Raw genomic sequence first — 288,358 nt, 5'->3', positions numbered from 1 at the left:
ACGAAGGGCAGCTGCAATTTGTATTTTTTAGCCATTTCTGTCTTGAGAGGTAAGCGCCTTTGATACAGCCCTGTTCAGAGGCCGCCGGCCTTGTAACTCACGACGGTGGGATTCCATTCCGACCCCGAGAGGGCGCTCTATAGCTTTAGGCGTGAACCTCGGAGCCGGGGAAGCGAGGGTCACAGAGTTGGAGTGAGTCCTAGAACGGGAGCCCCTTGCTTCCTGCGGATCGCTTCCGCCCTCGAGCCGTGGGCCTGAGTTCCGGTTCCGCGTGAGTTGTGCGCGCGCGTGCGCTTTCGGCTGCAGGAGGGTCTGGTGGAAGGTTTGCCTTGCGCGGGCGGCGGGGCTCTCGAGGCAGCGCGGGGGGGGGCGGGGTGTGCGGCCACCCCTTTTCTCTCCACGCGCTTCTCCATAGGACGTGGACGGGGCTGCTAGCAAGAGCTTAGCCTTGCTAAATAGTCAGGGTGTGCCGGACCAGGACCTGGGTTCGAATTCCGCACTCGGCCATTATGCTCACCTGGGGTGGCCCTAGCGGGGCCGGACGCTACCTCTCTCAGCCCAGCCTAAACTACCTCGCAGGGTTGTCGTGGGGATTGGGTGAGAAGGGGGAGAGCCATGCATGCCACTTAGAATTCCTTGTTGGAGAAAAGGGGTATAAATGCAGTAAATTAATATTATCGCCTCCCCCCCCCGCCGCCAAAATAGTCTTTTCTTCATTGCATTACTCCTACAGTTAACAGTACACGGAAGTTTACTTCGCAGGGGTGACCATTTGGACTTTCAGCAAGACTGCCTTGCCTCTGGTAGATTGATTAGTGGCAGCATGTAGATCTTCTGCTCTTGTGGGTAAGAATGTAAAAAGATTGGGCCCAATGGGCCATCTCCCATCTGGTCCAACATCCTGTTCTCGCAGTGGCCAGCAAGATGCCTGTGGGAAACCTGCAAACAAGACCTGAGCACAGGAGCGCTCCTATGGTTTCCAGCAGCTGGGACTCAGAAGCATTACTGCCTGGGATGGTGAAGGTGAAATCTTTATTGGAACATGTATTTATGTATGGGTCTGTCTGCTTTACTTGATTTTGGGTGCAGTGATGACTTACCTGAAAGAGCGCCATTGAGGGAGCTAAAAAGGAAAAACAACATGGAGTCAGTGATAAATAAAGGTTTTAAGAAGGGGAATAAAGGTTTTAAGAAGGGGACTTGAGAAAATGCAACAGAGTAGGTGGGAAGTCACATGGCTCCAGATAACAGGGAGATTGTAGAAATTGAGTACTTGGAAAGTAAAGGGAGTTGGGTGGAGTGGCTGGGAATTGGGTTGTACCACTTGCTCCACCTTTCTGTCTTTGGTCTTCTGGCAGAAGCCAGATTTTAGGGGAAGGAAGAGGTTTTGAACTTGCTAGAAGATGCTTAGAGGATAAAAATCCAGTTGAGAAAGCAAGACAATGGGAATTAAGTATGCAAGTAATTCTTAAATCGTAATATTCAATATTTGACATTCATTGGAGAAATGATAGCCTATTATGGGAAGGACCAAGCTACTTTTAATGGATCCAGATTACATAAAGTACTTCCCTTTCAGATGAATCCTGTCACTCAGGTGGACCCAAATATACTTTAGAACAGGCTCCCTCAACCTTGGCCCTTCAGATATTTTAAGACTACAATTCCCATCATCTCTGACCACTGGTCCTGCTAGCTGGGGTCATGGGAGTTGTAGGCCAAAAACATCTGGAGGGCCAAGATTGAGGAAGCCTGTTTTAGAATATTGAGTGAGTCGGCCCTTCACTCTTGGTGATGGAAAGGAAACAATCTGTATACTGTACTTTTTATTACTGGTGCTTTAATTCCTAAAAGGTAATTTTTTTTTACCAATGTTCATGCTTTGCTCATACTGCAACTTTCTTTATATGTAGTAGTGGAACCATCTCCAAGATAAAAGCTATTTGCATTTGGACAAGTTGACTACCATTTTGGAAGTGCTGCATTTTTCCCCCATTGAGGTAAGACATTTGTTGTGATAAGAAGGAGGTTTGTTTAAAAACACACACCAAAATGAGTATTTGCAGCTTGGTATAAAGCCCATGGGCTGGGAAATGGTTGCTGCGTAGCTGGGCCTGCTGTGGTCCTGCCTTGTACCAGCTAGCCTGACCTTGCCCTAGATGAAAACCTGGCAGCCTCCTTTTTGGGGTCTGCCCTGTGCAGTAACAGGTGTGAGCATTCTAGCAGCAGCTTGATGGTCATGTATGATACTGCATACAGATCTGTTGCGACATGCAGAGAAAACCCAGACTGCATTCTGTTCTGTCAAGTGTCTAATTAAGGGTGGAGGCAAAACTGAGTAACTGCTGGATTTTATATTCCCAAAAATTGAGGGAGGGAGGAGACAGGCAGCCATTATGTGTTCATTCATCTCAGCAGCCTTTGGTTCAACCTGAAACTTTCATAGTGCCTGACATAACATCATTTAAATGTCTGCTACCTCCTTCCATATTCCATCTAAAGATTGTAATGTAGATTCCATGGCTTCATGATCAGCAAAGTTTTTCTTACTTTCTCTTTCCCCCCTACCCACTTTATCATGTAGCCCAGGGATAGACAACATGGTGTTCTCCAGATGCTGTTCTGATCTTCAGCTCAAATCATTACTGGCCTTTGGCCATGCTGGTTGGCACTGATGGGAGTTGGGAGTCCAACAACATCTGCAGGGCATCAGCTTGGTTATCTATGATCTGTAGACCAGGGTTCGGCAACCTAAAGCCCATGGGCCGGAAGCAGCCCATGGTGGCCTTTTAACCGGCCCACGAACCACCCCCGAACTGAGCCGCCTGCTCGGCAAGTCCCCACGCACTGTGCTAAACCAGTGTGGCGCAGGGACTCTCTTCCGCGGCGCCAGAAATTGCTTCTGCGCATGCCCAGAGGCCGAAAATCGCTTCTGCGCAGGTGCGATTTCTGGCATCGAGGCATGTGCAGGCGCGATTTCCAGCACTGCGGACGTGCGCAGGTGCGATTTCCTGCGCCGCGCTGCACTGGTCCATCCCACGGAGGATCTTCGCTGGAGTGATTCTGCCCCTGCCTGGTAAGCCTTGCTGACCCCTGCTCTAGACTGATGAAGAATTCTGGCAAACTTGAAAGTTGGCATGCTGTTTGTGACATTCTGATGGCCGAATAAATATATGAAACCTGATTCAGATTTTTGAATTTGTCTTAATAGAGTTATTTGTGTACCGTAATTGACTTTTCAAGCCCTGCTGCCCAGGACTAGTTTGAGAGGAAGGTTGAGAAAGAATGCAATTAATAAATTAAATTAAAGGACATAGACATACTGCTTGTGGTATCTAACTTAGTCTCTAACTTCCACATTCTACTTGGTTCTGGGTGTGTGGCATTGATTTGTCACGCTGTTTAAATTGTTATAGCGCCACCATTGCTAGATATGGTGTGTCTGAAAGATGCAAGCAACCATCCTGTGATATGAAGTCTGTTTGTTTCCTGACAATTCTTGATACCAGGGTGGGCTCTTTTAAAATTCCAAGGATCATCATGCTAAATAGTGAAGCAGAGTTCTAATATGCCTGTAGCTGATCTATTAACCATTTCATTTAAAAGTTTAGAAACATCTTGTACAATGAACTTTAATCATATTAAAAATGACACCATGACAGTGACTATCAAATATATCTTGTAGGTACTAATGGACCAAAAGCAGTACAGAACAAGGATTCTCATAGGTAAGTATGACTTATTTGAGATCTACCTAAGAGGCATGCATGGGGACCTGTTGCGTATTAGGCCATATGCAAGAGATACAAATTGTATATTTCTATTGTACAGTAGGCCTTGGAGAGGGAAAACGATTGACTAGGGACACCAGATCTCATTTGTGCATTGTCACATGCCTTATTGGTCCCTCTGTGTGTTCTTGTTTTTATTAATTAGCAAGCCATTGTGCCTCTCATCAGTGGAAGCTCAGTGCTTGAAATATGCCTGCTTTAATAATTTGTCCTAATATTCCATACTTAGCAGAAGTCACTGTCCCTGTCATTTTGAAACATGACTTGGAATGTCTTCTTACTAACATTTCAAAATAAACTTGGTGTAACTTAAAGAGTAAATCAGCCAGCAGCAAATACATTTTGAGTATACAGAATAGGTGTTGGGATTATCGCCTCATTTAAGGTTGCTGATTAAATCTCACAATGGGGAATTGCTGCAACTGCTTGGTGGGCAGCAGTTCACCAGGTAAGGCGTCTGGAGGCCTGAAAACAGAGATAGGGAAAGCTTCAATGCCTAACTATCTGGGGTGCTTATTGGACTGGGACCAACTGATTGAAGAATAAAAATCTATCAATACAAGTATTCCAAGCCTGAACATGAGAACTGCAACTATCGGCATGCTTTTCAAGTTGCTTTCTGCCCTCAAGGGGAGAAGATTGTGTTATTTTGTGTTGCTGAACTTGGCCTCCATCTCTTGGAGGCATGGAGCATCTTGAGCTCGGCACTCTGTTATTCCACAGGTAGCGTATTAGTTTTGGTTACCTTTGTTCATGGAGTGCTAAACTATCAGGCCACCTTGGCACAGGGAGCCCTTGTGTGCAGTTTTGGAACTCCTCTGTAAAGGTGGCCGACATCATTCCCTCAAAGTTGCAACACTTAGGATCTGTCCCAAGAGTGTATTTGAACTTTAAAAGCTGTACTCAGGCATCTCATTCTCTGTACTTAAGTCTCATACCAGGCTGGGGAGAATTAGGTTCAGGGTGGTATTCAACTATATTTTACTCAGAGTAGACTAACCTGGTCGTGTTCATTTCAACGAGTAAAACTTAGCTGAACACAACTCTTAAATCACCACCAAACCATGAAGCTCTCTGAATGATCTTGGGCTGTTTGCCATCTCCCCTTAATTCACTACATACATGTGATGAATCAGTGTTTTGGGCTTGTAAATTTCCAGCCATTAGGCAAGCATGGATCTGGGACATACCGTATTTTTTGCTCTATAAGAGCCTCCCTCCTAAAAAGTAAGGGGAAATGTGTGTGCATCTTATGGAGTGAATGCAGGCTGCGCAGCTATCCCAGAAGCCAGAACAGCAAGAGGGATTGCTGCTTTCACTGCGCAGCAATCCCTCTTGCTGTTCTGGCTTCTGAGATTCAGAATATTTTTTTCTTGTTCTCCTCCTCCAAAAACTAGGTGCGTCTTGGGGTCTGGTGCGTCTTATAGAGCAAAAAATACGGTATTCAGAAATGCAGGGGATTGTGAGTAACTCCTACTGTTACTTACAAATAAAACACCTTGCAAATAAAGAGAATCTCTGGTTTTAATTCGGAAATCAGTGGATCTCTTCTATTGGAGATTATGGGGAAACACTAGCTTCTGATATTATGTGTGAAGCTTCTGGCTTGACTTTTCCTTGCCATAATGACCATTATAACTTTTACATTCCAGGTAAGTGCTGTTGGAAGAGCAGTGCTCATGTTCTGCAGAGAAAAGAGTTGTCAAAATTCCGTTTTGTTCTCGTGTGTCATTCTGGTTTGTGTAAAGTCACTTCATTAAAATCAGATGTTCTATCCTAGCTGTGGCTTGAGTGTTAATGTCCTGCAGAAGGCACACTTCTCAAAATATTTATTTTTGTCTACATGTTGCTAAAGAGAAATGCTCCTATCTTCATTATCCCTGCCTATATCCACTTTGTGATGTGGCATCTATCTGCATTCTCAAATTATTCTGGCTGTTGCATCCCTTTCTACCACTAGAGGGCGAAGAATTATACAAAATGAAGGCTTATGTCTCCCTGGTGTCTTTTCTGGTGCAAACAAAAGGTTGCAATTACATTCCAGGAATTGTTGTCATAGTAGATTACACAAGGGTGCTAGATGTTCTATGGTGGCTGGTTGTTGTTTTTATTATTATTACAGTCCTGAGCTTTTAGCAACCTACTTTAGAAAGCCTGGAATAGCATCTCTTTAGAAGCTTCCAACAATGCACTCTGCACAAATTCTCTGCATTGTGCATATTGAGTACATACATTGCTGTTTAATTCAAACTTCAGCTTGAGATCTGAAGTTATGAGAGCGGGAATGGGGGAGAAGGAGACAGAGGGGCAAGATGTGCATAAGGGTAATAAAATGCTGTTTTGTTATACCAACTTGTATCCCCACACCCCTATAGTTCTTGTGGTGCTGTATTATTTTAACCCTTTCTCCACAATTGAGAGATCTAGAAGCGCACCTTATAAAGGCTTAGTTCCTGAGGATTGCAGAAAGCCCCAAACTTCAGACATTGACTTTACAGTCTTCTTTTACAGAGCCATCATTCTCTGTGGCATATATGTGATGTTCATGAGTATGTGGCAATGGTTTCAGAATATGAAACATTATTATTTATTCAATTTATATACCCCCCTTTATCAAAAGATCCCCAGGTAGTGTACATTAAAAACAAGAGTCTTGTGTGCATGCATAGCCTAAAGATGCACATTCTGCCAATAGTTTTCTTTTTTATTATTATTAAATATTTTGTTGATTTACAAAAGTGTGCAATGTCTCTCGTGTTTTTTCCCCCATGTAACATTTTTACAAATCAGTTTCATTTGTTGAGACATTAGGAAGAAAGGGGGTCAGGTGGCGATGTTTCTATTTTACTTACTGTATGTAGGGTTTGGTGTCAGTGTTGCTTGTGCAGGTTCTTTGCTGTTCGCTTGTGTTCCTTTGCTGGTGAGAGAGGTTGGGGTTGGCCTAGGGTGTGGTTATTCATTTGTGGTTGGCTGTGGTGGTCTTTGTTTTCATGTGTGAGTGGGGTGGGTGGGTGGGTGTTTTGGATCAGGTTAGCCATATTGATTTGTATGCTGTTGGTGGTTTTTTGTCGTTGGGCTGTGTATGTGATAAAGGGGAGCCATACTGGGGTGAAGGTGTCTTCTTCTATTTGTCCACATGTCAGTTTCAGTTTATTGGTTAATTTTTCTAGTAGGGCTGTTTCCCATACTATTTGGTACCGTTGGTCCATGCTTACTCCTTTTTTTTTTTAAATGAATTTTTATTAATTTACATCAAAAAACAAAAAACATATTAGTTTCACATCAAATTTTTCACAACTTATTCCTTTTCAGGACTTCCTTCAGCTTTTCCGTAAATCATCCATAGTTATTATTTAAATTATGCATTTCTTAGTTTTATATTGACATTATTTATATCTTTCTTTCTATTCCCTTTAGACAATATTTCTTAATTTTTCACAGTGCTTCTTTAAATCCCATTAGCGTTATCTGTCCCTCACTTATATATTCCAGATATTCCACAAATTTCCCCCAGTCCTCGATGAACTTTTGGTCTCTTAAGCATCTGATCTTTCCTGTCAATTTATCCAGCTCCGCATAGTCTAACAGCTTCATTCTCCATTCTTCCACAGTCGGTATTTCCTGTTGTTTCCATTTCTGGGCCAGTAACACTCTTGCTGCTGTTACTGCATATTAAAAAAAATTACAGTCCTTTCTTTTTATCTCGTTTCCTAATATTCCTAACAGAAAGACTTCTGGTTTCTTTATAAATGTATATTTTAAAATCTTCTTCAATTCATTATATATCTTTTCCCAGAAGTCTTTCACTTTCTTACATTCCCACCACATATGATAAAAAGTACCTTCTTTATCTTTACACTTCCAACACTTATTACATGTCTTATACATTTTTGCTAATTTTACGGGTGTCATATACCATCTATAAAACATTTTCATAACATTTTCTTTTAACATCATACATGCAGTAAATTTTAAGCCCTCCTTCCATAGTTTTTCCCAGTCCTCAAATTGTATGTTATGACCCACATCTCTGGCCCAGTGAATCATTACCGACTTAACTTCTTCATCGTTTAAATTCCATTCTAACAACAACTTATACATTTTGGATAAAGTTTTTCCGTCATTATCTATAATTTCCATCTGAAATTTAGAATCCTTGTCCGCATAGCCATGTTCCTTACTAAACATTTCGTTAATTTGGAAATAATGCAACCAGTCATATACATATTCTTTAACCTGCTCATATGGTTTCATTTTCCATTTTCCTCCTTCTTTAAATAGCAGTTGACTATATGTTATCCACTTACTTCTCATATTAATTTTCTTTACACTCATGACTTTTAAATGAGATAACCAGTGTGGGATTCTAGGTTCTAATAGGTTTTTATACCTATCCCATATTTCAATTAAAGGACCTCGGAAGGTCCATGCTTACTCCTGATAGGTCTCTCCAGTGTCTGGCTATGATGCTTCTGGCTGCTAAAAGTAGGTGGGTTATGAGTTATTTGTGGTATAAGTGGGCGTTATTGTATTCTGCCAATAGTTTTATTTGCTGGGAAGAGAATGGCTCAAGTGCATCTTCTCACTTAATATACTTGCACTTTGCATTATAGATATTCTATTAATAGCTCGTCAGCTGTGGTCCCCACCCTAAAATTTGTAGCCACACTTAAACAAGCACAAAACTGCAAAAGTGGGGGTAATGCTACTAGAGCGCTACAAAAGCAAATTCCTTTGAATGACCTTTGGCAGGGGAAGGGATTGTGGAGAAGCAAGGCAATTAAAGGAGCGGGGCCAGGTCATGGGAAGCTGCAGAAAAAGTTATTTGGGCTTTGGCACAATTACATATTTTCATGTTTTCTACAATGGAGAGGTCTATAAACATAAATAGTTCTGAATAAATTCTTGTGTTCTAAGCTCAGTTAATATGTCCCTGCATTTGGCAATCCTGTTCACAGACTTCTGCAATGGGTCATCAGCTTGAGCTGTCAACATAGCCTAGTACGTTGCACTTCATACTTGTGTAACCTTTATCCTGATCTGTAAGTGCCATGTTGTGTCGGCAGGAGAAAATATCTGGTGTCTCTAGAAAGAAGAGTATTGGCTAATGGTAAGCGAGTCCTTAATCTTTCTTAATTAAGCTAAACAGCTGGAATTGGGAAGGGCTCCTGTTACATAATCTCTCCATATGTTGTAATGGTCATTCTGGCATAAACTGTTGGGAGTGGGTGTAGCTCGCCTGAGCTAATCACATTTTTTTTCATGTTGATAAAACAAATGTTGGGTGTGTTGAACACATTTGTGCCAAGGATCCTGTTCCTTAGGGCCATGCACAAACTTTGTTTTGAGGTCTTACCGTATTTTTCGCCCTATAGGACGCACTTTTTCCCCTCCAAAAATGAAGGGGAAATGTGTGTGCGTCCTATGGGGCGAATGCAGGCTTTCGCTGAAGCCTGGAGAGCGAGAGGGGTCGGTGCGCACCGACCCCTCTCGCTCTCCAGGCTTTGCGGACCTCTCCGCAAGCAGCGGGAGCGCTCCCGCTGCTTGCGGAGAGTTGCCTGCATGCTGAAGCCTGCGCACGCTGAGCTCAGCGCGTCCAGGCTTCGCGGACCTCTCCGCAAGCAGCGGGAGCGCTCCTGCTGCATGCGGAGAGTTGCCTGCATGCTGAAGCCTGCCCTCGCTGAGCTCGGCGCGTCCAGGCTTCGCGGACCTAATTTTTTCCCCTTTATTTCCCCCCCAAAAAACTAGGTGCGCCTTATGGGACGGTGCGTCCTATAGGGCGAAAAATACGGTAAGTGAGCCTTGCCTGCCTGCCTGCATTAACTTCTAATCCAGCCAGGAAGTAGGAATACTTGTGATTCACATTTGAAGTTGGGAGTATAACTGGAGCAGTTATATGGCTTCTGCCTAACCAAAGACTACATGGACGTGGGGAAGAACCTTATTATCCTTGCCTAAGTGATTCCTGTGTGCACATCTAACTGAGTAGTGAGGAGAAGCAGCAGGTGCCATACAAAAGAACGGTGGCTCCCATAACACTGCAAGAAAGTGGATCTTTGGTTGGCAAAAGGCAGGTCCCATTATCCCAGACTATTGGTCATGCTAGCAGGGGCTGATAGGAGCTTCCATCCAACAGTGTCTAGATGGCACCTTGTTGGCTGCAGTTGACCTACTTACAGTGTTCTCCGTAGGTTTTTGTAACTCTGCTATGTTGGTACACCAAGTGGTGACTGCTGAGTAAGAGAAGGGAAATTAGGGTCTTTTCACTCATTCAGAGAAGGGGAAATGAGACAATGGACCTTATATTTATTTTGATTTCCCCCACAGCTGCCTTTCCAGGGCAGAAAAGCCTTCTCAAGGTGGTTTACAGAAATAGGACAAAACAACTTTTAAATGTGTGGTTTTAAAAACTAAAATGGCAGCATGAAATGGTTCAAAGCCAAACCAGCCAACCACAAGAAAGAAAAATGAAATACAGTGGTACCTCGGGTTACATACTCTTCAGGTTACAGAAATAGTACAGAAATCGCGCAGCGGCAGCATGGCAGCAGCAGGAGGCCCCATTAGCTAAAGTGGTACTTCAGGTTAAGAACAGTTTCAGGTTAAGAACGGACCTCTGGAACGAATTAAGTACATAACCAGAGGTACCAGTGTAGTATCAGCAGCAGCTGAAAAATCCAAGCTGATGTCAATTCATTAAAAGCACATTGAATAGACATACAAAACAGATGCCGTGTGTGAGTGAGTTCAACAACAGGGCCACCACTGAACCAGCCTTGCAATCTGATTGACCTTATCAATGGATCTGTGAGCAGGGCCCCAGTAGTTGCTCTTGGGACCCAGCCAGGCTCATCTGAGTACACGAGATGTCAAAGGATGGTTGTTGATCTGCTTTAAGAAAAGCAAGCTGTCTTTGTTGTGTAAGATTTTGTTCCAGTGCAACAGACTGCCGGGGGGGCGCATCTGACAATACCTGTTATTTAACCGTTTTTATGACCTGTTGCTGTAAAGTTAAATAGCAGCTTTAAGCAAAGAATGCATCCATTATATAGCCTTTAGCTGAAAACGTCTGGGCTCAGTTCATGTGAACAGGTAATTTCAATGCTCAACCTTTTTTTTTTTTTAAAGTAGATTGACTGCATCACTCTGCCAAAATGTGTTGCAAAAGAAAAGGGTGAGGTGAGTTAAAGGTTATATGTGGCTTGGAGAATGTAACTTTCCTTTTTGATGGAACGACAATGCTTAAAGGCCAGCCATTTTGCTTTACAAGTGTAAGAGCAACCTGACTGTTGGGCTCCTTTTACTTTAGCATTCTTTCTCTCTCAAAATGGCTAGTTTGTCATACATAGGCATTACTACCAAGAACCCTAAGAGGGCTCAGTTTCTCATCTAGCCTTCCCCAAACTGCTATCCTTCAGATGTTGCTAGACTACAACTCCCATCATTGCCGACCATTGGCCGTGCTGGCTCAGACTGATGGGAGCTGGAGAACAACAACATCAGGATGGTGCCATGTTGAAGAAGATTAGTTCAGTTGATTCATTCTGCACCTCTAGTGCTCAACCTTGTAATTCATAAGACCAGTCTCGTCTATGACACTGTTGCGGCAAATGTCTCTCCGAGCCCCATCTCCTTCTTTGGTCTGGTAAGGATGTGAGGTGATGCAGGGGAATGCAATATGTGCAGTGATAATGTCATCTACCTATGTGGAGGTATTAATCTGAATAGGGATACAGTGGTATTCATAGGAAAATCTGGGCCTCTATTGCAGCCACAACATAGCAGCAGCCTGTTTCTTCTGCTTCCCTGCCCCAAACATGTGCATCAATGGGTAGGGAGCCTTTTTTGGACATCAAGGTCACCTTTTAGAGAGTCTCAGGTCATTGACATGTGGAGCAACAGGTTGCACAGTACAATAATCTTCCCTGTTATCTCGTAGGTGTTCTATAGCAGGTTACATTCCATCCGTGGAAAAGCCAAAGGTTTCTATTTGCAGGTGCAAATCTACATTTCTCCAGACATGCAGGAGGCATTATCACCCTTCAATGACACACTCCAGGCTGCCACAAAACAGGGTTGGCAAGGTCAAAGCCTAGGGAGAGTCTCAAGGGCCAGACAGAAGCCTAGAGGGACACATTTGGTTCCCAGGACTGAGTGAACCCCCAATGTACAATGCTCATGCTCTTTTGCACTTAGGTTTTTGTGTGGATGAAGGGTAGGGGTGGGCTTACAAACAACTTAAAATTTCCATTGTCAGTGTAGTACAGAATTATTCCCATATAATGGCTGAGCCTGAGTAACTTGACAAACCTGTAATCCATTGAACCAAGTCCACTGTTTACGTGTCCATACTGCAGATTGGTTTGGGCACTACCAACAGTCCTGTGTTTGCATTTGGAATGGAAGCTGGTTTGCAGGAAAAGCATCAAACTACAGGATACAGATAGACTCTGGCAAACATGACGTGCGCTCAGCATCAAACACCAGTAGCGTGGTACATGCCCATAGTGTGTTAAATTGTATTTCTGTAATTTTATTATTGTGAGTCCTCCTAAGCTCCCTGTGGGGAGGAAATTTGAAATGATCATTTAGCATATATTCTGGAAAGCTAGGTGGAAGGCGTTTGGACACTTCATAAGGTATTGTTAACAATTTTTGCATGATAGTCCCAGGTTTCCATCTATGCTTGGATACAATTTGATGCTGTTTTGAAACAAGATGGTGGGCTCAAGCTTTCAAAACAGCACTGATTTTAACCACTGATTTCAAAAGTGTACTGATTTATTTTATTTTATTTTTTTTTAATAATCTTTTTATTGATATTTTGGAAACGACATCAAACAATACAAAAAAGAAAAAAGACTGAAAAGAAAAAAAAGCAAGCAAACAAACAAACAACAACAACAAACAACGCCTATAAACATAAAACAGACAAACCAACATAACATCACTCAATTGGCTTCCTTCCAACTCGGTTTAGGCAAAATAAACTCATCGCTTATCTGCAGATTGTATTATATCAGCTCTTTACATCGCAGGTTTTAGATTCCGCCCACTGTGATTTTGGTAATACCTAGATTGATTTCAATGTGACTTAGAAATTTATTCCAGTCGTTCGTAAACTTAACGATTTTTTGATGCCTAATTTTTTGTGACATTCTAGCTAATTCTATATACTCATATAATTTCATTTGCCATTCTCTAATGGTGGGGATATTGGAAGTTTTCCAGTTTTGCGCTAACAAAATCCTGGCGGCCACCATTGCATATTGAAAGAATGTTTGGTCTTCATTTTTGATCTCCTCTCCGATCATACCTAAAAGGAACGCTTCAGGTTTTTTGGGGAAGGTGTATTTCAGTATTCTTTTTAATTCATCGTAAATTTGTCCCCAAAATCTTTTCACTTCGTCACAGGTCCACCACATGTGAAAGAAATTACCCTCTTTAGTTTTACATTTCCAGCATGTGCTGTCTCCGGTCTTATACATCTTCCCCAGTTTTGCCGGGGTGATGTACCAACGATACATCATTTTCTCCATGTTTTCTCGGAGAGCAGCACATGCTGTGAACTTCATACCTTTCTTCCAAAGTTTTACCCATCTGTCAAACTCCAGATTATATCCAAGGTCTCTGGCCCATTTGACCATGACTCCTTTCACCTCTTCATCTTTAGTATCCCAGTCTAACAGTTGGTTATACATTTTGGATAAAAGTTTAGTATTACTTTCTAAGATTTCCACCTGGTACCTGGACTTTTTTTCACTCATTCCTATTTTTTTATGATCGTACCATAACGCATTAATTTGGTGAAATTGTATCCATCCAGTTAATTTATCCTTTAGCTCTTCGTACGGTCTAATTTTCCACCCTCTTTCTGATTTAACTAGGAGATCTTCGTATGTCCATCTTTCACATTCCAGATTTAACTTTTTTATTGTTAAGATATCAATTGGTGAAAGCCACCAAGGGGTGTCTCTTTCAATCAGCTTTTTGTTCCTGTTCCAAACTTCTAATAACGAGCCTCTAATGATATGATTAGAGAAGCCTCTATGGATCTTTCCTTTATCATGCCACAAATAAGCATGCCAGCCGAATCTAATGTCAAATCCCTCTAGATCCAACAAATCCGTGTTTTTTAAAATGGCCCATTCTTTTATCCAACAAAGACAAGCGGCCTCATAATAAAGTTTTAAGTTCGGAACTGCAAAACCCCCTCTTTCTCTTAGATCCGTGAGGAGTTTGAATTTAATTCTTGCCCTTTTCCCTTGCCATATAAATTTAGCTAAAGTTCTTTGCCAATTCTTAAAACATGCCGTACCTCTAATTACCGGGATATTCTGGAATAAAAACAGTAGTCTCGGAAGAATGCTCATCTTAATCGCGGCCATCCTTCCTGTCCAGGACAATTTTAACCTATTCCAAGTATCTAAGTCTTTCTTAATTTCTCTCCAGACCTTAGTGTAGTTATCCTCCACTAAATTTATATTTTTCGGGGAAATCCATATTCCCAGGTATTTTACCTTTTTCACCACTTTAATACCTGTTTTTAGTTCTAGCTGGTTTTTTACATCTTCGGCCAAATTTTTTGTTAAGATCTTAGTTTTTATTTTATTTAACTTAAACCCAGACAATTTACCGAATTCCTCTAATAACTCCAGGGCATTACTGGCACTTTCTATTGGGTCCTCTAAAGACAATACCAAATCATCGGCGTAAGCCTTTAATTTATATTCTTTTTCTCCAATTCTTATACCTCTTATTTTTGGTGTTTTCCTTATTTTATTTGCGATTATTTCCAAAACCATAATAAATAGAAGGGGAGACAACGGGCACCCCTGTCTCGTGCCCTTCGCAATTGTAAAAGAATTAGTGAGATTATTGTTAATTATCAGTTTGGCCCTTTGGCTTGAGTATATTGCTTTAATACCTTCCAAAAATGGTCCTTCTATTCCTACTGTTTTCATACATTGTATTAAAAACCTCCAAGAAACATTATCGAAAGCCTTTTCGGCATCGATAAAAATCATCGCCGCAGGAATGTCAGTCCTAAGATCCAAATACTCAATAATGTCCAGTATATGCCGAACATTATCTTTTAATTGCCTGTTAGGGAGGAATCCCGCTTGATCTTTATGAATAGATTTTGTTAAGTATTTCCTGAGTCTGTTCGCCAAAATATCTGCGAAGATTTTGTAATCGCAGTTAAGTAACGATATCGGCCTGTAGTTACTTACGTCCATCTTTTCAGCATCCGCTTTTGGTATTAATGTGATGTGTGCCTCCCTCCATGAATCTGGAATCTTCCCTCCTTGTAGAACATCATTAATCACTTCACTAAGCACCGGAGCAAGATATTCCCTTAAAACCTTATAATACTTTGCTGACAGTCCATCCGGTCCGGGTGCTTTTCCGGGTTTCATCTTCTTAATAGCCTCGTTAATCTCTTCCATTGTAATCTTCTTGTTTAATTGAGCTCTTTCTTCATCAGTTAAATATTCCCCTCTATACTCTTCCAAGTATTTTCCTATTTCTACATTATCTTCCTCTCCTTTTTCATACAACTTTTCATAGAATTGGAGAAACTTTTTTTTTATTTCATCTGGATCTTCTATTATCATATCTCCCGATTTTATTCTATTAATCACATTTTGCTTTTTCCTTTTTCTTAATTGCCACGCCAGTAATCTCCCCGTTTTATTTGCTTTATTTTATTTGCTTTATTTTTGCTTCATGGATTTAATTCTCCATTCTACTTCTTGGTTTAGTAATGCTGAATATTGTGATTGTAGCACTTTAACTATTTGTTTAGTCCTTTCATCTCCCGAGTTTATTGTTAATTTTTTCTCACAGTCTCTCAGTTGGGTAATAATTTCTTCTTTCTTTTGTTCTCTAAGTTTCCTTCTGTAATTGTTTTGTTGTATTAAAAAACCCCTTAACACTGCCTTACTCGCATCCCAAACTATATTAATTGGGGTTTCTTTATTCAGATTTAAGTCAAAATAATTTTTCAGAGTACTTTTAGCCTTTTCGTTCACCTCGTCAATTTCGAATAGATATTCATTCATTCTCCACCTGTACACTCCCGATATTTCACGTTTTATTTCCAAGACTATTGGACAATGATCAGAAAGGGTTCTAGGCTGGATCTCACATTTTGTTATTCTTGTCGATAATGCACGTGACACCCAAATCTGATCAATTCTACCCCAACTCTGGTGGGGTTCTGAAAAATGTGTGAACTGCTTCGTTATTGGGTTTTTATGCCTCCATATATCTATTAAATCTAAATTTTCCTCAAGGTTACTAAATGATCTTGGGAGCTTCCCTTGATTCGATTTCCCCTTTTTTCCACTTCTGTCAAGTTCTAGTATTGGTACACCGTTCATGTCTCCAAGTAAAATTAATTTGTAATTTTCCAAATCTAGTAATATTTGTTCCAATTTTTCAAAAAACTCTGCTTTGTTTGTATTTGGGGCATAAACTGTTACCACATTGATTTTTTCCCCTTGATGATTAAGTTGTATTCCCAGTATTCTTCCCTCATCGTCTTTACAAGTTAATACGGGGTCCCATTTTTCCTTAACGTAAACAACTACTCCTCTTTTTTTATTTACGTCTGAGTTAATAAATTCCACCCCCAACCTTTTATTTATCAAAATATGTTTATGTTTTTTGGCTACATGTGTCTCTTGAAAACAGATCACATCATAGTTCTTGTTTTTCAAAGCCTTCTCAATTTTATTCCTTTTAAGTTTTTCATTTAGCCCATTCACATTCCAGGACAGAAATTTCAGCGATGCTGTTATGTTTAACTTTTATTTACTCTAACCGGGTTACCAATCTTATCGTCTGGAACCCCTGTTCCCTAAGAGTTCCTCCTCTTCTGCCGCATCTTTTCCCACCGCGGCTTCTTCCTCATCAACTTCTTCTTCCTCTTCTTTCTCATCTTTCTCACTTCCCCTCTCCTTCTTTCTTCTTCTCTCATCTTTACTTTCCCCCCTGTCTCCTAACCTGATTTCGGCCTTGCCAAGCTCCTTCTCATACCTTCTTAGAAATTTCTCCACCTCTTGAGTGTCCGTCAACTTAAATTTTTTATCTTTATAGAAGAAGGTGACCCCTTCAGGGAACTCCCATCTATATTGTATGTCATTTCTTTTTAGGACACCTACCACTTGTCTGTACCCTTCTCTTTTACGTAACAACCTAACTGGTATGTACTGATTTTTCATTGTTTGTTTGCTTCTTAGAATTCCTGAGGTGTGAGGCTGCTGGCAATAAACAAAATAACAAGGGAGCATGCCCCACCAAGCAAAATTTTGAGATAAAAAACAATTACATAGGATAGACAACAGGAAACTTAGAAGGCTAACAAATTTATTTTTGCATAAGCTTCTGTGAGCTACATACTGTGGGTGTTCTCTCAGCTTCATTCTGTATTCAGAAAGCAGGGCTTTTAGAATTGCTCCCAAACAGAAGCTGTAAACCAGCACAAATAGGCTATGTAAAGTAACTACTAAATCATGACTACAACCTGTGTTTTATTTTATTTTATTTTCCTTTCTCTTGGTAAAATTATTATTATAAATTGCAAAACAGCTGTCAAAACTTGAGACCACCATATGAAATTAATACATATAAATGTTACTTAAAAAAAACAACCCACACCTTTTAAAACCTCCTGTAAAAACAGCCAGGAATCATAGTGTATACAGTATACACAAACAATCCAATATCTTCGTTATTAAACAAAAGGAATCTCTTGTACAAAGGTTAATTCTTTACTGGATGAAATTCTGTGGAAACTGTGTGCAAACAATTCTGTGGAGCATGTGATGTGACTTCTGATTAGACTGTTTCTGGCATTACTAACGTAGTTCGGAGAACTAGGCACAGCTTCACTGTGGTAGTTACTGCCACCATAATATTTACCCAAAGTGCTGTGGATACATATATCTTGATTGTCTCCTCTTTTTTCCATCAACCAATCAGTGGTGCTCAGTAAACTTGCCACCCGCTTTAACAGTAAACAGCCCCACTCTTAGTGATGTCTTTAAAAATAATAATAATACAGCTCTGAACAGTGTTGATACTTTGCTAAGGCAAAGCACATTTGTTCAAGTTTCCAGTATAATGGTGGGCTGTTGTTTCTCCTGAACGGGTAAGAATGTTTTTTAATGGTCACTTACTCTACATGGGCCTCTAGAGGAATGATCTTATCTGCTTGGAGTAATGCCATGTGTCGACTGAACGTCAAAGAGGAAATGTCCATTCTGTTTGAGGAACACACTAATTATTTTCCGTTTTTAAAAACATAACAACAACCTCTCGTTAGCGGTTCCTGCTTCTACTTGCACTTTGGTTCTAGCATTGTGGGCTGTAACTACGCTTACCTGAAATACGTTCACTTAAAATTAAGTAGACTAAACAAACATATCTACGATTGGGTTATAAGAGCCATTGCACTTCAATAACCATGTTGGAATGTAGTGTGAGGGCAGAGCTGAAATTTAGTGCATCTCTTTTTTTCCTAAGCCCTTATTCACAACATGGAATGGGGAAGCCACAGGCCTGAGGGCCAAATGTGACCTCCAGTCCTCTCAGTGCGGCCCTCAGGACTTTCCCCACACTACACTTTCCCTCACTTTGCACTGTTGTGGAATCACTTGGAAATGATTGTATTTCAGCTGTATATTAACATGGTTGGCAGAATTGCACTGCCTTAAATTTACAGCTCACCCTGCGCGTCACTAGAGGTTGCCCCCTGGCTGGAAAAAGTTGACAAACCCTAAAGTGTGCAGTCTGGCACATAAGGGCTACACTTAGCACTTCCCCCTTCATGTTGTTTCAGCTGAAAATTCTTCTCTTGCTCCCAGTTCTGTTACCCGATCACGATAAAGCATGCCTTTTCCTTTTGAGTCCCAATCCATGTAGCCACCCAGAGGAAGAGCACAAGGTGAGCAAAGGCTGATGCTGCTGTCACAGTTCACTTGTTTAGCAGGGGCGGCCTTAACCATTGAATGACATTCTGCACCAGCCTGAAAACTCCTCTCTTCCTCCAGCATGTATGAAGAAGCCTGCTGGGTCAGGGCAGTAGCCCATTTAGTCCAGCATCCATTTCTCACAGTGGCCAACCGGATGCCCATGGGAAACTCTCAAGAGAGCACAAGAGCTCTTGTGAGTCCCAGTCACTGTTATTCAGAGGCTTACTGCCTCCAGCAGTGAAGGAGCAACATAGCCATCATAACTGGTAGCCTTTGATAGCCTTATCCTCCAGGAATTTGCCAAAAACTCTTTTTAAAGCCATCCAGGTTGGTGGCCATCGCTACAACTTGTGGAAATGAATCCCACAGTTTTAAGTGTGTGCTGTGCTCAGAAGTACTTTTCCCCACCCTGGACCTTCCAGCATTCAGCTTCACTGAACATCCATGTGTTCTAGTGCTGCTGTATCCACGTTCTCCACACCATGCCTACTTTTATTTGCCTCTATTTATACACCTTCCAAATCATTCCCTAGTGAGCAACAACAGCAAAACACCAAAAGAACAAACAAAAACCCAACAACCCTGCAGCTTGCAGTCGGGGAAACGGCAGGAACACTTAAGAATTTCCTCTGAGATCAATTCTTGGTCCTTTTCCACTTGGTAAACACACAAGGCTTTTAATTCCAGGGTTTGCTGACTGTTTTGGATTTAGTGGTCCCCCAGGAGACTTCTCATCCATAAACCATCTTGTAGTTAATTGCCTGACATCAGGTGCTTCAGTGCACTCTATGTTTAGCAAGAGCAGCGGTTTGTCCATTCTACAAACTGCCAGGAAGGTCAGCATGCTGTTTTGGGAGTGTTCAAGAATGATCCCAAGTCACACAGTCAGGTACACTTTATAGATATTAAGAGAGAGAGAATTTTTCTTGAGTGCAGGAGCATCATGGCACTGAGGTTCCCATATAGTTATCGTCAGGGCTTTTGTTTGTTTTTAGCAGGAACTCAGTACCAGCACCACTCAAGTGGTGCCATTACTGTTATAACAGAACAATAGAGGCGTTCATGGTGAGGGCACCTCTTTTTCTAGAAAAATAGCACTGGTTATCATCTAGGTTACTTGTGCAAACTCACATAGGAGTTTTTGCATAGGAGGGAGCTAAAAAAAAAGTTAAAGGTAAAGGACCCCTGACGGTTAAGTCCAGCTGCAGCTGACTCTGGGCTTGCACCGCTCATCTCGCTTTACAGGCCGAGGGAGCCACAGACAGTTTTTCTAAAGTGTTGGTGGATTTTCATGGGGACTTTATCTCCTAAAAATTGCAAACTGATCTGGAAATGTGAAGAACTGGATTTAAGACTGGAAAAACAATAAATGGGGGGGGGGAACCCTCAAATTTGCTCATCCCTCCTGCAGTTCAGTGGTGGTATGGCATCTGCTCTGCATGCAGAAGGTCCCAAGTTCATGCTCATCTCCACTAGGACTGACAATGCCTGAAACCCTGGTCATTGTAAACCAGGGGTGGGAAACCTTTTTCAGCTTGAAGACCACATTGCCGTGTAGACAACCTTCTGGGGATGCATGCCATTGGTGGGCACGGCCAGAGGCAAAAGTGGGTGGAGCAATAGATGTGACTCATTTGTACAGTAGGCTATATTTCAGCCCATGCAAAAGTCACAGGTTTCTACACATGCACCTCTAAATATAGGCAAGCTATGGGCACTATCATACTTCAGTGGCATCTTCCAGCCAAGCAGAAGCAGTTAAAGGAAGACATAGCACTAGGTGGTCAGCAATATTGCATGGGGAGGAGAAAGATAGGATTTCTGCCCCAGGACTTGAAGTTCTGCGCCCCTGTCATAGACCATACTATTTAGGTGGACAGATAGCGTGACTTAGTAAGGCAGCTTTCTGCTCTCCTGATGTTCCAAACTGCAGTGGTAACAATGCACCAATTACCTTAACACTGAAGAATATGTCTAAACATGCAATCTTGCCTTCCCGTGTTCTTTAAAAACAGAGCAATGCTCTGCTTTGTATGTGCTCAAATAAATTAGCCCATTGTGATGCATGGGATAGAGTCCCACCCTGGCTCCAGGCTCCTGCAAGTAGTGTGTGAAGCACAAAAACAGCACAAACAAAAGTCTTAAGTCAAGAAGTGATAAAGGAAAAACTTTGCCTCTCCTTGCCCTGGAAATAGATCAGCTGGTCTAAATGCAGCTTTAGCCTGTTAATATAGTTCCTCCATGAAGTTTCTAATCATGGTTGTACCAAGGGGGGGGACAGCTGCCCCCCTAAATCAATAAAAATACTTAACTGACTGAGGTTCTGCCCCCCTTAACATAAATCCTGGCTATGCCCCTGTTTCTGATCTGTTGTGGGTACCACAGCCTTGCCTAAGAAATATAGAAGCTAGTTCTATTGCTTTTATTATTTTACTCTTAATGTTGTAAATTCATCTTAATAACTTGGCAAAGCAGTATAGCAACTTTATGTTTAAAACAGACAACACAAGAGGTGGTGGTGGAATTCTTTGTACGTGACATCTCTCGTTTACTGTCACAGCCAGGTTAACATAACAAGGTACTATGATGAGAAACCAGGAATTATTTTTTGTATCCCAACGTTAGAAAACATAGAACCATAGAATTGTAGACGAAAGGGGAAACGCTAGTCCTGGAAATATTTGAATGAGCGCACTGCCTGTTTTTAAAAAAATGTTTTTGTTTTAACAGTGACATAATTGGACGGCCATTTCTTAAATATTTAAAGAGCTGCTGGGAATAAACTGAACACAGCTGTGCAGTGACCTAAATTCCACTTGCTGTAGATTTCGTTAGAAAGTGGATTTGTTTGCTTGCCAAAAATCTGACCAAGGCCATTTGCTGCTTCAAAGAGTGCCGTTGTCAGCAGAATTTAAAAAGTGTGAAGTTAGCAATGCTTCTTCCAGCGTCATCCCTCTCCTCCTCCCTGCACCCCAATGCATTTTTTTAAATGAGCAAATGTTGCTAGCCAATTCAAAATAAAGACTAAATGCAGAAGCACCATACAGGTCCCTTACCCTGAGTACTGTTCATGGGGGGTGAAGCTGCTTTGCTTCGTATAATAAGCACTGGCCCTAGTCATTGCCATCTATGGCAAACACTTTCCACTTCTTACTCAGCTAGGCTCTGCAATAGGAACATGTGGCATAACTGGAATGTACCCCTGGAGATAAAACAGCAACAGGCGAGACCTGATTCAAGGGCATTGGCTACTTCCCAATAATTCCTAACATTTCCGTTTGCTCTCTGATTGTCGGAGTCCTCCTCATACACAGTTTCTCAACTACAAGATTTAACACAGAGAATCAATGCACTGCATTGAACCCTTGAACCTGGTGACATTGAATAGTGATGTGTAAAATTGTTTATACCTCTTCAAGATTTATCTGAGAATGCATATATATGTATATTCTTTAAGCTTACATTATTCATGTTGCACTGAGCTGTTTAGTTTACAGTGGTACCTCAGGTTACATACGCTTCAGGTTACAGACTCCACTAACCCAGAAATAGTGCTTCAGGTTAAGAACTTTGCTTCAGGATAAGAACAGAAATCGTGCTCTGGCGGCGCAGCAGCAGCTGGAGGCCCCATTAGCTAAAGTGGTGCTTCAGGTTAAGAACAGTTTCAGGTTAAGTACGGACCTCCGGAACGAATTAAGTACTTAACCTGAGGTACCACTGTACAATATTCTCTTATTTTGTATTCAGGGTTGTGCTTGATGAGGTTCTACTCTCTGTATTCCTTCGTTGTTTGATATTGCTCTCCAGATCAGCATCCTGAGTTAATATTTGTGCTAAGATCACCTTCGGTGATTCTAGGATCTCTTTCATGAATTGGAAATTCTAATTTTAGAACTCAGGTCTGCATGTACATAGTAGTTGCAATTATCTACCATATTTCTCCAGCATGCATTCTTTCCAGGAAACAATCATTCTTAATTTTCTTTTTTCTTACCAAGCATCTCTGAACTTCCAGCAACTGCACTTTTGACACCAGTGATGTTTTTGCATCTGTGGCTGCATCCATATTACCACTTACTCCGGCTTCTTCGCCTTCTCGCCGCTTGTGTTTGAAGCTGAGTATACATGACATTAGCCGCAATCCATTTGTATCCTATAGTTTCTTGAGAATTACCCATTTGATGCGTTTCCTCTTAAAGCACTCTCCATCTGATTTGAAAAAGTCAGCTGCCACTGAGCTGAGGTGTGTACATTTCCATATATCCTTTGCTGTATGCGCAGATGACAGCTTTGTTGGAGTTTGGGTGTCTGAGTGGGCAGAGAAACAAATTGGGTAACGTGCATCGGGTAAAGACATCCCCACCCCCTCTCTGGTCTGGACAGCAAGGTAAAAATATCCCTTGAAATGCAACAGAGGGGAAATTACCTCATGGTGTTTTAAGCCACTAATGTGTATGTTGCTTTTAGCTGGTAACTTTCCATCTGGGCTTGTAAACCAGAGAAATCTTCAGGACTGAGGTAAGAAGCAAAATATACAGCAGCCACCTTTCCATTAACTTCCTGCCAATTGTTGGCTTCTTTTTTTGAGCAGTTTCTGAAAGGGAATGTGATTATTTTGCTTCCTGGCACAAAAGAAGTCTCAGGAGCAGCAAATTTTACTGGTGAACATGCTTCTTTTAAGCCACCTTGAATTTGCCTGCCCTCGGATAGCTGGATACAAAGAAAATGAACATGCTGGAAGGCAAAGATTTTGTTTAAAAAGAAACATAAAAGCTTTAATATCCTTCCGCACACCCTGATGGCTGCTTTTGCTTTGAGCCTGCTAGAAATGTACAGTAATAGATGTGTATTCCACAGAAGCACAGACAACCTATAGATTGTGGTATTGGGTGTGATATCAATAGTTTCTTGACCATCTCAGCTGTCTTTCTCTCAGTCATCATAGTATGAGAAGTGTGAGGCATTCCTGAGGAGCTTTCAAAAGTCAGTTTGTGGTCTGTTGTGCTTGGGGAAGTATACTTTCCAGCGCTCAGGTGAAGTGCCTTTGTTCTCCCCACAATTAAAAGACGCAAACTAAACAATGCAAAAACGAGCATAACATGCACATTTGTTTCATGTACATAATTTATAAATGTTATATCCTTCAGCTTTTCTCTGTGTGACTCTTTCCTCTTTTTATGGCTGAGCTGCTAATGGTTTATTAGAAGGAGTTGGGCAGGAAGTATTTAAGTGGAAATTTTACGGCTCCCCCGACCATATCCCGTTCTGTTTCAGACTCAATGAGTTAGGATTTAGTTCAGGTGGTTCTTTCTCTCTTTTGGTCACACATGAAGTGGAGGGGCTTCCCACCCCCGACTTCCTCTCCCAGTTTCTGAGAAGCCTGAGGCTAGGAAAACCTTGCGTGAGTTGCTCACGAGATCATTGTATTCCACTGGAACAACCACAAAAGGTGACTCACAAAAAAGTCAGGTATTTTCCTACAGCCTCTGATGATTTACTTTAAGCTAAGTGATGTTGATGTACCTTCTGGGGGCAACACACTACTGGGCCTCATCCACAGCTGCAAGTATTCAGTCAAATTTTTGTTAGGGAGTGGCACAGGGTCTCACATCCTTCCGATAATTCATTCAACCTCTGTCTCTTCTCAGAAGGCCCCTTTCTCAGCAGGCGCCTCCAATTGTAGTTTGCAGAACACATTTTTTTATATCCCATCAGTTTTCATTATCAGCCGGTAAAAGGTGTGTGTGTGTGTGTGTGTGTGTGTGTGTGTGAGAGAGAGAGAGAGAGAGAGAGAGAGAGAGAGAGCGAGCACGCTCTATTGTGCATTTCATAGAAACTTACTGAACCCAGACCACTGAACTGAGTAAAGAAACGTGGAATGTTTGTATTGTTAATCCCTGAAAGAATTCAAGACAGGAAAGGATTCCCCCCCTCCTGTATATAACTTCAGAGAAATGTTGAGATCTTGATCTTATTCTGTGTCCCCCTCCTTTGTTCTCCTAGCTCTTGTCATCTGCCAACATATGACAATTAGAGAGATGTTTGCTGTTGGTGATGAAAGAACCAAATGGTGGATGCTTCCATGCAAGCTGTTTTGTCTAGAGCTGTCATTCTAAATTCATTCATTTTTACGCAGCAATGTTATTTCAAACCATTCATTCTGCTACGCACCACAGTCTTTCCATTCCACCCAGGTAATTTTTTGGGGGTGGTGAAAACTTCTGCAACTTGAGATATAACACTTAAAATTAGTAATGCTTAGTACCACTTTTCAATTACAGTCCAATAATAGTCTCATGATAACAATACCAATTTATAATATAGTTATTAATATAAATTGTTCAAATACCAAATTATATAATTTAGATAAAGTGGGCCCCCGTGTGCTAGATTTGATGGTCTGATGATTTTCCTTATTTCTGCGTTGCAAAAACTTACTAATTTCAGTTACATTCTGCTCATAATAATAATCACTTATACAACAACTGCAATATTAATAACTTCTATTCATGTTGACACATTAAATGATTTATAAAATTACAAGTGAGGAACTCAGACTATATCCTTGTTCTTCCTGGGTGTGGCAGTTATTCTGTCTGTGGTGTTTATTCCTGTCCTTGTAAGATGTTATGTCTTTCCCCTGGTTGTTGCTGTTATTCATCATGTATAGTTGTTATTTTGACCAAATCTCAAATTTGGGCAAAATTCCAATTTGGCTTACATTTATAGAACTGACATTTCATTTAAATTATATCAAAACTTCCTCCATTTGTGTGTCTGTGCCATTTCCTTTGATGTCAGCAAGATGCTTTGCGGCTTCATTAATCTTAAGACCTGGTGAATGATGGCACTTAATTCTGTATCTGTTTGGAAACCGTGGCATGAATTGCTTGTTAGCTTTGCAGGATGGAAATAGGGGTTTGGCTTGCCAAGGTTGTTGTGGCCACATGCTCACCCTGTTTCATAATCTCCATGAGTCAGGCTTGGGGCTTAGATGCATGCCACTTCTGGTTTTGCATAAACTTGGGGCAATAGTACATTGACTTTGGAAGATGGGAAGGCAGAATGCTGGCATCTGAACTTATTTGATCTGTCCATGATAATTTTAATGGGAACGGATGAATGAAGACCAAGCAGAAATAGTACAAGAAGCTGAGGGGAAAGAAAAGGCAAGTTAAGTTTTATAAACAGACTGAAAACATAAACGGCGGGCATCGTAGTGCCATTTTATCCATGGCATAACCACATATGGAATCCTGTGCACAGTTCTGGTTGCCACATGTAAAAGAAAGAAAGATATAACAGCATTGAATGAATAGAAAAAGAGAATTTCAAAGGTTAGAGCACCTTTCCTACTGAAACGTCTAAAGAGGCTAGTGAGGGGAGACAATAAGTGAATCAAATCTGGCACAGATGAAGCCCCTGCCTGCCCCAGAACTGTTTTTAGCCTGAGAAGTCCATATTGCTTTCTGGACCACCGCTATGTCAGTGGACTTTTTCCCAAGAGACAAGTGTGAGGAGCAACAAATGTCATTTTTATTTTTGAGCAGCAGGCTAGCTTCTAAACGCACACACACACACACACACACACACACACACACACACAGACACTTACATCTGTGCAGGAAAGAATCATTATCACAAGGACATATCCAGCCAAGCAAAAACACATGAGGATTTGATCAGTGGCAGTGGAGCACCTGGTGAAAGTTCCAACCAAAACTTGACCAGCCTAAAGGGATGCATTTGGCCCCTCGGACTGACATTCCCCATCCCTACCCTAAGGCAAACTGTTTCTCCTCTCACTTCCAGGTATTTGCAGCAAAGAGGAAGCTAGAGCCAATTTTTAACTGGAGGGAGGGAGGGAATCGGTCCAAGCAACCATCCAATGAGAAGCCACAGGTACCTTGTGTTGGCTGGATAGGTTTATATGCAACAGCAAGATGATGTAATGTGCTGAGGTTATCTGATGCCAATCCAGAAATTGCTGATTTGGAAAAGTGCCCATTTTCAGAAGCTTGTGTCCTACTTTCAGGAAATGACTACATAATGAGAATCTGTGTTGCTAATTCTGTGTTGCAAGCAAAGAAGAGTTGCTTAATATGGGTTTATTTTCACAAAACGCTCTGCACTCTTGAGGGAGCCGGGAAAGGGTTTATTGCAACATATTAAATTTAAATCAAAATGTTTTTCTTTAGAATCAGGGGAGGGATATTTACGATAGTGATGAATGGTAAACTACTTTCCGTACACTTCACACACACACAAATGTTAACGCTATGTTAAAATGCTATCTATAGAGTTGTCTTCTCTTTTAAAATCTCTCGCTCCATTTACAAGCTGATCTTTTAAATATGCTACATATGGCCCAGGAATAATTTAATCAGGGCAGACAAAGAACTATAAACCCCTGACCTGAATAAAGAAAACCAAAATGCCATGTATTTTTATGCCAAAAAAATCATTATACATTACAGTATAATGCTGAGAACCTTTTGTATTATCCTTCATACAGAAATTAGTTCATTTCATTACAACATCTTAGATAAGGAAAGATAAAGTAATTTGAGAAACTAGTTAAAGTGATTTCATAAAAAGGATACAATCAGTAGGGGAGTTTGGGACTGCATATATATACTGTGGCTTATTAAACATCAGTTCTAGATTAAAGTATTTATTGAACAATCAGAGACAGAGTAACTTACTCTTGGAAAATTTCCACCATTCCACATTGCTCTCTGATAATGTTGCCAACTTTTTAAACAGGCCCCTGCTCATTTGCCTTCAACAGCTTGATCTGCAGACGTTAGCAGATAATGATGCTTATGCCAATATCACGAAAGGTTTCATCTGCTGGTTTTTGCAGGTAACCTGGCTGGCTTTAAAAGGAGCTCGGATAAATTCAGAGGGCAAGGCCACTGTTGCACGCCACCCCAGTCTCCGAGTGGTGCGAGGTTCCAGGTGGTCACCCAGGGTATTTCCTTTTGGAATGAGGCACAGCAGAGACTGTGGTGTCTTTATGATATACGGTTTATTTACATATATATACAACCTGAACCTACAATGGAGGGGTTCACAGCATTTACACCCCAAAATGGTATTTTTTTCCCACAGGAAGCCTTGGATTCAAAAAGAAATAAAACATTGCTCTCACAACTTCTGGCTTGCATCACACACTTTCTACTCTGGTCTTTTGCATTTCAAACCATGCGCTGAGGGATGGGGCCCCATCCATTTTCCATCTCTCACAGAGCCCCTTTCCTTTATTTCCCTTAATGGCCAATCTCCTAGGCTGTCTCTTCGACACAAGAAGGTAGCCTGGCTTCTAATCCAGGGGTTAGAAGGATCTCGCCTACAGCCTGCTCTTCCACCCCAAACTCATAACAGCCACTATGAAGAATGTACCTTACTTCCAATAGCAGTGGCTGTGTGCTGGGGAGAACAAGTAGACTGTTGTGTTCATGCCCACCTTGTGGGCATCCCATAGGCTGGCCACTGTGGGAAGAGACTGCTGGACTGGTCTGCTCCAGCTGGGTGGTTCTTATGGTTTTAAGCTGCTATTAAAGGCACAGGAATTGGGTTTTTGTTTTGGTTTTTTTGATAAATTAATAGACTACAATGTAGTAAATCACTTTTCTTAAGAATAATCCTGGAGCATATGTATATATTAAAACAAGTCAAATATTCATTACCCTGGAGGAAGAATTTGTTAACAGTAGCTTGAGAACCTCTGATGGGGGAAAGGAAAAATAACTAAGGAAATTCCTGCACAGAACAACAAACCAAATCCCCAATTCTGGCAGTGTGAGAAGGAACCATGTGAGAGTCACAACCTAAATAACTCATGCCAGATTCTGTCTCAACAGCCATTAATAAACAGTGAAAGTTTGTGTCTGGAAAAATATTATTATGGCTTGATTTCAAAGTCTGCACTGTTTACACTCACCCTTTTCTGGTTACAGACAAACACATTGGCTAATATTTAATTAAAACTCGCTTCTTCTTTGAGGCTAACAAAAAATGACCCAATAATAATATAAATACTGATTTCGCCTCTCTGCCCATAAAAGCATGAGAACTGTTTACAGTTGTTTTCTTGAGTAACCGCACAGAGACCGATTCTTAAAATACGGAATTGAGCTTTCAAGCTGCATTCCTAGGAACTCTGGACTTGAGCAGAAGCTTAACAGAAGTTGCTTAATTAGAAGCTCAGTAACATGGTGGGCAACTTGAAAAGAGAGCTTGTTCACCAGGTTCAAGCTTCGCTTCCAAAACGCAGAACCAGTTGGTGCATTGGGAGTGTTCTAGGGTTCACTCTCATGAGTTGACAGCTAAGTTCACCAGACTTAGACTGCAAACACCAGAACATGTCCCAGAATCCCCATTCAAGTGCACAGAAGTAAAATATCCAAATATAAGAATGCTTCCTGCAGAACGTGCCTCTGAGACATTCCTTCCCACGTATCTGACCCAGTGAATACAGTAGTTGGGTAGCATTACATCGACATGCCCATGCAAATTGGCCTGCTATAGGGTGTTAAGACAAGCAAAACTCTTCCTGCCCTGTTACACTAGAAAGAAACCAGCTTCCTGAAGAGCTGTGTTTTGGGCAGGATTAACTCCCACAAGTCTTTCTGAAAACAGCAGACTCTCTGCTGTTCCAAGGATGATGCAATGAGATTCTGAAACTTGCAGTTTTATAAGAATAGTGTTTGCTCGCACTAAAAACCTGGCAGGCTCAGATGTTTTGGCTGTGGGATGAAGGGCACTGGACTGGAGCAGACTGAAGCAAAAACACTGCAGGTACAGGTGCTGAAGTTTACATGGAAATTCACTTCCATCAGCTCAGATTTTCAATGGTAAGGCAAAGATGATCTGTTCTCAGAGGTGCTTTTAATTTATTTAAAACTAACATACTCTAGGGCTGAATCCTGTCATTAAAAACAAACAAAATCCAGCTTGCGCTAATTTATTATGGAATTATAATATTGTTTACCACAATTCCCCAAGTGGCGAGGAGTTTCATGGGTTTAGCACCTAGATTTTATTTCCTTTGGAATAAGGTCAAAGGAGGCTTACTGGTCTTTTGTAATATTGGTGTTTATTTGAAAATATGCAGGTTGAGTGTAGGCACCCAAAATTCACTGCATCCACTCAGTTTTCCAGGTCTATTACTTACACACACACGTGCGGCAGGGGTGAGGCAGATCATTGAAATCTTTGCTGGCCACTGATACAGAGAGTAATTAAGAGCAACCCGTCTTCAGTTTCTGTAACAAATAACACCTGCCAAGAGAAACTTGTCCAACTTGTTTAACGCTAACAGAACCCCCAAACTGAAAGGCACCCAAAGAGATCATTCAGCTCAGTCCCCCACCCATAACACTATGCACGGCATATTATTGTACAGTACTGTGCCACATTAAAATGAATTAAAAGTAACAGATTGGTATGTTGTATATGCAGTACAAATGAACACAAGAGTTTTTTTGTGTGTGATGTTGTGTCACACATAATTACGATGTTTTATGTTCTTTAAGTGCTGCCCCCTGCCCCCATCAGTTGGGAGGGGTTTTTTGACATTGGCGGCAGCTACTTCAGCCTGCCTTATGAGTGAGCCGGCTCCAGAAAGTGTAGTGGCGTTCTCTCTGGATCTAATGGTCAGCGGTACCTTTACCTGTACCTTTGCTTTGAGTTTTACTGATTTTCAGTTATGAATGAATCGGATATACAGAAGGAGTGGGGGAAAATAACAATACCAACAGATCGGAGTACAGAGCCAGCACAAAAAAGCGGGGGGGATATTATAACCGAAACAATCCCAGTTGTGGTTCGGAGGATGCACGGTATTCAGATAAAAGTGCGATTTTTGCACCATGTTCCGTGTGTTCTGCCGGTGGACGAAAGCCATGCTCGATCGATTGCGCCCATTCAGCGGCGTTCTCTATAGCAATCAGCTGCCACAGCAACACGGCAGAAACGACCCCACTTGCTGCGGAAAAACAGCTGCGCGCCTTCGCTCTGAGCGTTCCACACAGCCTGCGCGAGCGGCCGCCTCTTGGGAGCATGCGCAGACGGAGGTGCAGGGGCGGGGTGGAGCGTCCCCTCGCCTCCTCACAGTGCGCAGGCGCACGGGTTGGAAGGCAGCCGGGCCCCTCCTCTGCTCCGTCACTGGCTAACAACGAGCCGGGCCGTCTCCGCTCTCTGTTCCCCCCTCCCTCCTCCTCCTCTTCCCCCCTCCGGAACCGGCGGGGGCAGCAACACCCGAAGGAGGGAGCCGAGCAGGGAGCCGACATGAGACAAGAGACCAGCCGGCCTTGGCGATAGAAGAAGAAGAAGGTGGGTCCCCGGTCGCTCGGCTTCTCCCTCCCTCCGGTCCTCTTCATCCGCTCGGCTGCTTCCCTCGCCGCTGCCCCACACAGCGGCGCCTTCCTCGGGCTGCTCTCCCCACCCCGCCCCTCCCTCCCTCCCTGAGGAGGCCCCCTTCACCCCCACTAGCCGCCCCCCCGATCCCCTTTCAAGCACCTTCTCCCCCCCCCGGTTCCCTTTGACTCCCCCCTCAGTGCTCCTCTCCCCCGGCTGCCCCCCCCCCCGTCCACGAATACGCTCTCCCCCTGCGCCTCCTTTTCTCTCTTCTTCTTCACCTCTGGCCATGTCCCATCCTCTTCCTCCTCCGCCGACTTCTCCTCTCGGTCATTCTTCCCTCGCCTACTCTCAGCTGCTTTCCTCGGCCTAGCGCCCCCCCCAGTCGCCCCACACCTGGCTCGCCTTATATCTCGGGGTCGCCCCTCTTCCTCAGCTCCTTTCCCCCCCCCTTCTCCTCGGTCACCCCGACTTCCCGCTCTTCCTCTGGCTTATGCCTCTTTTGAGGATTATTCCCCCCCCCCCATCTCTCTGCCCCAAAGTAGCTGGTGCAACCCAGCCAGATGGGCGGGATATTATTATTATTAATTTCCCTGTTCCCGGCTTCCCACTTCTACCTGACTCTCAGCATTCTCAGTGCATCGTACCTTTTACCTCCGCAATCCTTTCCTCTATTTGCCTGCCTCTTCCACCCACCACTTTCTGGTACCCAGACTCTACCTCTTCCCCATATTCACATTCACATTCCCTCTTCCAGCTTTCCCGCATGTGCCATTGCTGTCTTTCTCTGGCTTCTTTCCCATTGATCTCTCCCCACGCTTGTCCTTAAAAGCCTTGGCTCTCCCCTTTGTCCCTTGGCAGCTCTCAGCTGCTCCCTCCTCTCTTTTAATTTTCTTCTCAGTTTATTAACCCCGGAGTCAGGCTTTGTTTACTTGAGTGCCCTTTGCTTTGCCCCAGAATACTTCTTTCTTTCTCATCCAGCCTCCACCATACTCCCCCACTGTGGCTTTCTGTTCCCTATGCTATTCTTCTGCTTGCCTATTCTGAAGTTAGGCAGTTGTTCCCTAACTGGCTCCTAAAACTGCCCTACCTCCAAATAGGTCAGATATATAATGGCCAAATCTTTGGGAAGTTTCCTCCCTCCTCACCGATTCTCTTCTGTGGTTCTTAAACCCGTTTCCCTCTTTTTTAAATTTAGGGAAAGTTATTTGTCTCATTAAAACCTGCCTTTTCAACTTCAGTTGCTGGAAAGGGGCTACAGTGCACAGGAGATTATTAAATTTACTAAAGTCACTTAATTTTATGAGTCTGTGGTAGATGAATTCAGAATAAATAGACCCCAAACTTAGTCACACTTGGTGACTTTTTCTGTTTCTGCTTTTGACTGCTTTGCAGACTGCAAGTGTGGTGAGAAAGAGGAAAGAAAACTGTTTCAAGCCTGTACTTTATCATTATTTGGATTGGGTTTTTCTGCTTAGATGTGTCAAAAATCCTGTGACCAAACTTTTCTTTTCACATAGTTCTTGTCTTTCTAGCTTCCTAAGAATAATGGTTTGGTGGCTTGCTGACAAGCCGATCACTGTGTTGCAGAAAGTTGATCTTCCTCCAACATTCTTCCCTTTAGCTGCTTACAGAATTATTGTTGGAATCTTGGAAGAGACTGTTAACTTCCATTGGCATTCTGAAGCTAATTTGGAGAAGCAGCCATTTGTAGACTTTTTTCTGTAGCTGTAGAAACTGGTCCTAGCCACCCAGACTGGCTGGAACAACCCAGTCAGATGGGTGCGGGACATATAATAAATGATAAATAGAATGGCCTCCTAACACCCATTTATGTTGGCTGTGTACACAATATTTGTGTACATTCTTGTGTGTGTGTGCATAAGAAGTCTTGATTGTTAAGCAATACACACCAGCCAGTAGTATTCAGTCCCATTAATTCCTTAAGGGCGTTCCTACTAAGTGCCCTAGTGGCAATTAATTACAGTATCTGTAGAGCATTGCATTTTTCATCAGCTTCTGTGTGCTTGTGCAGAAGTAAATTAACTAAAGATATACAAAATGTATGCCTGGAAGGTATTTATTTTACTACTTACAATCTTTATTGTGTTTATAAGAATGAAATATTCATTATTTGTTCTTTTTGTTACTTTAAAATATTTCCTGTGTATTAAAATGATTGGGACCAGCCCTGAGTCTTGGGGAAAGACTGAGCTAAATTTTAATAATTAGCCCATGTTGCATTCAGATTTCAAAATAGTCAGTTTTTTATTTACAGTTTGGCAACGTGTCACTCTTAGATATTAATTCAAAAATCTTATTCTAGGTATACTGAATAATTTCCATACTTTCTATGACCTCTTTTTGCTAAAAACAGATGTTGTTCAGAGCCACTTTAATGGGAAAAATCAATAGAGAAAGTAAGAATAAAATCTTATACCTAGTTTTTCCCATTATATTCAATATACCTTGTCCCATTTTTAAAAAGAAGTTGCCTGCTACATTTTCCAGTTAAAGTAGTTGAGTCTGAGGATATATTGTTTACATTATAGAGATCTGCTAGTTTTAGTATGGGAACATACTGGATTTTTGGAAGGTACCCCCCCTAATTTCCTTTTCAGAGAAACTTACTTGAATATATGCTTAAGTAGCACATAGCATAGAAACCTGTTATAAGGTTTTATTTGCCACTTGTCAAGTAACATAACCTACACCATTGAGATGAGATGAACAAATCCTTTTCTGACTTTCAGCTTCTTGGAGTTAAGTAAAGATACAGAATTGGTACCTCCCAAGGTCCAGGTGCCATTATGTGAAGGAACTGGCACGTGCAAGTATAATACAGGGAGTCTTGCAGACGTGACTGGAAATATGTGGGTGTAGGATTGCATTCCTAGTTGCCTTTTGACTACTGATTATTTCAAATGCATTTATTAGTGTATTCAAGCTTATGTAAAACCATGAGGACCACAACCTTGAAATGCCATGGCTGAAAACACATGTGTAGTACAAATATTGCTTTGTACTTCCTGTGGTTGATGATGTAATGCCTGTTCCTGGTCTGTATCAGTAACTGTGCAGGGTGTTCTGCTGATGTTCTGCCATCCTCTGAATGTGAAATTATTAATTGAGCCAGAACTGTGTTTCTTAAAATAGTAGATTAAGTACCCCAAACACACATATTTTAGCCCATGTAAATGATACTAATTTATGACTTAGTATAGTTATTCAGATTCCATGATGGTAATGACCTTGGCTATTGCCTTTTTAAACACGTGGTCAACCGTGAATGTATTCTGATAGTAGCACCACCAGTAGAAATTATTGACCTTGAGTCCTCAGTCCTCAAAATCTTCTTGCATATGTCATCAGGATGTGGAATTTTGGTGATGAAAAGGAACATGCAAAAAGTCTCCATGGTTACTGTTTAAATTAGTGTCAACAAATGCATTTATTTCCTACTATTTTTGTTCTCTTTTCCCAGATCTGTATAGTACTAACTCTGTGCAACCATGGTGCAGAAATACCAATCTCCCGTGAGGGTGTATAAGAAGCCCTTTGAGTTAATTATGGCTGTAAGTATCAGTTTATAATATGTTAATGAATTACTTAACTGCTTGGGTGGGTAACATTGGTTAATAAAAACTGAGTGCCATGGGGTATCTTTGCTCTGAAGTGGGTGCTATGTAAGGCAATTTCCAGTTACAAATAATTTATGCAGGCCTTTCACATTTGCTCCAGGATATGATGGTTGAAAAGTTTCAGCGGGTGATCTGGAACAAATACCTGAGGGAAATTAGAACAGTATGTTCTGTGTTTCTTGCTGTCTGTTCATCTAGATTAGGCAGTTCATGGGATCATTTCCATCACCACACCAAACCATGATTACTGAAACTTAGCTGTCGTTTTAGCATGATATGTGAATTGATAAACAACAGTTATGGTTGTTGCTCTGTCTCCAGAGCCTGTTGCATCTAGAAATTAGATGAAAAACAAAAGCAGTCAGGCAGCTCTAAAGCCATGGTATTTTAAAAATATATCAGACTATGGTTTGCACTCAGACTTTGGTTAGGTATACCATGGTTTGCTGTGATATCTGAATTGAAGCCACTGAAGCATATGGTTTAGGGGTTGTGATGCTGCACATATCTTTTCTTAGTGTAGTCTTGAGATAAGCAATGTCTTTAGGGAGGAGTGAAATACGTATTTGTAACTTTTAAAAAACCTCTTGCTCTGAAGCCTAGCAGGAACTCCGACAGACTTGTTGTAGGAGGCACAGCAAGCCTGAAGGTGTTGGCAGTGGCCTTTTAAGCAGATCACCAGGACATGCTGTGCAAAACAGCTTCCTTTGACTATAGGGCCAAGATATATTTGAAACACTGGTAAAGAGGATCAGTTCAAGTTGGCACTGTTTATACCTATGACTCGGAGAGACGTCAGCACAAGTATAGGAGCAGGAAGAAGAATGCCTACATTAAGACAGTATTAAGTGATGATATTAATGCATGTATTTAATCTGATTTTCCTCCTTAAAGTCTCTTCAGCTGTAATGGCATTCCTGTGACTTGTCTATGCACACCTTGCCTGAAGCAATGTTGAGATCTGGGGGGGGGGGGGGAGAGATCTTACCACCATTATATTTTATTTTCTAAACATCCTAACGGAGCATAGCATGATAACTCATGGGGATATGGGTGAAAAAGAAGTTAGGTTTTGGTTAAGTGAGAAAGAGAGCTGAAGCCATCATTTTTTGTGTTCGTAGGAAGTTGCTTGCATAGGAGAAGCCAGCAAGATTCATAAAAGCAGAACAAAACCCAACCATGCTAATAGAACTTCAGTTTTGTTGGCAATATGTCTCAACCCTGAGCATGCATCTTAAGGTCAGAAATTGTGCTGATGAGCACATGAGAGAGACGTGTTCAGTCAAGTTCTGCTGATGCTTTTAGCAAGTTTGCAGATAAAAGTACATGGTTGTGGACATGCTGAAGGAGCTATTATTTCTCATTTTATACAAGGGCTTAAACAAGGTTCGGTTCAGGAAACCGTATCCTAGATATAGGAAATTCTACTAAGTATCCTCTTCCTTGTTCAGAAGTCCTTGAGAAATCTTAGCCTGGTTATGGTATCTCCTTAACACAATGGCCAACCTTCCTTCTTCCGCCTCCCAAATTCCTCATGGGAATGGACTGGCAGCAAACAATGTGAACCCTTCTAGGGTGAGACTTGTTATTGGTGAGTAAAGAAGTCTTTACTCACCACCTTCAAAAAAATAAAGTGATGTTAGAAATCACTAGGCACCAAAGCAAAATAATGTGTATTTTTGGTACTTCTGCTTCCTGTTTTAAGGCAGAGGTTTGTCTGTGAAGAATGGAGACATGAGAGTTCTCAGCAGTTTCAAATATAAGCTTTGGGCTTCACTTTGAAGCCTTTGTTTGTTCATGGCCCACTAGCCATATATTGCAAACATCTTTGCAATAAGTATGCAATAATAAGTATGTAGAGTTCTGCTCTAGCTGTGTAAAACACAATTTGTGTATCATACCTAGAAGCCCCCATATATGCAGTGAAAATGTTCAGCCTGTTGAAAAGGAAGACGAAACCAAGTTTACAAATATCTTCAAAACCTAGCAAGAACAAGCTTTTTAATGCTGGCTTAAATGGGTTTCATGCATGAGCAGTGCAAACAGTTTAATGGATTTGTTCAAGCTTGGAATATATAACCTACTGAGCTCTGAACAGCAGATACATTTCAAAAAGATACACTTAAAACTTGAGAATTTGGCTGAAGGGGTGCTTTATTAAATGCCCCTGTAATGCAACTAAGTGATTTACTTTAAAAACTAGACTCCCTGAGCTCAGTCCTGCAAATATGTGTATAGCAACACAGTTCTAGATTAAGTGAACACACTAAACAACGTCATCTTTGTCCTGATGAGTTGCAGCCAAAGTTGGTCAGGGCTTGATAACAATGAGGGTAGAGTAGGAATGTTTTTTGAGAAGGAAACTGAAAGAGAAGGTGGTGGTAATTCCTTTGCGCTGTTCTCTTCCTTCAAGCAAAAGCCTTTTCAGTGGAATTAGATTTCAGAAAGGGAAAGTGTTGCATGTAATTAGGAAACCTTTAAAAAGTTTCTTTACTTCATGGTTCACAATGCTAACTATATTGATTCTTATCTCTGGTAGGGGAGAAGTGTGGCCTAGCCAGAAACCAGTAGAGCAGGATTGGTCTGCATAGATTTTAATCAGTTTTATTGATGCTGAAGATGGATGCAAGCTTTTATTGTCAAGAGTTGCTAAAAAATCAGCAAATGTCTTTGACTGGCAGACACCATAAATATTGGCTTGGAGTTCAGTTCTGTTGGTCTGTTGCCTCTGTAATGCTGGCTAATAGTAGTTTTGGCTTTTATAAGATTGTCATAATGAAAAATAATGAGACTTTTCTTGAGTTTAGTATGCTTAGGCTTGTGGCTGCACTTGATCTTGGCAGGATTGTTGAGGGTTTGGAGAAGAGGAGACTAGCTGTGAGACAGAAGTTCTTTGCAAAGCAGAGACCTTATTTACATCTCTTTTAAAGCTGCATATGTGCTTTCCTGAGTGCAGCCTTTATTTGCAGCAGAATCCTATACAGGCTGCTCAGAAGTAAGTCCCACTGAGTTCATTGTGGCTTACTCCTATGTAAGTGGGTGTGGAATTGCAGCTTTAGTGTAATGTTAGGCTGACATGCAGAGAACCACATCGCTAGTTACCTGAAGATTACAGTTGGCTGTTAAAATGAGAAAAATGACTTCTCAAATTACAAATATTGTGTGTAGTTTTGTTTTGTTTTTAAGACTATTAAGCATGCTAAGTTTTATGCACGTATGGCTCCTGGCACAGCAAAGTAAAATGGAAGCAGTATAGAAATCAGCCAACTTTTTAAAAGCCTTGTCTCTAGAAATTAGCCTTGGAATCCTGTGACTTGAAGAATTAGAGTGTGTTTGGATTTTGTATCTGTTACACTCCTCCTTATTCTTATTTCAGGGCATTCTTCCTCATTTGACTTATTTAAATGGCAGATTTAAAGCATTATTTTACAGTAAAAAGAACTCTTAAGAAAGCTTAAGTAAAACGCAGGAGTTTGTGTTCCTCTATTAACAGCCAAAGAAATTGTGGGGAACTTAACTCTGTTTTTGTACTATACTCCTATGAATTAAGGGAGAGGCTGGTTATTGCGTTGTGGATTGGGTTTTATTGGCTTCTAGCCTTTTTGCCGAAGTGTGTCCCTCTGGAAAGTATTTGCTGAAACGTATGGTTGGGGGTTAGCATCAACCTGTCTTGATGCTTAGGTTTTGAAGATTCACTACCCCTATTTCAGTCTATATATATATATATATAAAATAACCAAGAAATGTAGTACAAAATGAAACTGTGGCTGTTTCTGGCACCTGAATAGGAAATCAGGGGTTTCAAAAGCACAGATGGATTCCTGAGAATCTGCGGGCCAGTGGAGACTGTTCCATTAGGGTGAATGGGGCACTGCCCCACCAATCACATTCCGCCCCCAGTCATCCCTCCTGCCTGCCATCTAACTTACAATCAGCTCAAGAGGTGGCCGTGGCTGTCAGCTTCCTCCTCAGTCTCAATTTTGACCTTCTGGAAAGCAGCAGAAGGATGCGGGACAGAACTCGAATTACAGTGGTACCTCGGGTTAAGAACTTAATTCGTTCTGGAGGTACGTTCTTAACCTGAAACTGTTCTTAACCTGAGGTACCACTTTTGCTAATGGGGCCTCCCGCTGCTGCCACGCCTCTGCTGCATGATTTCTGTTCTTATCCTGAAGCAAAGTTCTTAACCCAGGTACTATTTCTGGGTTAGTGGAGTCTGTAACCTGAAGCGCCTGTAACCTGAAGTGTCTGTAACTCGGGGTACCACTGTACTTGTCCCACCTATCATTGCTCTCAAGGTACCCTAACGTAGTGGCCTTTCTGAACATGTGTTGTGGTTTAATACAGCAGCAGGCATTGATGTTATGCTTTTGCTTCGATAATACTGTGATACATACATCCTGTGTGATCAAAAAGGGCACATTTATTGTATTTGTAGCCTCTTGTCTCCCACAACACTGTGGGAACAAATGTCATGGAATTTAGATATGCTCGGGCCACAATAGGAGAGCAAGCAGTGAGTTTCCTGACAGAATTGCTTACTTTTCCAAAACTTATTGTGTTTCTCCACTTGCTGGAAAATGTGAGTGACATCAGCCTTGGGTTTAGTTCCAAGAACCTAAGTTGTTCTGCCAGTAGGTCTTCCTCCCTCTTGAGGGTGTTTTCTAAATATGTGTACTGAAAAATACCCTTTGTTTTTGTGTGTACACTTTCTGTTCTGCAACTTGTCAGAATTTAGTTGTCAACTTCGCAGTTCTTCCTGTGTGCTTTTGTGGTGGTAGTTCATGGTCTGTAAACTGCAGATGCTGCTGTTGTCACAATTTGTCTTTAATATGAGTGGCTGATTGTAAACTTGTTTGTCAGTACTTCCTGGGGTGGTTTGGTTGGACTCCCAAAGCTGGGGAAGGAGGAAGAGGCAATGTCAAAGGAGGGTTTATAAAGGATGTTGGGGCATAGCAGGAAAGCATTTTCCAAAAGAGACTCTCCACTGTTCTTCTTTGATGTTGAGACTTCGAGAGTGGAATTAAATGTAGTGCAATGCTCAGCAGATCTCTGTATCAGGACAAGCATTTCTGCTTGTCTGATGGAGCAATCAGTCCTCTCATTCTCCTGCACACTGTTCCAGGGATTCTCCCACCTGCCATATGGAGAGAAGCCTTGTTGCACTAGTGGAAGTCCTTATGCAAGCTTTGGCTGGCAGGGCTTGTTAGTTGAATCTCAACCATAATTTACATTTTTGTAAGGAGACTGACTCCTGGCACTGCATTTTTGCATTTTACTTGTGAGTTTAGGTAGCCTACCCCTACAAAGCCTAGTGTTCACAACTATTTTCCAATGATAGTTGGAGTGTATATATCACATTTTGACTCCTGTACTGCCTTGGCTACTGCTGTGGTTAATGGTATGACTTCTGTACTGAATCACAAATTATGGGCAAAAACACCATAGAAGTGTTCGAAATTAGCCAGGCACATTTTGCACCAGGCTTTCAACCAGTTTCGATCAAGTGAAGATGCCTGGGTGCCAGGATGGCACTTGACATCTCCACCATCTGGGGATCATTGGATCTGGACTGTTTTCACACACTAATTCCCCATACTGTAGAATTCTACCAGTTTATTTTTTTTCTGCACAGCCAGAATGAATTTTGGGAACCAAATTGCTTTTTTTGTGCAGCCTGAGGAAGAGCAGTCGCCATTAAGAAAAAGTGGACTATCCCTGGATCAAGTGACTTTTCTTGTTTAAATTCTCAAAGCTCTTAACCTAACTCAAGGTTGTCATCTGAACTAGTCAGATGTTTATCTGATTATCAATCACAGTAAGTTCTTCATTTGAAAAATATGACCATCAGGCCCAAAAACGGCAACTAGGCATTCTGTTTTGGCGACTGTAACCTCGGTTTAAGGAGTGATTTGGCGCCTAGCATACATATCTGAGTTTCTAACACTGATCCATATGTCCACCTGTATTCCAGTGTTTATATTCTGCTGTTAGTACCTCTGGAGGAAGTCTTCATTATTTGATTATCACTGGTGGTGGTTTTATGTGTATGCTGCCAAGCAAGTGAATGCAGCTGGTGTTATATCCTTATATGTGGGTTTTGGCTATATTTATATGGAGCCCCTTGCCTTGTGACTTCCTTGCAGACATCTGTTTGCCTTATAGGGGAAATGCCTGACTTTCCTGTCTTGTAGCATTTGTGAAAGGCATAGCATCAGCATAAGGGAACCTGTTAACATAGCAAGCCACCCCTCCATTCCCCTTATAAGCCTGCCTAATGTGCCATCATTTTCAGTAAGAGGACATCGCAAACTCCCCTGCCATTTGCACTTTATCACAGTCTTTGCTATTGACAGATAGTTCAGGGTTTTGTTGCTGAGCGAAGGAGAAGCTTGCTATTCCAGTTTTGTGAGTAGCCTGTAGCAGTGGAAGAAATAAACATAATTGCAGAACAATTGCATAACTGGAGAACAAAAGATCACAGCTGCCATGCTGGTGGTCTGTACCTTGTTGCGCAGGATTCTCCTGAAATTCCATTACTGCAGTGAGCTAATCGAGATTTAACTGGTGTAGACCACACTGTAGCAGCTGTGTCTGGAATCGTGGCAGTATTCTCTGAGTTAGGTCCTGCTAACTGAACCTGGGAGACCAGAAGATGTTTTTGGTCTTAAATATTTATTTGGGGAATGGACATGGTGTGTAGAATGAGGTGGTGGTATCTGTATGCATAGATCTATGCTCTTGGAACAAATTCAGGTTCATTGTGAGTGCAGTTTCTTCAAACTGCCATTTCATTGAACTCCAGGTTGGCTGCCAAAGTCAGCTCTGCTGTGTGACCTACTCAGCGTGTGGAAAATTGTATCTAAGGGGTGGGGGTGGTTTGCACAAAATTGCAAAGCTTCAGTATCTGACACCCTTAACCAATGTTCCAGCCACTGAGCCATGCATTCTGAGTTAGAAAGTTTTGCTCACCCCACAAAGGCTCAGGCTTCAATGATTACTTGACGTCTTAAGAACAAGGAAACGAGTTAATTAAAACATTCCAGCCGCTTAGAATTTTGTGATGGATTTAACATAACCCAGTAAGGCGACAGGCAACCTTTTAATGCTGGGCTTCACTGATACATTGTTACTAGAAAGCCTTCTAAAATTCACCCAAATGAGACCTGAAGCTGTGCAAGTTCAGATCAGCATATAAATAGCTAAGCTACCCTTTCAACCAAAATTTATTTCAAATCTTATAGTTGCTAAGCAACCCTCTGCATTGTCATGGGTTGAGCTGAGATTTTAAGCTAGGGGAGTGTGATGTCGGAAGCTCTTCTCCACTGTCTCAGTTGGTGATGGGCTCTGTCATTTCCCAGAATACCAGTCGCTCTGGGAAAATGAAATGGTGCAGCCGTTGACTGTGCACAGATCATATGAGGGAAGTCTAGCTGCTGAATGTCTTGAAAGAAATAGAGAATGTCTGTTGTAATCAGATTGTCACTGAAGAGTTCTAAGCATAGCTGCATTTAGAACGCCACCATCAACCAAAATAATGCACTAGCCACACTTAAAATTGCGTAGCCATAGAGCAAAGTAGAAACTAGTAATACTGATTAGGCCAATGTTTCCAGATCTAGATGTCATCCTTGGTGTTGAACAAAATGTCTACTACTAACACGGAGCAATTACCGGCTAATAAAATATTAATAGTTACCTGAAACTACGAAGTTTGTGTTGAGGCATCAGGTTGTTGCAAGACAGCTACAATGCACACCACATATTTCAATATATATTTTTGAATTGTGAAAGCTAAAAATATGTTACCATTTTCATATCCAAGCTTAGGCTCACTTTCTCCGGTCTTCTGAACTAGAATGAATTCTTTGCACAATTATAATTACAGTCATTCGTACACATTGTGCTTACTCTTCATGCACAATTCTTTTAAGCTGAGAGTAAGAGAAAGCATTTGGTCTCCTAAGTTCCTCATGCTCTACAATATATTTAGTTTACCTGCCCAGTCTTGTTGTAGTGATCTAGTTTTGTTCTTTTCATAATCCATCTGCTTCCTTTTGAGTCACATAATAAGTATGATGGGGTATTCATGTGCTTTGCACCTTCAGAGGTTCAAAGCCAGCTTTGAAAAAAAGATGCCATTTCCTCTTTAAATACAAACTATAATAGCCTTTGATTCTGCTTTTCAGCTACATTTGGGGCACTGAACAAAATGTGATTAGCACTATAATCCTAGAACCTAGGGTTTTAAGAGTGAATGGTAAGGGCACAGAAAAAGCAACATTTAAATGAATTTAATAAGCTTCCTTCAGATACTGATTCACAGGAATGTTGAGTGCAAGCAAGAGCAGCAGTTAGGCTCTATGTGGAAATAATGCAAAATACATTATGTAAGTAGATTCTGCCGGGGAGCTTATTTCTCTTGTAATCCTGTTCAGAAGCAGAATTTGTTTTCAAATCATGGTGCTTGATTGTCTGAGCTTACCTATTTTGGGCGATATTTGGAAACTCATTGCTCCTGCCAAAATTAAGGTGACTTAAATGGGTGCACAAACAACCTCCTTGGTGTCTTGAATGCAAGAAAAATACTATTAAAATGCTATTTTTTATGGTATGTGTGGCGGGGCCAGCATGACATTTGGTATATCACAATGTGAATGCAGGATTTTGTTAAGGCACTGGGGTGGATTCATCAAGCATTTGGAGAGTGTTATATAAGTTGAGACAGTTACAGTGGTACCTCAGGTTACATACGCTTCAGGTTACAGACTCTGCTAACCCAGAAATATTACCTCGGGTTAAGAACTTTGCTTCAGGATGAGAACAGAAATTGCGCAGCAGCGGCAGCAGTAGGCCCCATTAGCTAAAGTGGTGCTTCAGGTTAAGAACAGTTTCAGGTTAAGTACGGACCTTTGGAACGAATTAAGTACTTAACCCGAGGTACCACTGTATTTAGATGGCTGAAGACAACATAGTCATACTAAGTACTGCAGAATCTTGAGACAGATCATTGCCGTGGAAGTGGGTTTGATATGGAAGCAGCATTAGCCTTTCAGCAACTCATCTGTATTTTGGGAAACAGTGATTTGTCAAAAGCCTCATAAGTGAATTTATGACAGAGTAAGGATTTGAACTCAAATCTCATAGTTAAACTCACAATCTCCATTGAACCAGATGACTCCGTATGTTGGCAGTCTTGATGAACTGCCAGATTAAATCAGTTCAGACCAAGTTCACACCTCCAGTTTTGCACTATTCTGCCATGGAACATGCAGATAGAAATAGGGGCTATCCAGTTGGCAGAATGCTTTTTTTTTTTTGACTGCATTGCGTCAAGGCTGCAATTTTATGACGGCTTTGGGTGTACTTCATATTTGAATGTTCTCCACCAAATGAACTTTCTGCACATGCTGTTTTTCTATGGCATGTGCTTCACTCCCTCCCTCCCCCAGCATGTGTGTTTGTGTATGAGATGTGTGCACTGCAGAGCATTCCAACATTCAGCTGCCCTCCTTCACTGGTACAGCTCAAGGAAAGCATTCCCACCTGTTTCTGCTGACTATATAAGTTGGCCCAGAGTTATGCTTGGTCTTGGAATACCATTATTCTCTCCCCCCTCCCCAATTTCTCTGTTAAATTTGGGAGTAGAAAAGCTGAGCATTTTCAGTAAGTGACAGCTTGGACTGAGTTAGCAGGGGTTTTTTTACATAATAAGTAACTTCATAGTGTTACTTAATTCTACGATGTTATTTAATTCCATGAAGCTACATAACTTGGGCAAGTTATAGAAAATAACCGTTTCTCAGTCCTGGTGGGCAGAGTGTTGATTTTATGCTCATGGCTAATATCAGGTAAAAATGAAATGCCTGTGTTCAGTAGATAAGAGTGTAAATATTGATATTTGATGAATGATCAGACCAGTTCCTCATTTGCACGGAAAAACTTTCCTTAATGCTGAGTGCTTTGTGGTGACATTGAATCGGTTTAGCCCAGCTTTCACCAACTAGGTGTCCTCCAGGTGTTTTGGACTACGGTTTCCATCAGCACCAGCCAGCCAGCACTTGCACTATAGCTGCACAGCCTAGCATGAAGAAGCAACTGCGCAGGTTCCAGGAGAGGAGATGGCAACCACTTTGCTGCTGTGCTAAATCTTGGTTTGGTTTAACATTTTGTCTAAGCCCAAGACAAACCACAAGCTATGGACCATAGTTGATTGTTGTGTCTTCAAAAGCCCCCTTCAAAGTGTTACTTCACACAGCACTTTGAAAAGCACTTCATAGGCCCCTTTGAGCCAAGTCAGGTTTTTACCTGCTCTGTTTTTGACATCATACAACATGAAGTATAGAGCAGCTGGGTGTGTCCTGTCAGAAATGGCCTCTTGGGCCAAAAGGGGAGGCCTGGTGGGCCTAATAATGCCTGCAGGTTGGAGGTTCCCCACCCCTGTAAATAAACCCACCCAGTTTTGACGAAAAATGAAGAAATTGGCATGTGCTTGAGAGAGATCAAGAGACTGATGTGGTTCAGTGCAGCAGAGATTCTTTACTTGCATAAGTGGACAAGAGCAAGGATTTCTCTTCTGCTTTTAAGAATTCATTTGAGTGTGACCTTCAGTTTGTTGCTGTTGTGGTAAACCTGTGTCTGGGCTGTGCCACTTCAGATGGCTGGTAGGCTTCTCACGATTGAATACTCCTCCCAGCTGAATACTAGTGTCTTAGCTGGGTGGGCTTTGTGTGCTAGGCTTTCAACCTTTCTCACTGACTTATAGCTTTGCATATGAAGAGAGAGGTGCAGGAGTTTTGTGTGTGTGTTTGTACAGAGGAGCATCCACTTGCAGTCTGAAGCAGTACCAACTGGACACTGTTTAACCAACTAAGTCAGAACTAGGCATAAATCAATCTGTGCCCTGGACCTCATGCCTGCATGCTGCTGCTGTTGCAGCTGGGTCCCTAGTCTGGCCATTCTAGCCAGTCTGCCATTTTAAGACTCTACGTCCCTTATAGGCAACGGTAGTAATGCTTCTACTTCCTTATTCCTCTCTCAGATCTATTCCTTTAGGGTGAATGCATGTTTCTCTTGAGTAAATTTGTTGCCATGAGAGATGGAAAGGGTATCAGTTTAACAATTCAGCCACCTTCCCTGTTGTTTTCAGCTGCATGTTTGTTCTTCCAGCCCATAGAATCCCCATCTCTTCTCATGACATCTCCATGAAACAGTCCACTGTGAAATAAAGTAAAATGGAACCGAAAAAAGCCCTGATTCTGTAATTGGGCATTATGGGAGAATAATATTGGATACATGTACACAACACAACTGTTCTCTCTGCTTCAAGTGAGGCCCTGAGAATATGGAATGCAAAACAGTTTGTCAGTCTGTGTTCAGGGATTCGAAGGGATTCCAACCCGTGGAGTTTGTCTTTTGGAGTTTTCTGGGTTTTTCTTGAAATGCAGTACCATTTTGGGGGCGATTCAAAGGTTTATGGATGCTGTGACCATGTTCTTTGTTTAGCTGAACTGAGGACATTGCTGTGTGAGTAACTTAATAAAAGGCATTAAGTTCTTAGGCACAAGTATAGTCTGGTAATGGCACATTGCAGTCATTACATGAATGTAGCTATTGTGCTTGGGGAGAGCTATTATTGCAAGGAACAGACCTTGAAAGTCTTTACTAGCCTCTGGGGAAGTACTTTCGAGAGTCGCCTGGAGAGCTTTCACAAGGAGTGAAAATTAGACTCCGAGCCTGCTAGTGCCACATACTGTTGTTGGTAGATACTTGAAATGCCCAAATCATCATCCTTTAATTATTTTAACAACTTGAAGAAAATGCAACGGGTCGTGATCAGCCTTGTAACGGAGCTTTGACATTTGTTCTTCCTTTCTTTCACAGGCTTACGAAAAAAGGTTTCCTACATGCCCCCTCATTCCCATGTTTGTAGGCAGTGATACTGTGAACGAATTCAAGAGCGAGGACAAGGCCATCCACATAATTGAAAGGCGCTGTAAACTGGACGTAGATGCACCACGGCTCCTGAAAAAGGTAGCTGAATAACAATGGTTGGCCTGAATAGATGGGCCTGTATAGCTGTCTGCAAGGCTGCTGCTACTCCAGTTTAACTTTGCCTCTTCCCTTCTCTCAGATTGCAGGGGTTGATTATGTTTACTTCATCCAGAAGAACTCACTGAACAGAAGAGACCGCACTTTGCACATAGAGGCCCACAATGAGACCTTCTCAAATAGGGTCGTCATTAATGAACACTGCTGTTACACGGTGAGTCAAGGCAGGTTGGTGTGGTTTTAGCCTTTGGGGGCCTTCAGTGGAGGTTTGCACTTTGGCTTTTCCTTCAATAAGAAGTTTAATGCTGCACATATTTTGCTGGCATTTTTGAGCTGGGTAACTTGGACAGAATCCCACAACACTGAAATATCAGATCTAGTCATATTTAACATTCTGTGCTCAGGCAGTACAAACATATTGAATAAGTTAGGACTGGCATGTGTTCAGAACACTTCATTTTCATTCTGATTTAAGTCTGCACGGGTGCTAGCAGGTGTTCAGACTCCTACTTGGTAGTATGTAGTGCCAGGGCATAGGATATGATGCAGGTGAGCCGACAAGTTCTTGTCCCAGTGTTTTTTAAACTTGCAGACAGCCATGATTTATTTTTTTAGGAAAAGCAGACAATCAATGCAAGGTAAAGAACTCTGTTGCATGCATAAGTTTCCACATTCTTGCCAACAGGAAAATCTAAATACATGGGGAAATAGGCATATAAATCAAGCCTATGTTCGCTGTCTGCTTTTTTTTCTTTTTCTTTTTCTTTTAAAGAGCTGAAAAAGCTAGAGCTAGCAATTCAGTTTCTTCAGTTTTAGGCTGCTGCTTCTCTTCAGAGAGGTGACAACATCGCAGCAGCCATAAAAACTCTTAGCTGCTAAGAAGAAATAGGAGTAGTGTGTGGCATTTTGAATACTAAAACCCAATTTTAATTCTGGCTGCTAATCCCAAACATTTAATATTCCTCTAGAATTACTTTGAAGGCATCCACCATAATCAGTCATAATTTTCCAAGTAGAATTAATTTAGCAAAGTACAGGAGTTGCCTGCCCAAGTTAAATGTGCCAGATCTCTGCTTTCAGCCTTGCCATATGCAGAGTTATATTAGCCAAATTAATAAACTCCAGTGAATGTAGGAATGCCTAAGTCTGCACAGGAACAGGCTGTTAAATTCCTTATGCCATGAGTTAGACAATGCACAGCAATTCCTTTCTCTGTGGCAGTTTTCAGGATGACTTGTGTGATTTGTGACAGGAATTGAGAAAAGTTGACTTCTGTGATGGTGGAAGCCATGTTGAGAAACTAGCGAAGAGTTGCACCAATAACTTGAATGTGAATACTTGAAATAGTTATGCTGAAATGCAGGGATTACACATGTGTCTTGCCTTTTTGGATCTTGAAATGGGACTAATAACCAAGAGAACTGAAAACTCATAAATGTGAGCTTTATAGAGCCCGCTTAGGTCGATTACTATTTTAAAACCTAAGTCCTTTACCAAAGTACATTGGCAGTCTTAAGCCACTGTGGTTTACATTGCATAATGGTGCAGCTTTAAACTAAAGCTTAGTTGTGTTGTGCATTGGTGAGCACGCCAGTTGGCTGCACTAAAAAAGAACATGGTATGCTGTACTTCAGAATTTCTTGTGATACTTGATCAGATTTCTCACGCTATGTGCCAACCTTTTGTTTTTCAACACCACAGGTGCATCCAGACAATGAAGACTGGACATGTTTTGAGCAGTCTGCAAGCCTTGATATTAAATCTTTCTTTGGATTTGAAAGCACAGTAGAAAAGATTGCCATGAAACAATACACCAGCAATATTAAAAAGGTGAACTTTCAAGTTTGCAACTCCTTGGCCTGCTGGCTCTCGATATTGCAGCTGGAGTGATTTTGAGCCCATTTGGGGTTTGTCCGGCCAGGTTTGGCTTTTTTGGTGGCTGCTCTTGTCCTCTATGAATGGTGCATTCTTATTTAGACAATATTGATTAATCTGCTCTTGTTGCAAATAGAGGAGCCTGCGTGTGCACTGACTTTGTGATTTGACAATTGATTATGCGGTTTCTGGAATGCGTCATAGGAGCTTAAACTCTTTGTTATAACAAAGTAAATAAAGATACTGTTTTGTTTTGTTTTTTATCTCCCTAGAGGCAGTTGCCCAACTGCAAGCATGGCTTGGATTGTCAGTACTTTAAATCATACTGTGCCAAATAGCATGCGGCTTTAGAAGAAGTTTCCCCACAAGAATAGAACAACTTGTCAAAAATAGGAGGTTGCCTAGCTTATTGTGCCCAGGCTTTAACCCGTATGTAGAAGAGATGCTCAGTTGCCTTTGTCAAAAGTGGGAGCTCCATGCTTCCCAGACCAGCTGTATCCATGCTTGGCCAAAAAGCAGTCGGTGGGCAAACACATTGCCCTAGGTCTCCTTGTGACTTTTGAGTTGGTGTAGTTCCTGCCCACCTAGCAGTTCGAAAGCACGTCAAAGTGCAAGTAGATAAATAGGTACTGCTCTGGCAGGAAGGTAAACGGTGTTTCCGTGTGCTGCTCTGGTTTGCCAGAAGCGGCTTAGTCATGCTGGCCACATGACCCGGAAGCTGTACACCAGCTCCCTCAGCCAATAAAGTGAGATGAGCACCGCAACCCCAGAGTCGGCCACAACTGGACCTAATGGTCAGGGGTACCTTTACCTTTAAGTACCATGGAAATGGGTTCATTCTTTTCTAAACTAGTTCATGCTCTAGGGGTGGGTGATGCTGAAATGTAGAAGCATGTAGTGGGGCTCTCACTTTCTTGGATTACATCTTGTTTTACATAAGGAAGAACTAATAGTGCAATTTTCTCTGAAAACATATGCCCAAAGAGAAGTGCATTGACTAAAGAATTGCCTTGTTTTCAAAGGGCAAAGAAATAATCGAGTACTACTTGAATCAGCTAGAAGAGGAGGGAATTAATTATATTCCTCGTTGGAGTCCCCCGGCTAAATTTACGTTTGAACGTGGTGCATCTCATGTAAGGCGACCACTGTCCCCTCCAATCAACATACCTGAAACTACCACCAAGGAGGGACTTAGCCCTAAGGAAATCAACAATTGCAACAATGCATCAGAGCCCACAGCTGGAACACCCGATGGTGCGTTGTTTGCCTGCCCTGTCTGCCTTTTGGGGTTATTTTGTGCGTCTCCATTAATATAACAGCTATAGTTTAAGCAAGGAGTTGGTGAATCTCTATTTCTGTGCTGAACGTCTTCAATTTCTATAGCCAAAATGATTTTAGCCGCACAGCATAAATAGCACAAACAACTGTACACTGATATGTTTTCAGATATAAAATCTGTAGGTTGCATTTTATTAACAGAAACTTTGAGTGGGGGAAAGGCACCCAGTATTGACTAGGGTGATGCCTAGCTGGAGCTGGTGGAAGAAAAACAGCTCAGCTAGTAGCATTTCATTCTTTTCAAACTATGTATTAAAAATGGCAGCTTGCTCTGCAAAAGGACAAGCCAGAGCTTCAACTTGAAGAATGCATACTGAAAGCCATTTGTTAATTGATCCAGCAATCATTGATTCTAATAGCATTTGTGTAAATAATGGTTTCAGACAAGCTGGATGCAGACTACATCAAGAGGTATTTGGGAGATTTGACACCACTTCAGGAAAGCTGCCTCATCAGGCTTCGGCAGTGGCTCCAGGAAACGCACAAAGGCAAAGTAAGTATCTGTCTGCCTGCTTGACTTCCTGTTCATCGGAAAAGTGCACAGCATGCAAGATGGTCTGGCAGCATGTCAATAATCCATCCAAGGGAATGGACATTTTTACATAAGATGGCCTTGGACTAGTTTGAACCTGATACCTTTTAGTTTTTCTGTGTGCTGTAAAGTCTAATCTTTAAATCTACTTCCCAGAGTGCAGAGACCAGATGCTTTTATACTTAAAGAAAACAAAGCTTTGGCTTGGTAGCCTAGATATCCTTTCATATATGCTAAAGGTTATGTATTGTAGAAGCATAAAATTGAAATGTCAACAAATCAACCAGTTTTACTGTGTCCTGCTTGGAGATTGATTTAGTTGCTTGCAAGGAGGCTCCTGTTAACGACATTCCTCCGTTAACCACTGCCATGCCTTTCTCACAGCATAGTTTGAAAGCATGCAAGACTGCACACTTGGGCAGGTGGTCCGTAATTCATGGAACGTTGCACTGAGATTATATGACTAGCATAAAACTAAAGGCCAGTTGGACATGCAAATACATCTTTCCTGCAATACCGCAACAGCCAAATTCCAATTTCCTGTTTTGTTCTCCCCGCCTTCCACAGCAAGTACTTCAAGAGTAAGCTATTTAAAATAAAAGTTAGCTTCAGTTCTAAGTCTGAAGTTTAGGGAGAAAACTTCGCATAGGAGAGAGATGGGCACAACGTGATCCAGGGAATTGTGAATAGCTGTGGCTGCTCAAGGAATGTACCCCACTAGTGGTAAATACGTATTTGTTGCTGTATAGCACACGAAGCCACCCTAAGTTTGAAGGCTGCTTTCCACATAGTAAGTACCTAGCTAAACTCAATTTGAATCCAAAGCTTCCAGCTCCACATTAGAAGCCACATTGTGCCCTGATCTCTTGGGGTGGATGTGCTACTTCAAATGGATTGTGGTTCATTCTAACTTTCCATCATTTGTTTGCAAAATCAATGTAGCACCCCCCCCCCACCTCACCAGCTTGCAAAGTTTCTGTGCCTCTCTGCTCACCAATGTGGTGGTTTGTTCACACCGGCCTGTGCTTTTTGTGTTTCCTTAAGTTTCTTTCTTGCACTTTCCTTCTATCATAAGTCAGCTTGTTCACTCCTACAGCTTCCAGTTTCCATCCAGTATTTAGACATGGTCATTTTCTCTAGCCTAATATTATCTTTAGAGCTATAGGGCAGAAGCTCAGTTTAAATCACTTTTAAATCATGATTATGTCATGTTAGCATCTAGAATGTCTGATTTAATTTGGCTCCATTAGCAGTAAAAGAAAAGGATGCTTCAAGCATTACCTCTCACCACTCTTAAGTAATTTTCTGATGTAGAGGCCAAAAGTTGATTATATTTTCAAAATCTGGGCTATATTTTGTTCCAGATTTGTAACTACTAGCGCTCTTTCTTTCAAACCTGCTTATTTTTATGCTATCTGCCATATAAGAAAAATCTCCTTAATTACTTTCCCAATATTTACTTAGTTGCTTGATCTTCAATGCAGATGTATCCCGGCTTAACTCTGTTATCCAGTTCACTGCAAAACCCTTGAGTGTCTGCCATTTCACTTCTCGTCTCTTAAATGTCTTGCCTGATTGTACCCATTTTTCTGTGGATTAAACTAAAGAACTGATGACATTTCCATCTGATTTTTTTGAACAAAAATCTCATCACAGCTTTGATTTGCTATTTTCTCATACCCCGCTCTAGCTGTTCATCTCTTTAACACACATTTTCATTCTGGTCTGCTTGGAGGTGGCATAAAGTAATGCTTTTCAGGATGGCGTTGTAAGTCAGTTGTAGTTTAACACAGATAGAGCAAAGGAATAACAAACAACTTTCTTACAAAGTGTGCAAAAACTTCCCAGCTTGCTTTTTTCCCTCTTGGGGCACATGAACAGCAATGCTGTGAATGGCAAAGTGTGCTGTGCTGTGGTCATTGTCCACAAAAGGGGGTAAACTGACAAGTGCTATTGGGAATCTCATTCAGATTTTTAATCCTATTTTTGTGATTGTATGCATGTGTGTGTGTGTGTGTGTGTGTGAGGAGTCTCCTTCTTTTACTGATTGCCTCCTGTTAATTGCTAAAAGTCTAACAGCTATACTATAGCAGAAAACATACAACCACCCCGTTTTACTATTTCCTGCTTACTCCATCTTTTCTCATCCAAATTTCATGGAATTTGTAGAGAGGGCTTCAGTAGTTTTCTTTGCTGTTCTCTTGATGCTTGTATCCCTGCCTGCAACCATGATGTAAAGACCTAAATGGAGATACTGTAATCCAAACTGTGTGTCGTGACCCATTAGTGTGTCGGCTGCAGTGTGTAGGTGTGTCGCATGAACACTCCTCATGCTCCTCCCAGGGAAAGGGATTACATTAACCTCTGGTTTGCTAGTAAAACTGAATTGCTGTGTCATGAAATGATGCATGTCTAAAAAGTGTGTTACCAACATGAAAAGTTTGGAAAGCTCTGCTACAACCTGTATTCGTGAGCAATAGCTATTTTTCTTCTTTAGTTCTCTACTGCTGGTGTCTTCCTGGTTCTCCATGAGTGAAAGGGATGGGGACAGCCTCATCTAAGAGAAACTTCCTTTGACTCATGTGCACCATCTAAAGAGCATGCAATACCTAACACTATTGTTTTATCAAAGATACCGTAAGCCACCTTGGGTTGGCAATTTGCCTCAAAAGCTGGGTGTAAACAGTAATGTAAATACTAGAACAAGTTATTTATGCAGAGTAGATTTAAATCTAATCAATTAAGGCAGCTGCCCCAGTTTTCTGCTCTGAGGGTGTAAAATGGATATTGCTCAGTAGCAAATGAAATTCACCTCCACCGTTTAGATAACTTTGGAATCAGCTGGTTTGTAACTTTCAGCCCCCTTTCACTGATGTTTGCAGATCCCAAAAGATGAGCATATCTTACGATTCCTGCGTGCGAGAGATTTCAACATTGACAAAGCCAGAGAGATCATGTGCCAGTCCCTAACGTGGCGTAAGCAGCACCAGGTGGACTACATTCTGGAGACTTGGAACCCTCCTCAAGTACTTCAGGATTACTATGCTGGAGGCTGGCACCACCACGACAAAGGTAGAGTAGCCCTGCTGCCCTATGTAAGCATAGGTTGTTAGCCCATTATTCACTTTGGCTGGTATGTGTAGCAAAAGGGGCCATAGGAAAGGTTCTCTGTAGATTTTTTAAATGTCCCTTGAACATTCCTGCAGAGGTAGGAACAAAATGCTTCTGAATCACTACGCTGTTTTCAAGCATCATTCGGGCAGGATTGAAGTCATGAAAGCATAGTTTTCAGAAACGTGGTCCAAAAGACACACACAGTGTGCATTTGTTGGAACAAGCGAGGAGATGTGTTTGTTATCTCTGCTTCTAAAGATAGTGTTTTAAACAAAATATTGCCACTGTTAAAATTACTCGGCCCCTGAAAGCTGTGCTTCAAAGAATAAAAGGTGGCAATAATGTATTCTGAGAAATTCAGCTTGATTTTTTTAAATAAAAAAACAAGCCTTCATGGTGGGGGAAAAATAATAACGCTTTACTGCATCAAGTTGTGCTTTAAGTGAAATACCTAAACTTTTAAAGGGGCTCACAGCAACTTTTGTCTTTTTGTGTGTGTGCCAAGTATTCTGCTTTCAAGTACTAAAGTTTCTACAGTTTTCTCACAAACTTATAAAAGATTTTATTCAATCCTCAAAGCCACACACTTTGGGTTAAAGAATAGTTTTAGGTTTTCATCTAGCTGCATTCCATTAATAGCTCAGACTGTAGGAATGTTAAGCTTTCCCAAGGCTGTTCTGCCTGAAGCTGCAATTATTCAGATAAAACTGAAAGCTGCAATTATTCAGATAATATTGACCAATACATTAAATTGGTCCTGCAGCCTAATTTTTTTATAGTTTTGTGCCAAGTTGCCAGCATCGTCCTGTTTCCTACAACGTTAATGAGAACATACAAAGTGTGTTTCTTCCTCTCCTTCACCCCAGGATTCTTGCTAATACGAGTTCCTAATGAGGTGATGGAGTTAAGCTATGCCAAAGTTCAGATTTCCTTTGCAGCCAAGGAGCGACAGTTGCTTTCATAGAAACCAAAGTTGCCAAGCAAACACTGATCATTCTAGTTGCCCTTGCAAAACCACAGTTGCCGCTGTTCTTTTTTGTTCAGATGGGCGTCCACTGTATGTGCTGAGACTTGGCCAGATGGACACCAAAGGCTTGGTGCGAGCTCTCGGGGAAGAAGCCTTGCTTCGCTATGTAAGTGCCTTTGATGCCATGTGTTTTGGTAGTGAACACAATGTTCCTGTTTTATAGCTCTGCTTCGCATTAGAAAGATGAGCACACTGTGGCTGTCTTCGTCAATCTGTGTTCCTTTTTCACACTGTTCTGCCAGAATATCAGAAGTTTTGTTTTGTTCTTTGTGAGTTGGGTGGAGTTGTCTTACTTTGTGGTTTACATATGCAGGAAGGTGAGGTGGTGGAATCCTGAGGTCAGAGAGTGGCTTGCATTACCTCCGGTTGTAGGTGGTGGTGTTTTGTTTTTTTTTAACGTTCCCATTTTAAAAATAAAAATGTCAGCATTGCAAAGGGGGAAAAGAAGCACATTAGGGGAGAGTTTCTAAGCCAGCTTGTTTCCCATTTGCCAGGTTTCTAGTGTGTGCATGGGGATTTGCAAAAAGGCGATTTCCTCACTGTGAAGTAGAACAGTCCACTATATTACCTCATCCCATAACATTCTGTGGTATAGCCAGACAAAAAAGTTATGGAGTTTGGTCTGTAGTTTTTCCCTGGGCCAGCGCTTGCAACTTTTTATCATGCAGCAGTTTGTCTGATTAAAGGGAGGGGAGAACTACGTATGTCACTTTGAGCTCCTTGGAGAAAATGTGGAATATTAATGCAATCAATCCAGCTTTATTAAATACCTGTTCTTTGTCAAGAACGTAATCTATTCAAGAATGGACTAATGAAGGGGGCAGAGGGGTTACATTATTGGAAAACTAGCACATTTTGTTAGACTGAAAATAACAAAGAACTCCAGTTTCCGTGCATATAGAATTCTGGCTGCTCCCACCTAGCCCAGGCCTTCCATTATCCAGAGGAATTTCATATTCTAAAGTCTTTCAATGGTATACTTACTCCAGTCTCTCTCCCCCACAACCCTACCTCACATTCCTACCACATTTGCCGGGGGGGGGGGGGGGCTCAGTTCAGTTTCTGAGACTTCCAAACATGAGGATGGGTAGCTTTTTCTATTATTGCTGACAAACATAAAGCAGAAACATAACACAGAAATTAAGTTAGGGGAACATCAGAAAAGTCTGTAGAATCAGTGAATTGGGAAAGCAGGAACGGGATGATTATCTCCTTTCAAAGGTAAAACAGAGATGATAGAAGCAGTTCTCTTTGTCCCGATTTTCACCATGGCTATTCTGCCACAGCATCTCTGCAATATGCTTGTTTCTCATTTTTGTTTGTGTGTGTTTAGGTTCTCTCTATTAACGAAGAAGGACTGAGGAGGTGTGAAGAAAATACAAAAGTGTTTGGAAGACCTATAAGGTAAAAGAGAATAACTGTTAAATGAAATATAATGATTAGTTGAATGCGAAGTGTTGAGAGACTCCATGCTAATCACTCTAATATTGATTCATATGTTAGCTAAGGGGATATACTTGTGAAATTCCTGTGTATGAGGGCTCCAACCTATCCCCGTGCCCACAGATGCAATGGCACGCCATGTTTGGCCACTGCAGTGCATCATGCCCAAAGCCATGATTTCAAAGTGAGGTGCATGGCCCACAAATGAATTAGGAGGACACATCTCACATGAGTTTCAGCCAAACGTTTAGGAAAACATGGAAAACGGCTTTCCAGGCCTTGTGTGGCACTTGGAAGTAGATTTTCGCCTGTTCCACATTCAGGGCGAAGACAGGTTGTCATCCCTCACACCCAGAGTATAGATGAAAGGGAGTTTTGTGACACTGGGGACTCCCTTGAACAGGCATGGCCAAACTTGGCCCTCCAGCTGTTTGGGGACCACAACTCCCATCATCCCTAGCTAACAGGACCAATGGTCAGGGATGATGGGAACTGTAGTCCCATCAACAGCTGGAAGGGCAAGTTTGGCCATGCCTGCCCTAGAAGCTTTGAATGTTGTCAGTTTAGTGATGCACCCAACAGCGTAAGGCAAGGAGAGCTAGAGTAAAACAGCTTTCTAGTGATTGATACAAACCTCTTCAGCAAATCTGATTTTGGGGGAGCTGTGGGGAGGTTTTTGTTTTGTTTTAAAAAGACACATTTAGTGAGTTCATTGCCTTTGCTTTGGGGCAAACAGTTGTTGGACCTGTTTGGTGGATCTGGAGGGCCTGAACATGCGGCACTTATGGAGGCCTGGCGTCAAGGCTTTGCTAAGGATCATCGAGGTAGTCGAAGCCAATTATCCGGAAACCTTGGGGCGCCTCCTCATTCTGCGAGCTCCCAGGGTGTTTCCAGTCCTCTGGACACTGGTACGTTCATTTGCTTTTGTTTCCCTTGGGACCTGTACTTTGGAAAATGGGACCCAGCCCTGTACTATAAAATAGCCATGGTCAACACTTGCAACGTTGTTTTTTTATAGGGAGCATCATTTCTGTAACCAAAAACAATCCAGTTACATACAGTAGTAATGTGGCCTGGTGGAATAGTTCACCTCTTGAGCATGCCACTTTTATGAGTATCACCAATAGTAAAAGTATCCTCTTGAAGCCATTTGAGGATCCGGGGACTGGACTCACTTGGTGTCAACAGCCTTCTTGGCAAGTGAGTCAGCTCACAAAGTTGCAGCCAGGCAGAGCCACAGGGAGAAGCAATTGGAGGCTGTAATCTACCCCCTCTAGAAAGAGGAGTGGCTGCACCCTGCTCATTTAGGTATCCCAGAACTTCCCACTGTGTCTCTGAAGCTGCCTCTTTCACCTCAAAGCCAATGAGCTACCTTTTTAACTTAGTATTTTACTTGCAGGTCAGTCCATTCATTGATGACAACACAAGAAAGAAATTCCTGATCTATGCTGGCAATGACTATCAAGGACCCGGTGGGCTGTTGGATTACATTGACAAAGAAATCATTCCAGATTTTCTTGGTGGAGAATGCATGGTTAGTAAACAGTAGTTGTAGCAGAACTGCTTTCATTGATTATTTTCTTTATTCCATAAAATTTCTACACTGCTTGTTTGTAAAAACTACCACCACCCAGAAGTGGGGCACAGCAGATAAAAATAAAAAATGTACAACCCTATGTTAAAATATGCAAACATTTAAATACTAATACAGATTAAAATTACTTTAGCTTTCTAAACATCTGGGTAAAGGTAAAGGGACCCCTGACCGTTAGGTCCAGTTGCCGACTACTCTGGGGTTGCAGTGCTCATCTCACTTTACTGGCTGAGGGAGCCGGCATACAGCTTCCGGGTCATGTGGCCAGTATGACTAAGAGCAGCATACGGGAACGCCATTTACCTTCCAGCCAGAGCGGTACCTATTTATCTACTTGCACTTGACGTGCTTTCGAACTGCTAGGTTGGCAGGAGCAGGGGCTGAGCAATGGCAGCTCACCCTGTCGCGGGGATTCGAACCGCCAACCTTCTGATCGGCAAGCCCTAGGCTCTGTGGTTTAGACCACAGCGCCACTCACGTCTGGGTAGGCTTGTCTAAACAGTAATGTTTTTAGCAGGTGCCGGAAATAGTACAGTGGAAGGCACCTGCTTAATCTCAATAAGCAGGGAGTTCCAAGTGGAATTGAGTTCTTACAAATGCAGAACAGATATTATGTGGCAACCTGTAAGTAGTGGCAGTTACACTGATCCAAGCGGTCGAGTGGCCATGTGTAGGGTAAGGCGATCTTGTAGGCAAACTGGTCCCAGGTTGTTACGGGCTTTATATACGAATAGGAACACCTTGAACTTGGCCCGGTAGCAAATGGGCAACCAGTGCAGATCTGGTATAACACAGAGCAGAGCTGTGCTATATGCTGACATCGGGCCTGCACTCTTGCTATGGCATTCTGCACTAACTGCACCTTCGGGATCAAGCACGAGGGAAGCCCCACTGTCAAGTGTGTAAACCCCCCCCCCCACTATTCCCTACATTCAGATAACTCAATCAGTGGAGCACACTGCAATTCTAATTAACAAATGCATCTAGAATCACTGGTTCCCTGAAAGGTTGTTTATACTCCTGCAGTTCTCAGGGTTACCCAACTCTGCTAATGATCACCTTGTGTGGCTGTTGCCATTTTGGCTGTAAAAACAACAGCACCAGGTGAATCGCATAAGAATATGGGGTGGAGGGTCTAACCCACTATATAAATTTTCCAAACAGACAAACTTGCAGTTTGGTCTTGTTGAACCAATATGAAATTGTAAGGGGTGGGACACACACACAGTTTTTAAAAACCAATTCACATGTGTTCTTCGGTGTCTTTGTTCAATGATAACTCACATCCATTAAGAGCTTTACTTCTGAGCAGATTCTTTCTGAGGTGTGATCTGTTTGAGTAGAGATCTAATTCTGATTTTTCTCTCCCTTCCACCTTAATTAACTCTCTGAAGTGTGAAGTTCCAGAAGGTGGGCTGGTTCCCAAATCTCTATACCGTACAGCAGAAGAACTGGAAAATGAAGACATAAAGTTGTGGACAGAAACAATTTATCAGTCTGCAAGCGTCTTCAAAGGAGCTCCCCATGAGGTGACTTTCCTTGTTTTCTTTCTTGCATCCAATTGTCTATCCATGACAGACAAGCTCAGGTCTTCATTGGTTTGACATGGGCTTCATGCCAACTTTGTGCAATTAGAGGTGCTTCAGATGATATTTCAGCTGGTCCACTCTCAAAATAATTGTTCAGCTCAGTAGAGGAATCATCTTCTTCTCTTCCACAGTTAGAAAAATGCTACCTTAAGCATTTTCTATTCACAACGGAGGAGCTCAAATCTTATTCAGCTTTGTTCAGCTGTTTTGTTAGTAATGCAAGCCGGCCTCACATGAACAGTTATTGGTAAGAGTGGACTTTCTGAAACATCTTCTTAGTTCTTTCTAAGTCCTTTCTTATGAGCTTGTGTTGGTGAACAATGCTGAAATAAGGGGAAGAAGTAGAGAGGCACACAACTCCACCCCCATTTTTAGTCTAACATTGCTTCCCTGCAGTCTGCTAAAAGTAGTAGCAAGGGGGCTGCCTCAAAAAGATAAGGGGGTCAAGCCCTTCTGGCCCACCTGTAATTTGAGCACTGCTCAAATGACTGTTCCTAATCCTGCTGTGAAGGCAACCCTTGACTCCCCCTCCCTTACTAAACTTTTTTTTTGCAGAAAACAAGATGCGGTGCACTTTGAATATACTCAGTTGGTGCCTGTAGCATACTTTTAATCTACATTTTTATTATGTGGTAACTGGAAGAATATTGATGCAGTTGAGCCACCTATTTTCCCCCAGCAGCATTTATTGAAGGGCCAGTCTTTTAATCTGCATTTCCTTAAAGCAGCAGGACAGAGATATGCTAGATGTAGAAACTGTCTTTCGATCACTGGAAAGCCTATATTATTGCCTTATTACTTGGCCTTCACCTTAAGGTCCCAGGGCAGGTTACAACAATTAAAAACACATCATCATTAAGAAACCTCAACATTGCAAAAAACCACAATCACAAAAATTATCATCTAATAAGAATAACAATAACATCTAATGAAAAGTAACAAAAGTTCAGACAATTGCCTATATTATATTTATACTTCCCTGAATTAGAAGTATTCTGCATTAGAAGTATTCAAGGCTGTTTTTTAAAAAGAGATTACTTTTCCCATGCCATCGGATGCATCCAGTTAGATGCTCTCTCATGCTGCTTTAACATCCAACTATTGACAAACAGCGAGCTTTCAAAATGGCAGAAAGGGCTGCCATATCTCCTTGCTGTCATAAAGCCAAGGGTGAATTCGTTCTTCCCCAACCCCCTTTTCTATGGCTTCTGAAATAACATGGTTTTTTATTTATTTAATTGTAGGGCCTAAATGAAAATTGACTGTGTAATTTGACTTTGTACTGCTTTTTAAAATGTTTGTTTGTAAATGTTACGCAGTTGGATGCAGAAGCAATTAAACTCTTGCATCTGGTTACAGAATCCCTCATAGCAGGTTTTGTAGCAAATATAAACACAGAGGGTTTCTACGCCAGAGCATTCAAAGTGTGTGGAATTTGACAGCAGCGCCAAATTGGCTCTTCTCGTTGAAAGGCTTTTTGCTTTGACCGAGCTTTTAATATAATTATCCTCCAACTCTCTAGATCTTCATTCAGATTGTGGAAGCTTCGTCTGTGATCACCTGGGATTTTGATGTTTGCAAAGGTGACATTGTATTTAACATCTATCACTCCAAGAGAGCACCACAGCCTCCAAAAAAGGACTCCCTGGGGGCCCACAGCATTACTTCTCCCGGTGGCAATAATGTGCAACTGATAGACAAAGCCTGGCAGCTGGGGCGGGACTACAGCATGGTGGAGTCTCCGCTTAGCTGTAAAGAAGGGGAGAGCGTGCAGGTGAGAACCAGCCTCTTGGCAAAATCCATGTTGTTAGGTTACTTTCAACTGGCTTCTACCCCAAACAGAAGTCACTGGAATTGCTAACAAGAGACTACAGCAGGGGTTGGGAAACCCATGAGACTCTTGATATCAGAGTTGTGGGTTTGAGCTCCACATTAGGCAAAAATCTCCTGCATTGCAGGAGGTTGGACTAGATGTCCCTCTTGATCCCTTCCAATTCTATGCCCTTGGAGATGTTTTGACTCCCAATGCAACATCAACCCCAGCTAGCGTAACTTAAGTGATGATGGGAGCTGTAGTCAGTAATGCCTCAAGGGCTACAGGGTTTCCATCGCTGGACTACAGCACTCTTGGGGTGAGCTATCTGATCACAACCAACAGTAACTGGGCAGATCTAAGAGAATTCTTAAGTTCCAATGAATAGTTGCCTTGCGTCATGAGTGGCCTTACTGAATGTATGTAGCCTTACTGTTTGCTGTGGAATGGTAAGGGATTTTAGGATGGTGCTGGTCAGTTTTTAAAAGGAAAGCCCTGGGATTGCCAGCCACTTCCTATCCCCAGATATATCAATCAAGTATTTGAGAAGATGATCCAGCCAATGGGGGTTGGGGGAGCTGAGTATCACCACAACTGTAAGGCTGAAACACTTTGCAGCCCATCAGTTTCCCACAACACTAAAATGGCCACATACAACATTTTGAGAGGTGATTATCTAGCTGTGAGTCCTGGAAGACCTGGTTCCTATGGTCCATCTGGGGAAGGTGGGGCCTTGACTGACTCCAGCTATAAAGGCTAAACCTTCTGTTCAAGTTGCCTACAGACCACCTGCATGGGGTTTGTTTCAGGATTGTTGTTGGAGTAAACAGTTTTAGAGAAGATTTATACTGTTGCTTCTTCACTATGAGTCACAAACCAGAGTTGTGAATGAAGCTCATTGGGATTCCCTCCCCCCCCCCCCGCTTTGCTTTCAGGGGTCCCATGTGACAAGGTGGCCTGGTTTCTACATTCTCCAGTGGAAGTTTCACAGTATGCCTGCTTGTGCTACAACCAGCTTGCCTCGTGTGGACGATGTCTTGGCATCTCTACAGGTCTCATCTCATAAGTGCAAAGTGATGTACTACACAGAAGTAATTGGGTCAGAAGATTTCAGGTATGCTTAGCTGTGCCTTTGCAGGCACCATGCCAGGGAAATCCCAATGGAAAGACCCCTGAAAGGAAAATCAAAAATAGTTCTTATGATTTGCTTGGTTGAAAGGCAATACTGTGAAGGCCTTTTAAACATGGAAGAAGGGTCCTTGCAGTTCTGCCACTTTGCCAGAATTGCTTAGAACAGCAATGTTGTGAAAGTACTTACTGCACATCAAATACGAGTATTAAGTAAAGTTGGCAGGAACTAGGGAAGTGAAAGGGGGAGGGAGGTGAAGCTATTGTGAATGGAGTTACCTGACCACCAAGATCAGGGATGCAGCAGTAAAACTGCTAGCATGTTTGCAAAGCTAAGCAAGGTCCAGTATGGTTTCGAATTGGAGGGAGGACCATGTGCATTTTAAAGGGTTGGACTAGATGACTGTTGGGATCCATTTTAGCTCTACAGGGCTCTAAAGCTGAAAGGATCCTAAAACTGCAAGTGTATTTTGTGAAGGAACAGATTCTCATGAAGCTGAACTCGTATGTGAAATGCCTACTTGAATACCTCTAACGGTGGTGGTGTGCAGAATGGGTCTAGAATAGACAACCTGAAAAGTTGGTTGCCCCTAGTCTCAGATGCAGTTGGGCCCAAGGATCACAAAACTGCCTCACTCTAGCTGCATAATATTGTGCAAATCCATTGGTATATTTAAAACCTCTTGCTTTGGATACAACCTGCATTTAAGGAGAGCTTTTAAACAAAATACCTGGTTCTCATTCAACATGGTCAGAAGTGAAAGAAATCTCTTTCCCTATATCTGAACATTATCTTGAATTCAAATTCTTCCAAGGGCATTAAGGACTGAGAATTCTTAAATATTTTCCTACTGAATGAAGGGTTAAATTGGAATTTAGATTGAAGAAAAGAACCCCCCATTCACTCTGGTTTCTTGGGATTACTTTACCATGTAAATCAGAGATGAGCAACTTTTATTATTTCTGTTGAGGACAACATTCCTTTTATGGGAGCTCATATGCTGGTGGTGGGCAGAGCGTATATAGAGGGTTTTTTGTAAAAAAATAAATAAATAGTGCAACAAACCAATACAGCTACTGTTCTGGAAAGCACAGGATAATGCCAAGGTTGCAGGTTCAATCCCTGTATGGGACAGCTGAAGAATGCATTGCAGGGGGATGGACTAGATGGTCCACAGGGTCCCTTCCAACTTCTGTGATTCTATGTATGAGAGACGGAGCTTCCACATAACCAGGATAATTAACAAAAGCAAAACAAAAACTCCAAAACACAAGTTTGTATACTACCTTACTATCTGTCTCTTTTGCAGAGGGTCCATGAGCAGCCTTGAATCAAGTCACAGTGGATTTTCTCAGCTCAGTGCTGCTACAACCTCTTCCGGCCAGTCTCACTCCAGCTCCATGATTTCCAGGTAGTGCCACTGCCAGCCAAAAGCCAGTTGATGAGATGGCCGGAGCCTCGTCTATGGCAGTCAACTGCAATACAGCTTAATCATCGGTGACAATTGCAAAAACAAAAAAAAACATGTGGAAGGCCTTTTTATAGATAGTAAAGTAGCTGTCTGTGCATTTAAATATACTGGTTTTGTTTTGAATTAGAGCTGAAAGCGTATCCAGTCTTAATGCGGTAACCATAGTATTTCCCCCCTTCCCCAAACATAAACATGCTTGCACAAATCCTAACCTGGACATGCAAAGGCTGTTTTGCAACGAAAGGCGTAATCAGTGTGGTTGAGAATTTATTTTTTAAAATACCATCCTTTCAAGACATTTTATAGTGCATTAGAAATCTAACCTAAAGCTCCTGCCAGTGAGGTTCTCACAAAGCTCAAAAACACTTCCTCTTCTCGTGGCGCTGTGAGAGTCTTCCTCTGCTTCTGCCCAGCATTTAAGTATAGAGAAAGGCAGTAGCTAGAATACTTGACATTTCATGAAGTGCCAGCGGGTGCCTGGCTGAACTGCTTACCTTTTTCTCTAGCTCTGTCATAGGTGAGTGCTGCCTTCGGCGGAGGAAGCAGGATTTCTGGCCTTCTCAGGCAGCCCTTTTGACATTCATATATTTCACTAAATCTCACTGCTAAGGGCTTAATAACTCCAGCTTTGGGCATTGAAAGGTTTTTCAGGTCTATAAAGAGTTACACCTCTTAGCACTGAAGAGGACAGAGCAGACTCTTCTCAACATCCTAAACTTCCGGAGCCCCATTTCACCATGCCCCAACTTGCAACTTTTCACCCTGAGCAACCCCCCCTGAATGCTGGCATCTCTTCTGCCAAGAGCTGAAGAGTGGAAGGGGGTGGCTGCTCTTTTCTCACGTTCTTATCTGTCCTACAACTGCAATGGAAATCTCACATGTCACTAAGATGCCACCGCATCCTGTCCAGAACACAAGTGTAATCTGCTGTGGCTACAATTATTGCAGCTCCAATTTTCCTATAACCAGGGCTTTAATTACTATGCTAAGTGCTCTTTTAATCACCCTTCCCCTGCTACTTCCTTCATATTTGAGAGACTTCAGCTTGAAACCTTGCATGTATTTTTTGGAAAGCTCAAAACATTCAGCCAGTCTTAAGTTTGCTGTGTTGCATCAGACCTTAGTAGCCAGCTAGTTAAAACATTTCAGAGGCTGCAAATTACTTGGAAAAGCGGGTAACGGCTGAAGTTGTATCCTCTTCAACCCACCCCAGATCTGAAATATATTTAAAATAAAAGCCCCTTGTTTATAAATAGAACTAGGCCAGAGAAGGAGCTTGTAGAATATGATGGTGCTGTGCTCTGTGGAAATTGGTTTAGGATCAGGGTGCCAAATGCCTATGTTCGTTTAAAGGCTGTAAAATGCTGACTAAAACAGTTTTCCGAAGAATTAGACAACACTTGTGGTGTTTGAAGTATTAGGTCAAGGTGACCCTTCAAGTATTGGTCAAATTGTAGGAAGGGTGGCAGAATATACATTAGGTCACAAACTCACACATGCTCTCTGTGATAGCTGCTTAACTAATAAGACACCCCCCCATGATTTCAGAAGTGGTTTTAATGCTTGATATGCAGTCATGAACATAGCTCCTGCCTCAAAGCAGCATAGTGCCATGTGCAGCCAGTTAGTGTTCCTGGTGCAAAAGGGCATGTCCTCTTTTTTCCCCACTTGTAAGGGATGGTCCCCTCTTTCTCTCTCTCTCTTTTTCTCTCAGATGGCGATTTTGCTGACAGCTGTAAAGAAACCACTTCACTCAACAGTCCACATCAGCTCAGAGATGTCTGGCTTTGTAGTTACAGCCACTTCTCCTGTCTGAAGATCTAATAAGTTTGCTCAGAAGTGTCCCATATGGGGATACTTTTTTTCCTAGAAGTCAAATGCATCTTTCAGAGCTCAAAGCACAAACACTTGAGGGGGTCCATACATCACAAAAAGCAGCATTTTTAAAAAATGGAGTGCCATGGCAACTATCACCTACCCAACTTATCCTCTTCTTCATAGTGTGTGGTCCTACCTACGCGATCCTTCCTTCCTGTCAGAACTGATAATTCTGCTGGTCCTACCTTTACTGAACTTAACAACTTTTCCCCTCTCTCCTCATCTGTATTCATGAACTTCATATCAATTTCTGTAAATGTTTTGTAAACATATTACCTCAATCTTGGTAATAAGATAACGGTCTTTAAAAGATTTTTTTTATTTGTATCAATAATAAATGTGAACTGTTTGGGAAAACAAGTCTGAATTATTTCTTCCCAGCTGAAGAAGAGGTGGTATAACAGGGCTGAGCTGAGGAAAGTCAAACTACTGAATTCTCAGTGCCGTATATGACTGCCCCCTTTTTTCTTTTACCTCTCTGGGGCTTAAGGCAGGCGGTACTTCCAGACCTCAAAGGGCTCTTCTCTAAGGCCGCTTTCAAATGGAGGATTTCGGAGGATTCCGCTGCACTGATCCAATGCATTCTTCATGACTTTGGGCCAATATCAATCTCTGATGGGTGTGTGTTTGTGTATACACGAACACGCAAACACAAATCAATATTTTTTAAAAACACCTCACTATGGAAATGCAGCTGGCAGGCCTACTACTGTATTCCATACTCAAGCTCTCTTTATTCATGTATTACAAGCCCACCCCCTTAAATAGTTTGTGTGATTACAGCAAGAGAGGCTAGCTATCCTCTACCATTAAGCAGAATGAGGCAAACACTTCAGGCAGAATATGCTAGGAGGCAATAGGGACAGACCCTGGCAATTCTCTTTGGTTGGGAGGTGCCATACACCCAGTCCTGCAGCCCTTGAACTAGCTTGCTTTCCTCAGGTGCACTGAAGGAGATTCCCATGCCAGCCCACTTGGCTACTACATATGGAGTGTCCATAGGAATTGCCACCATGCCCTTTGCCCCAGGCAGCAAATTATTTTGGGCTGGTCGTGTGTGCGTGTGTTGGGAGCAGGGGTGGGGAACTTAGCAGTACTCTAAATATTGTTGGGCTGTTAGACAACTAACACCATTGCTAGCCATGCTGGCTGGGGCTGATGGGAGTTGTAGTTCTGCCGCCCTCGCTGTAGAACAGGCATGTCCAACTCACAAGAGACTGCGATCTGCTCCCATTATAATTATTTTTTTATAAAGGGGGGGGGGAGAGAAATCGCTAACCTAAAAGAACGACACAGCGGTAACCGCTTCTTTCATTTCCTAACTCGTCGGCTGATTGCAATTAAAGAACACCCATCAAGACATCAAGAGGGGTCCCACAATCGATGCAGGTGACCGGCTGGACATCACTGCTGTAGAGAGTGCAGTTTAATCAGCCACGGGATAGATTCAAAAATTGAGAGGGTTCAAGAGTGCAGCAGCCATGAGTTGCATTCAATTCATGGCTATGCCTTTCCATTTGCCCCTTCTGCTTTCACTAGCTTAGGTTTTGTCTGAAGACAGAAGCTACATAAAAGTAGCAGACCTTGGGATAGGTATAGCTGCTTAACGTGGGTAGCCTGGTTACAGGGAAGAATGTGGCCCAGAACCAAACTTTCTGTGTATTATGCTGTATCTGTCAACCTATGCTAAGGACAAGGGTCACCTAGGCACCCTTGGGTGCTGGTGCTTCCTAGGCGATTGCAAAGGGTCTCTTAAGTATCTTTACAAAATTCTACAATGCACAAGAGGCCGTTTCCTCTTCCTGGTTTGCACTGGCTCAGCCCCTGCTAAACTGAACATGCCCTCCTTAGGCACACCCACTTTTTCATTTTTTGGAATACTGCATGCCTTTTGCTCTCATGAAACTTGCACACTTGTACAGCTGAATATATTCAATTCTACGTGAGGGTGATCAGCTGGTGCAATGAGGATGTCAGGCTGGGGGAAAGATTTCTTGAGTATTCATGGGAGCAGATTCCCAGGAGATCCATAGCTTGTGTACAAATATGCTTGGTATATTCTGCTGAAACAGCAACACTTGGTGCCTTGTCCTCTCTTTGTTTTCACCTCTGTCAAATTATCAATACATACTTGCAGGCGCCAATGGTAATACCTTTCAGTTCACCTCTACTGCCACCTGCTGGTACCTTAAAGGTAACGGTAAAGGGACCCCTCAATGACAAACCGAGACAGCATCTTAAAAAGTAGAGACATCACCTTGCCAACAAAGGTCCGTATAGTAAAAGCTATGGTTTTCCCAGTAGTGATGTATGGAAGTGAGAGCTGGACCATAAAGAAGGCTGATCGCCGACAAATTGATGCTTTTGAATTATGGTGCTGGAGGAGACTCTTGAGAGTCCCATGGACTGCAAGAAGATCAAACCTCTCCATTCTGAAGGAAATCAGCCCTGAGTGCTCACTGGAAGGACAGATCCTGAAGCTGAGGCTCCAATACTTTGGCCACCTCATGAGAAGAGAAGACTCCCTGGAAAAGACCCTGATGTTGGGAAAGATGGAGGGCACAAGGAGAAGGGGATGACAGAGGACGAGATGGTTGGATGGTGTTCTTGAAGCTACCAGCATGAGTTTAACCGAACTGCGGGAGGCAGTGGAAGACAGGAGTGCCAGGCGTGCTCTGGTCCATGGGGTCACGAAGAGTCGGACATGACTAAACGACTAAACAACAATAACAACAAAGGGACCCCTGACCATTAGGTCCAGTCGTGGCCGACTCTGGGGTTGCGGCACTCATCTCGCTTTATTGGCCGAGGGAGCCAGCGTAGAGCTTCCGGGTCATGTGGCCAGCATGACTAAGTTGTTTCTGGCAAAACCAGAGCAGCACACGGAAACGCTGTTTACCTTCCCGCCGTAGCGGTACCTATTTATCTACTTGCATCAAGTGCTTTTGAAGTGCTAGGTTGGCAGGAGGAGGGACTGAGCAATGGGAGCTCACCCCGTCACAGGGATTTGAACCGCCAACCTTCTAATCGGCAAGCCCTAGGCTCTGTGGTTTAACACAGTGCCACCCACATCCCTGGTACCTTAGCCTCCCACAAATGCTGTATAATTTTTTCCTACCTTCCTTCCCAGTTCTGAGATCAACATATATTCCTTTCCTCTCTTTCTCAGCAGGCTGTGGGAGAGTGAGTGGTCTGAGGTCACCCAGTTAGCTTTGCGGATAAGTGAGCATTTGACTCCAGCTCTCCTCTAGTCTGTAAAAGATCATGTAGACTGATGTTACTTCCAGATATTTATTACATTTATGTGCTACCTTTCCCCCCAAGCTGCTCAAGGTGGTGCATATGGATCTCACTCATCCCATTTTATCCTCATGACAACAACCTTGTGAGGTAGGTTAGGCTGAGAGATGGTGACTGATCCAAGGTCACCCAGTGAGTTTCCTGGATAAATGGGGAACTGAATTCTGGTCTTCCAGGTTCTTAGTCTGGCACTTTTAACCATTACTGGCCAAACTGTCTTTTCTGTAGGAAAATTGGCCAAAGAGACAAGCGCCTTGTGAGGTTATGGATTCCCAATGAATCTGCATTGGGTAGAAGAGGTATTTTCTGCATCTGTCATCTGATGCAAACAAGAAAGGCATATTCCTGTAGGAAATCCTCTTAATGACTATATCAACAACAACCAGGTTTCACAAACCTTGGCCTCAGCCTTTTCCAGAAGCAATGCAAAACACAATAGGCCTCAGATTAATTTTTTAACGCTGGCATTGAGAAAGCAGGAGAGAAACTGAGATTAGAGAAGCTAACAGGTTTTAAACACCATCTAATGCAAGTCTCAAATATAGAGCACAGGATCATTTCAAATTATCACTGGATTTAAAAACAAAAAACCTCACTGTTCTTATTTCATTGTCCCTAGGAAATTGCATTCAATCCTACTTGACAAATGTTGTGTGCTGGTTCACTTTGTGGATTGCCATGGATAGCTCCTTTCCAGTCCTACCCAACAGACAGCACCTCACAACAATAAATATAATAAATAATACAAAATAGGTAAACATTTGCTTGCTTTGCATAATTTGTATAGCATGCTGAATTTTGAAATGTTCCTGGTGTATACACAGCCCTACCTATGTTCTTCCCAGTCTGAAGGGTATAAACATCCTTCTCCCTAGATAGGCACATTAAGTCAACACTGTTGAAGCAACACGAGGTTATGAAACAAACCTATACCCAAACAACTCAAGGAAGCATTGTCATAAAAGTGTCTCTCACTAAATGTAAAGGAACTGGAACTGGAAGACTATTTGCAGAAACATTGTAAAATTAATGAATGTTAAAATGATGTTGGATTGAATTTAAGCGGCCTTAGCAACAAGGTCAATAAGAATATGTAAAAATGGATTGATAACGGATGAAAATATATAGTTATAATATGCTGAGATATAGAGTTAAGATAAATGAAAGAGGGTAAGGATTTGCTGAACTAACCATGTAAATGGGAATACAAAAAAGGGAGGTGTGAGGAGGTCAGGGAAATAAGCAAATGAAATTTAAGATATGACAAAAATTGATTTGTTTTTAATTTTTTCTATTCACTTTTTCTGTATTTTGTATCTTTTTTTTTCTATGTATTTTTGTATTTTTTTCCTCTTGTTTTCTTTTTATTCTGTAATTTTCTTCTTTTTGTAAAACTTCAATAAATATCTTTAAAAAAAAGAACTGTGAAAAACACTCTCTGAATCTGAAGTGGAGATTATTTAAAAAAGAGAAAGCATTGTTATTCACTGCATGTCAAGTTCGAGCATGCAATGTTACTTACATGTCCTTAATTTAAAACATCTTGATCCAGTCAGGAAGCAATATTGAGTACCATTACATGTGTGAGCCTTGGACTTGTGTGTGTCACCCCATGGAAGAGGTTGAGAGCTTTTACTTCCGTTTTTAATCAATTATGATGTCTAAGCATACAGCTGTGGTTAATCTGAATTGTGGTTTAGGGAAATGAGCCAATATAATAAATTGTGGTTTAAAGTTAGCTTATTCTCCTAAATCATGGACTGGCCACACTTTGTCCAGGTTCTGACCAAACCAGTAACTGCGGTTAGTTGAAAGCAGAGCGAAAGCATCTAATTCTTTCCTTGTGTTAGTGCTAAAGGAAGAAAAGGGAGTGTCCAAGGCTCAGTCACAAAATGCTGAAGTAAGAAGTAGAGGGTATCCCCAAGACTTTGAAAATGGAAACTCGCTTCCAAAGAAGTGAATGAGCCTACCTCATTCAGGGTATAAATTTACATGTTAAAGGTGGAGAGTCAGAAATGTCCACTAGGTGGTGCTAGCAATCTTTACAAAATCAGGATCACTTTCCCAGCATAATGTCTGCAGACCTGCATTTAATCAAAGCTGAGGTCCTGCCAGTTTGTGGTACTTGATTTAGATGAATCAAGACGAAGTGGACCCCACACAAAGTCCAAGTGTAGTTAAACACAATAGCAAGATTTGCCAGTCCACACAACTATGCTTCTGACCCACGAGCTGTGTTGCCTATCTTGAGGATCTGCTATGAGTGAAATATGCAATTGAAGAAAAGTTACTCTGGAAATTATTAGGTACCTTCCAAATAACTGAAATCTGAATGTTTCTGTGGCAGGGAGTTGCACTAGCTGCTCATAGCTCCCTTTTAGGAACTATGATCTAATTTTAATCCAAATTGGGTATAATGTATTCATTTGCACCAATTTAAATATTAAAATGCCCTAATCCAAATTCAGTTAGCTGAATTTAAAATGAATGTGCACACCATTTCATTTATCATGATTTACAGTACTCATTTCAATGTTTAAAAATGTATTTTTTTATTTGTGCATGACACAAAAATAGCAACAGTGAATGCACTACTAATGGGGCTGAAAGGGGTAAAAGCTGCCTTTCTGAAGCTACAGAAAGGGAAGAGCCCCTGGCACTTGCTGCCATTGTGCCAATAATTTCAGTGTGTGCTCAAATTACCACCTTAGAGCAAGTTGGCTAGAGACAAATTAGGAATGGCTTAAGGACTTCGATCAGTGTGAAGATGGTTTGAGAAACACATCAAACCATAGTTTCATATAATAAAGTGCAGGATACATATGCATTTGGGATAACCTGTCAGGTGAACACAGATTAAAATCCCAGCATTGAGAATGATGTGAGTGTGTGCAGTAAACAGGTGTAGGAACATAGCCCAAGTGCTGCTGCAATTCAGACTACGAGCTTGGACTGCAGTTGCCCCACGTGCTTTGATTTGGAAAACTGGAGTGCTGCAAGAACGATTTTGATTCTGAAATAGCATCCTTTGTAGGAAGTGAACTTGTTGGCCTAGACAATCCAATGAAGCATCAATGTTCTTTTTCTTTTTATTGCACCTAGACACCTGGCTAATAGCTGTGATAAAAACGGGCAGGATTGTAGTTTACCTGCTGGGACAGAAGTAGATCATTAGCAATGTTCTTGATGTTTTAACAAAGTGGATGGTGCCTTGCCTGTCAATTCAATTCAACGGCTCCTTCCCCAAGGTATTAGAGCAAGGAAGTCTTAGCTTTGATCTCTTATGCCTTAGGCTCCCTCCTGGCAAACACGAAATGTATTTAAAAAGGCGGGGCAAAGCCATGAAGCTTCATTACGCTGTATTGTTCCACTTTCTCCAGCCACCCATCTGGTCTGCTTGGACCATTAGCTAAATGCTGAAATCAAACCTGCTCCCAGTCTACCTGCACATTGCTAGATTGAAGTGGACTACAGCCATCCTATCTTGGGAGGAGGGTTTGTTCCATGGCTAAAAGTCAAAGGGGGAGAGGGGGAAAGTTTCATTGCTAGCCTATCTGGAAGATCATTAAAGGCGAGAAGGCAGTGATGGTTGAAGAAATTCATCCCTTGCAGAATGCCATGGTGGGTATATGTTCTGCTTCTGGTTGCTGGGAACTGCAAGTGGGCAGAGTGCTCTGGTGCTCAGGTCCTGCCTGCAGGCTTCCCCCAGGCATCTGGTTGGCCACTGCGAGAACAGGATGCTGGACTAGAAGGATCCACCGAAATGATGCAGCAGGCTGTTCTTATGGGCAGACTCCAGGGATGCGGCATCATCTACTCCAGGCATAGGCAAACTTGGCCCTCCAGATGTTTTGGGACTACAACTCCCATGATCCCTAGCTAACAGGACCAGTGGTCAGGGACAATGCAAACTGTAGTCCCAAAACATCTGGAGGGCCGAGTTTGCCTATGCCTGATCCACTCTAAAGCCAGCCATAGTAACAGGACAGCCTTTTGTCCTAGGGAGATTGAAGTTGAGAGGGAGGTCAGAAGTAGGCTAAGCCCAATTTCATAGCAGGTGAGAGAAGACCAACCTTTCTAAGAGCTAAAGGTGTCCACAAGGTGTTATTGTTCTCCTTGCCATCAGGGCAAACATGATTTCAAAAGAGGTAAGGTCTTCTGCGTGACCAGCGAGAGACCTGCCTGTCTGCAGAAGAAGCCTTCTATCTGAACTGGAGGTCAATCCCTGTGGGGTAAGCACATACTCTGACATGGCAAAAGTGGGATAAACTTTATGTCATTGTACGGACATGAGGCTAAATATGTACGGTAAGCATCCTCCATACCAGCAAGCAAGAGGCACTATCTGAATTCAAGGGCACATTCCTGCCCGGCAAATGTATTCAAGGGGGATACAAAGGTTGGAGAAAAGTCCAGAGATCCAGATCAAGAAGCCTAGAGAGCTGCAACTGGCCCCCAGGCCTGAGCTTCCTCACCCTGCTGTAAAGGGATGCTTTTTGTCGACTGAGAGTAAGCTGCTCAGAAGGAAAGAAAACTATCAGGAAAAGGGTAGGAACTAAAGAAGTAGAGACATTATGGAACAGTTCCCAGACACAGATATTTTGACAGCCGCTGTAAGAGGTCCAACAACCACCATCTGTACAATGAAGTGTTCCCAAACATGGCACAGTTGTTTACAGGACCAGCACTAAGGCTGAAATCAGCCCTTTTTGCACCTGGTTGCATGAAAACAGCTCTCCCCGTGGCTAAATTATGGCCCATCCAAAGCCAGCTTGGACAAACACTCAGCAGGTAGCAGTAAGGAATTGCATTATCAATTTACAGAAACAGGACTACATTCATTTTGCAGCAAAGATGTGAAACAGAAATTGGAATTTGCTGGGTGCAAAATGCAACCAAAGGGAAAGCAGTTCTGCTTCAAACTCATTAATAGAGCATGCCAGCCTAGCAGAGGGCCAGTCTGTGTCCGCAGCGGCATCTCTGGCAGAGAGGGAGGCAATGAGGTAGAGACAGAGATGGACGCCCCTGCCAGGGACGCTTAGCTCACCCCACTCATTCAAGTACATTATGCAGGATTAAGAGCCAAGACTGCTCAAGCGTGCGGTAATATGCCATCACGTGAGGCGCTGTTTCAGGGTCTTTGTGGTTTCCAGGAAAAGCAAGAGAAGGACAATATTTATACAAGATAGCAGTCACAAAAGGAAAGGATTAGGGAAACTAGTTTCCTTTCTCTGCTTCCTCTGGTTCACATGATAAAATAAAGGTACCATGTGCCAGGCAGCACTTCTGAACTGTTTGGCCCTGAGAGGCAATTTGTAATTTGAGCATCAGTGATCAACTTTCTGTGTGTGTTTGTGTGTCTAGTTCTTACACTATTCCCTCTTGCCCTCCTCTCATTCCTCTTTTCCTGTCCTGTAGTACAGAGAAGTCAAAAGCAGCCTTTTTAGTAATACCTTCTACAACATCATTGTCAACACACTAGTGCCATGAAAGGATGAACAGACATTAGCAAACCTCCCCAGAGACCACAGCACATAAAGGTTCTGTGAAAAGTGAAAATATGAAGATTATTTTTGTTAATAAATCCATAGGGCCTAGCAATCTAACTATAAAAGGCTTCCACAATTGAACAGTTTGATTTAATTATTTCAGAAGACTTCTCTGGAGAGTGCAATGCTGCAGAGAGACGCCGCTTGAACGAAAGCGGTGAGCAACAAACACACATCTGCATGCCAAAACATAGCCCCCTAGTATTGCTTCGGACACAGAGCAGGAATAAAAACTGACCAGTGAAGTGATTGACCTGACACAAAATATCATGGAAGAAATTCCCTCTCTTTTTCCCAAAGGCCAAAGATCCTTCAACAGGGCTGGCCCAACCATTAGGCAGAGGGAGCCAACTGGCTCAGGTAACAAATGCTCAGGGACTGTTCCTCTTGAGCCCCCAGGTATTCTGCACCTCAAAGTGCAGGATGCTATCCCTTCATCAGTATAGAAGTAAGATTTAACTGGAGTCCAGCCAGTTTCTGTTTGTGGAACTGGGAGGGGAATTGCCTCAGGCAGCAAAATATCTTGCCCCCAATGGTCTTCACAATGGCACAACAAACCTTGTTTTGTTATCACCAGAAACCAGTGAAGTAAAGCATAAGCTCTGGAAGCTTGCCTGGTTCCAATCAGTCTTTTTGAATGAGGTCTCCCTTCCTGCCTAGGCCAGCTAGAGATCCCTGCTCTGAAAGGTAGATAGTGTAGCTGCACAATGAAACCCCCCCACAGTTGTTGTCCTTGGTTTCTAATAATTTCTTTTCACAGCAAACTCTGAAGATGCTCAATGTTGTTAGCTTTCAGGAATCTAGTTAAATACTTTTTTATTTTGAAAAGCTTTTTATTCTATTTGGAGATACAGCTGGGGAACTTATATGAGGTGGTCAAAGGCATCTCCGCTGGGTAACAGGAAAAGAACTAATTTCTATTCACAATCTCTTCAGCCATCATGGTAAATGATCACAGCTGCCCCTGGTTTAGGAATATTTCGGGCTAATAGCTGTGAACTGGGGGTGAGATGGGTGATTTTGTGTCAACGCAGACATTCCTCCCCCATGCAAACAGTAGTAGAGGGGACAGATTTTGTCAGGACCACAGTAAGGCCACTCCCTGACAGGCCTGATTCTGTTATTTGGATGACAAACAACATGCACATTGATGGCACTTCTGGAGTGACCTCTTAGACTTAAACCCTAATTTTGAGAGCAAACCTATCCTTCACTCTCTTTCATCATTCCCTAAGTGGGGGAGGAAGGGGAGAAAACATGCTCATTGGACCTTTCAAACACATTACCACCACAGAACAGTCACACAAACTAGTCTTTACAAAGCATGTAAAAGCTAGTTAATATTTCAAATGTTGTAAGCACAGTGTGAATTCCCACCAAGCCCCAGAGACAGAGAGCTGTCCATGGGGACATGCCTGGATAATTATGGTCTGCTAAGAACTCTTTCTGAGGTAACACGTCAAAAAAGCTGATGCTGCTCAAAAACACTACTAATTAATTTTAAAAAACGTGTTAATGTTAATGGGGCAGTTTCTCTCTTCTAAACTTATTCTCAGGCTGCATACACACCATACACTGACACCAACCAACCAAGAATCCTGGGAACTTCAGTTCAACCCTAACAGAGCTGCAATTCCCAGCACCCTTCACAAACTACAATTCCCAGGATTCAGGGTAGTGGTGGTGTGGTTTAACTGTACGATGGTGTATGCAGTCCTACACAGCAAAATCCAATCTATGCTGCTGTCAGTCATGAAATGGTCACAGAAAAATGGGCTGGGGTTTCCCCAAAATGAGCATGGAAGGAGGGCCTGATCCTTCCATGATTACGGTTTCAGTGCATACTCTGAGGACTCCATTTTCAACGAATTCAACAAATGATGGCAACACATGCATATTTTTGTCAACAAATCTCAAGAGTTTCAGGAGTTTAAAAAGCGAAGTGCAAAATTGGTTCTGAGCTCTTTCACCACACCAGGCCATTTGCAAACCTTTCCTAAATAATTATTCCATGATCTGCTTCTCTTGCAGCTAAACCAGGAACCTGCGACTCCATCACTCTCCCAACATCTCCCTTTTTTTCTAAGAGGAAAGTGGGAAGGATAAACCTTTCACACTGAAGTACCTTGAACTCAGAGAGGTGATGTGGTCTCAACATACAAAAAAAGCCTTGCTCCTCAAGCAATGGTCAGAGGACCTTCTTTAGAGGCGTGGAGTTTGCACAAAGCAACAGGCAGAGTGGATGGGGCGAAGTGGCTGTGCACTCACCCCTAAGTTTGTTTGTTTGAACAGATGCTCTGCCCTTCAGGTTAGGATAGGCAGCATGGAAAGCATGTGTTCTTTAAATGATGAGATTAAAGGCTGCTTCGAAAAGCAGGAGAACGCTGCATAAGGAACATGGATTTATACGCGATAGAGACTAGCTGGAATGATCAAAGGGATCACAGAAAGTAGCCATCTATTCTCCCCAGTGTCATGCATCCTTATATAAGAGCCAGCATCAGCTCCCCTCCTATACCCTGAGTCGCACTGTGACATAAATGTCAATAAACATCATACACCACATTTCTCAAACTGTGGGATGCAGCACAGATACTGGAGAAAGAACAGAAAAGTATACTGTCACACAGTCCTTAGATTCTCATCTCAGCATACGCTAATGCTCAAATACTTTCTGCTTCTTGCAATAGTTATCGAAGTGCAAATGTGATGCCAGGGGTGTTGGACATATTTCCCAGGCCTGAAACCATCAGTGAAGGATACTGGACACAAGCCACAAAAAAATCCATGTGTAGCCCAAACCACTGCATAATTATATTGCTTCCTTTCCCCCCAGCTACTTGCTCAATCCCTTTCCCGTGTTCCATGTTCTATACCAAACCTATCACACCAGGAGCCGTTTTGCAGATGTGCATTTGAACTGATGATTTACAGTGAGAGCTTGGAGCCTTTACATATGCTGAAATGAAAAAACAGAAAGCTGCAAGTACATAGGCTGGGAAAGATGCATGCCTCCCCAACCACAAAAATCAGAGCAGACAAGATTGCTCAGGATTTGCAATTTATAAAAATGAATACAGGGCAATAATGAATGGATGTTTTGGTCCATGATTTGCTTTATCCATAACCCTACCCCTTGAAAGTACATATGTAAACAAACAAAAAAGGGCTCTAGCAATTTAGGGGCTGATCCAGAGTCAATAGACACCTTTTCTTTGTAGTAGTGTTTATTTTAAAACACATTTTTAAAACATTTAATAACAAAATCAATCTTTGTAGAGCACTTTCCGAGTGTTCAAAGTGTTTCACACTCAGTAATCTTTACAATAGCCCTGCAAGGCAGGTCAGCATAGTAAAGGTAAAGGACCCCTGGACGGTTAAGTCCAGTCAAAGGCGACTCTGGGGTTGTGGCGCTCATCTCGCTTTCAGGCCGAGGGAGCTGGCATTTGTCCACAGACATTTTTCCAGGTCATGTGGCCAGCATGACTAAACTGCTTCTGGCACAACTGGACACCATGACGTAAACCAGAGCGCATGGAAATGCCGTTTACCTTCTCGCCACAGTGATACCTATTTATCTACTTGCACTGGCGTGCTTTCAAACTGCTAGGTTGGCAGGAGCTGGGGCTGAGCAGCGGGAGCTCAACCCATTGCGGGGATATGAAACACCGACCTTCTAATTGGCAAGCCCAAGAGGCTCAGTGGTTTAGACCACAGTGCCGCCCGCATCCTTTACAACAGCCCCATAAGGGAGGGGGGCTGAATCTTGCCTACTGGCTACTGAGGCCACATAACAACTGAGATTTGAGTAGTACGGACTTCCTAATTCTTACTCAGTCTTATGAAACTCAGTGCAACTTAGAATTGAGTTATACTAGTTCAATGGAATTCCCAGTGGACACAGTAAGCACATAGAATTGCAATGTGGGGCTGCTTTAAAGGACTGAAATCTTCGGCTGCAATCCTGTATACATTACTTGGGAGCAAGCTCCATTGAACATGCAAAGGATTGCGCCGTTCGTTGCTAGTGTGTTCACATCACTGCCACAGAGCAGTGAAGGTGTTTCCCTATGCCTGCCTTTTACAGTCATCAACCTCACCTCCCTGCAGTAACAGCCCCTTGCTTTGCAGACAGCAGACATAAGGACATTTCTTGGTTAGCCTGACAGTCTTTGGTTGTCATGGTGCTATATAATACTCACCTCAGAGTCACCAAGGACAAGGTTCACCTTGGCACTGCAGGGCCAGTTCTTTGACAAATAGCAAACAAAGTTGTTGCAGGTGTAGGTTCACATGAAAACTACCCTGCTGAAGAGAAGACAGCTCCCTGACATGCTTATTCTCTCCCTGCAGGGATTGATTGATTGATTTTATATGGTGGCAAGCACAACTATGCACCCACAGTCTGAACTCCAGACACAGATTTATCATTACTTGTGCACTGTTTGTGAGAAGCAGTCCACAATGCACCAGGCAAATCTCAACTCCGCAAGAGAGACCATCTTGGTAGGGCGAAAGAGGTCAGCAGACCTTAAAGGAATAACAGCACTAGAAGTGGTCACACCAGGGAACACAATGCCCCCCCCTCAAATCCCCATTTCTATGCAAGTGCTTGGCTCCATTCTCCTGTTGCTATGGTGATGCATTAAGAGCCTGTATTTAGCCAATAACTCCAATATCAAAGATGAAGGCTCATGGTGGAGAGCTCTCATTACTGCCTTGGAAGCAGGGAGCCAGCATTTGTATCATCTGATAATAAGCTATAAAAACTTGAATTAGACAAAAGCAGCCCTGGATGTTAATTGCTCTGCCGTAGCAACGCAGCTATTTATCAATAGCTGCTTATGAGCACAGCTTTCAGTTTAACTCAGACTGCAGCTAATTGCCCCCTGTCTAATTGATATTACAAAACAAGAACAGCTTGGGATGGGAGGGCAAAACAGAAACCAACACGATGGTTTGCATATGTAATCAGAGGCTGCAAGCAGAACAAGAGGCGCCTTTCGCAACTCAAGGCACTGCAGGCATCAAAGGCTGGAGGTGGATGCAAAACACGAGAGAGACCCCCCTTGGGCATTCGTGCCCTTTAAAGACTGTGCATGAGTGGAAGTGACTTTTGGAAAAATGCAGCTTCTCATCATGACATAGTGTCTTAAGGACCGAGAAAAGCTGCATGTGTGAAAATGCCCTCTTCTGCATGACATGTTGAAGGTGAAGGAGACCTGGTCGCCCTACAAAGGATTCTCTGCTCCCTCAAGGCTGTGTATGACAGTGCTTGAATTATAGTGGGGCTGAAGAGGCCTGCTCCGTCTTAGCTACTGGTTTCAGATGGTTGAGGAGGCTATCACGATTTGACCAAAATGAAAGGAGGTGTAGGCATTTTGGGTTTCACTAAGACCTCCTTCTGACCTTTCTGCCCCCCTGAATTAAACACTGGCTTACCCTGATGGAAATCAACCATTGTGGCAGCTGAGTAAAAGGCAGAGGGTCCACATCAGCTTAATGTGGTCCTTGGCTAGACCTGGCACTTTCCAGGTGTTTTGGACTGCAACCTCCCATCTGCCCCAGCCAGCACAGGATGATGAAGGCTGCTCAGAGAGATCCCTAGCATGCCTGGGGTGCTGGGAGGTTCACTTGGATCACTTATCCAAGCAGGATGAGTAACTGCAGCTGATCATTTTTAATCAAATTCTGTACCCATCTCACAGCCCAGACTCCTCTTCTTAGCTTCTCTGTGTCCTCAGGTCTCCAGTGCAGAAGAAGAAGAAGAAGAAGAAGAAGAAGAAGAAGAAGAAGAAGAAGAAGAAGAAGAAGAAGAAGAAGAAGAGTTTGGATTTGATATCCCGCCTTTCACTCCCCTTCAGGAGTCTCAAAGCGGCAAACAATCTCCTTTCCCTTCCTCCCCCACAACAAACACTCTGTGAGGTGAGTGGGGCTGAGAGACTTCAAAGAAGTGTGACTGGTCCAAGGTCACCCAGCAGCTGCATGTGGAGGAGCGGAGACGCGAACCCGGTTCCCCAGATTACGAGACTACTGCTCTTAACCACTACACCGCACTGGAGTTACTTGTCTTACCACCACCCCATCCGTCTCCCCCCCTTTCTCATCTGTCCCCACAATCTACTTCTATGCCTCACTGGGCATGTCACACGTCCCTGGTTTCACATTTGAGAAACCAAGATAGCGCTGGTGTCAGCCAGAACAACAATTAATAATAATAAATAATAACCGCAATAATTAACCAGGCCCCGCATGCACACATTCTGGGTTTGCACTGAAAATCTTAATTCATGCTGTAATTAATAGCTCGTGCCCATCCAGCAGCTAAGCCAAGCCTGCTTGGATAAGAGCATGGCACGGTAATTAATATCGTACAGTGTACACTCCTAATTGCAGGCCTACAGGCAGAGAGTACAATTTGTACACTGTATGATACACATTCACCAGCCATAAAACTCTTATGAAGCTGGATTATTTGACTGTCTGTTCTCAGCTCTCAAGAATGTAAGAGACAGCCAGGAGGCGGAGAGGGGTGTTGTGGTGGATGAAGCACAGCATTGTATTGGTGAAAACATGCAATCAACCATGTTTGCACAATACACATGGAAAATAAACATACACAAATTGAATATGGTGGGGTGTTGCAGGCAGGAAACACAAATATTGTGCAAACAGGGCTTGTTGGTGTTTTATGTAAGAACAGCAGTAACAACAACAATTGTTTATTAATTTAGGGAATTTATACCTCAGTCTTCATATGATGATAGTCCAGTGGCCAATATAATAGTTAAATGCTAAACACCATTTCTGGGAATTATTTTCTAATAAAGTGATCAAGTGAGGGGCTAAGCAGACCCAATGTACGAAAGATACAGAGAACCCACTTGGTGCAGAGATTTGGGGACATCATGATTCATCCGTATGGGAAATTCCTCTGAATTCAGTCATAATGGAGCAAGAGAAATTTTACAATGGGATGGTTCAATACTGCCCCAGCTCCTCACTTCCATGAAAACATTTTTGCTGCATCTCTCCACACACAAAAGCTTTTATGTGCTTGCCAATAGATAAAAATTAGCGAGGCAGCTGCTCAGTACATGAAGCCTTGCATCATTAGAGAGTCTTTTAAATCTTTTCATTTAATGCGAGGGTAAACACAATACATGGTGGATTTATTATTATTATTTTACCTCTTGTTTCCGTGGAGAGCTCCCAAGTTCAATGAATCACTATATGGATCAGTTCCAAGGCCCAGGAAAAGAGAGCGAGCTCAGGGCCCCTTGGCAAGTGCATAGCAATGACCCTATCACCGCCACTTGCTCTCACATGATCTCTCTTTCCTTTGCTGTTTCACCCCAGAGCCTATTAAACTGACCCTGGTTGGCTTCTGATGAGGTGGTGCGAGAAAGAGATGGGGTGGAGGGGGGGGGAGGCAAGGGTCTGGGAAGAGAGAGTTTTGGTTTTATCAAAAACACTTAGCTGCTGTCTCCTTTTAGCAGCACAGGGTGTCACAGGCTGCAAACTGGCTTGTGAAACATGTATCTGAGTCTAATTAAGATGCCAGGTAAACTAACCGGATAGTTTGAAAACAGCCCATTGTTTTCTAAGTTCTGGAAGATTAAGGGGGACGTGGGAAAGAGTTTAGAGATTCAGGAAAATGAAGTAAAGTCCCTGCCAAAGAAGACGGCAGACTAATAAGGTCATTCATTTCATGTGAGGCAGCGAGCAGCAGGGGCAAGAAAGGTGCAGGTTTGACAAAGGGACTTGCGAAAGCTCTTGAGATCACATAGTAGTCAAAGGCAGCCACTGACAGGCATCTTGTCAATCAACACTTAGCTGCTGCTGCTACTTACTTGCTGCTCCTGTCCTGGGCACTTATATAATAATCCCAGTCTTATCCCTGGCGGTAGTGAACAGTACATTAATAGCCTCTTCGGTTTCTAAAATCAGGTAGTAAGGAGGAACCATTTCACCAAATCTTTACAGGCAGAAGAGAAATTCTCCACCCGCTTCCCAAGGTGGCCTCACTATCAGTAGCAGCACGGCGTCTTTTTTCCTTTTACCCCTAAGGGCTTTTCTTTTTGTTGCCATTACTCGCATTTTGAATAGTGGCAGAGGCAGCAACAGCAACTGGACTGGCAGCCTGAGCGCCATTTGCATTCGCTGTGATGGAACACTGAAGGAGAAATTGTGCCCACTCACCCACCCCAAAAACTGACGGAAAATTTTCAGGGAGGGGTGGGGGAGGAGTATGGTCAGCCTTTTCCCCTTTTTTATAACCTATTTTTAAAATTGGTTTTACAGTTATAGTAGTAACAACATTCATCCTAAAATGCAACAACATGGAAATAAGTGGCAAAGAAATTTAGCCGTTACAGCACCTTTGGCTTGGGGGGCAGGGGGTTGAGAAAAAGGAAAAGAATCAAATTCTCACAGAAAAAAAGCCCTCTAACAAAGTTTGGCTCAGCTACATAGTCCATGGACACTACACATGTCCATTTCGTTCTGTGTAGAGCTGTAGACATTCTCTGCCTTCACAGTGTAAAGGTGGGAAAACCCTCACTCCTATTATTCACAGGTTGCTGAAACAGAATTGACATGTTGGAAGAGGATTTGGGTATGGTATGTGTGGCACAGGAATGCAGTACCCTGCTTTACTATGTCAGAACACAGTAAGTCAGAACGTTGGTCGGTCTAGCTCAGCATGGTCTATACTGACCGGTCCTTGGTGTTATCAAGCAAGTGTCTTTCCTATGCCTATATGGTGATGCTGAGAATCGGGACCTTTCACATGCAAATCAGTTGTTCTTTCACTGATCTTTATTACCAATGTCCCCATCAGTATATTGATCTGATAAGAACTTGACAGCCGTGAGTGGCTGGGGAAACCCAGCCAGATGGGTAGGGTATAAAAAATAAATTATTATTATTCCTAGAACAGGTCAAGGTCCACCTGAGGTAGCTAGCATTCTGTTTCCAACAGCAACCAGACGGGTGTTTCTGAGAAGCTTACAAGCAGTGCAACGAAAGTGATGGTGGCCGACCTTCCTTATTCATCCCCAACATCTGGACTTCAAAGTTCTACTACCTTTGGTCATGGAGACCTCATTTACGCCCAATGCAAACTGCATAGAGATTTCGACAATTAAACTGTACATGCACCATAAAAATAAAATAAATAAAATCCAGCTATTGTGACCAATCATCGCCTTTGAGAGACATACCCTCCCTGGACTGAAGGGTTGAGTTTATTTATATGTCATTGCCTTTACACAGTGAGCTGTGGCAAAATTGGCATACAACAAATCTCCACTTATGATCAAAATACAGAACACTGGGTTGGGCGTGGTGGGAGAAAAACCAATTTACGGAATGCATCAGTAAATTCACACAGGATAAAAACCAACGATTTAGCAAACAAAAATAAATTCACTATCACAAAAGCGAAAAAAGAGTCTGGATTGAATACATAAATGCAGAGCAAAAAAGGAAGCTGCTGGTCTTTTTGCACTCAACAGCCAGGCTGAAATATTGCCCAGAACTGAAGAGGCCTTCTCTAGCCAGTGGCCATAACCAAAGCATCCTCTATGACAGTCCCTCCTGGCCAGTCCCTTCTCCCAACATCAGTGAGCTTATTAAGTCAAATAAACAAGTTAAAATTCTTTGTTTGGAACCCCACACAGCTTTCTCGTCTTTTTCTTCCAGTTAAGTCAAACAATTGTTTAAAAATTCCTTATGTGTGCGGCAATTAAGACAAACATCACCTTAGGCCCTATAAAAATGCGGAGGTACTTTATGGCATGGTTGTTAGCAGACACAAATTAGTTCTAAATTATGTCTACTTGCAAGCCTGCTGCCTTTTTTTTGTTTTAACACTTATTGCAATTAAGATTACAAACGAGGGCTGCTGATTCACAGAGCAAGAGCCACACTGGATGAACAGAAGAAACCGTGTATTCTGGCTGCAGGTCGGGGAAGACGACATGTCTGAATGCTTCTCCACATAAGCTCCTTGTCCTGCGGCTTTACCATTTGGAAAAGGAGTAGACAGGGATGAAAGTGAGATCAGGCACAGGTCAGGTAAGGTAAGGTGATGACAGTGACATCAGGATGGTTCCTGAAAGAAACGGGAGGTCTTGAAAGAGGCAGTCTACTGAACACAATGAAGGAAATTGACATAGGCTTAGGAAGCAGGAGAGCAAAAAGGCACCTAGACGGAAGCAGGAGAATGGGGCAGACAATCTGCCATGAGGTAGGGAGAGCAAAGGAAGGAGCACCTGTGGTCAAGGGTAGTCAGAAATTTGAAACTGGAGAAACAGAACCCTGAAGCTGGTGTGATGTGAGATAATGGCGAGGACTTTAAGAGAAAGTTGATTATTCAAGCAGTGGGAGAGATGAAGGATTTTACAGGAGAATACAAAAATGAACAAGTCTACGGCCCTGCAGATTTTCTCTCTTCTAATGCCTGTCAACTGTATCAAAATGTACCCACTTCTCTCTTGGTTTTGCTAGAAATGACAGAAGAATCACAGAACAGCAAAACACACACACACACACACACACACACACACACACACACACCACCCTTGTTTTTGGAGGGGGCGGGATATATCCCATAGGCTGCCATGGGCAAATATTATAATTCCCAAAATATTATTTCTCTGTGCATGTCAAAAGAATGAAGCAGCTTTCCCGATCTCCCCCCACCCACCTCTGCCCCGCGCATCTTTGCAAATATGCCCACATCAATATGAGGCCACAAACTCCTGGCAGCTCTGCCCAATTCTTTCCTCCCACAACATTGCTAAATGAGTCACAGCTGGGAGAAATGACTGACATTTCACTTTGAAGGATTTGTTCCTTCGTTGGCAAAGGAGGTCAGACTCACAGCAAAATGGGGGGGGGGGGAGAAGAGAGACTTGGTACCCTTGTTGCCAGGGAAACTGAAATACTAATGAAGCTGCTAGCCTTCCCCCTAAGCAGGAAAGGATGGGGGAGTGCCCAAAATACACAATTCATATTACTTCATATTGGTTTCCCTGCTCTTTCTTCCTTTCTTATGGAGCTAAACTTGAAGGACTAGCTATCTTCTTTATGGGAGGGGGATTAGACCTGCCATTTTCTCCCAATCAGCACAATTAGAATTCTAGCTAATGAACCATCCGTTTAATATTTTGGATTGGGGAGGGGGAGTACATTTGGGAAAGGGAAATTCACTTCTCTTCCTTAGCCTTCCATGAAACAGCCGCTTCAGTCATCCCTTTTCACAGCAGTTCCTTTACCCCTCCCCTTCTTTTTCAGATTTTAAAAATATATTGAATGAATGCCTCCCTTGTTCTTTTATAATGGCAATGGCGCCCACCGGAGAGGTGCCGGAACTGAGTTCTGGCGGGGTGGGGGGACCCTGCCCATGAACATGTTGAATGGGGTATTTGGGGAGCAAATGTGTGTATGCAACCCTCTGCAGGTCTGTGCCAGTGAGAGCTGGTCACTCACTGTTTGCCACTGGTGGTGGGAGGCAAGTGCAGCATTTAATTGATATCCACACATGAGATTAAACATCAAGTGTGTACTTATATGGGGGTGGGGATGCATCACTGAGTGCCGAGAATGCCCATAAATGTTGCAGTGATGCTGAAGGTATAGGAAAGGCCTGCTTCTGGCAGCTGGTCAGATTATAACCTATTAGATTCCTTTCACTGATATAGTTCTTGTCTACATGTTGACTGTATGGGGAACAGAAGCGCCTCCCCTATTGTAAGACAGAGTGAAATAGCTTCCTTGGTTGCAGATGATGGGAATTTAAAAATATCTGCAAATGTTTTACTTATTTCTTTACTTGGTTTATTACTGGGGTGGTGGGGGAGGGGGGGAGACCAAAGACACAGTGCCTATGCGTCTTCGGCAAACCCTTCTTTGAAACTGGAAAGGGCTTCAATAAATCAGATGGAGTGAGATCTCTAGATATTCTTTTCCGCCTCCTATTGTGTTGGGGAAGTGAGGCGGGAGTAACTTTCTGATTCTATTCTATGGCAGATTGTCATAGACTTGATCTGGTCTTGCCTGTAAAGGGCCCTGACTGCCATGGAAGATGCAGCAGTAGAAGAATCCAACTCTGATTCTATAAATGCTGGTGTCCTTGGTCTCACTAAGAATTAAAAACCGTATGCTTAAAATCCAAGAAATTGGGTGGCATTTATCTCCCTTTCCCAAGATGCCTCCCCAAGGGCCAGTGCTGTTGACTGGGTTACAGTGGCTTCTTGATGGCCTTATCCTACCCCATCTCAGCATTTTTCCTCTCCGGCTGTCTCTCCTCATAGCTCTACAGAGACAGTCTGTGGCAAATCTCCCCGCTCCCCCTCTAACTTTGAAGGGCAAAGAGATGCACAATTCCATTTCTGCCTGCAGCGTGCTTCAGGCGACCACAAGGTCGTGTCAGCGTGTCCTTTTTCATTTTCCAAATGGGAAAGGAATATATAGCCAGCTCCTTAAATGGATTAGATTGGAGACTCTGATGGACTGCCCAATCCAGCAGCTTCTTCCTCTCTCCCAGTCCAATATAAACAGCTAGTCAAAGCAAACAAATGCCACTGAGAAATGGGATCAAGTAGTTGGCGCTTTGGGATCTTGCCTACAGCTAAGTCGGGATTTAGGTTTGGAGCAGGGCGGGGGCTGCTCCAACATTGTCTCTACACCAGAGTGATGTAGGCTGGGGCTTCACAAGACACCTGAGCAGCATATATGAATGAAAATTTTCCCTTCTTCTCATCTGCATATGGCTTGTGGCCATAGTGGAAGAATCTCTGTCAACACTGTAGTTTCTGACTGGCAAAAGCGTGCTCAGCACAGGTGCAGCAGCCCACTGACACAGTCGACTTCACTGAGTGCATGTGGCCAGTCAGAAGCTACACACCTGCACAGTACTGACCCAGGTGCCCTTCTGTCCCAGGACACCTGGAAGGAAGGGCACAGTGCCCACTTCTCCTAGCCTGGGACCGGGATGCTTTAAATGTGTGGTGTGTATGAAGTCAAGTCTCTTGGCCTTGACCCAATTGTCTTTTGCTCCTCACATTTCTAAAATAATTTATATGCCATATTATGGCCTTCAAAAGGAAGCCCCTCATGGTTCATGTCAAAACAAGAAAAATGTTATATCTATCTATCTGCACATGCGATAAAACCGAGATCTTGCTCAGGGAAGTCTCTAATATCTTGCACTGAGTTTGGGATGTCTGAAATCACTTAGTGGTTTGTAACCAAACTGAAACACAGTAGAATGATGCCAAATGCTTTCTTTTTTTATTATAAGGATACCATGCAATAAAAAACCCAAATAGCTAGGAGAAATATGTTGAAGAAGGGAAGTCCAATAAAAGCTCTGCTTCAGTTTTACATGTTTCATGGGAATAGCCCAAAGTACTAAAATACTTTGGAAGAAAACACACACACACACACATATAATCAAGCTAATCATGTGGTTGATCTCTATGGAAAACTGGATGCTGGATGTGGTCTGATGCAGTAGGATTCTTTCATTTTTTAAAAAAGGTATAAATTATTCTTTTAAATATCTATCTCAACATTTTATAGTACTCTGCAATACCATAATGCTTCTTCTTTTGTTTACAAAATGTTAAGTTTCCCTTCATTTCTCTGTTTCTGAGCATCTTCGGTGATAGACTGATCTATTAATTGGCTGATATATCATGGGGGGGGGGGGGAGATTGAAGCCAGAAACGATATCAAAAAACCCCCGACTTCCAAGTTAGCAATGGGATTCTATAAAACGGCTACAAATCTAGCTAGAAATGCAGCTCCTCTTGTTCAAAAGTCTACTGCCTCTCTAAAATTTTATAGGGGGTTCTATGTATGACTGTAAATAAGCTAGAAAATAATGAGCTGTTGTCAAGGTCTATTGTTTCATTTTGCAATTTTCCTAGACAATAAATAATGTGTGGGCCTGCTAAAGCATATCCAGCACTTTGCTGGTAGGCTAAAAAACAAACAGAGATCCATCTCTGTGTTTGTGTTTGCGACTGAGAGAAATGCTAGCGGTCTGGATGCATAATAAGGGCAAGTTAGCCCTGGAGCGCCTGGGAGCCAGGTGGTCCGGGGACCCAGAAGACATGATCCAGTCAGAGTCTGCGTGAAGAAGACAGAAGCCTTCCAGTTACAGGAGGCTTGTCCATCGTCAAAACCACAGGCTACGCAGCACCATGGGTTGCTCCCCTCTTCAGACTGCCCCGTCTTCCCAAAATTGCTACAGAAGACAGCTCTATTCAGAAATAAGGGAATAAAAGCTTTACTCCAGTTGTACCCCCTAAAAAATTGCAATATTTTTCATGACTGAGCACACTTGTGGGGAGGTTGTGTGCATTTTGAGAGTGGAATAGGGTCATCCTTGGGATGGGCTGCTCAGGTGTGCCATCAGGGCAGGACTTGGTGCAGAGGTCCAGGGCCCACTCAGCAGAATTTGCAGAAAAGTCCCAAATGCAGCAAGATTGACTCGAGGTTCTGAGCTTAAGTGAGGCAACACTTTTTACTATCTAAAGAGTCCCCCACTCACCGAAAGAACACAAAGCCCAGAATCTAAAAGCTGCACCTTCCTAACAAGTTTGCATGAGGGTCCTTGGTAATACTGCAGTGACGAGTCTGAAGGGGCAGAGAGGGGCCCTGAAGACGCGCAGGAGCGCATGACAGGACTGCACTGCTCACTTTACCCTCATGCTGCCTCTTCTTGACTCTACACTGTCAGGAGCCAGCTCTTAGCAGGCCTAGTTATCCGAAAAATTGTTATGTCTCTTCTGCACAGAATAACACACATTTTAAAATGCAATTCCAACCAATTTAAAATACAATCCATCAGCCATTTCAGCTACAACAGCCTCCAGCTAAAACGATCAGGCCCCACGAAACAGACCAGCAACCAGGCTCCCCAAAGGGTAGGTAGTCAGAGAACAGAACCGTTTCACAGCCTACGGCAGAGAAGAGAGAAACAACCTCTGACCTCAACAGATAAGTTGTTCTGTAATGGGGATGGGGAACCACAGGCTTGGGTGCCAAATTCCGCCCTGAAGGAGGGGGAAATGCAGGGTGTGCCTGGTGAGAGGGTGCAGTTTGGTAAGAGTCTGGCTACCCTCTCACCAGGCACGCCCTGTATTTTCCTCTCCTTCAGGGGTTTTGCCTGGCTAGATCATGTCTCTGAACACTGGTTCCTGCTTGTCTGGGTGAAGGACAGTGTGAGTGAAAGTGCTCTACCCACTTTTGCTTCTGCCACCACCCACCATTGGCATGTGGAGATGTTGCCTAGAAGGCAAGGCAGCCCTCAGGCTGTTCTATAACCTCGGGGCTGCTGCAGCTAAGGCTCTGCCCTTGGCAGCCAACCTTCACGAAGTGCAGACACAGAGGTCTCCAGAATTCACAGGGCTGAAGTAGGGAGAGGCAGCTCCTGAAGGCCATGAAGGATGTCAAGGTATGCACAAAATGCCTAGAATTGGACCTAAAAGCATCATTAGGATGCAAGCAGACAGTTTGCATCCCCTGAAGCTTCTGAGTCACTTCCAAGGGCAGCCCCATGCAGAGAGCATTACAGTACTCAATCTTACATAGGTATGGATGCAAGAAGCAACAGAGCCTATGGAACAAATATAGCTGGTAAAATGCCAATCCTGGCCACACTGGTCTCCAAATGTGGTACTTCTATGTGAGAGATTTTGCTATGTTTATTATATTCACTACCTATGTTTTCCATGCAGAAAACACATGACAGAGCCTTATGGGTTTCAGCTGTATTTATTACACATTCTCTTTGCTGCAGGCTGAAGCTGTACCAAACACCTGCCAATCCACTTCTCTGAAGCTTGACACCCATTGATTACAATGGACTCATTTGCTTACAGGCTCGGTGCTCTCAAGTGTATTCACTATTTGCCTCATGGCGATTCTGAACAACACCCACCCGCCCTGGTCTCCTGTTGGGAACAGAAGCACACCTAGCACCTAGCCCCCTGGGGGAAAGGAGCACTTCCTTCTGCGTCACAAAGCTGCCTCACGAGAAGTGGGCCAGAGAATTCGAAGCACATCTGGCCATTTGAGGCCCCCAAGCCCTGCTGTCTGCCATGCAGATCCAGAGCAAACTCTTTGGCACGCCTGTCCCCAGCCGGCCATCCCTCGGTTGCCTTCGATTGGCAGAGCGGCCTGTTAGTGGCATGCTAGCCAGCTGCAGGCTTGCTGTGTTTTCATGCTAAATTCTCCTTAGAGATGTCAGCTGCCACAATGTGTCATTTCTGCTTCATGGAGCTGGCTGGCTTATACAGCCAGGAACAAGTTTCTGCAAAAAGAGAGAGAGTGAGAGCGTGTGCGTAGCATGACATGATGCCACTTCCTTAACAAAAATGAAAACAGTTGCTAGCAAAATGATAGGTCAACCATGCTGAGATTTCACAGAAGGCTGCCTGGTTGGGAGAAATAATGGAAATTTTTGCCTACCGGTAATGCAACCGAGCTCCTGGTTAGGATGCGGATGTGACACAAAACACACACAGCAGGACGTCAGAATCATGGAAACATCAGGAACACAACTTGCGTGTAGAACCAAAATGGGTTGATAATAGTTGTTAAGGTTCTTCCCATACCACAACCAACCCTTTAAAGTCCCCAGGTCCACGAATAATCTGTCATCTCTTTGTCTCACGACTTCTGTTCAAGCCAACTCCTTGCACAACCCCCTCACGCACAAAACCCAGGTTCAAAGGTTGCAGAACCTTCAACTGAATGTATTTCCGGCTGAATGGCAGGAGCTGGCATGGGTTCCTCCCTTCTCCCAAGGATGCCAAACTGAATACAAAATTATTTTTCATCCATACAGACCAAGGAAAAATGAAGCCTACTAGGGAATCCACTTGACCGGGCATATAGCAGAATGCCAGTTCTGGTGTTTGAACTGTATTCTTCTACATGCATGATACCTCCACAGTAGGCTTAGTGACAACAATGCAAACATTTCTTAGCCAACCAAATAATAGGAGGGCACTCAAGATGTTACCAACATTCTTAAAAGTTCATGTTAAGTTTTCACGTTATCTAGAACTCCTTCTACATCAGGCAGTATGTTACCAAAGCAGAGGGGCTGATGGGAAAGGCATTCTGGGGCACTTAATTGTCATGACTAGCTGTAGTAATTGTCACTGGAAGAGCATCTATGTTGCATGTGGAATAATAATAAAAATAATAATAGTATTATTTATACCCTGCCCATCCGTCTGGGTTTCCCCAGCCACTCTGGGCAGCTCCCAACAGATTTAAAACAGAATAAAACATCAAACATTAAAAACTTCCCTAAACAGGGCTGCCCTCAGATGTCTTCTAAAAGTCAGATAGTTATTTATTTCCTTGACATCTGATGGGAGGGCGTGGTGCCACCACGGAGAAGGCCCTCTTGCCTGGTTCCCTGTAACATCACATCTCACAGTGAGGGAACTGCCAGAAGGCCCTCAGAGCTGGACTTCCGTGTCCAGGCAGAACGATGCGGGTGGAGATGGTATAGTGGGCTGAGGACGTTTAGGGGTTTAAAGGTCAGCACCAACACTTTGAATTGTGCTCGGAAACATACTGGGAGCCAATGTAGGTCTTTCAGGACCGCTGTTATGTGGTCCTGGCGGCCGCTCCCAGTCACCAGTCTAGCTGCTGAATTCCGGATTAGTTGTAGTTTCTGGGTCACCTTCAAAGGTAGCCCTACGTAGAGCACGTTGCAGTAGTTCAAGCGGGAGATAATTAGAGCATGCACCACTCTGGCAAGGCAGGTAGGGTCTCAGCTTGTGTACCAGATGGAGCTGGTAAACAGCTGCCCTGGACACAGAATTGACATGCGCCTCCATGGACAGCTGTGAGTCCAAAATGACTCCCAGGCTGCACACCTGGTCCTTCAGGGGCACAGTTACCCCATTCAGGAGCAGGGAGTCCCCCACACCCACCTGCCCCCCCAAAACAGTATTTCTGTCTTGTCAGGATTCAATCTGTTAGCCCCCATCCAGCCTCCAGGCACTCCAGGAATGTCCCTGGTTCAATCTCCAGCATTTCCAGATAGGGTTGTGAGTGTTCCCCGTCTGAAACTCTGTAGATGGATCAATGACTCAGTGTAAGACAGCTTCCTATACACCTTAAAAATAACCATAAAAATAAACAATAAACCAGTGAGCATGAAATTATACTTGCTAATCATCTGATACAACACAGTATTTAATGGCTCTAATCTTCTTTGATTTTCTCCAATAAAGGATGGAAATAAACCCTAAATCTTAAGCACATCAAAGCTTCCTTCAGGTTTCACAAGATATTTCTCATCAACACACCCTTGAAGCAGCTTCATGTCACAATCAGTCTGCTTATCCCCAGCAGAGGGACTCCATCTTTATTATAATTTTTCCTGACACTCATTCTCTTACTTGTTTTATCTAACACGCTTCTAGGCCAGGGAAGTTGAGGACAAATTGGTCCATGTTTTAACATGCTGTCTACCCTCACAGTTTACAGAGACTTATAAAGTGCTTCTTTGAAGTTCTAAAAGATATTAATAGTTATCCAACCTTGCCTAGAGGTTTGCATTGCCAGTGTGTGTTTTCTCTTTGACAGCCTCAGGTTGCATCCCGTCTCCCTTGCTGGCTTCTAGTCATGAAAGAAGGAAAAGAGTTACTACAATTCAGGCATCTAAATATGTAACTTTCTTTAGTCAGAAATTAGAACCACCACTGAACACAGGGCTTGTGCTTGAGGGCAGCATGAGATGTAAATTCACAGGACAAATTAAATGGGTAAAATTAGTCAACTGTGTAAAGGCTACTGTGGGCTTTATGCATCATACAGTTCTGACACTTTTCCTTCGTAGGTTCAAGTCTTGAGCATACTTGCCAGGAAGCAAATGCACTCAGTCGATTGGGATCAGTTAGTTAGTTAGTAAAGCATCAGTGTGATCCAGTGGATATCCAAACAGACTTAATGCTTGCAGCAGAGCTGGCCCTATCATTAGGCAGAATGAGAGGGGCAACTCAGGCTGCAGTTGCTGAGGGTGTGGAGTGGACAGAGCTGTGTGTGCCATGTAATCTACCCTGCATCCTCTAAGCTACTCTGCTGTGCAGTGAAACCAGTGTTGAAGTCAAGTTGCAAGGGCCATTCCAGTTAGCTTCTGTATGTGGAACGGGCAGGGGTGCCACCTTGTTCTCAGGCAGCAAAATGTATTTGGCTGGCACTGGCTGGGAGGACTGTGTCCCATAAGAATCTAAGGCTTGCCTAACTGGATCAGACTAAAGTCCATTAGCACAGTGAGTCCATTTCCCACAGTGGCTAGCCAGATGCTTTTGGGAAAACCACACACAGATAATGGTGGCAGCCCCCAGCTCTTATTATTCCTCCCCCTCCCAGCACCTGACATTCAGAGGGATACCCATATATGCTGGACTTCAATTTGGCAGAAGGTTGGGATAAAAACGTCGCCAGCCATGGGTGGAAGAGAGAAGGCTTACTGTGTAGAATTCCTGGGCAGAGTTTTCAAAAAGGCTCAATTAATTTCAGAGCAAGGACCAGGGTTGTGCGATGAGAACCTACCAGTGGCCAAATTCTGCCTCACCAGGCACTCAAAATGACAGCAGGCATTTGTAATATTGCACTGAGCATCATTAGTTCACAATGCCTTTCTTAACTCAGATACAGTTGTGTGGCCTGTGCAGGATCCTACAAATGACAAGTCCAGTCTGTTTCAAGAAGATATTCAGGAAAGTGTAAGGCAATGAAAGGCGTATCATCCAGCAGTGGCTGCAACTGAAGGAGGATGCATACAGACATGTAAGCAAAATCAGTGGTGACAGACAACAAGGCTCACAGCTGCTCTTTGCAGTTCTTCTCTTCTCTCATAAGGAAATAGCCAAATCAACCGGACAGCAACTGCCATTGCCCTTCGTCTGGCGCTTTGCAGTGGCATATAGATGCTTTTCCAGAGAATTTTAACCCTCTTCACAAAGGCTGTTCTTTATCCCCCTTTTCAAAGGATTACCCACTGCTGATGGTGCTTTACAAACTAGAACCACAGGCCAGGATCCAAAGTGCCTCCTAGGTGTGTGCAGGTGAGCCTGCACATATTCTAAGGTTTGCTGTACTGAAAGCACACCTCAAACACCCAAAAGGGTTGGAATTGCCCAGCACAGAAGGCTGTGCTCAGAAAAACAGGGACCTCAGATCTAGCCATACACTGTGGACAGGCTCCTCGTTAGCCCTTTGAATCCAAGCTATAGAATAGGAAAATCGCCTAGTGTAGCCTCTTCTCCCAGGACTTCGTTCTACTTTTAACATCATCACATTCTCTCTTGTTTATATACGTGATGCAAAACCATCATTAGAACCAGTGGTTGTTGGTTTTTCCAGGGGGTACTCAGGTACCAGCACCTCTTTTTGTTAAAAAGTGTGGTACTTACTGTAACAACCTCATGGCAGGTACCGGCACCTATTTTTCGGAGGGGGGGGGGAAGCACTAACTAGAACACATTAGAAAAGTTGGTTTGTAGCTATGATATACACATGTGTTGCTCAGGTGAGAAACTGAGGCTATAAATTACAGTATTATGTGCTATTTGTTAGGAAATGGGTGGTTAGCCAGTTCCATTGGCTGGTGTGCTGTTGTGAACAAATGGCAAACCAAGGTGCAGCTCCTTCACCAAAGCATGGCATTCCACATAACTCTCTGAGAATAAAAACCTGGAGGTAAACAGGAGGCTTATGGTTTATGGATTGAGACCTAAAGAACCAAGACAATCAAGAGTCGGGTGGAAGATAAGTAGAGCCCTGATGGATCGGGTCAATGACACATCTGGTCCAGCATCCTGTTCTCACAGCGGCCAACCAGAAGCCTGTGAGAAACTCGCAAGCAGGACCCAGCACAAAAGCACTCTCCCCACCCTGTAGTTTCCAGCAACTGGCATTCAGAAACATTATTGCCTCTGAAAGTCAGCAAGAAAACAATAAATACAGAGCTGGAAGCCTACATTCTAATACAGCTGCCCTGTCATAAGGATGACAATAGCCCTGTGGGCTGATAGAAGTATGCTGCCGATTACCAAGGCATTACTGTGTCCTAGAAAGGAGGCGTCCTGACAGGTCTGCTAGCCCCCTCCAGTTGCTCAGCACCCAGTGGCCGAGCCTACAAAGCTGACATGGCAGCTACGGCAGGGGGCTGTCAATGGCGCTTAGTGTTATGGTGCAGCTGGGCAAGGTTGCTTTTAACTTTGAGAATTAGCCCTCAATTTGGCTGCATTAATAGGCAATGAAAACCAAGGATGAAGAGGGGAAGTTTCTGCAGCTGCTGCCCTCTCCGCTTGCTCTCTAGGACAAATGCTACAGTTACAGTAGGAGTACGAGGACTATGGGGAAGTAGGACTACGAGGAGAGACTGGCCATATGTCTCTGGAAGATGGGCTGATAAGGGAGGCCAGATCTCTCTTATTTGAATGAACAACACAGCCCCAAGGGATGAAGGATGACCCTTTAGAGTACTGTACTACCACCAACCTAGACCTCTGTAGGTCTGGAGAATCCCTAATTTGTGAACAGGCAGGCATATGCTCTGTTATCAGTCTCGCTGCAAACTGCTGCCTGGTGATGGGAAGTGCCGCTTGGAGGCTGGCTAAGCATATTTTATTGATCAATATTACATTATATGTTGTTATCTTTGTTTTGTTGACTTTTTTTCACTCCTAGAATGAGGTATCTTCAGCCAAAGCTATCTGCTTGTTTACTTTGGGAGTCCCTAATTTACAGCCAGGCAGGTTCATAGTCTGTTACCAGTGTACTGTCTAAGTATAGGAAGTGCTGCTTACAGGCAGGTCTGTAGAGTAGTGTTTTAAGTGCACAGCAAACAGAAAATGGACTTATTCCAACTCAGAATGGTAGATGTTGATAAATAGTGGAGCCTCAGGGCTATCATTGTGAAATGGAAATTGCTGGCATTGTCCACCATTTTGTTGGAAAGGGAAGTGGTCATGCAAGCGTTTTCATTATTTCTGTTCAGAGAACAAATCACAATGTCGTTGCTTTATGAAGACAGAATGGGGCTGATACCTTAAGGCTTACAGAAAAGTCACAAGGTTGCTTCATCATGTGGGTAGGTCAACTTAGGCTGAATTTATCTCATCAAAATGCAACTAACTGATAATGTCAAATTGTTTCTAGATCAGACTGCTACTATCACTTTTATTCCTCCACAGCAAGCTTGAATTTTGCTAACACTACCTACAGGTCAGTGGCAGGGTGAAATTATTTAATGTACCTTAAGAGACCGCACCAGGTAACAGTGTCCCAGCCTTTAGGCACTCTAAAGGTTGATCAACTCTAATGTGGAGCCATATGTTGCTGCTTAAGGAGTTTCTGCTTGAACTAAAACAGCAGGGCAGCTAAGACGAACTATTCCCTCTAAAGAAAACCTAGGGGGAAACCATAGGCTAAAATAGGACTCACAAGCAACTTAATATTTGAAATAGAACTATAAATTTGTTCAGTTCTCGCTTTTAGTGGACAAAACTAATTCCAGCTTCAACCATGGAGTGAAGTCCAATTCTGAAGATGATTATGAAGTCATTCTCTTTTATTGTTTATTGACAAATTATTCTTGCATATTCTCAGTCTAGTCTTAGTAGCTGAGCTATTTCTTCATTTTAAAACAGATTTTTATTTTTAGCCTCCCTGTTTGGCATAACAATACTAAAACAATCAACATACTATAACACACAAATAAACACCATTAAGATGCTTAAACAACTTGTATGAATTATCCAATAATTGCATAGCTCAAGCTATTAAAAGCCAGTCCAAATACTGATCGTCTGGAAAATGTTTCTAAAAATTAGGTGTGTAGTGGATTTTCCAACATGTTTGCATAGCTGCTACTCATAAGTCTTTTCCCCTGGTCAGGAAAAAAGGGGAGGGGGCATCAAACCACATACAAAAACTACAACACTTTCAGTCTGGCACCATTTTGGGGTGGGATTCAGTCACAAACAGAAAACTCATGTTGCACAATGATAGCTGATTGGGAGGTGCTGCGCTACAAATCTGCTTCCTCAAAAGTAACAAGAAAAAATGCACTGGGAAGTGTGGGATAAGACTTGTTTTGATGCAATGTCATCTAACATCCCTGCAAACAGCTTGGAATGCTCGATAAATAGCTGATGTTGTCCATTCTCATTGCAAACAAATCTGTTTATTGAGCCTTCATCCTGGAAACACACACACACACCAAACAGAAATAAAACAAAATAAACCACCTCCACCCATAGAATCATAGAACTGTAGAGTTGGGAGGGACCACAAGGGTCATCTGGTCCAAAGCCCTGCAATGCAACCCATCCACCAACTGTTTTTTTGCTGCCTCATGTTTCCATGGTGCCATGCTAGGCTGGTGTTCTTGCTTGAGTCATCAGGATTACATTGACTGAATTACTTCCTTAGCCCGAATAACAGAGTAATTTCCAAAGCACACATGCAAATTATATATGCAGCTTTCTCTGTATTAGGAACAGCACATAATTTTCTTGAAACAAAGCAAAGCACCTCATGCAGCCTTCCATTTACTTCAGCATGTGTTCACATACAAAAATGGAACCAAGAGCCACATTCAGTGGGACTAAACCAAAACAGTGCAGTATTAGTTAGTTAATTCAGCATTCTGGTTGATTTTCATCAACCGTACCTAGAAATGCTAATGCTTATGTGTATATAAATGCCTTAAATAAATAAGGAGGAAACCCAACTGTTCCATTACTGGTACTCTAAGGCTATATTCGGTATATAATACAGCTCCTATTTTGCCATAACCACTTGGGGTGGAGGTAGACAAGAAATGTCCTATGCAAATGTTTAGGGTTTTGATAAACAGAAAAGAAAGTAAATAGACACACACCCAGTTATAAATGTGAGCCAACTGTTTGGTCTGAAGAATTTTAGCAACGTATTAGGAGAAAAGGAAAAACAAGCATGATGGCTAATCCACTAGGAAATGATGCTCAGATATTAGAGATGGCCGAATAAGTTGATGTTCATTGACTGTCACCAGTTCCTGCAATACGCTGAAACCTTTTCCTTTATCTCTTAACCACATGACATGTATAGCCTTTTATCGTAACATCATGGGCTATGAATCCGCTTTTCCTGAAGTTTCAACTATCCTTCTATCTGTACAAAGATTATACCAAATACTCCATAAATGTGTATGGCTCAACTAATCTAGGCCAGATACAACCTGATCTAAAAAACAACAGTAAACAAAACTACAGCCGTACAAATGGGAAGGGGGATGCAGAAACTGAGAATGCAACATCACCTATGCAAAGGATCCCAAAGGAAAACAGGCCCATCTTAACCAAACCCCGCTCACCTGAAGCTCCCCGTTTTTCAGAATCTGTTGTTTGCTGCTTCTCTGTCCCTCTTACGCTGCCTACATCTCTACATCTCCTTAAACTTCTGATTCTCAAAGAAGTTTGAATGACTCCTTGTTCGTTTGGGGATTGCATAGAAACCACTGGCAGCTGAATGACTGGTATCACAACGTGACAACCATTTGGGGGGTCCTGCTTCTGAGTCCTTCACCATTTTGAAATGACCAGGAGTGGGAGGAAACTGCAGTGTGTGTGTGTGTGTGGTATTCAATCCCTCCCCACCCCTCTCACTTTCTAACCCTGTTTCTACTCAGGGGAGTTTTTCTACTACCGGTATTAGGGTTCGCCAGGCATCAGCATGATCTGTGAGCTGCTCTGCTTTTACCTCAACCACTACCGTGCACACAATTTCATAGGCACCCCATGCGCAACTTCAAAAGGAACAGCCAAGCGACACAAATCCAACTGAAAACAAAATGGCCCCCTTCTTCTTCCCCTCTTCTCTTACCACTCTTCATCTGTCGAGGCGCAACGAGCTCCTCCAGGGAGGAAGGGAGCTCCCTCCACTAAGGGACTTCGCCAAGCCACGCAGAGTCAGCGGGGAAGGAAGCAGCCTTCTCCAAGAAGCCTCCAAGTAGGAGGCAGGAAGTGAGTTCCCTTCTGGCCCACAGCAAACATGGCCGCTTCCTGTCTGCCCGGTGCCCCTTTGAAACTGCTCCGCCCTCTCCGCCTTGCTCTGCCTGCTTGCCGAGTCTGGGCTGCCTGCTGGTTCTCCTTATGAGAAAGAGCGTTTCAGGAGCTGCGGACCCAAGTTGTACAAACCCGAGTTGTACAAACAGCTACCAGAGAAGGTGAGAGAAGCAAACACAACCTCTAAAAATACACAGCATACACTATACAGTAGAGTTGCCAGATTTAAGGCTTATATGGGTGTTTTTTGTTTTGGAGCTGTTGGCACTCCTGCTTCCCCTGTTTATCATGGAAGACTCCCAACTTTTCAGTAGTTGCCCTGGTAAAACGGTGCTCCCCGTTTTTGCTTTCGGGAGGGAGATGTCGGGGATATGTTTTCTAAATGTTGTTATTGTAGGCACCCGTGTTGAAGTTTCAGGCCCAGCTCTCTGTTGCTTCTTAAGAGCACCTGCGCTTTTGCATTGCAGCTGTTCTATTTAAAAAAATAAAATGCAGTCAGGTCCATCCACATGTTGAAGATAGTTGATATAATTTTTAAAGGGTAATTTAATAGACAGCAGGTGGAGAAGACCAATGTGTATGTGTGATGATGTGGTTGCCCATCTGTTTTTAAGAGAGTTGATTGTTGTGGAATGTGGAACAGATCTTCAGAACAAGTGGGATTTGGCAGCACTGCCTCCAGCTGTGGAACTTCTTGCTTGTATGTACACAGCCAGAGGTCTAAGAGGGGCTTCTTATGTTCTTTCCCAAAGAAGCAGGAATGTTGGAAGCATCATAAACACAATGTGAGATCTGGGCAGCTCTCTCACCAAGACAATTTGATGACTTCCTGGGTTGGTTTCTTTAGGCTTAGCCCGTGGACATTTTTTGCACAGTGACTGTGTGAATTATAATTCTGACAGCACCTTTTCATGCTTTGTTTGAAATGGTTATCACTTCCAGTAATGAGAGTCGAGATATGCTAAATATATGACTTTTCCTCTCTCTCTCCACCCACTTGGTGCCAGTTCACACATGACATATTATCTACAAGAGTGTGGCATGTGTGTAATACACTGATGTGGGAAGGTAATGCAAGTTATTTGTTGGAAAAGTGCTACCACTAGTAACCACATGTATACCCCTGGCAAAACAAACACTTGTGTGATCATCACATGTACTGGTACACGTGGATCCTCCACTCTTTATATCATTGTACATATTTGTAGGGGAAAGATTAAAGCAGCCCTCAGGTAGTGGTGTAAATGGAACTGAAAAGCAGGACGTATGCACTGAAAGCTTGGAGGGTGCTGCAACACAGACAGTCCCTGGTATCTCCAGATAGGACTGGAAAGACCCCTGTCTGAGCATGCTTCCAGTTCCACATAAGGGATTAATACTACAAATTGGATATTTGGACATCACTAATAAATTGTTGGCAGCAGCTTTTTTTAAAAAAAATGGGTTTTATACAGAAAGGGTAAATCCGAAATAAATTTGGGGGGGTGGAATAGGAGCTGACATTTTGATGCTGATCACATCATGTGGATTGCGTACATGAGCAGCACCGATCTCACAATAAACAGCTGCCTGGCAGCACACTAAAACCCTGGAGAGCCACTGCCAGACCAAACTAGATGGACCAAATTTTTGACGGTGCAAGGCAGCTTCCTGTGTTGCTAAAAGCTGAAGTGGAAATTTACTGGTTTAACAGTGGCTGCCTTTGGATCCCTTATTCAGCTTCCTAGAGTCCCTCCAGGAAGGACAGTCAGTGAAAATGAAGGATGCTTTGGGTTATTCATGGTGCATTTACTGACTCCAGGAAATTTGTTTGGGTCAGGGCCTGTCTACCCCCTGAAAACCAGAGCCCTTCACTGTTGTTGGCCTGTAGTGGTGCCGTTTTGAGATGTGTGTGATGCTAAATTAATGAGGAACATGAAAGAATTCCATGGGGTCAGATGTGGGAAGGCTGGGAGGGGGCAGTCAGGTTGCTCACCATAATTTAGGAAGATAGGACAGAAGACCTCCCAATACTATTGGTTATACTGTACAATTACGTGATTCTGGCGACAAATTAAGCGTATCTTGCATACAAAAAACAGAGCCTGCTGTAACATTCGAGCTATGAATTTGTTACAAATACTAGACAGGATTTGGTTTGGTTTTTTAAAAACGTAAAAGTCTGTACTTTGAAATGAAAGTTTACCTTTATCAACACCCCCTCTCTGCAGATTTGATTCTTACCTTAGTTCTTCCCACCTCATTGTAAGTCTTGGGTACCCAAATAACTCTGGTGGCTTGGTTTGAAAAACCAATACATTTTGGTTGTTACTTTAAACTCTACCTCCCTGCCCTACAGTACAATCTGCCAGCAGAGGGAAGTAAAAGGAGCCGGGGACCTTTTGGGAATTACAGAGAGCAAGATGCTTTTGCCTTCTAATGTGAGCCAGTCTTCAAGAAGGACAGGTGGTTATGCTTTGCATTATGCAAAGCAGCTGAGAGGCAGCCAAGCTCTCTCTAGTAACCAGCCGCGGAGTGAGCTGTGTTCGATGTGTGCTAGTGCAGTTTCTCTCTCTCCAGGTGCTGGGGATGGATTTCAAGGACAGCGCTCAGCTGATTGGCCCAGAGCATCCTTCATTTCCTGCACTCCTCCCTCCACACATATTCCCCACAGCAGAGATTGGAGGAGACAGTCGAGACTGTGTGTGTGTGCAGTGTGGCAGGAGGGAGTGTAAATAAATGGAAAGATGAGCTGGGATGCTGTGCACACAGCAGCAATTCAGCCGGGAGAAGTTGATGAGCAAAGAGCGTGGAGGCGAACTTGCAGAGCTACTGGGGAAGGAGACGCTGCTCTCTGAAGCCGGGTCACATAAAGACCAGGCACACATTGCTTCATCACACGTTGAGGACTTAAAAGCAACTTGTCTCCCCTTCCGCCCAAGCCAACACATCCACACTGACAGGCACAGAACCATGTCTTTGGCAGTGAAGGAGAAGAGCCAAGTGCGCCTAGTGTTTCTGGGTGCAGCCGGGGTCGGCAAGACGGCCCTGATCCAGCGCTTCTTGCAGGACACTTTTGAGCCAAAGCATCGGCGAACAGTAGAGGAGATGCACACCAAGGAGTTTGAGGTGAGTGGAGCCACCATCAAGGTTGAGATTCTGGATACCAGTGGTAGCTACTCCTTCCCAGCGATGCGCAAACTCTCCATCCAGAACAGCGATGCCTTCGCTTTGATCTATGCTGTGGATGATGCAGAGTCCTTTGAGTGTGTGAAGACTTTGCACGAGGAGATCCTTGAGCTGAAAGAGGACAAGTTCCCTCCCATCGTAGTGGTGGGCAATAAGGCAGAAGCCGGTGGGCTTAGACAGGTATTGCCCGAGGACGCCCTCTCCTTGGTGGAGCTTGACTGGAACAGCCGTTTCCTGGAGGCATCTGCTAAGGAGAACGAGAACGTGGTGGAGGTCTTCCGGGAGCTGCTTCATCAAGCCAACCTGCCCAGCCGGCTGAGCCCTGCCCTCCGCAGGAGACGTGAGACCTTCCCTAAGGAGCCCCCACTGCGGCCCCCCATGAACAAAGCCAATAGTTGTACTGTCTGTTGAACTATGTGAGAATGATAGCTGCATGGGTTTTTTAGAACTTTGGTGACCTGTGTTTAGAGATCAGGTTGCACCTGCCACAACAGCACTGTGGCACTCTGTCATTTTGGGGCTCAGGAGCTGTTTGTGAACCTTGATGGCTTGTCGTCGTGACATAGTAATTTCAGCTTTAGTGCCCCAAAGTCACCAATGTTTGTGCCCATTCCGTGCATTTGATTTTGAGGTGCAGCCCAAGAATTGGGAAGCCTGTGATGCTGTGCACAGTGTAATGTCTCTAGTTCTGGTCTGTTCTGCGGATCCAAGCTGTTATTGTATAAATTGGAAGATATGTCCCTTAAGTCATGGAAGTGGATGCCCCAGGAGTGAAAGATGAATGGCCGAACAGACCAGTTTTTGAGGCAACATGGCTGATGTTGACAAGGTCCATAGCATGAACTTAGAAGGCAAGAACTTAGGAAACATTTAATTCCTGGGACACCTACTTATCTTTCCCTTTTGCATTGATTTCTTTGTGTTTTGAGTGACTGAACAGACACGGTATGCTTGAAGATGGGAAAGAAAAGACATTTTTGGTGCCTATTGAACATCCAGTGTGTGTGTTGCCTCCCCCCCAAACAGTGGGTTTTGTTTTTTGTTTTGCTTCAAATGTGTGCATTGACCATTTGCATGCATGTGCTTTTGTGCAGACTTTGTTTAAACTGAGCTCACCATTGTCTGAAGCACCTCTGCATTGTGGAAAGAAGTACATGTCACCCAGTGGGTCAGTCTGTGCCTGAGTAGGTATGATTTTAATTTCCAACTTTTCAAGGGTTGTAACTAATAAAAGAAAACTCAAGCACCACCCAAAAGAGTGTTGATGTTTATTTTATTTTGCTGCGAGGCTTGTGATTGGAAAACAAGCCACACTTCAAGTTCTTGTCACCCGGTCGTTACACAGCCTCTCTTGCTCCCATGTTCTGCTTTATGCCTTTGCCTTCATATCTTTGTAGGACAGCCACCCTGCTGAGTTTCTGTAGGTTTTTATGCTCTCATGGTTTTTATGACAGACACTGTAGTCTGGGGGCAATATTGTCAGATTTGTTCCTAGGAGACCATGGCTCAAACTCCTCCTGAGGCATAAACTCATAAGCTTAGCCAGGTCAGTCCCTCTCAGCTGGGCTTTCACAAAATGGGAATATTCATGATCTCTCTTACAGAGCTGCTTTGAGAGAAACATTGCACATTATCACTCCAGTCCTAGATTCATTTACTGGGAACTTTGTACCATTGATTTCAGTGGACTGTACTTGTGACTGATGTGCATAGGGCTGCAAGTTGAAGGTGGTGCATAAATTAATAGCATCCACGCAGCCACTCAAGTGCTTCCAAGGTGGGAAGCAAACAAATGTCATTTGTTGTGTTACAGAAGAAATGGATGATGCACTGTGGAATGACAGTACGTGTAGTGAAATAAAACTACAGATATGTTGAAAATTAATGCAAGTAAAGGTGGAGGGAAGGAGACGGCTGGGGATTTTGTCATATACTACATGCAATTTAGCCCAAAGGCTGAGAAGAAGCTGCCACTAATTTGCCCGACTGCAATGCTACACATGTAGTTCTCCTAAGTTAAGATGCAATATGGGGCTATCTGTTGGCATCTGATAATGTTTTGAAGCCAAACTTTTCTGTAGCTGGCTAAAAACAGACACTGAGCTTAGGAGTAATAAGGATATCAAGAACTCTGAAATACAATGCTCTTCCTCATTTAAAGTTTCCCCTTGAGCATTCAGGTGCAAGGCAGTCAATGGCAAGGGTGGGATTATTCTTTTGGAGCTGCAATGAGGAACCTGTGGCCCTCTAGACATTGTTGGATGCCAACTCCCCGTCAGCCCCAGATAGCAAAGTCAGTGTTCTGCGATGAAGGGGGTTGTCGTCCATCTGGAGGGCCACTGGTTCCCCATCCCTGTGTTAGAGCTCTGTGCTATCATTATTTCTTGAAGGCATCTGGGAGTAACCACAATCAAAGGATCCTGGTGGAAGGAAGACTCTTGGTCTGATCCGGTAACACCGCTTCCCTTGCATTTTCTGTGCTGTTGGTGAGCATTTGAATCTGCATAAACATGACCCAGACAGTTATATCAACACAATTTCCTGAAACTTTATTAGCCAAACATCCTAGCTGCTGCTGCTATTTTTTAAAAACACTGCCTGCCTACCCTCCATCTAAATAGCTCTAGGTAAATGGTATTTTTTTATATTAAAAAAACCCCCAAGGTTCTTGAGTATCTATGTATTTTGGTAATCACCAAACACATTTATTTACTTTCCATATTTACAGACTGTTTTTCACCATAGATGGTCACAAAGTGGTTTACACAACCATCAACAAAGTGATCCATACCACAATGTTTAAATTGAAAAGGTCAAATGAAAATGTACGTTCAACAAATAGACATAGTACAACTTACTTAAAATTCCTGCTGAAATAGAAAGGTCTTCGTCAAGCACCTGACATTCAACATTGGGGGGGGGGTGCTGTCTGATCTGTCTGGAATGCATTCTGCAGCATAGTCAAATGTGTCCATATTGTACCACATGTGACAATGAGGGGATTTACTCTGAACCCAACACAGTGACAGGTGAGAGAAAAATCTCCCAGGTTTGAGGATGGTTTTGCTTTGTTTTCCCTAACCCGTGCGGAAGGGGGTTTGGTGTGGCTCCTTACTATAGAGGAAGAAGGCACATAGCACCTGCTTCCCACAACTGCAGCTTTGTGTCGGTGGTGCATTAAATCCATTTTCTTCAGGATTTTACTCCCTAGAGTACCTGAGAAATGTAGAAATACACCAATTAAACAAACAACCTGATTTCCCTCTTTTAATATATTGCGTACTGATTTCAGCCATGACTGAGCAATCCTTGGTTGCCTCTCCTTCCTAAATTAACAAGAGAAAAGGCGTGCCAGTCTCTCTCTCATACACACAAACATGCTTTATTAGGTCAGAAAGTGGAGACGACATAAAACTCAAGTCAACTACACCCTCTGCTGGCTTTATTTGAAATTGTTAGTTTCCCCAATGTCATTAGAAGACCAATTCAGATTTTTGTGATCGTTTTATAATAGATAGTAGCATCTCTTGTGCTAGCACAAATCTCTGACAGTTGTTGACGACCATCTGCTTCGAGAGACAATGGAGTGTGCCTCCTAGGGTAAACACAAACCACTGCATAAGCAGCACCAAAGTGACTTCCCCACAGTGCAAGCCTGGGCAGTGTATATGGGTTGTCCAGATGACAAGACCCTCCTCTTAGCCTCATTTATGTGTTCCATAGGAAAGCAGAGCAGTATGTTTGGCACCAGCTTGGCTGCAGGAGTTGCTGGAAGGAGGCATGTAAGGTGCCATCCAACCATCATAGGGACTCCAGCCCAGATTTGTGTAGGGTTTACTCCTTAGCCTTGTCTTCCCTCGAAGATATCTTGCAAGGCAGTGGAGGTTTAGGATCAGAGTTTCACTTCTTCTAGATGGGCACTTTCCCATGTTGTCAAGCCCCATCTGCCCCTCACTTCCCTCTGTAGCAGGTGTAGAAACCACCTTCTTGACCATTGGACCCACTACTGGTCTCGCCCACTCAATCTGCCGGAGCCTGTCTTTGCATGCAGGGGAAGCCCCTAACTCAACGAGGGTTTGAGACCCATTGGCTACCCTCACCTGGTTTAGCCGGCCATTCGAAGCCGTTTCTGGGGTGTGGCTGCTGTCGAATGCTGACAGCTACTAGGAGCCGCAGGTGAGAGCTGCATGTCAGGTGCAGCATCACCGTCACAAGAATAGGATGGGTCCTGGAAACAAACATCTCAGATGTCAAAGACCAAGCTGTGTAGTGAAGAAGCCATCTGCACCTCTGTGGGGAGGGAATTGCAGAACATAGGAGCTGCTGCAAAGAATGCCCTCTCTCGGAGCACCATCACCCCTAACACCTGGATGCATCTGTAGGGAAGGAGGTGGTCTTTTGGATATTTGGGGCATAAGCCATTTATGGCTTTAAACACTACCATGAACTCTTTCAATTGAGCCCAGAAATGAACTGATAGCAAATGCAGCTGTTACATGAATTATAAAAGGAACCGCACCCCTGTAACTTGGCCACTCTGTTTTGGACCAGTTCCCAGTCATCATCAGGGGTCAGTTTTGTACCAGCTGAAGTTTCCTAGTCACCATAAAGCACAATGCAATAGTTCACTTTGGAAGTTGCCTAAGCATGGAGTACCATAGCCAAGTCATCTCTGTCCAAAAGGAGCCAAAGCTGTTGAACCAGCCATAGCTGGAAACAGGCACTCCCCTCCAGACTTGCATTTTCACACCCCTGCTTTAATCAGTAGGCTTTGATGCATCAGAGGTTCCCCTCCTTCCCGCAGCCAGCTACTTTCTCTGCCTCTGGGTCCAGAGAGAAAGGCCATTCCTTTGAACAGGCCTTCTGCTCACTTGGCCTGCTCCTCTGGGCTGGAGGGATTGAGCTGGTGGGAATGGCAAGAAGAGCAGCAGCAGCAGAGACAGGCAGTTCTGGTGCTCAGTAGGGGACCCTCTGCGGAGTAGGCTTTGGCAGGTGCCCAACCATGGCAAACCCTGCCATGCTTCAGTAAGCACATGCAGGGCTTTTTTCAGCCAGAACTCACCAGACCTCAGTTCCAGCAGCTCTCAGGCAGGCACCATTGCCATTCTAAGAGAACGAGGGAGGTGTTCGTGGCGAGTTTGGCACTTCTTTTTCTAAAAAATTAGCACCGAGCACATCTATATGGATGTACATTTACATAATAAATCAGTTAAAAGACCACAAAAATGTGTAAATTAAAGGACAGAACTAGCTAAAAAAAACATGATTAAGTCTTCAGCCACGGTGTGCAGATATGATTACTTTTATACCTGCAATCTCTTTAAGTATGCGAAGTGCTTTGCAAGTTCAGCTCATTTGTTTGTTCCACCATCTCTGAGATAGTCTTTAATATTTCTCTTTCTACAAGAGGGGAACTAAGGCAGAAGTAATGCAGCTTGTCTCTTCCTACCCTGTTCTCATTCTGAGCACTTTTATATATCCAAATTTTATATATTGTAGTATATAATCTTGAGATTGGAAAGAAATTGCTTGTAGCATTCAGTCTGATAATAAAACACAAAAATAACATGATCTGAGAACATCACACTCTGTCTGTAGTAGTGAAGCCTATGGCACTGATTGGCTGAGCTGGTGTGATGATACAGAATGTTCAAGAGTATTCCAGTTCATCAGTAAACTTAGCTGTTAGACTGTTTGAATGTAGATTATCTTGAAGGAATTCAGGTGCTGTGCTAAGGCAACCAGCAATCGTTTCATCAGCACGTTTCAGCTTGTTCAAAAGGAACAACCCCCCCCCCCCCACTGTCCCAGGGATTCCCACCCACCCACCCAAACTAATTTTGTTCAGGGCTTCTGCTGATGAGACTCATTAGATGACTCCCACCCTCTGAAAGAAAGATGGCTTTGGCTAGAATTAAAACTTTGCATAGGACCTAGCTTTTGGAAGAAGTTTGAAAAATGAGAAATGGGTACAAGTCATAGAGATGCTAAGGACTATGTAGCAGAAAAGGCTATGGACAGAGAAAAAGTCAGCTGGGGGAAGTGTAGGTTTAGGAGGTTTGTGGAAAAGAACCATATTCTTTATTAATGTGAACTAAGCAGCCGGGTTCTTTTCGGTGCATGCTTTTGTTATGTTTTTAATATTGTATTTTTAAATTGCTGCAACCCATACTAAGACCTTATGGTGAAGTGTGGGTGAGAATAAAATAGACATACAGGCCTCATTTATGGGATAACTTAGGGTATATCATGATGTTGCAGGCTGAAATGTTTTACATATTTTCTCCTACCAAAAATACATTTTAAAAAATGGATCTGTTAAAAACGGATTTCAAAAAATGGGATATGAAGTGCAATGTCTTTTCAGATCACCCAGAACGTTGAAATTTGCTGCACACATAGCTAAAGACAGAGTCAGAGCTAGAAAGCCTGACAATGGGAAGTTTTTGCACCTAACAGCCAAAACCTGGAACATGAAGCTAGTTTATCTAAGAGAGTATGCTGAGCCACATGTGGGACAAGCTGCTATAGTGTGGGCTCTCTGTTGCCTCTTCAGGCTTTGCTCGGGTGGTCGGAAGAGGCCAATTTACTATTATGATTCTAATATAAAAGGCATTTGGGCCCCACTGTCTTGACTCAACAGAGGCATTGAAAATAATTTGTTACCTCCCTATGATTTAGCAGTATGAAACTTGTTTGATGGCTAGTCCAAAGAACACTGAATATGGGACATATCTCTTCCCCTTCGCCCCCAGAAGGCTGCAACTGGACCTGCTTCTACAGGTGGCTTGGTACCCAAGTAGTTCAAGATTTCCAGAGATTTAGATGTGTTATCCTTTAGCAGAAAAAACCAACAAAGAGACTTGTGGTGCCTTAAAAACTAACCAATTTATTATGGAACAAGCTTTCATGGACTAGTTTATTTAACAGTGGTAATTCACAAGTCCCTAATTATCACTGTCTGTACTTTTCCTCAGTTCATTTCCCCTTGACCACACTTTTTACAATCCTCCACCCAAACATATGTATATACATAACCTGCAACTCAGGATAACACTTCATTCATCCAAAGTTGACTGTAGTCCACAAGCCCTTATGCCTTGATAATTTGTTAAACCTTAGATGCCATAATTTGTTAAACCCTACTGGCGCTCTGATCCAAAAGGGGGCGTTTTGCACACCTCTCCTTCAAAGGGGGACAGGAAGTGTACTCCAGATACATTAAACACTTCCAAACTGCCCCTAAAGTTGACAACTTTTCATAGGAACACTAGAAGCCATCCTGGATGATGCTAATACAGCTCATCGTTCCTATTTGAGACAAATGCTGCCTTAATAGTATAGAGGGAAGTTCACAAGTGGGGTTTGATAGCAAGCAGTATCTATCTATCACCAGCTAAGAAGAAGCCCATTTCTAACTGCTGGCACTTTTAGACTGTCAGGCAATAGGCACCATCATATACTTCTCAAATACATTAGACACCAATTTATGCTAGTGATTCACACCATCCTGTGGCAGTGAATTGGCCACTATGTGTTGCAATAAGCATTCTACCTTAGTTTTCTTTTCATTTTTTGACCATTAATTTAATGGATGTTGAAATTCTGAAGGGGCATGTTGTTTTTCTTCTCCTCAGTAAACAACTTATCTTACTATTAGCCCACTTCATGAAACCTAGTAACCACACATTAGCTACTTAAAAAAATACTTTAGTGCTCTGTAGTTTCCACTCATGTGGTGAAACCCAAGACTGCACTGCTTCCTGTTTCTCCGTGCTGCACTAGACTCCACAGATAATCAGAGACCACAGACCTCTTCTCCATGTTGGGGGGGAAAGCTCACCAAACTCTAGCCCTTTAGCAGTCACTGGAAAGCACCTTCAGGTCCCACTTAAATGAGATGCTCAGAATGTGTGAAATACCTGTACAGCATTCTGTGCAGATCAGTCACATTTAAAGGGTTCTGAAGCTCCGATCTTAGCAGCATTTACATGCAAACACAGATTCCCATAAATTACATATACTTATTTAAATATGCATATACTTTTGGCAGGATTCATCCAACAAACCCCATCAGCAGAAGCCCTGAAACTCCATTTGAAACACTGGAGATCTGCATTTGTCTCTGGTCTATGAGGGTGAGTGGGAACATCTGCCTATAAATGTACTGATTTTCTGAAAACAATGCCATTTTTCTTCCATTGTCAGATATTATTTACATTTATTGATTCACTTATATCCTACCTTTCCTTCAAGGAGCTAAAGGGTGGCTGCAATAGAAGATTCATTTGTGCAAAACGCTATCGCTTACTTGCTCTGTGATGCATTGTTTGCTGACTTGCAGAGGCTGTAAGAAAAGTCTTGCTTAATAATTATTTGGGCCCCCAGTTATTAGAAAGCCCACTCTTGTCCAAATAGATCTATGCCTCTCAAAGTGTGAACTGCCTTAAAATGCAATCTTGTACATGTCTACTCAAAAGTAAGGTAAAGATAAAGGGACCCCTGACCATTAGGTCCAGTCGTGACCGACTCTGGGGTTGCGGTGCTCATCTCGCTTTATTAGCCGAGGGAGCCAGTGTACAACTTTTGGGTCATGTGGCCGGCATGACTAAGCTGCTTCTGGCTTAGCTGACTAAGCCGAGCAGCGCACGGAAACACTGTTTACCTTCCTGCTGGAGTGGTACCTATTTATCTACTTGCACTTTGACGTACTTTCGAACTGCTAGGTTGGCAGGAGCAGGGACCAAGCAACAGGAGCTCACCCCGTCGTGGGGATTCAAACAGCTGTCCTTCTGATCGGCAAGTCCTAGGCTCTGTGGTTTAACCCGCAGCACCACCCACGTCCCTTCTACTCAAAAGTAATCCCCACTAAATTCAGTGGAACTTATTCCCAGTTAACTATGTAAAGGATTGTGGTCTCAGTGCATCACAATCAAGGCTATTCCCTCTTTCAGAAAGTTCCTATTTGAAACCATTAGAGGCAGTCAAATTTGATTATGATTAAAATAGGGATTAGGGGAATAAGGCTCTTAAAAGAATTGTAATATTAAGAGAAGAAAAATAAAGGTGGTATTAGTTTACCATAAATGAATGCTCATAAACACTGTCTTGTGACTGTGATTATAATCTCTCTGCTCACTACTTTTCAATTCTACATGTGGATGTGGCGCTTGGGGGGGAATTGTCATCGCGCCACTCCTTGGTGTGTGGAGTGCCTCAGGGTGCGATTCTCTCCCCGGTGCTTTTTAACATCTTTATGCGCCCCCTCGCCCAGCTTGCTCGGAGTTTTGGGCTGGGTTGCCATCAGTATGCCAATGACACCCAACTCTATCTGTTGATGGATGGCCATCCTGACTCGGCCCCAGACACACTGACCAGATGCCTGGAGGCTGTGGCTGGATGGTTACGTGGGAGCCGGTTGAAGTTAAATCCTTCGAAGACAGAGGTCCTCTGGCTGGGACGGGACGATATGGGATTGAGGGGGCAACTCCCATCTCTTGCGGGGGTGCAATTAGTGCCAGCATCGTCCGTTAAGAGTTTGGGTGTAATCTTTGATACCTCCCTCTCTATGGAGGCGCAGATTACAGCTATAACAAAGGTGGCATTTTTTCATCTCCGCCAAGCTAAGCAGTTGGCTCCTTATCTCTCTCGCCCTGACCTAGCCACTGTGATCCACGCGACGGTCACCTCCAGACTGGATTATTGTAACTCGCTCTACATGGGGCTGCCCTTGAGACTGACCCAGAAACTCCAGCGGGTGCAGAATGCCGCGGCGAGACTCCTTATGGGGTCTTCGCTGCGAGACCACATTCATCCGGTGCTATATCAGCTGCACTGGCTCCCGGTGGAGTACAGGATCAGGTTTAAGGTGCTGGTTTTAACCTTTAAAGCCCTATACGGCCTAGGACCCTCGTACCTACGGAACCGCCTCTCCTGGTATGCCCCACAAAGAAACCTACGGTCTGCAAATAAAAACATCCTGAAGGTCCCAGGCCTCAGAGAGGTTAGGCTGGCCTCAACTAGAGCCAGGGCCTTCTCGGCTGCGGCTCCAATCTGGTGGAACGCTCTGTCACAAGAGACTAGGGCCCTGCGGGACCTGACATCTTTCCGCAGGGCCTGCAAGACAGAGTTGTTCCACCAGGCCTTTGGTCAGGGCGCAGCCTGACTCCCTCCTCTGGCAACCTGCACAGAGTTTTGCTTAATGGTTGCCATCAACTTGATTTTAATTAATTTTTATAATGAAATATTTTTAGAATGTTGGTTTATTTGATTGTTTGATTATTTGATTGTTGTTAGCCGCCCTGAGCCCGGCTTCGGCTAGGGAGGGCGGGATATAAATAAAATTTATTATTATTATTATTATTATTATTATTATTATTATTATTATTATTATGTCTTTGTTCTCAAGAGGTCCAATAAAACTGAGGCGAAGGGAAGGGTGGCTCAGAAGCACGACAAAATTGGATTTGTTTGCAGAGGGTATACAGTGGTACCTCGGTTTACAAACTTAATCCATTCCGGAAGTCCATTCTTAAACCGAAACCATTATTAAACCGAGGCGCACTTTCCCTAATGAGGCCTCCCGCCGCCAGTGCCCTTCCACTGTTCGGATTCCGTTCGTAAACTGAGGTAAAGTTCGCAAACTGGGACACTACCGGTTTTGCAGTGTTCGTAAACTGAATCGTTCGTAAACAGGACTGTTCTTAAACTGAGGTATCACTGTACTCTGAATTCTGCCTCTTATTTCATCACAACTGCAGCAGAGTTCTAGAATTTGTTCCACGGTATTGTAAAAGACAAAAACAGGCATGTAGCATTTTAACAAAAATACAATAACTGTTTCATATAAAATGCATTCCTATATTACGTCAGAAAGATTAAGAGGACAGCTATCAGATACAAATGGCAAGAGTAGGCAATTGCAAGCCACAAGTCCACAATCTGTAACTGGAATATAGCATGTAAATTAAAGTATACACATATGGAGGGTGAAATTTTAATCACTTCAGATATTTGCAGGTTGCACATGTATGAATGTGGAAAGCCTTAAAAATGCCCTCAACAACAACAAAAACCCCTGTGATCAAAGCTAGAATTAACAGTCATCTTTGTACACAAGAAAAATACACGGTCATCTTAACAGCCAAGAAAAACTGCAGTTTATTAAGTTTCAAAGAATCTTCGTACTCTTGAAAGCAACTTCTGGTGCATGTTTTTAACAATCACATTCTATGAGGAGAAATAACATTAAAAGCCACAAACTTTTTTTTTTATCTTTTCATCTCAGAGTTACAGACATCTTGAATTCAAAATGAAAGAAGGCAAAAAAAAAAAAAAAGTTCAACAGGATGTATTTGCTTTTTTTCTTATGTCCATCCCCAATTTTAAATGATCAGGAGTTCTTTTTCTACAACTCATTACTAAACTTCAGCATGGAAAATTGTATTGACTATTTCAATCCGCACATAGGCACATATGTATTATATATATATAAATATAATGTGTGTGTGTGTGTCTGTGTGTGTATTAAGGGAGAGAGATATATATACACAATACATATGTAGAGTGCGTGTAATGACAATGAGATGCAAGCACTCTGAGAAAAGGGTATTCAGCTAAATACACTACGAAAACTTGAGGAAACACAAGTCTGGAACCCAATCTGTGCATAGTTCATGATCCTCTAGAAAACCAGCTTTTGTTGATTTGCAATCTTGCAGGACCCTTTTTAATTGGACAAAACCATTAAAAAGCTAATCTTTAACAAAACAAAAAATGTAATGCACAAGTTTCCTGATCCAAGCAGGCAGGGAGCACAATGTTCATATAATTTTTAAAAACATACTCAAAGGGTATGTTATTCCATTGTCTTTCTTCCTTTCAAAACAATCAAAAACATTGATCATTTTTAAACATAAAGCAATTTTTAATATATAAAGCACTCTTCAAACATCTATTTCTTTTGAGTCCATTATTTGGTAAATATGTAACTGCTACACATTAGATTAGGTATTTTTCTTCTTCTCTTACTGTCTTTTTATTTTTATTTTTTTCATTTTGTTTTTTAATAATATCTTCAGTGCTAGGAGTTGGGTTTAAAAAATACATGAAATGGTGTGGAGTTGCTCCTCGGGAAACCCGGCTTTCCTGAGACATCTTCCACCATGTGCAAGATAGTGATCACAATATTTTTCGCCACTCTTGACGAAGAGGAGGAAAAAACAACAAAGGAGTACACAGCAATGGCCAAAGAAAAGGATAAACAACAACAACAACAATAACAACAACAAACACTGTTCAATCCCAGAGCTCTGAAGTAGCATATCTTCATTCTGAAAATAGGTTTCTTTATGATGGAAGTCTATTTTTTTTCTTTTTTTTCAATTCCTTTTTTTATTTTAAAGTTTGAAGGAGGAAAAAAAAAGGTCTGTAAACAGGTGGGAGCCGAAACCGTAGGCTCCTCCAAAAGCAGTCAAAACCTATGTCCAAGTGCTTGTTTCCGTTCCGGCTTGCAGGGAACCATCCACTCTTTACAAGTATTTATGGCCACAGTTCAACAAGAGTTTTTTTTTTTCCTTTTTTAAAACTTTATATTCCGAATGGGGGGAAAAATGGTGCAATACTCCGGTATTTATTTCCTTGCATTAGTCCACAATAAAAAGCTGCTAAAGGTAGATATACATATTATTCTCCAGAGATACACACTGTAAGTTTTTTAAAATGCAGTAAGAGTCCTTGAGTAAACATTTACACGTGAATTGTCGCCAGCCCCTCCTATCAGTTTTTTTTTTCAATTTTCTTTTTTAAAAACAAGTAGGATTAGCTACAAGAAGGGCTGTGGACACTCAGTGCAAAGTTAGAAGCTAATAACAATTAAACGTTTGACCAAATAGCAAATCAAAAGCATATACTGAGAAGTGGGGAAGGGGAAAGAAAGGAAAAAAGTCACACAATTTGTTCAGTTGTACAACTGGCGCGCACACACGTCCATACGCTCACACATCTATCCATCTTTTTCCCCAATGCATACGTATAAGAAAGAACTCAACAAAAATATTCCTAGAGCCTGTTCTTTTGATTTCTGGTGCCGACCTGGAAGTGTAATAATAGAAAGTGTTCACATTTTGTTATTGGCCTGCTGGATTCAAGTATAGTTGCATGTTTGATATGTTTTTTTAAAAAAACCTTCGTCTTCTTTTTTACTATTTTTTGGGGGGAGTTTTAAAAAAAAAACAATGACACAAAAAAGTAATGAAACAAGTGTAATGTGCATAGGCAAGACCCGTGGGAGTAGTGGACATGGATATTCCACCCCACCTCTCAATCCAAGTCGTACAGCTGAGGGGCATAGGATTTGTTCCCCCCTATGCTGCTGACTGCTTACGGGCTGGTCGGATGCCATCCCCTACTGATTACTGGATCCGCCTCTGGTAATGTGCATAATTATCACAGGCTCATTTTAAATAGGCTTTCTCACAACCCTCCCCCCCTTCATCCCTCCCCGACTCCCACAGTTGATAAAATAACCCTTTCCAGCCCAAATTCTGAAAAGTGCCCTTCATGATAGAACTAGTCTAAGCAGCTTTTATACGTCTTTAAAAACACCATACAAACATAAAAACAAAATTAAAAAGCCATTGGAAAAAAACCCACATAAAACCTATCATTAGCACGTGACACTGACCAAAGGGAGCCCATACTGTTGCACTAACAGTTCACAAGGACTTCGGCAGAGTTTCATAGTCGATATTGGACAGAGGTACTAAAAAAAAGGGCTGCCAGTCTGATCTATTAAAGCTGGATTCTTCGCGATGCCCTGGACTGGAAAGGGTTACCATTATTTTCCTTTAGTGCTGATGATTGTTACTTCCATTTTGTTTCTCTGGTGTCCTAGATGGACTCCCCGCTGAGAAGGTCACCTGGGAGCAGAGTATTCAAAGGCGTTGGGCTTCCGATAACCCTGCCGTCATCGGTACTGGGTGGACCCCAAAGGCTGCTTGAGTACTGAGGGACCCCGCCCCAGAGCAGATCACTGCTCCCTTTGCCACCTAGGCAGGGGGTATTCCAGTGGCCTGCATCGTTGCGCACCATGCCGTGTGAGCTGCTTGTGGAGCCCAAACGTGTCTGAGTGGTTCCAGTGTTGGACTGCCAACTGGAGGTGGGGGGCAGTGGCTGGCCTTGTGCTAAGAAACGGTTCACTTCCTCTTCTCCAGCGAACTCGGCCAAGATGGTAGTGTTCCCCAAAACGCACCTGAAAACAGAGAAAGACACAGAGATGCTCAGAGGTAAACCACACTCTTACCTGGGCTCAGAGAGGGGGATTTGTCTCAGGCTATTTTCATATTCTGTTATGAAACCTAATGCTATGAAAATCTAACAAATCAATCCTTATTATTTCTGTTTTAATGTATGATTATCTATATACCGCAATCATCATTCAGTGGAGGGAATGCTAGATGTACCTATGAAAAAGCAGGGCTTGAAGCTCACTGCACCAAGCAAATCTATGGATGCACGTAGCATACAAAGCGCACACACATTTATTTTGCATACTTTATTTTGTTTTGAATATATAGACTTCTGTAGAGTTCAGAATATATATATTTCAGATGATAGACCACCTTTCCACGACCCATTTTTTTGGACCAGAATTCCAGATGCTTTGGACGACAACTTTGTATAAGCCCTAGGCTGAGCAGCCATGCAGGCTGGGGCTGACAGGTACTGCGGTCCACAACATCTGGAAGGTGATGCTGGATAGCAGGGGGTATATTAAAAATAACAGTCAATTCTACTTGGCTGTCTCCTCAAAGACAGAAGTGGCTATTATTTTTCAATCCATGGCCTTTGGTTAAGGTTTGTGGTTGCTTGTTCAAATACCAAAGTCATGGGTTTATTCTAGATCCTCTTAATTATATTCCACATGTATGCAAGTGTGTGTCCATCCACTTTTCTCCTTCTGAGCCGCTTTGGTAGTGTGGTTGACAAGAGGTACCATGCAAAAGCTGAGAGGGAGGGAAAGGCATTAGGCTGGCTTTGGGAAACAAATATTTCACCTGGAAATATTCCACCTGGAAATATCTTCCCCTAGGAAATGTACTGGGCAAGAGCACTGCTTTCAATTACATGCCTCTGTGGCCTCAGAAATCATTTCTCCAATCCCTATCTTCACACCCTCCTGCATGTCTAGCAATGAACACACCACACAGTAAGCCAAGGGGTGGAGACTAACATTCTTCTTCTTAATTAACTCTAATCACTACTTCTGGCCTTACATAATGAAATGCTGCAAAAGTACTCCATATCCAAAGCTGAGACTGATCTACCATGTCTCTAGGTTTTCTCCTCACCAACCCACATTTAAGAATGCAGTGTGGGTTACTGCAAACATTAAAATGTTAAACTTATTTTTATTGGTTTAATTCAACGCAGGATAAAAGCTGCAGAAGCTAAGGGACTGCTGGTGAATGTAATTGGGAGTCCTAAGTAGGAGCAAATCTACCTCTTTTGGAATTTGCCAGTTTTTATAGGCATATCCTGTATCGTGACTTTTCACTTAATGCCCTGCTCATGTACATCTCACAGCTTAATTTTCATTATTCAGTTCTTCTGCTTCTGCTCTTACAGACACACAAAACTAAGACACAGAGGTCACATATGAACCACAGCAAATACTGAATAGATTGCATACATATGCAGAGATTTCTGGGCCTTCGCTGCTTCTTCCTTGGAACTGTATCGAACCACAGCATTCCCTTGAGTCAGGTTCAGATGGAATGTAATAAGAGGACCGTGCTGCAAGCATAGAGTACGCAGTGTAGAGCCATCAATCTAATTGGAAAAGGAGCACAAATGAGATTGATTTAGAGGCGTCACGAGCAACTGCATCACATTGGTTTTATCCAGCCTTTCGCCAAAACTTAACTGCACTCACATTCTCTCTGGAGATCCAGTACAACAAGAGAACTCACACCCACTTCTTTCTCTTTCTGCCTGCTCCCCGATATCAGCATAGCTACACTCAAGCTGTTTCTGTAAGCCTCTGTGCCAAGTATTTTGAGGTCATGTTCATTAAGCCAGAAAGCTTTAATTGGTAGGATTGCTTAATTACCCCATTAACCCAAAGAGAAATAAGACTTTAATCAGACTTGTCTTAACGTAAAGCATTTGATCTGGTTGCTAATGCTATGCATCTTCTGAGTAAGGGAACTTGTTTAAGATTATTTCCCAGAGTGAATTATTTCCTGGAGTGGTTGATGTGGTGCCGCCCTTCTGACACCAGCACTGCTGCCACTTAGCAGGAGTGGTGGTGGTGGGGCAGTGGCCAGGTCTGGGCTGCACAGGCACACCAGTGGGAGCATTGGAATGGCTCCACTGACGCACCTGCACAGTTCTGTCCTACTCTGCACTGTCCAGGTAAGGAGCAGTGATGCTGGTGTTGGGAGGGTGACACGGCCCCTCCACATCTAAAGATGGCTAAGATTTTTTTACCAGTTAGGGCAGACTCACTATACTAAGACTACAGTTTCTCCTGCAACTGAAGAAGAAAGTTGTGTATCTCCTGCATGGGCAGGTGGCTGAGCTGAACCCCATTTCTGGTGGCCATGCATTTCCATATGGGGCCGAGTGGTGACTTTCTTCAGCAATTACATGGAAAAGTGGATGTGTGAGTTTCTCATACAGAGACACAGAATTGTAGAGTTGGAAGGGATCCCAAAGATCATCCCTTGCAGTACAGGAATCTCAACACACAGTCCCCCATCCAATCTGAAACCATACCAGACCTTGTTTAACTTTGCAAATGTTTTATAGCTGCACCACTAGGAGGTCAGATAGCTGCTCTTACTGCTTCCATAGACCACCTAAAGCCATCAGGGGAAATAGTACACTTTCTGTAATGTATACCAATAGCCATGCTACTGAAAGACAACCTTGTATATTTCTGGGTATCTAATCATTTGATGTCCCACTATTTTTAAGACTGCATTTCTGTATTAGCTGATGGCCCCGTTTTACATTTGACAATGAAACCTGCAAAAGCAGGAGGAAGAACTTTGTATTTTCAAGGCAGCTTGTGTTCAATGCTCATGCCTACTTCATGTGATATACTTTGCAAGGATTCAACCAATAAATGAATAGGTTAGGATAGGGTAGGCAAAAGGAACTGAGTGATCTGCAGTAATCACTAAGGAATTCTGACTCCCTTTGGTTGAACTATAGCAACCACCTTTCCTTTCAGATTGGGCTGCTGAAATGAAGAAAATTTGGGAAGAAACTAGGATTGGATTTTGGTGAGAAAGCACTGTGTGCTACTACTGAAAACAAGTATCTGGGCTCAGATCCCACAAACTTGGAAGTTTGCTCACTTCTGGATAAGGAGATTCTATTTTAAATTTAGCAAACTCTGCAGCACTATATAAAAACACAGGGTGCTCTCAAGAATGAGGATTTGCATTTGGTTCTAGGTGTGTTTGCAAAGGGTTCAATGAGCCAATCCTAAAACGTCCAGCACCCGTAACGAGTGCTTAGGACAGGATGCACCAATGGCTGTGCTAATGCAGTGTCATAAACACTGACAATTATATAGCACAAGGATTTAGAAGCAGGATGCCAAATTTTATCTCCCTGATATCTCAGATAGCCCATAGCTATTTTCTGAATTAATCAGGGAACTTTGCTTACCTGGGGTGTGAGGTTACGGAGGACCAGCCAGCTACTTGTTCTTCCTGAGCTGTCAGTACTCCACGCTGAGCCTATACCACAAAGAAAGGAAAGATTATGGAGAGCCCAACCCAACCTACTGAATGAAGGCTATACAACATGCAGGACACAAACATGAGGAATACAACTGCTATAGGGATTCCTAATAAGGAGGTGACTTATCAAATGCCCACCAATCTTTTTTTTCTTGGTAGTGGCCCTGAGACAGTACTGTAAATACCTATACCACCATCATGCATCAGATAACGTGGACTCTAGTCCATAAAAGCTAATGTAATAATAGCCTTTGAGGTGCCACAAGAATCTTTGCTGTTTTTTTGCTGCAGGTTACCCCTCTGGAAACTGCAGAACAGATGTCTCTCTAAAGTCAGTGATGCTATGTTTCAGTAGCTATGAGGTGAGATTAATGGAATGATAAGCAACCTGTGGCCTTTTCTATTGTTATCCTTTGACACTGTTATCTGTCAAGTTTTGTTTTACAAAATGGCCAGATCATGATTTTAAAGATTGTGTTTAAAGACAATAGTTTCAAACACTCAGAAGGCAATTTCAAAAGGATTATGCTGCTTCCACACCTCCTGATTTTCAGATATGCCGAGTTAAGGCCCCAGGAGTCCAGCTTATCATATTTGAATAGGTGATGTGACAGGATAATTGCATAGAGCAGAATGCCATGTAAGGCACAGGATGAATGAAACAGATTAAGAACGTATCTTCCAGCTGTGATCCAGACATCTAGCACCCATTATATGTACACTAAAGCAAGTAATTCAACTCTAGATTTCCAGTTCATTATTTCCTCTATACTAAGGCTGTGTTAATTGCTGAACCTGCACTGCTTCGACATTTAAATGGCAGCATTTTAAAAAGGCACATGACTTCCAAAGTCAGGTGGGTTACTGCACTGAAGCTGAAATTTGAATCCTTGTTATTCAGCCACCAGGTGGAGCTCATAGAAAGCTAATAATGTGTGTTTTTTCAAAGGGTTGATGGGAGCATTTCATTTCCACACTTACTGGTAAAACAATAAATATTGTGACACGTGAAGAAATCCATCTGAAACAGTGTATGGTGTGTGAAACAGAAGTAGCCAAATAAATGGATCATAAAGTCAGGACAGGGAGAAACTTTTTTATGGATTTTGCATCTTATGGGAAGCTATGTATGTCTTAGTTATACATCTTCCCTTCATTCAGAATTAACTTGCACAGTTTTGCAATAATTGCCATTGCTTTCCAGAGGATTCTGCCTGGTGCTGCACTAAGGGCCCACACTTATTAGGAACATTTGGGTGTGATGGGATCAGCTGAAGAATTTTCATTAGCGGTTTTTTAAAAACGCAAATCTAGGAAAGCCATCATAAGAAAAGACTGCTTAATCAGGCCAAGGGCCCATCTAGTCCAGCATCCTGTTCTCACAGTACCCAAGCAGATTCCTGTGGAAATTGGCGAGCAGGACTTGAGGGTAAGATCCCTCTCCACTCAGCAAGTATCCAGGACTTCTGTCCCCTTTCCACTCAACTTTCTTCCTAGCCAATTGCTCATCCCAATCACGGCTTGCCTGAATCTTTGAAATCTCCGAATATAGCTGTTTTGTGCTATAGCAAGCTGTGCCACTTGTGCTGATCCTCCAATCAATTTTGCAGTAGCATCAGTTATCATGGAGATCAACATGGTTCCCATTAGGACTGTGCAGTAGGAAAACAGTGGCAAAATAGGTGCAATCATTCATCAAAATGTTGATCTCATTTCTGCTTTTCCATGACTTCCAGAAGCCTAAGATAGTTATGTCCCATTTGCAGCACAAACAACCTAAGTCCCTCTTGCCTTTAACTGCATAGCCCTTGCTTACATTACAGTCTGAGGTTTCAACAAGACTCTCTTGTAGCCTGTTTTTGCCTTATGGGGTAACATGCCTCGTTTTACAAAATTCTGCTTAGCATATGCAGTACAATTGTGCATTATTTTCTCCACAAAAATATGGGGGAGTGGAGAGAGAAAGCTGGATCAATACCACTTTCAGTAACTTGTAGTGATTTGGTAAATAGGTATGAACTTACATACCAAATGATATAATCATGGACACCAACAGCAAACTCATTATCTGAGTGTGGATCTTATCATTCATGTGGAAGAGAGAGGGGTTTGCAGGCTTGGGGGAAGCTCGGCTGAGCTTATTCCCCAGTAAGTCTTCAATGGCTTTTATCCTGAATTACTGAAAGCACAACTGCTAATAGCACATAGAAATGCACCTGCCACAGAGGAAATTACTGAGAAAAGTACTTTCTGGGGAGAACTGTCACGTCTGACTGGTTGCACAAATTTTCCATCTCAGGAATAATCCAGCAAATGAGTGCATTCCACTCACCCTTTGAGGCCTACAGATTTGCTACATTAAAAAACCTGAACACAGAGAGGGGATAAGACCAAAAAAGTTGTGGTGTTGCCCGCCCCCCCCCAAAAAAAACCAAGGAAAGGAAAGGAAAAAAGACAGGAGTCAGGAATACCAGAGGAGTAAGAGCTGGTCCAACCCAGTGGGCTGGCACCCCAAGTAGACGATGGCTTGGTGTTTGTTAAGCCTGGAGGTGGTCTTGTAGGAGCAGTAGTGTTTCTGGGCACCTTCCACAGTTCATGGGACAGAGAGGCTTGTGTGTGAGAAATTGGGCCAGAGGACCACGTTGATTTGATGTCTGACAGTTTACCTGCAACAGAGAAATGCAATTCATGTATTTGTTAGAATGTAGTATAGGGACACTGAGTGATCCCCAGGGTTCTGTTCTCATCTTTACACCAACATAATAAGCACTATAGCAAACATTGATCATCACTGGCAGAGCTTCTCTTGCTAATATATCTGCATAATTAATCCACACCCTTTAAAGATCCCAGATTTGTTCCTCCTGGTTTGGACAAAAGTCCCATTAGCAACTGCTTCCAGAGTCCAAACTGTAAGATCGGAAATTAATCTGACTTCTGAATAAAACAAGTTACTTACAGGTTTTAAATCACTAAGCACATAACATTAGTCTTTTTTTCTTCTTCTTGAACTGGAGGAACTGTCATGTTTGTTTCTGGGTATGCTAGAGGTTATGGTGGATCAAGTCCCCTGCTAGTTCCAAAAATGATCTGCTGACAAGCCCCATTGCCCCATCACCATATTTCATGCCTTCTCCTCTTCCTCCTCCTCCTTCTCTATCCACAGGAGGAAGAGAATTGCTGACATCTTAAGTTATTGCCCAGCAATTACCCTGGGTGCTCTCCAACTGTTTCTAGATAGCCTGAAAGCAGTAAGAAACCACATCAGGCTGTTTCTTGCTTAACAATATGTTAACTGTTTCCTCTCCTATTATCTGTGGGGAAAGGATGATGGGAGTGAAGGATGCAAGAGACAGGGAGATCTTGCTCCTTCTGCATCCTTTAGTCATAGTGTATTACTGAATCTACACTATCATTGGCATTCTTGTACCTTGGCAGCTGTTACTTTGGCTCTCAGAGGGGAGAGAGTTGACCTCTCAACTGCCATCCCAGAAATGAGAGAAGCACCTTTCTCTCCTTCTTTCTGAGGAGGGAGTGGAAGAGAGAAGGGAATTCCTCATCTTGTTATCTCCTCCTATATTAATCTGAAATGTTTCCACAAGGACCCCTCATGACACATTTATTCCTACAATCACATATCCCTTTCTGATTCCTTTTAATCATCACTACCAGAAATGAATGGGATGTGTTCAACGAAAGCAAAGAAATGCACATTATTAAGCATCAGTCATATAAATGATGTACTTAGAGGTCAGTAAGAAAAATGCAAGATAACTTCCCAGCCTTAAAATATTTTCACATGTATATAAAGAGAGGAAGCTGATTCACACATGCAGTACTAAACACATTTACCACGGAGTATGCCCTGTGTTGTGAGAGTGTAACTTAAACACACAGCCTTGTCCCAATGTGAACCTCAAACTTGTGTGGCCTTCCTTAAAAAAAAAGGGGGGGAGAGAACCAGGACCTAGTCCTTATGTTGTGTGCAAACTGTACAGCTGTGATGTGTGTGAATTCACCTGCAGTCAAGTTGGTTCTCCTTCTAGATACAATTTTTTCAACAAGATGAACTCAAAGGATAAAAATGTTAAATGCTGCAAAAATGGTCTTACAAACCATATGAGTCTGATTTAAAAGTAATATTCAATGTTGAATCTTCATTTTTTTAAAAAGAAAACAGTTTTACCATTATGTCACTGGTTCTCACATGGTCAGTGCACAATTCACCAGAGACGTACGTTGTTAAGCAGTATATAAATGGTTGAAGTAGATAAATGATAAGTAAAAATAGTAGAAGGAGAAAAGCTACATGAAGGAGCAGTGCATAAAAATTAAAATTAAGGGTAAGTAAACTTGTTTTATTTCCTTTTAAAGAATTGTTAACAGGTAATCTTTTAAAATACACACTTTACTGCTTAAACTAAAGAGCTGAAGATTTAAGATTGTATCCACTGAGGCTGTCCTTTTAATGCAGGACTTCTGCCTGTGCAATGGGATTTCCTCTCCCTCTCTTGTCCCCATGCCTGTCATCTGGTCAGGAGGGTTGGGGGAACTCCCAGAACAGATTTGGGGGGAGCGGCACATGGGAAGAAGATATTCCACTGCATAGACAAAAGCCCTTGAGCTGAAAGAAGAACTTGGTTGGATACAACCCTTAAAGGGTACATAAATATAAGAAACCAAAAGCATGGCTACCTGAGCACAGGTCTGCATGAATGTAAATGACATTGGTGAGCTGCAGAAAAAGTTTCCACAATCCACCAAGATCATTTACATTCATGCAGACCTGTGCTCAGGTAGCCGTTTTTGGTGTCTATTCTGCGTTGTTTGCCCCATATGGTTCCCAAAGCAAGCCCGTGGAGAGGGGAGATCTGAAATAGAGTATAAGATTCCAGCTGTACACAAGTTTCTCAGGACTTCAGGCAGTGTGGGCTTAGTAAAGAAAAACAGCTGAGCTTTCCCTATTACTTACAGATTTCAGCTTAAACTGTCCATTAAGAAATTCACAGTTACTGGAATTATCATTTGGACTATCTAGGCTTGCATCCTGCTTTGGTGGTAGGTTACATATTGTTTACATCAAGGGGGCCATAGTACTTTAAGAAGACCATGTAACTCAAAAGCAGGAAAAATAAATGTTCAAAATATTTTTGAGGTTTTGGGCTACAGTAAAAAAAACATCAGATCCATGGGCTGTCCAGTTGCTGGCTGAAAAGGAGTTCAGCATTCCTTTCCATTTTCAGCAGTGGGAAACCCAATACCCTCACAGTCTTCAGTCTGGAGACCAAAATAAAACAGTATCATGTCAACATATTAACATTTTGATCAAGGCTCTCAAAAATTGCCTATCTGCTAGATGTTAAGTGTCTTATTTTGGCCAATCAATTAAAATGCATAAATTTATAACTGCAACATTGCTGGCATTTTGATTCTAGTTAGGGTAGGCCTGGCAGTATCTGCAGGCTGAAGCCCCACGTCTCTGGGGGGAAATTAGGTGGCAGTGACAAGGGTAACTTGAGAAAGTTTGCATATACAAACTCCTCAGCACTGCTCAGGAAAAAAGCAAGCAGCAAGCACCTGTTCTCGCAGTAAAAGCATTGTGCCCCACCCCTTCTAGTGTGTGATATGCAATGTGGGGGTGCATGGCACAATTCCTTCCAGAGTGATTAAAAGCCGCACTGACTGCTTCCTTCCTGGTTCATGGGCAATGTGAGATAAGGCACAAGTTACCCTCCACTTTGCTGACCTAGCCCCTGTCTCCAGGTAGGAACAAAACATGTGCACAGAAACGACCCTATTCCTTTTGAAATGAAGAGAAAAGAGAGGAGAGGAGGAGGAGGAGAAGCTGGGCTTTCCCATGAACTCCTACAACATGAAGGGATCAAGCTCATCACCTTTTCCTATCTATGGCGCTGGGAAGAAAACCAGGCTAAGCATTGCCAAAAAACCTTTTATGGCCTGTTTTGTTCACCCCTTCCCCAGGTCAAAGAGGAAGTCACAGGACCAAGACAGTAGGGCTTTTTGCTTCAATTTGGCAAAAGTTTAGGCTGGCCCCGAATAAGGCAAGCTATTTATTGTTTGGAAAAAAATCTTACCTTTACAATACAAGCACAGGTGTTCATTTTGTAATAAGATGCATCATATTGAAAAGGGCACGATCAAGAAGGCCACTTGAGAATTTAGAGATGAGCAATAAGGACACAATTTGTTGCTGCCCCCCACCCTGACCCCCTTTTCCCAATTGAGTCCACTTGCACCTATTGGCCCCAGGGTGGCTGAACAAAGCAAGATTGCTGACAGAATCTTGAAAATTGCTGGGTATGTGTTAGAAATAATGCAATGGAATTTCAGCCACATATATGTTGACAGTGACCACACTGCCCACTTTCTGCTTCATCAAGACATTTGCTGAGATGGGTAGGCAAAGTTGGGAAGGGAAGGGAGAACAAGGAGAAGCGAAAGACTTTGGTTGTATTGATCAACTTATTTCCAGGAAATGAGAAACACAACATCAGACAAGCTATGCTCTTTATTCCACAACTTCTGTTGATGAAACAGTATAAGCTAGTTTGAATGACGGTCAAAAGCTTTCCTGGTTCCATGAACAGAATTTAGTCCAATATGCACCAAGGCGTTGGCACTCTATCTAATTTATGTTTCTCATTTTGAAGTATTTTCAGTGCCAAACATCCCCGTTACATATTCATCACTGCCAAACTCTCAGGACAGTTACTGGACTGAAGGAGCACAGTATGCAAAAGACATGCGGCACACCTATAGGACCATCATTACCACATTGAGCAGAAGCCTTTCAAGAACCTCCTCTCTTTGTGGATAAAGAGGGACTCTAAGTAGAAAGACCATTGGTCGTACCTGCAATGCTAGGTGCGGATGCAATGCTGCTGAAAGAGCTACTGTAGCCGGAGGCACTAAGTGGCCAGGCACTCGATGAAGGCAGCGTGGCATTCTGAGATGATGTTGGGGATGACCCTGCAGAACCAGCAAAGAAGCAACTAAGAAAGATGGGCAGAATGGTGTCTACTGTAGCATATGCAATTCTAACACCGTCATGTGCAAACAGAAACCATGCAAGGTAAGATGCTAACCCAGCCTTGCCTTTGAAGTCTAGGAATGAAATGTTATAGGAAGCATGATCCGATGCAGCAGAACTAAGTACAAAAAAGGGTGGCACAGTGACAAGGGTAGTTGTGCCCATGCAGAAGGATACATTCTAACTCTCCTTAAACTGTTATTTCCAAGAAGGTGACATTCATTGCCACCGTATCCAGGATACATGAATCGTAGATGAAAAATGTTTATGAAAATGCAGCTATATCAGTTGTGGTGACCCATGTGTCAGAAAGTTAAAAGCATCATTCTGTGCAAGGCAGGTCAGACAGATGTGCTCATCTCGGCCCCACTTGCCTTCGAGAATCCCTGCAACTGTCGCCAGCCAATCCCACCCCCTCCAGCTTTGTGGCATAGGATGTTCCCACAAGCCTCAGCAAAATAAGTCACATCACAGGCCAAGGCCAGAGCTGCAGGACCAAATGCCTCCACAGATCTGCCCTGGGAGCCGAGTGTCAGGTCTAGTGCTCTGCAGCCACTGTGCAACTGCCACATTCAGACTGTTGAAAACCAATAGGGTGGTCAAGTTGCTAGAAGCCACCTGGAATTATAAATTCTGTTGTAATGCTTCTTAGACAGAGGCACACAAATTACTTCAGAAGTTATTTATATAGTCAGAAAGGCTAAACATGACTTACACACATGGCATCTTGTTGGTATGGGTAACTTATATATGAAGGAAGAATCTCAAGGGGGAAAGCCCAAATAATCAAATCCAATCTAACATTAGCATTACTATACAAGTGGACAACAACTCTATTCTAATAAATTAAGGGACTATCCAAGTTTTCAGATGTGGTGGAGCAAACATCAGCCATTCATCTTAAAGGCTTAAGGATCCCACATTGAACTTGTCTATGGTAGATTGTGTTGTGTGAATATATCCTCTGCTTGAGGTACCTTGCTATATTGTTGTGAAGACTAGATGTATATGTGAATGGTTTTTTAAATAAGAGAATCACTCTTCAGTGACTGGTTTGCTGCAGTACGTCTTGCTCTTGCATCCAGCATTTTCAGTAATAACATAGGGCCGATCCATATGCTGTGCAGCTGCAGCACCCACATTCAGAGGACTCTAATAAGGCTCCCTGGTTTTTCTTTCTCTGCCTGCTCAAACACTGAAAAATATGCAGGCACTGTGATGGGACATCTGTGCATGCCTCACATATCCAGCCCCTTCTCTCCATGCCTTGCAAGTTACTTGTGGTCATAGCGTAAGTATCTTGTATTGGGCAGAGGACAGACTGGACTAGCATGTATGAGATGTACAGAGATGCTCCTTTCTGTCTAACATCCTATCACACCACCTGCATGCATGTCTGTGAGGCTTTGGGGGGGGGGTGCAGAGAGGAAGCAGATCTCTTCCGAGCCTAGTTGAGCTTTTTGCCTACATTTGCTACCCCTACAAGAAGATAATGTCCAATGTATATAAATTCAGAAAATGGAAAGTTGATGTTACTTTCTGAGTCTCGAAAAAGGTTGGCCGTTATTTTGTACAAGTATTTCATAACAAGATAACTATACATACTAAAACCAATTGTAACACAAAGTTGTGTGATAACTTCTGCTCCAGGATCAATGCTCCAGTGAAAAACCAACAGTATAAAACCCACAAAGAAACTGCATGATGCTACATAATATTTTGTACATCCCACACTCGTTTGGACTGCATCATCCCAGACTATGAGGAAGTCAGTTGAGCAGTCAGTGAGTGTTGCATGAAACCAGTGCTTTAGTTCCCATGAGCATATATATACTTGAATGGTTCCCATGCTTCCAGGAAATCAGCAAATCAACCTGATTATATGTTCTCCATATATGGTGGTGATCCTGTCTTAGCACATAAGGGGGGGGGAGTTGGATCTATGGAAAATTATGAAGGAAAATATTACTAAAATTACTTTAAAAGTCTTGGAAGCAGAATGCTTACACTGGGGCAATAAATGTAAGAAGATTATAAGTGGTATACACCTAAATTTTACTCAGAGTAGACCCATTTAACTTAGACCTAACTTAGTCATGTTCATTGATTTCAGTGGGTCTGCCATGAGTAAACTTAGCTGAACACAACTCTATGGCTCAGCTCACATGAATGAACCTCACACGCTTGTGCATTCATTCATTCATTCATTCCCTCATGTATTCTGATTTCTTCCCATACTTCCTAGTTCTCAGCAAAGCATAGTCTGCCATTTCAGCATGGTTTGCATCCAAACCAGAACTAGAAACCAAGATCAAATGATGGTTTCTAGTTCTGTGTTTGCTAAGAACCAGGAAGTGTGGGCAAGAACTGAAACATCTGAGGAAAGGAAATAATAAGTCAGCCTAAGGCTCTTTCATTTAATGAAAAAGCATGGTTTGGCATTACAGCTGAAGTAAGTCAAAGTTGCAGCAATGCAGATACTGTGGTAAAAATATACCAGTGAAAGAGTAAAAGCCTGAGAAGAGAGATCTTGCACTGAAGACACTGGGTAGGTTCAGAGTAACTAAAGCATAATTTAGCAATATGAGAACAAGCCCAATCTTTCTGTGGGCTTACATTCTATCCACTTCTCTTCCAACATGGTTGTGAGGAGGAATTACCATGTCCAAACCAGTGCATCTTAACTATGGTTAGTGACAATAAGCCAACTTTGAACCATAATTTATGAAGCTGGCCTATTTTCACTAACCATAGTTACGTCTAACCACAGTCTAGTTTTCAAATGATCTCCTTGTGCTTGCATCACAGGGGGAAGAGGGTGAGTCCAAGTCCAAGGGAAATTGAGGCACATTCCCATAACATTTTACTGTGGTTTAACATTATGTCCAAACACAGACAATCTATATTGGTGTGAAGATTGCAGGTATGATGCCCTCTATCCTCATATACAATGAGAGAAAATGAACTGGAAAAGGTGTGAATCTAAGAACAGTGACCTAGATTTGATGCAGGTAAAGTGGAACTGTCAATGATCATGACAAAAAGCCATGACAGAACATTCAATCTGCATTGAGGGCAAATAGCTGTAATACAGAAACAGCTGTGGATGAAGATTTGTCCGCAACCTCTAGCAGAAGGCAGTCATTAATGACTGTAAGAAGACATCTCTGGCAATGCATTCACAGCTGTGCTCATGCCAGCTGCTGAAAGAACAACACTCAATACTGAATGTACAGGGTATTTTTGTATTACTAATAGAGAACCTGAACATCCAGGCAGCATGTATAAGATAGATAAAATTATGGTAGTAAGTATGCATACAAAGATGTGCTGATAAATAGGCATCAGGGTGCCTCAGCTAGTTGCAAAGTCACAGGAATTATGTCAACCATACTAAAATTAAATTTGCATTCAAAAATTGCAGATAATTTTTCACTGTGCAATATAATAACCAAGAAGCAACACATAAACAAAACAAGTTTCCATGATTCTATATGTGCATTCTGATGCTGAGCCCTGAGAGTCTTAGGAATGCTTCAAATGTTAGAAAAATCTTGTCATCTACAAAAGGCTTCACTGTTCACAGTCTGTGCAGTACAAATATATCCTGTTCTTTTCATCACCTTGGTTTCCCCATCCAGAACAATCTACTGTCCTTCTATTACCCACACTTTTCCTTTCAAAAGATTGGTCGGAGACAATTCAGTTTGCAAATCCACTTTAAACTATGGGTCAAATGATGCTTGGAAGTTAGTACTAATTTGCCTAATTTTGATGGCAAACTGTGGTTAGAGGAAGCTCTAAAACAGAAAAGGGAATCATAACTCTTTTGGAGTGGGGTGGTGAAGGATTGGAATGTGATTTCTGAACCATGAACCTGGCCACTTCATTATTGAGGAGTCCACATGTATAAATGTTCACAGAATTATACAAAATAAATATTTCCCATAAGTTTTTCTGGTTTCCATAATATTTTACAACATCAATTTCTACTTTACAGTATGAAAACAGCTTTGCGTATGGGATGAATAGCTTCTGCATTAAGGTATGCATTAGAACAGGGCTGTACAACTTATAATCATAGTTTGGAGTTCAGTCAAACTGAAGGCTACTTTTATATTTTTACTAATGCAAGAGTACTACATCATATGGTTAATAACTGAAACTCATTTTTCTTGAAATTTTTAATGCTGCATTTTCTTTAACCCATTCTCTGTTAACCACTTTTCTTTCTATACTGGGGAACAGCATACTTTATTCTTTCTTCGAATCCTGTATTTTTCTGCTTCTGCACACTCCACAGTTGCCATTAAACTGTTAAAAAGGAGCTGGAGAGCTAATCATAGATCATGTCTAGCTGCACTCACAGAATGCAAAAGGGTCATTCAGTGCAGCTGGGTGGGTGAATAAGCTGGAAAAATCTGGCACCAGTTCCATCTTGGAATCTAGGGAGAAAAGGTCCAATGCAAATGTAGTGGTGCATGCATCCTTTCAACCCCACCCCCATCTTTGATGGGTTTTCAAGGCTCCCACAAATATGAGGCAAAGAACCACAAATAATGGCTATTTTGAATTCCCTTAAATTCCAAAGGGATGCCACCAGGCAGGAAAGGGAGATACACTAAGTTCACTGGCCTTATGATTTACAGCCTGGGTTGAGAAGAATGGTATTACAGTACATGTAGGAAACAAAAGGCAGAGAGCTTTATACATACATGCAAATGTCTACTACTGACTGTAATCTCTTATTCTTATGTGTCTAACTTCTATGTAAAATGTACATAGATGGAGTAACGGAGACAAACAATTATTTTTTCCAGCCAACAAATCCAAGAACATAGCTGAAAAATACACCCAAATGTACAGAACTTCTAAGGACAAAACTGATTCATAGTCATCCTTGAAGATAGGGAGTAAAGCCGCTCAATCTATAACTGGGAGGCCTGTTAAATGTAAATTACCAACACAACTATATTCGTTAGTATTGTTGCTACTGGACTTCTACCGGGCAGTACAAGTCACTTCAATATAAGCTAGGCATCTTCAGATGCAGCGCTTGTTTCTGCTACTTTCCAGTTAGTACAGTCAATAGCCTGGTGTTTGAGGAAGCTCAGATAAAGATGTGACAAAGAACATTCACTATATAGGGCATCTATTTTTATTTATATATATATATTGCCTGCTTCTGGGTTTAGTGATGGGTGAGCCCATTTTCTCATCACAAATGACACCCCATATGAGATTTATGATATTCACTTTCTTGTTAACAGGACAGCTGCTTGTAACTGGATTATGACTTCACAGCTGTAATGTACAGAAAAAAGGAAATCTTTACTGAAGCTCAAGAGTGACATAGCAACTTCTGATGAACATGTAAGACTTGTCCACTAAACTAAAACTTGTACAGGCTTAAAATTTCAAAGATGATGATGAAGTCTTCAAATGATACCTTTACAGGTCAAAGTCATAATAAATCAAAACTCAAGGCAGATGTTCAAGCAGAAACAGCTATTATGAAATACAGTAGATATTCAGGCACAGTTTTGAGTTGCATAAGTGTAAGGACCAAAACTAGACATGACATTTAGTGATGTGCATCTTTCTCTATTTGTCTTAAAAATAAGATAAAATTCAGCACTAGGAGGTTGAGAATTGAAAGCAGAGAGGAAGGGGCAGCTTAGTCATTCCCCTGTCTGGCTCAGCCTTTCCCACAAGTTGAAAGAACAGCTGGAAGGGAGTGATTTTTTGGGTGGGAAAGCAGCCAGCAGAAAAGGTTTACATAGGGCTGTTCCCTGCTATTCTGCTGGTTAAACTTGTAGCCATCCAAGGCTGTTTATAGCTTAAAAACTAAATGCTTAAGGAACAAATACAATTGCAAATTATGTCAATTCTGGTAATGAGTACAGATGGCTTTCAGACTTGGGTATACTATAAAAACACAGAAGTTGAAGAGAAAGGAAGGGAAACAATAAAGGCAACATGACACATGGATATTACTCTACCTCCACTCTTGAGTAGATAGCGATTAACATCTTGTATGGTGGTGTTAATAGTTGGCCCTGTTGGAACACTTCCAGGTGTGACGTCAGGATCATTCTCAGGGTCAATGTTCTGCAATCCTTTCCATGGTACCCCAGGATGAAATTCTGTTTGGGGGGAAATAAGATGACATCACATTTCTTACCAAGATCCACATGCGTGTGAAAAGGTACCGTTGCGCAGAAGATGAAACCAGGTACACAACTCTCTGGTGAGGGAGTGGGCATTTTGATAAAAAGTATAAGAAAAACATTTTATAAGGGAGGTTTGGATGGATGGATTTTGTTGCCCAAATTCAGTGCTAGTATCAGGCAGGTAGGAAGTTTTATTCCAGTTCACACCAGGATAAAACATTTTATGTGCCTGCATGCCTCGCCCAACAATAGCATGGCAAAATGTTGCTCATACTTTCATCTTACGGAAGACTGCAGCTGGAATGAGCTGAAACTAGTATGTTAACATTTGGATACTGAAAGCATTGCCTCAAGTAAAGGGGTTTGTATCACATTTCAGATACCTTCAAGCTCTAAAAGCTAGAATACACATTTTTTTTGTTACCTGGTGGCCAGTTGATACTGGAGCCATTGGAGATTTTATCACTATCAGATTTGGCACGTGACCAGCTGTGAGGAACAGCTACAGGAGGACTAGCTGGTGACTCGTTGTTTTGAATCAGATCATACCGGCCATAAGAGTCATCAATGGAGGACTTTCCTGGAGGACCAATACTCAGACCTCCAGGGATAGCACCTAGAACAAAGAAGGTGGGAAGACAGCACAAGATTATTAAGAGTATGGTTATCATTTGGCTCCTTCTCTTATTGGTAGTCACTATAATTTTTCTTTCTTTGTTTCAACAGAAATTAGCAAAGCAAAGTATCATTCATACAACACATCTGTAACACTGGCCAGTTAAATGAAAGATAGCAGGTTAAACTGGGGCTGAAAGGTAGCTAACACAGTTCAAAAGTTATCTATCAAAGATTCGTGAGATTAAAGCTGCTACTGGGTGTAAATCTCACTGAACACACAGTGGGACCTGTTTCAGAACAAACCTGCATGAGACTGATTTGCTACTGATAAAACTGTCAAGCAAAGTTAAAACAAAAGGACTCTAATGAAAAATGTAAGATACACAACATTGCATTTTGCTGAGTGTCAGCAAAAGCACTTTGCTATATGGATCAGTAGATTAAGATCCTTAAAAATTTTATCAATATACTCACAAAATGTAAATGTTTTTAAAGAGCACAGTATTAGCTGTGAGTTTAGAAAATGGGAGTTTGAAACAAGAGCAGGGAGCTAAAATAGGTTTCTCTCAGTATTGGGCTAAAATGTATAATGACACTAAGGGCAATACTGAATTTTCACTTCTGCTCTGCATACATTTGTTGTAGTCTGCATTCAATTTACATTAATGTGATGAATTCCAAACAAAGTTGGTAGGTATTTTGCACTCTCTTTGGGGGTATGTTTTTTTTGGAAACTGCTCACCTAAGTGAACCTCCGCCCCTGCCAACTTCTCTTAACATCTCATAAAGTTTAAGACTTAAGGATTCATGAGAAAAATATAACACATGTGTAATTTAATTTTCTAACTGTGCATTCTATGCTTACCTGCTTGGAGATTAAATATGATGGAGTTCAGTGGGGCATACTTCCCAGTAAATGGATATAAGACTAGCCTAAGCCACTCAAAGGTGAGATACTTGATGTTCTGGACTTTTCAAACTGATTTTGCCTTCTTGGTTTTTATTATGACCAGTAATATGAGCAATGAAATCAGTATGAGCAGTAATATGTGTGTGGGGGTGTGGTGGGAATTACAAGAATAAGATATTTGCACATACAAATGTTCCATTGAGAAATTTATATTCTGTTAAGTACTTTGCAATGCCCATTGCTAACCTGGGGTGGGGGGAGAGAATACAGTGGTATCTCGGGTTACATATGCTTAAGGTTACAGACTCCGCTAACGCAGAAATAGTACCTCGGGTTAAGAACTTTGCTTCAGGATGAGAAAAGAAATCGTGCTCCAGAGGTGCGGCGGCAGCAGGAGGCTCCATTAGCTAAAGTGGTGCTTCAGGTTAAGAACAGTTTCAGGTTAAGAATGGACCTCCGGAACGAAGTAAGTACTTAACCCGAGGTACCACTGTATCGGAAAAACGTGCAATCTTGCAATTGGACTTGATGTATTTAGAATGATGACACATACCGTGCTTGCTAGGATTCTGGTCAAGTGGAGAAGCAGCACTGGAGAGATTATCCATTGAGTTGGGATGTGTCCACTGAGGAAGGCGAGACTGGGACTGAGAAGTGTCCTTCACTGACAAACCACCAGGAATGTCCATGCTGTTTACATTCATGTTTGGGTTCAGTCCAGCTAAGAGGAAGTAGGCAGGCTATTAAGAAACCCTTAATCCCCGATTCTTGGCATTTAATCACACTTTACTTTAAGCTGAAGTCACAAGCTAATCTTTTTACGTCTACAAGTAATGCAAACATGGGTTAAAGCAGCAAGGGCCCAAGAAGTAAATTGGGAGGGACAGTATATTACAACCACCAAGTATCTTACAACCACCTAAACTGGTACCTACCACTACATTTTCTGTAAGTTAATTTAAGACTTAAGTTATTTTGTTCTGTCAGTCCTAAACTTTCTACCATTCAGACTCATTCAGGGATCCTGGATTCTAATATTATACAAGATAAAAAGAGTATAAGTGCTGCCTAAGTTTTGTTATACTGATTTTATTCTCTGCTTCTGAAGTTTTTAACACTGTGCCATTTTTTGATGTTGTTATGGTTCAGTTTTAATGGTATTATTATTATTAGCTGCCAGAGAACTTTGTTTTTGGGTAGCATATTAATAAAGATAATAAGTAATTTGGACACAGTTGCCAAATTAGTTAAGAAGCAGAGGTATGCAGGAGAAAACATTCCAGACTAAAGCAAGTTAAATCACTGTATGTATACATAATTAGGTAATTTACATCCTTCTGAACAGGTCCTTAAATAACTGCACATACCAAGGGGGTAAGGAGCAAAGGTGTTCGGTGAAGACTGTTGCTCTTTGGTCTGCAGGTCAGATAGGCCAGGAGCCTGGGGATGGGGTGAAAAGTTATCCATGGCTGATTTGCCTGCAGGGGGGTGCAAAGATAGATGTGGAGGGGGTGGCTGCTGCTTCATAAGCAGGGCCTGGGCCAGCTGGCGCTGGTGCTGCTGGATCTGCTGCTGCATGTTATTGATTGTACGTGCAACCTGGCAGCAAGGAAAAAATAAAACAAAGTAAGCAAATGCTAGATGGAACAAAGGTTTGTGGCACTGTATCTAGAACCACTCAGCAGACAATGAATTCAATAGATTTAAGAATTAGATGCATCCCAGACATGGTAAGAGAAACTGAAGTCTGTCAGCCCCCTTTGTGATTTATGTCTGCATAAAAGCGTGCAGCACAGTAGATTTCCTTCACAAATAAGCTTTTTCTTGTAACATGCTAGATTCTTTAGAGGCTTTACATTTGGAACTGGGTCAACAAGTTGCACCTACTTGCTGCTCCTGTTGTCTGATGGGTCCGGAAACATTACGCTGAGCCTGTAACATCTGCTGCTGGATTTGTAAACGTTGGTACGCCTGCAAGTTGAGGAAAAAAAGAAGTCTAAGGTCACAGTGTGAAGAAGCCCAATGGTCTCACTGCAACTGCATTAAATAACATATGAAACAAATGCATGCTCCCAAAGACCTACTTGCAGGAAGTAACAGACCCAGAGACAGAAGTCAGCTCAGACCAAGAGTGCAAACAATACATGGCCAATTAAAGCTATTTAAAACATGACGAGGAAAAGGCATCATCAACTGAATGATTGTTCAAGAAAATGTAAACACAGAGATGCAAATAGAGTGTTGGTAGCATGTGAGAGAACTAATCACAAACGCCCAGGGTAGACAAAACATTTAATCAGGGTTCGTGCTAATTCTGCTCTCTTAATCCTGGTTTAGGACTCAAGTTAACAGGAACACTGTGGTGCAGAGGTTGCCCACAAGGTGCTTGTTAAAGGTCTTAATAAATATCCCCTTTAGAAACCCCTCATACTTTTTGCCTTTCTTGTTCAATTCTGTCTGCACGACTCCACCTCTCCTACACTAAGCAGGCCCCCTTAAACATGCCCACATCTCACTGGGTGCCAAGTTGCTCTCTGTGACCAAGTGTAGCGGTGGCTGATGTATGTACTTTCCCCCCTTTGATGGGGTGGCTACTGGGAGAGGGGCATGCCACACCATTCTGTGTTGCTGTCTCTTTTTCCTTGGTAGCAAGGTATGTCATGCCCCCACTCCCACAGTTATTTGGTATTATGCTACATCTCCACAGCAGCCATTTTGTGATCGGGCCTGTCCTCCTGGCAGCCATTTTGTGACTGACATCCCTAGCACTTCCTCAAAATTCCAAGTGTGTCTACTTGCCCCAAAAAGATTAGAGAACCTTTAGCTTGTCAAACTAAGCCCTGGAGCACACATACATTGAGATGATACCAGTGGAATTCATATGTTGCCTACCTGAAACCCTCTATACAGTCATACCTCATATTATGTCTGCTTCATGTTACATTCTTTCAGGTTACGTCCCGCGGCAGCCCGGAAGTACCGGAAAGGGTTATTTCCAGGTTTCACCGTTCGTGCATGTGCAGAAGTGCAAAATGATGTCACGCGCATGCGCAGAAACGGCGAATTGCAACCTGCGCATGCACAGACGCGCCGCTGTGGGTTGCACGCTTTTCATGTTGCAATCGGGCCTCCGGAACGGATCCCGTTCGCAACCAGAGGTACCACTGTACTATGGTTCAAATCATACATTCACACCTGGTCTCTGGCTAGCGCTTAAGCTTATTTAAGGTATTTATACCACTGTTGTTATGTCTGTACATACTCCTGTATGCTCACAAAACTGAAATAAAAAGAAGTTCTATATTTATAACATGGGGCAATTTTCTCAAAACCTAAGATTAGTTGTTGCCATTGGGTACATTGAATTCTACACTGGTATCTGGAAGACTGGGTCCTAGAAAGATTTGGTTTGCAATAACTTTGAAAGGTTTGCAATAAAATACATGCATATTAAGGGCATGACTGATTGCACAAATGAATGGAAATAATGCTCCATTGCATCTACTGGTGAAGAAGTATTGCAGAACATCAATTTTATTAGATTAGCATACAATGCAAAAAGAACAACACAGGAATCTATCAGAAATATTGTAGAATTCTGAGTAATACTAGTGGTACCAGAGGTTGTTTTTGAGGTTACAGTCCTATACATGTGTTTCAAAAGTTAAATTTAGAACAATCCAATGGTAATGAGCAAAGAATTTAGTCTTTATCATACTGGAAGTATCAAGCAACTTTTAAGATTCAAGTAGGTATATAAATTCATTTTCAGAACCAAGTCTAATCATCATTTCTGAAGTGAACATGCCCATTCATGTGACTTTAAATGCAAGATTTTCTTTCTGGATTTATAGCTTTCTCACTGTGGCTTTTAACTCACCAGCTGCAGCTGATAGAGCTGGTTCAACATCGTCATATGCTGAGGATTAATTGGCGAGGTTAATAGTGCAGGATTGAGACCAATGTTTTTTGCTGCAAACTGCAAAAGCTGTGCTTGAACCTGGAGAAAAAGAATGTAAAAGGTGAATATTCATTACTACAGCTGTGTTACTTACAGGTCTGAACTCCTTGCAGAGTTGAAACAAGACAATTCCAAAGAAAGTGGTTTTTAGGTTACTTGCTGTGATTTTTGTTTAATAGAAAGCTATGTGTAGAAGTTGAAAGCAAACACAACATATCACAGCAAAATAAACCTTCATTTCAGAACTGCTCATCCTTTCTAAATCTGACACATAAAATATAAATACTTGAGAGTTGTATCCAACCAACTCATTGTATGTGTCTAACAACTTCTGCAAGTGCCACACAAATTCCTCTCCCTCTTCTCCCCCCAGAACTGCTCCAGAGGGTTGAGGGAACCCTCAAGGCAGATTTGGGGTGTGTGCAGGGGCAGGAAAGGGAGAAGAAGTTCCACCCTGTTCACAAAAGTCATTCCACACATGCAATGATTTAGTAGGGTACAACCTGAGTCACTAATAACTTTCCCACAACATGCTATTTTTTGTAATTCAAATAAACTGGCATGGCAACTTAAAAACTCTGTGGCATTTCTCTACACATGGTGCCTTTCATAGAAGTATGTTGTGTAAGTGTGGTTGTGTCAATATTTTATGTTTGCATTATTCCAATTGGCACTATCAGCCATCTGTAGGTGCAGATAACTTTAAGAATATATTATTATTTCTTCCATTTAAGTGTTCCACTCAATATGCATTAGTTATGGCACAGAAATGGCCATCACCAGGGATACAACCATTTTTGGAAAACTGAGGAGCCAGTGAGGAGGAGAAACCTGCCTCCTGACCTCACCGACAACCCAAGTGCTAACCGCTAGGCCCTTGTTTTCCAACTGCCAGTGGTTAATGACACCTGGGTTTGCATCCCTGGCTATCACTAATGCTACAGAGCTCAATCTAACCTGAGGGGAGAGAAACTGAGGCACTTGAGCACGAAGACTAGGCTGGGATGAGTTAAGAGGTTGCACTGGCGGTTGCTGCGGCTGTTGCATGGTCCTGGCTTGTGCTGCTCCGCTATTGCCAAACATACCCAGATTGCCACTCGGTATCTGTGGGATGACAAGGTTAGAAGATTTAGGTTTCACAATTTTATAGCTTGTGACAGTCACTGTAGACTAGCTCAAGACATTAGCAAACAAAGGAGCTCTCATGCAGATTAGCAGCAGGTGAAGGGTTTAAAGCAGTGATGGCCAAACCTGGCCCTCCAGCTGTTTTGGGACTACAATTCCCATCATCCCTGACCACTAGTCCTGCTAGCTAGGGGTGATGGGAACTGTAGTCCCAAAACAGCTGGAGGGCCAAGTATGGCCATCACTGGTTTAAAGTATAGCAAACTGAAACATCAGTAGGCATGTACCATCAGTAAGAGTTTGGTACAAATACATCAGTTGACCTAAATTACTCACACAGCCAACCATGTTCACTTTGTGGAAGCAGCTTCCTTTGGAAAGATGATGGTGTGTACAAAACTGCACCTAATTCAGTCAAACCATGGCAAATGCCCCTAGAAGAAGGCTGGCAATGATGCCACTGAAAGTGCTGCGACAGCATGGGGATCTGCTACAGAAATTGCTTATCAAATGCAATGCAAGCAACTGGATGCAGATACAAATAGCCACCCTTAAAGATAGTTGCATGTCTAAAGCAGGCTTAAATTTCGCTTTCAAAATGAGTCAATCATAATCTACATGTATGTGAATTACCTTTATCTAGGAAATGACTTTTTTTCCTTGGACATATAGTATAAAGCTTTCCCCTCTAGTTTCAGTAAAAAAAAACAACTAAAAATACGTTGCACATGTGGAATGTATGTCATAAAAATATAGATTTGGGTACTGGAATGCATTTGGGCATCCTGCTTGACCATTGTTTGCTCTTCCTAATGGTCATGCCTGAGCAGAAGGGAGGCAGCATCTTCATATTATGCTAAACTATAGTTAAGTGTGATGTCCAAATGTGGCCAAAGTAAAAATGAATTACTATTATTCTGATAAGTTTGGGTCAACATTCCAGCTTATCCTTTTATCACCTTCGCTTTAAAAACAGAAACAAAAACCACTTGTACCATGTAGTTTCCTGATTATCAACTATGACACATAGTTACAATGTTTGGGGCTTTTTAGCTCATGCAAAAGGCAACTGGAGCATGTGAAACAAATTACGTATGGTGTCAAGAAACTGGATAGTCTCACAGTATTAGAACCTGGGATAATCCATTGAAGCTGAATGGTAGGAGATTCAAGACAGACAAACTTCTTTACACAGTAAGCTGTCCACCCTGGATAGCTTAGAGGGTGAATAGACAAATTCATGGAGCATAAGACTATCAATAGCTATACTGTACATTATCTCCAATCTCCAATATGCCTCTGAATACCAGTTACAGAGGAGCACAAGTAGGAGAGTGCTAAGGAACTTCTGTTTTGCTTGTGGGCTTGGCCACTGTAGGAACAGGATGCTGGCATTTAACAATGCCTAGCCAGCTCAAATACAGTGGTACCTCTGGTTACAAACGCTTCTGGTTACGGATGCTTCGGGTTACGAACTCTGCTAACCCAGTAGTAGCTGCTCCTGGTTGCAAATTCTGCTCCAGGATGTGAAGGGAAATTGTGTGCCGGAGGTGCGCACACAGCGGGAGGTCCCATTAGTGAAAGCGCGCCTCAGGATAAGAATGGTTTCAGCTTAAGAACGGACCTCCGGAATGAATTAAGTTCGTAACCAGAGGTACCACTGTATAAATAATTTGGTCCATAGGTTTTAGAGCACAGTGTTGACATTACAGTGTAAGCAATGGCAAAAGGGCAAATATTTGGTTTCTCTAGTCAAGTGCTCTATCATCTAGACTTGGAAGCAGCACCAAATGTGTGGATTGGACAGTTAAAAATGAATACTGGTCCTGTACCACCTAACAAGCACATACTGCAACCAAGAAAGCTTGAGGGTGGGGGAGAAGAGTGATATAAAGGCCCCAGTGTAGGGAAACCTTTCAACGTGTATGAGCTGAGAAGGCGAAGAGGAAGTAAGCAAGAGCGGCAAGAGCTATGAGCGGCAAGAAGTATGGTCTGTGTGAGGATGGGAAGGAGTGCCAGTGTGCAGGGACGCTGCGGGATGCACCAGAGGAGAAAAGGACCCAACAACAAAGACGGGAGGAACTGCAGGGAAGTAAGGGCAAGTTCTATAGCTAAGGACCTGTGGGAACCTTGGCGTGCAGTAACAACTGTCATTTGAAATACGCTTCGATGACAAGCTGATTTTTGACTTTTCATTCACTACTTTACTTTTGAGAAAAAGGAGCCTTAAAATGAAAAGCAAAGCCAAACAAATATCTTGCTGACTAGCAAGCGCAAGCGTGCCGACATTCAAATAACTGTCACTCGAAAGATACCTTACCTGTCTAGAAGAATTCAAGTTTTGCATGCCCAGCCCTGAGGCAATCCCACCCAGGGTCTGATTAGGGAGTGCACTGTTTGAAAGGGGGAGCTTCAGGCTTGGTGAAGGCAAAAATGGTGAAGTAGTGGGCTCTTCCACTAGGCCGCCATCCTGATTGAAAAAAGAAAGGGTGAGCTGTGTGCAGTGTCCAGGTACAGACAGTGCACAGAACAGTTTCCCATGGAAATATAAGTGGAACATGGATGAATAAAAGTTCAAAATATTGTTTAAAAAGGCATGAGGAATATATAATGAAAAGTATGGGGTGGAAGGGAGAAGAAAAAGAGAAACAGAATTTAGATACTGTTTGTCTTTACTTTTCGCTTTGCATTTTGTAAATCTATAACTGAACAGTATTCTGTAGTATGAAAAATGGCAGGCACAAAAAGGGATGCTTGTTGTAACATTTTAAAAATAGGAATGTTACAGGGCAACCGATCCCTTGCCTCAAGAGGAATGGCAACAACACCCGCACAAGACAGACTTCTGTCTGATCATTCCTTCCATGCCCACTTCATTTCCTTTCTTTTCTCTCAATTACAAAATAAAACAAAAGGGGAGGGGTTGGAGGACAAAAGGACATTCAATTCTTCTGAAAATCCTGAAAACCCTGATTGCATTTTTGGAACACTGCCATAAGCCAAAGTGGAAACAGACTTATGAAAAAAGTTAAAAATTACAGGAGTTTCAGAAAGCTTTCTTCACTGATACTTTGGTAATATACACAATCAACAATTCCAATTTTAGGTAGTGTTCTAAATTGCAAATCAGCTGTTGAGAAAACTTGTTCCATTAATCTTCTGTGTCATCTACAGTTAGGTACATGACAGACATTAAACTATTTTTAAACATTAGCATAGTAATCAGTATGTAAACAAACATCTGCTATTGAATGCAGGTGTATAACAATTTATTTTTAAATCAGTTACCAATTTGAGGGATGAGGAAGATGACAAGGGGGCTGCTATGTTGACAGTGTCCTAGTCTGAATGCCATGTTTTAGAGCTACGCAGAATTTTCAAAGAATTATGTATTGTCAACTGCAGCCCCAAGCATATTCCAGTTTATATGCATATAGGTTTCACTGGCATGAGTAGGACTTGAATAAGTGGGCTGAATTTTGTGTCTAATTCTTCAGCTTTGTCATAGCATAAACAAAAACCAAATTGTAACCCACCCAACCCAACCAATTTCCAGTTAAAAAATTATTCAAAGAATTGGGAGCAAGAACATCCCATAAATTGGTGAGTTCATACGTAACACTTCTAATCCCTCAAGAAAAATAAGATTATCTCCTCCCTCCCTTGCATGCTCAAGAGTCAATTAAGTTTTGAACCAGGCAAGCCATCACCTCAGTGTTGTCAAGCTGGTTTGTGCATATTCTCCAAACTATTACTGGAAATCACAACTTAAAGTTGGTTCCTGGTTCTGGTTTGAAGGTCAGCCACAAAACATAGTTTGCCGATTTGGATGAAATGGCAAACAACAATTTGCCTAAAAGATGGGAAGGAGGAAATGCCATACTAAAGAGGAAGGGGCTTGCACAAAGCTTATTCCCAATCATCCAAACCATGGTTTGGAAGATTGGACACAGTATATGTGAAACAATCCAAAATATCAAGAAGAAAACCTTACAGCAGAAGCTCTAGGTGGAGGAGGTTTGGGAAGTAATCTCATCTGTCTAAGTCTGTCTAGGAGGCCATCTTCTCCTGACCTATTCTAGGGGTATTCTGCTCTTCCCCTCAAAAATGCTTTTTTCTGTGTATAGCTAGTGTCTTTGGGGTTTAATGCAGGATAAACACAGTGGGCCAGTGTGGACATAAACTAAACTGTGATATAGTGTTACAAATTCATGAGCCAGGATACTTCCGACATTCATCAAGTGCCAGTTCAGAAACATCTGCTAATCACAATCCCTTGTTATGTCATACTCGAGAAAACACTGTGCAAATGCTAGTTAGTGAGCAAGCTGGTATCATAAACTACAATTAGGCCCTGGGTTTGTCTGAACTAACCAGAGTTCTTAGAGTCTGAACATAACATAATGGTTAATTTAACATCAAAAGAGAAAGTTTTCAATCACCTCTTCTTGTATGCAAGAGGAGAAAAGGTAGAGTGCATAACTTGTGCATGTATTCCCCCCCCCCTTAAAATGTTAAGTGGTATATTAATTTTGTAAATAAACAAACATTGTACATGGTTCCTGGGGCTATTGGTCCCTCCCCTTCCTCATGGTTTCCCCCATCCTACTGACATCCTCACTGTATAATAATACAGACGTCTTCTGAAAACTTCTTTATTTCAACAAGCCTACCTAGATGTATAATTTAGTTGGGTATATTTGTTTTAATTTTATCTGTGTTTTATTGATAATTATCGTATTATGTTCACTGCTTAGAGGTTTTTCTACATATAAAAAACCCCTGAACTGCAGCAATCCATGAAGTTGGCAATCAGCCCCACACATGAGCTCAGAGGCCCAAGTACAGAGTGTAGCAGTTACAAGTTTCTTTAAATAAGAGGCTCTAGCCAGTGGGATATATGTTCCGAGACCCTCAGCTCACATGCGTGCCTGCCTGTCTCAATCTCATTCTTCTCAACACAGCTAGACAAGGAGAACGCTTAGGAAGGGAAGGAGCAGGTTATGTTGGGAGGCACTGAAGATCAATGAGAAAGGGATGAAAGTAAGTGATAAGAACAGGCATAGGCAGACTCGGCCCTCCAGATGTTTTGGAACTACAACTCCCATGATCCCTAGCTAACTGGACCAGTGGTCAGGGATGATGGGAGTTGTAGTCCCAAAACATCTGGAGGGCCGAGTTTGCCTATGCCTGGACAAGAAGGACAAAGTGAGTCCTTGGTGAAGGGAAAGAGGAAACAGTAAGAGGTGTGTGTGTGTGTGTGTATAGACTTACTTTTGAAACTGAACAGCAGGAGCCACAAGAAAAGAAGGTAGTGTGGGAAAAGGGGACTGCAAATTTAATCTGTGTGTGAGAGAACAGTGGAAGAGAAAGTGAATGTGTGAGTATGGTGTATGCTTCTGTATGTGTGTGAATAGATGGCTGGGGATTTCCATGTGTGAAAAGAGAATGAATGGATTTTTGTTGGGGTGAGGGGAAGGAAAACAGAGGTGTGGCTGCACACTTTGGGCTTTGGCCCTGCCCATTGCCCTCACATGGTCTTTAGCCACTTTTTCTCACAATAAATGCAGCTCTTCACTTATAAAGGGTTATCCACCTCAATGCTAAGCTATTGGCATTACATCTGAACTGGCCTACATTCATCAATGTGCTGTATCTGTGCTGTGGAGCAATTAATATAGAAGTAAGAACAGGGGCTTCTACTGCTACGCTGTGCCTGTCTGGAAGAACGATAGTAAACAAAAGCATGTCTTTCCCGCCCCCACTGGTTTAGTATCACAGACTGCAGCAGGGTGCTGAGCAAAGGTTCTGCCCCTTGTGGAGCCAGATTATTCTCTGATGCTTAAATATCCCCTTCCGCAGGCAAATATTCTACAAGTAAAAGCCTGAAGTCATGTGGAAAAAAATCTCAATTTTGCTGTGTACTTTGCAAATAATTATAGCTTCACGAGTGTATGCAAGCTCTTTTGTTAACTTGCTAAAAGCAGTAATTTTACAGCTAATTTGCATCATCTTCCCACCCACTCACTCAGAAGATTATTAAGTGTCAGGGAATAGCCCATGTTCCTAAAAAGGGTGAAATATTATTCCATGCCAATCAAACATGAAATATCCGTGGAGTCCTAAATAAACTCCTGCTAATACAAGTTTTTCTGCCAGCTCCTTGTAGAGGCCCATGAAAAGTTTCTTTATCATCAACCAATGTGATACTTAGTTTAGTGCTGGAAGCTCCTGAGGGAGGACACAGACGTTTTCTAATCATATCCCCAAGGTCTTTCAGCTCAACATGTTTCACATTCTGCAAGAATATCCGTCATGCTCCACAAACTGCAGCTTGCATGACAGTAACAGGTTCAAGGATTTCTTCTGTTCAGGTCATGAGCTGTTTGCTATCCTTTCTTGCCTCTTAAGCAGGAATACTTTTCAGTGTCCTATATATGCCTTCTACTCAGGATTGGTTTGCTCTAAAAACCAAGGTTCCTATTCACATACAAAATATTGTGGAATGCTTAAAAAGTCATTTGCTCTGAAGTTTGGCCTGAAGAAAGCTAGGACATAGCTGGAAGACGAAAGAAAAGCATTCCTCAGAAGGGGAAAGCGGCCTTAACACTCTAAAGGCCAAAGAAACAGAAATGAGAATGAAATGTTTTGTTGTGACCCATACTCCATAGTCTGATCCACAACAGAACTTTCAAGTACTGTATTTAGGTGCAATCCACCCCAACACCTTTATGTGCTAATGCCACATAATAATTATTTTTCCAAGTTATGCTCCTGATTAACAAGAAAAACTTCCTGAAAGTGTCCTATACTAATGGAAAAGGAATTCTGAGCATTTTCAGACTCAAAGGAGCCCTTCTGTTCACCAGCGGGGCAAGTCTGGATGGAACACATGGTATTCATTTGTTGTGTTTACAACCCTTAAAAACACAGAAGTGTGATACTGTACCTAGAACTGTAAACTGTAGAAAAGCTGGTCTTTTCATAAACAAATAAAGGTACTTGCTAAGCAATTAACAATTTTAGAAATAAAGTTGGGGATGCATATGATGATTACTTTATCTTGATGTCTCAATTACAGACTCCAAAAGAAGTGTTCTTCCTGGATTCTTATTCTCTGGAGCATTACAAATTGCCATGGCCTGAGATGGGATTTTGGATGTGGTAGATGTGTCAGTGCAATGTTAGTGCATGTGGTGCCCTCCAGATGTTTTTATTCTACAGCTCACATCATCCCTGAGCGTTGGCCATGCTGGCTGGGGCTGATGCGAGTTGGAGCCCAACAACATCTGGATGGCAGCCCATTGGTTGCTCCTGTACTACAGTGTCTAATGACAAACCTCTAAGAGAAGCTCCATGTAGTGGCTGAGCCTTTTTTAATTATTCAATGTATTTGGGGAAGTTTAAAAACTATTACTGGTGTCTCTCGATTACTTGGCAAAAGACAAGAGAAATAAATTATGTTTTTCATATTTCACATATCCACACTGCAAGAGGATGTCTCAGCTCAATATTTATTGTTGATATGGCACCACTGAGGTACAACACTGAGGTTCCTCCTCCACAGAGGAACATAAAAAAGATCTCCGCCTTATGGCAAGAATGGGAAACCTGTGGCTCTCCAGATGTTGTTGGACTCCAAATCCCATCAGCTACAGGCAGCAGGGCCAGTGGTCAGGAATCATGAGCTGTAGTCTCAACAAGGTCTGGAGGCCCATAGGTTAGCCAGCCCTGCTAGAAAAGAACAGCTGGAAACAGCAAGTGGCGATATTGTGCTAATGCCAAATGTCTACACCTGCAGATGAAATAGGACATCTCACTCTCCAGTAACTATGCTTTCTTTTACTAGTAAGCTAAGAAGTAAAGGGAGCAGACTCATGAGGCAAAACAGTACATTTACCTGCCCCACCCACATTTTCTAGGTTAATCTAACTTTTAGAGTTTCTTCCCACTCTGCTTCCAGAGTGCTGCACCTACCTTGTCAAGGAAGGTGGGGCGGTCCATGGAAGACTCTTTGGAGATCGGTGGTGGGCGGCAGCCAAGGGGTTTGGTGACCATTCCATTGTAGTCAGCCACACCCATTCCACGCTTGTCCATTTCCACCTTCTTTTCCAGCAGAGCACCTGCAAAAAGTAAACACAATATGAAGACACCAAAGAAAATGAGGGAAATGTCCCTAAATCAAGACAAAATGACTGTTGTACTGATACAACTATTGCTACACTCCCACCGATATTAATACACTTCATACTTGAAATTTAAAATGCATTTTGTCTTTTAAAACACTAAGATTGGCACTTGATAATTTACAACCAACTCGATCCTTTGACATAATGCTGCTGGGAAAAGTGATGCGAATTTCATTGTAACAGATCAACCCCCGCAGTTGTCTATTTCAGTTACAAAAATACTTACTCATGGCCTGATCTAGATTCATACTGTTACTCTTCAAGGCCTCTTCTGCTGGCTCTCTCTGCAAAAATGAGAAATTGCGTTTTTTCACAACTATGTAACACAATATAGATTTTACAATAACTGTAAAACAGGTACAAGGGGAGACATACCTAGAGGTTTCAAACCATTCAATTGGTTGAAACAGGAATTTTGCAATCAAGTCAGTAATATATATGTAAAATTTGGAGCGAGATGGATCTGCTAGGAGCCATGATTCGGAGCACCTTACAGCAACTACCTCCTCTCTTAAGACATCATAATCTGACATGCTGATTTTGGGTGGGACTTATGTGAGCTTGGGTGCACCAGCATCTGGGGGGCTACAGGTTCCTATCACTGCTTAACACCATGAAGCCAAAGCCAGAGGAAATACTAGCACATGAATATTCCTGGCCTAGAACCACATGATAGATGAGCTAGAAATTTAATAAATAAATAAATAAATAAATAAACCAAATGTTACTCACTGGGAAGCCCATGTCTGTGAGCTGTTTTATCAGACGGTTCATGATCCAGGCCTCATCTTGCTTACTAGATGTCTTCATGCCCTGAGAAAATTAATTGAGAGGAAAAATGGAAAACTTTTAAACAAGAAAACCCTACACCCAATTTAATTCAACAGGACTTACTTCTAGGTAACAGTATATAGGATTGCAGTCTAAATTTCTTTATTTGTCATATTTATTGCAGGGAAAGAGAATGAAAATCCACATGAAGTCTATCCATATAAATATTGCATGAATGTGAGATGGCTTGGGTGCAATATTAAACCATTGTATAGCGTTAGGTTAGGCAACATGGTGCCCTCCAGATGTTGTTGGACTACAAGTCCCATTAACCCCAGCCAGTATGGCCAATGGCCAGGGATGATGGAGGTTGTAATCCAACAACATCTGGGGGGCACCACATTTTCTACCTCAGATATAATACTACATGCATGAGCTGTGGCATGTTTTGGATTCACACCAGAGGCGGAACTATGTTTCTTCTTGTCAGAAAAGCAATATAAGGCCAGTTTGGATGTAAAGAAAATATATTATTCTATGGTTAAGCATGGCTGAGCATCACATCCACAAGTTGCAGCAAGCCTCCTCTTTTGTGCAAAAGTAGAAAAAGCAAGGAATGTCTGTTTTTGATTTTAAATTAACACTGGTTAGTTTAAACTCGTTAGCTCAAATAAGCCAGGATCAAACAAATGGTTTCTGATCCTGGCTTGTTCACTAACTATAATTTTTGCCACCTATAATACCTTAAGTGTGGATGCAAGGAGGAACTCAGGTTACTTTAAAGCTGGAAGCGGAGGCTTTCAGGTTTACACAAATCTCATACAATCAGCTGAGTAAGATTCCTACTTTCTACCTTATTTGTTGGACAGCAGAGAAATAGCTTATCACACTTGGTAGCAAGCAGACATGCAATATGACCTGTAAACCTCTTGCGTCCCTTATTTGTCAGAACTCATTCTGACTATGTGGTCTTTGCATACATGTTGAAATACTGCAAAAATCAGATCTGTTTGTGTCTGTAAAGAACACGTGATTCACATCTACACCAGGGTGCAAAGGAATCTGTTAGGCAGGGCCATAGCATATCAAGTGATTCTCTAGTCCATTCCAGCTTTCCAACACCATTTGAACAAGACAAGTGATGGTAACTACAGGATAACAATCTTATTGTAGTGCTTTTTGAAAATGATGACTTTCATACTTTTATAAAACAGTTTGATAAAGTATAAAAAATTAAGTGCACGAACCATCTCATCTTACTGATTTTTATAACCCAGCTGTGCTTAGTCCTACCTTTTGAAGTCCTTTCTTTGGAGCATTTCCCCAGGAGCTACAAGAGGAATTACTCTCTTGTGAAGCAGTATTATTCCACATATCTCCTTCTTCATCTTCCCACTGACTTGTACTGAGATTTACTTCATCTCCACCACCGCCCCAGCCTTCTTGCATAGAAGATTTAGAAGCTGTAGGAGGAATGGAACATTTCAGTTGACCTTCCTATACTTTAAAATCAATGGGCTTCGTTCGCATGTATCAGTCAAGACTTAGCACAAACATGTGGGCTCTCGCTGAGAAGGCAGCAACCACTTTGCTCCTCCCTCCAGCACTGCTGCACCACTGTGAGCCAAATCATGGCTTGGCTTAGTGGCTTATTCATCTGAACCTAGGCCTTTGATTTGTCTCATTCCAGGCAAATCATTAATGAAAAGCCATTGTTCGGAGTGAGAAAAACCACGAGCCTGGGTTCAGGAAACACACTAAGCCAAATCACAAGAAGCTGATAGCAGGAGTAATGTGGCCACTATTCCCTCTCGAGGACCCAAGACGCTCAGATCACACTAAGCATCATGTGCAAGTCAATATATTTGGAATTTTTTTCGAGCTTGTTCTGTATTTTACTGCTACATCTATTTGGAGAGCTTATGTCTGAATTAATAAAAAGAGCATAGGTTATACATGTTGGCCCGTTGTTGGTTGTAGAAGTGATCAAGCAGAGTACCTGTTTAAGCTTAAAAAAAGTAATCTGTATGAAAACAGAGCTATAATTCTTTTTGCCAACTCAGCCAAGACAAATCAACACACACACTTACCTGGTTTGCACAGTACTGGGGCAGCAGCTGGTGCACTTGCTCTTCCATATGACCCTGCTGACTCAGCAGAGTTATCTCCCCACCCTGTACCGCTGCTGGGAGGCTTTCCCCATGCTGAAGTGCCATTATCAACTGCAGCAGAAGGGGAGGAAGGCTCTCCCCATGAAGCTTCAGGCTTTGCATGGATAGCAGGCATCTCTCCCCAGCCTGCTGAAATCAGAAATGGGGGGACATGGTTAGAGGAAACAAAGAAACATAAAATCAACTTTTCAGACTACATCTCCGGAAAGCGTTACATACATACATACATACATACATACATACATACATACATACCTAGCTATGGACAACTTTTAAACATGAAGCAATTGGGGGAGAGAGGATTTAATTAAGACAGACCCATTTCATTTCCTCTTCAAGAAAGAATATACCTGTGCACAGTAAGAATAACTTGCTGAAATTGTGAAGGAAGTGGTGCCTGCATCATAATAAGAAACAGCACCTGTGGATTCTTTTGGATGACTGAGTCGTAAGCATTCCCTACCTCCTACAAAATGCCAATTGATTATGATAATAAGACACATCAGATCAGATAAATGAAGATGTAGACACCATAGTGCCCTCCAGATGTTATTGGATAAACTGCCAGGGGCTGATGGGAGATGGACTCAAACAATATCCGGTAGGTACTATCTTGGCTACACCTGGAGTAATGTGTGTCTTGATAACACATATGAAGCAGTTATTAAATCTGGGAACTAAAACCAAAGTGATTTTTAAAGAAATTAGATGATTGGACCACATGCTGAGTATGCCTTGATTTGATCCAGAGCAATAGGTTACTATCAGTGACAGAACCTTATGCGTTTTACAAGGATAACATGGTCACTGGAGGAAGGAGTAAACATGAGAAAAGTAATTTACAACTTGAGATCAGATAATAAACAGAGTTTGCATGCAGTGACTATCTAAATTATTATTGTATGATATAGGGAAGACTCCCCCAGCTTTCACTTATTGTTATGAGATTTCCAAAGAAATCTCTAAGAGCTGCAGCATGTTGAAGTAACGTGATTAATTTTATATTCTTATTTTGAATTTATTTGCATGGCAGACTTCAAAAAATCAGATTCTGATCTTATCTTATTCAGGCACAAAGAGAAAGAAAATCAAGGCAGAGCTATCTAGAAAATAACATTTGTTAACTGTGTGTGATCTGGGAGCTGTGGTATTGGAAGGTGTTTCCCCATGAGTTTGGTTCAAATCCTTGTTTCATGTTCAAATGGGCAAGTCTTTATTTCCAGGTCTGTGTGTAAAACAGGAGTTACCTCAGGGGTATCCTTACTGTAAGGATACCTAATGGGGGAGGGAAACCTCTGGCCCGTGGGCCAAATTTGGCCTGACATGGGTCCCAATTTGGTCCCCGAGGCCAACTTCCCCAAATCATGGCCACCTGCCCTATGTATGTGACACCAGGTGTGGGGCAGGTAGAGATGTGGCTAGACTGTTTGGGAACTGTCAAGGTGCTTTTGCCTGCTTTTGTGTGGGATGGGGGTGGTTCTGAGCATTACCAGGATGTTTTCTGTAACCTGGGTATTTTGTAGTGCTCACACCAGTTCTTAGATTCCCATATGTGCCCTTGGGCTCAGAAAAGGACAGTATATTGTGTAATACACTAAGACAAGGGTAGCCGGTGTGGTGGACTGCAACTGCCTTTATTCTTGACCACTGCACAGACTGATTAAGCTAATAGGAGCTACTCCTGCTCCAAGGTATTTTATGGGAGTGAAGCTAACTGCAAAGACTGTGGAGGAGCTACTGGGACTAGCGAGAGGAGGGGAGGACCTGTGAAGTAGCAAAAGGAGGCAAGCAGCCTAAGATAGGAACATAGAAAAAGAGAGAACTGAAGAGTTGATGCCAGATGGAGGTGTTTGTGTAGTGGAGACTGGAGGAAGAGTAGTCCATTCATAAGACATGGGGAACTTCAGAGATAAGGAAATATAAAGTTGAAAAACAGATTTGAAATAGCCAGCCCAATCTTTGGCTGGATGCCTCTCACATGGAGTTAAAAGGCTTTCCCTCATTTCTGCCTTCATCCTGTGGTCATATATTGACATACATGTTGGCATAGAAGAAATTAAGTCTCTTAATTATTAGAAAGGAAGCTAGAATGCACAATTTAAAGAGCTCTGAGTCTTTGCAACAGTACACTTAACCTCAAGCTGAATACTGCAATTTCCACTGCAACATGTATTCATTTATTAAGTACAAAGAAAGAGGGACCAGCTTCCCTGGGTTCTCTTTAAATTCAATAATAATGATTAATCACTACCAATCTGTAATGTATAAGCCATTTTGTTAAATACATTGTGTTTTGAGCCACACAATGTTATGTAAATTATTACGCACAACAAGGGAGTTCATGCCCTGGCAAATTACATGTAATTACATGAAAACAATAACATGTGTTAAGACACCCATAGTTTGTAAAGTCCTCAAGAGATCAAATCAAGTGCAAAAAATTGCAGTGTTGAATATGACGGCAGTTAGTTAGAAAAATCTTTAAACAGTAACTTGGGTATTGCTGACGTTTGAATCCCTGAAACAATTCAAACTCCACTGGGGGTTTCAGAACGGTTATGTATATTTGCATTTCTTAAGTAACACACTCTCTCACACATACTACCTTCAATCCAATGAAGCATATTACTAATGATATTTCATAGGTTCACAGGATCAGATAGCTGGGTCTCTTTAGAAGTACTGCATTGGAGGATGATAGTGGGAGATCTCCACTGGGGATGAATTTCGGCATGCTATTTCTTCTTATTTTTTAAATACCCCAGTCATTTGTGTGTCATCCCTCAAAATAAACTGACTCACTACTGGTAGAAGGCATTCCTTGATGACCCAGACAAAGAACTGTTCCATAACATTAACCTGCTTTCCCCAACATTAAGGCAGGCTTATTTTTTAAAGGGCTACAGCTGTCTGGTTGATGATAGGGTAACATACTTTATTTCAGCAGAGGCCTACCTGTTGCCTTCCAGGTGTTGCTGGACTACAACTCCCATCATCCCTGACACTGGCCATGGTGTTTGTGGCTGATGGGAATTCTGAGTCCAAAAACATATGGAAGGCCATATGTTAGCCACCACTGCTTTATTTCATTGTAGCTAGAAAGTCAACAAGTAACTGATTTATTGGAATTCAACAGCCCCAATTTTAAGAATCCTGGAATTGTAGAGTTGGAAGGAACTCCTGAGGGTCATCCAGTCTCAACTAAAGCATCCATGACAGATGGGCATCCAACCTCTGCTTAAAAACCTCCAAGGAAGGAGTGCCCACTAGCTATGAATTCCCCACATGACCTGGGACAAGCAACAATGTTTATGCATTAGATACCTATGACTAAAATAAAGGTATGTGGGTGCTTTTGGATCCACATGTATAACTAAAGGTGGATAATATACTTCATAATTTTGTTTACATCCCACAGATACACTGTAATTGAATTGTAAGAAGATATAATAGAAGGGGAAAGCTCATCCTGCAAGGGGCAGCGAGAAGTAATTTGGCACTCACCTCTCACTTTGTTATGTCTGCACTATTGCTGAAAATAAGCCAGAGAAATGGCTTTCTTATCTTACAGTACCTCACCAGGACAACATCCTTACTAGAGGAACACTTCAAAGCACAGAGGAAACAGAGGACAGACAAAGAGAATAAATCATCGGGTAGACAAAAACATCAGTAAATGAAGGGTTTTGTGCTGTCATCTTATTTGCTGGAACTGTTTATGTTGTTTGTCCAGCCCAGCTAGGATAGAAAGCCAAAGTGGCATTAATCCAGGTTTTTACTTTTCTATGCACATATAGGCTTCATTTGTTACCATGCAGGGTGCAAACTTCCATTTCAAATGTGGCTATATAATGTCTAAATAAAGATTTATTATTCTATACATGCTTTGGGGGACAAAATAATAACTTAGGTCTATATATTTTAAGTTAGTTTGCTGTGTTTTAATATTTTTTTACATTATCTAGAAAGAAGGCTGATACTACGGAATAGTAGCCCCACACAATGAACTATAAAAGACCACAGAAATATTTAATTCTGAGTCAATGAGAAATTAAAAAAAAATCTTACATAAACAGCCTTTTTCTAGTGCAACTCTTGTAGCTTACAATATAAATAGATTCTATAAGTCACTGGGGGCATTTAAATGATTCAAAGTAAGAGATTTTCATGTCTTATTAAGGTCACCACATTACATTACTAGAGTTTTAAGTTACATTCAAATTGTGTTGTGTTTTCATGCTAGTTTCCCCAAACGGGAAGTACTGCTGAACTCAGCTGTGCAATTCATTAGGAGCTGGCACTGAAATAATGTTGTGGAGGAGAGGTGTAATCTCTTGTCCTTCACCATGCAGATAATCTGCCATCTGAAGTGTGGCTTCTCTGTAAACTCCTGGTCACACAGAAGCCTCTCCCTCTGGGAGAAGAGGCATTTGTGTGGATGACCCAGCTCACATGGGTAGTTTTCTACATAGTGGAGGTGAGGGGCTTATATTGGGGCCAAATCAACAGCAAGAATCGGGACTACCCCAAACACATATTGCAGATGAGCCTGAAAATCTCAGCTTTTCTTTAAAGGAAACCAAAAAGGTTTCTAGGCTATGTGGCTGTAAAGAAAGGCCTGTAAATATAACTGCACTAGGTAGTTGTGAGGAAAGATGATGGGCATCTTTAGGCATCTTTTGGATTCAGTCAGAGAGAAGGGGAAAACTCATACCTTAGCCCTTCTTTGTAGCTACCATTTATCTCCCTGTTACATACTGCTTTCTAGCCACCCCAGCTGCCTGTCTCTTCTGCCTTGCCCATGAAAAGACCCTTTTTTCTAAGCAGGCGACTGCTTATGAGGGGAGCTCCAACATGCACCAGTAGAGCAAATCCACCCCTCCTGTCAATACATCCACACTGTATCAAGCTCCACACCAGCTCGCCCTGTCCCACAAGATAAGTGGCAGTGACACACCTGCTGGGAAGCTAGCACTGCAGCTTTGCCCCACTGGGTGAGTCGCTACTGCTGGTATATTACTATACAACTTGTAACAAATGCTGCTATTATTGATCCAGAAAAACATTGATTTAGAATATCTGGATAGCCTTGTCCAAGTCCCTCATGCTTATGTAAACTCAGCAGTCTGCACACAGTAAATGTACAGGAGAGTCGCTTTGTGGATGCAATTTAGGGTAGTGGGGAAGAGTCATAGCTACCATTTCATTCAGCCATATACCATCGCTTCATTTATGGTGGAAAACTGAAAATATCAAACAGTGTTTTCATGGATGAATTCAACTGCTGATCCCTAAATATATGGAGCAGAGATTGTAGCTGTACCAGTTGCTGGCACTTCTGTGACTCAGGCTACTCTCATCTCTGTATCAACTTTGCCTTCTATACTGGCTCGTGGGAGAGGGCTGGCCGTTATTTGGGGCTACAGGGTTGTGACATATCCCACATAGGAACAGCCTGTACACAAGGGGCTGGACTGCTCAGTCCCCAGGGGCATTGGCATGTGTGTGTGTTTGTGTGAATGCATTTATAATGGATTTATCAATTGGCCAGGCATGCCTTGGCCACAACACAATGACAAGGAGGGTCCAGTGCTCATATTACGGGGGAAAGGTAGGGGGATCTTAATGAAATCTACAAATCCCACCCCTCTGACTGTCCCCAAATTTATATCTATTATGACCCCCACACAAATGCATTTTACAGGGTGAGTCCTTTAAAAGAGGCCCTGTGGATACAGAGTACACATGTTTCACAGAGCCTCTTTTAAAAGACTCACGCTGTAGAACAGCAGCTGATGTGGTTAGCACAAAGGGCAAGGGGACAGGATACATCTGCCCCTGTAAGGCCCCACATCAGGGCAGACTGTCACAGCTGTTCCATCATGGTTCACAGCTGTTTGCCCACATGTGAAGCTTCCAGGGCACTTGGTAGGGGTTGAATCATGCCCACTTTGTAGAGATGTCCACATCCCACTAAAGGATTGAATATTCATTTTTAATGCTGAAGTAATAGGTGCTTTAAAATCTTCCTACCCAAGCTTGATATGTCACTACTTATGAACTTCAGTACAGGTAGCTCATCTACCTTCATGTGACTATAAATGTAGTAAAGTCAGGAAAACTCAGGATTCTAGAGACAGGACTGATTATACGAAACCCTACCAAATCTGGTCAAAGGGTTACAAGATTTCTAGGGGCATGAGATCCAAGTACATAAGACATTCAGACTGGATAAAATCTCCTCCAAAAATATTTTCTTAAACATTATCAAGTGAAATAGAGAAAATGGCACAAAGACATTAAAATTGGGGGGGGGGCAAGCATTAATGATTAGGAGCTGCATTCATCTGGTAGTGGTAAGTTAAAACTTGAGGACTGGCTAAAAGTACAAGGATTGTCAAAGGTTTTCTTCACTGCTGCAAAAAATTGGAAGTTTTTAAATACTAGGACAACACAAACTACAGCTAATTATTTTGTTCAGCAAAAAATAAAAAGTAAACACAGAGTTTTCTATTTCTTAAGACAAAAATCTCTTTGTATGAGATCATGAATAAAAACCACTGGTTCAACAACTAAGCAGCCTCTTGGGTAACAGCCACAATTGCAGAAATGTGTCTTTGGCAGGAGACAGCCAGAGTAACAGAAACAGATGGATAGTGTCGGAGAATGCACATCAAAGAGGGACAAACAGCAACAGAGCAAAGAAAGTAAATTCAAAAACATGATGAAATTATATCTTACCATATAATATTTTTGTAAGAAAAAAGTCATGCTGCAGTTTGTGTGGCTGCCAATAGGTGGCCATGAGAACTGCAGTGACAACAGCAGGCAGAGCAAGTGAGCAGAGCAGACAGGCTGGCAGCACAAGTGAGCGAGCTGGCAGAGCAAAACGGCAGGTGGGTTACCCAGGAAGGCCTTCCCATGTTCTGTCTGCAGCCACTACCACCTGGGACGCCTGGGGTTTGAATGAGCAGGCAGGCAGTCCAGCAGAGTGAGCATGCACCCTGGCAGACCTTCATGTGCTCCCTGTCTTTGTTGCTGCTGCCCAATGTTTGCCAAAAACTCCCCCCTCTCCTCATAACTTGCCTCAAACCACTGCAGTGTGAAGCAAAGGGGAGAAAGACTTTCTCCTCTTCATTCCCCTGCCGTGTCTGCAAGTGGCAGCAGGATCTTGGGATGAGGCAAGCTGTGAGGGTATGGGTATGTTTTGGGGGATGGGGATCTGCAACTGGGGTGGCAAAAGTTAGACAGATTAAATGAGGTGTGAGGGGATGGGGAGCTTTGAGTGAAAGAAGGGGATTGGCAAAGGGATTGGGGGAGTTGGCAAGCAATGTGAGCCACAGCAACGCTCCCTAATGAAGATGATATTGTCAGATATGTCCTATGAAGAGATAGTGATCTGACAAGCATGTGCAAATGAACTGACAACCATTATGTCCCATAGAATTGCCAGATTATGGCTTTAAACACACCAACTTGGCTATGTATATTCTAAAACAAGGTATTAGTATCACTAGCCAATTACCAAAATCATTTCATAATCTGATAATTCTTTATACCTTTTTGATTTTTTTCTCCATCCTTAGTAAAACAATTATTATCATAACCACAATTTCAAAAGAAAGATGATCCACAGACTGATCTAATGGCATATTGTCTGCCTCTTTTATCCTTTTGCATATCATTTTTCATATATGAAATTTTCATCTGGTCACCCTAACTTAGCCTCTTGTGTCTGCCCTGCCTGTGTGCTGTAATTCAGAATGGAAAATGAAATGATAAATTTTAATAGCAATGAGTATTTTGGACACCTTTTTATACCTTATTCGTATTAAATACAAACTTATCCTTAAGGAAGGACGTATAGCTTGAATATAAACAAATAATGCCTACATCACACTTATTAAAGTTTCTTTCCAAAAGGTAGCATACATATTTTGAGAAAACAAAAGCTGTATCATACCTGGACCAAGCAGCGGGGACCGGTTTGACTGGGCACTTGACTGGTGCGGTGGCTGAGGTTCAGCCATGTTTGCGTTGATAATGGTGGTGCTAGTGGTGGCGGTTGTGGTACTGCTCTGGATTACAGGATTGTTTCTATCCCACATGTTTACAGTCTTGTTGTTATTGTAATTTGGGTCACCCCAAGCTGAGGTACCATCATCAATCTCCATCTTGCGCCGAATGGATGGTGGAGAGGGCTCTTCCCACCCCGTTGCTTCACTACTATCTTTCTGTTTGGCTGGCACTGGTCCACCAACCCATCCTGATCCAGTCTGTTTAACAGAAGCAGCTCCTCCCCAATTACTCACGTTGTTGTCCTGGGATTTAGAAGCCCAATTCTGTTGAGGACCAGGTTTTAAAGATTCCCCCCAGCTCGTACCTGTATTAGCCTTGCTGTTTGTGCCATTTCCCCATCCAGTGGTCCCAGAACGCGTAGTATCATTCCAGCCAGACCCTGCTCTATTGTCAGCATCCCATCCAGAACCATTCTTTTTCCCATCTCCCAAGTGTCCAGGGACAGATGAGGAATCAACCCAATCTCCACCCCCTGAAGTCCAGCCTGGATTTGATTTCTGTCCATCTCCCCAGTTTTGAGATTTGGGTTTCTGAGGTTCACCCCAAGTAGGCGACTTGTCCTCCTGATTTGTGGTCCCACTCCAAGTGTGGCCACTTTTGGCAGCAGCAGCATTATTGACAGCAGTAGAACTTGCCGGCTCTCCCCATCCCCCTGGGCCATTTGGCGCTTTGTTATTGTTGTCGCCCCAACCTGTATTAGTTGGAACTGTTGCAGGTGGAGAGCTGACCCACCCAGATACTGAAGAGGTATTTGTACTGTTCATGATGGACCCATCATTCTTGCCCCCCGAGTTTGAAGGCTGAGTAGCTGCACAACCCCAGGCCTCAGTTCCATTGTCATTCTTTCGTTCAGACCTTGGGGATTCTTCAAATTCCCAGGCAGTGTTTTGTTTTACAGGAGTCTGTCCCCATCCAGTGTTGGACAGAACCCTTGGGTCAAGGTCATTCCTTGGCAACTGGACTTGTCCTTGGTCTAGCATTCCCTTGTCTCTTCTTCGAGCCTCTCCAGTTCCTTCCCTCCCAGTACTGCCTTCATTCTGACTCCCATTGCTATCATTACTGCCTTCACTACCTGTGTTGCCAGATGCTGCAGCTTTGGCCCAAGAGTTTATTTGTTCATTGCCCTGCTGCATGGCAGGATTCTGGCTGGTAACACTAGAGCTATCCCACCCTGTTGATCCTTTCCCATTGATGTCATTACTGGAATGCTGGTTTGGGGGCTTGCTCCATTCACCATTAACGCCATTACTGGTGCTGCGGCTTGGGTGGCCCCAAGCACCAGAATGCATATTACCAACGCCACTGTTGCCACTGCCCCTGCCCCATGCTAAGATCCCAGGACCAGCAGGAGGCCCCGAATCCCATGCACTTGTTCCATTCCCTTCCTTTTGTACAGCACTGCTGGATCCATTTTGTTTAGCACTTAATGCTGAGTTCACAGTGTCTCCATTCCCCTGACTGAACCCAGAATTGCTGTTTCCTGTGGCAGGATTACCTGGGGATATCCCCCACACTGAATTGCCCATTCCTTCACCACTTCCCCCACTGACTTGAGAAACTGATGTCCCATTAGCACCAGGAAGGCTTTGCAGGTGGGGCGGAATGATGGCCCCCATGCCAACAGCCATGCCCCAGTTCGGCAGTCCATTTGTCTGCATTGCATTGATAGGGTTTGGTGAAGAGTTCATGGGGTTAGCGTTATTTGGTCCATCAGTGTTAAGGTTCTGAGGTTGTACGCTGAAAGACACATTCTGAGAAGTGGACGTTTGTGGTTCTGTGCTCTCTTGCGGCAGCAAGTTTCCCCAAGCACCTAAGGTGCCCGTTGGGTTCCCATTCTGGTTGCCCATGTTCTGACCTATGGCACTGACTGGACTGCAAATACTGGAAGGGTTGCCTGCTCCCACAGTTCCTTCATGTCCGAGTACAGGCCAGGCAGCTGGATTGGCATTTGGATTAAGGTTAAGATTAATGCCAGCATTTGAGTTGGAAGCACCCCAGCAATTTTGACTTCTACCATCTCCAATCATGTTGTCCATCTTTCCATCCCCACCACTGGCAGAGCAATGAGCTAAGCCAGAGTTGGAACCTGTGGCAACACCCCACACTCTGGCTGAATTTCCATTACCATTTGCTCCACCAGCTCCAAGGGCACTCTGGTTAGAAGTGCTTTGGATGAGTGCTCCATTGGTGCCATTATTGCCATTGGGTTTCTTTGTATGTCCAGTGAAGTTGCCTTGGGCACTCCCTGTAGCCATGCTACTGTTCTCTGAGCCACAGTTGGAGGCAGAGTCAGTGTCTGTAGTACATTCTGAGGCAGATTCAGTCTCAGTTCCTGTAATGGAAGGCCACGCTTCCTTGTCAGTCCTGTCTATTATCACTTTATCCCAGCTGCAATTGGCTTCACTTCGGAAAGTGGGCTGCTGTCCCCAGTGAGTATTCTCATAATGGTCTCCCAATCCGCTGTGACCAAGGTCTGAAAAATTAAACATGATGTAAATTAGTCTGCTATCCAATGACCCAGATACATCAGTTGAACTCTGGCTTGATTGTTATGTTTACATTCTTTATAGTCCTTTATAGTCTAGCTTATGGGTAGGGGTTCCCAACTTTCACTAAGCCCTTGGAGAAGCACGGCTTGTGAATAGAAACAAATTCTTCAATAAGCATAATAATGCATTTTGAATTCTAGGTTCTGAAAAAACAAGTATGTTCAGTGCTAATACACAAAGGATTTACATGCAGACAATAGTACTATTTCTCTTTTATTAGGTTGCACTAATAGGGTCAGATATAATAAGCAATACTTTGGGGCATGCAATTTCCAATATTTTCCTATATGCCACATACATTTTAAGCTGAACTATTAAATGGGAACTAGAAATGAAAGAAAAAATCTACAAAACCAATCAAGCGTATTCTGTGGTCAACGAACAGTTATTCATGCCTTGTTAAATTTAGAAACAGAGATAAAAACTTCACTGTGAGGACTGATTTCCAATATTAAAATACTTCTCAAACATATGAGTTGTTATCACTTTCAGTTGTATGTTTTCACTGCATGAAATGAAATCAAAGAAATACTTTAGAAAGTATTATCACTGTAAACTAAGACTTTGATGACACGTCTGGTACTCGTTGGCATACATACTATCACTCTAGCACAGAAGGTGGAGCCACACATAGTGCTGGTGCACAGGACTGGGTCTCTTCAAACAGGAGCCAACATACTAGTCCACATCACAGCAAAGGACAGGCCTAGGCTCTTAGACCAAGGTCATAGATTAGAAATCACAAGGTATAATAGAGAACCGCTTGTAAATAGCTGCAGGATTGAGGCCTTTCATTCATTTCATATATATGAACAATCAAAAAGATGGGTGCTTTTAAAAAAAGGTAACTATGACGGTAGTTAATAATGAAGATCACTTACATTTTGTACTATAGCACTGATAGCTATTAAATATAAATTGCATGTTCTGTACTTGTCATATATGATTTGTGACTTTAAAATGATACTTGATTGACAGGCCAATCTCCCTCTACAAATAAGCTGGATCTTCTCAAACAGCTGTTACACTGTGCCTCGTCCAGATATAAGCCAGCCCCTAAACTGTTAATGCTGTAGGTTTCGACAATTTGAGTTTTTTAAGACTGATGTGACAAAATTCCACAATTCTAAATTGGGGCAACAATAACTTCCCTGCCGGAAATAAAAAGTAATTAGTACCATGACCTCAATGAACATTTTAATGTAACTCCAAGATCTGATATCATAATCAGTATTTTAAATGATCAAAACATATCAGAAAGCAATCTCGAAATCAGAGTGAAAATGTAACCTTATGAAGAAAAACATGGACGTTCACTATAAATGTGCATCCTGAAACAAAAAAACTCCATTCAAATTCAATGGGAAATGGTTAAGCTTGTATGTTTACCAACATGAACAGACATTGACTGATTTGATCAGCACTTAGATCTGAGGTCAGAACTAATCTCAAAACTAGTACAAATTTGAAAGCATCCAGAAAGTCAGCTTCTTTCTATTTGTTTCTTTCATTCTAGTAGCTGAAATACTTGTTTATGCAGTCAGGAATTCAAAAAGCACAAACATTTAAGTGGGAATCTGTCCTGCAAGTTTGCTTTCACAACAACACTGACTCCATAAATGCTGAAGCTGTCAAGACTTTCCCAGAAAGGCATATGCAAATGTGGAAGGGTTAAGAGATGAGAACGCTAAATAAAACAGCTTTATTTAGAGACAAAATCCAAAATTAGGCAACGCATGTGGAAAAGCCTATTACTCTTTTAATTTTCTTCACTACGGTATGCTACAAAGTATGTTCCGTCTGATGTGGGAACCTTTAATGCGTTCAGAAAAAGAGCTGAGCAGCGTAAAAAAGAGCATTCTTCATTATTAGATAGTGAGTACTCCATGAAACACTAACACTCCAAAACCAAACAGCAGTAGATAATGACAAATAACAACTTCATTTTTTTGCCCAGCGCAGCATATCTTTAGCAAGCAGCTCTTTCTCTGAGGACGCCATTTTATCAAACCTGAAAGGCAGCCAAAAGCTTAGGACGCTGTGCTGCTGCTGCTGTCTCTGAAACATTATGTAATAAACTGATTTAGCAGAAGCAGATGCCATTTGCCCCCTTCCCCCCCCTTGCTGCTCTATAGGGGCCAACGAGTAATGAAATACCTGAGAAAAGGTGCTGCCCAACCATCCTAGGAGACGCTACATTGTGTGCAGAGCTGTCTCCCCTCCTGCATCTAGGTTCGCCTGGGCTCTCGGCTTCAATATGTCGGCTGTGTACAGAGTGAGCCTCATCCTGTAGAGCTGCCAAGAAAATCGCTCAGTGCAAGTGTGCGCCCAGACAACCTGCAAGCTTGCTCAGGCCCTAGCTGTGCTGGCTTTGGAAATGCCCTTTCCTCACAGGGAGACTCCTACCCCCACCTCCAGCAGCACACAGCCCCCTTAACTCTGGGTAAGGTATCAACAGATGAGGATTTTAAAGCTTTGATTATCTAATTGCAGCTGACACTAAACCGATCTTCCTTCCTCTTTAAATTCTTTCAACTGTCACAAAACATTTTCACTTCGAGACCTAGCCACAATTAGCACGGTGGCTGCTTTTCTTCTGGTTTTTGAAAGTCAGCCAAAAGAACAGCCGCATATTGCCGATTGGCTGCATGCAAATACATTCCTGCCTCCTTCATGTTTCCATCCTCTTCTTTCCTTCTCTAAACAGCAGTGCTACACACACTTGGCATACCAGCACTAACTACAATACTGGGGACAAACCTTATATAGAACCTGGCAAGCCTCCAGGTGCTTAATTACTTCTCTGCCTTTATCGCGAAAGCTGAAAACATGCAAGTCTATTAAAAATCACAGCTTCTATTTGTGAGCGTACAGCATTGTCACTGCGTGCTCAAACAATACATTATAGGCTGTAAGTGCTTTTCCCTCTCGCAATTTCAAAGCATGGAATGGCAGAGGGAACTCTTTTACTGCTGCTTAAAGTTCATTGTCAGCCTTCCTAGATTTTGAGAGCAAATCAGGTGATTTATAGCATACAAGCTATGAATTACGGTGCCATCCATCTATCCAGCCTTTAAGACTATAAAATCGACCACCAATAGGGATTACTACTAATAATATAGTTGTCCTAGCATAGGATAAGTACTCCCAGAAGTAACTAAAATATGCATCAACTTGCCACAGCGGATCTCATAGGAGAAGAATCAGCTGCAATTATTCAGAAACAAAAAAGTTAAATTGCACACAAAACATTATCTAGCTCCTAAAAATATAAACATAAAACTGCACCAAGCATATGAAGGAACATAGCCAACATTCTGTGAATTTAAGATATATATACTGTAATTTTAAAAAGTAAGTTTCTAGCCCATAAGAGTTATATGCTAGGCTCAAAAATGAGCAGGCATTGCTAATGGAAGTAGCCAGAGGAGCTGTTGAGAAAGGAGAAAGATTTCCAGTGGCCAGAACTTCAAATGTCCTGCAGTCTTCAGCATGCAAGGGTTCATTTACCTGCACAGTGTACTGTCCTCTGTGTAACTGAAAAAAGCGTGTAAAATTAAAAATGCAAATGTGCTTAGTCTGCATGAATTTGCCTGCAAATTTCTACATCCTGAAGCCTATATGCATTTAGGTTACTTTGGCACCATTTTTAAGTGCAGGGTATACATGGCCAACAATCTCTTTTATTAAATGACACTGTATCACTGATGTCTCTTTGAACATTTAGTCATAAGCAGCTGCCACCAATTCCTCAGTCGTTGCAACTGCTTTACCTTCTCTTAAGAATTTATATTTTTGGGTTTCAGTATTTTCTTTAATTTTTTTGCTCTCATTTTGCAAATTCTTGGATTCTCTTTTCTGTAAATTTTATTTTTCTTTTAAAAGTAATTCTGTACCACCTTCTCATAATCTAACAACAATATTAAAAAATTATAAAACTTTAAAAAAAACCAGATCAAATACTGCATAGGCCCGTCAGTGTAAGAAAGTCTTCAAGAGACACCTGAAAGCCTAAAGCAAGGATGCCTGCAGATGCCCACAGGATGGGCTGGTGACACTGAATATCACCTTGAACCACTGGGTTGGTGGCTTGTTAGGTTTCCCCATCCCACGGCTGTCAATGTGTGTAAATGACTAATCGAAGGAGGGAGGTGTAAATATATCAGATATGTCAACATATCTGCTACAAAGTAGTGTTAGAAACAGGGATAGAATAGCTAGGAGCCAAATGGCTTCTGGGACCTGGGTTGTGGGCGCCAAAACAGAATATCTAGATGCCAGGGGGAGGGGGGTCAGCAACACTTCTTATTTATTATTTTGATAAGCATGAATTAATATGCAATTCACATAAGTGACACATTGTTAATATCACATTTTTAGCAGAAATTGTTAGTACATGTTTAATTTGGTGTTTAAAATAAAAGTATTGGTACCGTACTTCAGTTTTCAAAACACTCTACTCTTTATTGTTCAACTCCTTAACATATTGTCTATCCTTAACATATACTTTGAGGCTTCAAAGCACATATATTTCAGTAATCCTTGAGTGACAACCAGGCGCAAAAAAAATGGCACTCAGACTTTTTGAGGTGCTCGCAAATGGAAAATCTTTGGGTGCAAAATGCACCTGCTAATTTTGAGCCCTGCTACAAATGTATCAAATATGTATTTTTAATTTTTAAAAATCCACTGTGATGTGTTCAAAGTACTATTTACGAGTTAGTTTCTAACAATTGCTAAATACTGAAAAGCCAGACATTAGTTTATGAGGAAATAAAATTACTTCTGCCCTATTAACCAACATCTGTCTTCCTTTTCCATCCCAAAGGTGTCCTGAATTGAGCTATAGTTGTCAGGCATCCTATGGGGACGGGATGGGCATTTAGGAATATATTTCACTCCAGAATGTATATCTGGAAAGAGTTATACTCTGCACTTGTAGCTACTTGGTTGTCCTTTAAACATGGTAGACTTCAAAGGTATTTAAAATTGTTCCAAACTATTCCAATTACTCACAGACATACTAGATAGAGAGATCAGCTGTTGGCAGGATCTTGCCAATGTTGGAAGACTCCCAAGCACCTGGTAGCCAAGCACCTACAAGTTTAAGTTTGGCATTTAAAACCATGACAAAGGCAACCCCAAAATGTGATGCTGGCCCTAGGAATTAAAACCACTTTTCCAGTCTTGCACCCAACCACTTCTATGTCACTAAGTAATGGGTGCAGCAATTACTAATGCTGTTTTCCATTTTTTTCCCTTTGTTGCTTTTATATCCTGACTTTCTTCCATCATAGAACCAAAGGTGGTGTACGTGTAGTTTATTACAGATTATCAATTTAAAGCTATTCTTTTCTTTCAGCCCTGCAGAAAATATTTTTCTTTTTGCAAAAAGAGAGTTACAACTCTCCAGTTATATTACTTTCTCAGATGTCTGGAATTTTTTTAGGCAAGTCTCAAGCAGAAAATAAAAGCAGTGTTCTCTTTTTGGCGCAAGTTACAATTGCAATAATCTTCTAAGCACACAAAAATGGTAATTTTACTTTTTAATATAATTTTACACAGAAATTACACAGAGGTTTTTTTAAAAAATAAGACATTTATAAATGCATTTAAATAAATAAAATAATGTGGCCACCTCTAACAGAGTATCATAATGCTTAGGACAACATATATGTGTATATGTAACTTGAAACAAACATGTGCATACATTTTAGGAGATAAATTAAAATCAGCTTTCTGCTTAGAAATTAATCTATTTATCTGGAATTGTCATTTGAAATCCTAAACTTCTTTTACATGATAGGCACCTTCCTCTCCACCACAGCAAGTAACATCCCACAAACATCCCAAAGGAAGATTAGGACTTCAAGTGGGACATAAGCAGCAGGAAGAGCAGGTCAACTTCCAACCCAGTCAAAACCGATTAGCCATGCTAAAAATATACAAAAACTCCATTGTAAGGCAGCAAAGGTTACTGATTACATAGTACACTTTTCACAGCCTTCCAAATGCCAAGTTTAGCCAACTACCAAAGTGATGCTCTTCTTCCTTAACCTCGAGACAAACATTTTAAGGCTCAGCTATTATTAGATGCAAAGGCCATGTCTCACACACTCCTTCTGACCGTTCTGAACCCCCTTCTCCATGTAGCCAAACTTTAATGATATGATAGCCTTGAAGAATTCTCATTCAGTTTCCAATATACCCCACTGGGTAGTGGGTTAATTTGTTCACTCTCCTCCCTCTCCCCCATTGAGAAATAAAATTATATTAACACACATTTCAATGTTCGGCTCAGGGACAAAATCTTTTGAGCAAACTACTACTTAAATTTCATGTTTATATGATGATGAAAAGTGTACTAAGCACTTAATGTATTTTGGGAACATAATGTAGGAACATATTATAATACAAGAAACGTATTCTGGCAACCAGTGGACGATATCCAATATTAGTCATACTCAGAGTAGAACAACTGAAATCAATGGAATTATGTAACTTAAGCACCTTGATTTCAATGGGTCTACTCTAAATATGGCTTAATTAGCTATCACTCAGAAATTTCGAAATATCAGGGGTCTGAATTTCAATAAGTATCATATAACAGGTACAGCAAGTGACAAGGTTTTAAAAGGGGATATTAACAAATATATCAGAACCTACAGTTTCCTGCTTGGCAGGGGGTTGGACTCGATGGCCCTTGTGGTCTCTTCCAACTCTATGATTCTATGATTCTACAGAATTCTGGGGAAATTCTCCTTTCATTCTTTGTGAACTTTGGACTAAACTGCATTTATAGGAATATTTTTCATAGTTTTAGACCTCAAGATACTCAAGGCAATGCAATCGTTTGTAATTCAGTGAAGTCTGAATGTTTAAGCTAGCATCCAGTTTTAACAAGGTCTCATAAATTATGTGCAGAGGTGCATCTAAAATAGTGGTCACAGATATGTCACCCATCTTTAAGAAATTAAATAGCATGCACAAGTCTACTTCTCTTTAAATGCTAAGTTATTGTTTAGGCATTGCACAAAAGTGGTTGTCCTTATATTTTGGAATGTGTGTAGCTTTCCACTTCCATACCCACCTTTAATTTTCACTCTAGTTTGAGAGTTTTCCAAAACACATCTGCTTTTCAAAGTCGTCAGCTATACTACATGAAAATATGTTTTTAATTAGCAAAATATGGAACAATAATGCTCAAAAATGGCCTGAATGCATTCAACAGTTCTACTGCTGAAGAAATGAAAGTAAAGCTGCCTGGATCAGAAATCACCTGGCAACCATATGTAAAGTGCTCTGATAGAGTAGGGTATAAATAGTTTAGCAATAATAATGTTTTAACAAATATGGCATTTATTTGCATACATATTTTATGTATTAGGTAACTGATTACTGCCCATGGAAATTTATGTTGTATCTTAGCAATTTTATTATTCATTCAGTTTAAAGATATACTGGAAAGCATAAAACTCCTCCAGTTCCATTACTTCTCCTTCCTGTCATCTTTCCTTCAAGTGTACATTTGGTGCTAGCATTCTCGTTGGTTCTCCACTTACATATTTAGATTTCAACAGCATCAGCACTTAGAAAATCTATCCAAGGCCCTCTGCCAAAAGTGGAGTTCTTCTCCAGACATTCAAACATTTGATGTGCAACCAAGAAACTAAAATCATTTTGTTTTAAGATTGAGCAGAATGTGCTTCAAAACCATATGAAACCTGATGGCAGATTTATTTTCCTATCTTATTAAAGTATTTTACTGCTATTGTTTTCATATGTTCCCCACCCAGAAATATCAAGGCTAGGCAGAATTAAAAACCTAAATAAAGGACAAAGCAGAATCACACGGCTATAACTGAGAATGCATTCTAAACCCAGCCTATTTCAATCAAAACCCTAAGGTTTATGTATAACTCCACATGAACTAATCCACTAGGAAGAATAAAATAAACCAATTTGCATAGAGGCTGCAGGATAACTGTCTTTCAAGAATAAACATATTAAAATACATAGGGTTGCACCCAAATGCTGCTGAGTGTGCCTTCACCTTCCTGTCCTGTCCTCTATAGTCCCCCACACCCCCAAAAGAGGGCAGGCCTCCAGAGCATATTTGGGAGTTCACAAAAGGCTGCAGTCCCATTGCACAAGTGCAGCTTCACTCGCACAGCACTGGATACAACACATGTATTTTCAATTAAAGATCTCATATTAGCTGGTAACAATTTGATGAAATGTTACAACCACACTAAAACCAGCATTTAAGGTCTAGGACTTCAGACCTTTGAGAAAAACAAACAAAGGAATGTTAAGAATTTAAGGAATGTTTCAGCATTCAGCATACCTAGAAAAGATTATTTTGCCAGCCTTAAGACTGCATAGCCAGGAAGCACAAAAACAATACAAGAAGGCACAAGAGCTGGAGGAAAATGGGGTAAGACTTCAACTCCAATAAGAAGGATGTTGGCACTTTTTGCTTACAAGGATTCTTAAACTGCTACAAACAATAATCAAGTGCCAGCCAATTTTTCTATCACTGTTAAGCGTATTAAGGCATACAAATGAAAGAAAAATGGGAATCAGGGCTCAATTAAACTCAAACCTCACCACGATTTAGCCCCTGAAACTGTTTTTTGATTTTGACTTTACTGCTCAGGTTCCGTCCTGCTGTTCATGAATGCTTTCCTCCTCATGTCTGAAGAACCACAGTCTGATCATGAATGCTTTCCTCCTCATGTCTGAAGAACCACAGTCTGATCCCAATGAATGTGTTTCAGAGGACACAGAACTTTCAGTTAGACTTCAGCACTGCCCCCTCTGAGTCATAACCATTTAGATCGGGGAAAATGCAAAATAGTTTACTAATCACAATAATCAATAAAATGGATTTTTAAAAAATATACCTAAAGCATTTATCCATTTGTTTTTGGATAAGGGATTGGAAAGATTTGCACTCAGTGTATCTTGAACTCCTTCTTATGAAAGAATGCCTCCTTCCATTTACTTACTCCAAATAAGCCTTGCATTTCATTCATACTGCCTGGATCAGCTTTGGTAGACCCCTTTTAGCCTCATCTTTTCTCAGGCTATTATTGGGAAGGAATATATTCTGAGATCCACAAGTAATTCTTCTCAGCTATGATATAAGCTGGCCTAAAGCCCATTAACTCTCACAGGACTAGCTCATCCTGCTACAATATCATATCATGCATTTATAGCAGGAACAGTTGCCAACTCTCATGGTTTCTTAAAGTAACAGCTGCTGAATTTTTCAGCTGACTTAAACAAACAATAAGTTCCAACTCAGGTTTTGAGAAATAAATTGTGTCAACATTCTGTATAAATTATTTTATTCAAACCAATACAGAGATAGAGTGGCTCACTGAAACTTATGCTCCAACCCTAGCTCAGCCCATTTCATCAACCACACTTTCTCAGTATATAACGAAACAAAGTGGACTCCACAGCACTAGAAAGGGCCTTCAAGAGCAGTTGTGTCTCACCATTCCATAACAAAACTACGGCCTTGACAGGATCACCTGTTCTATCCACTGAAAAATCCCCACAGCAGTTAGGAATCTATCAGATTCCATCAGTCTCCAGCAGGTGGACCATCCTAACTGGTTCCCCACCCTTGCAGGGGAGAATTGTCGTTGCAAGTCCATATCTCACAAAGAAGTGGTCTGACCATGATAATGGAGTGATATTCACCATCCTTTATTTCCAGACCACTCCTCTCCTCACATGAAGTGAAGACTAAATCAAGATTATGCCCTGTTCTGTGCCTTGGACCAATAACTATCTGAAAAAGGCCTATGGTTGCCCTGAACTCCCGAGCTGAACATAAGGAATCCTCACCATGCATGCTGAAGTCACCCAAACCACCTCTCTGGGTTCCTCCAACAAGACAACCTCAGCCAGTTCGGTCAGGGAGGCTGTTGAAAAACAAGACTATCAATTTCTACCAGCCATGATGGCTGCATACTACCTCCACAATCAGAAACCATACGCCTTTGGATACCAGTTGCTGGATATCAAAGGTGGGGAAAGTATGCTCTATCTACCTCCCTACCTCCCTGCCTGCCTGCCTATCATCTGTCTGTCTGTCTGTCTGTCTGTCTGTCTGTCTGTCTGTCTGTCTATCTATCTATCTATCTATCTATCTATCTATCTATCTATCTATCTGACTTATATACCACCCTCCATCATAGTGGTTCACAAGGTAAAAATACAAGATAAAAGCACAGATAGTTAAAACAAAAACAACAAAACAATAAACCCCCTCCCACAAACACATTTTAAAGGCTGTAGAAGCATTTGGCAAAATTATAAAAGGAAGACTCAGAAGACCTAGTGGTGTCAGACAATGATTGCAATGCATAAACAGCAGCTTCTTAGAAAGGGAAGAGGGCTATGTTATTCCCATTCCTCTACCTCAATCTGGAGGTAGGTCCACGTAGGTCCTGCTTGCAAACTTCACAAATGGCTGACCACTGTTAGAATAGGAAGTATTTAGAGCAAAGGACTAAATGGCCTTTTGGTCAGATACAACAGGGCTCATCTTGCACAGAAAGCCCCAGTTCAATACCTGGCATGTTCAGGTATTGCTGAGAAAGAGACCAGTCTGAAACACTAGAAAGTCACTGCCAGTCGGAATAGACAAAGCAGAACCAGATGAAACAATGATTTGACTATGACTGCACACATATATACCTTTCAAGCAACTCTGAAGCACATTCTTTCCCTTCAGAGAATTCTGGGCATTGTCTTTTACCCCTCACATATTTATAATTCCCAGCAACACTTAACAAGCTATACTGCCCAGAATTCTTGGAGGGCAGAAATGTGTTTTAAAGGTATAGTGTGTATGTAGCTTTGATGTAAGACAGCTTCATGCATTCATGGACAAATTCTGCGGACAGCTTTCCTCAGATTGGGTTGTGCAGGGGAACAGCTGGTAGTATGAAATGTTTGAATCATATCTACATATGTCATAAACTAAGAGTGGGGGACCTGTGACCCTCCAGATGTTGCTGAACTCCAACTTTCCTCTGCCTCAGCCAGCCAGTCATGGATGATAGGAGTTGTAGTCCAACATCTGGACGGCCACAGGTTCCCCACCCCTTCCATAAACAGTCAAAATTTAAGATTTCTCAATAGGCAGTGAGCTATAACTGCGTTGGAATTGCTGGAAACAGGCAGGAGGGAGGCTGATATTTCTTGCTTGCCTGGATGTCCAGTTTACTCAAAGCAGAGATGAAATGCAGCAAGGAGAAACAGATGGGAGTGGATCCAAGCAAGTGGACAAGAAGCTGCTGCACAGGGGTTAGAGGAGCAAGACAGATATTTGTGACTGAGCAGGAGATACAGAGAGTTTAGAAGGGATGTGTGATTTCAAACGTTTCTGAAGATTGGTTAATGAGAAATATTATGAAGCATTACTTGAGTACATGTTATATACCTATTTTCCCCATGACAGCCTTCTATTATGAGAACTGAAGATCTGAAAGGAATACCTGAAGTCAACCAAGCATGAAGCAAGATTAAATGTTGTGTTATGTTTTCCTATGCGGGCTACAAATAACTATGAAGAAAATTAATGTTGTTATTGTAACAGTGAATATTTTAAGATTATCCGCATTATGGCTACATCAGAACAAACCTTAAAATTATACACATGTAACCTAGCATGAAGCCAAAATCCATTGAGAAGGCAACATTGCCTCATGGCTTTTAGGACACTTATAGCTTCTGAACATTGTAGCAAGGATGCAGCTCTGACAAAACATAGTAAATCAATCTACCAATTAACAAAATAAAGTGAACAGGCAAGACTCTTCAAAGGTGTGTTAACTGTAAGGCCTCCATATAGCATACACCTTAGCTTATAGGATCTGCCTATCTCAGTACAAGTATATTCAAGCACAATATGTTTCAATGTCTACTCAGAATGGGGTATCAAGGAAGCAAAAGCACCATAACAATTATTTAAGCCAAAATATACTTCAAGATGTACGGACTCAGAATGAGCTGATCAGCAATCACCACTTGGTCCATTCAAGATATACAAGCATCAGGCTGTGAAGGTTTTGGTTGAAGGAATGCACTCTTCCCATGGAGATCCACCTTCCATTTTGAGAGTTGTATTCCTTTTTTACACCATTTTTAGATACATATGATTTCACAAGGTTGCATCCAACTAAGTTCTAATAAGAGTAGACCCACTGAAATTGACAGACATGGGTTTAGTAATTTCAGTGGGTTTACCCTCAGTAGAACTTAGCTGAAAACAACCACTGCCTCAATTAATTAGTCCTAGCTGTTGCCTATAGGAAAGCTTTTACAATTACAAGCTGCTTCTTGCTAACTTGGTTTCAAGACTTTTAGTTAATTACATTTATATTCTAACCTCTCAGGGAAGCATGCATGGGCAATGTTCTCAACTAGAGTATGGTAAGCAGAGATCAGCAGTGTTGAAACAGGCAACATTTGGTACAGAAACAGCATGTGACTACTGCTTAATAAGCTACCAACATGACTTTATTTGAGTGTTTCTGAAGAATTAAGTCTCATTTCTACACTGCTCGCACATACTTTCTAGGTGAACGTACTCCTGCGACCAGAGAACAGAACAAAGTCTTCCCCTCTAAATGACCACTATGTTCTGAATGGGAGAAAGGCAATTCTGAGTTAAAGGTTAACTATTTAATTGAGAATCTGAACAGGTTCTCTTCATGCAATGCATTTTCCAGCATAAATCCTTACCTGTTGGGGTCTGAGTTTTACTGGGGTGGTGATGTCCACCTACTCCTGGCTGTGGAGGAGGACTTGCTCCTGCTTGTCCAGTACCTTGCGCTGGGCTCGTGCTGATCAGAGTTCCAGTAGGCAGAGGCTGGCCTCTTTTTAAGAGCTGCTTCTGTTCTTGTTGGCGGAAGCGTGGAGGCACCTCACGAGGCAGGTATCGGGATGCAGCTGGCTGCTGCCCATTGGCAGATGCACGCTTGCCATTGCTATTGTTAGTAATAGTGCTGGTGGAAGTACTGGTACTGGTACCGGCAGGTTGGGGCTGGCTTAAACTGGTCTTAATAGGTTCTGGCACTGTTGAAAATGAAATATTAAGAACACATTTATTGGGCGAAATAATTAAACAACATTCTTTTAAAAACACAGCTTAACTGAAAGTAGATTTCAGTCCACCTTTGTACATTTGTTTTAAATAGAAACTAAGTAGTTTCCCCCATAGTATCTGTTATGGAAAACCAACATATTGTACATTTAAATGCAATCATTTTTCTAAAAAAAATTTATTGGCAACATCGACCGATTATGAAGTACAGTGGTACCTCGCAAGACGAATGCCTCGTAAGACGAAAAACTCGCAACACGAAAGAGTTTTTCGTTTTTTGAGTTGCTTCGCAAGATGAATTTCCCTATGGGCTTGCTTCGCAAGGCGAAAACGTCTTGCGAGTTTGTTTCCTTTTTCTTAAAACCGTTAATACCCAGGGAATCCGTGCTTCGCAAGACGAAAAATTCGCAAGACGAAGAAACTCGCAGAACGAATTAATTTCGTCTTGCGAGGTACCACTGTATGAAGGGATTGTATGTGATGTGCATTTAAATAATTTTAGAAACAGGTCCCTAATCCATTATCATGTCGTTCCCTAATCATGGCTCCACAACTAAAAAGGCCCTGTCTCATATGCCCATCTGCTTTCTGCATATGAAGGAATGCAAGGCAAGGCTTCAAATGCTGATTTAAGTGGAAGGCCAGGGACATCTAGGATGAGGCAGATTATTGAGGGATTTAGAAGTCAAAACCAGTATTTTGCATCGGACCTGGAAACAAATCAATAACCATCACAAATGAAATAATATATGTCCCGTATTATATGCATTTTGAACCAACTGAGGTTTCTGAGCACTCACACAGAACACCTTATGTTATGATGGCTTGGAAAAACTTCATACAGCATAGTAACAGTTCATGCAGAAGTTGTTAGAATAATCTCAATATCTTCTTAACAAATCACAATGAAGACTCAATTTGTGCCTTCTCATAAATGTCAAACTTCACCTCTTATCTTGTAAATCAGCTGCTGTTACATAGGTACAAAAAGAGATGCCATTCCTTCATACCCTGCTTCTCTGAACAATTACAGAATAAAAATGAGCTTAAGTATTCTACAAAATTCACAGCAGCCCTTGTGTTTTACATTCTTTTCAACTTCATTTGTAAAGCTCAAAGTCAATGTGCTGCACTACATATACAGTACATTTAACACAGCCCAGGAATGTATACTCTGGGAATACAGATGAAATACAGACTTTGTTTAAACCTCTGCAGCTGCTCAAAACTAGAAACATTTCCTGGGTTTTTAATTGGAATGAAACCAGAGCTAGATCCCCATTGTAGTAACATTATCCAAGAACAATGAAGTATCAAACAGAGAAATGCTTGTACTGTATTAATCCCCACCCCACCACCCCACCCCCTGTAACCTGCTAAGGTTAATATCTAGAGATAGAGGAAATCACAAAGTAATTGATGGGAAAGTATAACATGACTTTTTTATCCACAACTGTACCATTAACCAGTTGATGCAGCAGTATTTGCTGTCAGAGTCAGGCTCCTGGAAAATTTTAAGCAATGTGATCCTATTAAAACAGAATGTGTGTGGGTGTTTACTAAAAGGACTTTGGGGAGGAAATTAGCTAGTTTTACTACATTAATTACACTGCCAAATACAAATGTTTTGTACCATTTAAATACAGACATCTTAATACATCTTCACAGAATTTTCTATTTCCTACCTAATCTGATCTATTGGAAATCAGTTTCTTTTTTAAAGTTACAGCTAAGAACGTTATCCAGAGATAGTAGTCCAAAACATTCGTGCAAATTTGATGTGCAACTTTGCTCTGTTGCCATCTTGCCTTTTCTACAACACTTCTTTTTCCCCCATTTCTAATTTCCAGTATGCTCATCCTGTACCACAGGGGTGGAGAACCTTTGACCCTCCAGATGTTGCTGGAATACAATTCCCACCATCCCTGACCACTAGGCATGCTGACTAGGGCTAACAGGAGTTGGAGTTCAGCTGGAATAGCTCAATTGGTAGAGCATGAGACTCTTGATCTCAGGGTCATGGGTTGAAGCCCCACAATGGGCAAAAAAGATTACTGCAGTACAGGAGGTTGGACTAGATGACCCTTGTGGTCCCTTCCAACTCTACAGTTCTATGACTCTATGATTCTACAAAATATGGAGGGCCACAGATTCCCCACTACTGTTGTACAGGAAACCATAATATGATGGAGATAAGTGTGTGATGTTGACAGCTAGGCTCTCAAGCTGCAAATTCTAATAGTTTTCATTTTGTGGTCCCAAAAGCCCACCTGGCTTAACTAGCTTAAGTCCTTTGTGGGTTGCACTGTCAGCATCTGTCAGTCAGGCACAGAAGGAGCTGCCCTTTCATGTGCATGCATGTGTGTGTACACACACACACACACACCAAACCAAAGTTTTTTCATATTAATATATGCTTGGTCAAAATCTCTCACATTCTGACAGGATAGTCTGCATTTGGGAATTTCAGATTTCCCAGTGTTTCCAGTGTACACCCTTCCTGGCTTTAATAAAATCAGAAAGGGTGACCAACATGATAAGATTGCATTGAATGTGAAATGCTGCCATGGTGGCTTAAACCACAATTCAAAAAATCTATCCATTCTTTAGGACTGCACCCCTATGCGCACCTCCCTGAGAGTAAGTCCCACTGAACTCAGTGAAGCTTACACAAGAGTAGACATGCCTACAACTGCACTATAGAATACTCTTTAAGCATTTGAATGAACTTCTCAGGTTTAAGAACTGCATGTGCAAGTCTGCACTATTTTCTCCTTCATTCAACCATTTGCCACATAATGAACACATCCAGTTGTTCTACAACTATTATGCATTAAACCATTACATTACCATTGTAAGCTCTCAAGCTTTTACTCCCCAATTACTCCAAACAAAAATAAACCTTTCCCTTGTAAAATTTCTCAGATTACAATCTTCTCTTTGGTGAAAGCCATTTGTTCACAGGAGACAGCACATCTTTAGGCTTTGAAACAGAAGACATTGCATGTATCCATTTCACACACAGTGAAAGGCTAGTGTTTATACAGGGAAGATATTAGAAATTGTAGATCTCTAAGCAGGGTTTTGAGACAGGAAACCAAAATTGTAGGAGGACTAATTCAGAGATGAATTCTGTATCATCATGCTAAATCTTTGTTGTCTGGCTTCTCTTATTCAGACCTATTCACTTATTTATATCAGCCACGTGCACACATCCCAGTTATGATGTGTGCCTCAGACCTGCCCTCCAGATTTCTATCAAACATGTCACACATGCTAATCTTGCCTGAAGTAATGAGGCCAAACTCACTTGGTCTGCGCCTGATTCTCTGGCGCAGAGCAATTGGGAGTCTAGCAGTGAGGGGGTGCTCGTGACACAATGCAACTGGCAGCCCACATGAGTTATCAGAATGGCTGAAAGAGCACAGAGTGCTAGTCAAATAAAAATATGGCTTTGGGAAATCCACCAATTCCAAGCGCTGATCTAAGGCAGACTTTGCAGAAGCTGCTGTTTGATTGTCCTGCAGGAGAAAATCTAGAAGCACTACTATGGTTAAGTAGAAAAGCACAATGACAACTGAGAAAAGCCAATGGGCTCCACAAAGAACCTAGATATGGTAAAGAATAAAAGCAACAACATGTTTTATTTGCACAGAGACAGCCTCAAAACAAATCAAAACAAAAAATTGCACAATGGAAAGGAAAATTAAATAGCAAATGGATTTGGAGGATAATATTAGAAGCTAAATGTTCCTTTTAAATTAAGACAAAACTGAAAAATAAACAATTCAGCTTCTCATCAACGCTGTGCACATAGCTCCCATTAGTTTTTAAAAAGCAGAAAATGAAAGAGGCAGTCTTAAAAACTATTCAAGACAACCACTCCTCTGTTAATTCTCATTCAAAGGGTCAGTTTGACATTATGCTAAACAATTATATGCTTGGAGATATGACCCCAGAGTCCAGCAGTGACCAGGACCCCAAATTAGATGTTACAGTGTCACTGGCTAAGGTTCCTGGATCTGAGCCTGGTGTTGATGGTCAGAGGACTACTGCACCCAAGGCCGGCAAGCAAAAACCTGCTGAACCAGTTCTCACAGTTTCAGGATCCCAAGAGCCAGGACTGTGGGGGTTACCTTTCCCCAGATCTGAGGAAATAAATGCTTCCCACACCACCTCACCAGTCCACAGCACAGACAGCACACAAGGAGGGAGGCCATGAGGTGCAAGGGCTTTAGGTCAGAAGATGGCCCCTTTCAGAGACGCCAGTTTCCCAAAAGCAGATTGAACCTATGAGAAGGGGCTTAGAGGCAGAAGTTCAAAAGGCTTCAGTTCACTTCTAAGCCTTCCTGAAGCAAGTTGTTCACTAGGAAGTTTCCTTGGTACCGTAACAACAGACTCACCCTGCCCTGTGGGCTTCATCATGGGATCAGGACAAGATGGGACATATTGCTAAAACTCATGCTCACTTACACCCCATCCTCCTGTCTGGGGCAGCTGTAAGGAGGAGAGCAGAAGTATTTGCTTCCAGTCTCAAATGAACCAAAGTTCCTTATTACTTGGGAACTTGAGGGAATTCTAGTTAGTGAAGAAGCCAGGATCATATACCAAGGGTTCATCCTGGCTTGTTTAAATTAATCATAGTTTTAACCAGGGCATTTTTTCAAACAGAACTCAGTTCCAGCACCTCTCAGGTGGGTGCCATTGCCATTATAAGAGAACAAGGAAGGCATTCATGATGAGTTCCAGCACCTCTTTTTCTAGAAAAATAGCAGTGGTTTAAACTAGCCATAGTTTCAATAACGGTAGAACAGGGGAGGTGGGAGTACACAAGTCTGAGGCTCATTTGCTTAATCAAAAGTTTAGTCTTATGTTCAAAAAGGCACTTTTAGACATGCTTCTCTATAAAGTAGATATATGCCACTTCAAATACAGCTTAACCCACATTCAACACTTGCTTGATGATGTGTGCTGATGGGCTTTTGCAGCAAAAGTCCTTCTGCTTTACAAAATATCTGATATGCCTTCAAAGTATTTTGTTTTGCTTAAATACATTTAGCAGCTTGGTGGTAGACTCTGCTACTGCAGGTGACCTTTAAGGAATACACTTACAATGTATAGTATGAATTAAATTGACTGCAGTCCCTCAGGAAATGAATTTCAAGCCAGTCTTGTAGAGGAGTATTGCTGCTTGGAAGGACAGGGCTTCTGCTCATGAGATTCTGCACAGCCTGTAGTGAATTGCATTATGCAGCAAGTGAGGGAGGGCTTCCAATTTCCATAAGCTATTCTGCTTTTTAGAGGTCTAAACTGGTTAGTACTTACCTGTACCCAAAATTTCAATCTAAACATTCTCTCTTCTGATGAGCTGCCTAGCTGTGCTTGTGGGGGGGGGGGGGGAGTTAAACCAGTAGTTGCTATAGTACTTTAGTTGCCTTTTTGCAGAGGGCTTAGGAAATAAACAACAAGAAACCTTTTGAGGTAGCTATTTCAATTCCACTTAGAAACATGGTTTGATACCCCATCAACTCAGCTCTCTGGAAATAACCTCTCCCACCAGACCACCCCAATGATTCTTGCAAGATGCTATTTAGTTTACCAAGGTCATCATTAGCTATGTGAATGTATGGGGGGGGGGGAGAGTGTACTCTCCAAAACATTGCCCAGATTTGGGAGGGGTGGGACTTGCTCTCCTGGATTATATGCATTTGGCAAAAGATTTTTTGTTTTTGTTTTTTGAGATAGTAACCTTTTCCTGGCATAGGTTCAAATGAGATAATATTACAAGTTTGCATTGTCTACTTAGAAATCAAACTCACATTAGCTCAGTTTTTTCTTGCTTGGTTGGTGGAAGTCTGCCAATGCTGAAGGTATTTATATTGTAAGATTCAACCAACAAAGAAGAAAGAGGTTGTGCCCATGAGTTTGAGTGAGTCTCCTCCCACAAGACAAACTCTTGCAAAGTAGCTCACTTGTTGAGCCCTAGGCCCAAATGAGCAGCAAAGGACAACCCCAAAACGGTCAAGTAAAAATTGTGACACACACCACCACCACCCATGTCACAGAAAGCACTCTAACACAGAGCTGCTCTTCTTCCAGTGTGATAACAGAAAGAGAACTGAGCAGGAAGATATGAACATGGACAGTAAGGATTTGGCATGTGCCAAAAATCTAGCCTAGCTTGAGAGATATTCCAAATGAGCTAAGCTATACACAGGTACAGAAACCCTATGTGTGATTGCACAGAGAGATCATGATAAAGAAAGATGAGAAACATGCTAGTTGCTCTTTACTAATTTTCTTAATATGGCCTCAGATAATTGCAAAGTGGTAAAATGAATCAGAGTAGAAACACAAGTGTTCCTTGTTTATTTCTGCAAGTGATCTATAAATTGTGTTTCACTAGCCCAACAATAGTGTCATTGACACTTCAATTAAGAGCCTTTATTATTAAGACTCTTGAAGGATTCAGTGCTATACAGGCAACACTAACACATCAGATCTCTACATGTGTATCCAACTCTATGGAAAGGAACATGTTTCTTTTTCAACCAAAGGCTAATAGACTGTCTTTAACAGTGTAATAATTATAACTTTCCCCCCTAGCCATATGAAACAGAAGCTAAAGAGTTGGCATGGAAATGAATTCAATGTCAATACATCTTTTAAACCTGGATCTTCTGAAACACTGATAGCAGTTGAACTTGTGTGTTTTTTCTGTGCTACTTTGCTTCTGGTGCGCTATTGCAAAGACGTATTAGATGGAGAAGCAAATACCAAAAAGGTTTCTAACCTATTAAACAATGAGATATGTAATAAACAAAAATCCTACATTTCAACCTTAAGACTAGATTGTGCCATTTCTTTAAGAGCCTTTTAACGGGCACGAGCAGTAGAGTTTTAAAATATGCAAATGTATTTAAATATAATCAATCAGTTAAAAGCTATAAAATGATTTAAAAAACTAATCAGTTGACAGCACTAGTTAGAAATAAGAAGGTAATCAGTCTACTAACTTAGAATTAATGTCCTCAAAAATATTTATGAGAGCTGATATTTTTCAATAAACTATAAAAGGATTCCGAATGTATCCTCACACAAAAACAGCCCGCTTTCAGGTTCATTAAAAGGCAGGGAACCACTTAATAATAATAAAGTCTTTCTGCCAAAAATAAGGTTCACTTGATTATAGAATTTCGAAGAGAGGCATTCAGCTACATCACGAAGATAAAGTAAAACCTTAGACATCATAAATGGCTTGCTTCCAAATGATCCTGCTGCTTTGGGTATCAAGCATTTCAATGATTTGCATAAGGTATTTTAAAGCAACAAAGCATCAAGTTGTAACACATACTAAAATAAAATCCTTTACATGCAATTTTATAACAGCCCTCACCACCAGCTAAGTAGCCGTGGAGATTTCCTACAGCATTGTGGGAAAGTGCCTGCTGCTTTGAGTGAATGCATTAGCTTTGCTAAAGCTTTCTTTACTGTGTAGCAGATCCAGTGACTGACTCATAAACTGTCAATTGTTAGAGAGCACCTTTCTTGATCTAAGCGGTACATTTTGGAAGGGAGGGCTTTCTTCTGAATGCACAAGCACTCTCACACATATATCTAGCAAACTTTATAGAATGATACAACACGGCATGGCAGCGGCTGTGGTCAGTGGAGGCTGACTAGAACACTAGAATGCTGTGCACCACACAGTTAATCAGCCCCAAGGGCCAATCTGCCAATCTACAAAAAGATCTTGCCAGTTACACAAGAGGCTGCCTGTCTACCCTTTCACCTGAAGGTAATATATTGCCGTTGCTGTTGTCATTTAAACAGATCCTTGAGATACAGAAAAGAAATCTAGTCTAGTGTCATCATGATGCCATTGAGAAGATCAGCCCACTTTTGAGCACTGCATTGTTCATTTCTAAATGACAGGATTTCATGCACTGTTTTGGTTTCTAAACAACATTCAAGAACTGCAGACTATTTCATTTTCAAAATAAACAGAGCAGGAGCTAACTCTGATACAAAGAGAGCTCAAACGTGGATTTTAAGAGACAAAACCAATACTACCTTGTGTTTTTATGATAGATATCTATTTGTAATACAGCACAAAAGCTTTCCACATTCTAAACAAATTGCTTGCTGCTAATAATCACACCATACTTAATGGTATCTAACTTCCTAATCCAATTTTAGAGAAACAAATCCAATAATTACTTACATATGCTTTTTAATGATTACAATCTCAGAGGAATCCCAACTCTACACAAAAGCATTAAGAAATTGTATATGGATTTTATTAATGCAATGAATGGGATCAGTCACCCAGATTTCAATTACTACAAAAGCTTTTAAGCACATTTCTACGACAGAAGGAAGGAATGCATACAGAAGTGACAAAAACTGCTTAATCCCCATAGTGTTGATTTCTCACTGTTTTAGACTTCCAGTATCATCAGATCAAATTCTGCACTATGCTCTCTTCCACTCCTAAAATAAAGGAACCCAACCCCCTCCAAGCACACACAAAAACCCCTTGCATTTCTTCATCGGCAGGAGGAAAGAGAGGTGCAACACAAGAGAGTATTCTGGAATAGGAACAGTTAAACCCAGCAATGCATTCTTGGCCACTGCTGTGACAGGATTTATTTACAGCTTCCATTAAACACAGCAGCTCCATTACAAAGTGCTGTATGTGAGAAGAATTTTTGATTATACAATGCAAGTGCCGTACTGCATAAAACATAGCATGCCAACGTATTTCCCCCCCACCCGTAATTGGTTTGGGTCATTGTTTGATGGGTTTATGAATTCATTACAGGAAACAGATGGATCCCATAAATCAGAGCTATTCATCCAGCCAATCAAATGGGCAATTCCCTCCATCTCCTCCTCCCTCCCCCCGTTCTTAATGAAGCCACTTCCTTCGTGTCCAAAACTGTATGGTGTATAGAGAAAGAAGTTGTTAAAGCAACCTCAAAACAGGAACAGGAAACAGGAAACACCCTTTAAATAAAACCAATAAGGTAATCACACCCACAAAGAGGTACCCCCATTGAAGCCAGATACAAAGAAAAGAACTTACCCAGTTCAGCTGAAACACAGGAACTAAAGCAGAAAGGGTAAAATGTTCTGCTTTTTAGTAAGTTATGTTTTTAAGGGCAAGAAAACAGTTTTATAATGGAAATGCTTATTTTGCCCCCCATTCCACTTTCAGATGGTGAATTTTTATTCAGAAAATTACTTCCTTTGTCTACTAAACTCTCAAGTTTGACAACAGTGACATCTGCTGGTAAAAGTGAAAGTATCACAAATGTTACATAAGTAATGTTTCATATGTAGGTAGTTCTCTGCTATGTCTGTCTACACACAGAAAATTCCAAATCATGTGTAAAATGAAGTTTTACTCGAAGTGGTGCTTTTTTAAAAAAAATGAACAAGGTTTGTAATTTTTCCTCAACCCTGCTGCTTAAAGGTTTTAGTTACAATCTTCACATCTCTTTCTCTAAAATAGCGCCACTAAAAGACAATAAGGCTGTTCTGATTTATAGATTCAAGATTAACACTCCAGTCCTAAGCATATAGGATGACGACAATTCCACTGGTTTCAAAAGGAACTTATTGCCACATAAGAGTGCATAGAGATTTAGAAGATGGTATCAACCAAACTCTTTTGTTTAAACACTCACTTAGATATAGACAGGACACTAAGAGCATTTTGCTATAACCATCTAGGTTTGCTTGCTGTTGCTTGTGTACCATATTCTATTAGGATGCAGGAGTGGTGGCAGAGGTGGGGGGAGACCAAACATCCTTGACTTTCCATTTAGATTGTGGCCTTTACAAGTTTTATATTACAAGAGTAACCTTACACATCACATAAGACATGTCTAGTACATTTTTCAGTCTCGAACTCTAAGGGACACATTCCATGGTGAAGCCAAACATGAAGATAGCAATAAAATCAAAGATCAGTCAAAACAGGTACTTTGCTATATTTCACTTCACATTTTCTTTCTGGTTGTTTCAACAGCAATTCTTTTCTTATTTCCAATACATACACACTTTCTGATCCTAAAATTACAGGATCGTCTTTCTAAATGTTTTTAATTCAAAAGAACAGTGAATTTCCATAATACCCGTACAAACTCATAATCTCATGGTTGTGGGTTCAAGCCCCACATTGGACAATAGATTCCTGCATTGCAGAGAGCTGGACTAGATGACCCTTGTGGTCCCTCTACAATTCTATGATTCTATGAAACTGCTCTAAAGCTAACAGACTAGGTTTGGAGAAAGAGGGGCGCTTTCTGTGAAGCAGTCAGGTTCCAAGATTGCTCCATGTTTACCATCTGCTGTGAGAATCATGTGATTGGAAAGGACCTCAAAGATCATCTAGCCCAGGGATGGGAAACTTTCAGCCCTCCAGAAGTTTTTGAACTCCCAACTTCAATTGGCCAGTCAACATGGCCAATGATCAACCACGATGGATTCCTCACCTCTGATTTACCCCCAACTCCATGCCAATGAGGAAATCTGCTACTGGAGCATCCCCAATAGGTAGCAGGGTCAGCCTAAGGCATTTTGGCACCTGAGATGGACCACAAAATGGTGCCCACCCCTCTGGCCAAGGAAGAAGGAAATAATGAAGATATCGGGAACAAGCAGAAGGGATCAAATCAACCTTACCCTATGGCTGAACTGGGAATCAAAGGTGGGTGCAGGTCCCAAGAGACCCTGCCATTTCCCCCATAGGGATGGGAGGAGACCAGCAGTGCCTCCTATTCACTGAGAGGCCGCTATGGAGGCATCGTTGGGGGTGGGGTTGCTCAGGAGAAGACAGATCTGGCCTCCAAGTAGTGTGCTGCAGTTGCTGCAAGAACTATTACCAAGAAGCAGAAGGTAAGGACATAGGTATGTATTACCTGCTATAATATGTTATACACGGCGGCAGCAGTGGGCGATGCATTTCTCAGAGGCTGAATCTGCACTACCTGTGGATCCTGCTACTTAAGGTGGTCACTGTAGCTTGCCTCATGGACAGGCCAGCCCCAAGAGGTAGCCATCCAGCCTCTGATTAGAAACCTCTGTTAGACAAGTCCACCACCTTCCAAGGCAAACAGTTCTACTGTCAAGAAGCTTGCAATGTCAGAACACTTTTTCCTAATATGTAGTCTAAATCCTCTTTCCTGTAATTTGAACCCATAGGATCAGGTCCTACCTTCTGGAACAACAGAAATGAATTACTCCATTATCTATGTGACAGCTCTCAAATATGACTATCATATGAAGATGACTAAAATTTTACCTCTTAATTCTCTTTTCTCCATGCTAAGCATACCCAATTAGCAAGGAGTTGTGCTGCCATAGATGTGATGGCTATGGGAAAAGGCAAGACTTTACGCAGAGCAATTAAGCAGTGCCTCCACTGCCAAACATGCTCCCATATTCAAACCTACCAATAAAACCAAAATACCTAGAGGTTTGCTTTACAGACCAAACAAAAGCTGAACTTCTCAGGATGCTGAGAATTCTGCACCTTATACAAAACTCTGCAATTGTATTGTTCATGGCAAAGAATACAACATGGTATACTATATTAAAAATGTCACACATCTTTGCACCAAGAAGCAGAAGGTAAGGACAAAGGTATGTATTACCTGCTATAATATGTTATAGAGTATGGACTATGTTTTAATGTCAGCCAAAGCAATTCAATTTTCAGAGGATTCTGAAGAAATCTGTAAAAAATAACTGATCTATCACAGGAGATGGAAGAGAAAACACATGAAGAGATTGTATAGGGTTCCAGTTCATGAGGACAATGTATGAGGTCTGAACATCGGATTCGGCTACGTTCTGAATTGAATCAGGCTGAATTGGTTAATTTCTGCCCTGCCGCCATCAGGTTGAAGCAGCTACAAATCAAAACAGATAAAGTTGTCCCAAATCAATCTGTAGCAATTTGTGCTGATCTGTAGCTCAGAAAGTCAAACATACCAGCTTCAAACTGCTGCAATTATTAATTACAACGCCCTATAAGGAATATGCCAAGGTGTGGAGAGGGGGAGAATGATCTCACACCACCCAACACTCTCCAATCACAGGACTTTGCCTAATAGGAGCTGCAGGGCTAGTCTAGAATGCTATCATTCTACCCAACACTCTCCAAGTTCTATCTTTCCAGAAGTGTATGGTGGAGTGAGATGGCGTTTGTTTTCTGTTCTTTCCCAATAAATCCCAGCTCCATCCTTAAAAACAAAAAAGTCTGTCTTAGTATCCCACCCCCTCCAAAATTTGGCTCTAGTTTTTAGGTAAGGTTTATTTACAGCTGTATTCAGTTTTCTGTGTCTATCTTTATTAGTACTTAGCCTTGTGTGTCTATTGTGAATACATAACACAGTCTAGTACTTTATTATTATAGCAGTCAGCTGTACCCTTGAGTTTTTCTGATTGTTGTTGTTGTTGTACTTTCCAACTGCTAAGCAATTTAACAGCCTAGTTGTGGGGTAGCTCTTTGCTAAGAAATTATTATTATTTGGCCACCCACACCTTGTGGGCATATTAACCAAGCTTTTGACTTCAGTATCATCGTCACTATTATTATTTCCCATTACCAATCACAGTGAATATTATTAAATATTTCTATTCTCCACCCCCTCATTCACTCCTGCTGCTGGAAATCTACCCCACTACATGAGATGGTCTCTTCTGTGACTCCAATGAACATTAGTTTTCCCTCATTGCTAAATATCTACCTCTCAAATGACTTCTGTACTTGTATCATTTCACTATCATTTATGCATATCTTTATCCTGATGCTGCTTGCCTGTGCCTAGTATTCAAGCTTTTTATATTATAATTAAAAAACCCTCAAACATTTTCAAAATTTTGATGGAAGTCCCAGGGCAGACCCTGTTTTTTTTTAATCTATTTTTGAAAAAAAAGCTAATTTTAAAGCTATCTAGTCCTAGAACTACCCATCTGAACTTTGGCAGCGATTATCCTATCTGTAGGAGCTACCATGTCTCCAACATTCAGAAACCTATGTGAATATATACATATATTTTTATATAGCCATTTGGTTTCATGACACTAGTCAATAAGATTTCCAGATCGCAATCTGGATTCCAAACGGGGCTGGAACGGGACCAAATCAGGCCAGACTGGATTTACACCTCAGGGCCACAAATTGGATTGGGGGATCCATGACCAGCCCTGCAACCTATGCATGGTCAGAAGACTTCTCTTTTACAGAGATGCCCCCAATGTGGAAAATGGGGGAGCAATAGAGGAGGTAGAGGTGAGACCAGTGCATTCAGCTCCATTCTCTATCCATGTTACATTAATACATGGATTATATAATTAAATTGTATTAATTTGGAATTAATTGGTATTTGTATAAACTGTATAGTTGGGTTAATATTGGGAAACTAATAAAAATTATTTGGAAAAAAAGGATTACAGTGGTACCTCGGGTTACGTACGCTTCAGGTTACAGACTCTGCTAACCCAGAAATAGTACCTCGGGTTAAGAACTTTGCTTCAGGATGAGAACAGAAATCGTGCTCCGGCGGCGCAGCAGCAGAGGGAGGCCCCATTAGCTAAAGTGGTGCTTCAGCTTAAGAACAGTTTCAGGTTAAGAACGGAGCTCCGGAACGAATTAAGTACTTAACCCAAGGTACCACTGTATAGACAAAAGAATACTCAAATACTGTTATATAGCCTGCGGCTCATCTACTAAATACCGTATTTTTCGCCCTATACGACGCACTTTTTCCCCTCCAAAAATGAAGGGGAAATGTGTGTGCGTCCTATGGGGCGAATGCAGGCTTTCGCTGAAGCCTGGAGAGCGAGAGGCATCGGTGCGCACCAAACCCTCTCGCTCTCCAGGCTTCAGGAAGCTATCCGCAAGCCTTGCGAGCCTGGGGGAGTTCCCGCAGGCTCGCAAGGCTTGCGGGTGGCAGCCTGCAGCCCAGAGCATGGGGCGCCCTCCGGAGGACGCCTCGTGCTTCAGGAAGGTGTCCGCAGGCCTCGTGCGCCCAGCAGGAGGTCCCGCCAGGCGTGCGAGGCTTGGGGCGGCAGCCTGCATCCCGAAGCACGGGGTGCCCTCCAGAGGACGCCCCGTGCTTCGGGAAGGTGTCCGCAAGCCTCCCGTGCCCTTCGGGAGGTCCCGCCGGGCGTGCGAGGCTTGGGGCGGCAGCCTGTTCTTCGGGCTTCCCCCTCCCCCAGCCCCGCAAGCTCCCAGAGCGATGCCAAAGCTGCACGCAGCTTCGGCATGGCTCTGGGTCCTGTTCTGGGGGAAGCTCGGGCTTGCGGAGAGCTTCCTGTTCTGGGAGCTGGGGTCGGGGGAAGCTCGGGCTTCCCCCGCCCCAGCCCCGCGCCTGGGGGGGGAAAATAATTTTTCCCCTTTATTCCCCCCCCCCCCCAAATCTAGGTGCATCCTATGGGCCGGTGCGTCCTATAGGGCGAAAAATACGGTAGATAACACGTATTGTTTCATGATGCTTCTGCCCTTTAAAAACTTTAAAATAATGTTTCTAAATAACTCAGTAGTGTTAAGTTATAACAAGAGCTAAGGAAAGGGAGAGAGAGAAATTTAGAAGATGGAGAAGAAGCGGATAGGCAGGGAATAGACAGCAAACCATGGAAGGAGGGGAAGGGAAGTATATGAAAGGACGTATTCTTATTATTTCTTTTTGAATATAATAGTTTACGTATTAATGCTGAATTGCAACAGAAAAGCAAATAAAAAATATTTTCAGAAAAAAATGTTTTTAGATAGGAACATCTTCACATGTGTGTTACCTTTTTTTCTTAACATCAAAGAAGAATCTGTTAGGTTTGTTAATGCCCTTAGTTCTTGCATGTTAGAACATGGTCCAGAACCATAAAATGTTTCCTTTGGCTGACTAATAAGGCCAGCATTCTCTGCTGGTTAGTACACTTTTCTTTTTTAAAAAACACACACAAGAAAACAGACATTCTAGTGCTCAGTACTGAAAACTTGGAATGATAAAGTATCAGGAGAGCTCTTCATTAATTCAGCTGAAGCCTAACAGAATTTTATGTCTGCAGGGCCATCATACATTAATGACATATATGGGAAGCAGCATTTAAATTATTCAGCAACACTAGGAATGCAGATCCAGCAGTTTTTAGATTTCTCAACTGCTATATAAAAAACCCCTACCCTCTCTCACTTGCTCATTCTCTCTCTCTCTGCCTCTCTCACACACAATTCTGCAATCAATGAGTTGATGAAAACCAGCAGCACTCCTTTCAATTTGTTGCACACATAACAATGAACCCTTCTGTTTTTCTTGCAGATGTAGCCGCTCTTTTACATGACCAGAGAAGCCTTCAAATTTATGTTCGCTAAATCTTCCAGGGCAATTCCAGCTATTATAAACATATAAACAAGTGGCTTCCTCTAAAAACACCAAAGAGACTAGAATCAGGCATAGAGCAAACAGAATCCATATGTCTGTGTTTACAGACTAACAACAACGGTGCCAGTGTGCAGAGCTGGCTTATTCTATTTGTTGTTTTAGTTGGCAGCTCTTGCTTGAGCACCCGTTGCCATGGCAACTCTGTGCACAACTCACAATGCACCCAAACGAACTCGGAGCTAAATTAACTTATTGCATGTCACCAATGAGAAATGACTGTTCAGAGGTAATTTTCTGTACTAATATGTAATAGAGTTAACTCTCTAAATTGAATTAAATTAATTAAATGCCACTCCCAGTAAATCAGATTCTATTACATCAATGTTAAAATAAATTAAATGTTTTATTAAAACCACTAATAATATTATGCTATTACTTCATTCATTCAAAATTCTGTACAGTTGATTTTAGACACATGCATGCTTTGCACTAACTTGAATGGTCTGCATTTGATACAGCTCTGCTTACAGCAAATTATGACAAGGAACAGGGCAAAGTTGGTTTCAATCAAATCACCCATGCTATAATACCACTGTTTTAAACATTTTTTTCAAGCTTAAGATGTGGACTCCATATTCTCTCTCTCTCTCTCTCTCTCTCTCTCTCTCACACACACACACACACACACACACATTTTAGAGGGGCAGCTCAGAAAAGATCAAGAACATGTGAAGTAACAACATATAAAGCAAACTTTAAAAAGAGTTACAGAAAAATGTAACACCCTTAGAGGAGGGGGAATTTAAAAAAGGAAATAAAATTAATAAATTCAGAATTCCAATTTGTACAAAATGTTGGCTATCAAGTTACATATCATCATTCCATAGAAATACTTTGGAGTCACTGTGGACAAGGTTCAAAAAGTCATTGGCACATGTTAGGAATCATTAGGAAACACCAATGAGTACTGTGCAGAGTTATCACACAAGAACTGGAAAAGATACAGAGAAGAGGGGAAAACCCCACACAGCATGGCATCCTATCAATGAAGAGGGAAACCCTGCATATCAGAACCACTCTTTATGAACAATCTAAAAGAGGAATCTTCTGCAAACAGCAGAGGGAGCACACACTATTCTTATGCCTGTGTTGATCCTGCAGATACTGGTGTTACTCAGAGAGGGCGGGGGAGATGCAATGCTCATTTCATTAAAGGTACAGAAGAGTTAACATTTCAGTAAAGGAGAAATGCTTAACATCTTTGGCCCTTATTTTCTGCATTTCTTCAAAAACTTTAGGAAAGGAGGTGTGTCAAATGCTTCCACGTGGAAGGCTTTTTAAGAAGTTATGCCCTCTTCCAGGATGCTCCATTTCCCCACCTTCCCCCCAATTGCTTGCAAGAGGCACTCAGCTGAATATGTTTAATATCCATCAAGCACTTTTTGAGTTCTTTAACCCCACTATTCAGGGAAATACTGTGTTTAGATTTATGCACATTCATGAGACATCTGTTTAAAAACCTTTTTTTTTTTAAAATTGTGCATCTGATATGTACTGGATTATAAGAGACACATCCAACCTATCAATTGTGGAGATCATACCCTTGTATGAACACACTTCCCTTTAAAATATGAGCCTTTTTTGGTCATTGCATCTGTATACTGTAAAATACAGCTATTTACAAACATATGTACCCTTCACAACTGACATGGTGAATGTATATTAGTCCTCTGATAACTGTTACCTACGTAGAGAACAATGGAGAGGAGGATGTCCTAATTATTAGAACGCACCTTTTAAAATATGTCTGTTATCATGGGGAATGTGACCACATATGAAACTGAACATACAGAAGGTCTCCAGATACAGAGACCTTGTATGCCTATGGTGCTCAGGATCATGGCCAATGTATTTTTGAAATATGAAATAAACACTCCTAAAAATGGCAACATGCTTAGAATAATCTTTCCTGTATATCACAATATAAAGCAGTCTTCTTCAAATATTGCAACTATGGGATGCAGCTATCAGAAGTTGCCCTTCGCATATAGACAATAATCCCTGAGTATATAGATCTCAGCCTATCCTACTCTGCCCCATGCCAAAACAAAAATGAATTTTCTAAAACCATTGTGATTTCTAAAATTTCAACTGTTTGGGCACATCACAGCTGGTGTGGCTTAATAAAGTGCACTAGGCAAAGCACATTAGAGCAGAAAAAGTCTTTTATTGCACAGTGAAGTATACACTGTGGGCGGATAAATAACCATAAAGCAGCAGGAAGCTTGATCACAACTACCTCAACTATTGTTGAGTAGTTGGGCTAAATTTATATTCTAGCCAGCACAGTGCTATTCTGTGAGATTGATTTTCCTGAATGACCTTTTGGCCCGACACAAAACTCGCAAGCTCTCTCAGCAAATCACTGACGTTTAATGCTTCTTTTCCTTAGAAAAGCAAAGAAAGGCAGGCATAGTATTTTGCTTAATTCAATTCATCAAACAAAACAGAGGAAAGGTGGGGAAAGGCAAGGATGTCGTCTATACCAGGATCACCGGAGGATTTGTGAGAGCTGAGTTATTGAATCTACTATTCCTATTCCACCATTAGCGAATCGGGACTAAAGCTTTTAAGCTTTAAATATAACCAGAGGGGGAGGGCAAAAAGTGATTCCCACGTTTTTCAGACTGTGGCTTTATCTGAATTTTAAACATTTTGCTAAACTATGATGAGCAATTTTGGAATGGTACCCAACTTGTCACCTCTCATTAGTGAAGATTTATAGCACATCCAGTGTACAGTGGTACCTCGGGTTAAGAACTTAATTCGTTCTGGAGGTCCATTCTTAACCTGAAACTGTTCTTAACCTGAGGTACCACTTTAGCTAATGGGGCCTCCCACTGCCGCTGTGCCGCCACTGCGCAATTTCTGTTCTCATCCTGAAGCAAAGTTCTTAACCCGAGGTACTATTTCTGGGTTAGCGGAGTCTGTAACCTGAAGTGTCTGTTACCTGAAGCATCTGTAACCTGAGGTACCACTGTATTCCTTCCTTAGTAACAAGAAAAAGAAAGATTCATCTAAGGATAAAAGGGAGCACTATAACAGAGTAGCTGTCTCTGTTTTTGTTTTTTGGGGGGGTTTTTTGTTCCTCATATTACTTTGTAAGTGGCCTGTACACTGATGGTGTTCTAAAAATGAATAACAAACTACAAAACTTGCAAAAGAGGAGCTCTTAAACATTCTCTGCAAAGACCATCAGGAAACCTAAGGGGCAGTGAACTCAACAGACTTTCCATGGATCCAACAAATCTAGAACTTTCTTTTATGAACTAATTAAAAGTTGCTTATCAATAACTAGTTGTTCTTCGTGTGCTGTGAAATGGGTTTTCAGATTCCACAGAGCAACTTAGAGAATGTTCTAGAGACAATGGTTAAGTATTCTTTCCTTCTATTTTGCACATGTCTAAAGAGGTGTAGTGAGTGCTGGCCTCTTTGCTTGCTTCATAACCACACTGAGAGTTTACAACCTAAAGCATGGATGAGGAACACGCTGCCTTCAAAATGTTGTTTGCATCCAACTTCCAGCAGACCCAGGCAACATGGCAGGGATAGTGGGAGTTTCAGTAAAATAGCATCTGGAGGGCCCCAAGTTCCTCACTCCTAATTTAAAGACACATCTGTAGTGTGGGTTGTATGACAACATTTGGATTATTGCTCTATGTAGTCATAAGAAACCTACTTTTGTTCTTCATAATAACTCTCCATGACACAAACTAGCATACCTGGAGAAAGTTGCTGATGTTGTCAGGCAAACAAGGCTATTGAGAATACTGGTATCAAAAGTAGTACTGGAGTGCACTCCCCTTTCTGGGATAATAACCCCTCTGGAAAAGTCAATGAATTTGGCCATGGCTTCTATGGAATGTCCTCTAACATCACATAGAAGAGATTGTCCCAACAACTCATGATAATGTGACAGTGAAAATGATCAAGCAGAAAAGTCATTTGTTGGATCTCCAGAGCAAAGAAAGAGGTTAACATATCTGTGGAAAGCAGCTACTCCTTTCAGTGACCAGAACAGATACCATAAACACCTCTGTGAATCCCTAACATATTCCATGTTTTGTGGTTTGGAATTTTAATACACTTTGGAAGCAAATCTTGGCTAAAAAGCAAGGCATAAATATGAATGAATGAATAAAATTAAAAAATGCATATGCTTTATATCTCATCAACTATATATCTGCATGACTAATCATGACAGAAAATGCAGACTGCAGTAATCAACACATGAATCCTAAGAATTGTAGCAGATAAAGATGACACATTTAGCTCCTTTAAACCTTTTCCATGTCTAGTTAGACACATGCAAGTTCCTTTCAAATGAACACTAAACATGTGTACGCTGCAGACAAACATCAAGGAATGGATCTCACCATCATGCTCTGTCTGCAAGCATCCCTGTGTCACTTGATTGGCCATTGCTGGAGACAGAGTGCTGAACTGAATATACTTTTAGTGTTATCCAGCAATGCTATGGTATTTGTGTAGAAAGTCTTTCTTGAAACAGCTCTCAGTTATGCACTGGAACAGTAACATCAAAAGCAGAAAATCTTTTCCAAAGAACCTTCTATTGCAAGACGGTACATATATTTATTTTGGATAGTTTGTACATTCTATGCCATGAATGAAAACGTTTAGCTATATGAGGCCCCTGTGTAATATTTAATTGGCAGCATGCCACATACACCCACATACAGGAAGAACGTTTTTCTGCTTAACCAGTCACTCCTTCCTGAGACTACAGGAGACAATGTGGCTAAGTAAGCAGTAGTTGGTGTTATTTTACACCAAACTATACCTAACAGGATATGCGATTCCACTTTCTTTCAAAACACAGTATGAAAGTTAACTGTTTTCTGTTGTTGTTTTTCATTAGAGAGAGAAAAATACAGCAGGGGTCCCTGTTGAAAAAGGTAAAAGTATTTTTGAGAAGAACCAAGAATCAATCAGAATTTTCTATCAGGTTGGGGGAAGAAAGGTATCCAAGCTAACTGGGATCTCTCAGTATGACTTCTGCTGCTGGCTCCATCATCTTCCTAAAAGTCCCATCAATTAAAGTAAACTGGGCAGGGCTGGGGAAAGATAAAGAGACAGAGCCACTATCATGGTTATCAAGATGTAATTCCCTGAATGTCGTGTTCCTGAAACTTTGCCATCAAGGGACAACAGGTTTGCTGAAGTGAATGAAACAAAGCAGGAGGACTGAATATTGGAACTACTATTTGTTCCTGCTAAACAAACAGCTTACTGTTCCAGATGGAGAAAGAGAAAGATTTTGATGTTGATTATCCATTGGTCAATGGAGTCTAAGAAGTCACCCTGGTACAGATTTATCGTAACGCCTCATGTGATCAGCCTAAAGTGAGCCAGTGTGGTGTAGTGGTTAAGAGCGGTAGTCTCCTAATCTGGGGAACCGGGTTCGCGTCTCCGCTCCTCCACATGCAGCTGCTGGGTGACCTTGGGCCAGTCACACTTCTCTGAAGTCTCTCAGCCCCACTCACCTCACAGAGTGTTTGTTGTGGGGGAGGAAGGGAAAGGAGATTGTTAGCCGCTTTGAGACTCCTGAAGGGGAGTGAAAGGCGGGATATCAAATCCAAACTCTTCTTCTTCTTCTTCTAAACATCTTCAGAAACTTTTTGATTCATTCCTGTTTAAGAATAGTATTTCTCCACCCACTTTCTTTGTAATGATGAAGCAAAAAGATGCATGACAGTGACAGTGAGGGGCACTTTCCCAAATTACTTGACATGGAGCAGCAGGAAAGAATCGTTCCATTGTCCTCCAAGTCTAAAAGGCTGTCAGCCTCCACCATATTTTTGAGGCAAAATCAGGAAGAATGGGACTTTCAGGTGGAACACTGATTGCTACTTCTGATCTGAAGTCTTGACCTCACTCTGAAATGCTAACCTGAAGCAGGGCTGTGTATATTTCTATGTATTCTATGCAAGTGAAGAAGAAACATAGGCTCTAGCACTGGGTACAGAATTATTCTTATCAGTGTTCATTTTTGTAGGGAGTATTTTTAGTCTCATGACTGCAAATGCATGCTTGAAAATGCCTGGTAAGATATGATGAAACCTCAAAACCCAAAGGTGTGGTTAAATAAGATTTCTAGTGGGCAAGACTTCAGTATTACATGTAGGCTCAGGGGTAGGGGACGTTTTTCAGCCATATTCCGTCATGGAATCTTCCAGGTGTCACATATGCCTTAAAAACAACTACCTACACACTCCCTGAACATTGGGGTTCCTTCCAATTCTATGAAATCGTGCAGCGGCGGTGCAGTAGCAGTGGGAGGCCCCATTAGCTAAAGTGGTACCTCAGGTTAAGAACGGTTTCAGGTTAAGAACGGACCTCCGGAACAAATTAAGTTCGTAACCAGAGGTACCACTGTATGCAAACTATAGTTAGCAGGAACCATGGTTTGCCCAATTCAGATATCATGGCAAACTATGGCTATCTCAAACCAGAGAAGGGAAGGAGGAGGAACTTGCTCATGATGCCTGAAGTAAGTGTATGTCTGCGAGCTTAAAACCAGTATCACAACAGTCTAAAGACTGCACACACAATGAAACAGTTCAATGCCTATATTCTGTATTGGAATGACAATTCTAAATAATTGCAAGCAATGAATATTTTATAAGGAATCAATTATTCAATTACCTTTGGTTTTTTGTTCAGCAGCCTGAAAAACAAAAAGAATAAAAGTTGTTAGTAGCAAGATTTTTACTGAAGACATCTGTGAAAATCATCTTGCAATCAACCACACCATAGATAAAATATAACCAAATATGGCTTGTTCGACAGTTTAGAATACACAATTTTTTTAAGAATAGAGGAGGACAGAGCTGTTGTTTTTCCATAGCCTTTTACTGGCAGCAGAACACCTGAAGTATATTACAGTGCTTACTTTTTTTCTTCTTGGTGGAACAAGAAGAATGAAGTCTTACAGATGCAAGCAGTAGGGTGTTTAGGACCGCAACCAAACAATAGTAAAACTAGGCTTCAGCACAAAAGGGCAATCACTTCATAGCTATCTCTTCACAAAAACACTACTTCCTTGAGAGATCTCAACATTTAGGAGCACATATATGAAGAATGTGAGCTGTGACCAACCCTCGCTCTCTGGCACATGCATGTATACATTTAGGCAATGGTTTATGGCATAAAAAACATTTATTTATATGCATATAAAAATGTGTATTCTACTTGGGAAGCCACTATATTTCTAAGTTAAAATTTCTTACATCTTTTCCTCTAGAAGTTTGTTCATTTTAACTCATGATTCTGCTTTAAAGTGAAAGCAAAGATGGGCCCTCAGCAGCAGAAGTCAACATACAGGTCTAGTTTGATAAAACAAATTGCTGCTTTACCACTTAAGAAATGAATGTACAGAACATATGCTACGAAGTTTATTTTGAATATATGTTATAATTTACAGATTACCTATGTATAGACACTACTGAGACAGGCAGTGTTAAGCTTTGAAATATGAACATCACCCATAATGATACATTATGAAATAAGGCACTTCAGTATATTTACAGAGAACTCTTGGCACTAATCACACAAGCAGTTAAATAATTACATGAACTGAGCAATGAAAATAGTTTAGAGTGTCAATGAAAGAATTAGACTAAGTAAGGAAATATTTTTATATCTTGAAGATATACAAGGTAAAACAGGAGCGGGTGGTGCTGTGGTCTAAACCACTGAACCTCTTGGCCTTGCTGATCAGAAGGTCGGCGGTTCGAATCCACAGTACAATCTACAAGTACCTTAAATGAGTATATTTGCAAATAACCATTATTCTGTTGAAAGAAATTGACTTGAAACTGCCTTAAATGCAATAAAATGACTGTAAGTTGCTTGCAAATCAGAATCACAGAAAGAATTTTATGAGCAGTTTAAATATATTAAGTTTTGGGTGGAAAAAGTAGATACTAGAGGTGTTAAAGGTTAACATTTTTAATGCCTAGTCTCAAAAGAGCTACTTAAAATACATTCAAATGCTTGGACATACTCAGTGGGGATTCTGGCTCCCCCTTCTCTTTGAGCAAATGACTGCAGGGCCAGAATTCCAGGGCCAGGTATTTCAAAGAGCCTCCTGAGAGAAGTGTGTCTGGCCCCTTGCTCCCTGAGTTTTAGTGGGCGGTGAATTCGCTTTTATTTAAGCAGGCCTTTGTAGGTGTCTGATTTTATCATACATTCCGCTACTGATTTACATTGATGTTTTTTGTTGTAATTCATTACGATTTTAGGCTGTGTTTTTGTTTATGTGTATCACACTGATATATTTGAAATCTACCTGAACCCTCTGGTAAAACAGTGGGGCAGAAACATGTTTATTATCATCTTCCCCATCACCCTCATCACTATAAGTTGCTCCCGAAAATTTCCTCCATTTGGTCTGTGGCATGGGGGCTGCTGCTTTTTGAGAAGCTCAAGCCCAAATCCCGAACCTTCCCCAGGCATGTGGAACTAGCTGCACAGTTCTTTATATCCTGGCAACATGTGTTACTAAAATATTGTTCATAATTAAACTACAACTTATAAACTGAATTTGTATGAAAGAAAAATCCTTAATTATACATAATGGTCTATAGACCAGATATTAACAAATGGGCTATTTTGATCTGGCTTCAAGCCCTGTTTCAGGATAGAAGCAGCCTTCGTCACTCTAATGGGGTTTGGATAGAAGGAGTGAAAGCCTATTGGTTTTCCTGGACCTCTCAGCAGCCTTTGATAGCATCAACCATGGGTTTCTTTTGGAACAGTTGTCTGGGTTAGGTTTAGGAGGCCTCTGGCCCCTCTTGGATAATAAATATGGGGATTTCTAATCCAATTATAGTAACAGCATTTTCTTAGATGCACAGATGCATAAATCACATGTTATATTTCTGCCTGTTAGAAGAAAAGTGACGAAAACCAAATATAGGCATAAAATTTGGTAGCTTTTACAAATACAGTGGCGCCCCGCAAGACGAATGCCTCGCAAGACAGAAAACTCGCTATACGAAAGGGTTTTCCGTTTTATGAGCTGCTTTGCAAGACGAATTTCCCTATGGGCTTGCATCGCAAGACGAAAACGTCTTGCAAGTTTGTTTCCTTTTTCTTAACACCGTTAATACAGTTGCGACTTGACTTCGAGGAGCAACTCATAGAACGCAGTGTACATAGTAGCCTTTTTTGAGGTTTTTAAAGACTTTGGTGATTTTTGAAGCTTTTCCAAAACTTCTTTTGCAGCAATTTGGTAAGTTAAGCTTTTAAAACTTTTTTTTGGGGGGGTTGGATTTTGGGTTGGGGTGTTTGGAATTAAAGGACTTGGTGTTGGGGAGGGGTTTGCAAGAATCTGGAAGCTTGTGTGTTTTTTTTCCTGCATTTTTATGATTTTCTGTGACCATTGGGGCACTCTGCTGTTTTTTAAAAAAATTTCTGGGTTTGAATTTTGAAATGCTCTTTACAGTATGTGTGACTTTAAAGAGCACTTAATAAACTCTTGTTGTACTAAATTTGGCTTTGTTTGGACTTTTTTTACCATAGGAACGCATTAATTGATTTTCAATGCATTCCTATGGGATTTCGTGCTTGGCAAGACGAAAAATTCGCTAGACAAAAAAATTCGCAGAACGAATTAATTTCATCTTGCGAGGCACCACTGTATTGGTCACAGACTATGGGACTATATATAAAAGCAAATCCAAATAATTAATCCAAGACACACTGGTTAAATCACCCTAAAATACTAAAATTACATCATTAAGGAGGCATTCAAACAAACCTTTTTCTGAGCACCTTCCTTCTTTTTCTTTTCTTCCTGCTTTTTCTTTTTCTTTTCTTCCATCAAATGTTCCTCTTCTTGTGTTTGTTCTTTCTCCCTGTTTAAAATGGGAGAATGGTAACTGTTTTAGGGAGGGTTGTTTTACACAAAAGCTGTAAATAAGACTGCTAAGCTGTAAATAAGCTGCTAATATTTAAATGCATTTTATACTACAATGTGCATTTAAAAAATAATAATCAGTAACCCACAACTCTTTACTACTGTAACAAACAACATTTAGAAAGAATTGGCATTAATTAATAACCCTATAAAAGCAATCAAAATTTCCAAGTCTTACAAGAGGCATTTCCTGTATGTTCCATACGTCTTCAATTGTTCTCCACATACCATAGATGAGACCAAATATAGTATGAGCAAATGTCTCAAGCAACATGGCTATTCTTTCCCCTCTCTCCATTCCACTACAGCACTCCACATGTCACCCAAATCTGCTCTGAATGACTGGGGGAGCCTCCAAAGCATACTTTAGGGGTGTGCGGGGAGTGGAATACAGTACCTACAACTTATTAAGTGAACACTTGAGAAACATTAAATATACACACCTGAAACTCTTTTTTAAAAGTTTCACTAGATTGGTAAGAAACCTGATGCAAAAACCCATAAAAACCTAACCCTAATAAATAATAGAAAAATAGTATTAGAGGGACTGTGTTGTTATTTAGTCGTTTAGTCGTGTCCAACTCTTCGTGACCCCATGGACCAGAGTACGCCAGGCACTCCTGTCTTCCACTGCCTCCCGCAGTTAGAGGGATTAATTAGAGGGATTAATAAATGACAAATTAGCAAAAATTGCAGCTAAAAACTAGTAACTACATCTTTAGTGGGGATGTAGGTACAAATTTCACTAAAAATGCAAAAGGGCTAACATTTCATTACAATTGGAATAAGTAGCTGATGGAACAAAGGTAGTGGAGGTGAGGAGATGGATTATAATTTTATTCTGAAGAATAAATCTATACTTTTTTACATTTTAAAAATCACTTAAGCTCCATTTGTTTTCTGTACTGTATTTCAACTTAAAATATTAGAGTTATGAGTAACTGAACATAAAAAGGCCAAGGTTCAGTCACACTGTACCTCCAGAGAGGGTTCAAAAATTACACATAGGCAACCCAATCCACTCTACAATTTAATTTCAGGCCAAGAATTTTGGTTTTACTGGGCTGCAGATCAAGCTAAATGTGTTAAGTATGCTAAAAACTCACACATCTTCCGCACCATCAAGCTGTTTTTCAATAGGTATGGTTACAGCTTATTTCCCAACGCTTTTCCAGCTGGTAACAATAGCAATCTCTCTCATGGGCACTGTGCTACAGTTTGTAAATTGGCAAATTTGAGAAAATAGATAGGAGGTCTGTCACTCTTCTGTCATTTTTACCCAGTGTCAGATATCCAGCATACAAAATCCTGACCCATTGTGATAGCAGATGAAGATTTTGACCCTACACCATAGTTCTGTACAAGCAAGATCAATGAACTATGAATTATGTTGTTACGCAGCCAGCAACTATGAACTCTGCTAAAAATAAGCCTCTCTCAAAGCAGAAATTTGTTCAAGAGTTAATTATCTGTCTTTTTTCAAGTATAACCTCAGTGTGAAGCTTTTTAAAGGGAGTATTTGGACAGTACAAAGGGAGTACTGAACAGTATATTCATACAGAAATTTGAAAATATTACACACACACACACACACACACACACACTGTATGTGGCCTAATTTGAAGCTAAACATTTTTTTTTTTAAGTATTTATTAGTAACTCACTGAGGAACATGGGGACACACTCCTGTTTAGGATACAAAGGGATGTGTCTTAGATCAGGTAAGGAGAACCTGTGGCGCTCAAAGATATTGATGGACTACAACTTTCACCACCCCTGACCATGCTGGCTGGCATTGATGGGAGAAGTCCAATAACATCTGGAGGACCACAGGTTTCCCATCCATCTTAGATGGCAAAATGTAGTCTTTTTTACTACCTTTAACACTGCAATCAAGAGGTTTGGGAACTGCAGCTCCCAGAGTACCTTTAACTTTGCCTTTTGTGTTTTGGGAATATTTTAACTCAAACTGCAACTGTGACAAAAGCTGTGGAGGAACAAAAGCAAATGTAGGGGGGCTGCAGTTTGCTATGCCAGGAAAAGAGCCAGTGTTTGTGTGTATGTTTGTGTTACAATCATGGCTAAAATCATAGAAAAAACGTTGTAAACTTGGATCACAGAGTAACTCTTGGATAGTTAAAATGTGAATGTACGGACAGATAAACCCTGCAAAGAAAACCATAGCTTGAAGTTTTTGTTTATTTATTGTGGGGGGGGGGGACTGCCCATCAGCTGTGAATTTCAGAAAGGGTTTGAAAATTAAAACTGTGTACAGTTCTAGTTACCTCACCTCAAAAAAGGATACTGCAGAACTGGAAAAAGGTTCAGAAAAAGGCAACCAAAATGATCAAGGGGTTAGAGGAACTCCCCTATCAGGGAAGATTACATTTGAGGCTTTTTAGTTTAGAAAAAGAAGCAAGTAAGGCAAAGAAGACAGAGGTGTAAAGGTATTCATGGTGTATAGGAAGGATACCTTTAAAGGGGGATTAGACAAATTCATAGGGGATATACATGTCAGTGGCTACTAGCCAAAATGGCTGTGTTCTATCTCCACTGTTGGAGATATATTCAGAGTCAGACTCACTTGCTGGGAGTCACTAGTGTGGAGAGTGCTACTGCACGCAGGTCCTGTTTGTGGGTTTCCCATAGGCCAGAGGTCAGCAACCTAAGGCCCATGGGCCGGAAGCAGACCATGAGGGTCACTTAATCGGCCCATGAGCCACCCCCGAACCGAGCCGCCCGCTTGGCGAATCCCCGCGTGCTGCGCTAAACCATGTGATAAAAACACTGTCTAAAGTCTGTAGCATACACATAACTTGTCAATATGGATGCTCACACAAAATAAGGAAAGGCAAATGTCACTGCTGGTGTGTGGCAAAGCTTTTAAGCCAGTGGTGGCCAAACTTGGCCCTCCAGCTGTTTTTGAACTACAACGCCCATCATCCCTAGCTAACAAGACCAGTGGTCAGGGAGGATAGGAATTGTAGTCCCAAAACAGCTGGAGGGCCCAGTTTGGCCACCACTGTTTTAAACATTGTGGGTTTACTGAAGTCGTCCTATTAGTGCAAGGATTTCTGTCTTGCACCCCTCCCCCCAAATCTGTTCTAGGGTTTTTTCCAATCCTCTAGAGAAGATGGGAGGAAGGACAGGAAAACTCTTTAGGTTTTTAAAAGACATGATTTCACTGTAACTTATCACCGCTCAAATATACACCTCTACTTTATACCTATCTACACAGCAATAGGCTATCAGAAAAAAATGACACCGATTTCTTCCTCTGCTATATTGGCTGGAGGCTCACATGTCTGCTAGTACCATACAGGAAGGGGTGCTTTTTCCCATCTCTCACAAATTAGAAGATTCACTTTTGCCACATACTAACTGCATCTCATGAAGGAGAGTTACACTAGAAATACTGCCCCACCCCCTAAATAGTTGATCTCAACCAACATACAACTGTTATCCTTTAGTCTAATGCTTACACTTTATTTTACTGAAAGGAATCTGTTGTATAATTCTGTTTCATGAGGAATGATCAATTGATGACCCATGGGCAAAAGCCGTGAAACTCCCTGCCCCCCAAAAGATGAACTTAACTAAGTGCTGAAAAAATAGTACAGTTTATTTATAAAACATGAATGCTTAATTTTGATCCCACAGAATACTGTGGATCTACCCAATAACTACCTGCTTCATATTCTGTTTAAAATTTAAAATTTGGGTACCTCTCTTCAACTAAATAATCCTTGAATGTATATACTGTATAGACAAAGACAGAAACTGTGTCCTTCTAGCACTGCAGTGTAAAATGTTACAGTGTAAAATGCACTTGGAACAAAGTTCCAGCTATAATGGTAGTTGAAGACAACCTAAAAAGAAAATCTAGTAACTGGCTCATGATAAATTGTTCCATAAGCAGGTGTCCAGGTTTCTCCAAGGGTGTTAAAGCAAGACTCCTTTCTGTTCCAAATCCAGAGAGATGCAAAAAGGCGGCATTTTAAAGCATCCATAAAGGGAAAAGAAGGGAAAGAGCCATTGATTTGTGCGTTGTAGTCCTATATCCTGCTTTTACTATAACTCTCGTGCAAAATGCTTCTGCCAGATAATAAAGAAAAGACTGGGATTCATAATTAAAATGTGAGGTTGCATGGCAGTTTTGATGTTGGGTGTTTCAAAAGATGAAGTGTATTACACCTATGCAGCCAGCGCAGCTGACAACTTTGAAAGTGTGAGAGAATTCCTAGCAAGACCTGATCAAAGGAAGGCCTACAAACACATTAGCCTTTTCTAAAAAAAAATTTTTAAAGAAATGATTCTTCACTACTACAAACACCAGCCAAAGATATTAAAACCTTTGCTAAAATTGTCGTTGGTATTTCTGCTCTCCAGATGAGTACTGAAACAGCGTTTAAAAGGCTGAAACTCATGTTCTCCATCAGTTGTTAAAAGTTACTGGTTCAAATATCACACAAGGAGAAAATCAAAGAACTGTATGTATTAAGTGTTTCTTCAAATTCTTCTTTCAACTGCAGCCCAATAATGTTGGTCTGGATGCCTCTCCAGATAGCACCCCCTCCAACTTTAGGAGACTTGATTACTTGAGTGGATTTTATCTTATTGTAATATTAGAGTTGTGTCTGTGATTGTATATCTGCTTGTGCAGTCCTCCATATCTGAAGTGAACATGCTGCTAGGGGACAATTTTAGAAATACTAGTAGGCCAACAACTTCACTGGTAAAATAGGTATGTTCTAGAAGGTAAATGATCCCCCAACCCCTAAACCAGTGGTTCCCAATAGGGAGTCTGCATAACGGGGCACAAGTCACATAACGAAAGCTACCACTGAGATAACATTTTCAAAAGTAGGGGGTCCATGGCTTGGCTTTTGAAAGACAGGGGGTCCGCAGTACTTAGCAAAATGGGAACCACTGCCCTAAATCTATTCAGGTCACAACCCACCCTCCAGTGCACATGAGTAGGAGAGATAGGGAATTTTCCAGCTGCTATAGCTAGAGAGGTACACCTGGCTCTTTTGTTGCCCACAATTAGATTTCAGGAGGTATTTGTAGTTTTGGCTCTTAGAGGTTTTTTTAATTGATTGTGTTGAAATCATTTCTGCAGTTTTAATGTATTTTATCTGACTGTGTTGTATTTTAGAAATAAACCACCAAGTTATCCATTCATGTCTAAGTTTGGCTCTAAATAAAAATCAATTTGAATGGTTGAGTGGCTTGAAGGGAATGCTCCAGTCCTTTCCATACCTTATTCCCCTACTTTCCCTGCCCCATTTACCACTTCTCATCCCCAGATGCTACCCCCTAGGCAAGATCACAGGGCAAGATGTGAAAAACCCTCCCCTGTCTTCTGTTCCTCCAAACAGCATCCAATCCCTGACAAGGAAAGAAACATTCACTGCTTGATTTCATGGCCTTTGGGGATGTGAAGGTCCCACAGGGATACATCTTGGCCCTCATGAAATTCAGCATGTACATGAAAGCCCTGCAAAAGGTTGTTCAGTCATTTGGAATGTGGTATCATCAATATGATGATACCCATCAATCTCTCCCCTCCTTTCCATTGCATTTCAAGGAGGCTGCAGAGTGCCTCAACTGCTAGCTGTGGAAGGAAGATCACTTATTTCCTCCAGGGTGCCCTGCAGTGGTAGATGACCCACCTCAACACTGTCCCAATATGTGAAGCAACTTTCATGTCCTCACAGAAACAAACAACAGAGAGACACTTACGCTGAAGAAAGCAGAAGCTCACAGTCAAGGACATCACTGCAACAGAGGCTAACCTTGATTATAATGACAGGTTTCTAGAAGTGGAAAGCAGGTTTTTCACCCTCACAGCTCTGTATTACACTGCAGCCCTTTAACCCACAGGAACTGAAGGAGAGCTCAATGAGAACAAAGCCTACTTGCACAACTTCTGCTGCAGGTTCAGTTTGTTTGTTAGGCTTAGAGATGGGAAGGCACAGGAAAAAATCACAGGAAGATTTGAAGTGAAACTTCTCCCACCATTTCTTCCAAATTTGTCCCCACTGGGGGACAATTGGGGGAGGGGGATTGGATTATGGAATATTTTCTTTTCAAATGATGAACAGTATGTTTAAGACAAGGTGTAACAGGAAGCCTTTTTGTCAGACTGTATTATAAGATCCAATATAGGATCATTACAATTCATATACACTGGAGACAAGCAAATCCTGAGTTGTACAATGAGAGTACAACTCTCAGTGTTTTGTAGTAAACTACAAAACAAGCTGCACACTTAGGGCTTGACGTTGGAAAGTGACTTTCAAATGTTGCAGAATACAGAGTTAGATCTGAATATGTGTACAGATGGATCCTGAATATCCACATAAGGATCAGATCATGCAGTTACACCCACTTCTTGCCCCTTTTAAAAAAATCATTCTGCATGAATACTCAAGTCTTACAGCCATTCTAAGACTTGCTAAAGTACTCCAGCCTGTTGTTGGAAGATTGTCACCCACTGACTTAAATTCATATTTTGCAGATACTGTAAAGATATCTAGATATAATTCATAGAATAATAGAATCACAGAATTGTAGAGTTGGAAGGTACCATGAGGGTCATCCAGTCCACCCCTGCAATGCAGGAATCTTTTGCCCAATGTTCCTCACACTGTTTTGTTATTCTGACCTGCGATTTCTTGCTTATTTTGTTAGATACAAAGCATTTAATCACAGCTTTGCTTTTCATCCTTAGGTTTATCATCTCTGAACATGCACTAGGTAATGGACCCAGCATGTCCTTTTTTCCATTACACATACTCCTAAAACCTTACTTAAATATAGCTACTGTATTCCACATGAATCTGGAAACAACTATTTTTCCTTTCAAAATATTAATGCATAAAGTTGTAATTCAAAAGGGCTGGACTGTAGGATAGCGTGAATTCCTGCTATTTTGTACTTATTAGCAGAATTTATTAACCTGCCTTCTCAAGAGCAACAAGTCAGGTAACAACAAACAAACAAAATACAAAACTGCAATCCATAAAAGCAATTTATTCAGAAGATAAAAATAAAATCAAGTAATTTAGGTGGCATTAAAAACTCAATACAACAGGCCTTTGCTTGACAAAGCATGACATAAACATATCTTAGGACAGAAGTCTACAACCAGGGTATCGTTACTGAGAAGGCCTTCTCACCAGTAGCCATGTACTGTATGTCACTTCAGAAGATAGGGCACACAGAGGACTTCTCACAAAGATCTAAATTGAAAGGAAGGCTCACGTAAATTTTAACTTATTAGGGAAATGCCTCAGTTTTAGCTGTAGTTGAGTGTATTTGGAAAGGAAGGTTCTGACTAAACATTAAGAAGAACTTTCTGGCAGTAAAAGCTGTTCAATAGTGGAAAGGGCTCCCCCAGGAAGTGGTAGACTCTCCTTCCTTAAGGGTTTTTAAATAGAGGTTGGATGGCCATCTGTCATGTATGCTTTAGTTGACATTCTTGCATTGCAGGGGTTTGGACTAGATGACCCTCAGATTCCCTTCCAACTCTTCAATTCTATGATTCTAGGAATATTTCACTAGAGATGGCCAAATACTAAAATTATAGGATCTGATCTACTGTCTCCAATGTTAGTTTCTCTCCACATATTCATTTGTTTATTTAAAGCAGTACTTAACTAGCTTCAAAACATTACTAAATTAGAATCTCTCAAAGCTAATCAGAGAACCACAAACATTTTCCTCTTGATTAAAAATACAATGTGATTTGAATACCACCAAATTAATGTATTAGTGATAAGTATAAGAGGCCTAAGTGTAATTCACAATGAAACACAATTTTTTCTAAATACATGTTTCTGAGTTTAATAGCTCAATCCTATTCATGAAGTTTACTTTTAATTCTAAGGTATTCAATGGGAAGTACTCCCAGGTACATTTGTATAAGCAGCTCAAATTAAGTCAGAAAAGGATACTTTTGTTTTTTAAAAAATAGAGTTCAGTTTTCAGAACTGTTTTACATAATGACATTTCTAAATACATGCACTTAAATAAGCTTAAAATAATAGAACTGACTATCCAAGTGGTCTATCAAACAGTAGCTTCTGCTGACACATCCCATGTGTAATCATCTAGCAGTGAAATGAAAGGATAATATTTAAGGTTCTTCAGTGTTCATGAAGTTATTTTTAGAACTGTGATTACAAAGGCATTGATAAAACCCTAGTATATGTTACACATTCCTCCTCTGTTTGTTTATTTTGAAACACAGAAACGAAGCATTGGCTGAAAGATGAAAGAGACCACTGAACATGGAGATTTCCTTCCTGTTTGCCACTGTTGTGTCAAATGTGCCTTGAAACTGTGAACAAAAGATTTACCATGCTACCAAATTTAGAATGGTGTTTAAACTGCTATAATCTACTGGCATACAGACATGGAAGTTGTGTACATGCAAGGGCTTCAGTAATCATTTCAATGGCAAGAGCACTGGTTACAAGCAGAAAGTTGCCTCCTCCACTATAACAAATGAGCAAGGCAGAATACATGACAGCAATATCACAGTACACCTGTGAAAGTCTGAATCAGAGAGGATAGAGCACTGTATCTATAAATTGGATAATTAAATGTCACTACATTGATTATGAGACACCACACTGAGATGTCTACACTAAAGCCCTCCAGATGCTATTGGACTCCAACTCCCATCATCCCTGACCTTTGGCCATTCTGGCAAGGGGTTATGGAAGTTGGCAGTCCAGTATCATCAGAGAAGAAAGCACAGGTTCCACAGCCTTGAACTATCCTATCCCTCCCTATAGGAAGAAGTTCTAAAAATAATAAACAAAAATATATTGGCTAAAATTGAACTCATATATATTCCTGTGTCTTCACCCAATCTTTCACTACTTTGTCACCCCCTTTCATCAGCCTATTCTAGCCAATTCCTCCCAAAGATGTACATACACAATCAGAAGAAGTACCAATCAAACCCACCACCAGGTCTCTTATATCCCATCTACTCCTGCTTCTTCGTCTTCCTACTATAACCATCACATCACACATTCAACTCTTACCCAATCCTTTGCCCAGCCTCTCCTACAACAAAGCTTAGTAAGTCAACTATTTGACATCACCCTCCAACATGAGAGAGGAAAGAAAAATGAGTGTGTGTGCGCACTATCCCACACTTTGCCCAATAGGCCACTGATTCCATAATCCCCTTTCTGCTATTGGCTTTGGCAATCCTGGCCTCTTGTCAGCATTTCCATCTACATACCACTCTAGAAATTTCCTTCATCAATCCCAACTATATGCTATCCTCTTTGGGATCCAGTGAGCAAGACATATTGTTAATACATAGTGAAAGACATACTATCTTTGCACTACCAGAAGAAAACTGGGCATGAATGTTCATAGCTGATGTCTACCCTAACATCTGGACATACCTACTGAGAATCAAGAAACATAGCAGTAGTTCAAAGCAATCAGCTGCTGTAAACTTAAGCTTTCTCAGGGAATTTTCTTTTTGTTTCAGTGTATTCCGCCAAAAGATGGAAACACTAAAACAGCTTGTTTCCCCCCATCTCTTTCCTCTGAAATGGCTGAACCATTACCCTGAAACTTTCCAAAACAAGTTTAGCCTGAGGCAAGAAGCTGGCACAGAACGCTTCTCAGACTGAATGTTTTACATTTGGCAAATTAAACTGAAAAGAGGGATATTATAGGAGGAAGAAATGTAACTCAATGAAAGAGAGCTAACTTTTCCTTGTGAGGGATTTCTCAACATAGAAGGAAGTCTTACACAATTAATTAAGTCATTGATGAACATTGGAGTCTCTTCAAAAGGATGCCAATGGTGAGGTTGTGCCCATGCTATAATTCTGAAAAAACAAAGCAATAAATGACTAGTCCAGCTTCCTGAATCTCAGTTTTCATTTTTAAAAAGTTTATACATATTATCACATTGTGCTTAAAAGAGACTCCCAATAGTTAGGGGGCAGGGCATCTATGACTGGGTAGAGCATCAATGTTCTAGCCCTTTAACGACTAGCAAAACCTAAATAAATTATTTTAACACCCTCACACCTCACAAATGTATGCAAAACTTGCTCAATGTGCTAAATTTATAAATGGTGACAGATCTCAACCTTATTTGGCAGGGAGCTGATTACCTGGGCATAGAACTTCTTTTTTTTTTTTTTTGTAGCATGGCTAAAAGATGGATATGCACGTGCTCCAATACGAGCCATAACTAATGCAAATTCCTCATTTCCAGCAATTCTCCCATGCAGAAGCTGTTATAAAGGGCAAGCCTGTTAGCTAGACTTGCATGAACATGGAATGATTAAGTAAAAATACATGCTAAAAGAGGTATTTGGACTGAAAAGGGAGGCATTAGAATCTTCCACACTTGTATTACTCTGAAAGAAAAGAGCCCCCATTTTTCTTGTCTATTCTTCTCTTTTGTTGTCCCCACTGTGAGAACAAGACGCTGGGTTAGGTGGTCCATTGGCCTGGTCCAGCAGGGCTCTTCAAGTTTGTTCAAGAGCAGTCAACAGCAGAAGCAATTTCAACCACAAGTATGTGCTCCACATTCATTCCAGAAGATGTGTATAAACCAACTTGTTGAAAAATGCTACTAGAGATAAGCATGGACAACTTATACACTCTTAGGGCCTATCGTCACTTGAAGCCTTGCCTGTCTCCACCAATACCTGCTGCCACTTGAGCCCCTGACAGAAGCAACACTGGTGTTGTAATGAGCCAGGACCCACTGAAGCACTGGCACCACAAGAGGGAAGGGAAGGTTGATGACTGCTCCACCCTCTTGTGCATTTATCCAGCAGCAGCACTGTAATGGACTATGAGTTACTAGGCAATCCTATGAGCAGGATGTTGGCACCATCAGCAGTGGCTTCACAAGGGCCCAAGTGGCAATGGGCACTGGAGGAGCCACTGGGGACTCTCAGGGCCCATTCAGGGCAGCCTGGCAATGCCTCCCAAAGCTCTGGAGCCAGACCTGCATAGATCCCACAAACATCATAGGTCTTTAGGGAGCAGAAAACTGAGTGATCTTAGTAACTGCCATGAATATATTGGGCAATTCACTGGAATGGCAATCTTGATCTTGCTTTTTCTGTGCTACGAATTTTTTACCCAGTCAAAGGGTAAACTCTCAGTTGAAGAAAATGAAAAAGAAGACAGTGCTCCTGGATAATCAGATAATTTCCTCACCTCTGTTCTCACTTTGGGATAACAGAGGCTAAAAACAATGAAGTTAATAGCACAGGTTGGCAGTTAGGAAGACCTCTTAATTCAATTGGCAGTCTCTGCTTCAACATAATCCCTAATCACGCTATCAAGACTTTAATACTGAAAATTCCACCATTATTGTGAAAGGTAGCAAATCACTACTCCATCAACAAATGACTGTTGAACAACCAGGATAAAAGGGGGAGGGGACCCATCCTTATGCAACTGAAATAAATCAAATATGCAGGCCTTATAGGTTTCTGCAAAGCTACCACCACTTCACAAATGCCCCAAGTGATGTTTGGTGGTGATTACATGATGTCTTGCTACAATAACTTGGTCCACAATAACTTGTGTCCTTATACACACAGATTTCCATCAGACCACAGTCCTGTTACAAAACTATGGTTTGTGCTCACCTTGCATACCAGGATCAAACTCAGGTTTGAAAAGCAAGAAAATGATTCAGACTGCCAATCTAGATATTAATGCCATACTATGGTTTGTCAAAATATTGAGAGGAAATTGCAGTGCTCAAGGGAAACAAGAGAAGTGTGAGCACAGAAATCACTCTTATAATAGCACCAATCCATGCTTTGACATTATGGGTGAACTAGCACAATATTCAGCTTAACATCTGCTGCCACTTGGGTTCTAACACTGCAGCAGCAGCTGCTAGTCTCCCCCCTCACTTGCAATCATTCTTACCAGAAGTGGTGTTGCAATGAACAACTTGAACTACTTTTGCCAGGTATTTTGCAAATCAAAATCACTAAGGAAACTAGGAGGAGGTAGCTAGTAAGTTAGGCTTGTGGGAAATGGGAGAAATCTCACTGTTTTTTGAGGACTGGCAAACTAGGCATCTTACCCCCAAAATTCATAACTGAATGGGTCTCAATTCCACACTGGTTGTACTTTTAAAAAGCACAACAGTTCTTTCACAGAACAAGGTATATCATATCCCAAACTAGTTGACAGTTTCTGGAACAAAATGGTTGGAAACTGATGGCTTAAAGCTTAGGATTGCTTTGAAATCGTGATTTTTCAAAAGAATTTTTGAACATTTTATTCCTGCGATATATTCCTACTTAACATTATAGTAAAGCAACATCCAAGCTGCAGATGTGCAGTAACTCTTCAATGAACTGACAGCTTCTTTTGTAAATTCAATAGACCCTTTAAAAGTTTTCTAAATTCCATACTTGTTAGAAGCATTGTGAATATGGAATTCAGTGTATTAAGTAGATGGGAAGAATTCTAAACTCAGACCCCTGGTGAGCTAGTCAAGAGACACAATGAAATGTCAAGGGTCCTGGGATTCTCAAGAGGAGGGAAACATCAAATCAGGAGTGGGAGGGATTAAGTGAGAAAACTTTTGCTTACGTGACAAAATAGAGGACTTAGAAATACTTGGAATTAAGATTTATTATGGTGGTTATACTAGTAAGGCAGAATATTAAGTGCTTTGTACAAACAGTAAGGCACCTTTTTCTTTAACATTGTCTTTGTAGCTTATACAAATGATTCTAGTCTAACTGCTACTGAAATACTATTTTATAGCTACTAAACAGTAATGCTCTTTAATGTAAGATGAGAAGCCATCATAACATTCCATACTATTCTCATACAGGTGAAAGCTGAAATCCACAAAGAGCACTTTTTAATGAAATTTGCTTAATCCTGCCTTAAGCCATTCAAGTACAAAAAATGCACTCTTGTAAGCTAAAAATACTGTATTAGCCCCAATATGGATGAGTTTACCAAACCTTACAGTACATACCCTAGGTGAGTAACTTCTGAAAGTTTAGAGAAAAAAAGGTGCTCAGTGGGAGATGAGTTTGTAAAAGGGAACCTATGAGCTGCCACTTATAGATACACATAGCTATATAACTAGGAAAAGAGAAAATTAAAATTGTATCCATGAACCTAATTTTTGAGTACTGTAGTATTAATGTAGGCAAACCTCTTTTATGTACTATTAATTCTGTTAAATCAACTTTTTCTTAATAAAATACATGAATCATATTAAAATGGCACTATGTAACTATGTAATTTGCTCACCTTAGGAGAAGCATACAATAGTACCTCTGGTTACGAACTTAATTCGTTCCGGAGGTCCGTTCTTAACCTGAAACTGTTCTTAACCTGAGGTACCACTTTAGCTAATGGGGCCTCCTGCTGCCGCCAGAGTGCGATTTCTGTTCTCATCCTGGGGCAAACTTCTTAACCCGAGGTGCTACTTCCGGGTTAGTGTAGCCTGTAACCTGAAGTGTTTGTAACCCGAGGTGTTTGTAACCCGAGGTACCACTGTATTTGAAAACAACAAGACTGGCTTTTAGGGAAGTAGTTTCTGCACTTCCTATGTTTAATGAGATAGTAAATCAGACTTATAGCCGGATCTGCTCCAAACCCATGTGCTAGGATGAGCGTTCAGTCTGCACAAGCATTTCAGCTTGCCAGATGGACCAACACCCACACCTCCGCCCATGTATGCTGTTCTGGGGGTTCTTCTGACATACACCCACACCAGCCAATTACAAGGGGCATGGGGGAAGAGTGGGAAAGAAAATACCGTTGCACAAGCAGAAGTTCTTGTGTAAGGCTTCTGCTGATGCTGCTCTTTAGATGAACCATACCCTCTGTGTGTATGACCTGAAGATTGACTCCAACTAAGAGGAAATATCATTCAGTTTTGCTTCAATTTACTCTTTTTAAGTACTACAATGGCCCAAATTAATCCCTGGTTCTGATAAATTAAAGACAGCCACGTACGTTTCTCTTTTACTTGCTTCCTACACAGCCAGTTACAAGCCAGACTTTTCTAAGAACCAGAGACTAGCCATTGCTTCTATATCCTGGAATCTGAGGTGTGTAACCTGATATCTGAAGCACCTGGGAAGGACATATTCAGCTTGCAGTCTCCATTTTGGAACGCAGTCGAAGCAGATCCCATGGCTACAACATCCAGCCTACTTTTGTAACATTCTGTCTGAAAAGGAGTTCTGGAAAACTCAAAGCTTGCCTCAATTTTGTAGCATTTTAGATGATCGTAATAAACAGATTGCTCAACAGTGGATTTCTTAGTTTTTAACCAAAGAATTACTTCAACATAACTTTTTTCAAAAATCATGGGAAACTATGGTTTTCATTTAAAATGATTCATTTTTCACCAACAGAAGTTCAATATAGCTGTTTATAAAGTACAGAAAATGCAAATACTACAATCACTATTTTATAACAATATGACATACTCTGAAACTAAATGTAGTTCTGAAAAACTATGATCCACACTGCAACACTCAGGCACAGTGTACCATAATACAGTGGTACCTTGGGTTAAGTACTTAATTCGTTCCGGAGGTCTGTACTTAACCTGAAACTGTTCTTAACCTGAAGCACCACTTTAGCTAATGGGGCCTCCTGCTGCTGCCACGCCGCCGGAGCATGATTTCTATTCTCATCCTGAAGCAAAGTTCTTAAACTGAAGCACTATTTCTGGGTTAGCAGAGTCTGTAACCTGAAGCGTATGTAACCTGAAGCGTATGTAACCTGAAGCGTATGTAACCCAAGGTACCACTGTACATTACTGCCTTACGTTTTTACAACTAGAACCAGTAGAAAAATAAATTAAAAGTTCTACATTGGTATCATTCCAAGAGTAGCAAACTCTACATTGGGAGCATATGTACCATACCACTACAAAGTGCACATTACCAACACAATGCTATCAGTTCAAAAAGGAGAAGCAATATTTACATTTAAGTTGTGATTTCAAGGCCATGGATTTCATCAGGCATTTGCTTACATCCCCACTGATATGAAATAAGGTTCATTTGAATCACACTGCTTCAATTTGAGCCCTTTAAAATAAGATATTCAATCCAAAACTGTGCATACAGCAATTTTCCAATTCCCTCTTAGAACAGTGGTTGTACATGCCAACAAGCCATCCCTAAAGCCTCTGATGCAATGCAAGCAACTGTCTTTGGAAAAACGGGTGACTGAATGCCAACCATTATTATTACTGCACGTGTATTCAGAAAGAAACAATGAAAACTATGTTTCAGGCTGTAGATGGAGCATTCTAGTACACTTGTACTTTACAAATTTAATGAAATGGTCACAGGCTAGCAGAAACATTTGTGGTATTATCTGTGCCTTTGAAAAATGTAATTAGAAAAAAATGACTATACAAAAACATTAGTACAGAGGAGGGTTTTTTTATTCTGTATTGATGTTTTTGTAAAGTAATTTGTCTCTAATTATATTCAAATCTGCTAGTTTCCAAAGGTACAGCTTTCATGGCAACCTATCAAGCCAAATAGAGAGACATTCATTATCTTAAGACATAAATATTACACACAGTGCAGTTTTACATCATGTTTCATTTACTACTACCTTTCTAAACTCATTATCAATACATGCCCAAATACAATAATGCCAATACAGGCTTGTATCCAAAACTGTCCATTCATAAGTAGAATGAACCAACCTGCACAACAGGACTTTGCTTTCTTCTCTTCCCCCATGCAATATTCCATGTGCACTCAAAATATTCTCCAGATGATTGGGGGAACCCTCCAAAGAAATTTGGGGAGCACACAGAGACCAACTTAAACAATGTTGGATTCCACCTGTAGTGCATGTTTGTCAAAGTTTTATTTTAATGAGAAAGCTGAGCCCTTAAAGCTTATAAACCCATCATTTTACCTGGTAAAAAGCCAAAACTGATTAGCATACCATCCAACCTTGATGCCATCTGAAGTTGTAATGCTTAAATTGCTTCATAATCCTCTTTATTTCTATTAAGCCTTCTTGTTTCTACGTAATACTGCCCTTTTGTTTTCTTTTGATTAAAGGAGCACTTAAAAGGTGCAGTTTTAATTCCACAGTTTAACAGCCTCTATACTGAATTATCAAAACAACCTATAACATACATTATTTAAGAATTATAGTACACCTCACTGTACAGACGTGTTTGAAACTTCTTATCCTAATCTAGTTGAGAAGGGATTCTAGACGAAGTTCTAGACGAAGATGTATAGAATAGTGAAACCAGGAGAGCATAAAGCTGGGTTCCTATACCACTTTTCCATTGCAGTCTGCCATTATTATATGCAGTTCTAACACAGAACCTAAGTCTGAACTGATTTACCAGTGATGTCTGCCATCAGTCATGGCACCAAGGGCCACTGGGAAACCACACTTGCTGCCTCTGAGGAAGACCACCAACTTGGCCCCATCCATTGACCAGTGGAGCAGCAGCTGCTCCCAAACTTGCTTTCCTCTTTCCTTCCCATTCCTTTCACAAAAACAACTCATGCTAAATATACAGGGAAAACAGAGTACAGTGGTATCTCTGGTTAAGAAGTGAATTCATTCCAGAGGTCTGTTCTTAACCTGAAACCATTCTTAACCTGAGATACCACGTTAACTAATGGGGCCTCCCGCTGCTTTTTTAATTCTGCTTTTTTTTATTAAAAAACAACAACACCCACCTGCATCCAACAGAAAATCTGTTCTGGAGGAGAGCCTTCACAACTGATTTTCAGGGCAGGGTACTAAAAGTTGAGAGGGAGGGGGGAATGGCAATCTGCTCCCTTCCTCTGTTATTGCGCACCTCCTGATGGATCAAAAGTCCTGAACTTGTGCAAGGGCACCAAGTGAATGCAGCCAATTTTACTTTTGCTTTTGTTCCTGAAGAACCCCCTCTACAATAAAAAAAAAAATCAGCTCTGAATATATCAGGAAATACCAACTTAAGGACAGGGGTGAGAGAGACAACAGCCATGATCAGACACAAGGGAAGAGAGGTCAGCAGACATTTACCAACAAAAGACTGCTATAGAAATATTGGTATGCCATGTGCATGATTCTCCTTGACTACAATATGCCACAGGAGCAAGGCAGATGGAGAAGAAGGGGTTACTGTCCTGGCAGTTATAGCAAGGTGGCAATTACAACAATATTGTTTTTAGGGCTATTCAAACCAATTAGGAATCTTATTCGGAGGGGGAGGGGGTGGAACTAACATTTTTTCAGAGAGCAGTCTTTCTAAAATGATATTTGAGCAATGGTAATCCAGCCAGTTTTAAAACAAAATTTAATATTAGGTAGTAAAACTGCAACTTTTAAAATAAAAATGAAGATTGGAAAAAGGGACCCCTTTTTTAAATAGGGAAATACAATTCTGCAGAGATGAGGCTGTTTATTAAGAATACATTCCACCTCTCCAGCCCTCTGAAGACAAACTGCAGAGCTGTGTGCAAAGCTAGACAATCTGGGCAGCCAGCCATAAAACATCACTTCTGTAGCACAGATACTGCTTTCACTCTCTTAAGCCCTCCACAGCTGTAAAATATAACAAGAGGGGCTCTGGTAACTAGCCTTTACTGTCTCAGACACTTTATGTTTCATGGGTCAAAGTTTGTGCATGGGTTGCATCTATTCTTAAAATAAAAAACCACACCCAAATGAACATTCAGGAGGAATGTTATTGAAGTAAATATATTTAAAAAATAAAAATCAAGCAATCACATGCTGACATGTGGCACAGTTCATAATAGGTTTCCACAGAGAGAGCAAGGGAAAAACAGGCTAGAATTATAGAAGGCTTAACGAGATTAAAGAAATAAGCGACCATTAAAAAAAATATCTCATAAAATACACATTGTTTTTTACTTGAGAATGAAGCTGTTTGTGTACTCTATATTTCTGAGTGGAAATATTTACAACTGATAAGTTTGCTTTAACTCACAATATGGGTCAACATCCAGAATATCATGCACCAACGCACAACTTTTAGCTTTGCTCTCCAGCAGCCCTCTGTACCCACCACAATGATCACAAGTTCTCTGGAGCAGAATCCCATGAGCAATGAGAAGATGCCACCAGAAATATTTTTTTTATGATCACCTTCTTCTGCATATGCACAACTGCTTTGTACACATAAATAGGAGCTCTCTCGATCTTAGCCAGTGCACGCATACTTTAAAGCAAGCTCCACAGCCAACAATGCAAGAGTCCTTCAATTTAGAATGTTTCTGAATGGGCTGCAGGATAGAAGGCAGCAGGTATGACTAATCTGTTTCCACAACTTGCTATATTTATCCTCTAAATACAAAGATTATGAACAATTGAAAGCCAGTTTTGTAATTAAATTTGTTATTGCCATAGCATATTGCAATTCAGTAAAATATATTGGGTCTTTAAATTCTTTTGACCTGGCTGATGTCTCTATAAAGCTACTGAAAACCTCTACCCATTATCACCAGAAGGTAACAGCTGATACAAAATTGGCTAGACTACATCATCACCGGGCACTTAAGAGGTTTCTTATCATTCATCTCTACTACTAAATGGCCTGATGAACTCCTTCCTGCAGCTTCAAGACCAGGGGAGAAATATTCCAAATATGACATTATCTTGTAATCTGAATTTTAAACGGGTTCTAAAAATAAACAATAAAACATCACAAGGCAAAAATAGCTTACAAGGTAAAGAATGAGAATCCTAGTCATACAACAAAGCAACAACCTTCTATAGTTCATAATAGATGGAAAAATTTAGCAGATTAATGAATGTGTATTGACGTACACATTTGAAATGATTTTGTCTGAAATATTGTAACAGATTTCAAAAAGCAAATAAATTAACATATATCCCTGTGTGAATAGAAACGGGGTGGGAGCTAAGCTTTAAGTCTGCAGTGTTCTCATAGGGACTTTCTCTAGCAATTCTTTCCATCTGAAAGCCTTCCTTTGCTGAAGTAGAAGTCTGCCCCACCCCTGACCTCCTCCTCCAGCTTGTTTTGGAAAGGAGCCAGATGACAGCATTGGGAAAAGTGCATATTTATCTCTACAAGACCAGCTGCATAGAACAACTAAATGTAATTTAAAGGTATTATCCATTCTCGCACACACAGCGGCTTTATTTTTATGCCATTAAGATTCTGAGTGCCAAAAAAATTTCATGTTGATGTTTTAGTAGGTATATCTCTAAAGGCTACATTTTTAGATTTATAAGTGTTCCAAAACTGGCAATCACTATGGCAACCATTTTGCTTATAAATAAAACCGAATTCCCTACACATGGAAATCTGTTTGCATTTTAAAATAGAAGTACAGAGAAACAGACTCAAAAATGTTTATTCTTTCCTAGATTGACTATTTTCACATACAAAAGGTTTTGTAATGCCTTCAAACAAGAGTTTGGGATACTATTTATTCTGATGATGGAGTGTTACACCTTGCTAAAATGTCTGACTAAAAGATGACAACAAAATCGCACACAACCTCTGTTGCTGGGCATATGATTCTTCTACAGTGATCATGTGATTTTTTAATGATATAATGAATATCAAAGGAATTTAATATTTAAAATAGTACAAAATGTTAAAATGTTTAATTACTATCCTAATATTGTGGCTGCCCAAGAGGGCTAATAACGATCACCAAAAGCATACATCTATTCCAACTTCAGGAATAAATCAAGAATCACAAAAGTAATTATAAAACCCCATTCCTTCTTAGCAACAGGGATAATACTACTGCTAGGTGAAAGTGATTAAAGGACCTCTTCCAAACAATACATGGGGTCTAGCCTTCAGGTGGTTAGTCTGGAAATTATTTTCAAAATGAAGATCCCTTTTGCTGTTACTGTAGAATATATGTTGAAGGAGCCTAATATGAGGGTCACCACCAGGAAATACTAGCTAGTGATCTTATTAGACAAGTGTCTAATATGTTGGTCAACATATGATAAGTATATGGCCCATTTCTTTGTCTTTCATCTCTCCCACTGTATATTAGCTTTCACTACCTATTCTAGAAGAATGTGATATGCATTTCCCAAAGACATGACCAACAGTCCAATCAGAAAAAGGATACACCATAGTTTCAGACTGATGGCTTAGGACACCTGCCCTTGATGAGCTAACACCCACAGAGCTGAAGAACAAACACCATTACCATTGTAACTAACGCCTTATCTCGATGGGGAGGGGTGTTATGTATTGAATACTGGCATACTATTTAGAAATACATAAGGTATTGAAGATTCAACAGTTAATCACACTGTGTAAGGACACAAAAATAAACCCCATGTGGATTAATATCGTGCTTTTCATCTGTAATCCTATACTCACTTCCCTTGTAGTAACCAATGTGACTGAAGTATAAAAGTAAACATGCAGAAGATTGCACTATTAAAGTGTTTTATGGCCTGCTTTGAAGAGCCTTGCTATATAAGACCAAAGGCCTATCTAGTCCAGCATCACATTTCCTAAATAACCAACCTATGAGAAGCACACAAGCAGGACATGAGGAAGACAGCCCTCTCCCACTGTTTCCCAACAATTAGTATTCAGGAGCAATCTGCCTCTAATCCTAGAGGTAGCATATAGCCATCATGACTAGCAGCCATTGATAGCCTTACCCTTTATAAATTCATCTAGTTCCCTTTTAAAGTCATCTAAGTTGGCCATCAGCAGATCTTGCGCAAGCAAATTCTATAGCTTTAACTATGCACTGTCTGAAGAAGTGCTACCTTTTGTCTATCCTCAATTTCCCACCATTCAACTTTATAGGATGACCCCCCCATACTTAATGAGGAAGATACTTCTCAGTCCAGTTTCTCCGCACCAGCCTCCAGATAATTTTGCTTGCTACCCTTTTTCCAGCTCTACAACATCCTTTTGAGAAGCAGCAACTAAATCCGTACCCAGAATGCCAAATGTGGTCACACCATATATTGTAAAGGCATGATCCCTTGCATGCAATCCGCTTTTTTCACAGCTGCCGCATGCTAGGTTATGGTTTTCCTTGCATTATTCACCATGAACTCAAGTTTCCATTCCTGTCATTTGCACATTTTCTCTTTCAGAATGCATGGATAGTGGAAAACATGTTGGGTTTTCCCACCTATGCACTGAAAGGGCTATCTTTATGAGTCCTAGTGCTCACTCAGCCCATTTCATTTTTGATCAGTGCAATAGTCAGTTTTACAATGGCAGCATCTCTGACAGGTTCACAGAATGCATCATAATTGCTTTGGTTACAGCATTAGTAGGAATCTCACTTTCATAATGTACCTTATTTACTAATCCATGCATGTCCCAGGTGACAAAAGTAGAAAGCATCACAACTTGCCACTACTAATGCTCTAGGACATCAAACGATCATCAGGTAAGTAAAAATTGCATTTAAAATTTATAACCAACTAACAAAAGTTTTAAAAAAGCAAGAGAAAAGGCACAAGTGGTTTTTTTAAAAAACAAAACAAAAAAAACAATAGTCTTTTCCACCTTTTCTACCAAAAGGTATCTGCGAAAGGTATTCAGAAAACTGAAAGTTACCAAATGCTTGCACAGAAAATTGATAATATCAGATAACAGGAAAATAACTGTATGAATAAAACATGCCTGTAGCTGTGAAGGGAATATTAAATATTTCTGATACACTGTTTGGTATCAGAGTTCACAGTTAGGTATCAGTAGCCAGAAAGGGTAGAAGGAAGAGGGTGTCAGATGATGACTGGAAATTCCAATAACCAGCTATGGGGGAAAGATTAAATCATAAGCTTTACCCATTGACAAACTGTTCAACTCTATCTGGATTATGAGGAAAATTAAATAATTACTAAATGTGTATCTTGACAGCCACACAAACCATAGAAAAACAAGTCAGAAGTGAGTCTCACTACGTAGAAATCATAACGATATATTATGGGCTCTTAAAAACATATATATAGTTTATTGCAGCTGTCTTCTTCTTCCTTATGTGTTCTTATGTCTGTATTGCTAAGCATTTATCTGCTGCATCTCAACAATTTACCCATAAAATTTGATGCATCCAATGAGTTTCACTAAAATAAGTGACAATTACTTGTTCTTATATATTCCAATTCAGCCAGGATTTTGGTTTCTCTCTCACCCACATTTCAATATCTCTAAGAATGAGTTGATATTATGTGCCAAAATTACAATGGAAATATTGGGTGGTCACCAATGTTAATCCTATTCAGAGTAGAATCATTGAAATTAATGAACACCACTACCTTATTTACAGAGTAGATAGGTCTACCCTGACTTAGAAAACAAAACAATGGGTTGTCCCTATTACATACAGAGTTTAAATGGAGAAAAACTCTCCAAAAGAGGACATTAAACTAAAATTAAAGACTGATCTTTATAAAGCAACTAACTAAAATATCTACCAAGGCATTCTGTATTAAGTGAGCCATAGATAACATTTTCTGTATTTTGAAAACATAGCAACCTTCTGTGCATGGACTACTGCACTTCCAAGTTTAGGCTTTGAAGCAAATGAAGCAGAGGGTTTTCCAAATACTTAAATAATAAAATTTGCACAGGCAGAATTTTGTACACACTGAAATCCTACTTTGACCCCGATACTTTAGTAACTGATGGTTTGCTCCATTAATCATTGCTACCATAAAAGGAAAAACTGGTGACACAAAAATATGCTGGAGTAAAATGCTATTTTACTCCAGCAAAGAACTTAATATAGACACAAAAGAAGCCTACATTCTAAAGAAACACTGAAAAAAAGATCCAGTCATCTTTTTAGACTTGACTGTAGGCAATCAAGGATGAAGTTCAAGTTTTCTCCAGTTGGTTACATTCAATCAGCTTTTCCATTCTAGCTACACTTAAACCAAGACAAATTGCCAAGGCTAATTATCACTATTTTCCAAACATTGCATCACATGGTAATGTGAGATGCTATCAACAGCATGCACACACTAAAATAATTTAAGATTAATTCTGTTCCATAATTTATTATCTTTTCCATATTTTCTCATGTGCATGATGTGGTATGGGATTTTTTTGCAGGGACAAGGAACTACATGCAAAATATGCCTGATAAATACTGAAGTTTTAAAACTGGCATCCAAGTCTATTTTAGTCTCTGAATATAATAGCTTATTATTAGAAAGCACTTCATAGATTTATTATTTTACAGACTACAGCACAATTTTTATTTTTATTTTAAAAAAACACTACAGAAAACAGCTCTGTTCTGTACTTATGGCACGGGGAGGCGCATGCACTGAACTACTTAAAAGGTCTTTTACGTTTTTAACTTTTCCTGTCTCCCAATTAAGAGAAGGGAATGGCCCTCCTCTTACCTTTGCTTCGTTTCCTTCTGGGGCTCTTTGGCAGCTTTCGACTCAGTCTCCTTGAAAAAGAACAAGTGAATATTTTGTCTGGCGTCTGGGAGTTTCACTAGCGTGCTCCTTTCTTTCTTTAATGCTTTTTCTTACAAAAAGTACCCGTATTTTTTCACGTTGAATACGAAAAAAATCTCACACGGCCAAGAAAGTCAGTTGTTGGATTTTTTTTTTTTAATATTTATGCCCGTTCCAATAAAAAAAAAACCCACCAAAAATAACCTGCCACAAAGGAGGAGGGAGGGGGTTGGGGAAACCAGACAAGAAATCAACAGTATCCAAGTAGAAGAGCTAAAAGCTCCAGTTTGATTCCAGCCCAGAGAAGTGCAGCAGATGCAGGTCCTTTTTTAAAATATCTTTTTTATTTCCAGTGAAGCAGAACTAGCAGTTTATGAGTCCCCAGCTAGAGTTTTGCACACGGAATTTTGTTCTAAAATTAAATGTACGTGGTTGCAGCAAAAATGAACTGTTGGGATGTGAGAGAGTGGAAAATGTTATGCTTTCTAATTGATCAGAACACAGCTTTTAAAAAATATGTGTTTGGGAGATTCTCAGTTTATATGGATGAGCATCTGAATATATTTTTTTCAAAAGTGCAAATTAAAATGGAGAAAATTGTACCCATCCAGAAGTGTATAAGGGGATAGCTTAGGAAAAACAAAAAGGAGCCACGGGGGATCCAGAAGAGTCTCACATCCAAACAAGAAGTACCCAGTACGGTCTCTCTAAAAAGGGAGGAGAGACGTGGAACACAAGCAGGAAAAGGATCTAGCAGTCTCTCTCAGGCAGATCCAAGGGGGAGAGCAATCCAGGCAGTGTCTCAGAAGGCAAGGATCCACAGATGCCAGCGAAATCCACCAGCTGTGCCTTTCATATGTGGATCCAAGGAAGGGAGGTCCAGCAGTCTCTCTGATAGACAGGGATCCTAAAAGGATCCAGGAGATAAGCTTCTTGCTGACGAGGGGGTCCACCAGTCTCTCTCATGGGGATCCACCCAGCTATGCCAAACATAGGTGGATCCAGAAAAGAAGGCGAAATCCAGTCTCTTTCTTTCTCACAGGGTCAGGATCCACGGATCCCAGGGCGATCCAGCCGTTGAGTTTCTCATAAGGAGGTCCGTCAGGCTCTCTCCCAGTGGGATCCACCCAATCAGTAGCAGGATCCAGCAGGCTCGCTCGCTCGCTCTCCTTCCCCTCCACAGGGACTCAAGAGAGAGAGAGGTTCTCGGGGGGGGGGAGAGATACGGGGGATTTGTGGAGGCAGCAGGAGCGGCTCCTCGGACGGAGCTTTCGCTCGGAGGGGAAGGGGGTTGGGCCGCTGGCGGGACAGGCGATGCCGCCGAGCTCAGTGATGCTGCCGGGCCGGCCCCCCGCTCCTCCTCGCAGCAGTAGCAGCAGCCGCCTGCACCACCACCGCCGCCGCCTCTGTCCTCCGCTTCAGGAGCAGAGCTGCTGCCACCGCAGCCATTTTGTTACTAACTGACAAGAGCCCCGCCAGGCAGGCAGCGCGAGACCACAACGGAGCGCGGGAGGGGGGGAGGGGGCAGGGAGACGCGAGAGTTACTCCCTCCTCCCCTCCCCAACCTCAAACAGGAAGTCTCGTCCGCCGCTCAAGTCACGTGGTGGTTGGGGGGGAACAGGCATAAAAGAAAGCTCTGAGACATGCAAATGAGGCGGGGAGGAGAGCCAATGGCGTGACGGCAGGAGTCCCGCAGCTCCGCCTTTCCCTCGCTCTCATCTCGTCCGCCTCAGAGCCGGAGCTGATGCCTTTCCCTGTTGCTCGCTGCGCACCCCCCCCCACCGCCTGCCTGCCTGCCTTTCTCCTCCGTCCATCTTGTGTGTTACCTAATCTGCACGGAGGGAGCTATCAGATACGTCCGCGTTGCAGGTGGAAAAAAAAAAGCACAGGCTTGGAATGAAAATGATGGGGAATTTTGCTGTGGTAATTTTGCACGGGAAAACATAGCAATAGGGTTGGTTTGTTTCTATCTATCTATATGCATAATACTCGACTAGCCTGCGCTTGAATTGCATCTGCTTCAGTATATTGCTGTTGTTATTTTTAGCTCTGCAGAAACCTGGCGCTGCTGTTTTCAAAGATTTTGAGGGGGGGGTTACAAGTCGGCTCCTCTGAATGAAAACGAATGAATTTGCTTAGTTTTTACACAAAATTCCGCCCCCACCCGAGCATCAAATTAAAGCTTAACATTGGTGCATTCAGACTGCCCTGCAAATGTCAGAGTTCTGGAGGATGCCACAGGACATGTGTCGTCTGTGTTTTTCTATGGAATTCCAACAGATCCTATCTGTACCCACCGACTGCATCATCATCTTCATAAAAAAGGAGCTTAAAGCATCCCTCGCAAATGTACATATTTTTAAATTACCACACAAGAGATCACATCTGTGCCCATGAACGGCAGCATAATATGGCATGTGCCCTTGACAGCTTTGCTGTGTGCAAAAACAGATCAATAATATTGCACTATGGCAGCAGTAATGTTCATGGTGCAGACTGTGAACATGGAGAGGTTCTGATTTGGTGGGAACTGTGGCAGGAACCTGAATAAAAAAAATCAAGCAGATTCATAGGAAACTGCCTTCAATCCATATTTTTGTACTATGGTGGCACTGTGAAGGGTTGCATCCATGCTTCTGTGCCATGGCAGCACCACAAAACAATGGCCATAGAGACAGATGTGATCTGTGATATGGCGGATTCGGAGGGGGGGCTGTGTTAAAAAACAACACCCATGCAAATTCAAAACCCAGAGCTATTGATGCAAAACAAACCAGCCCACAGTACACTTAGCTGAAGTTTCCAGACATGCAGACAAGCTTTTGTGATGTCAAAATAAAATATATGGGGCGGGGGAGATAATGACAGCATGCTCCCCAACATTCTGTTATCCTGCCTGACAGCCAACCAATTGCTTTGGTTGGTTTTTTTCATAGTCTGTTGTTTACAAGAGTTCCTATCCCTTACAGTTTAGTGGCTACTTAAATGTCCCCTCGCACCCCAATAGAAAGATCAGCCTGACACCAGACAAATCTAATTTCAAAACCTACCATTGCTGAGAAAGGAAACTAACTCCCATCTGAGATCCCAAGAGGGCTGCAAGAACAGCTAGTAAAACAAAAACAAACTGAGCTTGCCAATGCAGGATGTGCCAGTGCCAGACAGGCTGTGCATGTGTGTGCGCGCGCGTCCCCGCACACCAATACATCACTGTGAATTGCTTGGCATGTTTAGTAACAGTTGTAAAGAAGGGAGGGAAATGCACCTGCAATGGAATGCACCCTATGCTATGGATTCTGTATGACCCAGGCAAGCACGTAAGGAGAATTCTGTTGGAGATTTATTAGATCCAGTGTGTAAATCTAGCCTTGTGGAAGTGCATCAGATCATGCTGTGCCTCCCTGTTTTATAGAAATGCATGGATTTCTCAAGTTGCATCCATAGGTTCAAACTCCCAGCTGCTTTTGCATCAAGAACCTAAACTTGTGAAGTGGGATGTAAATTATTGCCAGAAGCCCTAGATCATGCCCTTTTGCTTCATATTAATTAATAAGCAACAAAGTCTCAATAACATAAATTTGGTTCCCTTTCTCACTTAACCCCTAAGTATGAACAAACAATCTTTTAAACACACAAGCGGTACACATAAAAATGGACACCTACATCAAAACAAGATGGTGACGCAAGGGCAAAAAAGAAAAATCTGCATTATTGAGTGTCCAGCTTTAAACGATAAAATCAGTATAAAATGGGCTAAAATGGTTGCTTGTTGCCTGCATCACTCCACCCCCAGGCTTCGGTTGGGCTTCATTTCTCACAAACATTCTAATAACTCACAGAAAGCTGCCAACTATGCAGCATCTGTGAAGGACCAAGTTGACTGAAAAGGATCTCGCAAAGGATTGACATGGGAGAACTCAGTTGCAGAGATACTCAGCAGGTAAGGAGGCTGAGAGCTGAGGATCCTAAAAGTAAAGTTGGTATATCAGTCAATTAACCAGGCAAATTGTCAATTTGATCGTAGTAAAATATTAAGTCATGTGGACGTTGGTGATAAGAGGTGGGGCCTTCTCAGTGGCAGCACCTCATCTGTGGAAAATATGGCTAGCCTCCACACTGTTAAGTTTTAGGTTGCAACCAATGACACATCTGTTTATGCAAGTTTCAGGTACAAATAAAGATTATGGTCTTACTGCTGATACTATGCTTCATGTCTTGCCTGTTATTTAGTTGCGTTGTTATAATAGATGGTTTTCATTATTATTGCTCTATTGTATTTTATCATTTTGTGCACCATTCTGTACTCTGTGAGAGGAAGAGCAGTGTATAAATAGAAATGTGGCTGCTTCACTTTTTCTTTGCATCACAGGAATATCTGATAGCAGTGACAGTCCCTCCTACTTCCTCAACACCCAACCACATATCATTTAGGAGTACACACCCTTTGCCCTGCAACTTTTTCCAGGGAGCTTTCAGCCCTACCTTCCCAATTAAAGTGCATGGCCAAACTTATCCTTTTGGCCAGGCTTTATAACTGCAAGCATCTGCGAATAGAAAACATGGGCTTCAGGAGGAAGCAGACAGCAAATCGCACAAGCAGTTCTCAGAGTAGCAGTGATCATGATGGTCTCCATGTGATCTAACACTGGAGCAGTGATGTCATATAGAAGATTTGCAGAATTATAACTGGTGTATGCACTCTTTGCTACTGTGCTACCTTGAAACAAACACATTGAACTGACTTGCTTATTACTGTGTCAATATTTACTCACCAGCCAATTGCCCAGGTTTGTTTGTTTTACTGGTCCTAAGAGCATACGAAGAGCCTTGCTGGATTAGATCAAAGGCCCATCTAGTCCAGCATCCTGTTCCCTCAGTAGCCAATCAGATGCCTACGAGAAGCCCACAAGCAAACACCAACTCTGCGTCAAAGTAGTGAAGCTAACAGATAGAGACCAGGTGTGGGAAGGAGGGAGTGGATTAAAAAACAGGAGCATGATAGAAGACAGAACCTGAAAGGTAGAAAGGAGGGTTGTGATAACCTTGTGACAGGTCCAAAAACGAGTTGCTAAGCAAGGGTTACTTGGGATGCTCTTAGATCATATGCCTGAGAACCAGGAGAGTAGGGAAGCTATTAAAGAAAGTGTCGCTGCATCTCAAATGATTTGAAGTAACCAGCCAAATTTTGGGTTGCATATATACAAATAACAGAAAGAGCCTTTCCAATGCTGGATAGCTCAGTTGGTTAGAGTGTGGTGCTGATAAAGCCAAGGTTGCAAGTTCTGTCCCCATATGGGACAGCTGCATATTCCTACATTGCAGAGCATTAAACTAGATAATCCTCAGGGTCCCTTCAAACTCTACAGTTCTACAATTCTATGAATATGGGCCTCAGAAACAGGTTTTGTAGTTTCTGTTCAAGAGCTTCACAGGTGGGAATTGTCTGCATGTTTCACCCCAGAGCCCACTCTCTCTGGTGAGCAGGGCTTGGGGTCCTTTACACTGGAGGTAGCAAAGGAAGAGGAGCAATCAGAGTGCCTGAGTTGCTCAGGATGGAAGAACATCAGCCCCTTCTCTAGATCTCTTAATGGCCACAGCAGAAATACGTGGATTGGGAGCCTCACTGTGTAAAGCAGGCATGGCCGAACTTGGCCCTCCAGATGTTTTGGGGCTACAACTCCCATGATCCCTAGCTAACTGGACCAGTGGTCAGGGATGATGGGAGTTGTAGTCCCAAAACATCTGGAGGGCCGAGTTTGGCTATGCCTGGTGTAAAGGGTTTTGATTGGACACCTTGTTTTAGTGCTGTGAGCTTAACGTACAGAAGCAGTTGCTTGCCTTGGGCACCCTTGGACTGTCAGTATTTTGCAGGAAGGACTCAGGCACATAACACAACAACTTTAGGTTTGCACAATTAAAGCAGATTAAAGGGTTCTTGCACCCTGGTACACAAATCCACTTTTAAAGAAATCAGACCTTTTTGTGTTTTGGAAAATGATGTGGAAATTTATTGAAAAGTATGGGGTAGACAAATGACTTAACAGGAAGAGATGCCATTGCCCCACAAGCAAATCAGGGTGAATGCTCATTCTTGTATAACCTTCCTATGAAGAACTGCTAAATAAAAAGCAGATACAATTTAACCTCCATGTAAGCAAATCAGGGTGAATGCTCAATAAATGCACCATCTTGAGGAGCCTTGTGGCTACTATATGGGAAAGAAATCCCAGTCTTTTTCTTCAGCAAGCAAACCATAATTGGAGTTAAGGTACAAAGGCATTGCTGTTCTGTATACTTTTTGCACATTTAATCACTACTTGTCCCTTGTTTAAAGGGACAACAGTTCCTTTTTTCTAGAAAGGTTGCTTGGGTTAGTCTGTGGTGTTGCAAAAAGAATAAAAAGTCATGTGGCTCCTTAAAAACTAACAAATGATTTATGCATCTGATGAACTGGATTGTAGTCCACAAAAGCTTATGCCATAATGAATTTGTTCGCCTTTAAGGTGCTATAGGACACTTCTCTATTTCTTCTCTGCTTGACCGTGTCCTTTCCCCTGTCCTTGGAAAGTGAGCCAGTGATGTCAACAGCATAGCTCCTTTCCAACATTCACCAGCAACTATTGCACTGAGGTTTAAGTGGGGAGAGAAAGCCCCCTTTTCTGTGGGTGCCATCAGCTCCCTGATTGTGACAGTGCTGCTGTTGCTTTAAAGCAAGTAAAGCACCAGGTGGTGTTCTCCCATCTATTATAATAGCTTTCTGTTCCAGTTCTGGTCTGAATTCTAGTACCTGAAATCTCTGCTGGTGTTTTGATCCCCTGTTTTAAGGGACATTTGCTCTGGCATGGAGAGAAAGAGGTCTCAGATCTTTGTATGGTGAGTATTGAGTACAGCAAGTGATAACCGGTGTAACAGGATGCTAAGGGCGAAGCAAGGGAGAACGCTTCCCCCATCTTCAATACATAATAGCTCTATTTTTAGCTGTTGTGTATCAGCCTGACAGTGTCTTTGGTTCACGGGAATGGGAATATAATTAGATCTGTTTTTGCCACTGGAGGGAGACCACATTGCTTGAGAAAGCAATAGAAAGAGAAGCCCAGAACAAAGCAAAACAAATACCAGAGTTTTATATTTAGAACATACTGTTTTCTAGGGCAGGCAGGATTTATATGCATGCGAAGTATTTCAGCAGTGAGATTTAAACTTAACCTTTTGCTTCTCACACAAAAAGTACTGGCAATCAAAGATAAGAATTTTCCTGGCTCTAGCAACTTTTTTTTTTTAAAGCAAACTTGTGCCAACAAGCAGCAGCAGCCATCCATACACTACAGGTGCTGGGGGCTTTATTTTGTCTGTGGCATATATAAATCCAGGTGGAAGACAGATGAATTGCATGGGAGGAATGGAGTAAAAAACACACACACACACACCAACAACCAGCAAATAAAGAGTTCTACTTGTGAACTGAACCAACTTTGTAATGTTTTTGAATATAGGTCAACACCTACAACGCCTCCCCCCCCTCCAGCAACGTAACCAAACAGCAGCAACAGCAGATTGTCTCATTGATACTTTCAGAAAGGATTTTGCTTCCGACATAAGCCAAAAGCCTGAAACAAACAGAATGGGCACAGCCATGTGGGCTTCGTTGCTGATGTACAGTACAATCTAATTAACAGGATATAATATGATTACAGTGTCACTAATTAAATAATAAATAAAGCTGCTGTCCGATTAGAATGGCTTGTTTTGCTGTGTTAAAAGAAAACATGCCAAATGAAATTTGCCTCCAGATTAAGGTTTTGTAAAAGATCGTTTTTGGAAAAGCTTTCTAACTAGGTGTTTTTATGCACTGTTTAAACAGTGCCAAATATTGTAGCTATATTCTAATTGCATGTAGTTCACCACTTGCAGCTCAGTGACAGAGCATCTGCTTTGCAGGCAGAGGTTTCCAGGTTCAATTCTCTTCATCTCCAGGTAGGGCTGAGAGACACCCCTTTCCGTAACTCTGAAGAGCTTCTGCCAGTCAGTGTATACAATATTGAGTTAGATGAACCAATGGCCAGACTCTGGATAGGGCAGATTCCTGTGTACCTGTTCTCCAAGTACAGGGTATCCACAAGACAGCGTCTAGAAACTCATTGGTAGGGCTCCAAAATTCAGATTTATATTTTCGCTTGAAAGGATGTGGAGGAGCACCCTGTGATGGAGAGCTCCTATTGAAACTGTCTTAGCAGTTGCTTAACTCAGAGCTTTCCACAAAAATGTCAGTTCCCAGCATTCCACTGCTTTCTGCCCACACCAGAGGGCAGACCTTAACAGAATGTTTCTGCACTGCATTTTCTAGCTCCTCCCCTCAGTCATTCACTATTTTTTCCTCATTCTGGACATGCACACAACTATTTCCATATGTGTACACCTTGTAACAAAAGTTGTCACAAGAGCAAATGTTACCAGCCCCTAGTTATCATGTTTTACTATAGAAAAAAACTGTGACTTGTCTTTTCTTTTGACGTTGGGTGGGGCGTGGGGGACACATTCATTTCCATTTGTGTGAGGGTTTGGTTTTTTTTTAGTGTAGCATAGAGCTGTTGTGCAAAGACCTCTATATTACTACTATTTTTCAAAAAGTCCTGATGTATGTGCTGCAATTACAGTCTCCAAAGAAACCCCCCAGGTGTGTTGAGACTTTGAGAAAATAGCTCCTCTCAACTGCATTCTTGAAATTCCAAGGTGCCTTCTGCCTGCAGCCAAAATGGTGGCAGTAGGCTTGTACAGTATGGGCTGCCAGAAACAATAGCTAGATTTTGCTCAGGTGAGGATCAAATGCAAGTAGGTATGTGATGAGAGGGACCACTCACTGAAACATCACCACAAAAATGACAAAATGCATACACACAAAAACTGCAGTGGTAACTGCAGATGTATAATGGGTCATCTTTACGTAATTGAATATTTGTCTATTGCAATGCATCCTACATGGGCTACCCATGAAGACAGTTTGGAGACTGCAGCTGGAGTAAAAGACCATAGTGTAGACAATTATATTGTCACCTTGGGAGCACATAACATGGCTTCCGAGGCCATTACATTGGTTGCCTATTTCTCACCATGCCCAATTCAAGGTGCTAAGTGTACAAAGCCCTGAGCTTGGGGCTCAGCTGCTTGAAAAAGTACCTCTTCCAATACCATCATGTCCAAGAACTGAGACTGGCCAGGAAGGCCTTCTCTCTTCCATGATCAAGTCAGCTGTGGACAGCTTGGAAAGCTTGGAAAACTCGGCGTGAGCAGTATCAATGTTACAATAAACCTCCAATTTGCAAGCATCCAAATAAGAGGTTAAAACAACAGATTTCTGAGCCTGTGCTAACTGTAGCTTACCAGCCTTGCGAACAGGTCTGTTGAATGCAGACCAATTGAGTTCAGAATTGGCACAGGCGCTCATAATGTGCCTCAACTTTTATTCTGAACAGGACCAGAATTTCAGGGCAGGGAAGCATGATTCACAATACAATCAAGTTATTTGCAAACTGGGAAAATTCACATTTTCAGCCTGTTACGTTTCAACTTCATCAGCAACACGGCTTGATCCCAGATGTCTCTACTCAGAAGTAAGTCCCACTGATTTCAGTGGAGCTTTCTCCTACATCAGTGGGAATAGAACTGAAGCCTAAAACTGCAGCTGGTCTAGTTTCTTCTGCTTCCTAGTACAGCTATATCTATATAATACAAAAGAGTTTGCTAGAGATTTGCTGCTTACCTCCTGGGGTCATTCTGCCATTGCTAGTTCAAATACCAGCAGACTCTTTTTGGCATTTTGCTGCATTTTGAGTAACACCTCTGTTGTCATGTTGAGGTTCCTTGTTGCTCACTTATCTACCTAACTCTGCATGGCTGACTCCTTCCTGTGTTACAAGCCCTCAGGAGAGCCGCCTGGAAATGAAACTCCTCTGATGGAAAGCTTTTGTTTCAGCCACCTCAGCTTCCTCTAACTCTCCAAGATGAATCTACTCCCTATCAGATTAGTTTTGCTATCTTTCTCAGTTGCCACTCTGCTCTATAAAGAAGCTCTTAATTCCGCTGGCTCTGTCACCTCTATTGAGTGATGACCACGTAGGTGTCAAGCTTGGCAGGGGAAGCCTATTGTAGGGTCAGTTGTTACTATTAGTGTCATCTACAAGAGCTAATATGTGCCCGCTGTGTGTGTTTAAATGTGCAGAGGCTGTAACAAGCACAGAGTGTCACATATGAACAGCCTTACTAGCGGTTCTTTCAGAGCTCTTTATTCAGCATTAATCCTGATCGGATTGCAAAAAAAAACTTACGCTGTGATTAGATGGTGCCTGGTCTTTACTGATTTGTTCACAGGGCAGTTAGACAACCACAGGCATTTACATACCACCAACTCATAAAACTCATAGTGATGTACGGTCACAGTAACTTGGGTTGCAGTATGGGTTACAGCAACATGGGTAAAAACAATGGAATGACTTTAAAACACGAAAATTAAAAAATTGTAAAATACAGAGCAAATGAGCAACACTGAATGTCTAGTTCCTATTCAAAGGTCTTGGGTGGATTCTATCTTTTAAATGTTTAAAACAGTTCTAAATGATGCTTCAGGAGCCACAGGGAACTGTGTCAAGAGCCCATTCATTCAGTAGGTGCCTTTGACAGTGGCAGCATTTGAAGTCACCCAGGGGTGTGTGCCTGTCCTGCCAGCTGCAAAGCCAGCAGAAAGCTGTGTGAAGAGCTTCACGGTGCTATGTCTTTCTGGAGCCTCAGGCTTCTTTGCTGTCTAGTCAGGTCTATTAAAGCCCATTTTGAAACTTAACACTTTTTCTTCTCTTTATTTTGCATGTGCTTGTATCTCATATGCCCACTCTGGGCCCTGAAGGAAATACTTTCCCCAGCAGAAACGATGCCCTCCAACAGTGGCAATTTTGGCAGGTGCACCTGGAAAGTGAAACTATCTTTCAAGGATGAAAGATAGCTGCGCCTGCTGGGCATTTGGCAAGATGGGAACTGTGTACTTCTGGCAAAGTCGTACCTTTGCATATCTTTATTTGAATATCTATCTAGTCCTAGCCTTCAAAAGCAAAGGATTTGACTTTTTCCAGATTCTGTCAATTCACCCCTGAATTCTCTAGTGGGGGCACAATCGAAATCATTGACCCACATGCACCATGCCTGGAATTTTATGGCAATATAGATCATTAGTGGTCTATTTCACAGAGATATTAAGATAATGAAGGTGAATATTGAGGGAGCCCACACCTTTGATCAGCTCCTTTAATCATAATATACTGTTCTGTGAGAAAGGTATAATAATTCAGTTGCCTTAACGAGAGCAACCAATTAGTCACAATCTCAGATGCAGGAGAATAGTTTTCCACAGAGAATTATCAGAGGGAAGCCACATATCCAGCATAGTAAATTCATTGCCTGGGTTGTGTGGCTTCATGGGTTAAGATGACATGGCGCAACAATATGCGGAATGTGGGCACCAAAGTCATGTGCTCACTTGTAGGCTTGAGATAGGGGTTTTTTTTTACACCAGCCATCCTCAACCTGTTGCCCTCCAGATGTTCTGGACTATAACTCTCATCAGCCCCAGCCAGCATGATAGAAATTGTAGTCTGGCCATTTTTAAAGTAATAGTTTTGCATCCAATGGAAATCCAGTCCCAGTTTGTGGACATCCAGTAAGTATGATTTGGACACATATTTTTCATATAATAAAAACAGGTGTATGGGTGGGTGAATTGTAATATATTCAAACATATCATTTTTAGTGATATTGTAGAATTATTGTAAAACACTGCATTCAGTGTTATGGCTCCAAGCCTGTGGAACTGCCCCCCAATTGTGATTAGATAGGCATCCTCCTTGCCAAACATCAGGTACATGACAAAGATTTTTTTTATTTATTCCAGCAGGCATTTTAGGGAAGTGTATGAGTTTATGTTTGGTTTTATGATGTATTTCTACTGTTTTACTATCTGTATGGTTTATTTATGTGCACCACTTAGGAATGCTAGTGATTAAACAGTATATAAATGTCTTAAACACATAAATAAACTACCAGGCCATACTCCATGGCTGCTGGTGGGTCATCGGTTGTGCAGGTCTTAGGTATGCAAAGGCTCTTCTCCACTAAGCTGATTCATTCTCATCACAGCAGAGAGAGCATGAGCTTTGGGGTTATGAAAATCTGGACCCATTGGTTATGATTTGGAAATACACGTTCAACTTTTAAACAACAAATCGCTGTGGATAATTAATGCTACATCATTGTTGCCTGTTGAATCTTGGCTTCTCTTTTTCTCTTATGTTCCCTTGTACCTAATTACTCTCATAATTCGCAACGCCTCTCAGCACACCTCTGAGTGGAGTCTGGGGAATCCCCAGACAGCACCGAGGGAGTGAGCACCCTGTGGGCTGAATGTGGGAGTACAGGGGCACCGTGTGCAGCACCAGTTAACAGAGCTGCCACTTAAAAAAATTAAAATTGCTCTGCTCCTTTAACAGGCTGACACACTGAATTACAGGGCAATCCCATATGTGTCTACAAAGATGCCTGTGCCCTACCAAATATACTTGGCTTGTCATCCTCATGCATACCTTTTATGGGCAAGGACCCGCCTTTGTTTGTAATATGCCAAGCACCGCTAGATCCTTACAAGCAACATGTCAATACGGTTACCAGTCCTTCCTGTGGGGAAGTGATTAGGCCTGAGGGCTGAATGTCACCCTCAGTCCACATGCTGCCAAGTCCTGCTTTAAGGCCAGGCCTTTTCACCAATAGCACTGGTGTTATGGACTGCACTCCTTTGCTGGAAAAAGGAAAAAAAAGAGGCCCTGCTTATATTGGTTGCGGACCCACCTGTTTACATAGGCATTCCCTTGACCTATCTACCAGAGTCTCCTGTTTTAATTGCTGTGTTGTTTTGATGGAATTGTTTTTATTGTGTTTTTAAATCACAATAAGCGGGTGGCGCTGTGGGTTAAACCACAGAGCCTAGGGCTTGCCGATCAGAAGGTCGGCGATTCGAATCCCCGCAACGGGGTGAGTTCCTGTTGCTCAGTCCCTGCTCCTGCCAACCTAGCAGTTCGAAAGCACAAAGTACAAGTAGATAAATAGGTACCGCTCCGGCGGGAAGGTAAACGGCGTTTCTGTGCGCTGCTCTGGTTTGCCAGAAGCGGCTTAGTCATGCTGGCTGCATGACCCGGAAGCTGTACGCAGGCTCCCTCGGCCAATAAAGCGAGATGAGCGCCGCAACCCGAATCATCCGCGACTGGACCTAATGGTCAGGGGTCCCTTTACCTTTCCCTAAATCACATTTAGGGTGGGATTCAACTAGCAAGTTCTGATAAAGTCAGCACAAGGGTCCTTGCTGGTGCAACAGGGCTTTCCCTTCTCTTCCCTTCACATGCCCCCATGATTCCCCCCCCAAAAAAACCAGGCTCATGGGGAGAGGAGAACCCTCGGAACTGTGTGTGAGAGGCGGAGAGGGGGAACATTTTGTTTGGCAAGAGAAAAACCTTGCACTAACAGAGCAGTTGCCTTAGTGCTTTGTTGAATTTCCCTTCTATATCTTAGCATTGTATTTGGGTTGTTTTATTATGTCTTTTGATTATGGATGTTTATATTTTAATGCTCAAGTCATTGGTTTTTATACTTGTAAACCACTTGGAAGCCCATTTCAGCATTAAGCGGTCTATAAATTAATGCGAAAGAATAATAATTTAAGGGATGCCCATTATGTTGTGGGACTACAAGGGGCAACTCTCTAAAGGAACATGCCATAAAATATAATGGTGCTGGTAAAATGCTTAGTAACATTTGCTAGATTGTAATGTTTGAGGAAAGGTTGACTTTGTGCCACTCTCTTATCGTGTGCTGCCTTGTTAAAATATGCCTAGTAATGATGGTTTCTGACTGTGCCCTGCAGTGATGCTTTGAGACTACGACACGTGGATCTTCATTACATGTACCAGGTTGCAATCATTTCAATAGAGTAAGTACATCCCCTAGACCAGGAAGCAGGATACAGGCGGGTGGTGGCTGTGAGAGAGACAAAAGTAAACCAGGGTGTGTATTGGGTGTCCTGAGTTGCTTGTCGACTGACCAAATCCCTCAGACAGGTGTGAGCTCAGACAGGTTACATGATCCAGCCTAGCTGTAAAATGCCTGACGGCTGATATCTCCTGGGGTACGGATGTTGCAAATGAACATATTTGTTTCTGCTTTAGGGATTTTGCTGTGCATAATAATGCATCTCTCGTAATGAGAACTACAGGAGTTTTATACATTTAAATTTGTCCAATTAATTATCCAGGAATGTTTTTAATAGGCTTTATCGCTGTAATTTCATTCTGAAGCAAATATTTCTTATTGGATCAAGGTTTGATTTCCCCCACACCCTTACCATTTCTAGCATGGTGTTGCAACATGTCCTCATATCAAAGGGGAAAAAATATGGGTTCATGGTTTGTTTGGGTTTTTTAAAAATACAGAGCTATATTTTTTTAAGACAGGTAGTAAGTATACCACCACCTGCAAATAAGCAAATAATAGTATTTGAAAATAGCATTGCTTTGAAAATTGTATGGCAAGCAGCCAGGTTATATAATGGTAAGTAGGGCTGCATACAACCATACATTTGAAGCACTCCCCTCCCCCCAAATAAAGAATCTTGGGAACAGTAGTGTGTTAAGGGTGCTGGGAATTGTAGCTCTGTAAGGGAGTCATTGCAAATCATTTTGCTAGTGCACCAGGTTAGTTGAATCTGGCCCCTAAGAAATAATAATAATGTGCGTTCTGTCCTCCAACAGAGGTGAATGGCCCCAGACCCTAGGAAAGAAACAGCCAGGGGGCTTCTATCATCTGTTACCTGAGGTGGTTCCCCCACTTTGCCTAATGATAGGACTGGCCCTGCCCATGATTAACTTTTCATCCATGAATTTATCTAATTCCCTTGTAAAGCCATGGAAGCCAGTGGTCATTGCCATAGGTAGCAGCCATAAATACACAGATTTGTTGTCCATTGGCTGCATTCATACAGTTGCATTGGCCCAAGCTTTTGTCTTCACTACCCAAAGCTTACATTGTGAGTAGAAAGTTCAAATATTTACGTGTCTGAGATTACATCTATTAATTACTGGATGCAGTTACTGAGTGCACAATTTGTTATCATTAGATACACACACACACACACACACACACACTCTGGACCTTATGAAAACAAACTCTTTTCTATCCCTACGGAGGTTTGGACAGTACAGTGGTACCTCAGGTTACAGATGCTTCAGGTTACAGATGCTTCAGATTACACACTCCACTAACCCAGAAATAGTATCTCAGGTTAAGAACTGTGCTTCAGGATGAGTACAGAAATTGTGTGGTGGCAGTGGGAGGCCCAATTGGCTAAAGTGGTATCTCAGGTTAAAAACAGTTTCTGGTTAAGAATGGACCTCCAGAACGAATTAAGTTCTTAACCCGAGGTGCCACTGTACCAGTATGTGCTAAGGACAGTGGACAGTTCTATGCAGTTTTTTCCAACAGTAAGTGATGGGACTTTCCCATTCTGCCTAGCTCCCAGGATCCCCAGACCATTTCTACTTCTTCCCTCATTGCCTCAAAATAGCTGACACACTCCAATACAATGTTCCTTTTCCTTCTACCACAGAACATCTGCACTATCTTCCCCTCCCCCAGCCTGGCAAATATACAACCAGAAGGAACAGTGAGCAAATTTGACAAAAAGCCATATTCCACACACACACACCAACCACAAAGCTACACAAAGAGAGGTTAGTACTGAAATCAAGTTAATGCGTTAACTTGATTTCAACCCATTGAAAACCCAATGGGTTTTCTGATTGCAAAGCTAGAAGGCTTGGGAGCAGAGCACAACACACATGCAGGACACAGCAGCTTGGTGGCAGTGCAAAAACTAATGCTGGCTCCCAAAGCATGTTAAACATGATTAGAGAGTCACATCACAGGTTACAGTTTGGAGGGGGAGGGGTTGCATGCATCCAAAGTATCGGTACTTTAAGTATACATCCAAAATGCAATGCCTGCCACTCCTGGTGGCCACTTCTGGCTTGCTTATGTGCCGTGTATGAAATGGTCCCACTACATCATCACCTCCCTGTGTGATCTGAGTGACCCAAGAGTTTCCTATTCATGTTTCCCATTCATCCTTCAGAATATTTCACTTCTAAAGAAAGAATGAGCTGTGTTAAAACTGATGTCTTGAAATGCTAAAGACGAGATCTGAGCAAAAGCCAAAAAATGTCAAGCAGTGATAAGTAAAGGCAAAAACCCAGAGGTTGGAGGACTCACTTTACTCATTTGTTTACCCCCACCCCCCAGATATTGTGTGTGTGTGTGTGGATAATGTTTGTTTTGTATTCTCTGAAGTGGCTAATCTACGAACGTGCAATGAAAAGGTGGCTTATTAGGCTAATTGCTGATTAAAAAGAAAAAATACCATGAGCAAATATTGCAATGCAGACGCAGAAGGCTGGGGCGGGGGACAACAAATACAGATCTCAGTTCTCCCCCTGTGAAGTTTTCCCACCAGTAATCAGGCAGTTCAAAGAGACGTCCAGCTAATCCAGTTCTTTAGGCAGCCTGAACTGATGCTGTTCATTAGCGGCCTCATAATTCTACCTTGCAGATCTGGCTTAATGGGAAGGTGACTGAGGAGGCTGCCGAGGGACTAGCTAATGTTTGTTCTAAACCCTTAGAAGGGTCCTCTCTCTCTGGCTACGCTCCCCATAGAAGGAGCCCTGAAGGTGCCCTGCTGCACAGGTGCAAAGGTGCCAGGCTTTCTTACAGGGCAAGAAGGGTGTCCCGCAGGTTTCGTCCCTGAGACTGATGGAATCCAAGAAGGTAAAAATAATTGCATACAGGGTTTTCTTTTTCCTGTTCCTAATGCAAGCAAGGAGAGTCCCCCAAGCTCATTAAAACAGATGGAAGTTTTAAAACCGGTATTACTTCAAAAAAATTAATTTACAGCTGTAGGGCTCAGTGGCCCAGAGAACATTAAAGCGATAAATCCAGAAAGGTGAAGTGATTAGAAAAGCGCATTTCTTGGGCTGCCACATGGAGTGCCAAGCCAGGAAGGAGCTGGGAGTCCTCTTACAAGTTCTGCCTTCACCTCCCTGTTTCTGGGTCGGCCCCTGATATTGCAGTGATAACAGAAGCTGATGAAAATCCATCCCAAAGTGAATGGGTGCACAAGGCATGTGCACAGTATAACATTCAATCAGCCAGTCTCCTCCTTATTCACCTTCCCTGCTCCGTTTCAGTGCAAATCCAGCAAGCAGTTGTCCTATTTACTTCCTCACCCCTTGATTATCCAAGTGCAGGCAACCTCTGCTATATAACTTTCTCTTTGTTTTGGCAAGCCTACCCAGACATGTGATTTTTTAGCGTGCAATTTTGTTAATGCATAGTTGTTTTAGCATTGCTGGTTGTATTTCTATTTTGATTTTAAAAAATGTTACACCAACATTCGCTTTTAGAAGCATTTTAAAATACGAATATTTTAGATGGTTTTATGGAAACTGCATAGAGGTATTCTGTCAAGCAAGTGGCATATAAATTTTGCTGAATTAAATATTACAAGCTAATCTATAAATTAATTTGCACAGAATTAGGTTTTTAACACAATAAGGGAGGCAGGTAATTATTTAACAGAGCGATCTTAATGAGAGGCTGGGAGGTATGGAGAGACAGATTAGCTACCAGCTCCTCCTGGCCAGAGTGGAAAGTGATGGTGGTGGGTGTCTTTTATGCTGTGCCAGCTGCAGAGAGACCCAACTCAAGCTCCTCACAGGGATGTGGATCAGCAGATTCTTAGCTAGCTCTGCTCCACAAAGCCCCATTTGGGGGCCCTACGTTGGCTAGTGCGAGCAGGAACATGGCTTCTACTTCATCCTGAGTTTGGGCAGGTGCAGCTGGGACCTCTGGAGCAATGGAATCCTTCCCCCACTCCCAAAGCAGAGCGTCTGCCTTATCCTAATCCACTGCAGCATCAATGACCAGTGGGTTTGGATTGTTACCCTACACCTCTCAAAATATTAGAACTAGGGGTCATGCACCAGCAGTACAGTGCTACCTCAGGTTAAGAACTTAATTCGTTCCGGAGGTCCATTCTTAACCTGAAACTGTTCTTAACCTGAGGTACCACTTTAGCTAATGGGGCCTCCCACCGCCACTGCGCGATTTCTGTTCTCATCCTGAAGCAAAAGTTCTTAACCCGAGGTACTATTTCTGGGTTAGTGGAGTCTGTAACCTGAAGAGTCCGTAACCTGAAGCGCCTGTAACCCGAGATACCACTGCAGTTTCAGGACAAAAGGAAGTGCTTCTTCCCACTACACATGGGAGTTCACTATCACAAGATGTGGTAGTGGCCGTTGGCTTGGATGGCTTTAAAAAGGGTTTAGACCAAGGGCTCCCAACAACCCTTGGAGGCCTGTGGGAGCATTGGCAAGCCAGAGAAATGATTGTGGGTAACACACATGCTACAGGGACGAGGGTGGCGCTGTGGGTTAAACCTCAGCGCCTAGGACTTGCCGATCGCATGGTCGGCGGTTCGAATCCCCGCGGCGGGGTGAGCTCCCATCATTCGGTCCCAGCTCCTGCCCACCTAGCAGTTCGAAAGCACAATTAAGTGCAAGTAGATAAATAGGTACCGCTTTCTAGCGGGAAGGTAAATGGCATTCCGTGTGCTGCTCTGGTGCCGGTTCGCCGGAGCAGCTTCGTCACGCTGGCCACGTGACCCGGAAGTGTCTGTGGACAGCGCTGGCTCCCGGCCTCTAGAGTGAGATGAGCGCACAACCCTAGAGTCTGTCAAGACTGGCCCGTACGGGCAGGGGTACCTTTACCTTTACCTTTAACACACATGCTCCCCCAGCAACCAAGAACACATTGCAACCGATTCTATTTGTTACAATAGGATGCTGCTCTGAAGCCTCATTTTAGCAGGTGGGTGCCAAGGAAGCCCTCTGAGGTGACTCCTGGCTTAGACAGTTCATGGAGGAGAAATTTATAAGGCAGTATTAGTCAGGATGGGAATATGGAATGTACAGTTGCTGGGATCAACAAGAGAGGGTTGCTGCAATCTCAGAGAGTTTCCTGGAGCATTTGCTTGGCCCCTGTGAGGAGCAGGATATTGGACTACATGGATCTTTGGGTCTGGGCCAGTAAGTCTCTGCCTTTATTACACTTATACCAAATGGAGCCCTGCTGCCGCCACCCCATTGGTCCTTCCCCCTACTTTGGTTTCTTCTCATTTTACTCGGCCTTTTGTCCCCAAAGTCCAGAAACCAGAGCGCGTGGGAGGAGAAGGTTAATACAGAATTCTCCTTCCCCTGCATATGAGCGCTGGGCAGGGCACTTGATCAGCCTTTTAAAAATCACTGGCTTGGGCAAATAATTATAAAATATGATACAGTTAATTTCCCCCCCGTGTTGCAATTTTTTCTTCTTCCTTTCTAGAAGTGCTGGGGCACATGTAGATTAAAAAAAAAAAAGGGATGAGATGAAATGAAACGATGCAGCATTCATTCTGTCCGTATGTTGAAATTTGACCCCCCCCCTCCTTCCTGTCAGTTACCCCCATCCTGCTCTCCGTGTTGCCAGCCATGCCGATGTCTCTCTGAAACATTGAATAGGTCCTTTTAAGTCAGCCCAGAAATAATACGCCGATATCTGCTGTGCAGAATTTCCTATCAGGAAATGGAAGGCGGCCTGGCACCTCTTTCGTTCCTGCGCCTGCACGTTCATTACATTATAACCTGTTCCTTCTTCCTTTCTCTTAACCAGGGAATTAACTCCAATAGTAAATTAACTTTACTCCTCTGCTGGTTAGCTCTCAGAATGAGTGTGAATCACATTCTTTCCTTTGCTCCTATTAATGGAGGCCCATCCCTCATTCAGCAGGCAGCCTGCAAGGAACCACAGGGCTGCAGGCTGCTTATTCACTGCACCAGCAGGCTAAACAAAGAGCTCATTCACTCCTGCTCTCTTTCTGCCAGCTTTCCTTTGAGCCTGCCTTACATTTCACCCTCCCCACGCTCTCTTTCCCAAACAGCGTTCGCTAATTTCATTGACAATATTCATAACATTGGGTCATGGTGGTAGGGGGATCTCTCCTCCCATTCAGAGAAGATCTCTTGGGTTCTTGTTCTTTCTTTTCCAGGCTCTCCCTCTCCTTCTATTTAAGTCTATCAGCATTTGCAGCTTTGATAGCTAGCAAAGAGCTATAATATGAAAATGAATGGATGAGCTGTGTGGCTGTGGCTTCCGCCCGTGGCCAGAGACACACATTCATGTGGGGGCTTAATGCATGCTGAGGGGTCACAATTAGCAACTTTGAAATGATAGCACATCATATAATCAAATGGCATTATAAAATAAATGGTGGGTATAAAACACACCGAGGCTTGTTTTGCTTTTATAGATGGCTGCAATCCACAAACCAGTTAACTTTGAAATAATCCCATAGATTTACAAACCTGTGGAAGAAGTGGTTTACAGATGGTGGCCTGTGATAAATCTGTTTGGTACCCATTTGTTGCAAAACAAAGAGACCCATGGCACCTATCAGAGCCCCTCCTCCACTTTTCTAACTGTGGCATCAGCTGTTGATCCTACCTGCCAATCCTTCCCACCCCATTCTGAAGACTGCTAAAATGAGTGAAGGTGGAAGTTTCTCACATTTGTGTGGTTTGTCTCACTTCCAAGTCTATGCATTTAAAGCAGTGTCATATGGATTCAAACAAGGTTAGCGTCTCCCAAAGAATCATGGGAACTGTAGCTTGTTAAGAGTGTTTAGGGTGGACAGGAAACCAGGACACGGGTGGCACTGTGGTCTAAACCACTGAGCCTCTTGGGCTTGCCGATCAGAAGGTCAGCGGTTCAAATCCCCATGATGGGGTGAGCTCCTGTTGCTCTGTCCCAGCTCCTGCCAACCTAGCAGTTTGAAAGCACACCAGTGCAAGTAGATGAATAGGTACTGCTGTGGCGAGAAGGTAAACGGCATTTCTGTGCACTCTGGCACTCGTCACAGTCCTCCGTGTACCAGTAGCAGTTAAGTCATGCTGGCCACATGACCTGGAAAACTGTCTGTGGACAAACGCCAGCTCCCTCGGCCTGAAAGCGAGATGAGCGCCGCAACCCCATAGTCGCCTTTGACTGGACTTAACCATCCAGGGGTCCTTTACCTTTACCTTTACCTTTACAGAAGACCGCTATTTCCCTCAGAGAGCTACAATTCCCAGAGTTCTCTGGGAAAAGGGATTGCTTGTTAAACCACTGATCTGTTAGACGTGTTTCCTTTAAAAGTGCTTTGCATCTTGGAGCAAGCAGTTCATTTGAGCGGAGGAGCCACTTGTTAGAATCACGTGGATTGACAACTTTGCTCCTCAACCTAACTTTTATTAGTTAGCAGCTTTTATATATCCACCCTTCTTCTGCAAATGGAAAACTTCTCATTTTGGAGCTACAGGTTTGGTTTTGAATTTAGAAAAATTGTATATAGCTATCCCATTTTAGAAAATTAAATTGTTCATATTGCTTATCTGATATGTTTGGAGTTAACAACCCTTTTTGGTTGTACTTGGATGCACAGGAGCATGGGGACAGAATTTCAGCAGTTATTTTAATCCTACTTTTGGCTGTGGCCTCATGTTGTATGCTCTAATATTATTCTATGGGTGATTTTTAGGATATATGGCAATGATATTTCCCTGCAAGGAAGAAAAATCTAGAAAGGAAAATTGGGGCAACAAGAGGTTTATTGCTGCCATCCACACATATTCTCAAATTGGTGTCTGAAGAAGTAGAAAAGGAGGTATAGTACTGGAGATCTAGATAACTGTTTTCTTGTATACCTAAGTTAAATTTTCTGGTGAATTCGATGGTTGTATACATCCTTTGCTTGTAATTACTCTGCGGTCTCAGCTTGTATCATTTTTGTATGTGTTTATATCAATATCACTTTTAACTGGGTTCCTGTGACTTGGTCTCTTTGTTACCTTTAATTGGGGACCCCCTCCTTCTCGGTTTTTTAAGCCCACAAGCAGGACATGAACATAATGACACCCTTTCTACTTATGATGGCCAACAGCTGGTACTCATAGGCATATTGCCTCTGATACACAAGTAGTATATAACCAATCTTGACTAGACATTGATAGTCAAGGAATTCCTAGATAAGGAATTGTTTAGATAGTATTATAACATAGTGATAGAGATTGGATTCGTCACTCTGTTTATGTGGTCCTCTTTAGCAGAAGAACATAAGGTGAGTCCTGCTGGATGAGGCCAATGGCCCATCTAGTCCAGCATCCAGTTCTCACAGTGGCCAACCAGATACCTATGGAAACTAGGATCTGAGTAAAAGGAACATTCTTCCCATTTGACCTTCCCAGCTGACCTTCAGAGGCATGCTGACACAGTCTCTGACAATGGAGGCAGAGCATGAATTACTTGCTCCAATTTGGGGCAAGGTGTGTGACAGGGGGGATGAGGAGTCAGAGTAACAATTATATATCCTTACGCTGCAATCCACACTTATCTAGGAGGAAGCTCTACTGAGCAGAATGGGATTTACTTTCTGGGATAGAATAGGGCTGTGCATTACATAATTAGGAACACTTATGACAATTTATCTCTTTCTTAGCATAAAAATAATGCTAACAATAAGCAGAGCAAAGTGCATGCAGGCCAGGAAGTTCTAGACTCCTTCTGATCGAATGATAATCTTGTGCCCTTTTATAAACAAAAGGTATGCTGCTTTATCTTCTTTTTCCATTTCCTGGAGGCCATTTCACTTGCCAATCCCTGCACACTTGCTCACCAAATGTGAAGGTACTGCAGGACAGATGTGGACCTCAGGAAGATAACATTCCTAGCACACAGGATTTTCTTTTTTACTTTTCCTGCTTTGAGTAGCAAGCTGTAATCACCATAAACGTATTAATTGGCTAGAACATTCTTAGTACAACTTACCCACGTTCTGACATAATGGGAATCTGCATTTCTCCTGGCAGGGAGAAGGGAACACACAATTACAGCACATGTTATAGATAACTTGCAGTACATAAGTGGGGAAACCTTGGTTCTCCAAATGCTGTTGAACTACAGCTCCCTAACCCTTGGCCATGGGGCTGGGGCCGATAGAAGTTGGAGCCCAACAACATCTAGAGGGTTCCCCACAAGTTCCCCACCCCCATTGTTGTAAATCAGGTATGGGGAACCTTAACTTAAATCAGCCCCAGAAAGTATCCAGGGATGATGGGAGTTGCAGTTCAGCAACATCTGGAGGGCCAAAGGTTGTAAATTACATGGCAGGGAAGGGAGAACCCAAAGCAACTGCTGTTTTCAGGAGCAGCAACACATTTATCATGACATTGCGTTCTGGCCAAATACATATTGTTTGGTATTCCCATAATCTGAAGGCAGTTAAGTGCAAGTAGACAAAATTCAAACAATGCACCATCGGTCAGGTTTATTGGAGTAGACAAGATCAGAGTCTAAACGTCTGCCCATATGGGCACAAGCAGAGTCCAAAAAGCAGATCTGATGTTCCTTCTGGCTTGGGCAGTTAAAACCATTATCATTCACTCCTACAGGGCGCACTGTGATATTGGCAAAATTCAGGAAAGCTACAATTGGAAAGAGATCCGGTCCCCACATAAGATAATGTCAACAATCCTGCCTCATCAGGTAAGAGTCCATTTAGTCCAGGATCCTATTCCCAATAGTGGTCAACTAGATGCTTCCAGGAAGCCCACAAGTGGGATATGGTAGCAATAGCTTTCCACCACCACCACCACCCCTGCCTAGCAGCTGGTATTCAGAGCTACATGGCGTTTGATCTTCAGGGTTCTATTTAGCTCTCCTTCTTCACAGCCACCAATGCATTTGTCTAACCCTCTTCTAAAGCCACCTAAGCCAAGGGCCACCACCATATCACTGGGCAGTGAATTCCCAGAATTAGTAATTGTGCATTGTGTGAAGAAATGCCGAGTCGTAAGTGGGAGAATTTATGTGCTTGGTGAAGAATATGCTCTTCAGGATCAGGACCTCACATCTCAGAGACCTCTAGAGGAGTCAGAACTATTAAACATCCCCTGGGTGATGATGGTTTTTCAAAATAGAGTGACAACAAACCTCTGACTTTGCTTTTGATTTTATTTGTAACTTTTGGAAACCATGCACACTGAACGGCACTTGGCAGATGCTCAGGAATGTTAATGCTGAGCATGTGTGGGCCTTTTTCTTCACCTGAAAAACGATGTCCCTTGGGGAAGGACCGTGAGTTAGTTGGAAGAATGCATGCTCTGCGTGCAGAAGGTCCCAGGTTCAGTCCCAGGCATCTCCCAACTAAAAGCATCCCGGGTGAAGTGAAAGATCTCAGGCTGATGCTGGAAATCCGTTACCGCCCGGTAGACAATATTGGAGTCAGCTGCAAATTGTTTCACTTGGTATAAGGCTACTTCCTATGGGGATAATCTGTATGGGAATGCAATGCCAAAGAAGGAAGTAGTCACGCTAGCTTTTAATAGGGCATCAGAAGAGCTCAGTGTTTCCAACCTCACTAAATGTTCTCTGTGCAGTTTCTTTTTCTTGCTCCTGTATCAGGCTTGATTTCCTGCTGAGAGGCAATGCCTGGAGAGAAGGCATGAGTTTTTCAGTCCACAGAGCAAGTGATCTGCTTCTTGAGCTTGGTTGCCAAAAAGCCGTGTGCATCATTCAGCTTCCACCCTGAGACAGCAGACAAATTGCATCAGCTGAGTTTGCTCAGCCAGTTGCAATCATTTTGCCATGTGTGGGTGCCAAGCTGACAAGAGGCCAAGCTCTTCAGCGGTGCTTTGCTTCTTGGAACATGGTCTATGGCAGTAAAAACCTAGCCATTTTTTCTGAATAATTGGCAATAGTCGGTACATTGCTAGTAAGGAGAAGCCCTTTAAAAATGCTGTTGTTATTATTAACCGCCATTATCAAATTACACAAATATTCAGAAAGGCGGGTTTTATCTATTGGGAAGTCTGATCAGAATTAAACTCTCTCTCTCTTTAAAAGACTAGCTCTTCTGTTGTCTGCAATGGGGTGTCGTGGCTTTAAAAGCCATGTATTAGGGGCATCAAACAGTTAGTGTGACCAAAATGCTTCCATCAAGTCCTGCGGCTGGCCAGCACATTGACGGCTTTTGGAAGTCCTAACGTCAATATAATAAACACCCAAAAAAGGAACATAGCAGGGCCCGTGCCTTTCTGCAGCCTCACCCCTCAGCTGTCTCCACCCATTCTGTAGCACTCTCCTCTTCTTGCATCACCTCATCAGGGCATTGCATCTTGGGTAATGTGATGGCAGGCAGCCCCCAGTCGTGGGAGTTGAGCAACACCCAATCAAAAAGGCATTTACTGCATCATCTGCCTTCTGTGCCAGATCCAGCAGCCAATGAGTGAGTAGCAGCAGGCTGTACAGAGGCGAGGCAGGTGAGTGAGCACTAGTGCATCGTGGCCTCTACGGCAGGGTCAGGCTTGGGCCAGTGTGGGGCTCTTCCAAGCTCCTGGCCCCCAGCCAGTGCCTGACCTAGCTAATTACTGGCACCATGTATGGGTTGTTCCCTTCAGGGCCTGGGGAACTCGTATGTGCACACAGCAGTACCCTCTAGAAGTTTGTGCCCATACTTCTAAATATTTCAAAGCATTATGTTCCTCTGTGCATTTACCCCCCACCCTGTTCCTTCATTGGTCCTTTTAATCCACCCTATTCCACCTGGCCTGGCCAGTAAAATGGAGGTGGGGAGTGGGTAACAGGACCACTGGAGGAATGGCCAGCAGCTTCATTCCATGTCTTGTAGCGCTTAAAGACATGATGATCTCCAGACTTCCAGTCTTCCAGGAAACCTACTCCTGGATTTTGCTAGGAACAAAGGCCTTCCTTGCCCATCTCTGCAGGCATAATCTTACTTAAAAACCTCTCATGCCTGCAGCCCAAACCTTATTGTGGAGCTTCCCTTTCTAAACTGTGTAAATCGCTCCCAAAGCTTATCATGTGCCAGCATATCTTGCTGCTCTAGAAAAGGTCAAAGCTTTGCTCCAGTTTCAGTCAGGAGGCAGACGTTTGTCAAGCAAGCCCTAATAATTATTTAGCATTCATATTCACCTACTAAGGATCCCTATGCTGCAAACATGTCTATGAATTAACAAGGCATCTGGCCTCTCTTACACAATATGGACAGCTTGGATCATGAAGTGTCTGCGGCAAATAAAAAGTGCCTTCCATCTGTCTCTCCAAAACAGAGCTCACTATCACCAAAGCAAACAAATCACTCTTCCAAACATGCCCTCTCCCCCTCCTTCCTCTCATGTGTTACTCAAACAAAACCCACACGTGTTCGTAAGGAGCAGTTCATGCTTTTTTACATTTCTTGCAAGAATAGTGTGGACTAGCTGAGTATAGAATATCATAGAGAAATAATCCTTTCTCAACGGCAAAAGAAGCGTGGATGGTAATATCACAAAGGGGGAAAGGAGAGGCAGAAATGTCAACTGTAATGCTACCACCATCTATGCTTTCTGTACACATGGCCTGTCTATAATGAGTAGATCTCCTGTTCCAGTCTCTTGAGACATGATTGCAAAGGTCTACAAAGGCTGCAGACAGAAAATCGTGTTTTCAGAGGGCTGAAGGTAGTTTGAAAGAGGAATTGCTGCTTGCAATGTGCTCTCTCACTCCACTTTTGCCTCTGGTGGACAGGTGATGTGGGTTTTTGTTTTGTTTTGCATACCTGCGAAACTGTGTGAACTGGAGGTAATGACAAGTCAAAAGAAATGTTATGTATATACCAACCTTCCCAAATCTGGTGCTCTCCAGATGTTTGGGGCTATAGCCTGCACAACCAACGATCAGAGATGATGGGAGGCATGGTTAAAAACACCTGGACAGCAGCAGGAGGGGGGACTAAATTGCACACCTTCAGAGGGTGTGAAGCCCCATCCAGAACAGTCAAAGCCCCCAACTCTTGGACCTAGGAACCACTCGCCCACAGTGCCTCTGCCTTCTTAGAAGGATCCAGTTTCTGCCTCTCAGCCCTCATGCAGCCATCTGCCTCCCGGCACTGCAGGTTCACCTTGCGCATGGCCTCTCCTGACTCAGATTTAATGGAGAAATAGAGCTGAAGGCTACTCCCAATGGTTTCATTAGACTCTGCAGCTATGAAGATTCCTCTCATTCTCCTCTCCATCCATGCGGAATGCACAACCGCTTAACTGAAGAGAGGGAGAAGAGGCAAGCGGAAGGGAACAGTCTCTCCATATGGCTATCTGGGCTCTAGACCAGGAATGGGAAACTGGGTTCTTCCAGAAGGTGCTGGATTCCAGCTCCCACCATCTCTCACCATTGGCTTTGATGGCTAGGGATGGTGGATGGAGTTTCTGGAGGGCCACTAGGGGGTTAGACTAGATTACCCTTGTGGTCCCTTCCAACTCTACAATTCTATGATTATATGTCCCTTCAGGCTTCCTAGAGTGCCTTCTGGTAGTTGGGTATGGCCTTTGGATTATTAACCATGCTGAGCCCTCAAGAGACAACAGCCTGTGTACGATGTGTGTGTGTGTCTCTCTCTGTGTGTGGAACCTACTGAATAAAAATACAGTGGTACCTCGGATTACAGACGCTTCAGGTTACAGACGCTTCAGGATACAGACTCCGCTAACCCAGAAATAGTATCTCAGGTTAAGAACTTTGCTTCAGGATAAGAACAGAAATCGCACGGCGGCAGTGCGGTGGCAGTTGAAGGCCCCATTAGCTAAAGTGGTACCTCAGGTTAAGAACAGTTTCAGGTTAAGAATGGACCTCCAGAACAAATTAAGTTCTTAACCCGAGGTACCATTGTATAGTTATTAGTGTAAACTGAACTAAGTTAGGTTTGTGGCATGTTGTTCTGTGGGATTATCATGCTTAATGAAGTAAAACATCAAGGATGTTTTTACCTTGCGGCCGACAGTGAAAGCATAGAATAAACGTAGCAGGGAGGTAAACTAATTTAAAAGAACTATCTGTTTTAGAGAAAGTCTGCACACACTTTGAAACTGTTTGGGCACTTTTGGAGCTTGAAATGGACAACTGAAATTGAAGGTTAGTAACACACCTGTTATTACTGAGCTGTGTTGTTTTAATATGTTAATGTGTGTAATTGCCTGTCCTTATTGATTGATTGCATTGAGGTGGTGTGTTTTAGTTTAATTATGTTGCTTTATATATTGTTGTTACTTTGTTTTTGTGAGCTGCGTTGTAAGGAAAGGTGGTTTTTTTTAAGGCCAAGTATAAGTTAATTATTTAACCAACATTCAATTTTTAATTCGTTATTTAATCAATATTTCTCAATAAATAAATTAGCCTGGCTGTTCTTAACAAAACAGGACTGTATCCACAGCTGTCCATGCTTGAGTAATGGGCTTCTGCTTGCACAATGTGACTTCACCACCCTCTCCTCCCCCCTGCAGTCCTCCCTCCCTGACTTGGGGGGTGGGGAGAGCACACAGGCAGCAGCACCACAAGGTCCTGACTAGGAAGCCCTATTCTGGGGCACCAGACCATCCAAGGGCCCCCACACTTCCTCAAATTCTTCCATGGCAATGGGATGTGTCATACTGTATCACTAAAGTCCTTCTGGGAAGCTTCTAGTGGCAGAGTGGTCATAGAGGGATTGGCACTGCAGGCCAAGCCCCTTCTCTTAAAAGAAACAGAACACCTTGTCTACCTTGTAAATTGAAAGTGAGTGGCAGGCTGACAGACAGTGGGGAAGACACCCTTCCCCTTTCCTAACTTTTCTTTACAACTTTTTGTCGAGGTGGTTGGGGGCGCTGGAAGTAGCTGGCGATACAAACAAATAAAACAAACCACGAAGCAAATCATGAAATGATAGTAAAGCACAGCAAAGCAATGTATTGGCAGGCAAAATTGCAACGAAAGCGGCTAAAAATGTACAGTCTCCATCTTGCACCAGAAGTGCATCAAAAGGAGCTTTTGGTGAACGGCGTAAGTGGAGTTCTGCAGCAGAGACTGTTCCCTCCTCATTCACTACCTCACCTCAGAAAGCAAGGGATGCCCAGAGGGAGACCTCCTTAAGTGCACAGGTAGGTGGATGTGAGAGTGGATTCTCCTTTGGGTACCCAAGTCCCAAGCTGTGTTAGGCATTGAAGCTGAGCATGAGGATATTGAACAGCAACTGCAAATGGGCTATAAGCCCATGAAGATCTTACAGCACTACCCAAACATGCCCTGGATGCCTGCTTCCAGTGAGCAGCTATGTTGTGAACAAATTGCAGCTTCCAAACAAGATAATGCTGCTCTATATGTATGGCGCAGATGGGGCCTCTGTCTCTTTGATGACCCATAAGCCCACTCACAGAGTGCTGCAGAGACACCTGGGAGCCATCACACAGGAGCTGCTTAAAAACCTGTCGTTCGGTGCTCCTAACTATGTGGGGGAAGGGGAGGTTACCTGCAATTTCTGAGTATGCATCTAAGCCCAAAACTCCTATCCCTGCAGCTTTTAAGAAAGCAGGTGGGTGGTTACATTGGTTACAGGCCCTATATAGTTAAGAACCTAAGTGTCCGGACCCATCCCAACAAAACCACAGGTATTAGGAACTGATGATTTGGAACTAGAGCTAGAGTTTTGATTTGGGTATGTGTGGACTCCGCTAGTCACTGACATCTGACTGCTCCTCCCTCATGTTCCTGCAAAATATCAGCATATCTGGAAGAAATATGTCTTTTTTCAAACCTTTCACACCTTGCATACATAGAAAACAACTTCCACCAGGGTCTGGATCTTTCTTATTTCTTGGAGGGGAGAGGAAACCACATAAAGCAGCCTAGTCAAACCCATCCAAACAGCCAATTCTGAAAGATTAAAATTAATATATAGTCAGGTTTCTCTCTCCACCCACTCTAAACCACCAGGAAACTAATCAAGGGCAAAGTGACTGTGGTTTACAAACTGGGGGGGAAAGCTGATTCAGCTCCACCATGCACATTGAAACCTGGTGTGAAAGTCAATACCTTAAAGGGATTTAGTCATATGTGGAGAAGCAAATCCTTAACTTGGTTTTGAAATGGCATCATTTTTGTTCATCTCAAATGCATCCAGCAATAACACCTGCCTGCATTTATATCTTCCCCGATGAAGAGGGATTGCTTGTCCGAAATAACCTCCTCCCCACCCTGATGATCTCCCCCATGTCCTCATTCCACCTCAAGCTGAGAAGGGCAGAAGGGTCTCCTTTCTAGAACTTCATGAGCCATTTTTAGCCTTCGGGGAGTTGCCCTTTGGGAAATCTGTTTTTCTGACCCCAATCCTGCACCCAGAGAAATCAATGCTGGCTTTGTTACTGGCTTGAGCGGAAGCAGAATCGGGCTCTGATGCACAAGGAAAAACCTTTCAAGCATGAAAGCTAATTTAAAAGGAACCGTCCTCCCTGCATTCAGAGAGCGAGCAAGCAAGAGAGAGAGAGAGGGAATCATGACGGATTTCAGTGTATTTTAACTGAGTTATTGTCCAGTGGGGATTGAGCTAAGACCACAAACATTATTTCACTTTCCTGCAAGCCTTCTGTGATGAATTTGAGTTTCAAAGCAGAAAGCTGGGAGGTTTCTGCTTTTAATAATAAGTGATCACCCTTCAGATGCAAACGTGTTAATATTGCTGCATGTGCCTCTTCAAACAAAGATTCTTTATTATAATAAACACCTGAATTGTAAATCCATTGCAGCCTTACAGAAGATAACACCAAACGCAACTAGAATTTTCCACTGGGGTTCTGCTAAGAATATTTTGTTTAATTGATTTTCTTTTTTCTTTTTAAATCTATTATGTTGCTCCAGGCCTGGTTATCGATTGGCAATGCTGTGGAGGTAATGAAGGAGCCTTGAAATCAATAAGGCAAAAGTATATCTCAAACTGTATCTGCTTCACCAGCACATCAAGGATGCGGCCACTCACATTCCCTAGACAGGGCCTGTAGTACAAACCACCTCTCCTCTGACTGCTGAGATTTATTTCTATTGGCATAAACATAACTAATGAAACCCCAATGACTCTTGGTCCTGCGGACGCCAATAATATATTGCATCACGGGGTGACAAAATGAGCAAGGGCACAATCTGCAAAAAAAAAAAAGGTAAATAAAATGAATTAAATCCTTGGGCGATTGAGAGAGGACAGGTTCATTTGTATGTTAGTATGATCAGCATTCAGCTCCACCTCAGCCTTGTTCCAGATATTTCCCCTTATTCAGATTCTATGCTGGCTTTTATCATGACATTTATAATTCTAGAAAAAGCTGGTTTGCCGCCTCTCTCCCTTTCTACTAACAAAATGCGGCCAACAGCAATCAACAACTGATAAATATGTTTTGTGCTAAGCATGTTGTCTTATCTAGTTTGCAATAATACTGCCCTAGATAAACCCCTTGGATTAGCTGAAACCTCTCTCCCAAGGAAGTGACCTCATTAAAGTTCAGAAGACCATCGACTGTCATGAGAATCGCTGAACTGCTGCAAAAATACTAATGCACAGCACTTCCTTACTTTCCCAAGGCTAAGATTTTTTCCTTTCCTCCTTGCATTCCAGACTTCAAAGCATGCGGCAGCTGAAGAAGTGAAATTGGTATAAGGATCCACCTTTTAGCGTAGGATCATGTGGCAGCAGTCCTAAGGACACTTATCTGGAAGAAAGTAAGCTGGGCTGACTTTTAGGGAGGCATGCGCAGAATTGCACTGTGTGTCCATAGTTAATGAGTTTGCTACATTCAGGCATACTTTCTGTAACACCAGCTTCATTTGGGTGACACACAGTACAGTGGTACCTCGGGTTAAGTACTTAATTCGTTCCGGAGGTCCGTTCTTAACCTGAAACTGTTCTTAACCTGAAGCACCACTTTAGCTAATGGGGCCTCCTGCTGCCGCTGTGCCGCCGGAGCACGATTTCTGTTCTCATCCTGAAGCAAAGTTCTTAACCCGAGGTACTATTTCTGGGTTAGCGGAGTCTGTAACCTGAAGCGTCTGTAACCTGAAGCGTATGTAACCCGAGGTACCACTGTATATAGAACTATGTAAAAATTAAGACGGACGCAATAATGTTTATTGCATTGTGTAATTCAGTGGACGGGTTTTGGGGGTTTCCCCCTTTCTCTTTTTTGTGCTTTTTCTTTAATAAATTCAAAATTTAAAACATCATTTAAAAAAAGATTTACTCCGTAATGTTAACCACTTCCATGTAGTTGTGGCATTATGAGCTTAAAGAACCTTCTGCAGATGATGAAGGGCTAGATGAGGTGCGGTAAAACAAAAACAGAAGTCCTGTCTTTAGGTGACCTACCTGGTGGTGTTTTTTTTTTTGGGGGGGGGGTTGTTTTCAGTCTGCGGCAGATGGGGCTGCACTTCCGCTAATCAGGGGAGGCTAGCAAGGAAAAGCAGCAGCATGTGCCTGGCTTCCTGCCACTGGCATCACTGTGACTTACCAGAAAGTGCTGTGCAGATGCCAATTTGGTATTCTTGCCAGTGTGCCTTCACAGCACCAATCTCCCTGCCACCTTGTCCCTCTCTGTCCTGGTAAGCTCTAGTGATGCTGGGACAGGAGAGCCAGGTGTGCATTGGCACTTCTCGCTGGCTGCTCCTGGGTGTGGCTAACTATTTTGGTCCAAGGGCTGTGTTTACCTTCCAGGGGCTTCATGCAGTGTGCATGGCCAGCCCACATTATCACATGCAGGCACACGCACCACACAGGACATACACGTACACACACAGCCCCTCCTCCTCAGCTGATCCACGCAGCACACCTGAGAAAGGGGTTAATCAGATGATTGATCTGGTGTGTTGGGAAGCGGGTGGTGTCCAGCTAACATGTTCCACCAGCCTAATGATTTCTGCTTGCGCAACAAAACTCCCCCCCCCTTTCCCTGCACACATGTGTACCACATTTCTTTCTGCATTCCCAATTTTCCAAAGAGATATTCTGTGGGGAAAGATAAACTATGCAAGGAGAGTAGTGTGCCAAACCAGCACATGAAGCCAAAGGCCACACTCTGGCCAGTAAACACAGGCTTCTTGTCATCTATGCAATTTCTCAGGGTGCATGTATTTGCTGCTAGGCTCATCCAATGCCAGGTCTGACCCTGATGCGACCCTTCCCACTGCCCTGCAGGATGCACATTAAAGACCAGAGTGCTGTAGCAGCATCTGGCAGGTTGTTTAGCCAGAGAACATCTTGTTGGTCCAGTCGACCAACACAATTGCTATCAATCAGGACAAGCACCAAAGGGGAGAGACCTCTCAGTTCAGATGAAACGGAGATGCTTCCAGCTAGGAAATTAATCTGATTATTTTGGAAATGTCTAGATCTAATCTGCATCTCCAAAGTTTAAAAAATATGGTAATGCAATTAGTAGCTTTGGCTGCCTAATGAAAGCCACTTTAAACCCCACAAAAATACCATTAAAAGAGAAAGCTGAAGAGCCTCTTCAAACTTTCCAAAAATGTGAAGTACATTCTTATTCAGAAGATGCCAATCTAGTCTCTTTCCTTCTAGGGTCCAAGATTAATTAGGACCTTGTTTAGTGCATGAATGAGGAAACAAATGAACTCTTGCATCGCACACTACTGGAACCAATTTTTCAATCTCCCCCACCCGCTTTACAATTACATTCATATCATGGAACTCTTCATTAGACTTTTCTGTCACATGGCTGCATTAAGTCAAGCAACTATAACAGCTGCTTGCCACTCTCCCAGATTGAAGATTATGCACAAATAAATGCAGAGGACGGGTTTTAATGCAATAACAAAAGTCATTAAAATATTATTCAGTTTTAAAAATAAAACGGATAGCCATATTTACACTCTCCTGCCTCCCCCTCTCCTGCTGCAAAGGCAAGCAGATGTTTTTCATGTGCAGAAGCATTTTAACACTGGATGCAGACAGCGCACAGTTGCATTTCTAAACCCTTTGGATGCCTGGCAGTGAAGATTAACATCATACTGTAATCAGTGGAACTCTGTGCCACAGGAAATAGTTTTCACTAATAATATAAAGATATTAAAACAAAGTTATGGAAAATGGACCTGTGAATGGTTATTAATAAAGATGATTGCATCAAGTGTCCCTTGTCCCATCACATGAAATCACTGGAAGCTAAGAATAAACAGCATGAATGGGATAGGGTTCGATCCAGGCTAAGTGAGTTCAACTTAGATCCCATTGAAATCCATGGGATGAGTTGATAATTTTTGTAAAATATAAAATCACCGTCAATTAAAAGCAGAGTGAGACACCAGGTCTTTAAGGCCAGTTTAAAAACAGTCAAGTAAGGAGCCAGTCTTACCTCACATGGAAAGGTGCTCCATAGAGATGAAGCCAGCACCAAAAAAGACCTGTTTTCTTATGTCTGAAAACCTGATAGATTTTACTGGAAATCGCATGAATTGGGCCTTGGTAGCAAATTATGTTATCAGTTTCCATGGCTTGGATTGTTCATTTTTTTCTGTGGGGAGGGGGTAAAGAGGGCTATTACAGGTTATTCAAAGGTAGATGTATTTAGAATTAAAAGTATCCCTTTCTTTTGCCAAATACAAGAAAGTCAAATATGCAAGGCTATGAAAACTCAGCTCTTATTTCTTGCATTTGTGATGGTGTATGATGGGAAATGGGGCACATATAACACAGACTGACAGATCTACTTGTTCTTTTCTGTTAGTATCAATTTACGATTATCCAGGTCTCTACTAGACTTAGCTTATCATGTTTTCTCTAAGTGGAATAGTAAAGGTATAATTTCCATAACTGATGTGTTCAGTCCTGTTTTATGTCCATTGAGCAATTGCACATTAGATCTCTGGGCACCAAGGTTCACCTGCATGGGGATTATTATTATTATTTTTTAAAAAACACAATTATGCCACTTCTGGACCATGTTTTGTAGCAATTATTTTGCATTGTTACCCAGCTCCACCTGACTCAGCTGGGCTTACTTCTGAGTAATCATGTATAGGACTGCATTGTAGACAAAATACTACTTGGTGGTCTAGATAATGATTCAAGAAGCCAAGATTCAATCCACTCTCCATATTGTAAATGTGTATAATGTAATGTGGATTATTACTGTATGTTCCATTTTGTATTGTGGTTCTGCTTCTGCCATTGATGCTGAATTTTTATGCTAAGCCCCCACCCTGGGCTCTCATGAGTGGATGGGTGGATGGATTGCAAGAAACAATAATTATACATTATAATAAATAATAAAGAAATGGAATAGTGTATGTTTAATTACACAACATAGCAAAAAGTCAGTAAAACAGCATTATAATTTGAAGCACCATTACAGAAATATTAAGTGATGGACTTGCACACCGCTTGGGACATTTTTATTTATTGTTTTTGAGCAAATAGCTTTTGAATTTTCTAAAAGATAAACAAATAAATAGCAAGGCAGTTAATAAATACAGGTTATACAGACTATCCATGCTCACACTGCCTGGGTTTTAAGCTTAAACAGTTCCTATTATACACAGAGAAAGGGAAAGAGAGTTTGCATTATATGACTAGGGAACCAGGCATATTGCAATGGAGGCCTGCAGGAGGGCACAGATACTAATAATTTACCAGGACTATGAAACAGGTTGTGGTCTAACCTTCACCCCTTCTGGAAAAATAAAACCAGGACCCAGGAAATGTGAACAATTATCATCTCATATCATTGTGCAAAAGGCAATGAAAAGCAAACTTTTTGAGTTTCTGGTCCATGGCCTCTCCCAGCTTTGGAGGCACCGATACACCTCCTTGCCAAGAACACAAAGGAGCCCTGTACACGTCTTCTTGTTTTCTATTTGCTACTTTAAAATGTTAGCTTTTATGCAGGAGTTTGCTTGCTGTTGCAGCTGCTGTCTTTTGTAGTTGATTTGTAATTGAACTGTAATGTTATTGCTCCTTTTGGTACACCCACTTTATACGGCTTCTTTTAGAAAAGGAGGAGGAGGAAGAAACCTGGTCCTCATTCCAGAAAACCAACCCTGAAGTTTTCCTTACCTCTCCTGTTTTATGAGCGTCACATGTAACACTTTTTTTAAAAAAAGCAAGGAGGCCTTGTATAAAGCATCAGTGTGCCTTGGCTATAGTAGGAATTTTTGCCTCCCTAACATTTCTTGCCAGGTAAAGCTAAAAGGTGTAATCATCTGTGTAATCTCGTTTGGAGTGTTGGCTGCCCCGATTCATAAATATGCACAGATTTATGAGCATAAAAGGTGTGTAGCATGAGGTTTCCAGAGAAAAGTGCCACGGTTACAGCATTCTCCTCTCAGCGCTTGGTTTTTATTTTTAAAGGAAGATAAGGAGGTTCAAGGAAGGGGGGGGGGGAATGTGACACGATGAAAACGAGCCTTTTAAGAGAGATTCGCTTTAATTATAGACTTTTGTAATTTTCTGTAGTTCCCCAATCCCATTATTAAATTACAACAGTAACTCATCTAATGGGTTTTTACTGTAAAAGCATCAATTTTGCTTTATTGTCTCCCACTGCTGCTTGTGTAAAATAAAATAAAAATAACATAAGAGCTTAAAAAAAAAACCCTCCCTGCTTGCAGCAGAGCCCATCAGAGGATGGCTGGCAAATCTCCTTTCTATTAATAGGTCTCCCCCCCTCCCCACTTCCCTAAGCAAAGTGGATGGTGGAAGAATGGAATACAAACAATAAAGTAGATCCAGGTATATTTGATTGGGTCTGCAGGGAGTGATAGGGCTGATGATCGGGCAGGTAAGGGCAGCTAATTTTCTTCTGACTCCATTGACGAGTGCCCTACCAAGTCAGCAGGGAAATAGTGGCTGCCTCAGAAGTTGGTTTCCTGCTGTAGAAGAAAATGGCAAATGTCTACTAGCCTAGTGTTATTCTAAAGGTCCTTAAGGCAAGACCAGCTAGTGCTGAATCTAATTTTGCACTAACAAGTTCACTTCTCTGGGTGGCTCGTGTGCTGCTGTTCTTGCAGAAACAATTCCTCCTGCTTTTCTTTCTGTTCTTCAAGTTGCCTATTCTGAACACGGAAGAACTATCCTACATACCCTGCAAAAACAGTGAGATACACAGAGAAAAGGGGGGGGGAGTGTTTTAGGAGCAGGAAGGTCAGCGGGAAGAAGGTACAAACCAGATCTTGAATATTTTCGAGGCGAAATTGTGGAGAAAGTCTAGCATTCTTTGTCAATATTTTTTTTAATCATTTATGAATTTAATGAGGACATTGAAATTCAATTTAAACTGGGCAGGTTTTGTCATTCAATTTGGAGCACCACAGAAATACTGGTGTATGAAGGTTTCACAGATTGAGTGGTACAGCAGCGTGCAAATGCAGGGAAGCACAGCTCTGGGAGATTTTTAACAGCAGGAGTGATGGACATCATCTTTTGGAGAACAAGGGAAACTGGCGTCTCCTTCTTCCCTTTGGCAAGTGAGGTGATAAAGAGGCTTTCAAGTTTGTCACAGGTTGGACCAGAGGAAACTAGAGAATGAGGAAAATAATCAAGCAAGGGTTGGGAACTCGTCTCCACCTTATCATTTGATGGGACTCTTACTGCATGCTAGCAGTGTCAGAAACAAGCACCACTGAGTTCCATGGACCTTCCTTCCAGGAAACTACACAGGATGGAAGTTAAGCTGATCCTAATAAATTGAGTACTATGCAATGTGCCACTGTTCTGCTCTTCTATCTCCCTCCCTGTGTGTGAATGGATCAAAGCAGTTGTCTACATATTTGGAATCTCATTGGAGTGTACCTATGGGGGCTGTCTTCAAAATTTACCACTATGCTGCTGAACAAATTAGATACACTGGAAAACCAAGTGGATTCTACTGTAAATCCTATTTAGTTTCCAGACTATAGCTCATACACGACCAGCTCATATCTCCTTCCTGCACAGGTATGCCACTAAGGGCTAAGGCTCTATCAGAGCAAACAGGGAAATTCAAGTTTTTCCTGGATTGTCATTTGTTCCAATCTATCACTAAAGTGTGAGTTTTCCCTTGTAAAGGAGCGGAGCAAGCAGAAAACTGCTCAGACCTGTGCTCTCTAGGCACAGCAGAAATGGAAGTGTGGAAGAGCCCTAACTGCCTCGCCTGTGCTACTTGTGGCAACTGCCTCACATGATTTAGATAATGAAGTATCAACATGGGTGTGTATACAGTCCTTATTCCCACAACGAGAAGGTAGGAGGCCTAGCCTACCAGAAAATTCTCCTTCTGCTGGCGATGTCAAGGTGTTGCTGTGATCATCAGTTAGAGTCAACATCATGAATGTAGGGTTTTAAGAAAGCCTCTCTCAGCAAGATTACTGTACCATCTCTGAACAATACAATATTAGCTGTTGACACTGTTAGCCCCTGCTAGTCATGTTGCATCTCCATCTCGCAGTGTGCCGAGTGTTTGCTGTGAGTGTGAATAGCAAGAGCCCTTGAATTTTTGACTTTTCAGTGTGGCCTTCATTTATGGGAGTTTAGAACACTTTCAAGCAGAGAATGCTAACTAGCATTGAATTTGAGAAGGAGGCATTGCTGCATACAGTATGCACAACATGTTCTAGAATCAATGGAGACGGAGTGCTTCTTTCTTCCTGGAAAAGACTGGAGACATTTTTATTCTGGCTTTCCCAGCTAGATACCGGTAAATTGGTATTTTCCTTGAGTTGTTAGAATTAGCTTTGTTTTAAATGTATTTGATCTTCTGTGTTTTTAACTGTTTTTAATAATCTTAAAATTGCATTGAGGCAGTTGTTTAGAAAGTGGTTAATAAATCAGTGCTGATGATGATAATCATAACACATCGTCCACACACAGTCTAGAGATCAACTGCGTATCTTTTGGCCTTGAAAAACGCTTCTTGAGAAACTGATTTAGGGAATTTCTGCCAGGTGTATGAGTGTGGGGAAGGCAGCTTTTTCACATGAGGCAGAATGAATATTATCAAATGTAAAAAAACATAGGGCCTAAGAATGTGCATTAACATTACAAATACCTTTCAGTGGCATTTTTGTCTGCATTCAGTTATTAATTCTATATGTGTTTCTATTAATGTAAGTGATATTCTATTATATTTATATATCCTGCCTTTTGACCATCAAACCCAGGATGAGTTCCAGAGTATTTCTCCAACTACTGGTCTCTCCCCTGAATGGGGAATAGCATTGCCTTTCATCACAGAGCTGCAGAACAGGAACTTGTTTTGCATGTGATAACTTTCACAAATCCACTTTAACTGGGAAGAAAGTTGATGTAATTTATTTAGCCATGTAAATCACCCTGGAATCAATTTTGATGAAGTGTAGTACCAAAAAACCCCCAAACCCTTAATAAAAACAAAACCAATAATAGCAAAGGCTGAGAAAACTTCAAGTTTCCTAATATAGGCTTTCACATTGAAACTTTTCAGTTTGCCCTCGAGATGCTATTAGACTACAACTTCCAAGGTCCCTAACCACTGGAGCTGGGGCTGAAGGGAGTTAACAGTCAAACAACATCTGGAGGATACCATGTTAGGGTTGCCATATGTCAAAAAGTAAAAACCGGGACCCCCCTATTGAGCTTTTTTCTTCTTCCCAAAAACACAACCCCCCCAAAAAAAATTCAATTGACTTGCCTAAGATCCAGGACAAAGTGCTGCCTTTCAACACCCCCCAACTTCAATTCCACCTTTGAAATCCCAGTAATGTCTGGACGTATGGCAGCCCTACACCATGTTGACTACTTCTGGGCCCTTGTTATCTGGATTGATGTGTATACTACCAAAAGAGAGTTGGGGAAAACCTAACATATGGCTTGCCAGAACTGCCCAGAGGGAAGCGGGCAGGAAAAGAATATAGATGACATGGAACATAGCTTACTTTTCAACCTTAATTTTACCGAAGCAGAAATTGTAGCTGTAAATGAGGCAATAGAACAAAGCTCTTCCATTCAGTCCTAGCTTATGACTTAAGTGTGCTAGCAATAGGGAGGCTAACAGACCAGAAAGAAAACAAGCGTGTCCCTTCCATCCATGTTTTCCTCCAGGTTTCCTGAACACACCCCTTTGGTTCTAGTTTGCAAAGGGTAACGTACCAGGGAAACGGGATGGGTATTGCAGAATCTTGGCCTTGCTGATGAGTGAAAATAACCTGGAAGGAAGTGGTGAGAAACACATCCCCACACATCTGACCTTTCAGTGGAAAGTGGTATGTTGGTAGCAAGCCAGGACAGGTGAACCATAATGATTTTATCTGTCCTTGAATTCTCCTCAGAGGCAGCCCTTCTCCCTTTGCACCCCCCTCCCTCTCACTTCGTCCATGTTCCTCAGTGGGCAGCACAGCCCTGTCAGTTTGATAAACGAGGATCAATGGAAGAGATCCCCAAGTCTCATTTTGAGAGTTTCTCTTGATGGGTTGGAGTCAAGAAGCAGCCAGCTGGGAATCTCTCTCTTGGGTGAGGGTCTTTCACATTGCCTTTGGTCCTCACTTAAACTTTCTTTTTAAAGGTTAAGCGTATTTATATACCACCTACAAAAGGTTATTCTGCTTGACCAGGTCTCCAGAAAGAATGATTAATGGCTACTCCTGCCAACTCTCAGTGTTTTGGTTGAGTTGGAACTGGAAAGAAAATCTAGCCAGTACAGAAAAATGTCGAATGCTTCTGTTTTACAGAAAGAATGTACATAAACAACTGCTTACTTAAAGAGCAGAATTTATTGTGCTTTGGGGGCCCCGTTCATTTGGCCTTTAGATTCTAAATGATACTCTTGCAACATGCTTTCTTTCTCTCTTTCTAGCTACTACTATTACTATTTAACACTTATTCAGCTCCAGCAGACTCCACTCCTTCAAAGACTTATCAGGCAGTTTCTTAAGTGGCTTTGGTGGTGGAGTGTGTGTGTGTGTGTGTGTTTTCTTCTGTTCTGTTTATTTTTTAATCATTCAGACTGTAACAATAAAACCAGAATTCCCTTGTCCCATTTTAAGCTAAAGCAATCTGAACCATTTATCTCCACTTCAGTCCCTTGAGCCATTACACTGATGCCTTGTGTCATATTTTAATCTATGACAGAGCTGACCCTTCCATGTTACTTCAGAACTTCTTTTTTTTAAAGGGTTGCAATTATACTTCATTTCCATCGCTTAGAAAAAAGATAATAGAGATGAAAAGGGAATATGGCTATTTTGCCAAGCCCTTGAAGTGTGTCTTGAAGTTGCCTCTGGAGGTGTCATCAGGGGCAGCCTAAGACATCTAGGTGGAGAACCCAAATGAGACCTCCTTCCTTCTAACTAACAAATGTAGTCAGCTGGAAATGTCCTGCCCAAACCTCAGCAAAATGATTGGGAACTACTGCCATCCGTTCTAATGGTGCAAGGGCCAGTCCAAGGCATTTTACAATCTGAGGCACAGTAGCAAACATCACACACCTCTAAGTCAAGGTATATAATATCCAAGCCAGCGTAAATCTCCAGGGCCGGATGGCTTAACCTCAAAATACTATAGATCTTTGAAAGATTGGTTAATTCAGCCACTAAAGGAGGTTTGTAATGAAATTTTGGAGGGGAAAAAAGCGCCAGAGTCGTGGAAGGAAGCCTACATTACACTTATACCGAAAACGGAGTCTGAAAAGACACAACTTGAGAACTACCGCCCCATATCCCTGCTCAATGTGGATTACAAAATTTTTGCTGATATTTTGGCTAATAGATTAAAAAAAGTATTAGTGGAAGAGATACATAAGGACCAAGCTGGCTTTCTCCCAGGTAGACACTTGTCTGACAACACGAGGAACATAATTAACATATTGGAGAAGTTGCAAGTGAACATTAATACTAAAGCAGTTTTAATTTTTATAGATGCGGAGAAAGCCTTTGACAATATTTCTTGGAATTTTATGAAGAAAAATCTTCGGGGGATGGGGGTGGGTCAAGGGTTTGAAAATGGTATAAGTGCAATTTATTCAGAACAAAAGGCTAAGCTAATAGTCAATAATGTGATGACAGAGGAATTTAAGATAGAGAAAGGGACACGACAAGGCTGCCCAATTTCCCCATTGCTTTTTATTTCGGTCCTGGAGGTTTTGTTAAATATGATTAGAAGGGACCGTCTGATTAAAGGTATTCAGGTCGGAGCCAAACAATACAAATTGAAGGCTTTTGCAGATGACCTAGTTTTGATGTTACAGGAGCCAGAATCTAGTACGAAAAGAGTATTAGAACTGATTCAAGAATTTGGTCATGTGGCAGGATTTAAACTGAACAAGTCAAAAACTAAAGTTCTTGAGAAAAATTTAACACCGATTGAGAAAGAGAGGTTTCAGAAGGAGACTGGTTTAACATTAGCTAAGAAAGTAAAATATTTGGGGGTTAATATGACTGCTAAGAACTTAAACTTATTTAAAGATAACTATGAGAAATGCTGGACAGAAGTGAAAAAAGACTTAGAAATATGGTCAAATTTGAAGCTTTCCTTGTTGGGTCGAATTGCAGCTATAAAGATGAATGTATTGCCAAAAATGTTATTTTTATTTCAATCATTGCAAATTTTGGACAAGATGGATTGTTTCAAGAAGTGGCAGAGAGATATTTCTAGATTTGTCTGGCAGGGCAAGAAGCCCAGAATAAAATTCAAAATATTAACTGATGCAAAGGAAAGAGGCGGATTTGCCCTGCCAGACCTTAAACTTTACTATGAATCAGCAGCATTCTGCTGGTTGAAAGACTGGCTGCTTCTTGAGAACACGGACATTTTGGACTTAGAAGGTTTTAACAATGTTTTTGGGTGGCATGCATATTTGTGGTACGACAAGGTTAAAGCACATAAAGCATTTAAAAACCATATTGTCAGGAAAGCATTGTTCAATGTCTGGATAAGATACAAAGACTTACTGGAAAATAAAACCCCAAGGTGGTTGTCACCAATGGAAGCGAAGGCTCAGAGAAAGCTCAATATGGAGGCCAAATGGCCGAAATATTGGGAAATACTGGAACAAGAAGGAGATAAATTGAAATTGCAGAGTTTTGAGAAATTAAAAGATAAAGTGCGAGACTGGCTTCATTATTATCAAATAAGAGAGGCCTATAATTTGGACAAAAAAATTGGCTTCCAGGTGGAAAAATCAAAATTGGAAACAGAATTGTTAGATCCCAAAACTAAGATACTTTCAAGAATATATAACTTGCTGTTGAAATGGAATACGCAGGATGAAACGGTTAAATCTGCAATGATTAAATGGGCACAAGATATTGGTCATAACATTATGTTTGCGGACTGGGAACAGTTGTGGACCACTGGTATGAAATTTACGGCGTGTAATGCCTTAAGAGAGAATATTATGAAAATGATATACAGGTGGTACATGACACCAGTCAAGCTTGCAAAAATATATCATTTGCCTGATAACAAATGTTGGAAATGTAAAGAAAATGAAGGTACATTCTTTCACCTTTGGTGGACGTGCCCAAAGATTAAGGCTTTCTGGGAGATGATCTATAATGAAATGAAAAAGGTATTTAAATATACCTTCCTGAAGAAACCAGAGGCCTTTCTCCTGGGCATAGTCAGCCAATTGGTGCCAAAGAAGGATAGAACTTTCTTCATGTATGCAACAACAGCAGCAAGAATACTCATTGCAAAGTATTGGAAGACACAAGATTTACCCACCCTGGAAGAGTGGCAGATGAAGGTGATGGACTATATGGAATTAGTGGAAATGACTGGCAGAATCCGAGACCTGGGAGAAGAGTTGGTGGAAGAAGATTGGAAGAAATTTAAAGACTATCTTCAGAAACACTGTAAAATTATTGAATGTTAAAAATGATGTTGGATTGAAAATAAGAGGCACTAGCAACAAGGTTAATGAGAATATGCAAAAATGAGTTGATAATGGATGAAAATATAGAGCTATAATATGTTAAGATATAGAGTTAAGATAAACGAAAGAGGGTAAGGATTTGCTGATTTGATTATTTAAATGGGAATACAAAAAGGGGAGGTGTGAGGAAGTCAAGGAAACAAGCTAATGAGTTTAAAGTTACAAAAAATGGGTTTGTTTTTAACTCTTTTGTATCTATTTGTTTTTTGTACTTTGTATTTTTTTTTATTTTTTATTTTTTATGTATTTTTGTATGTTTGTTTCTGTTTTTTTGTATTTTGTAAATTTATGTTTTTGTAAAATTTCAATAAATATTTTATCATATATATATATATATATATATATATATATATATATATATATATATATATATAAAATACCCAAGCCAGCTAAATCATTTTTGCCCCCTGAGGTTGAAAATCACACAAGTGCCTCTCCCTGTCTCTGGCAACAAAATTACAATAACAATACATTTTGAAAAATAACAGCTTGCTGGTCTTTCATGACACTCAAAATCTGCTCCCTGAGGCAGCCACCTCGTTCTGCCTAATGTTAGGGCCAGCCCTGATTAAAGCTTGTGCGCTCCATTGGTCAGAACTGCCTGTTTCCCTTTCTGCTACCCTTCATAGGGACCAAACGCTGTGGCTTGAGGTGGCTGTGGTAGGGTGCTGTGGTGATTGGCACCACTTTTCTTCAAACAACTCTGAGGTCACACAAATGCCACAGTTTGAGGTCACACAAATGCCACAGTTTTCTGCCCTCTTTCCCTTCAGTTTCAGTTGGAAATGGCTATATAATTTAGTCCTTTTAAGTATCTCAGCTAGCAGCCTGTGATCTAAAATATAATCAAGGCCACTCACTCACATGCAACACTGGGCTGAGAAAGAACAAAGATTCAGACGGAAGCCAGGTCACTGACTGGATTGTGGACTGTGAGATTGTTTGCAATATATTTCATTTGCTGCATATATCTTCTTTTCTTGACTCATGAAATACATAATAAAGGCTACATTTATGGGAGCCTTTGGCTTCCAGCTCTCTGAATCAGATTCTGTAGTGTGTTATAACTCTGTTATAAAGATGGAGGAGAAAATGCACACTTCCTAAAACAATATGCAAAACTGAAACACAGCTCTCATTTGAAATATGCGTTTCTCTGAATTCTGGTTCTCCGGCCAAAAACTATGTACAATAATGCATATGTAGGTGAAAATAACATAAGAAACACATTGCCTTAGGGGAAACAGCTTGCAAAAATGTGTATATTAGACATTATCACATATACAAATGTGTAAATTAGAAGAGATGCACACTAAAATGCTGACCAATTTCACGAGGACTTCATTAAAAAGGAAGAATCAGTTGACAAACTGATGAGTTAATGTGGTGAACTGAACTTAGGAAAAACGAGGAACTAAGAGAAATTGATTCATTCTTCACTAGTTGTAATTTGTCCATCACCATGATGGTCCAGCATTGTAGTAAGAGCCATATTAGTTCATTTCTGAGACCCTCCACTTAAAAATGGAAAGGGAAATGGCCAAGTGATCTCCCTACCCCTGGTGGAAACTACACAAGTTTCAGGTGCTGTGCCTCAGTTTTTTATTTCAAATGTTTCCCAAAGGAATAAGAATTTTTCATGTTAGACTTCCTGAATTTTTTTTAATGGTTTGATGCTTGTTATGCAGATGGAAACCTGTTGAACTTCACAGGCAGATAATTGTTGATACCATGGTCATGCGATAACACAGTGCTGGTTTACGGAGGAAGAGAGCAATGAAAAATTATCCGTGCTTGATAGCAGCCCCTTCCCTATATGTATGTAAAAGCAGCTCCCTTCCTATATGTATGTAAGAAAGGACCTACCAATCCTCACAGGCACCAGGTTCCACTAGTCACTGAGAGTCAGTACCCCCTGCTATCCAATAAGAGCATCATGGCAAGAGGGAGACCTGCCTGAACCCATCCATTGGCCAGCTAAGGTGCAGCTGCTCCAAGCACAACCACACCAGATCCCTCACCATTCATTCTTCCTTTCATATTGTGTCTATTAGTTTGGAGCCTGTTGACAGGACCTGCTTTATATTTCAGTCTTTGTACAATACTTAGAAATTATTATGCGCTTCATAAGTGAACAACAACAACGAATGGATGAGTGCAGCCAGCATGCTCTTCCCTTGCCTCCTTTCTGCTGATCTGACTCTTGAGATGGAGGAGCTCAGTCTTCCTAGCTGTTGCCTCCAATTAAACATTTGTTCAGGCCTGAGCCATGTAAAGTGTGTGAGCTCTACCACACCGGTGAGGTTGTATTGATTTATATGAGACTGATTCTGGGTTCACAGTGTGTATAGAGTGTAGGTGTAATAAGGAAATGCACAGAAAGGAATCCCATTACTTTCCTTTATCTCCGTCTCCTCTTTTCTTCCTCCCTCCCTCCCTCTCTCTCTGCCTCCCTTCCACCCACCCAATGATATACACTGCTGGGCATACTGCCAGCTCAGTACTACTATTAATAATCCAGCAACAATGAGAGGAAACAGATTTCAGTGCCAGCCTTCCAATGGGAGCTAATTAAAAATAAGTGTCAGCAGAATAAAAAAGAAAGATTTTGAAAAATAACAGGACAGTGCCCTTTTAGGCAAAGATAAAAATCTCCCCTGTATACGGGCATCTTCTTGCCCTGTGCACCGTGTGTCTCTTATGAGAAAAATAGGACAATTAAAATTTAACGTGAGCCAGCATGCTAATAAATCAAAGTGGACACCAACACAGCTGGGAGAGCAAAATGACTGTGTTACAAAGCACCAAGGGCCTGGCTTCTCTGCAGGTTGCGTTCTGCAAATGAGAGGGTAAGGCTAATGCTCCGCCACTCCCTACAGCTTTATACAGTAGGAAACTGACAGCCTGATCCCATGCAGAGTTAGGCGCATCTAAGCCCACCGAAAAGCAATGGGCTTAGCTGCATCCCAACTCCACACAGGACAGGGCTGCAAGCGCTCATCTCAGCTTGGTGTTCTTCCACCTAGTCAAGGAAAATAATCCATGACGAAAAGCAAAGCAAAGCGAAATAGAAATCTGTGCTGGATTTTGGCTTTCGTTCATATGTTACGAATCAAGTTCAAAAATTGTAGTGAGAATGCAACTTGGCTGTGACACTTGGAGTTGCCAATTGCTTCATATTTTATGGAGTGCCCCTTATTATGACACTCTCTAGTCAAAGAGATGCCCCTTATCTGAATCACCAGAGCACTTTTGATCTAGGAGTCATGCTTCAGATTAGCACACATTTCTCTGGGACATGAGGGCCTGTGTGTACCTCTTGACTTACCCCACCAGGATAGGAAAAATGTTACTTCTAGTTATCCCTCTATACAGTTCTCCAATGTTTGGCTCCTACTTCCTGGTCCTTTGTTTAGGGAAGAAGGTAGTTAATTTGTTCTATTGTGGATTTTTCAAGTTGTGAATATTATTTAGGTGGTGGGGGGGTTGGCTTAGTTTTTTTTATTGCAATTGTAATATACAATATGTTCAAATATGAATACGCTGCAATTATAAAAAATATTAATATGAAAGCACAAAATGATGTTCACGTCTTAAGCATTGATGGCACATACCCCTTTACCACCCCCTTCATCACATAACACACATAGAACCATAACTTCAGAGATACAACTGCAGTTTCTCACAAAAACAAGAACCCGCAAGTAGACTCAAACTTAAGTGAATATTAAAAAAATACTTCACAATAGTAGCAAATATTTAATGCATCCAAACACTTGAATTTAAGATCTGAAAATATGGCAGCGGGAGACAGAAGACAAGGCTTTCTTTAGCCACAACACTCAGAAACCTTTGGAAATACCTTTTCTGCTCTCTGCTCAATGGCACTTGCCATAGATTAGCAATATAGATGGCCAGTTCACCAAATGGTGTACAGGCACCTCCCCATTCATGTGCATTCCACTTGCATGTCACAGCATTTATGCACGCTGCCATGAAATATATATATATTTTATTTGAACCAAAGCCATTGTTTGGTGGGGGGTGCTCTGCACCACCACCTGCCTGCCCGTCCCTCCCTCACTTGCTTGCTCATGTCAAGAAATTGTCTCCAGCAACTTCCAGGCCCTGCTGCAACACAAGGCACCAGGAGCCAATTATCTACAGACCCCCAGCTCAACTTTCTGGTCACCAGAGACAGTCAGGGCACACATGCCCAAGGGCACATCATCAGTCGGGAAAGGTGGATGGGATGGACAGGAACTGCTGAAAGAGAGCCGCTTCCCAGCCTCTCTCAATAGAACCCTCCCCACTTTATGAAATTTCATGTATACACGCCGAGTCCAGAAACTTAAGCCCCACATAAGTGGGGGACGCCTGTATATATATGTAAGGTGCACCATGTTAAGACACTCCTCCACCCTAACAACACATTAAGAATGGGCACTGTCAGGGTAGGACCATAGAAGAAGTCTGAGATGAGTCTGGAGTTGAGAACCAAGAGCCATGGGAAACTCCAGAAGTTATAGCTGATGTGCAAGGTAGGATCAAAGGACACACTAGGATTCAATAGCCAGGAACAGCCTGGGCTCCACACTGCTCAGGTAAACTTTGCATCTCAAGCAAGGTTCATTTGAAACAGGAAGTCCATTATACTCCTTCCTCTTCAGAAGGGTCCAATGGCCAGCCTATGTGGGTGGAGTTTGTCTGGAAGGTTCTCCACTGAGAAAAGCCTCTACTGGGCTCCTTCCATCTCCTATTCTACATATTTGGAAGGCATTCAGAAGCATTCGCTTTTAGTTGGTGGTCGGATCTGATGGACATTTTAGTCCAATACATCTGGAGGGCATCAGAAGGCTGCCCTCCAATGCATCTTCTTGTGACAATACAGTTACTTAGCCCCTACCTTCCTCTATTACTAATTCACACACACATTCCTTGAAACTCTTGTTGATTTTGATTTCTTGTTCAGTCTTACTGAACAGCTCCATGCAAGAATAGTCTTTTACTAAAACACATATACGAGAGAGAGAGAGAGAGAGAGAGAGAGAGAGAGAGAGAGAGAGAGCTCTACAACACCGTGATTAAGACAGAGCAGGAAACAAGCAGCAGAGTTCATCAATCCTGAGCCAGTATTTCAGTTCCCAGGACAGCTCATTAGCCACACTGTGTCACAAAAGATATTGCCTCCCATCTGAGGATAGAGAAGGCCACACGCAGAGCTGTGAGGATGGATGCACAGGAGAGGGGGGGGGAGCACAAAACACGTAACACATCAAAGGGACCTCACTAGTAATAACACAGGGAATCAGACACATTTTTAGGAATGGCGGGAACCACAAGCAGAGGAAAGAACTCTGAACCCTCCTCTAGATTTACACACAGAAATCCACCCAACAAAATTCTGTATGCTTTTATAAGTATGGTACAATGGACAGCAGTTCAAACTGTTAGTCCAACTAACATTTTGCTCCCATATTTATGCAAATAAGGCACTCTGATTTTATATGATTATCTGTGAGTACATACATCCTTAGGGCTCTTCCACACTTCTGCTTGCCCTATGCTTTTTAGGCACGGGGTCTGAGAGGTTTTTCTTTTATCATGCGACTTTCCACGGGAAAACCTGCTGTTTCCCACTAAAAAGCATGGGGGCAAGCTGAATAAAACACAGACCAAATGGAAGTGGGGATGAGCTTTAGTGAAAATAGTTGTTTTGGTGTATTTGCGTGTTTTTGTGTACTTTCAGAAAATCGTAAACGATCACTTTTCACATTAAAATTCAAAATAAAAGTTAAACCACTTGTATATTACTGAGCTGGAAGGAAAAAAATGTTGGAAAAGATTGCTCCTGCCTATTGCAACAAAACAACAACACACAGCATGGTTTAAGAAGCCTCACTCCTCTTTCTGAATAGTCCAGTATTGTGGTTGTCACATTTGGTTTTGGAGAAATCCTGGGGTACCTCAGGAGCATATCAAGGGTTTCTTGATCAGAGAAGAGCTCCTCCTTCAGTGTGAAGCTGCAAGAGGATTTTGGGTTTGTTCTAATGCAGTAACCTTTAACCCCTCCTGATCCAGCACCACCTTGAACCCAAACATGCATCTGGGGATCCATTTATTAATTTTTGATCATATGTTTGTATAGTGGGAGTGCAGCTTTGATTAAGCTGTGACACGGTAGTGGGTCCCAACCCACCAGTTGAAAACGTCATACCCAAGTGGCCCAGAAAGTGCGCTGCATGCATTGCCTATTTGTCTTACACACACCACAGAACCCTCTATAATGAGGGAAATGTCTCATTCACAGCAATAAAATGCAGCAAAAGAGAAAAAAATACCCAAAGAATGGTCTATAATGTTTACCATTATCCCAATAAAGACAAAAGGCATTAGCACACTTCACAAATCGGAGAAATAGCAGCAGCTTTGAATCACATGATGGTGCATCACCTATTCGTAATATTGTTTCACATCCTAGACAAAAAAGGTCAGTGCACCTGGATCCATATGGTCAGCATATCCATATGGTTATGCCCCTGTGTTTTTATGTTTGTACATATTTTATGGGCTAATAGCCGTAAATAAATAAATAAATAATAAATATGGTCAGCACTGTGATTAATTATAATGGGCGATCTTCAGCTAAGGGTTACTCAGAGTAGACCCACCAAAATCAGTGAACATGACTAAGTTAGGTCAATTCAGTTCAGTAGGTCCACTCTGAACACCACCCATTTTTTATTGACTTTTCTTACAGTACCTCAGAGGAAGGGCCATAGCTCAGTGGCAGTGCATGGTTGAGTTTTTGGCATCTCCCGGTAGGGCTAGGAAACACTGCTATCTCAAACCCTGGGAAGCCACTGCTAGTCGCTGTAGACAATACTGAGCTAGAAGGACCAATGGTTTGACATGGTATAAGGCGGCTTTTTGTGTTTTGTGTTCCCTTTTCTTTGGTAACTGAAGGCATCACAATTTATCATGTAATTCAAACACAAGCGGGAATCAGAATTAAGCAGAATACAGTTTAATTCTATGAATATTTAATTGTTTTTAAAATGATTTCCCCCTATGTTTTTAGCTGTTTTTATTTTTATCTGTAAGCTATCTTGAATCCAAAAAAAGGTGGTGGTGGTGGTGTTGTGTGTGTGTGTGTGTGTGTGCATAAAATAAACTTGCTCTTACCATTGGGCTGTTAGGAAAAGCTGTAGCACAATATATAATGTAAACGAATTAACCCAGCAACTTATAGTAGACTATATTTGTGAAATAGGAGGAGAGAATGGGAAAGCTTCACTATAAAATGATCAAATCCAAGTTATGTTGGTCTATCCATCCACATCTGTGGAGACTAGCCATTCCTTCTCCCAAAATTAGATTTCTGAAAGTCTGGAAAGAAACAGGAAAACCACAAGAAAACCATAGGAGAGTAGTAATTAGGATATGCAGAAGTTTGATAAAAAGTGAGTGAACGAAGTATGGAGCATTATCAAACAATTTAAAAAAAGAAAAGCACTGGCTTCTCCAAATCTGTTCTGAAGGGTTCGAGGAAAATCCAGAACATAATTAGTGGGTGTGGGGAAGGGAGATGGAGGTAAGTTCTATTGTGCAAGGGGAAATCCTTATGAGGGAACAATGAGTTAGTTGGATACCACCAGTGGTTATTCCAGAGTAAGCAGCCAGTATGGAAATACCCTAAGCTAGAAGATTTGCAGAATATCTCTTAGCAGTAGGAACAAGAGCACTGCCACGAAACAGATTCATATCAAAATAGTACAACTGGAGCTATTGATATGTGCTTTAACTGTGGACACCAAAGTTACCTTTTTTGTGGAACAAAATTCTCAGAGAAATCCATCCTGACACATTCCATGTCTACAATCCTGACTTCTAAGAAGGAGCACTGGGTCCATATTAATAACAGGATCTTTTTTTTAAAAAAATGGAAAACCCAAGTGACACCTATCGCAGCATGGATCAAATGATGACTGATGACAGTGGTGAGCAAATGAAATAAGATGAATTCAGAAGGGGAACTACCCGCTCATAGTCTCATGTTGGAAAAGAGAGCCATTAAGGAACTATTAACCCACAAAGTGGCTAAATGAATGGAACATGTTTAAGAATAGCTTGGATCTCAATTTATTCCAGGGAGGTAGTGGGTAATTGGGTTCTACTTCCCCAAATAGGTTTAATACCTTCAGAAATTTATTTTCCTTTCAAAATGCAAAGAAAGCAATTTCCAGTGATACTGGGCTCTGCTGTGACAATCAAACAAGTCAGGGGATAAACATTTTATACTGTTGGATTCTATTTTCCCAACTGCTATTGGACCAATATACATCAGTATATCAAAATAAGATCATTAGGAGATTTAAAAATTCAGTGGGGCAAAACACCTCTATCAAGACTAAGCCAAGGTTGTCCCCCCCCCCAATTGGTTCCAAGACCAACTTTTGCAGGACACTGCAAGTTAGGGTATCTAGAAATGTTACCTCTTCACCATGACACATGAACCCAGTCCATGTGAGGGTAGCTGAAGACACCTGTTACCACAGCATTTGGATGCTTCCTTAATCTCATTCTCCATCTCAATTTTTCCCTGAGCATTTTAGTCTAGGGGACAATGGCACGTCCCCAAAGTACAAAACTACTCCTGGGTTCTGGTATCTCCATCCACAGTTCTGTGGAGGTGCTTGCCCCTTTAGGGATTTCTAGCTTGTTGGACTCAGTGCCCTACTTGGTGTACAGAGCAACAACACCTCCTGGACACTGTTCCTTGTCATTTCTACAGAGCTGGTACACAGAGATAACCATGACACACTGGTTTGTTCCCCTTCCACTAGGTTTCCACTGAGCCTACTAAACCAATGCCCCTAAGGAAGAACAATTGTTCAAAATGTAACATGATGAATTTAATCCCCGCCCCCGGTGCGTTTTAAGAACGGGTCCGGGAACGATGGCGAGGTTGTGCAACCTTGCCATCGCTCCTGGAGCTTGCTTGCGGGGCTGGGGGCGGGGGGCGGGGGGTAGCCCAAGCTTCCCCCGACCCCAGGCCCCAGAACAGGCTGTTGCCCGCAAGCCGGGCGCGTAAGGCTTGCGGACATCTGCGCGAAGCACAGGGCGTCCTCTGGAGGGCGCCCCATGCTCCGGGCTGCAGGCTGCCGCCCGCAAGCCTTGTGAGCCCGAGGGAACTCCCACCGGGCTCGCAAGGCTTGCGGATAGCTTCCTGAAGCCTGGAGAGCAAGAGGGGTCGGTGCGCACCGACGCCTCTCGCTCTCCAGGCTTCAGCGAAAGCCTGCATTCGCCCCATAGGACGCACACACATTTCCCCTTCATTTTTTTAAAAAAATTTATATTTTATTGGTTTACAAATACAAAAAAAGAAAACAAAGTTGTACATTCGAACTTCTTAATTACCTCTTAATTCCATTCTTTTGACTTCCCTCAATTTGTCTGAACTTCCTTCATTTTATAACTTTTAACACAATCCTACTTATTGTTATTTATTCTGGTATCTTCAATTCATTATTTATACTTATTTTTAGATTTTCACATCACAGAGCTTCCTTAAAGCTTACAAACGTAATCTGGTTATCACTTAGTTTTTGCAAATATTGAATAAACTTCTCCCAATCTTCTGTAAATCTTTGATCTCGTTGATTCCGAATCCTTCCTGTCATTCTGTCCAATTCCGCCTAGTCCATCATTTTGGCTCTCCAATCTTCTATCGTAGGCAGCTCCTCTTGTTTCCATTTCTGGGCCATCAATATTCTTGCTGCAGTCACTGCATATAAAAATAACTTCTTCTCTTTCTTGTTTATCTCATTCACTGTAATACCAAGTAAAAACGCTTCTGGTTTCTTAGTAAATGTATATTTCAACATTTTCTTCAATTCATTATAAATCATTTCCCAGAAGCATTTTACCTTCTTACACTCCCACCACATATGAAAGAAAGTGCCTTCCTTTTCTTTACATTTCCAACATTTGTTACTTATCTTATACATTTTTGCTAACACATTTCCCCTTCATTTTTGAAGGGGAAAAAGTGAGTCCTATAGGGCGAAAAATACGGTACTTCCTTTCTTCCCCAGCCCAGTGTTGTAAGCCACAGGACTGCAGCTTGTAGTAACTCCCTGGACAAAGTGCTTCCAGCTTCTGGAATGCTCCTTGGCTGGCTTCCTGTGCATGCTGGGACTTTGCCTGGGCAACAACTATTTCCTGGTTGGTTTGACTCCTGGTTTGGATCCTTGGTTGGCTGAAACCTATGGATCTGACCTTTGGCATGACTCCACCTTGACAGCTGCCGATGGTTGAGCCTTGACACAAAGTCATGTGGTTGCACACCAACATGGCTATTATGTGTATATTTAGTGGATATCTGTCCAGGACTGTGTAATAAAATAAAATAAAATAGCAGGCTTGGGAAGAAGTATAAATGACAGCTAGGGAGACACCCCACCTTTCCTTTGGTTTTGACCTCATCATATTTAAAGATTAAAATATTATTTTTTAAATGTTGGAAAGCAGTTCCGGGCATGATGCGGAAGGCTGAGACAGAAGCAGATGCTGGCCCTGCAACTTTATCAGTCCTAGCAGGTGTCTTTCTGATTAACAATTCAGTTCATTTTCAGGAAGTGGCAAGTATAGCAGATGTGGCCACCTCCTGGCAATTAGCAACTGCTGAAATCACTAAATTTACTACCAGACACATTTTCTCCCCTTCCTGCCAATACTGCCTCCCTTTAAGTGCAGGCTTGGCTTATGTGTTTGTAGGTGGAGTGTTTCAATTTTAAAGTTTGAATGAAGTGCTGCTGGGTTGTGCAAGTGAAATCACATTAATAACATGAGGAGAGTGATGGGGATCACACCTTCTGCATCCAAACAGCCAGCATTTGGGGAAAAACAGTGATTTAGGAGGTTTCCTCTTCTTGTCCTTCTGAACTCAGTCCCCCAGTCCTGCTAGAACTGTTTAAAGGTTGCTTATGTTAAGTGGAATCTAATTTGTATAAATAAAATAAAATAGCTCAGGAAATAGTGCCAATCCAAACCTTTTTTTTTTTTTTTTTGCTGAAGCAAAGCTCAAGTGGCTAGAGCCAACACCTTAAATTAGTCTCACAGTACTACTCAGACATCAGCTCAGGCTTTCATCTACATATAACTCTAAATTGCGCAAATCAGTCTTTGCTGCCAGGTAGGGTCAGTCTTGTCTAGAAACCTCTAGACTACTATGATTCTACTCCTTGCTGCATTTCTACTGTCTTCACCCTCCTGGTGACTTTCGATGTTATCAGGGAATTCTGAAAGCAGATGGACCTTAAGAATCGTTTGGAAGCAATCCCACTTAATGGGATCTTGAAGGGCTTGAGTATTGAGGTATAATCTTGATAGCCATCATGGAGCATATTAGTCAGTGATCTGTCCAGCAGTCGTCGGCACTCGTCATAGCTCTGGTGAGGAGCATATCGTGGCGATCTTTAGCACAGACAATAACTTCAACATCAACATTGTTGGACTGGTCATGTTGTGCAGATGCCTGATTATCGTCTTCCAAAGCAACTACTCTATTCCAAACTTAAAAATGGAAAGCGAAATGCTGGTGGTCAACAAAAGAGGCTTAAAGACTGTCTCAAGGCAAATTTTTAAAAATACTGTATAAACACCAACAATTGGGTGTTTATACTTGCCTGCGAGCACTCCAGTTGGAGAACAGCCTTTACCAAAGGTGTCATGGGCTTTGAAGACACTTGGACTCAGGACGCAAGGGAGAAACATGCTAAGAGGAAGGCATGCTTGGCAAACCCTCACCATGATCAACTCCCACCTGGAAACCAATGTCCCCACTGTGGAAGGACATGTGGATCCAGAATTGGCCTCCACAGTCACTTACGGACTCATTGTTAAAACTGTGTATGGAAGACAATCTTACTTGGCTACGAGTGATTGCCAAAGAAGAAGAAGAGGTGACTTTCTTGATAGGTCATCACCAGCCTTTGTCCAACTAACAACCCACACTCAGCTAACAATCAACAGGCTGCCCTGGTTCGTTAACATAAACTTAATCTGGAGGTTCACTGTTTGGCACAGTTCAGCTCCCCCAACCCTGATTAATTCTAACTTTTATTGGACCCAGGAATTGAGGGTGTCTCACAAACTCATAGCAATATATTAAGGACGAATCCCAGGACCATAGGAAGCTTGTCCCTAGTATGAACTCACTGCCTAGGTTTGCAATTCAGTTAAAGATGTGAACGTGGAATACTTGTGGGAATGTGGGATAGGACTAGATGACCCTTGGGGTTCCATCCAACTCTACTGTGATTCTATATGGGCAACTTTGGATACTACTCCAAGGCCAAAGTCAAGGAAGCATGAATGGCACCTGCTGCTTCTTTGCATCTCCTCTGTAATGGCAAAAGTAAGAATTTGCCTGCAGGTAGACCTTGAGCTGCTGCTGTTTGCTAAGCAGACACTTCTCTTCATGGGAGATCTGCAAGAGTTTCGTATTTGGATGTTACACTGGAAGAATGAGAAAAGGAAGCGGGGCTACTCACACTCCCTCTTTTCCTGTTTCCGGGTCGTATCTAAATTTAAACCAACCTCACTTGGTGCATTTCTTTCCCTCGGTACTGAATGAAGCCTTTGTTGTAGGCTCTCACAGTGCTTTCAGTTCTGGCATTTCAAGGTTTCATTGTGCTGGAGACTAAATTTGAAACCAAGCTTTTTGTTCCCGGCTAATAGTGTGTGTCAGTGGGAGGACATGATGAGACTTCTCTGAAATAGCAGGCACACACGGAGAAGGTGAAATGCATGAATAAATAAAATGCCAATATTAGAGCAAAGTTTTGTTGGGAGGTTTTAAATGATATTAATGTGGTTCAGGCCCATATCTCTCAACCCTTTAGGAGCTATTTATAATCCTTAATGACTTGTCTCAATCCAGACTATGCCTTTCTTAATTTTCTTATTTTTTAAATGCTCACCACCTTGCAACCCCTTGTACACCTTGGCAAATCTGTTTTTAAAGATGTCCACAGCAGGTGAAACCTTGAGCTGGTATTATTGTTGTTGTTGTTGTTGTTACAGTACTATTATTATCAACCATAACCCACCATTCGTCAAAAGGCTCCAGGAAAATGTGAGACTGTATAAGGACTAGGAGAGACAACATTCCTTTTTGGTCAGTGACTAGTTCTTTTGTATTTTGCTTGCCAGAGACAGACCACCAGCTGCTGCTAAAAGGCCATTCAAACAGCTTTCCTATACTGAAATGTGACCATGACCTCATCTGCACCAAACGTTTAAAGCAGTATCCTACCAGTCATGGCTTTTTCCAAAGAATCTTGAGAACTGTAGTTTGTTAAGAGCGCTGAGAGTAGTTTGGAGATTCCTATTCTCCTCACTGAGCTACAATTCCCAGAGTTCATGTGAAGAGGGATTGATTGTTCAATCCCTCTGTAGCACTGGGAGGGGAAGGGTGTCTTTTAACAAATCTCAGCACTCTTAACAAATTACAGGATTCTTTGGGGGAAACCATGACTATTTAAAGTGGTATAATATTGCTTTGGACATTTAGTGTGCCTTGTCTTCTGCCAGATATTTATTTGATGATGCATACATTACATAGTGCAGATGGCACCTATGGCAGTACGAGAGTTGCAGGGTACAACAGTACTCCAGAGTGAACAGGTGCTCCTCTTGACAATTTGTTTACTGAGCATTCATCCTGATTTTCTTACACAGTGGTTAGACTACATCCAGTCTTCATTAAGCATCTGCTCTGATTCACTTTCCTAACTGCAAGTCTGGTTTGTTTGTTTTTTTAAGGGGATTTGTTGTGCTAAAATGACAGAGAGCTTTAACCCACAATTGCACAAACCTATTTTTCAGTTACAGATAGGTAGCCGTGTTGGTCTGCCATAGTCAAAACAAAAAAAAAATTTTTCTTTCCAGTAGCACCTGTATCTGACGAAGTGTGCATGCACACGAAAGCTCATACCAAGAACTAACTTAGTTGGTCTTTAAGGTGCTACTGGAAAGAAATTTTTTTTTTTTGTTTTGACTATTTTTCAGTGTGCACATTAATCCCTTCTGCAAAATAGAGAGGGTCTGGAAGCACCCCTGACTGAGCAGGGCCACTATGATTTTAATAACTTAATGATAAGCAGAAATTTAGCAGGTGAATCTTTCCTCAATCCTGCACGTTCAGAAGCTTTCCTTCAAAACTGATTGTGATGCAGCTATCAATGGCACAGGAGCTCTTATCAGAATATTATTGCCAATCCAAAGCATGTGGAATGAACCACACAAGACTACACAGTAAGATAAATTAAGTGATCAGATTTCTTAGATGAATATGTTACTTTGACTCCATCATTCTTTGGGAATATGAAGCAGAAGATGCCGAAACAGAATATCCGCTCACCTGGGATTCCAGGTGGGCAGCTGGTGCCATATGCCAGGACTGTGGTGGGCCCAGGGTGGCAATCTTCCAGTGTGGCTGGGGGGCTGGGGGAGGTGATGGCTGACATTGCCCACCTCCAGCCATGTCGGGCCCTCAGGTGAGAGCAGGCAGCGCCCGCTCAGCCAATCAGAGGAAGGAGCTTGAGGGCTGTGACCAGTCTGCCCCTAGACTATTTAAGGAGGTGGCCAGTTGTTGGCTGTCCTCTTGGCCAATTATCACAGCCATTACACACCTGTGCCAGCAAAGAGACCAATGTCACGAACCTCCTATTATTCATATTTTGACAACATCCATTTGAGTCTGCAAGTTATGTAGCTTTTGTGCATATATTTGGTCAAGGCTGTTCTTTTGGGGATAGCAAGGAGGAGCTATAAGTAGTAGAATTCATTTCCTTGCTTTTCTTGGAGGTGCCATACACTTTTCTTTTTTACTCTTGCATCTGTGTTTCCCATCAGTGCTCGATCTTCTGTCATTGTAGCAACTCCCCACACTTTCACACATGAATTGGCTGCGGCTGCTGCTGCAAACCTCATTGTGTTGTGCTCTTGTTACTAGACAGATTTTACAGTGTGCTGAAATACCTAGATTTGGTGGTGGTGGGTGATAGAGGGGCTGGAGGGGAAAGGTATGAAGGAGACGATTATAGCCCTACATCTACTTTTCATCCTTCACTTGTAGCTTTTTTCACCCCATCATTTGTGCTTAAAATGCATGACTCCATTGAAATTTATGCAGCCTTTACTTCTTCACACTTTTAACTCATTGGAAACATGTACAGAAAGCTCTACAGTAATGTGAAGCATAATTTTATAGTTCACATAAATATCACCATGCAAAGTTCATTGTTTAGCTTTCAAGTTTTCATTAAGAAACACACCCTCCTATTTTATTGACATCCATTCTCCATATGAGGAATGCTTACAAGTCCCAGAATCCCAGACCATTGGCCATGCTGACTAGGGTTGATGGGAGGTATAGAATAATAATAATAATAATAATAATAATAATAATAATAATAATAATAATTGGAGGGCACCACATTGGCTACCTGTTCTACACTATTTACCCAATTTACAGCTGAGAGACGACTGCAGGCTCCACATTTTTGTTTCCTGGCAGGATGGAGTCCCTGTGCCTTTAACAACTGCATGATAAGCAGAACAATCAAACAGAGAGTCAGTGTGGAGCTGTGATACAATATCAGATGAGGACTGGAGAAATCCAGCTTCAAATTCCCACTCAGTCATGACGCTTCCTGGACAACCTTAAGCCAGTCACTGTTTCTCAGTCTAACCTACCTTGCAGTTTTGTTGTGAGGATAAAACAGGACAGAGGGGGAGGACGTGTGCCACCCTGATCTCCAAAAGGCGAGATATAAATGTAATATACAAACATTTTTAAAGCATGGATTTTTTAAAAAAAAGTCTACATTTATAAATAAGGGTTTTTTGTTGTTTTTTTAAAGTAAGGGTCTGCTTTTTATTTATTTTTATTTTTTACCAGAAAGGGAATGAAGACAACAGGCAGCCAATATTAGTAAACGGTTCCAATTAAGCTCCGTCCCTGGGGTGGCTCCATTTAGGCTCATACTCTGGAAGGCTGCAAACTGCAGCTACCTTTGCATAGCCTTGGTATTTTTTAAGCTGAGGCTTCTGTTGTACAATCAGATCGTTGATCAACCGACAGCTTCATATTAAAAGAACTTTTCGTGGCATTTTAATCCCAGGAGGTAATGTGGATATTTGTCATTTCTGATCTTCCCTTCCTGCAGCCGTCCACAGATGACAAGATCCGTGAAATTGCTACTGCCAGGGAGTGAAATGGATATTAACCTCGTGCCCAGCCGCCGCCACAATACCACCCTCTCTAAGCTGCCCTTGACCACTTTCTCTTCCTAGGGAAGAGAGAATGGGGGTATTATTATTATTATTATTATTATTATTATTATTATTATTATTATTATTTTGCAGGCAGTTCACTTTCCATTCAGCGTATGATGTCTTACGTATCATGAGTGCACGTCAGGGAATAATAAACTCTACCATGTTAACAGATTGCTTTAAAAACCCTTCACTTTATTTCTGATTCTCATTTGCTCTGCTCTTCATGCTATTTTCCCCTGCATAAAAGGGGAAGCAGGAAATAAGAAAGAGAGAAAAGAACTCAAACACCTGAAAAATCTCCCCCCTCCCCACCCCCCGCTTCATATACCTGCTACTCAGTACCAAATCTGAATAGAAATGGATGGGGAGGGAGATGGCAAGATGGATGAATAACATTTCATGCCCTGTAGTCAAACATAATTTCAAGAGGGGAACGAGGGCAAACTGTTAAGAGGGCTTATCCTGTTAAGATGGCAAATGCACAATTCAGAGGGCTCTCTCTTTGAAGGCTAGCCTCTAATTTCATCTGGCAATTATGACTCCTGGAAAGTAATATTTCAGAAAAGGGGGCCCCTCTTCTGAAGAGGGGTGGATGGGTTCTTGGAGTAGGGGTGAGGGAGGCAAAATACCTCAGCATACTAATGATCAGGGAACCCATTAGGCTACGAGATGCCTGGGGATGCCTGCTTTCTTTCCCCTTGAAAATCATAAGGAAGGGCTTCAAAAGAGAGAAGGGAGCATAGGCATTTGAAGTGCCATCTTGATTCTTTCAAAACCACCAGCTCCCGTGAGGAACAAGTTTTACAAATAATGATGGGCAAAGAGAACCGACTTCCTTTGTGATATGGAATCGTAGTAGCTAATTTATGAGTCCAGTGGCATGAACTTGGTCAAAAGCTCTCCTGTATTATAAGCTTTCAAATCATGGGTTCCGCATGCACATCTCTAAATAGGAATATAACATCCTCGCTGTGGTATTTCCCCCCATCCTGTGCATCAGGCATCATGCATCGTAATGCATCCTTCCCTAACTGGATGCAAAGCAACATATCTGCTTCTTCCTACGTTGAATGGGGTTGTATGATTTCAGTTGTGATTGGCTTTTTTGACTAAAGAGTTAACATAGAATCATTTTGGGTTTCAGCCAGCAGCAGACCCTCTTTGTTTTCTTGAGTTGCTAAATTGTAGAGTTGGCCATGCAGGCTGTTCAAGTGCAGAAAGCTCAACATGGACCTCAGTTTTAATGGCCAACATAAATCAGTTAGTTGGGAATAGCCTAGATTTGTAGTACAGTGGTACCTCGGGTCAAGTACTTAATTCGTTCCAGAGGTCCGTTCTTAACCTGAAACTGTTCTTAACCTGAAGCACCACTTTAGCTAATGCGGCCTCCCGCTGCTGTCGCGCCACCAGAGCACGATTTCTGTTCTCATCTTGAAGCAAAGTTCTTAACCTGAGGTACTATCTCTGGGTTAGCGGAGTCTGTAACCTGAAGCGTATGTAACCTGAAGCGTATGTAACCCGAGGTACCACTGTATAGGGGTCACAGTAATGGTGGTTCTGATATGAGTTTTCTTCACTTTGCAGATAGTTGTGGGAGATGAAGGAGAGCCTGAGTGGTTCTCCCGTCCTGAAAGGGGGTGCCACTACCTGCCGCCCCATCTTGAACCATATGATGAGAGTTTTCCCCTTTGGGGATGTCATAGAATGCTTGGAAATTCCCTGGATGATTTTCATGCATTTGATTAGAAAACTCGAAGGGTCTAACTCGTTTTCCAGAGTAAGCATATGGCTGCTCACTCATCTCTACTCACCACATGCCATACTAGCATTAAAACATATAGTGTTTACACATACAGTACATATTTAAAAGGGCACAGCAGCTAATTGCTTTCTGTCCCCCCACCCACACTTTAGCCCTTCTTTGTAATGGCTGCAAGTTTTATTTTATTTGGCATGCAGTCAGCTTCTTCCAAAGCTTATTTTAAAGAAACAAACACTTGTTTACTGGGTGGAACAAAAGAAAAGCATCTTGCAAGCAAAAAAGTAAGATTCAGACTTTAAGTTCAGGCCAAAACTAGCACTTATGTGACCCAGACTACCACCCAAAGAAGGAGAGTTGGTGGGCCTGAGTCACAGAATTGGCTGTTTAATTGAAACATCGATGAAAGCTCAATGGATTTTACTGGTGACGGACACAGAACAAAGTTATAGATTGCAGGTGCTGCCATTCACTTCTAAGGTATTCCAAATGAACTCCAAGTCCTTGCCTTTGCTTGTATGCATATTATTCACATCTTCCTTCCATCTGCAAATAGAATTTATACTTACCTAGAATGGAAACTGCCTGTAGTTCATTAAATATCTTTAAAGTGCTAATGATTTCCCCCCTTTTTTCTAAAAAAAAACAACTGTTTAATGTTTTTCCAGCTCATTTCCTGCTGCTGTCACCCCAAATCTGGTGGGCAGTAATGACACGTCGAAGGCAGAAAATGGGATTATGATGAACAGAGTGAATGCTCTTGAAAAATGGGCAACATTAAAGATTTGCAGACACTTTTCTCTCTTTCTCCCCTTGCAGGCTTCTATATAAATGCATTTCATTCCCATCACATACATCCGACTTACAGTTCTGCAGGCGCACAGAGAAGGAATCTAATTCATATATAGCTCAAACACTTGAGCTAATAGCATAGAGAAGCAAAAGGGAGCCAAGGACAGGTGATCTATTCTGAAAGAATAGATATGTGATCTGAAATATCTTTCTCCCCCCCCCCTCTCTGCAGGCCATCGTGCAATTTAAAAGAAAAGTGATTCCCACACGCCCTTTATGGCTAAAAAAAATAAATCTGTTTTACCCTTCTTCCCCAAGCAGCAGAAAGTTCAGAGAGCATTTGGAGGAGAAAGAACTGATGTCTTTGTAATAGTGAGTTGATTCACAAATGTATAGGCTGATAAAGCAAATAAGCATGTGCATAGGTACACAGTGCTAGCCCCCAAATAATTACAACATCCTGGCCTGAAATTCAAAGCTACCTCCTGGAAGGAGGAAAAGCACCCAGAAAATCCTTCTTCCCAGTTATCTAGGAGTGCTTCTAGACTGATGCTATTTTCAGGTGTGATTCAATCACATACTGGCAAATTTGGGTTGTGCAATTACAGTCGACTTGAAGCTTTTGTGTAGCAAAGCTCTTTCCCTAAAGATCAGACTTTTTGTGATAAGGAAAGTGGTGGTGAAATGCAGTGGAAAGTGTGGGATAACACTTGCTTTGATGAAACATCATCTAACCTCCCTACATTAATTTCTATAGCTTCTGTTGTACAGTAAGCTCTCGCAAGGCAAGCACAGTAGGTTGTGTTTCATTTTATAATGGGAATGTTCAATCTTGACGTCACAATCACATTGGCTAATTTAATGAAAATGTGGCAACTCCTACCGCTAAAGCAGTTGACTATATCTCTTTGTCTGAGAAAGCTTTAGAAGGTTTGGGCTGGGAATCCATCTTGCCGCTTTCCTGCTGTTTTATTTTTCTTGTTGTGGTTTTGTATTTGAAGATACGATTTGGGAGTTTTGTAAGCTGCCCTTTATTGGAGGTTAGGAGATGAAATCTGGGAATTAAATAAGTAACAGTTGCGTTTTCTCCATGTAGTATATTGAGCAATATTTTGGGATCTCTTTTATTTAAAGCCACTTTGTATGCTCTGAGCATGGCTAACCCAAATGCAATCCTACCCTCAGTGCTGAATTTATGTATAGGCTAAGTAGGCTGAAGCCTAGGGCCTCTAAATCTAGGGGCCTCACCAGCCCTCCCACTCCCCAGTGCTGCAGTCTCCCCTCTCCCAAAATTGCAAACCCAAGACTTCATGCAAAGGCGGGGCAACTCAGGCCAAGCAACTATGAGATTCAAGGCTAGCCAGTGGGGCCCAATTTGAAGCAGTGGGGTGCAACTTGGATTTTTTTTTGTAGGGCCCCAGTTCACA

General features: G+C 41.8%; 3 protein-coding genes and 5 long non-coding RNA genes across 26 annotated transcripts; 5 read left to right on the top strand and 3 right to left on the bottom strand.

The window, feature by feature from the left end:
- Positions 1 to 298: 298 nt before the first annotated feature.
- On the top strand, positions 299 to 5,570 carry LOC310755344. Of its 2 annotated transcripts, none has more exons than XR_014544310.1 (4): positions 299 to 1,023; positions 1,914 to 2,000; positions 3,686 to 3,728; positions 5,444 to 5,570. It is a non-coding gene; the product is annotated as an uncharacterized lncRNA (long non-coding RNA). The 2 variants fall into 2 exon arrangements; XR_014544311.1 differs by having other exon boundaries at positions 346 to 1,023; positions 3,686 to 4,514.
- Positions 5,571 to 6,831: 1,261 nt separating this feature from the next.
- LOC310755353 lies at positions 6,832 to 9,647 on the top strand. Its single transcript, XR_014544323.1, has 3 exons — positions 6,832 to 6,994; positions 8,215 to 9,148; positions 9,592 to 9,647. It is a non-coding gene; the product is annotated as an uncharacterized lncRNA (long non-coding RNA).
- An 11,910-nt stretch (positions 9,648 to 21,557) lies between these two features.
- On the bottom strand, positions 21,558 to 29,376 carry LOC310755352. Its single transcript, XR_014544322.1, has 2 exons — positions 26,364 to 29,376; positions 21,558 to 26,333 (listed from the first exon to the last, which is right to left on the bottom strand). It is a non-coding gene; the product is annotated as an uncharacterized lncRNA (long non-coding RNA).
- A 154-nt stretch (positions 29,377 to 29,530) lies between these two features.
- Positions 29,531 to 65,987, top strand: SEC14L1 (SEC14 like lipid binding 1). 2 transcript variants are annotated; one of them, XM_083597883.1, is made up of 17 exons: positions 29,531 to 29,631; positions 34,620 to 34,710; positions 46,660 to 46,809; positions 46,910 to 47,041; positions 48,529 to 48,657; positions 49,725 to 49,956; positions 50,424 to 50,533; positions 53,455 to 53,644; positions 54,731 to 54,819; positions 56,047 to 56,117; positions 56,893 to 57,064; positions 57,556 to 57,690; positions 59,145 to 59,279; positions 60,862 to 61,113; positions 62,088 to 62,266; positions 63,591 to 63,692; positions 65,467 to 65,987. In XM_083597883.1, exons 2-17 carry the CDS (start codon positions 34,648 to 34,650, stop codon positions 65,480 to 65,482), a joined length of 2,157 nt encoding a protein of 718 aa, XP_083454009.1. In that variant the 5' UTR covers positions 29,531 to 29,631; positions 34,620 to 34,647; the 3' UTR covers positions 65,483 to 65,987. The 2 variants fall into 2 exon arrangements, with proteins under 2 accessions (XP_083454009.1, XP_083454008.1); XM_083597882.1 differs by lacking the exon at positions 29,531 to 29,631 and adding an exon at positions 30,882 to 31,111.
- Positions 55,689 to 63,702, bottom strand: LOC310755345. Its single transcript, XR_014544312.1, has 3 exons — positions 63,568 to 63,702; positions 59,035 to 59,201; positions 55,689 to 56,110 (listed from the first exon to the last, which is right to left on the bottom strand). It is a non-coding gene; the product is annotated as an uncharacterized lncRNA (long non-coding RNA).
- Positions 65,988 to 99,618: 33,631 nt separating the features above from the next.
- LOC310755331 (ras-related protein Rap-1b-like) lies at positions 99,619 to 133,550 on the top strand. 3 transcript variants are annotated; one of them, XR_014544299.1, is made up of 3 exons: positions 99,711 to 99,743; positions 131,558 to 131,602; positions 132,828 to 133,550. XR_014544299.1 is itself a non-coding variant. In XM_083597957.1 (2 exons), exon 2 carries the CDS (start codon positions 102,319 to 102,321, stop codon positions 103,159 to 103,161), a length of 843 nt encoding a protein of 280 aa, XP_083454083.1. In that variant the 5' UTR covers positions 99,619 to 99,743; positions 102,142 to 102,318; the 3' UTR covers positions 103,162 to 104,000. The 3 variants fall into 3 exon arrangements, 1 of the variants encoding a protein (XP_083454083.1); XM_083597957.1 differs by lacking the exons at positions 131,558 to 131,602; positions 132,828 to 133,550 and adding an exon at positions 102,142 to 104,000 and having other exon boundaries at positions 99,619 to 99,743; XR_014544300.1 differs by lacking the exons at positions 131,558 to 131,602; positions 132,828 to 133,550 and adding an exon at positions 110,804 to 111,361.
- TNRC6C (trinucleotide repeat containing adaptor 6C) lies at positions 113,887 to 227,182 on the bottom strand. Of its 15 annotated transcripts, none has more exons than XM_083597844.1 (24): positions 227,132 to 227,182; positions 210,421 to 210,499; positions 200,472 to 200,568; positions 197,354 to 197,375; positions 174,872 to 175,204; positions 159,439 to 162,027; positions 151,395 to 151,601; positions 150,598 to 150,767; positions 149,266 to 149,346; positions 148,760 to 148,817; positions 148,322 to 148,467; positions 142,665 to 142,814; positions 140,177 to 140,323; positions 139,139 to 139,258; positions 137,146 to 137,229; positions 136,626 to 136,857; positions 135,812 to 135,979; positions 134,155 to 134,346; positions 133,560 to 133,703; positions 127,380 to 127,496; positions 122,978 to 123,172; positions 120,433 to 120,503; positions 118,442 to 118,581; positions 113,887 to 117,001 (listed from the first exon to the last, which is right to left on the bottom strand). In XM_083597844.1, exons 3-24 carry the CDS (start codon positions 200,532 to 200,534, stop codon positions 116,641 to 116,643), a joined length of 5,790 nt encoding a protein of 1,929 aa, XP_083453970.1. In that variant the 5' UTR covers positions 200,535 to 200,568; positions 210,421 to 210,499; positions 227,132 to 227,182; the 3' UTR covers positions 113,887 to 116,640. The 15 variants fall into 15 exon arrangements, 13 of the variants coding, with proteins under 13 accessions (XP_083453970.1, XP_083453967.1, XP_083453963.1 ...); XM_083597841.1 differs by lacking the exons at positions 210,421 to 210,499; positions 227,132 to 227,182 and adding exons at positions 164,261 to 164,398; positions 224,022 to 224,146 and having other exon boundaries at positions 151,395 to 151,604; XM_083597837.1 differs by lacking the exons at positions 210,421 to 210,499; positions 227,132 to 227,182 and adding an exon at positions 224,022 to 225,679 and having other exon boundaries at positions 151,395 to 151,604.
- Positions 165,908 to 174,472, top strand: LOC310755354. The gene is made up of 3 exons (XR_014544324.1): positions 165,908 to 168,770; positions 168,847 to 170,814; positions 170,859 to 174,472. It is a non-coding gene; the product is annotated as an uncharacterized lncRNA (long non-coding RNA).
- Positions 227,183 to 288,358: the final 61,176 nt, after the last annotated feature.

Source organism: Podarcis filfolensis, assembly GCF_964270895.1.
Source record: "Podarcis filfolensis genome assembly, chromosome: 2".
NCBI classification, from domain to species: domain Eukaryota; kingdom Metazoa; phylum Chordata; class Lepidosauria; order Squamata; family Lacertidae; genus Podarcis; species Podarcis filfolensis.
This window is presented reverse-complemented; position numbering and strand designations above follow the sequence as displayed.

What these genes read in the sequence shown, in the direction of transcription:
- SEC14L1 (XM_083597883.1), top strand. Translation starts at nt 34,648, where the DNA reads ATGGTGCAGAAATACCAATCTCCCGTGAGGGTGTATAAGAAGCCCTTT. An exon ending in CACCACGGCTCCTGAAAAAG is followed by an intron (nt 46,810 to 46,909) that starts GTAGCTGAATAA and finishes CCCTTCTCTCAG; the next exon opens with ATTGCAGGGGTTGATTATGT. An exon ending in AAGAAGCCTTGCTTCGCTAT is followed by an intron (nt 54,820 to 56,046) that starts GTAAGTGCCTTT and finishes GTGTGTGTTTAG; the next exon opens with GTTCTCTCTATTAACGAAGA.
- LOC310755331 (XM_083597957.1), top strand. Translation starts at nt 102,319, where the DNA reads ATGCTGTGCACACAGCAGCAATTCAGCCGGGAGAAGTTGATGAGCAAA.
- TNRC6C (XM_083597841.1), bottom strand. Translation starts at nt 200,534, where the DNA reads ATGGAAGAAAAGAAAAAGAAAAAGCAGGAAGAAAAGAAAAAGAAGGAA. An exon ending in AGGAAGGTGCTCAGAAAAAG is followed by an intron (nt 197,376 to 200,471) that starts GTTTGTTTGAAT and finishes TTTGTTTTTCAG; the next exon opens with GCTGCTGAACAAAAAACCAA. An exon ending in GCCCAGAAATCTCTGCATAT is followed by an intron (nt 117,002 to 118,441) that starts GTATGCAATCTA and finishes CTCTGTTTTCAG; the next exon opens with GTGCGTTTTGGGGAACACTA.